This window comes from Phocoena phocoena, chromosome 6, assembly GCF_963924675.1.
Source record: "Phocoena phocoena chromosome 6, mPhoPho1.1, whole genome shotgun sequence".
NCBI classification, from domain to species: Eukaryota; Metazoa; Chordata; class Mammalia; order Artiodactyla; family Phocoenidae; genus Phocoena; species Phocoena phocoena.
Window position 1 is genome coordinate 62,696,776 of NC_089224.1, and position 288,358 is coordinate 62,985,133.

The window sequence follows — 288,358 nt, forward strand, 5'->3', positions numbered from 1 at the left end:
CCAACTTGATCTATAAATTCAACACAATCCCAATTAAAAACGCTAGCAAATTATTTTGTGAATATTGACAAAATAATTCTAAATTTTATATGTAGAAGCAAAAGACCCATAATATCTAACACAATATTGATGGAGAAGAGCAAAGTTGGTGGACTGACACTATTCGACTGCAAGATATATGACAAAGCTACAGTAATCAAAACAGTGTGGTGTTGGTAAAAGAATAAACAAATAGATAAATAGAACAGAATAGAGAGCGCAGAAATGGACACACATAAACATAGTCAATGGATCTTTAACAAAGAAGCAAGGTAGTACAGTGAAGAAGACAGTCTTTTCAACAAATGATGCTGGAACGACTAGACATTCACAGGCAAAAATAAATAAATCTAGACACAGACCTTATGTCCTTCACAAAAATTAACTCAAATGGGTCTAAATGTAAAACAGGCCTAAATGTGAAACGCAAAACCGTAGAGCTCCTAGAAGATAACATAGAAGAAAATCTGGATAATCTTGAGTCTGATGATGACATTTTACATACAACACCAAAGCCAAGATCCATGAAAGAAATAATTGATAAGCTGGGCTTTATTAAAATTAACTTTTTCTGCTCTGTGAAAGACAATGTCAAGAGAATGAGAAGACAAGCCACAGACTGGGAGAAAATATTTGCAAACGACATATCTGATAAAGAACTGTTATCTAAACATACAAAGAACTCTTAAATCTCAATAATAAGAAAGTGAACAACCTGATTAAAAAATGGGCGAAAGACCTTAACAGACTCCTCACCAAAGAAGATATACAGAGGACAAATAAGCATGTGAAAAGATGCTCCAGATCATATGTCATTAGGCAAATGTAAATTAAAACAACAATGAGATACCACTCAACACCTGTTAGAATGGCCAAAATCCAAAATACTGGCACTACATGCTGGCAAGGATGTGAAGCAACAGGAACTCTCATTCATTGCCGGTGAGAATCAAAAATGGTACAACCAACTTTGGAAGATAGTTTAGCATTATCTTATAAAATTAAACATGCTCTCACCATTGATCCAGCAATTGCACTCCTTGGTATTTACCCAAAGGAGTTGAAAACTTACATCCACACAAAAACTTGCACATGGATGCAAGTTTATAGCTACTTATATGGATGTTTATAGCTACTTATATTCACTTTATTCATAAGCAACCAAGATGTTCTTCAGTAGATGAACGGATAAACTGTGGTACATCCAAACAAAGGGATATTATTCAGGGCTAAAAAGAAATGAGCTATCAAGCTATGGAAGACATTGAGGAAACTAAAATGCATATTACTAAGTGAAAGAAGTCAATCTGAAAAGGCTACATACTGTATGACTTTAACTTAAGTCATTATGGAGAAAGCAAAATTATGGAGAGAGTAAAAAGATCAGTGGCTGTCAGAGGTTAAAGGGGAAGGAGGGGAGAATAGGCAAAGCATAGAAAAATTTTAGGACAGCAAAACTATTATGTATGATTCTATAGTGGTAGATATATGTCATTATATATTTGTCGAAACCATAGACTGTACACCACCAAGAATGAATGCTAATGTAAACTGTGGCCTTTGGGTTATAATGATGTGTCAATGTAGGTTCATTAATTGTAGCATATGTACCACTCTGGTTGGGATACTGATAATGGGGGAGGCTGTGCACATGTGGGGTCAAAGAGTACATGGGAAATCTCTGTAGCATCTGCTCAGTTTCGCTGTGAATCTAAAAGTGCTCTAAAATGTACTTTTTTTTTTAAGTAAGGGAAGTCTATTTCAGATCTGCAGTCCTGCCCATAGGCAGAATTTCCCAGTATGATACGTAGAGAACATTGACCTCCTTCCAGTCTCAAACTGCATCATCATTAAGGTTTTAGCTTTGTAAGACAGAAAGTCTCAAAGCATGATCTTCCCCATCCCTTCTTCCCCGTCACCACAGGCTCCCAGAGGTGAATTCAAGATTTGGCTTCCAGAAAAAGAGAGAACCTGCTTAAAGTTTGAACATAGTGATTTCTCAACCACTTCTGGCTATCAAGCTGTTCAAAAATTACTGATGTACTAACTTAGCTAGAGCATCCCATTTCCCATTTTGGGGGCTGTGACTAGAAGCCTCAAGGCTGACTAGAGTGAGGTGAGGCATAAGCCACCAGAAGCCTCTCCCTGTAAGACTCCTCACTGCAGAAAGACCATCGAAGTGACTCTTCAATCTCCATTGGCTTGGGGGCTTCACTGCAGGTCATTGCCCATCACAGAACAAAGCAAGAACCAGAGGCAATCTTCTTTACCTTAAGGGTTTAGTAGTCAGGGCTAAACATTTGAGCACTAGGGCTTTCCATATCTTGATCATCACTGTAACATATGATGCCTGACTCTTCTAACCAAGAATGATGTGAAGGGTTGAATTGATGACACACAGCTTGGCATGACAAAACTGGAAGGGTCAATAGAGCTCAATTAGTACAATACAGAGAGGAAGTGATATATCTAAGATTACCCATATAATTAGAGGCAGCGTTTATTGTAGCCCCTGACCTTTATCCACTGTACCCCCCTGTACTCTGCGGTCCATTTCAATCCACAGATTCTTGAGGATTCTAGATGAGTGAATTAAAATAGTGTAATGTAATTGGTTTCCAAAAGATGTTATAGAGGAGTCATTTATTAGCCTTGTTTATCTTCCCTACAGCTGAAATTCCCTAGATCGGAAGGCTAGCACGTGTCATTAATTCATTCAATCAGGCAACGAACATATTATTGGGCCCTCGGTTCCAAACAATGGGCAACACCCTGGTAATTCTTAGCCTTCACTCTGCATGGTCTTGAGTTATGTCATTATCTATCGCTTGAAACAATAGTTGGGTTAATGTGCTTCTTTAATAATACATAGCAGTGTTAAGTGATGACTTGCCTTGTAGTAGCAAGAGTAATGCTGAGGTAGGATTATAAATTACCAACATTTGAACCTTGGCCTTTTGAGTCAGTTCCATTTTTCAGTACAGGAAAATGAACTTCTTTTCTCATTGACTTCGATCCCCCTTGCTATTATTTATAGTAAACATTAAGAGACTTTGCATATCACATGTCTAGCCATCTCTGTCTGGTCTTGCGTTGTCATTAGTTCTTTGTGTGGGAGATGGATGGCTTGTGCAGCTATTTTAATTCATGACACACTACTGTCACCAGCCTATAAATAATTAATGCAAGGAGACTCTGCTAGTGAAGGCAACTGTCAGGCCCATTGGATTTAAGTCCAATTTCAGTTCCCTTCCTGTAACTTTTTTACTGAAATTTTTACAATGTAGAATCAACTTTTGCAATAAAATGACCCTAATTCAGACAGTGGGGGCTTGGGAGAGGGCAGACCAGTTAGAATGAATGAAAGATATGTTTTTTGAAGTGAAGGTTTATTCCTTTAAAGAAACACCATAAATTAAACTCTGCTACCAAAGGCTTTTCTAGTGGGACTCTCCTAGTAAGAGAGTGCTTGGTTGCAAAGAAGAGGCACTCACTCTAACTTAAATAGACAGGGGTGAGTATAACACATGCTCTCAGGGTGCCCTTCCCACATCCTCCTTGTTGATCCTTACATGCTGATAGCTTCTTACCGCAAGTCCATCGAAGGGTTATCTCTGGCCACAGGACAGAGTGTTGAGAAGTTGACAATTTCTGCAAAGGAGCCTCAAACAACGTCAGGCAAGAGTTGGTGGATAAATACCTCAGCTCCTCACTGTTCTGACAGGACAACTCTAAGACACGTTCTATATCGTCTCCTAGAGGTTCCCCAGTGGCATTGCACCCCAGCAGCCCACAGCAGTCACCTTCTCATTCATACACATGGTATTGGCTTTCTTCCCTTCCTTGTTTCAATTTCCCACTCCCCTGCTGGGGCTTCTTGTGATCACCTCCCAAACGACTTGCACTCAAATCTTTGTCTCAGGTCTACTTCTGGGAGAACCCAAACCAAGACTGCAAAGTAATGGAAGGCTACAGGAGATGATCTTACTGAACATGTAAGGACGAATAACCAAGGTAGATAAAGAAATCAACCTATCCATAATAAGTCTGTCCTCCGTGTCAGTAGAGAAAGAAACTGAAACTCTCCATGTAATGATAGATCTATAGTATTTTAATGACTAACACTGCAATAGCCCTTTCAAGATGTGCTAACTTGTCACCTCAGGTCCTGCCTTGCCCATTCAAGTAGAGTAACCTAAGTTCTCCCCTCTACCTGAGCATCTCTCGGGCCTTTGTCCCTGCTGGTCACATGGTAATCTGAGAACAGTTCCCTGCTTTCTGTGAGCAATGCGATTTATAGAAGTAACTAGGTGATAGTTCTAAAATTATGAGTCTGAGATCTTTGTTTCCTCAAACAGGTCGCATAGGAACTGAAACTATGAAGTTAGGAATTCTGAGGGGTCTGATCGCTTGCCCCCAAACCTCTGTGGGCACCTGCTCCTTTCTCCTGCTTTAATTTCTCTGTATTCTCATTGTTGGTTCTGTCATTGGCCCAACTCCAGCAATACCTCAATATGGCCACTGTGTCTTTACTTGAAAATCCCAAGGGAAGGAGAATTCAGTTGGCTTTGCTGAGTCCGTATGTTGATTCAATTGGTCATGGCCAGAGGAATGGCCATCCAGGCTCACCCCTCCACTGGGGCTTTGGGGTAAAAGAGAAGTTCCAAATAAAGAGGGATGGGCTGGCAAGACACCCAAAAATATAGCAACCATGACATTTTTTCCTGTTTTTTAAAAATTGAAGTATAGTTGATTTATAATACTGTGTTAGTTTCATGTGTACAGCAAAGGGATTCAGTTACACATAGATATGTATATATCTAGATTCTTTTCATCAGTTCTTTTCATTAGAGTTTATTACAAGATATTGAGTATAGTTCCCTGGGCTATACAAAAAATCTTTGCTCTTTATTTTATATGTGGTAGTGTGCATTTGTTAATACCATACTCCCAATTTTTCCCTTCCCCCCCTTCCCCTTTGGTAACCATAGATTTGTTTTCTACAATATGCCTGAGTCTGTTTCTGTTTTGTAAATAAGTTCATTCGTACTTTTTTTAGCTTCCACGTGTAAGTGATATCATATGATACTTGTCTTTCTCTGTCTGACTTACTTCACTTAGTATGATAATCTCTAGGTCTGTCCATGTTGCTGCAGATGGCATTATTTCACTCTTTTTTGATGGCTGAGTAATATTCCACTGTGTATATATACCACATCTCTATCCATTCATCTATTGATGGACACTTAGGAGCAAGCATTAATATTGAATAACTATTAATAGAGAGGATATCTATTATTATGATTAAATGGTGCTTCTAAGGTGCTTAAAGCTGCCTGAAGTTTGTTTTCTTAAATGGAAAAACCTTCCCCTTAAATTTCTTCATTGGTAAATATTTGCTGTGCTGAACTGAACCAAAAGTTATAGTGAGATAGTGATATCTTATTTCATTTATCATGGTGACTATAGTAATTACCACAGATTTCTCAGTATTTTGGACAAAGTCATATTTCTTGTTTGTTTTCATTCCCTACATGTGTTAGCATGCCTTTCACAATACTCTGTTCATATTAGGAACATTTTTGTCGAATGAATGATAATATATATAGGATAGCATGCAATACACTGAACTGTTTTTTGAGGCTCATTCATGGAAACATAAGCATCTGGTGAAAAGGGGGAAACATTGTCAGCTACGGGCCAATTCCTTTATTGTATTGTTGAGGATTTGCAATCGCTCTGAAATAGTCTTTCCCCAGGATAAATTTTAATTAGTCTCTAAAGTTGGTGGTAAGTGAGCTTAGGTGTTTTTGTGTTTCCGTTGATTCTGGCCTGATTAATAATGTCTTAGATCTGCGTTCTGTGCACTTAATAAAGAATAACACGTGCCTGTTGGGAGGCAGCCTTGCAGAGGGATCAACAGCAGGGTAGGGTTCTGGCACCGCACTGTCTGCTTGAGTTCTGGCTCTGCCATTTACTGAGTGACCTTGGGTAAGTTGTTTAATCCTCCGTGTGTGCCGTCCTCATATGAGAAATAGAGAGCGTAATACTGTCTGCCTTGCAGGCTCATTTCGAGGGTTACTTCTAGAACAACACTTGGACCTGTGCTTAGTACAGAGGAAGCTAAAATAAAGTAAGCGGGTATAATCATTCTTTGGTAAAAAAATGGGTGAAAAGCTTAAAAAGAATGCATCACTATTTAGCAAACATGGGTTGTCTTGTGCTCGTATATTGTCAAGAAAGATTATTCTTGAACCTTGTAGTGAAAATGGAAACCATCTCAGTAAGGTCTGCCATTGGATAGATAGATTGCGGGTGGTGGTAAGAACAGAAAACTAATACTCGTTGGGTGTCATCTACGTGCCAGGCACGCTAAGTGCATCTCCTCGTTTCCCCCACACAGTTCACTGGGATTCTGTCAGGTCTGTGTGTCTCCAAATCTCGCCATGCCACTCTCTCCTCCAAGTTAAATAAAATCCGTGCCCATCTTTATCCAGTGAAGCAAGTAAGAAGCCGGGACAATGCACTTGAATCCACTGTCTGTCGCTCGCTGGTTCTATGACCTTGGCTGACCTCTTTCTGGTCCTGTCTCTTTCTGTTTTCCACCTTAGCTTTCTTTACTTTGTCTGTGGGTAAACTCATTTAATAGCAGTTCCAGACAACTCTAGCCCTTCAGTGTCCTGGTCCTGTTTCTCCAAATCCCCAGACCATGTTTACTGCTGCGTTCTACCCTCTTCTTGGCCATGGTTGCTTTAACTGCCAAACCCATTGTGAGGCAGTCAGACCGGTGCCTGAGCTTGGATGCACAAGGAGCTAGGGCCCGGGGTGTTCCTAACCTGAATACTTCCTCATGCTTTTGACTTGTTTTTATTCCATGGATCAGAGAGAAGACTCTGTTTATACTGTAGCTCCAAATGAAAGCCACTGAAACATCAGTGCTGTTTTAGGCATCCCACTGTTTGGGAGTCTTTCCTGTGTTCTCAAGTCTTGGCAAAGCAACTGACTCTTAAAAATAACAAATCAATTTGAGGTTTCTTGTGTCCACAGGCTGGCTTCTTGGAGAGTTTTGATATGACTGGGGGTAATTCCATCTCTGTGAAGTGTCACTGAGTACCACCTGGTCTATAGATAGCCAGGTTAAGTGAAATATCACTGGTGAGTGATATTACGTAGGGGCTTCCCAGCTGATTTTCCATCTACCTGCTCCTGGGCTACTACTTAATTTCATTTGTTTGAGCATCGCTTTAAAGCAAGTATCCTCACTAGTGACAAACAGGTGTTAAGTAAACAAGGAAGGATGCAAATTCTGTAGTGCTCATTAGCAGACTCAAATAGATTTTCTTATTTTCTTAAATAGATTGAATGCCATTTCCAAGGATTTAATAAATCGAACGAAATATATCAGCATGTTCTTCCTTTTCCCCCTCCCTTCACCTGGTCAGGACTAATGAAATACCATCTATCGAATGATATGCATTGCCTGTTTCTGCTGCATCTGGGAACCTAGTCATGTCGTCTTCCTTCTTTAATTATCTGACTCCGAAGAACATTTCAGTAGTCTTTTCAAGAACTCCTGAAGTTATTATTTCAGTTTTGAATGTAAGAGTTACTCCTCCCCTCCAGACACATAATCGCTAATCATTTTCTTCATATAAAATTGATAATTCATTTGTCTCCTTAGCAATAAGACACGACTGCCTCTATGCATAATGAATTACAAAGGCTGAACTTATCGTGAAGCACATAGCAAAACTCATTGCATTTAACCACAAAAGTCCAATCAGCATAAAGGATTCGAATATAGACACGCTCATTGAATGCTAGTGCCGGAAAGGGCTTCAGAGATCATTTATTATCGGCACAGTTTAGAGATGAGAAAATTCAGGTCCAGAAAGATGAAGAAACTGCTGAAGGTCACAAACTAGCTCCTGGCGAAGCTAGGTCTAAAATCCCGCTCTGCAGGGTCTTCATACTTTTTGCTCTTAAACGAACTTACTTTCTCACGTATTAAACATTTTGAAAAAGGGACTGAAATGTATTTTTGAATATACTTGAGAAGACCTGTAATTTGTTGAAGAACATAGATCTTTGAAATATTAATGCAAGATCAAGTCAGATGTGACCTGTACCCTGCAAGATTTCCAGATCTCACCCCAAGCTGGAAGAACGTTTTCCCTCTGAATTCTCATATGACATTCTTTCTTCACCTGTCATATGACACTTGCCTCTTCCTATCTTACGTTACACTTACTTGTGTCCATGACTTATCTTCCCTAGTAGGTGACGAGCTCTTTTAGAACAGAATTTCTACCTTTTATATCTTTATGAATTTCCTAAATGCCCAGTCCACTGGCTAGTGTGGATATGGAATAACAATCTCTCTCGCTCTCCTCTTTCTTCTCTCTTCTGTGAAGTTTTGTGCCAAATTCCAAGAATCTCTAGAAAAATATTGACTCTTTTAATCTGAGGAAAGAATTTTCTGTTTGTTTTAAACCAGTAAAATGATGGTACAGGGCAGCTGATACACAGGTCATACGGTAAACTTGGCAGGAGACTATAAGTCGATAATGTAACAGTATTGTGTTTAATTTCATTATTTCTGGCTTTCAGCACATTAAGCAGGGTGAAACAAAGCTCAACCTCGTGGAGTATTTTAAATAATTAAGGAGTGTGAATTTGTTTTTCTTTTTGCACTGCAGTTTTCAGAGAAAATTAAAATTTTAAATTTGCTTTTTTGTTGTTGCTGCCTCTAGACTTAGGGAGAAAGCTAAGATTCCCTTGCAGCCATCTAGGGGAAAAACCAAAGGTTGGGCAATATTATTTTTAGAGCTGTTCTAGCTGTTTTATGTCTTTGTTCATTCATTTGGTCAACTAATATTTATTGAACACCAACCATGCGTCAATCCGATACTGGACTAGGCACTATGGATACAGTGGTGAATAAGAAAGAAATTGTTCCCTTCTCTCAGGAAATTCGTAGAATGATGAGCAAGACAGGTAAGCTAGTGGAACATTACAGTGGTGTCTGATAGCTTTGATGGGAGAAGCAAGGCTTCTATGAGAACACCCGGAAGAGGCACTTATACTCGGTCATGGGGAGAGCAGAGAAGGCTTTCTGGAGAGAGTGGCATCTCAACTGAGGCCTGAAGGGTAAGGGGGAGTTAGCCAGGTTGGCGTGGTGGTGTTGGTAAGAATGTTTCAGACAGAACCACACGTACAAAGTCACAGAGGCAAGAGAGAGCTAGATGTATTTAGGTACTGGGAAGAATTCAGGAGGTCAAGGTTTGGAGACGCCAACCCAGTTACAGTGGGCGCCTCAGTGTTGTAAAAGAGTGAAGTGGGCCTTCAAGACCTTTCCAGAGAGGGCCCTTGTGATTGGTCTCCTGCTGCTTATTGCCAGGCAGAAATACAGCCCTACATTATTATATTTACACATTTTTCAACAGAAGTGTGGAGTCTAGCTTTGTATGAGAAATCGAGCTATTTTTAAATGTTGGTAATTACTTAATTAAGAAAAAAACACTATGTGGTCCAAATAACATGGTCTCGCAGCTGGATGCAACCTGTGGCCAGCAGTTTATAATCTCTGATCTAGAATAGTGGTTCTCTCAAAGTGTGGTCCAGAGGCCAGCATCAGCGTCGCCTGTGGACTTGCCAGAATTGCAAATTCTCAGGTTTAACGAATCAAAAACTGGGGGCAGAGCCAGCAATCTGTGATTTCGCAAGCCCTCCAGGTGATTCTGATGCAGCTAAAGTTTGAGAACCATAGTTTAGAGCTGCGCCATGAGATACGGTAGCCACACGTGACCAGCGATCACTTGAAATGTGGCTAGTTTACACTGAAACGTGCTCTGCGTGTAAAAGTGCGTACTGCTTTTCAAAGGTTTTGTATAAAAGAGTAAAATATCTCAATTTTTTATATTGATCACATGTTGAAATAGTATTTTGTAGCATATTGGGTTAAGTCAAATGTATCATTAAATTCATCTCTCTTCACAGTTTAAAATACGGCAACTAGAATATTTAGTACCCATTGTTATCTCCATTGCTCACTGCTGGTCTAGAGTACGGTTTCTGGGCCAGGGAGTGCGGGTTAGTGAGGCTGAAGCGGTGATGTGGAGATGAGCCTTACGGGACTTTGTCGGCTACGTTAAAGACCTATACTTTGCCCTCAGGAAACCTTGAAATGATCGAAGCTAATGAGAGGTAGGATTAGACTGATGTTTCGGATGGACGCTGACTGGAGAGTGACTTATGCAGTAGAGGGTGCTGTGCACACAGAGGGTGAATGGAGCAAGCCAGGGGCGAGTTCTGGTCTGGCACGCACATCATATGCATTCTATGTCATGTATTTATGCAGTGCATATTGCTTAGCTGGGTGGGGGAGAAGGGCTCACCCAAAGACGAATAGTATAATCTGTGTCCCCTAAGGAGCATGCAGCCCAGTCCAGGGAAGAGCCACTGAGAGGCAGGTTGAGGTTCTAGTTGGAGTCCTAGTAAGGAGCAAGGACGGTGGCAGCTGGTTGGCCTGGAGATTGGATCCTGGCTCCACTCCTTGCTCCATGAGTGATCCTGGTTGGTCACCTCTCTGAGACTCTTTTCTAATTTGTAAAATAGGAATAATAATAGTGCCGAGTTCATAAAATTGTTGTGAAGATTTAAATGAGCCTCCCTCTCTGCCTCCTTCCTTCCTTCCTTCCTTCCATCTATCTATCTATCTATCTATCTAAGAGCTGACAGCAGTGCACATTGTAAGCAGCTGCAATTGTTTTCACTGCTCAAGGGGGACTGGAATGGGGAAGAAGGAGCTGAGTTAAGGAGTGAGGCGGCCTCCATTCGGAACTGGCATGCAGGTGTTCGGGTACGAATTTCAAATCCTGCTATTCTGAAGACTGACTACAGCAGAAGAGGCTGGATAAAATGTGTCAAGCTCGGGGCCACTTTGATTTCACTTTCCTCATTTTGTTAGTTTCTTTCACCCTGGTCGACATTCTTGAGCATTCATGCTTTCACTTATCTCTGGGAACCCACTGCATGTTTCTCAGTCGTATCCAAATCATCATCATCATCAAATAGGTAAAGACCTTCAATATCTCCTCTTGCAGATCTATTTCCGTGGGCCCTATGTCAGCCTGAAGAAGGCAATGAGTAATGACTATGTCCAATGTCCTTTCGAGACAGTGAAACGGGCATTAAACTTTGATCACTAAGTGAGCTCTGGGCAAGTAAAAGAAGCTCCAGGGCAGACATTTCTTGTAAATTGTTTGAAATCTGCACATTCTGGCACACTTCCAGTGGAAGATGGTGAGTGGCTTTCCTACGGTGTGCCCAGATGAAAATCCCAGGAGCAGTTTGACCTGTCCCATGTCTCACCCCCCGTTCAGTCTCAAACCTGATTTCACATCCTCTACAAAACCTTCAAGTTTTCTCCATAGCACTTGGCTGTCTTCTCATGGCATGCAGCATTTTTGGCAACAATGAATAAACACAGACTAGAAACCACTGGAATGTTCCATTAACATGGAACTGCTTAGCTAAGTTACAATAACAACATAATGGAATACGTGCAGTCGTTAGTTAAGAACGAGGCAGCTCTTTATGCACTGATACGAATGTTCTTCAAGGTAAGTGAAAAAGATGTAGAAGACTTTATATCGCTTTGCTACATACAGTGCATGTTAAGAAAAGAAAAAATACACAATATCTTAATGACTCTAAGACACCATCCATTGTAAATGTATTATTTTATTTATCATTAAGAAAAATTGTTGCCGATCAAAATTATGACAGCGTAGATTAAAAGACGTGTCTTTCAAAGATGAAAAAAATGTAAGGTTTAGAATTGATAAAATACGACATATTTGTATTTACTTTGCATGTACATGGAATATCTCTAGTTATTATCACATCCTGTAGAACTTTGGGGACTGGAGCCGCTCTGCTCAGCGGGCTCCTCTCTATCTAGGCTGTGTTGACCACAGAACTTTGGATACATGCCCGTGAGCCACTGAAGGAGGCCGTAGAGTGCTGTGTTCATGTGCTGGTAGCTTTACCTGGTGTGTCGATTTACTTGTCTCTTTATCTGGTATACATCCTTTGCACTGATTGCTTGCTGGTTTGGGAGTAAACAGTGAAACAACTTAGAACCAAGTCCAAGGATGGAAACAAGAAGGGATACTGTTTTTCACTTGCTCGGCCTTATTAAGAAGGCCAAAGACTTTGGCACTCAGTGGGTGATGAGACATCACCTGCCTGAGTGTTAAGATGGACTGTCTCCTTTTAATAAGATCCCTGGCCATGGAGGAAGGAGTAGGGCTGGTGGAGTGGGCAGAGAAGGTGCCTGGTTCTAGGGCGGATGCAAACAGGTACTGGAGTTTACTCTCCTTGATATTTTCCCTTGCGGTAAGCGTACGACCCGGCGTGGAATACCCTCAGTATGTTGTGTATAAAATAAAATCATCAAAGGAGAGTTACAGGCTGAAAAGTGGGAATAGACCGAAAGCAATGGAAACTGGCGTTTGACTCCAGGGAAACTCTCCCTAGTTTAGGCTGTTTATTAAGGACTCAGATCCTTAGGAAATGTTCCTAGGAAGTCTGGAGAAATTCTGTAGGGTCATATGGGATGATTGAAACTGGAGGAAAGTGTGTTCAGAATCAGACATCTCAAGTACACCATGCCCTGCAAATATGGTACAATCCCTTGCTAACACTGTTACAGGATAAAGAAACCACAGTGTGCCTTACGATGGTTCTACTAGACTAGTCCTTTTCTGGAAGTACACATTTTCCTCAGCTTGCAATGGGGTTATGTCCTGATAAACCCATTGTAAGCTGAAAATATCATAAGTCGAAAATGCATTTAATACACCTTACCTACTGAACATCATAGCTTAGCCTAGCCTACCTGAAATGTGCTCAGAACCCTTACATTAGCCTATAGTTAGGCAAAATCATCTAACCAAAGCCTATTTTATAATAAAGTGTTGAACAGCTCATGTAATCTATTAAATACTATACCGAAGGTGGAAAACAGACTGGTCGTATGGGTACAGAATAATCGTAAGTGTATCCGTTTTTGCTCTCATGATCTCATGGCTGTCTGGGAGCTATGCTCGCTGCCACCTCCCAGCATCACGAGAGAATCATACCATTTATCACTAGCCTCGGAAAAGATCGAAGTTCCAGCTTCGAAGCATGGTTTTTACTGAATGCGTATCATTCTGACACTACTGTAAACAGGAACCATCCTGAGCTGGGACCATCTGTGGTATTTATTTATATACGGGGCCCATGCTTCAACCAGCGTGGTACTGAAAGCTCTGAACTGGAGTTCCATTGTGTCTCCAAATAAGCCAGCCTTAAAAATGCTAGAATAAATATAAATTCTCTGGAATTATTTAAATGTGAGTTGTTACTATCAAGGTGTCCCTTTCCGGTGGATTTTACCCTTGGGCTCACACTCACTCCAAGTGTTCCACGTGCCAAACCTGATCAACAAGAGTGAAACTGTGTTTTTTCTATGAAACCTCAGGGAACAGTCAACTCATAACCTCACCACAGAGAGGCGGTTTATAGCTAGTATCACCTTTAGGAGCCAACTTCCACAAGAGCTACCAGGCTGAGAAAATTCTTTAGGCGCCTGGGGTGGAGGATAATCTTGTGTTGAGATTCTTGCCAGCTTAGGGCAAAGAACTGGGTCTCAGGGCCCTGCAGTTCCCAAACTTTGCCTTCTTGGAACATCAAGAGGAATCCTGACTGTCTTACAAAGTTCAATGACAGGGAGAAATATGGGTACTTGGTTTTCTGAAGAAGCCCTTTTCACATGCAACTAAATTAAGAAGCATCTCCTTTAAATTCACAATCTCCTTTAAAAGATTAAGGGCTCAAGGGAAGAAAAGGGCAAGATAAAGTAATTTTGCAGGGCCCTCTTCCCCCCCCCCCCACCCGCCGGTACGCAGGCCTCCCACTGTTGTGGCCTCTCCCGTTGCGGGGCACAGGCTCCGGACGTGCAGGCTCAGCGGCCATGGCTCACGGGCCCAGCCGCTCCGCGGCATGTGGGATCTTCCCGGACCGGGGCACGAACCCGTGTCCCCTGCATCGGCAGGTGGACTCTCAACCACTGTGCCACCAGGGAAGCCCTGGAGGGCCCTTTTTAGAAGAGGATGGATGGAAGTGTTAGGAAAATAAGTGCCGAGAAGGCTTAACTGATCAAGCATAAATATGACTGAAAAAGCAAAGCAATCACCTTGAGTTTTTTGTTTTTTATTAAAATGCAATGTAAATGGAAGGGAAATGTTTTCAGCCGTTGACTTAAAGGTAACTCTGCTAATTTGTTTTTAAAAACAGACAAAAAAAAAAAGTGATACATTGAAATTATGCTTAAAATAAATATTGTTTCTGAAAACTGCAAAAAAAAAAGTGTAAAGTGGGTTTAATGACTTTCTAGAATTATTTATAATGGCATAAAAATCCCAACTGGTATCAACTCAAATATCCATTAGAAGAGCAAATGCAATCTAAATTATGACACACACATACATGGAAACATCATATAGTTACTGGGACGAAGTGAGAGAGTGGCATAGACATATATACACTACCAAATGTAAAACAGGTAGCTAGTGGGAAGCAGCTGCATAGCACAGGGAGATCAGCTGGGTGCTTTGTGACCACCTAGAGGGGTGGGATAGGGAGGGTAGGAGGGAGGGAGCCGCAAGAGGGAGGAGATATGGGGATGTATATATATGCATAGCTGATTCACTTGGTTATACAGCAGAAACCAACACACCATTGTAAAGCAATTATACTCCAGTAAAGATGGTAAAAAAAAAAAAAAAAGAGTTTCAAAGTGATTATACCATTTTGAATTCCCTCCCACCAGCAAGGTGTGAGTTCTGGTTGCTCCATATCCTTGTCAACACTTCCCATTGTCAACTTCTAAAAATTTTAGCTATTCCAGTGGGTGTGTAGTGGCACTTCTTTGTAGTTTTATTTTGCTTTTCTTTGATGGTGAAGAAAATTGAGCACTTTTCATGTGCTTATTGGCCATATATTTTCTTTTGTGGAGAGTCTGTTCAAATCTTTTGCCTAGTTTTTATTGGGCAGTGTCTTTTTAGTGAATTGTAAGAGATCTTTGTATATATTATGGGAACAAGCTCTTCTTCAGATACCTGCTTGCAAATATTTTCTCCTACTCTGTGGCTTGCCTTGTCATTTTCTTAACTATGTTTTTCAAAGAGCAAAGGTTTTTAATTTTAAAGAAATCCATTTTATCAATATTTTCTTTTATGTTTCATGCGTTTTGTGCCCTAAGAAATCTCTGTCTAACCCAAGATCATAAAGATTTTCTCCTACGTTTTCTTTTAGAAATATATTTTAACTTTTAAGTTTGAGATCCATTTTGATTCATTTTGAGTTAACTTTTGTGTCTGATATGAGGTAAGGGGTGAGGTTCTTCTTTTTTTCCCCCACAAAGATATCCAGTTGCTATTATTTTCTAAAGTTAAATCCTTACCATATAACCCAGGAATTTCATTCCTCAGTATTCAACTAAGAGGACTGAAAGCATATTCACACAAAGATTTGTACATCAGTGTTTATAGCAGGCTTATTTATAACACCCAAGAACTAAACAACTCAAATGTCCATCAATTAGTGAACAGATAAATAAACTGTGGGAGAGCCATATTATGGAATACTACTCAGTAATAAAAAGTCACAGAATACATATGCAACATGAATAAACCTCAAAAATATTATAGTACTTGAAAGCAAGCAAACACAAAAGGCTACATAATGTGTAATTCCATTTAAATGAGATTCTAACAAAGGCAGCACGATGGGGACAGAAAGCAGATCAAGGGTTGTCCTGAAGCTGGCAGTCAGGGTAAGAAACTGACCGGAAAAGGGTGTGAGAAAACTGTTTAGGGTAAGGAAAATGCTCTATGTCAGGGACTGTGGAGTTGCATACATTACTGTATGTAATTGCCAAAACTCTGCTTTTGAAGTGGGAAAATGTTACCGTGTGTTAATCAATCTATGAGCAGGAGAAAATGGAAAGGAAGTAAGTTAAAATTTTAAGAGTGATCCTTTCTGGAGAATTGATACTTTTAGCATGCTGTAATGACCTTCTTCAAAAATATCACCTGAGATGCACAGTTCATTGAGCTGTATGACTGACCCTGTTATTGTACAGGAGACATTGATGTGGTGGTGAGCTCTTGGGGCAGGGGAACTGTTCTGCAGTCCTATGATTCGGTTGCAGTGTTTTAGTGAGCCCCTGGGGCTTATGACCTTCACAAGTGCTTCTCAGATTTGTTTTTTTCCCCCCTTAGGAGAGACAGGAAGGCTAGTGGGTACCGGAGTTGGGTATTGCCCTTCTTCCACGTTGGCAAAATAGTTTCTATTAAGGGCAGGCCTTGTTAAGAAGGCGTATTTAAATATGACTACTTTTCCACTCCCTCCTCTCAAAAAGTGAGGGGGAATTTTTCTCCTGTCTGTACCGTGAGAACGTAATAGGTTTCCCGGAGGGAAATCTCATGAAAGTGTGGAGGCCCTCCTAAGACTGGACGCCTCTGGATGTTTAACTCACAAACTTGTCCACACTGAGGCCTCTAGCAATTCGTTAATTACAGATTAGGTTTTCCTAGCCTGGTGATGGTTACCAAGAGTTTTTTCCTGCTGGCCTTCAGCTCCAGTAGGTCGGTCGAGATTCTCTATATCTGCCTGTCTGTCTCTTCAGCTTGGCGGGTAGCAGTTTACCCTATGACCTCAGTTCTCTGGTGGATCTAAGCAGCGTTGTTGATTTTCAGTTTGTTCAGCTTTTTTCTTGTTGTGTTAATGGGAGAGCTGACTTCCAAGCTCCTTAAATGCTAGACAAGACATTGGAAATCTCAAGCGCTTCTTTCCGCGTGGTAATAGTATCAGTGTTTTTTTGGGTTTTTTTTTTTCTTTCTCTGTACTTTTTGTACCTTTGTACTTTTCTTACTTTCCACATTTTCTACAATGTGCATATGTTCATTTTGTAAGAAATATGAAAATAAATGTTCTCCTAACAGAAAAAAATTTAAATGAGTTTAATCTCTGTTGCCTTGGAGGAAAATAAGGCAAGTTGCAGAGAACAGTACAGTACTTAGAAAAGAAAAAAACCCAAACTTTCAACCCCTACACAGCTTACTATCTATTGTACATTAACATGACTTTACAACGCCATTGTCATCAGTAGCACAACTTAAACATTACAGGAGAGTCTTGCCCCGGCAAATAACTATTTTTCATTACACGAGCTTCCTGTAAGACACATCAGCTCTTCAGTGGAAAGCAACACAATTGATAGTTGTGCCCTAAGCCTCTTTGATTTCCCCCTCAAGATCCTTTCCTTACTCCTTCCACCAATCCTAAACTATTATACCATGATCGTTACCCTGTCCTAACCAAATTCCCACACTGAAAGACACTTTAAATCTAATTTCAATAAAATCCAACCTTGACTTTCCCTCGCAAATAAACTACCAAAGCTCCATCAAGGTGGTGGTCTCCCTTACCACAGTAAGCAGTAGATTCAGGTTCATCTTATTACCAGGTTACACTGGGGATAGCTGGGGAAATGACATTTGACAGTGTATATCATTCTATGTGAACAGGAAGAAACAGGAAGAAGTAACCACACCAGTCTTGGAAAGCCGATTGCCTGGCAGGGGTGAATTCTAAATTAATTTTTTTTTTATTATTTCACTGGTGGTGGTGAATACATGTCTATTTTATAATCTGGGAAGAGGAATTTAATTAAAGTTTTTACAAGAGAATTAAAAAATGCATATATATGCCGGGGGCACTGTGAACCTCCATTCTTTTTGAGGTTCATAATCCCACAGTGAGCCTTGCTTCATAACAGTCCCTGGGTTCACAAAGAGACCTCTGTGTGTATAGATATATATTATATAATATATTATATAATATGTTATATATCTATTACTGTACAGTAGAAACTAACACAACATTGTAAATCAACTATACTTCAATAAAATAAATTAAAACTAAAAAGACCAAGAGACCTCTTTCTAGTTTATATGTTAAAAAAGAAACCAGTGTTTATAAACAGGAAAGTGGTTTTCCCTTAGTCTTGACTTTGTTGTCTTGCTTTATTCAACTTGGAAAATCCCTTTGGAAAATCCTTACTGTAAATGATGCAGAATACAGATACCTTTTGCATAAAGGGCTTAGTCATTTGGAACATGTCACTTCCACCCCCTACGAAGCTCAATGTCCTAAACCACACCAATGATGAATACAGCTCACCTGGACATAGATCTAGCAATTCTACACCTATGGGTCATTGTGTCTCACCCTACACCTCATCATTTTTTTTTTTTTTAAAGAAGATTTTGGGGGTAGGAGTTTATTAACTAATTTATTTATTTTTGCTGTGTTGCGTCTTCGTTTCTGTGCAAGGGCTTTCTCTACTTGTGGCAAGCGGGGGCCACTCTTCATCGCGGTGCGCGGGCCTCTCACTGTCGCGGCCTCTCTTGTTGCAGAGCACAGGCTCCAGACACGCGGGCTCAGTAGTTGTGGCTCACGGGCCCAGTTGCTCTGCGGCATGTGGGATCCTCCCAGACCAGGGCTCGAACCCGTGTCCCCTGCATTAGCAGGCAGATTCTCAACCACTGCGCCACCAGGGAAGCCCACACCTCATCATTTTTGATGACCTCTCCCTAAATACAACAGAGATTGAAACCCTGAGATTCGTATGACAGTATAAATGAATAAGGACAAAAAATTTGCTTTATCTGGTTTGACACAGCTCTTATTTAGTAAATTTTAAGAAGAGGAATATACTTGGCCATTCCTCCAAGATAGCTGTATAGTGAGATTGACTGTTACTATAAAATTCTCACGGGAACTACGTTTATTCATAAGGAGAGAATATGTGTTTACATCCCTTCTACTAAGGAGACCAAAAATATTTCTCCCAAGTATCATATACTTAATCAGCGTGAATGAAGTTCAAGTTAAGCACAATTGAAGCTTCCTTCCTGGTAACATATATGACAGAAAAGCTGTGTCAGAGAGAAAAAATATTCATCCTTTTCAGTTATTCCCGTTTATGTTGGTTTCACTAGAGTGACAATTGTGTGATGGATGTATATGCCTGTACCAGTGATCTAGATCAAGATTAGGATCAGCTGGCCTCATACTGTTCCCCAGGAGCGAAACAATGGGGATTAAGAGTCTGATGGATTCAGCAGTGCTCCTTCAATTTGATCACACATCAGAATCACCTGGAGGGCATTAGTGCTATCCAAGTCAGCTGGATTTGAGTAGCCTTGAGGGTCCAACGGCAGCTGAGTATAAAGACAAGGTCTTGGTCTTTGTGGAGTGGCTTGTCGCTAAGAAGAAAGAGCCAGGGGAGCGGAGGGGCCCAGCCAAGAAAACTGGGTCTTAAAAGTGCCATTCTCAGCCACAGCAACCAGAGACCTAAGCCAAGACTCATTTGTAAGCCTGGCTGGGTCAACAAGTGCCAAGCAGATGGGTGCCTGGAACTTATCAATAAGATCAGTTCCAGGCCTCACTCGCTGGGGAGGTAGGGAGGCTGCATGGAATATGGGTTTTTTGTCTGTATGTATGTATTTAGTTACGGCTGTGTTGGGTCTTCGTTGCTGCACGTGGGCTTTTTTCTCTAGTTGTGGCGAGCGGGGGCTGCTCTTCGTTGAGGTGCGTGGGCTTCTCATTGCGGTGGCTTCTCTCGTTGCAGGGCACGGGCTCTAGGCGAGTGGGCTCTAGAGCACAGGCTCCGTAGTTGTGGCTCACGGGCTTAGTTGCGTGGCATGTGGGATCTCCCCGGACCAGGGCTCGAACCCGTGTCCCCAGCACTGGCAGGTGGATTTTTAACCACTGCGCCACCAGGGAAGCCCCAGAATACGGGTTTTAGAGGCAAAGAAATCTTACTTTCAAATTCTGCTTTGGTACACTGGCCACAGCTAATCAGTCTCTTGTTTGCATCATCCTTATTTGTAAAGAGGGAATAAGAACTACGCCTCCTTCCCAGGTTTCTTGTAATTAAATAATTCTAGTAAAGGATCAAGTACATCGCCTGATACTCGTAGCTCCCTTCCTCCGTTCCTAGAAAACTGTTGCTCTTGGAAAGACCTAAGCCTACCGATGGGCTCACCTACTGGAAATGGACAAGGCAGCTGCCAGGACCAGGTTAAAAATAGGCAGATGTGCAGACGCAGGATGGCCTGCTACTTGCTCACACCCGACCGCGCTCCCTGCCAGCTCACCACTGTTGTGCTAAGCCACCTTCCTGCCTTGCCTTTCTACTAAGGCCTGGGAGAACAACATACCAAAGACAGCAGAAGAGAAATTAGAAAACATCCTTCACACAATAGACATCCTACACCGTAAGGACAACGGTTTGGATGGCCTTGGAACGGCAATACCTCTAAGGCTGAGAAGAGATTCCAAGGAGTACATAAAGTATAGGAAATACAAAAACGGAAGCAGTGAAATAAGACTGTTTCTTTGAACTGACAGCAGGTCATCTCACTAAGAAAAACTAATGTGGTTTATTCTTCATGGGAGTCTAGAATCCTACTGTGGTCAGCAAACTGTAAACAAACAAGAAGGGAAACGCAACACATTCTGTAGTGCTCAGATTAACTGGAAACTCAGACCTGAATGGACACTTAGGACAGAAGTTTCTTGGGAGGATTGCACACAAAAATTTGTATGGGTCAAACCCCTTTCAAGACTCAAAGGAAGATACGTTGGCAATTCCTCTTATTATGAAAGTAAGAACCCCAGAGTTGTCCTTAGACAATTCTAAGAAATGACGTTTTCACCAATCCGTTAGAGATGAGCGAATACTCTTGCATTTTGGTCCTTGTCATCATTGGGTCCATAAGAAGGAATGTGCCAAGCTTTGGCTAGGCTTCTTTGTAAACTTTTAAAAACAAATGCAAGACAGTTTGGGGACAACTGAGGAAATGTGACTGTGGATCGTACATGAGATACTAGGAAACTATTGTTAATTCCCTTTGGTATGGAAGTAGGACTGTGGTTAGCCGGGAGACGCCTTTATTCTTAGGAGATTTGTGAAGTATCTAGGGGTAAAGCGTTTAGGATGGTTGGGACTTTCAGATGGTTTAGTTAAGAAACAAGCGGCGGTGCTTTGCGACCACCTAGAGGGGTGGGATAGGGAGGGTGGGAGGGAGGGAGACGCAAGAGGGAAGAGAGATGGGGACATATGTACAGGGATAACTGATTCACTTTGTTATAAAGCAGAAACTGACACACCATTGTAAAGCAATTGTACTCCAATGAAGATGTTAAAAAAAAAAAAAGAAGTGGGTGGGGTGGGAGGTAGGGAGTTTATAGTCATTGTGAATCTTAGTAGGAGGGTGTATGGGTATTGACGGAACCAGTCTTTCAACTGAGCACTTTTCAGATCTTTCTAAATCGATATGAACATAGATTTATTCCATGCTAAACAAACAGTATAAATCTATATTACCATACACAGGCATACCCCATCATACTGCGCTTTGCCTTATTGTGCTACTTTGTAGTTACTGTATTTTTCACAAGTTGAGGGTCTGTGGCAACCCTGACTCCAGCAAGTATATTGGTGCCATTTTCCGGCAGCAGTGGCTCACTTCAGGCTTCTGTATCATGTTTTGGGTGATCGTGATGATATTTGTTTCGGTGATCTGTGATCTTTGCTGCTACTACCATGACTCACAGACGACGGTCAGCATTTTCAGTGATGAGGTAGATTTTGATGAAGGTACGTACATTGCTTTTTCAGACGTAACGCTATTAGTGCACACATTTAACAGACTACAGTAGAGTGCAAACCTAACAACTTGACACGCGCCGAGAAGCCAAAAGACTCGTGTGACTCGCTCCGTTGTGACATTCACTTTGCTGGGCTAGAACTGACCCTGCAGTATTCTCTGAGCTATAGCTGTAGAGTTTTCTGGCAAGTAAATAGGATTCAAGCCACTAGAAAAGGTTGAGCAGGGGCTTAGTGTGACTCGGTCCATGGCAGCATCTCTCCTGTTGTGTAAGTTTAAAAGTCACAAAAGCAATAGACTCCTCTCCCTTGCGACACACCTGGTTCATCCCAGGGGATCCTCTCTCTCAGTCTTCTTAACTTTTTTTCCTACCACGTGCACTGCGGCAAGAGCTTGCCCCGCTCTCTGCAGGAGACGGGGACTCGGGCACCAGGGTTTCGGTCCCTTAGAACTCAAAAACCAGAGGCAGGGCTTGTTGAGCTCAGCTGTTATCTCTTTATTAGGAAAGCACCGACACCACGTTCTTGGAAATTACTGGAATTTTATTTGCCTCAGGCTTATGACTTGCAACCAAAGACATTGTGCAAAGAAAGCAAAGATTAAGTACACTTGAGGGAGAAGGAGACAATACACATGGGTAACACAGGAGATCAGGTTGACAAAGGAAGCCATCCATTACACTATATAGATTGCAATATTCAATAGCGATTTCAACAAAACTTCTCTTTTAAATCAAGAGCAAAAAATTAAGCAATGTTTACAGTAGACATAAATCTTATACAATTCAAAAAGCGTGTTTTTCAGATCATAGAGCATAAAATGGAAAAATGTCTATGTAGGTGAAGTCTAACATTTATCGCCTATTAAAGTTGCTTATATGTACCACAGTGTAAAAAAAAAAACAATACCGAACAAATAAAAACCTTGAAAATTGCCTGATGAAAAATAAAATAACCAGTGGCTTTTAATGGCTTCTCCTGGTTATCAGTGCTACAAAAAGACAAAAATCTTCTCATCTGAACAGGTGATAAAACCAGGCACAATCAAACCGTTACCAAGACCCACCCATAGAAATATACTATCCACCCACATATTTTCCATCAAAAGCTTTTTCGTTTGTTTTAATCTTTGAGGCCCATTTGGTCACAATATGTTACAAAGATTTGTGTATGAGTGTGTGTTTCTTTACACCATGATATCATATGTTTGTCTGGCACTATCCTAAAGCTAGCTTATAGATGATAATGAGATAGAAACAACCCAGTGCCCATATGACAAATGAACTCACTGAGTGGAGACGAGAGAGGGGAGGAGTTCAGTTCTACCAAGAAAAAAATGTCCATACTGATCACTCATCATCAGTGCCACTAGCTTCTGACTGTTCCTAAAAGTAAAAATAAGAAAGACAATAAGCCATCAAGAGGCAATGTAGAAAAGAAATGACATTTTGGAAACAGTTAACCCTCCCCAGTAAAGAGGCATCGACAGCCTCTATCTATGCGGAACAGGGGAGCCCCCGCTTGGAAATCCCAAAGCAAAGCAATGCCCGCTGTCTGTGCCAGTGTTTTGCTCTATTGCACTTGGGCGTGGAAAGTTCATGGCTATTGATTTCTAATTTTAGCACTACGTTTTTAGAAAATTCACGGGAGAAAAAAATTCCATGCGTTTGCTGTCTACTTAAAGAAAACATAGGATTTTAAATGTACTTGAAGATGCTTGTGTCGAGGGTTAAAGGCCGGGTGGGGTGGGCTAAGAATGCTGAACCTTTTCAACAGACCCAGATAGCAGCACGTTGAAGGAAAATCAAACTAGCATAGGCGCTAACATGGAGAATTAACCTTCCAGAAAGAAGAAAGAAGGGGGTGTGGGGTAGGGAACCTGAGGTCCTCTTGAAAGTGAAAGAAATAGAGGGCCCTTTAAAAGGCACTGTATTATTAGAAGCTTGTGCCAGGCACTGCTACCTTGTGGACCACAGAGTCAGGGACAGTGCACCAGACTGAGTTAATGCTCTCTGGGTCTGAATCCAGCCTCTGCTACTTACTTCCACGCCCTGCGGCAAAACACACATAACCTAAGCACTGATTTCTGTCATATGTTGAGAGTGACATCTGTCTTAGGATGCTAACATTAATAAGCACTGAATATGGTGCCACCTGGAAAGGTCCTTACGTCAGGGCCTGGCTCCATCAGGGCTCCTTGAATTTTTCAAATATTAAAAATAACACCTCTAAGTACTTAAAGATGCATCTGGGTTTTCCGCACGGCACCTGAAATAGCAACTCAAACCCCAAAGTAACTCTATCATCCCACTTAGTGTCAGTCTTCCATGGAATCATTATTTCCTCTATATACCGCTGTATCCTAGGCACTATGCTGGCTGTTATGGATATAAAATATTAACGAGCCGTGGAGAAATCTCTATTTGTAAGTAGGCACTGGGAAGATACGAAAGGGGAAAAGGAAACTTGATTTAGTAAGTTTTTCACTTCTGAAGACTATTTGAAAGGCAATAAACAAAACCCCAAATTCTTTGTTTTCAAATCACGCCGCTCAGTTCACATTCCTCAACACCAAATCTTTACATTTTCATTTCTGGGTAATGAAGCATAGAGGTTGGCAGGGGCCTGGGAGTACGAGAGGGAGACAGATGTGGGGAGGGTGTCCCGACCTCAGGCAAGGCAGCCGCACTTACATTTCCATCCGGCTCTTCATCGCTGTCAAAATCGCTCACCACAGGTTTGGCTTTTCCTCGATTTGGCCTTTTCTTGCCTTTTCCTTTGTCCCGGCCTTTGTCATCTTTCTTATTGAGCTTGATTTTCACTTTAACAGATTTTGCTACAACAAAACCCAAACAGACAGCAATGAGGAATCAATCACAGGAAGATCTTTTGTTTTTTTTTTTACATGTTTATTGGAGTATAATTGCTTTACAATGGTGTGTTAGTTTCTGCTTTATAACAAAGTGAATCAGTTATACATACACATATGTTCCCATATCTCTTCCCTCTTGCGTCTCCCTCCCTCCCACCCTCCCTATCCCACCCCTCTAGGTGGGCACAAAGCACCGAGCTGATCTCCCTGTGCTATGCGGCTACTTCCCACTAGCTATCTACCTTACGTTTGGTAGTGTATATATGTCCATGCCTCTCTCTCGCTTTGTCACAGCTCACCCTTCCCCCTCCCCATATCCTCAAGTCCGTTCTCTAGTAGGTCTGTGTCTTTATTCCTGTCTTACCCCTAGGTTCTTCATGACATTTTTTTCCCTTAAATTCCATATATATGTTGTGTTAGCATATGGTAATCTTTTTACGGGTAGGAAAATGATCGCCTACCTGCAGATGACAAACCCAACAACCCCGAGTGCCCTGAACATTCTCGGACTGATTCAAGCCTGTTCTCCGTTGTCCTATCTAGTAATAGTCAGCACCCCTTTCACTTGCAAACATGTCTAAGTTTGCATGATAAGTTACACAGTCACCCTAAATGGGCAACAAGAAGGAATGAGGGCCCAGAGGGAAGCTGGGCTGGGTCCTTTCCAGGTCTCCTAATGGATGAACAGGGATCTTCCTAACCAGGACAGCGAGGGTGGCCTTACCTACCGTGTGGAGGGGTGTGGGCATTTAAAATTTTTCATTACAAAAATATTTTCTTAGAATGAATTTTTATTGGAGTACAGTTGCTTTACAGTGTTGTTAGTTTCTACTGTACAGCAAAGTGAATCAGCTATACGTATACATACATCCCCTCTTTTTTGGATTTCCTTCCCATTTAGGTCACCACAGAGCACTGAGTAGAGTTCCCTGAGCTATACAGTAGGTTCTCTTTAGTTATATACTTTATACATAGTATCAATAGTGTATATATATCGATCCCAATCCCCCAGGTCATCCCAGCCCCCCCTTCCTCCCCTTGGTGTCCATACGTTTGTTCTCTACGTCTGTGTCTCTATTCCCGTTTTGCAAAAAGATCATCTATACCATTTTTCTAGATTCCATATATATGTGTTAATATACGATATTTGTTTTTCTCTTTCTGACTTACTTCACTCTGTATGACAGACTCTGGGTCCATCCACATCTCTGCAAATGACTCAATTTCATTCCTTTCTATGGCTGAGTAATATTCCATTGAATGGCCATCATTGAAAAAATCTACAACCAATAAATGCTGGAGAGCGTGTGGAGAAAAGGGAACCCTCTTGCACTGTTGGTGGGAATGTAAATTGATACAGCCACTACAGAGAACAGTATGGAGGTTCCTTCAGAAACTAAAAATAGAATTACCATATGACCCACAGCAGTCCCACTGCTGGGCCTATACCCAGAGAAAACCGTAATTTCAAAAGACACATGCACCCCAATGTTCACTGCAGCACTATTTACAACAGCCAGGACACAGAAGCAACGTAAATGTCCATCAACAGAGGAATGGGCATTTTTAAAAACAGAACTTTGACATTAAAAAGTATACGTAAGTGTAAAAGGTTTAAAAAAAAAGCCAACGATTTTTACTGTGTAAATAACTTCAGTTGACTTAAAAAGAAAATTCATAGGTGAATATTTTTAAAAGTACAGAAAGGTACAAAATGGAAAGTAAAAACACAGCAAATGAATTTGAAAGGTTTCTTTCCCCATCTCTAGTCTCTCACCCTACTGGTCTCTTTCTGGTGATTATTTCCAGAAAAAGAAGTATACCTCAATATTTGAAAATATATGCATCCCTGTGTGTGTATGATTCTCTCTCTATTGATAGATGACATAAAATTCCACAAATTTCTGTAGAGAGATATAAAGAATTCAAGTATATACACATACAGAAAGATGGCACCCACTTCCACTCTCACAGGGCTATTCTGAGGATAGAAATAAAAACACATGGGAGAAAGAAGTCCAAGTGTTATACCATAGTTAGAGGTGCACAGCCCAAGGTTCACAGAAAATCTGTTCCCTGGCATCGTTCTGGGACAGGTGTCCACAGAACAGCATTTTTAGGGATGGATGATGAAGTGACTGACAATGCAAGTCTCTCATTCAGACCAGTTTTGTTAGAATATTCTGTTTGGTGGGTCTCAGGGAACCTAGAAATAGATGTTGTCGTGGAGAGAATCAACTCCAGAAAGAATCTTAGAGATGAGAAATCTCCAGACTTCTTTTGTGAAGGGGAAGGACCCATAAAACGTTTCCAGAAGTGAAGTCTTCCATGGAAGTACAGGCTAACAAAAAAGATGAGGGCAGAGATGTTCTGAACTGAAGTGCAGGGGCAGCAAGTGCCCTTCCCCCATCCCAAACAGGGCTCGCAAAAGGCTGGCAAATCCTAGTGCTCACAACAGTATTCCTAGCCCAGGCTTCCGTGTATCACACCCAAATGTCTACTGCTTAATAAGCTATAAGGTGGGGACTTGACGAAAAGACTGGGGATGCAAAAGTCTACCGATCAATGGAAATGCACGAAGCTGTGAAAACCTTTAAAAATGTAAAAAGGAATTTGGAAATAAAAAGTGAACCATCTTTATTTACACAGGTGTGGCTCTTCCTGACACGGGAGTACAGGAAATCCATGGGAGGTGTGAAAGGGCAGAAGACTGTCAGTGAAGGTAAGAAAATACATCCTCGAGAACATCATCTAAATACTCAGTGGAGTGTGGGACACTCAAAAGCTATCAGGCTTTGTGAGTCAGTGGATATGCCCCTCGAAAAAACCCACCTGAAAGGCTGCCATGGGCAGCTAGGCTAATAAACTGGACCATCAGATGGGCCCTTTAAACAGCACCCTAAGGCTTTATGACACCACTACACAGACCTATGACAAGTTCCAGTTAACCAGGGTGGCAGGCAGAAGAGTGATGGCGCCCAGAGACGTCCATGTCCTAATTCCCAGAACTTGCGAATATGTTACTTTGCACGGCAAAAGGGATTCCACTGACCTTGAGATGGGGAGCTGACCCTAGATTAACCAGGTAGGCTAGGCCCAATCTCATCACGCGAGTCCTTCAAAGTGGAAGAAGATGAGGTTCCGATTTAAGAAGGTGACATAAGAAGACCCTGAACTTACCTCTTCCCACGGACACACCGAATCTAAGGTATGTATGGAACAACCTCCTCTGAAAAAGACCTAAAAACTAGCTCAGTGACACCTACACATTGGACTAATGTGGAAAAACCTACACTGAAGCAACTAAGAAAGGCAGAGAGGCTGATACATAATCTCATGATAAATGCCGTCCTTGGTGCAGTGACCCACAACTGGAAAGGAACTGAAAACCTGAAGCTTCTCTAGGAGGGGTGAAGGTTTGAACCCCACATCAGGCACCCCAACTTTTAAAGACTAGCGCCTGAGGGATGCCCCCAAAACACCTAGCTTTGAAAACCAACAGAGCTTGTGTCCACAAGACCCACAGGGCTACAGCCAGTTCAGAAACGGCTCGTAAAAGTCTCATGCTCAGAGTTACCTGCCCCAGGACCCAGCTCAAAGTCAGCTGATGGAGAGGCACCCGGACTTCACATAAAAGAGGCTTATTTGCTTATCTTAAAGCATCGGCCTAGGGACGGGCATCTAAGTTAACCCATATCTAAGGGCTGACCGTCATCCCTTCCAGAGAACTTGGCAGAGGGGGGATGCTATCTTTGCACTCTGCCTCTGCCACACTCCAGAGCACTAGTGTCTCTTGGAGGGGAGCTTTTACACACGCCCGGTGCCCTGTTTTTTGCGAGTGCCATCCAGGGGATACCTTCAGATTGCCTGGTGCCTGTGGTCCCACTGGACTGTATATTTGCAAACTTTAAAAAGCTGCTGCCTGAGGGTCTGGCTTCCAATCAGCCTGAATCTAGGAGTTGAGATCCTCCCTTCTAAGACACTGACTGACAGGTCTTGGCCCACCCTCCACTATTGGGAGCCACTACATGTAGGCTGCTTGGACAATCACAAAGGTGTGAGAGACAAGGAAGAGTCAGGGTGTAGGTGGAAGGATATTATCAAATGAGAGAGTCAAGGAAAGTAGAGAGAGAGGAATATGTTCCAAATGAAAGAACAAGGTAAAACCTCAGGAAAAAAGTCTTTCATGAAACAAAGATGAATGGCTTAGCTTACTGATTGATAGAATTAAAAATAACGGTCATAAAGATGCTCACTGAACTTGGGAGAAGAATGAATGAAAACAGTGAGAACTTCAAAGAGAAAACACAATTAACCCTTGAACAACTGGGCTTCTGCATCCACAGATTCCACCAACTGCAGACTGTATAGTACTGCTGTATGTATTTATTGAAAAACGAACAATCTGCCTCCAAGTGGACCCATGCAGTTCACACCTGTGTTGTTCAATGGCCAACTTTACAAGCAAGTACCAAACAGAAGTCACAGAGCTGAAGAATATGATAACCGAACTGAAAAGTACACGAGGGGTTCAACAACAGACAAGATGAAGCAGAAGAGAGATCAGTAAACTCAAAGACAGGGCAGTGAAACTCATCCAATCAGAGCAGCAAAAAGAAAAGAATGAAACGGAGTGAAGATGACTTATGGGACAACATAAGGTGGACCAATATTCACACTGTAGGGCTCCCAGAAAGAGAAGAGAGAGAAAGGGGCATAAGACTTATTGGAAGAAATGAGAGAAAGGGGCATAAGACTTATTGGAAGAAATAATGGCTGAAAACTTCCCTCATCTGCAGAACGAAATACATCCAGATCCAGGAGGAGTCCCAAGTAAGAGGGACCCAAAGAGACCCACACTTAGACATACTACAATTAACATGTGAAAACTTGAACTGTAAAAGCAGCAAAAGAAAAACAAACAACTTGTTACATACAAGGGCAACCCCCCCACCGCCAGAAGACTATGGGTAGATTCTTTGCAGTCCAGAAGTGAGCAGCACCAGACAGTCAAAATAGGGCTTCCCTGGTGGCGCAGTGGTTGAGAGTCCGCCTGCTGATGCAGGGGACATGGGTTCGTGCCCCGGTCCGGGAAGGTCCCGCATGCCACAGAGCAGCTGGGCCTGCGAGCCGTGGCCACTGGGCCTGTGCGTCCGGAGCCTGTGCTCTGCAACGGGAGAGGCCACAGCAGTGAGAGGCCCGCGTACCGCAAACAAACAAAGAAAAAAAACAAGACCTATCTATAGGCTGCCTACAGGAGACTCACTTCAGCTTTAAAGACACACACACTGCAAGCGAGCAGATGGAAAAAGGCAGTCCATGCAAACGGAAACCAAAAGAAAGCTGGGGCAGCTATACTTGCATCAGACAAAAGAGACTTTAAAGACTGTAATAAGAGAAATAGCAAAGGGTCAATACAAAAAGAGGACATAACATTTATTAACAGACATAGAGGGAGAAATAGACAGCAATACAATAATATTAGGGACTTTAATACCTTTCTTTCGTTAATGGACAGATCATCTAGACAGACAATCAATATGAAAACACAGCCTTAAATGACACACTAGACCAGAGGAACTTCACAGTTATATATGGAACGTTCCATTCAAAAGCAACAGAATACACATTCTTCTCAAGTGCACATGAAACATTCTCCAGGATAGATCATATGTGATGCCTGAAAACCATGTGAGGCATGTGATGCCTTAATAAATTTAAGCAGATGGAAATATCAATAAGCCTTCTCAACCATCATGACATGAAACTCATCAATTACAGGAGGAAAACTGGAAAATTCCCGTATGTGCAGATTAAACAATGTTCTACTGAGCCACCAATGGCTCAGCAAGGAAACCAAGAGGAAATTAAAAGATACCTTCAGACAAATGAAAATGGAAATCAAACACGCCAAAATTTACAGGATGCAGAAAAGTAACCCTAGAAGGGAAGTTCAGTGATAAATGCCTACATCAAGAAACAAAAATCTCAAATAAAACACCCTAACTTTATACTTCAAGGAACTACAAAAAGAAGAAATGAAGTCCAAACTTAGTAGATGGAAGGAAACAGCAAAGATCAAACTGGAAACAAATAAGCAACAACAACAACAACAAAATAGAGTAAAAAGACAATAGAAAAGATCAATGAAACTAAGGGCCGGTTCTTTGAAAAGATTGATTTAAAAAAAAATGAACAAATCTTTAGCTACAAATCATAGCTATACTCACCAAGAAGAAAAGAGAGAGGACTCAAATAAAATCACTAATGATAGAGGGGATGTTACAACTGTTATCAGAGAAATGCAAAGAATCACGAGAGACTACTATGAACGATTATGTGCCAACAAATCATACAACCTAGAAAAAAACAGATACATTTGTAGAACCAGACAACCTACCAGGACTGCATCACAAAGAAAACAGAAAAAGACCTATTACTAGTAAGGAAGTTGAGGCCACAGTCAAAAACCTCCTGTTAAACAAAAGTCCAAGACCGGATGGCATCACTGGTGAATTCTGCCAAACATTTAAAGAAGAATTAGAATGAATACCTATCCTTTTCAAATTTTTGCCCAAAAAAACCCAAAACCAAACAAAAAAAAAATGGAAGAGGAGGGGACACTTCCAAACTCATTTTACAAGGCTAGCATTATGCTGGTACCAAAACCAGACAAGAAGGCTGCAAGCTAAGAAAATTATAGGCCAATATCCCTGATGAACGTAGCCGCAAAAACCCCCAACAAAATATTAGCAAACTGAATTCAACAATACATTAAAAGGATCATACACCATAATTAAGTGGGATTTCTTCCAGGGATGCAAGTTGGTTCAACATCAATATATCAATCAATATGATACAACACATTAACAGAATGAAGGCTAAAACTTATAATGATCATCTCAGGAAAATGGTACATATGAACTTATTTACAAAACAGAAATAGAGTCACAGATGTAGAAAACAAGCTTATGGTTACCAGGGGGGAAAGGGGGTGGAGGGATAAACTGGGAGACTGGGATTGACATATACATGCCATATGATCCAGCAATCCCACTCCTGGGCACATATCTGGAGAAAAACATAATTATATGAAAATACACATGCACCCCGATGTTCACTGAAGCACTATTTACAGCAGCCAGGACATGGAAGCAACCTAAGTGTCCATCCACAGAGGAACTGATAAAGAAGATGGGGTACATCTACACAATGGAATACTACTCAGTCATAAAAAGAACAGAATAATGCCATCTGCAGTGACATGGATGGACCTAGAGATTATCATACTAAGTGAAGTAAGTCAGATATCATGATGTCGCTTATATGTGGAATCTAAAAAAGCGATACAAATGAACTTATCTACAAAACAGAAACAGACCCACAGACTTAGAAGACAAACTTACAGACACTAAAGAAGAAAAGTGGCAGGGGTGGTGGGGGCAGTGGGTGGGAAATTAGGAGTTTGGGATTAACACATACATACTACTGTATCTAAAATAATCAACAAGGACCTACTGTACAGCACAGGAAGCTCTACTCAGTATTCTGTAATAACCTATATGGGGAAAGAATCTGTAAAAGAATGGATACACGTGTAACTGAATCACTTCACTTTACGCATCAAACGAACACAACATTGTAAATCGACTATACTCCCATACAAAATAAACATTTTTAAAAATTAAAAAAAGGACATTTGCGACAACATGGATGGACCATGAGGGCTTTTATGCTAAGTGAAATAAGTCAGTGAAAGACAGATTCTGTATGATCTCACTTATATGTGAAATTAAAAAAAAAAGAAAACAACTGAACTCACAGATACAGAGAACAGATAGGGTGGCTGCCAGAGGTGGGGTGGGAAATGGGCGCAGGGAATCCAAAGGTATAAATATCCAGTTATAAATAAGTCGTGGGGTTTAAAGTACAGCATGGTGAGTATAATTAATAACGCTGCAGTGCATATTTGAAAGTTGCCAAGAGAGTAGATCCTCAAAGTTCCTGTCACAGGAAAAAAATTTTTTCTGACTATGTGTGGTGATGGATGTTACTAGATTTAGGTGTGATCATGTCCCAATATAGACATATATCGTATCATTATGCTGTATATCTGAACCTATTATTATATGTCAATTATACCTCAACAACAGCAAAAAAAATGTGGATGAAGAGGAGGCCGAAGAGAGGGTCAATGAGACGCAACATGAGAAAGAGACACAAGGAAGTGGATTCTCCCCTGGAGCCCCGACAAAGGAAGGCAGGCTGGTGACACCTTGGTTTGGGCCCAGAGAGACCCACAGCAAACCCGTGACCTACAGGGCTGTGAAAATGTAAGTTGTATTGAGGTACTAAGTTTGTGGTAATTTGTTAGAGAGGCCATAGAAAGTTAACATACCGAGTCTCCAGAGAGATTAGAGCAAACGTATCTCAACCGATAGGTGGGATAAGAAGGGTAGCTACTTGAAAACAGATTAGAAATCTCGCTCTAAAACAAGGAAACGTTTAGCTAAGATACGCTTCTGTAGACTAAAACATCAAATGCTACCATATTAAAACTAGGGAGTAACCCTATGAAACTGAAAAAGGTTAAATTAATACTTAAAAGGCAGGATCACTAGAAAGAATAATACTGAGAACAGACGAGGGTATGGGGAAACAGACACGTACGCACACCGCTGACCGAGATACCAACTCCATTCTGTGCAGCAATATGTATGCGTCAGATGTTTTTACAGTGTGTGCCGTGGTTTACGGGTTAGAATTTTCAGGAGAGCGTTATTTGGATTGAGATTACTATGTTTTGGTACACTCATTAATGGATGTTAATATATGTATTGCTGTATAAAAACACTCATTGCTATGGAAAAATATTTGTAATAGAAAAACCATGCTACAAAACAGTGTGCTATACTTTTATAAATAAAATATTTATGTATATAAAAAGACTGGAAGGCAACTGGAGTTAAATGTATATTGGGTGATGGACTTATACAAATTTTCCTTTCTTAAAAATATTTTCTAAGCTAAGTATGTAATTAGAAACAAATCTACTAAAAAATGGTAAAGCATATCCAAACTTTTACATAGAAGACTACAAACTACTAGGATTTACTACTTTGCGAGGAGGTATGGGGTGAAAACTTAGGTAAGAAGAAATTTTAGACTTTTCAAGGCAGCCGTAACCTTTGAAATATGATACTTGCCTTGGGTGCAAAGTTTAAGAGGGCACCAAAAGTCGGTAATCGAGATAAATACTATTCAGTGCGATGTTTTCAAAACTCAAACTCAAAAAAACAAAACAAAACAAAACACCTCAAAACTCATGCCAAACAGAGCCATAATGAATACAATATCAAGATAAAGACAGGATCAGTATCTGATCCATGATGGACAAAATGGACCACAGTTTGACGATTATCTTCTAAAGCAGTGATTCTCAAAGTGTGGTCCTGGGTCCAGTCACATCAGCATCCCCTGTGAGCCTGTCAGAAAGGCCGACTCTCAGCCCCTTCCGCAGGCTACTGAATCAGAAACTCAGGGGTAGACGCCAGCAATCACCCAGGTTAGAGAACCACTGTGCTAGGTTAACAGATAGGTGGTATCAACAGCCATGCTGGTAGAAAATGTATATGACACTGATTTCCAAAGGCAACATTCCGTGTTTGCTGTGAGCCTGGCCCTGTGCTAAGCTCTTCGCATGACTGGGGGCACATTTAGTACTTCAGTTTCACAGAGGAGGAGACTGGGCTCAAGCAGGGTTAAGTATACGGCCTGGGGTGGTCCAGCTAGGACACGAGAGACCCCAAGACCTGGAGTCCAGATGTGCCTGACTCTGCTCTGTTGGCATCTGTGGTAACAGCGATGCAGGTGGCCAGGGCCAAACCAGTGGACAAACCACACGGACTCACCCTCTGACTCTGACTCGTCTTCCTCTTCCTCGTCCTCCTCTTCGTTGCTCTCGTCCTCACTCTCTTCTTCTTTGGCAATTTTCTGCCGAGCACTCTTGAACACCGACTGTAAGACGATGGAGTCTTCGTAGATCTGAAGGGTCAAAGTGGCACCTGTTAAACACCTCAAGCTGAGGGCCCGAGACTCACCATCGCAGCATGCTCTTTTCTTCCCTGTGCCACACACCAGCGTTATTTTACGTGAATTTTAGTAGAAACATCAACGTTATTGTCTATGCCTGCAGGAAAACACCAAACTCAAACCTACAGACATAGTCTTACAGGAAAAGTCCACATGCAGTTGAAATAATTTCAGAGTGTGTGTGTGTGCGTGCACGCATGCTTGGGAGGGAAGGGAGGGCTTCAATACGACGCCCTCTCATTTTTGACAGCAAGACCAGTACTTAAAAAAACTATTTCTTATTTAGGTTGTTCCATCAAACACTGTGGTAACGCAACCTTTTTAAAAAAATGCAATTCTCCTAACAAAATGGAGGCTATTATTTGTTACTGAGTTTATCAGTACCAGCCAATACCTATCGCAATCAGTGCTTTCTCCCTAGTGTACGCACCTATCTGAGCATAGCCCTGTGTAGCTGCTGAGAGAGAGATAAAGTTCAAAAATGGTCCGTTTTCTCAAAACACTAAACATAGAAGTACCATATGATCCAGCAATGCCAATTCTAGATATATACCCAAAGGAACTGAAAGCAGGGTCTTGAAGAGATACATGCACACCCATGTTTACAGCAGCGCTATTCACAGTAGCCAAGAGGCAGAAGCACACCTAATGTCCATCGATAGAGGGATGAAAAAACAAAACGAGGTCTACCCAAAGCGTGGAGTATTAGTCAGCCTTAAAAAGGAAAGAAATCCTGCCGCAGCCTACACAACATGGATGAACTTTTGAGGACATGATGCCAGATGAAATAAGCCATTCACAGAAAGACAAACAGTGAGTGATTGGCTTATGTGAGCTATCGAGAGGAGTCCAATTCGTAGAAATAGAACGTAGAATGGTGTCTGGCAGAATGATTACAGAGTTTTAGTTGTACAAGATGAAAGTGTTCTGGAGATCTGTTGCAGAATAATGAAAGTATACTTCCCACTACTGAGCTGTACACTTAAAAAATGGTGAAGATGACACACTGGGATGGGGCCACTGGGGCAGAATTTGCCAGGGACACTGGAGTTGAGCTGGATATTAAAAGGGTGAGGAGGGTCCCACCAGGGATCATGAGAAAGGAGACGGCCTTTTTAGAAAAGGAGAGCAAGGAGAAAGGTGGGGCAGCCAAAGTAAAACAAAGATGCATCCGGGATGGTGCCATTGCCAATTTCCTGGTTATGACATGGGACGATGTTACTATCCTGGGACGATGTCAAGGCTCTCTCTGTATTCATATTCTTTCCGACAACTGCACGTGTATCTGGGGAAGCCGGTGTTTATGGACCATGAACCGTTACTGGACCATGAACTGTTTAGGTTGAGGAACAGCAGGAAATGAGGCCAAAGAGTTAGTCTATGACTTTAGAAAGCAAACTCCAGCGATTGAATTCATTCTAGAATTTAACAGTACATGGGGAAGCTCGAAGCTTGGTGGGCAGTAGATGGACAGGATAAAAAGGTGGTTACAGAAAGATGGGCCAGCATCTGGGAGGGCCTCGGAGGGAAGCCAGTAAAGAGGCCATTTGTCACCACAGTTCAGGGGTGAGGCAGTGGGTGTCGGCAGACAGACAGGGAGGCTGTCTGGGACAGGGTGTGTATCACAATGTTGCCACAGTCCTATAAAGAACCCCCAAATCTATCCACAAACTGTAAGCGGTCATTCATGAAAGACTTGCTTGTTGACGCTTATATTTACTCTCTGCGTCCTACTTTTCACCTTACATTTCTTTGAAAAAGGCTTGCTTTCACGACCTATTGTTTTGGTCAAAATAATACTTCTATTAACTCCCATTAGCTGGCAAGGTATGGTCTGTTCAAGGCACATTCTGAGGAGTCCCACATTCTCCAATTTAGTGACTGGAATTGACATGAAGATAAAAACAAGCCCGATCCGGAAAGAGGCTTGACTCTGCATCGGCTGGCAGACACACTGACCTCTCTTCTGGTTCTTTCTGCCTCATGGGTATGAGAGCATAGATAGAAAAAGGGGAGTCCCTACAAAAGGTGAGTGGAATTGAGGTGTAATTAAAGTGAAAGTGTCCTCGGCCAACTTAGTTATTTTCATAGTGTCACTTACTCTTACACTTGCTACCTACAGAGAAGAGGAGTAAAGAGAATTGCAATTGACCTGATAAAAAGCATTTTTGTAACAATTAGAGGCGATGGTTATTTTTTCTATACATTTTTTGTTTTAAAACAAAACAGCAGTTTCGGCTCCTGATGCAAAGTTTACAGTCAGAAAACCCAAGGTAAGTATAACCAAATACACCATCTCTGTAAAGGCAAAAACGGTACCTCTAGCTTTTAAGCATTACATTAACTTATTAACTTAAATTCCTCGTCTGATTAAAAGCCAAGCCTTTAAGGGAAGCACAAGTAGGAACTAGCACAGCTATGGTACAAAGGAGCTGGCATTAACTTGAAAATGCCAAAGCCTCAACTGACTTACATAGGTAGCATGGAAATACAGGCTTTTATCTCTCCTTTTCTTCTGCCAGGATAATAGCGACAGTAGCAAATGAAAAATTTTAACTTAGAAGAACAAAGCATGTTTAAGGTTAAACATGTCTCACCTGGGATCCCTCCAAGTTGAACGTCTGAGCATTGTGACAGAGCAGCATGACGTCTTTCTCCAGGTCACCCAGGCTTCGGTACTTATGATTACGGATTCTTTCCTGATGCAAATTTTGGATAAAACAGAGGAAAGTTGGGGAGGGCGGTGGTGGAAAGTACAACAATCATTACTTGGTTAACAAAGCCTGATTTTCCATTTGTCTTCCCAGTAGACAGTCCTGCCAGGGAGGTGGGGCTACACAACTCCAGGGGGTGTCATAAACAAGAGACCACCCTCCCACGCGTATTCCTTTCCTATAAGGGGGAGTAAGGAGCATAGGATGGGAACCAGGAAGAGCAGTGGGATCCAGGAAGGAGTCTGAAACTTTTCAAATAAAACGCAATATAGGGCTTCCCTGGTGGCGCAGTGGTTGGGAGTCCGCCTGCCGATGCAGGGGACGCGGGTTCGTGCCCCGATGTGGGAGGATCCCACGTGCCGCGGAGCGGCTGGGCCCGTGAGCCATGGCCGCTGAGCCTGTGCTCCGCAACGGGAGAGGCCACAACAGTGAGAGGCCCGCGTACCGCAAAAAAAAAAAAAAAAAAAAGGCCATATAATCGATACGAGCTCTCAATATATTGATTTCATAACATACATTTAAAGGCACAAGAACATCCCGACCTTTTTAGTGCCAAGCCCTGCATGGGTGTCAGTGGCAGTCAGGTTACCACTGTCAAGTCCTAACTGTAGTCATTTCAATGAATTTACACGTCTACTTTATTTACTTAAAAAATAAAGTTCGTAAACAAAAGATCTACCTTTATTTTTTTGAAATCCACCGGTTTCCTAATTAATTCATAGTATTCTGGTAATTCTTTTCTTGAAGGTAACTGAATGAAGACTTCACTGAGCTGTCGCCCTGAACTGTAGGGGGGCAGGGGAGAAACGAACAAAAACATAACAGATCATGCACTACAGAGAAAAACTTGTATTTTATTTCAGAAAAATGTCAAAAAAGCAAATGACATCCCATGCATAGAAACATGGGGCTCTTCAAATCAAAGAAAATCCTACAACTGTATGGGAGATCAATGCCCCCAGTGCTAACTTCAAAATGACATTAGAATACCAGTAGATCTCCACTTCTGTCATACATATGGGAAGGCCACTGTGGATTTCTCTTTCAGAGTGAACCTCTCTTCAGTTTGATACAAATATTTAAAATGTCCCATTCCACCAAAAATTCCATTTCTAAATGAGTAGTAATTGAGTTGGTTAAAAAAAAAAAAGACTGACTTTATTTCCATATCCCTTTGTTTTCAAATCCACTTTATATTCAGAAAATAATGTGTTAGAATATACTCTGGAAACTCAAATGAAAAGCTTTCGTATGTACCAGGGACTGTCTTTTCAGTCTTACTCCTCTTAGGGCATTTTTCCACACTGTGAACTACACAAACCTTTATGATTATTTGGCAGTGGAACCCCTTCATCTTGCCTAACTTCATTTTGTGTGTATGGAGTCATTTGTGCTGAAAAGAACAAACATATTTAGCAAGTGTTACTGCGTCCTGTTCCTGGGATCAGTGCTATACCCTCCCCGCAAATTCACGGTAGCTTTACTTGAAAGCACATTTAATAGCAACGAACGCTTCGCATTTTGTAACTTTGAGAAACAGACCATAAAGCAATGTAAGCATTTAACATCACTTAATGTTAGAAGCAGACATGGTCAAAGGAACCAGGTATTCATAATTTAGGTTCAGGACCCTAATATCTGACTCAGCCTATCCAGATCCATAACAGCTCGGGAGATACAGCACAGTCATTTTTCACAAAAAAATCTCCTTTCCCTTATGATGCCATCTCTACTTCCTTTGTGAAGGCAGAAATATTCAAAACAAAATAAAACAAAACAAAAAACCCCATAAATCGCTATCAGGTAAATTTTGGAAGGTGATTCCACGAGCATGTGAGAATGCTAGAAGCAGCGGCAGAGGATGAGTGACAATATGCTGTTTTAATCTATAGTCCCAGTCATATAATTAGAAAACAATCATAATGACACTTATCATAAAAAAGGCATGCGCACTAACTCAAATGGTTGCCTAGCAACCAGTGGGGAAAATGCTGAAGTGCAAAGGGGCCTGCATAAATTAATCGAAAACCCTGTCAAAGGGATGGGCGAGTTTTTCTGTGATGCTGGGTCAGGGTTTTATTTTATTTTTTAATGCACATATGGGCCTCATGAATACTAAAACCAGGGGCCAACACAAGAGGCATAAGAAGACTGCAGTTTTATAGGAAACTGGATTTTAAGATTATCATGGCAAGAACCAAGGTGTTCTCTTACCCTCCGCCACCCCTACCCCCCCCAACCCCTTCCAGGTTGAGAAATGCATTTGTACCGCCATAAATTATACCACACAGTATATGACAAAAACTGTTTCATCTGCTATCACCTTCAGCATAGGGCCACAATCTCCGGTCTGTTTTTCTTTCTCCCATTCTGAGACTTAAATACACAAACATTTCACCGGTCTGTAAATGAATCTCTGAAAGGCCATAAGAGGAATTTATAGATATTCATTTTTCTATTTGTATCAGTGACTTCTTTATAATTAGCATTCTTTATACCCTAGCAACAGAGAGTCAGACCTCTTTGTGATTCGGGATTTAACAGCTGACCCTCAATGACATCTTCAGTGTCATGTTCTGCATTACCAACAGATGGTGTCATTTTTCTATTGACGGATTACAAGTACATCTTTGCTTTGTACACCTGTGATGGACGTACTCTTAATTTCATCTGTGCTACTGGTGAAATAAGAAAGAAGCAGTTTGCACTGAGAATGTGATAGAGCTCTTTCCAACAGGGGCAAAATGGCTGAGACAATCTTGGTCTGATGTCCTCTTCTTAGGACACAGAAATTCTAGACCCTATAAGGAGACAAGTCCACAGTTATCTGTGCTCACAAAGGAGAGAGCTGAATGTTCTGAGACTCAGGGCCAATACTGTAAAATGACATAAATTTATTCGGTTTTAAAAATAAAGGTTCCGTGGCTTAATATTCCCATCTCACTTCCTTTATTCCCCCTGCTAAGAGCCAAGGGCCTGAGCTGAAGGAGGGCTTGGATGCCATGTAAGGAAGTCTTCTCGTGGTTCCGCTGGAACCATCTCCACTCACACACCTCGGTCTGGATTTCGAAGCCCTCCTTGATTCCTCCTCTCTAAACTCTGACTGTACTGCTGACTTGACTCTTCTGGTCAGAAGAGCCTCTCTCCTGTGTACCCCCAGGTCCCACGGCCAATCCCCCCTTTATCACAAATTCCAAGTCTCCAGGCTTGACCCACCTCTCACTCCACGGTTAGAACGTTCTCTATCCCTTTCTCCCTTCAAATATTCCATCATCCGTTCAGGATCAAGAACCCTTCCTCCAAAAAAAAGATGGAAGAAGTTTTCCTCGATATTAAACCAACGTTCCTCAATATTAAACAACTCCTGGTACCTTGCTGCTCAGAACTTAATTCTATGCATGCTGGGTTTTTTTCTCTCCTCCACGGAGTGTGGGAACGCTTTACATGCAGTCAAAACCCCTCCCCCATCTCTATGAGAGGGGACAGTTCTGATGGCGACCCTGGGCAGGAAAAGTCAGGTGGTCCTGGAAGACATCCAGCTTTTATATAACCTACAGAATGCACTGAGGTAGCAGGACCACTTGCTAATGTTGCTACGGTAACTTATTTTTTCCCTAAATTAAAGGTTAAAAAAAAAAAAAACGTTAATAAGAAAAAGGAAGTGAAGCAGCCTGACAGAGTTTTGAATTCTTGGCATTTCTTTCTCAAACTTAAGCTGTACAAATGCTTTTTCATTATACCTTTTCAAATACTTGTTTTTCACTGCCAGGAAGTTTTTTTTTTAAGTACAGAACAATGGACTAATTGTACAACGGTTTGCAAAAGGTGTTCCGTTTCTGTTGAAATGCTTATCCTTACCCCCAAGGTATTTTCCATTGTGTCATTTTACACATTTAAGGCCTAAGTATAAATTGTTATCTCAAAGTGTACTGTTTGCCATGACAATAGTGATACCTGGCCCCCTCCTCCAAAATGGTCTGATTTCAGATCTATTTCATACAACGATCTACCACAATGAGAAACGTGACCCTGATAGGACGTAGGGTGTTGGGGGCGAGGAGAATAACCTAAAACTACAAATATACAGGAAAACCCACTGCACTTAATAGAGTTTACAGGTGCTGGTGGGCAAACACATTTCCTCTCCACAGAGACGAAAGGGCAAAGGGACACCTGGCTATGCTGTCATGGTGTATGCGATGGAAAAGCCCTACATGCCACTATGTTAATGGTGGTTTGCAAACCCTGCATGTAGAGCTCACACACACACACACACACGAGATCTGCTTTGCTATGCTTCATCTGGGAACCAATTTTTCTCCCATTACCTCCACAAACCGAATGGCAAGAATTTCACATCTATACTATTATGACTTTAAAATAATGACTACAGACATTATAAATACCACATAAATATCACCTCTACCTTTGATTACAGTTTAGGTAAAGCTGGAAGAGTGCATAAGACTGTAACAGTAGCTTAGAAACCTATTCCTTTAAAATGCTGGCCAGTATGTCTTTCATAATATTGGTTGAGAGTCCTTTTTTTTTTTTTTTTTTGGCTGCTTTATGATTTGTCTTTTTACCTACCGAAGCTGATCTGTTGACAAGAACTCCTAATGGATACTCCTGGAAAAGTGATCTTAACTAAAGCTGACATAGATTTTGTTTATGTTAGTTAATGAATATGAAAACGTGGTTATCTTGCCTCCTTAAGGAAATGACGTCATGATTTAGAATACCCATTTATAGTTGGAAACGTTTTACAGAAAACGATTACAGTCCTAAAGGAATCAAACATAGGAAATCATTTTGGGAAAAAACCCCATAAAAATTGGGTCAGCGTTGGAGGGCAGTAGGTGAATACGTGTCTTTTTTTCAGGGTCAGATTCCTATAGGGTTTAAAAAATACCATTTCAAAATGCACTTAGACCTGAGTAGCACCCTGCCTATCTAGAAAGTCCCCAGAAACCTGAGCCAGTCACAGAACAGGTGTCAGAGTACCCGCACTCTGCATTCTCTACTGAGGTCTCTCATCTGAGTCTTACTGAGTATTGACTGACAATACTGGTGACTCCTAACAAGCTTGGAAATCCGACTTCGCAACTTCTTGAAGCATATAGGATGTAACAGCAAAAACAGAATGGGATGTGGGTTGACTTGCTTTTGATATGGGATGGATAGCTGTAAAAATCACCCCAAGGGTTGTGTTAAGGACTAGGTATCTAATGTGCCTGGGTTACCAACCAAAATGAGGTTACATCAGGTTTATGCAAGGTAAATGCCCCCATGTTAGGAGGCTTAAATGGCTTGCTCAGCTCAATAAGAAAAGCAGCAAGGCTTTAACAACAGTCTTCCATGTAATCACACTCTGATGTATGGTTTTGCTGTTGGTAATCTACTCTAGGCTGGAATATGGATAAAGATATATATATATATATATATTTTTTATATGTACATGTAAAGATGTTCATCACAGCATTATTTAAAATAATTTAAGGCAGCCAAAATGTTAAACAATCGGGGGAAGAAAACAAGTAATGGAAGGCTAGAATCTAAAATTATGTATTTTTAAAGTAGGGGCCTTAAAAAACAGAAAAAAATGCTCATTATGACATTCAATGGGGGAAAAAAACACAAAAATGATAGGACATCAAATTGTAAATGCAATACACATTCAACTAGGTTTTTAAAAGGGCATGAACTAAGGACCAGAAGGAGAAATGCCAGAGCATAAATAAACATTACTAATAAGGTACTCTTGTTCAACAAAATGAAGGTTTACAATCTAATGTAATTTGGAACCATACTGTCATCCATAAATAAAGTAGGCCTCAAACACTTTTATGGGTTACCTTCTTTGACAACATGCTGTAAGTCAAAAATCGAATTTGATTTTTCCCAGAAAAATGTCATCCGAGGGGCATATGACCGACCTTTATTTACATCACCATAAACAACACAGTTCCTCAACCGGCACCTCTGAACTCTCTCACAGAAGGCCAAATAAATAGAATAATAGAACAATAATTCCACAAATTTTTTTTTACTATATTACAACCAACAGAATCTATTGTATGAAGTCCCTATTTATTCCTTCAGAATTCTCTCATTGAACTCATGACTGCAAATCAGAGGTGATCGATCACCTGGACAGGAGATTCAGAGAGTACTGTTTATTTACTTGTTTATTTAGACAAGCATTTTGAGGAGACGACTGCGAAGACTTATCATCTGTCACCTGACTCTTTAGAAATATTGACTCGGGACACCTAGATTCTTCTCTTTTTCTCACTCGACACTTCATCATAGCAGGTAGAGGTACAGAATCCTAACTGTCCACCTGTCTCAATGTGATAGACACACTGGTCACGCCGTTTCATCAGCTTTTGTCACCTCATCTTGGAGACCCGGAAGTGACTCAGAGGATGCCTTCCTTTCAAAAGGTAAGGACACACCTTCCCTTCCATTGAATGTTCTGTCCTTTGGTCTTTCCCCGGGTCTCTAACTTCGTAATGTTAAAAAAAAGGCTTCGGAACTTTTGGCTGAATTGTGATCAAACTCAAAATCACAAAGCTTTTGCAGGCAAACGAAATCAAATGCCTCTCCACCTGAGCTGCAGATCCCCAATGTCACTTTGTCAAAGGGGTGCGTGTGTCGTAGCAGGCACCCTGAGTGCTGCATTTTCCTAAAATGGCCGTTTTAGGCAATTCTTCAGGAAGACATATGAGGTGTGACTCTAAAGGAACAAGGCAGATATTTTTCCCATGAATACACAAGAACACTTATGCCCAAATAACTGCCCTCTTTCAGAGCAATCCGTTTCTAACTCAAAAGACAGAGAGTGCTTATGAAGACAGTTTATCAGCCCCGTAAGAAAGTCAGTTTTGCTGTTTCCAGCTGGGACTCCTCTCATAAATGAGAGGTCATTTATGTTGGTTGTCCTGAAGCTTGGAGAGGCAGAGACCCTGGGCTCCTGGGCCAGGCTGATGCTGGAAGCCTCGAGGAGGCTTTCTGTGCCTCAGAAAGCAGATGGACCACGTTTATCTGTGGGCTGCCCACCTGCTGTACGTGGGTACAATTGGCTGAGCGTCATTAGTAAGTGTCAAGTCACTGGGAGTCAAAGCAGCTTATTCCAGGACACATCTGAAAGTATGAATACTTTTAAGAAGGACAAAATAAAGTTCTAGAATCCGCATTTCCCTGAGCTGATTCTCTCTGGACTAAGTGCAACTTCTGAGCTCTAAGTCAGCATTTCCCAATATGTGCTCCACGAAACTTGAGCTTAATGGATTATTAATAGTGTTCCCTGAAAAGGGGGCTTCACTGGTCAAATGAGTTTGGGGAATGCTGGGTTAGACGAAGTTCAGCGGGCTACTTGACACAAAACTTCCCAGAGCCTCTAACCACGCTGGGAATTCTCCAAGAAGCTCCAGGACTAGAGTTTGAGGACTATACTCCGGGGAAGCGTCACCCTGGACATCAACTGAAGTTCTGACTTCCCCACGCTGCTAGTATACAAGATAGACTGCCAACCCTGTGGCTGAGCCCTAAGTATCCAAACAGAATAAATGAAGAAAGGCTCTTCACCTAGAACTAAGATTCTCTGAGTGTATCCACTTGGTCACACTTGTATTTCATGGCAATTTCTCTGTAATCTCATTAAATGCAAAGGGGCTTGAGCCTGACATCCGGTCACAGCCTCCCTCCCCCACTTAAAGAAATGCCGAACGTCTGGTGCCGATGTTGCTAAAACTAAACTTTGACTGTCACAGCTTCTTAGCCGGTCCTGAAGGGACAGTCAATACTAACAACATAATCACGACGCTGAGGGCTGTTAATAGCCATGGAGGGAGTTTAGATTTCCTGGGATGGAGTATGTAGGGCTGGGTACCATGTGCCACCTTTCTTTTCAGCCATATTTCTGTAAATGTAAATTTCACTTACCACTCAGGACACAGAACCAGGAGTTATCCTTAAAAAGTTCTCCTCCACCTCTCACATCTGGTCTGCCCTAAGTCCTGTCAATCATACCTCTCTCTGAGTACTTGCTCTCTTGCCTTCACCCCCATCACCATGTCCAATGCTATGCCCCTCTTCCCTTGCACCTGAGGACCCAGTCATACTGAGAGACGTGTGGTCTCTAGAAGGGGTCCTGCTTTTCCATACCTCCTCCTTGGCCGCCTACACACATGGGTCTCAGCACCTTGGCTGCCTCCGCCCACCCCCTCACCCCCATCTGCTTGGGGGATTTTCTACTCCTCCCACAAGCCACCGACTGACTCTGCTTTCCCCCTTCCTACCCTCCCACCTGGCATGTACACTTGATTCATACCGTAGATGTGCGTTATTCCTTTATATAACTCTTTCCAACTATGCTTTAAGGCGTTCCATTTTACTCATTTCCCCACCCCCTGCCCCCACCCCCCATTCTCAATACTTACACAGAGACTGACACATAGAACATGCTCAGTGCTTTTGAACACATGGAGGGATTTCTTTTAAAGAATGTTTAAAAATTAATCATAAGGCAAGCTCTGAACAGCATGTCTTAAACTCGGGTTTCTGGGGAGGAGAAGCATATGTGACAGTACGGGACCAGACAGACTCCGCAGACTCCTGAGGAGGCAAACATCAAGCCCCTTCTATGCCTCTGGAAATTGCAGTTTAAATGTGTCTTCAGTAAGAGGATTTATCTGGATCCTAACTACATATGGTCATATCGTCTCCTCAGAAAGCCGAGGCATGACACTGGGGGCTCTTAATACCCTTTAACGTTATTAATCCACTTTTCATGGTCACGTGGTTATTGTGATGGAAGAGGGGATGTGGGGTGAAGGAGCCTAGGCCTGTCCTTGTGCACTGCGCTGGACGTTTAGCCTATATCATGCCTTTTAGAGACCATAAAGCCTCCTTCCCACGTGGTTGAGTTGGAAAGATTTACCCTGGTAGTTCATTATTTCAAGCCCCCAAAAGTCATGCATTTCTTGTTTCAGTTCCGAAATTCAAATCCAGACTGAGTTCTTTCTCGTGATGGCAAAAACAGAACACCATTCTTGATGCCTCTTAGTACACAGTATAGTTTGTGTGACTGGCTTCCAGGATTGCTCACTGTTTACAATAAGAAATACCCAAAACTGACAATCTTGCCCACCAGTTTCACCTCCGCACAGATATGGATGGGTACAAATCACCCCACGTTTAATCTCCCTATGTAAAAGGGAAGGCCACAACTAGTGACGGTATTTATTCTGAAATACAGGACACAGCTTCAATTCTTTTGCCTCCTGGCCCTAGACTGGATCCTATACCAGGGGGGAAAGAAGTGCCACAAAGGACGTCATTGAGTCAGTTGACAAAAGTGGAATATGGATGGCAAAGTACTGGATCGATATTTTTTTTAAAGTACAGGCTGACCCAAAGGGGGAAAGAAATGTTATTTTCAGTATACTAATAACAACTCCTAACCCTGGCGAATCACGCACATCCCTCTTTCTGCCTCAACTATCATCATCTCAGTGTTGCAAAATCTCTAGGAAAAAAACACTTCTGCTTCCCACTTGACAGAAGCAGAGGCACACAAAGGTTAAACAAGCTGCCCGAGGATGCTTAAGCCCGCACAGGACAGGTAAGCCCAGAAGTCACGCCTTGAACCCCACCTGGCGCGCAGACCCTCCGCACACGTGACTGACTCCACAACCTCAGACAGGGCAGGCACGCGCACGCGGCACCCCAGGTGCTTCTCAGTAAGCTTCAAAACCAAGACAGCATGGAGTTAAGAGGCCCGTGGGACGTAAGACAGAAGCTGCGCTGGAAGTGGTGGGGGAAAGCAACAGAAACCCATGGCCGAGTGATGCTGGGGGGACCGTCCCGCTCAGTGGCGGCTCCTGATGCCTTTGTAAGGAGTGCAGTTACAGGACGGACACGCCCAAATTACAACACAGCACAAAAACTTCAAAAGCCACGACAGGTGTTTGAGAATATCTGTGCCTCCACCTCCCACTCCAAGGAGGGGTGGTCAGGAGGCCACCGGAGAAATTTGCTTCCAAAGGCCGAGTCTTTAGGAAATCAGTCTGTTTGGTGGACCAAGGGACACCTGTATTTAGAGACCCGGGAATACAAGACAGATCCTGACCTGTTTCCTTCTATTTCCAACTGAGAATTACTGGGCACCTTCTCCACGTTACACCTGTGGTAGAGTAGAAAGAACACTAGAGTCAGAAGACCTGGGTCCTCGTCCCAGCCCGGCTCCTTCCTCTTAGGCTGGTGACCTCGGGTAATTCATCTCACGCTCCAAGCTTCAGTCTCCTCACCTACCTGCCTTGCCAACCTCGGGGGACTGTTGGGACTGTCCCCAGATTACTGGGGACGTTTCCTGCTTCTCCCGGACGCGTAAATACCTGTTACTCGGGTCTCATTTCCCGCCACACGTTTCCATCCGTCGTTCTAGAAGCAGTGGAGGAAAGGCAGCGTTTGCTTGGTGGGGGTAAGGGGGTGGCCTTAGCACTGTAGTAGCTTCGGCCTATCCGAGTCTAGCTCCTCACTTGTAAAATGGTGATAATACCTCAGAAAATGGTTGTGAACCCTAAACGGGATACTGTACTTTATTACAGCAGCTAGCACACAGAGGGTGCACCGAACCACAGCCTAAATTGGTTTCTGAACACCATCTAGGTAGTCAGCTCTCCTTCCCAGACCTCCATTCTTTCCCAACAGATCACCAAGTTAATGATCTTCAACTGGAAATGACAACCACCACGTGAGGTCTCTGGCCCTTCCTTCTCCAGGCCTCTAGGGAAGCCCCTTCCATTGAGGATTTTGCAACTGCACCACTGGCGTTCCTTCGTGTGCTGGCAGAGAAGTGGCTGAGAGGGGTGTCGCGCCCTGGGAAATCCCTCCGTCCTCTCTAGATCTTACTCCAGGCAAAGAACGGTGCCGTTGGCATACACAGCCCACATCTGGCCACGTACACATCCCTCCTCAGAGACCTTACCCACTGTGCCCTGGGAGAGCGGGAGACACTACAGAAGGTGCAACGCATAAATCCGGGAGTGGCGAGGCGAAAAGTACAGGCGATATTGGGAAAGCAGAGAATCGGGTGGAGTGTCTGACATACAAGGGAGAGTTGCACGTTGGAAGATGAAGTTGGGAAGGTCCTAGGGCCAGGCTGTGGAAGGCTATCTTTCCCATGGTGAGAAGTCTGGTCGCCATCGGGTAGGCAATGAGAAGCTACTGAAAGTGGTTAAGTAACCACTGACGAGAGGGGATCCATGAATCAGAGGCAGGAGGAGAAGCAGGCAGCATGCAGCCGTCCAGGCACGGCCAGCGACGATGGTAAAGGACCTGATGCAGACGGTGGGTGAGGACACAGAAGTGGTGGGGGGCCTGGGAGAAATGCTGAGGAAACTCTGTATGTAAGGGCGTGTTAGGAATAAGGCACAGAATTGGGACCACTTTTCTCCCAACACACTGGGGACCCTGAGTTGACGATGGGTGTTAACCAAGGGGATACCGAAGCTGAAATAGACCGTGTTGTCTCAGAATGTGTAGTCGTGAAGAGCATTCTGTAGACATGTTACAGGACATACTGCAAGTACTTTGGAGAGAGAGGTGGGCATGGTTCTATGATCTGGCACTAACGGAGATTACACCTCATCGGGGAAGGAAGGCTCTGATCAAAGGAAATTCCAACAGAATGCTTTCGAACGATTCTGATAAGGAGTATGTGGGGACAGACCTACACGGGTCAGCAATCTGACTGAAAAAGAAGTACAAACACAACAAAAAAGCATATTAAATGATGGTATGGATGTGGCTTTCAAAATGTATGTTACTACAAATCAATTTTAAAAAGACAGTGTGAACACTGGCGCGATTAGTCCACCTTGGATGGAAGACTCAGGATGATGGTAACTGAGGGAAAGCCTTCGACATCACAAATACCTGAATACGCTTCAGATAAAGCACTTTGGGGAGATAATATTGGAAAAAGAAAAGGCAACTGTTTAAAGTAAGAGCCCATCCCTTCTGGAATACAGGTTGACGATATGTGGGCCTTTAAGACAGTAGCTCAGCCTTACTCTAAATGAGGGAAATGCTACAAATGACTTTCCATCTGTATATAGGAATTCGTGTACAGGAATTAAACAAGTACACTTAGTCCTTAGGTTTGCAGTATTCCCGAGTCCTTAGAAAGGTACTATAATGTAACGGGGTAAAATGCCGGCTCTCTTTTCCCCGGTAAATGCAGTGATAGTGATATATATAAATATATATATATATCATATACATATATATATTTCCCCCCTAAAAGAGACCATAAACTCAAGATGATGTTATTATATTCTTATTTAAGGGGCTCACGTGACCCCACCTTCCCTGAATCTCCCAGGCCACCTGCCTGTTCAGTACTATCCGGGCTATCTCCTCTACCACATGGCGAGCTCGTGGAGGTAAGTACCGTGAGTCTTTTTTTACCCTCTGGCCCTCAGGGCTGGAAAGAAGGGGGGAATAATTAATATTTCCAGGATCAATGAATGATTTTCTACAATGTGGGGAGAGCTAAGATTCAGAAGAAGCGGAGGCCTTCCACCATTCCTAGGGAAGTCATCAGTGTTTCTTAAAATGAGGAGCAAGAAGAAGACAGTCTAGCCTCCGGGAAGAGAGCAGAGGCTGAAGGGCATCAGGTATCAGGGAGGAAGGAGCCGTTTGGCCACACCTGGCTGCCCCACTGTGTGCCAGGGTCAGGCAGGTATCTCCCGCCTCCCCACCGCTTCCCTTGTCCATGCTCAGAGCTGCACCTGAAGTCCAGACCCTCTGCAGACAGCGAGGCCCATCCTCGCAGTACACTCCTGCTGGTCAGAGCGGGAGGAGGTGATGATAACCTCCTCATATTCTGTTTCCAGACTCTTTGGGAACATGAACCACGCTCAGATTTGAAAAGCAAGGCATAATAAATGTTGAACAAAAGCTACTGATAGGAGAGTTGATAGAGCATATCAAGAAGCTTCAGATGAGTTCAAGTGTCCAGTTGCAAACTAATTACATCCTGAAAGAGTGTGTAGATTGCTTTTGCTAATGATGTTTAAGAAATCACAGAGGCTAGAAATGGAATCAGAAGACTAAGTGTCCCACTTTCAAAAGGAGAAGGGAAACTCCAGGCGGCTGTGCTTGACGTGGACCCTTGGTCAAAATTTAGAGGAAGTTATTCAGGTGCCACAGGGCTACAGAGAGAAGATAAATGACATCGTTAAGTACCGGTAGGGGGGTCCCTTAGAAAAAGCCATGGCAAGCTAACCTCATTTCATCCTTTCCGCAGGGTTTCTAGGTTGATGGATTGGAGAAGCCACAAACACGGTATATCTTGGTTTTAGCTTTTTTTGATAACCTTGAGAAAGGATAGATGAATGTGGGTGACATGACAGCATGGTCATGTGAGTTCACAGACGGTTCATCAACTTTAAAGATTACTGATTAATAAATTCACGCCAACCTTAAGTGATCTTCAGGGGCATGTCAGAGAAGACCTGTCCTTTGCCCTTGAGAAGTTTCTTCGCAATAGCTTACAGCAAATCTTCAGATGACAACAACTCAGGAAAACAAGTAAACGTGGTTTTGTTTTGTTTTTTTAAAAAAAGGCATAAAATAATCAGTGTTACATCAATAGGCTAGAATGGTGGTACAAAAATCAGTAAGATGAAACTATATAGGAATAAGTCGATACAGGATAAAAAAAAAAAATCAGAGGTTTAGCTGAAGGCTAACCTTGGCAGCATTCACGTGAGATAAGAACTGTGTGTATGTTTTGCGGGAGAGGGAGTTTTTCAAGAAGTCATGTTTTCAACGTGAGTTAACTCTGAATCAAGGTTGGTGAAAAAAGTTAACACGCTCCTGAGTTATGTTAACAGAATTTTGGTGTCCAGAATAAGGAGGCTAGCCATCCTGCAATTAGCCACCATCGGAATACCTCTGGAGTTCTGGGTGCTATGTTTTCCATGGGACACTAAGAAAGTAAAATGTGTCTAAGGGCGGGGCGGAGTTGGGGGGTACTGGGATGGCTGGAAGTCCAGGCATCACTCAGATAGCAAAGTGAGGTATTACAACCGGAAGGAGAATGTCCTAAGGCAGATACGTTTATGAATATTTTAAAGGACATTTCTCGGAATTAGAACAGATTGACTCTCTGAAGTTCCAAGCAGAACAAAAGCTAGAAGTCAGAGGGCTGAGTCTGTTTTCATATAGGAAATGCCTGTCGTGTTTAGAGCTGTCCTTTGGTGTCGCAAACGGCTTCCTGACACAGTGAGCTAACGCTGGGCATGTCCGCACAAGGTTAGATGATGGTCTGCTAGAGGCGATGCAGGGGGACACATCTGGGAAACTGGACCAGGTAGAGCTAAAACCCCTTCTAATACTAAGAATTCCCTCTAGGAATCTCCCTCCTTATCCAAGGAACTGTAAGCCATGTCTCTAGACTTGGAATAGCTCCACCAAACCCAGACCCTGCTTTTTCACCATCACCATCTCTTCACAGGGGCAATTTTAAAGGGTACAGATGCAAATTAGGATGGATCCCTTTTCCAAGAGAAAAAAGATCTTAGGTTAAATATTATATAAAGGGAGAATATAATTTTAAAAGCCCTCTACATAACCATGCTTATTAACAAATCAAAACAAAGCCTTCCAATAATACTTCATATCAAGTTTTCTATTTGGAGAAATAAAATGGTGGGAACGGTAACAAGAGATCAGTGCTACCTCTAGTAGAGATTACCGCAGAAAAATTTTACATTTGTGAATCACACAGAATTATTGGCTCTCGGAGGGGAGAGGGGGGTCACATTTTTTAAAAGCATCCTGCTAAAAAAAAATTAGGACTGGCACTGAAAACAAAGGCAATAAATAGACACAAATTATCCTAGTTCTTTTTAAACAATAAAAATACATCTGTCCCAGAATCATGCAAGAACTTTGAAAAAAAAAACTGTCTCATAAGAGCTAATTAATTCTTATGTATCAGTTAAATATAGATGGCAGCTCTTATTTAATACACTGCTAATGTACATGACTGTCAGAGCTGTAACATTTGACTGAGGTGATGGGAAGGAGGTTAGTCCAGGTGGTACTTCTTTCACAGGTAGGTTGAGTTACTATATTAGTCACTGACTTTACTGGTGCAAAAATCTCAACACATGGCGAAGTACATTTCTCAGCAGCATTTTCTAAAACCAACCAAAAATATGATGTATCTAATTAAGGCCCTCCTAATTTGAGTACCTCCTACTTGAGCACCCAATTTGGTAAGAGACATAAAAAACATAAACTGAGTAAGTGCTTTTTTTTCTAGAGGATCACTAACACGAAATATACATGAAACATGTAGCAGTGGAGAATTTAGAACATACTTCCCAGAAGTACCTAAACGTGGGCAGTAATAGAATGGGAGGCCTTACCAGGGTACTTTCAGGAAAAGTAAAACAAATAAATAAAACCAGAGAGAGGGGGAAAACAAACAAACGATTCAGTGTCTGCAGGTTGAAATATTTAAATAGCCTCTCCCTATAGTACAAGCAAAGACATGCTCAGTCATCATTCCCAGTGAAGCTGTGTTTTCTGGTTTTGGAAATAACAATATGAAAGCCGTACGAGCAAGGACATTTTCTTTATAGTGCTCAGAGCTCCATTCACCTACCTGATTTGCTATAAATCGTCTGAAAGGCTGATTATTAATAATTAAACTGTTCAAAGAGCTATATTAACTCATCAAATCTTCCTAATGCCTCTAGAGGCAGGTACAGTAATCGTTCCATTTTGTGGACTAGGAAACTGAGGACCAGGGAGGTTAAGTAAATTGCCCAGCTGCTCCACAGGTAGTAAATGGTAGAGACAGGATTCAAATGCAGGTAGTTCAACCAAGACAAGAGCTTAAACTACTGTGCTACGCATAGCTGAGGTTAAAGAGACCTAACATCATACTACTCTGTATTTGGGGGTGGGTTCTGGAAAAGTCATCAGCCCATAGCCCTGTGCGTCAGGAAATCACAAACCTAAAAGGCTACGGAGCCAGCAGGTGATATAAAGGAGTGAAGTGGGCCAGGTGCGAAAAACACGATGATAAATGGCAACTGACACTCCATACTGGAGGGACGATAGTGAGCGACGGCGATGGTGGCCGCCTAGAGCAGACAGTCTGCAACGGGTTGGGGTGTGGGTTCCACTTCTACTGTTACCTTAGGGAAGGCTAGGTAGAGTGCTGCCAGATTTTTAGGTTTTTCCAAAAATGGGGGGAGGGGGGAAACCCTGACGTTTTTATAAGAACTCTCTCCAGCTTTATGCGTTTGCTTAAAAGAAAAAAAAAAGGAAAAAAAAAAAAAGAAACGTGAAATAAAACCATCTGTTGGCAGTACGTGGTCCACTGGCTGGTGACTCCTTTTACACCATTAAAGGAGGAGACAGCCATCACCTGGCATAAAAGGCCTGGCTTTCAAACCTCCAAGGACTTTCTTGGCTCTTCTCAGTGTTACAGCAGCCCTAGGCTCACTCAGCAGGTAATGAACACAATGCCTGTTAGATATCAAGGCACACCTGGTCCAAGCCACAGGCATTTTCACTCTCCCGGGACAAAGGCAAAAAGTTAGAGGTATGTACAGAGTAACACTCTCTGCTTATTTTTCTCTACACCAGGGGCTGATAAAATAAGGTGTAACTGTCCAACCTGGCTTCCTGGAAACTACTCCTGCTTCCAGCCAATCTACCAGTACAGCTGGGGAGGAACAGAAACTTGACAGAGAGAATTACTGACTCCGGGTTTACAAGGAAGTTGGCATGTTCATCTGGGCAAAGAATGATCTCGTGGCCAAATTTTCCTTCCTAGATTACTGTCATTCCCCTGTGTCAGTGAACAGCTTTATCCAAACCTAATGTAATGGGGCTGCCCTTTGTGGCCATTTTAGAATGCTCAAAGGGAATGACTTAAAAAAAAAAAAAAAGGAAAATAATAGTGAAAATAGTAAGCAGGAAAACTGAGAGACCTGGTAGGCAGAGAGGAGCAAGAAATTCTGACCCTTCCACACACATCTGCTCCTGTGTCCCTTTCACCATTTCTGAAAAGTCTTTATGTTTTCTCTAAGGAGCTGTCAGTAAAACCCCATTGAAAGTTTCTTGCTTTTTATACTACTTAATCTTCACGATGAGGTTTTCTTCCTCGTATGAAGACATGCAACTAAAATTACCACGAAGAACTAAAAGCACAACTTATTTGTAGTAAACAATTCCAGTTATATAGAGCAACACCAGTGAATGTCAAGAATTTTTGGTAACGAAAAGTTGATTCATGCCACTATGTAACTTAGAGGGAAAAAAATTTCAATTTTTCAACTGAAGTGAGATGTCATCTTCCTATTAAAACCACATCACATGATTACTGAGTAGAAATCAAATCAACCAACCAAAATGTAGCCTAACTAGTTTATCGACTATATAGGGCTGCCTGACACCCAAGAACATCTTTACTTTGGTTTTCAAATAATTGTTTATTGTTTAAAAATGGCCTGGGGATAGTGTCCAGTACAGATTTCTCAAAGTTCACATTCAAAAGTTCCATGAAAAAGAGGGAAATTTGCTGAAAAACCATCCTGTCTAGGTAGGGTTATGAGAAAAGAGGGAGATGGCTCGAACAAGTGCTCAGAAATTCAAGTGTCTTGGAAGGAAAGAAGGAAAGGTATTTTTGATGGAAGCTTCGGTTTGGCTTAAAACAAAGTCCTAGCATGAACATTTACCTTAAATATGTGATAGGACTCTTTTTCTCCTCTAACACCTCAATCCAAAGGTATACTTTCACTCTCTTTCCAATGCTTCCACATCAGTGATGGTATTCTGGAAATCCTTAAAGAACCCTTCTCCAGCTTAGGTTTTTTTTTCTTTCATTTGGTCATCTAAACTCCTCTTTCCAAATACCTTAAATAACACCTGGTAAACTATTACACAAAAATATCAAGAGCAGCCTCTCTGAATAGAGTACAAGTTTACTGATACCTCTGGAGCAAAAACCATCAAACAGGAGGTAGAAAGGGCCTGGAACCCAGCGTACACCTTAATAAATCTTGCTCTGCAGGCAGCGTTACCTGTGGTCTTGATGAAGATGATGGAGGTGAAGGAACGAAACGCTCACCTGTCTTTGTAGTTTATCACAGTATCGATGATAGCGTTCATCTGCTTTGTCAGTTTAGGGGGATTTGGTGACAGTTTCTCAGCCGGAGGGCGACCTCTCCTCTTCTTGGCCTTTTCCATATCTTCTTTTGCAGGATCTTTATCCACATTTCTTCGTCTTTTTCGCTTCTTAAGCCGTACTTCCTCTTCCATTTCTTCCAAATTGCCGTCTTCAATGGCCTGTTAATAGGGAACGAAGGAGAAAAATTCAAGACGAGAGAATACCGAAAAGAAAACAATTTACATAAGTAGAATAAAATGAAACTAACAACAGCAAAAAAAAAAAAAAAAAAGTAAAAGTTAACAGTAATCAGTGAAGTAAGAAGAAAAAATAGAAGACCACCATATTGGATATAAATGCATCTTTAACCCAAGTCTGTTTCATGAGCAAAATAGGCGAAGGCCCGAAACACTAATAGCAAAGAATGTGACAAATATGAAAAGATCTATACATTTAAGTGTTTGAAGATAACTAAAACCAAATGACATTTCAGCTCAATATAAGATAAAGACCTTTACTGTCTCATTACCGTAGAAGGTAAAAGGGAAACCAAAAAAAAGGGGGTGAGTGAAGAAGAAATTTCCCTAAGACTACATCCTTACAATCATATAAGCTTTGATCTTCTCTTCTTTGAGGTTTAACATCAATTTAATCGTGATTCACAACACAAAATCAAAATTCCATCCAGATTTTCTTCTAACGTAGCAATTAGTAAACAAGGAAACAGGAAGTACAAAGCCACATTCCTGGGTAAACGCACTTAAACCATCCAGATCAAGAACACACACACAAACAAAAAACACTTTTTTCCAATTACCTGCAAACGCTTGCTTTAAACCAGAGCCAGCAGCACTAATGCAGAGAGATAATAAAATAGCTATAAAAACAACCAGGTATAAAAAGAAACCTGTTCATAAATGGCTAAAAGATCCATGTGACAGACCCAGAAGTTTAAACTTTTTTTTTCCCCCTAGGAAATCTCAAAACTTAAGAAGAATAAAGGGAAAGAAACAGAAACAAAAACAAAAACTGCAAAGAAAAAAACAACAACAGGTAAGAGAAAATTTGACCATGGAAAAGAAGATTTTTAAAAAGACCTTGAAATTACATTTCGAGATTGGTTTCTTACACAAAATAAGTGATGTTATTTGTTCCTCCTGCCCCTTAATATTGCCTCCAGTATGTCTCGTGGCTGAAAAGAGCTCTAATCATCAGGCAATTACCTTCATTTCTCCACAGCACCAAACATGGCTAATATTTATGATCATGTGAGTATAACAATCAATATAAAGAGTGATTACAGCTCAGACATAATTTCTTTCACTTATGTACAATGCCTTCTGAAAAAGAAAGGTTTTGTGAAGAAAACCTGGTGCAGAACACAAAACAACCTGGCATGTTAAAAATGCCAGTGGGATTTAAAAAAAAAAAAAAAAGGTTTTCTATGCATCTTCCAACGTGCAACCCCAGAGAAGCAACATGCACACAGAATCCTAAAGGGACAGTCTGAGCCTAGGCCTTAATAATCAAAAGACAATTTCCATCACGATCCTACAGTGTTCAGATGATAACCACTATAAAGGAGGCAAGGTCTGATGGGTTATGAGGAAAAAGAGAAAAGAAAAAGGAAAAAAAAAAGCTCCACCGTTATTTCATTAACATTCATTTGCCTAAAAGCAGGACACCCACTATACAGCTAAACACACTGCAGCTAAAGCGAAGATCAAGAAGAGGAAATTGTCCCGCAAATCTTGGAGGCTGAACATGCTAATAATAAATACAGCATGCAAGGCTTGTCAACAGTTAATGGTACTGCTCTCCTCAAGCACCCAGTTACACACAGAAATACGGAGAACACCGGCTTTTGATGTGTTACACACCTACACATGCCTGGGATGTAGTTCTACTGAATCTTCAAGACGGCAACGAAAAAGGATATTTACCTTACCACTATCAGCAGGCCGGCTATCGGAAATCACAGTTAGTGGGGATAAAATTAACAAGCCAGCAAAGCAGCGAGCTGCTAGTCTCTTCATCAGCTGATCAGGAAAAAAAAGAGAGCTGGGGAAAGGCTATGTTTTCATATACAAGTAATTTTATTTTACTGAAAATTTAATACTGAAAGGATTGTGGATACTCAAATCTGCTGTTTCATTCTACCCACTACAAGGCCCGAAGCCTTCCTCCTTCAGCCTGTTTTAATATTGACAACTACTTATCATATTTTTTTCCCCTTATTATTCCAGGCAGCAGAATTAGAGATTTTAGCTCAGGTGGTTTCTGATTCTTACTTGCATTTGAACAATTAAACCACTAAGAAAACAAATTAATATTCAATTTTATTTTTTTAAAAATTAAAACCAGGTATGCTTTTATTTTTGTATTTTAAAGCTCATTTTAGTGCCTTGAAAAAAATAGGCTGCATGGTTTTGGAGCAGTCTAAGATGAATTTTTTTTTTTTTTTTTTGGATAAAAGACTTTTTCATTAAATGCATGTAAGTAAAAGCAATGTGCATGTTCTCAAATATTTTAATACAGTATGTTATTCTCTTTAAAGAAAATCCCGAACAACTGTGACACTTCACTTTCAGTTTCATGCTGTAAAATTTTTCATTGTTTTTCTTTTCTGTGGGATAAATGATGAGGGGGAAGCTGTGAAAAGAATATTTCTACTTTACCTCCTCCCCCCTTAATTTTGCAAAAAAGGAACAAAGCATAAGCTTGTGATATTTGGACTTTTCAGTCTCTAAATCTGGGAGTAGCTAAGAAGCGAAAACAAATTAAACTGCAAAAAGAACCAGTGAAACGATTTTTATTACAATTGCTAATACGTGCAGATTCTTAGTAAATTTCGGTCTTGGAATCATAAGGAAACACACAAAGTACTGACCATTATTCCCCTTAAATTAAGGTTTTATGCAGGAATGCAGAGAACTACAAAACATCTTCCCTCCTCCCCAAAGACCCCAAACACATCCATATGCAGTGCTTTATGTTCAGGGATTTCTAAGGGTCTTTTTCTAATGGAAATCAATTCACTAAATATTTCCCCGTGCTTTTCGCACTTCGAGTGGAGTAAGATTACTCCTGCCTGTAAGTAAAATTATGCATGGAAAATTTTAAACTATTCTCCTCAAAAAATTATTTATTCAACTGGCTTCACTGACACCACTCAGGGCTAGGGGCGAGTGACACACACACAAAACTTGCTACACAATGCTCAAGTACTACCCCACAAAGAATTCCCTTCCAAACCTTTTACCAGCACAATATTGAAATAAATCACAGAAGCAAACCCCCAGTTTCCGACTGGTGACGTGTTGCGCAAGAGTGCGAGCCCTAATTCAACATACAGACGGCTCCCATGCTGAACTGCCTCTAGATTTAATGAAGTGAATAGGAAGGAAGTCGGGGAAAAAAAGTGTACAAATAAGAAATTAACACTTTCCTTCCCTACCCAAACGGTGAGACACAACTACAGCGAAGTTTGGTGAGGCACTTCTTCCCTTAAAGGCACATGGCACCCATTTGGGTCCCGATGCCACTAAGGAAAAAACCCTTCTGGTGATAAAAAATCCCCAGCCAAGTTAAAATAGTTAAGCATATTTCAGCCTGCGTTTTTTCCTGAATGAATCTGGGAATTACTCTTTCCTCCACTGGATGGCAACCTTCTCCACCCCCACCCCCCTTTTCTTTTTCTCTTTCTCTTTCATTTTTTTTTTTTTTTTTAAGAATACATGACCATGACACAGGATGTGCAAGGATGAGATACAGAGTGGCTCTTTCCCCAATGAGTTAAGAAAGCAGCGTGTGTGTGTGTGTGTGTGTGTGTGTTTGTGTCTAGGTTCTGATAACAAAATGCAGGAGATGGTCGTGCAGGATTAGCCGTTTTAAAGGAAACACTTTGCAGCTCACAGAGCACACAGCAGACCCGGGAATCAGCTGCACGTGGGTCCAGCCGTGCCCCTCTGTCATCCTGACACACACTACATCTTTTAGTGAAAAATCAACAGTCCAGAAAGTGTGCATTATCTTTGCTCTTCTCAACCTGTGGTATAGTGGGGTGCTATTATATGTAACTCCACAATACCAGGCAGCAGCAGAAGGGATCCATGACTATGAATAGGTAAACAGGGACAAGCAAACAAAAGCCACAAGCCAACTCCGGGCGCATTGTTTCACTGTGGTTGTCTTTTCCACTCAGCATCTCCAAATTCACCAAGCGGGGCAGCACAGCCCTTACAGTGGAACAGACCATCTTAAGAAAAAATGAAAGGAGCAATTCAAGAGCAATTCTAGACAATGCACGGGGCATCTCTTGGATATGAAGTGTGAAATTTAGTATTTTAAATTTAAATATCTGCGCCCCTGACAAGGTCTCTCTTTCCCTCTCACCTCCCCCCTGCCCCCCCCCCACCCGGCTCTGGGGGTCCTCCTTCCTTAGGACCCTAATTGGATTGCAGAAGAAGACTAGGATGCTGCGGGGGGGGGGGCGGGGGGGGGGGCGGGGGCTGTGAGGTGAAGGTTACAGAACTGAGGGCCAAGCAGTAAAGACAGGATTGTTGCTAATTACATGTCAATTCCAGTGCTTCCTGGGGACCACTAAACTTGATTTCAGTATTCAGGGAGACTAAACCTCCCTCAAGCCCTGCTAAGACCTGGAAGCAAATAATACAGGTAATGAACCTCCAAACAATCAGAGCTATTAATAGCAGCAGCAACAACCAATAAGTGGACTTTTAAAGAAAAATTTAAGATTTCTTGTATGAGAAACTTTCTTATAATAGGAATATTTAACAACAAAAAATTGAACGTGGAGCTCTTGATCAAAACGCCACATCATTTTAGTCACTCAGTTTAATAAAGACAGTAACAATTTCGGATGCAGAATTTCAGACCCACGGCTGAAACTGGACAATTGTTAAGTTTTTGATTATCATGTGAAAATAAAGGGAAGCCTCATGAAAATGGAGTCAGGAGGCCACAAGGGGGAGCCCTCACAAAGCCCCACTCCACAGTCAATTACAGGAAGAACTGCCATTAAAGGGCCCAAGAGAAGAATCGTCAACAGGACAGAACCACCAGTTACAGGACCCAACCAGAACAGATGTATGGGCGACCCTTGAACAACATATGGGCTTGAACTGCACAGGTCCACTTACACAATGATTGTTTTCAATAGTAAATATTGTACCAGAGCACTACATGATTTGCATTTGGTTGAATCCCAAGTTGGGTGTAGAGGACCTGAAGGTGCAGAGGGCCGACTGTAAATTACACAGATTTTTGACTGCTGGTATGGTCAGTGCTCTTAACCCCGGCAGAGCTCAAGGGTCAACTGTACATCGCATCTCTTATAAGAAATCTACTAACCCAGCAACTCAGCCAGTGAGAAAACATTATCACTCTGAACTTTCCCTTCTCTCCATTGGAATTTTATTCAAAACAACCCCTCCCAACCTCCTCCTTGTTCTCCATAAAATAACGTTCCTCTCCTTTGTTTGTTGGACTTGCCTGTGGTTTTTGTTACAGCACGCTTGTCCTGAATAATGATTCTCTGCTATTCCTGAACAAGCTCCTTTTTGCTGGTAAAATAATTGTTTCATTTTTGAGGTCAACAATTACCACCCCTGAAAGCAATCTGTTAAACAAGCATGCATAAAATCAAATTTCCAGAGGTGAAATAAGCAAGATGCAGAAAGACAAATATTGTACGATTCCACTTCTGTGAGAAAGGAGAACAGTGGCCCTCAGGGAACAAGTGAATAGGGGTACAGGGAGTGACTGATTTATGAGTACAGAACTTCAGTGTGAGAGGATGAAAAAAGTTCTGGAGTGGAGAATGGTGATGGGTGCACAACAATGGCCTTAAATATAAACTTAGAATGGTTAAAATAGTAAATCTTACGTTATATGTTTTTTACCCCAATGAAAAAGTCCCCGAAAAAGAAACCAAATTCAATATTAAGGAAAAATCCCCAACAACTGCAGGTTCATACGCATCCTAACACCTCAACACACAATGCTAGTGAAATCCTGCTAGCTTTCCTTCCAAACTCAAACCTTACAGTATTTCAACAAGAAGCACGTTTGGTCTTGTCCTGGCCAATGACTAGAAGCCTTTTCCAAAGTCCTCAATTATTCACTCATTCAATGTTATTAAGGAAATATCCATGATGTAAGGAAATACCTGTACACAGACTTTATACTGTTGTTAACAAATGCCTCAAACACTCAACAAATGAAACAGCTTAATCTGAAGGCTAAGGATTTTAGCATAGTTTAAAAAATTTTTTTTTCCTCTGGGGTGCAATTAACTGATGATAATTTAAAAGACCCTCATTTCTTATTTCACTCAGTTGTCAGGCAACCCGGATACCAGCTCTCCCTGAGTTGGGGGCTGAAATGTACAACGCTGGCCATTAAGGGAAAGCAGATGGAGCCTCAGTTTAACTGAATTTCTGGTACTGAGAGCTTTTCAGTTTCTTGTTTGACAACTTTAGATCACTTTTGCAAAAATGACCCAAGGCTCTTTCTTTCCCCACTAATGGCATGAGGAAGCCACATAAGGACACCTGGAGGAGGAGGGGAAAAGGGGAACCACACTTTATAAAGATGACACAAGGTAGATTAGCACATGTTTCAGGTAAAAGAAATTTGAGGTTGGGCAGAGGAAAAAGTAGAGGGACTATAAAAACGATTTCAGCCACAAGACCAACTATGGACCTTTTGGGCATATTATTAAGCATAATACTCGATCCAGAGAATGACTTGGATTTAGTGGAGGGTGGCCCCCCAAAACCTTTGGTCCCGTAGACCCTACCACATTACAAACCTAATGTATTAAATACACCTCTGTTCTTGCGAGTGAGGCACGTGCTTTGCTCCAGCACCCTTGGTGGAATCAACCACAGAACCCAAGAGAGAACTTGGGAGCCTGCAAGAGGTTTAGAGCAACAGTGGAGAATTAAAAGAAATACACTTCTACTTTCTTACCCTGAGACCATACATCCAGTTCCTATCAACCCCTAAGAGCCAGAACTCCACCTGCTTGTTTCTAGATCAGGGCTTCTCTGGGGGGCCTGGGCCACCTGTGTACTTTGAGGTTCTCAGGATACTAAAAGAATGAAGACATGCCAAAAGAAGGTAACAGATTGCAGTACAATGTCAATGCTTACAAACAATAACTTAATGCTTCTGAGACAGATAGGTAAAACACAATGGTTAGGAGTATAACCTCATTTGGAGATGATGCCAAATGGCGAAGTGCAAGTCTTGGAGACAAACAAGCATTGCTCTTCTGGGCTTCCCCGTGACAGGCCGTCCAGGAGGAACGGAGCCCTCACCCAGGCGTACGGGCCACCAGCACAAGACCAATTCTCTCATCTGTAAACCCACCACGGTTAAAGCACGAAATTCAAACGAGACAGGGGTTATGAGTGGGGTGCTTGCTCTGCTCGAGGCAGATGTAAAGAAGGCCTCCAAGAGCCAGGTTACAGGGGAGGAGGCCACGTAAGCAAAGCAGCACAAGAAATCAAGAGCACAGTGGTTTGAGGCCATTTCGTAGAGGAAGGAAAGCACATCAATTTCAATACATCTTAAGATACGTGGCATCCTGAATCCTTCTACTACCACCACCATCACCACTGACAGCAGGAGTAGCAGCTCGCACACTGTTCACCACGTGGCCAGGCACTCTGTGCTCTATACACATTTGCTCATTCAACCCTCACAACAACCCTATGAGATCCTGTTATCATCCTCATTTTACAGATGAGGAAACTGAGGCACAGAGGGACCAAGCGTACAGGATTAAGAGATACCAACTACTCTGTATGAAAGCAACAAGGATACACTACATACCACAGGGAATTACAGCCATTATCTTGTAATAACTTTTAGTGGAGTACAATCTGTTAAAAATACCGAATCACCATGCCATACACCTGAAATTAACGTAAGATTGTAAATCAACTATACTTCAAAGAAAAAATTAAATCAGTCACAGACCCAGGACGTGAAATCTGGAAGTTTGGCTGCATAAACCGCACTCTAACTTGGAGGTTATTCTACTTTACAGCACAAAGGATGACTCTGAATCAGGAAAAGGCTAAATGATGCTTAGGCTTAGGCTTAGGTGAACAACACAAATGAAAACATAACATGGTACATCTCAGGAAGACTTCCAGCAAAGACAGACAGACAGACACACATACACACACATGCGCGCGCACACACATACACACACACGTATGCAGTCCTTGTTTTGCATGGAAGTGAGGGACCATACAAATGACAGTGCAAGTTGAAACCGAACGAAGTCATTCCGATAATCAATAGGAAAATTATGACCATTCCACGACACTGACAAACTTGTATCAAAGCACTAAAAACTCTTACTGTGGGTTATGCACGTACAGGGAAATGAAAAACAGTCAAACGAGTATTTAGAACACTAATTCAAAACATTAGAAATATGACATTAAAATGGTAGAAAATGTGTCAAGAAGTTAAAATGGTAGAAAATGTATCAAGAAGATTTGGAGAGCACTTGGCTTCTTTTTCTTCCCATCAAATAGCTTAGGATACAGAGCAAGTCTTTTCTAAGCCTTGGCAAATTGCCAGGGATCCGCTTTCAACATTTTATCCTCTGCCCTTTCAAAGTCTTGACATCTCTCAGTTCCCTTAAGGTGAACTTTTCTCTTTTTCTCGACTGGTGTCACTTCCTCTGGGACATCTTCATCTTTTCCATCACAACCATTTTCTTCATTATTTCGGTAAGCTCGCCTTCACTAAGTTCCTCTGGCCGAATAGCTGGATTCCATTCCGAAGGCGGGTGCAGATTTCACAGTCATGCCCTTCTGTGCCCTGGCAGCACCACCAAACCCACTCAACAATAATCAATTCATGCCTATTTCTGAAATGATGAAACCAGCCTTTACTGGCACTAGTATGTTCTCCAGTTTCCTTGTAATTATCATTTTCTTTCAACGTGGCAACTAAATTCAACACTTCGGCCTGAACACTAGGCAAACTGATTGGATTTTTTTTTCATTATTGTCATAGTCTTCATTCAATCCAAAGTAAATACTCAAATTCAACCATAAGTGGCTTCACGTTCCTAGTGCGATTTACACTAAAATACGTTAAGGTGACTCCAGCTTGCTTTTTGTATTCATCGGGCTTCTCCAGTATGATTTGTATTGTAGTTTCATGAGGACTCCTATCTTCAGCTTGATGTTGCCCTTTTCAAATCTTCTAAATACATCCCATTTCACTTCCTGTGCTGTTACTTTTTGTCTCTTTGCTCCACTTTCACGTTTGGTGCTCACTCTCCTCTCCTGATTATTTTTGTGGGTTTATCACTGGGACATGAGGAGGCACCACAACTGCATGCTTTGCTGTCTGTAAGTGGACTGAACAACAGATGCTCAGTGACCAATCACCAGCACACTTTGGAAGAAGTGAGGTGATTGGTCACTGATCATGATATGCATCTGTTATTTATATAGTGATTTGTGGACTGAAGAGCTAGCAGCACAGCTCATGATTTACACAGTTAGTATACCACAGTGTTAGGGGCTGAATTGTGTCCTCCTGCAAAATTCTTATGTTGAGGTCCAAATACAGTCAGAATGTGACTGTATTTGCAGACGGGGCCTTTAAAGAGGTTAACTAAGGTAAAATGAAGTCATTAGGGCAGACCCTAATCCATTCTAACCGGTGTTCTTCTAAGAGGAGAAGTTTAGGACACAGACACACAACCCTGACAATACCTTGATCTCAGACTTATTGCCTCCAGAACCCATGAGAAGATCAATTTCTGTTGTTTAAGCCAACCAGTCTGCGGTACTTTGTTATGGTAGCCCAAGCAAACTAATACATATGATAACCGAAATTTGTGGTTGGGGGACTGATTTTCTTAACGCTATCACAGTAGTGGAAATTTGTACATGTTGCAATGGGGCAAAGAAAAGACTGCTTGTATGTATATAAAACATCCCTTTGAATAACTGATAGCAGCCTTTATATTTCACGCCATCCTAGAGTGTAAGGGAAACTGTCCTACCCTCAGCACATCCTGCCTGGCATTTACGTTCCAAATTAAGCAACTCCTCCCTGCCCTGGTCTCACCCTGTGGGACTGGGAATGGGCCCCTGTTCTTAGGATGGGCTGTCTTTAGGCTTGTGCAGGGCCTGGCTTGAGGGTCTCCGCGTAAACCCAAGTGAGACTGACTGGCTGAGTTAGTTCACTTCCCTTAGGAATTCGAACTACAAATGTGAAAGAGCATTCCACATCGGTGTGACAGTTGAAGCTGAATGAAGGTCATGAGGTAGCACGTAGGCCTGAGATGTCATTACTATAAACGATGAACAAACAGGAAACAAAAAAGGATAACAGGAAACAAACAGGATATGCAAAGAGTATACTGTGTGAAGGAGAGAGTAGCTGGTCTCAAGGAGGCCACAATTCCATAAACACAACACACACAAGTATCTGGTTAGGCTATATAGATACATGCATATGAGCACACATACAGATATGTACACACACATACACATGCATACACACACACACACATTATGAGAGTGTCAGTAGAGGAATGTCTGGTTCCAGTTAAAGCTGAGAAGCCAGCTGGGAAATGTACAATAATTTCAGATTTAGATTTGCTCACGTTGTATCTGTATGGTACTTCTAAGTATACACAAGGCTATTTGTCAAATATGACTGTCCTGCTTTATTTAATGCCAAGTCAATAAAGCTAAAAATAAAGCTAAAACAGAATTCTGAGACCCAGTTAGCTATGCAATATACACATGCTGCAAACACAATTTGCAATGCAATAAACTTGAAAATGCATCTCTAGTTTTAAAGCACAAACAAGTACAGAGGTAAATATGACCAGGGTTTACTAGTAAGCACACTTAGCACTATTCTGGCCTTGCGCTGTTTCCATAGCTTTGTGGTATCCTAAGCCAGGACTAGCAGTTCTGCTGGGAATCCCCAGCTGAAATCAACACGGGCAGAATCAGAGATCCCAACAACTAACACATGGTCAGCAATTTGCATGGGGCAAACAAACCTAGGGACGGGTTCTAATAAGCAGTGGCATTCCTATGTAAAAGACATGCCCTGAAACACATTCCAGAAATAAAGCATCTAGAGAAATTTTACAAGGTGCACACCTGAGTAAATCTGAGGGAAGGGACTTCCCTGGTGGCACAGTGGTTAAGAATCCGCCTGCTAATGCAGGGGACACGGGTTCGAGCCCTGGGCCGGGAAGATCCCACATGCCGTGGAGCAACTAAGCCCGTGTGCCACAATTACTGAGCCTGCACTCTAGAGCCCGCGAGCCACAACTACCGAAGCCCGTGTGCCTAGAGCCTGTGCTCTGCAACAGAGAAGCCACTGCAATGAGAAGCCCACGCACCGCAATGAAGAGTAGCCCCCGCTCGCTGCAACTAGAGAAAGCCCACACACAGCAACGAAGACCCAACGTAGTCAAAAATAAATAAATAATTGTATAATTATACATAACTACAATTTAAAAAAAAAAAAGAAGAAAATTTGAGGAAAAGCAGAAGGCCCCCTCAATGGACCTCCACTCAAGACTCTACCCACAGCATGGACCTTCTGCTCTCTCCACCTACCTCTGTACCAACACCCAACTGTGTTGCCCAACGTCTTGATGCTAGTTATGCTTGTTATTGGAACTACATAATTCAATTAGATATTACATAAAATTAAATATAGTTGTGAAAAGAAACAGGGTTCTTACTTCTATAAACAGTGAGTACAATCGAAGATGTAAAAGACTAGTTGCTTAAAAACAAATCAAAATACTGCGGAATTTGGCAAGGACTAGACTCCTATAATTGGGGAAGAGCCTGCCCTCAGTTTGCTTTGTTAGTACTAGGATTCTCCCCAGGTGAAGGATGGGTTAATTAACTAAACGAGGGGCAGCCTTCCGCAATGCAAACATATCAAATCAGCACAATGTATAGTTGATATCTTACAGTTTTGTCATTTATACTGCAATAAAGCTAAAAGTTCTTTCTTTTTAAAGATTCTCACTCTTGGGCTTCCCTGGTGGCGCAGTGGTTGACAGTCTGCCTGCTGACGCAGGGGACACGGGTTCGTGCCCCGGTCCGGGAAGATCCCACATGCCGCGGCACGGCTGGGCTCGTGAGCCATGGCCGCTGAGCCTGCGCGTCCGGAGCCTGTGCTCCGCAACGGGAGAGGCCACAACAGTGAGAGGCCCACGTACCGCAAAAAAAAAAAAAGATTCTCACTCTTAAAAACAGCAATACTGGAAATCCTAAGTGATACATAATGTGTGGCACTTATGCAAGACAGACCACCGCATTCTAGTAAGCAGGCTCAGAGGAAACCCCAGCCTTACATCAAAAATGTGTCAAACAGATATACCTTACGTTTTTCATTAAAGTTTTCATCTACATACAAGTGACGTATCATTTTCTCACCTTAACTAATATTTTCATTGACAGACCGGCTACTGGCTCTGATTATTTCAGTCAGGGCGGCTTCTGCTGGTTTTTTTTCCTTTGTGGAATAGGGGTCACAAGGAATCTATTAGCTTGCTTGTTTTTTCGGTCATCCAGTCCTTTTCTCCCCTGCACTGAGACGTAACAGCTCCGTTCTGAGGATTTCCTACGTCGTTATGGGCTACACCCCATTGGTCAGATCTTAAATACCCCTTACATCACGTGACCGCCCTATTCGCGTTCTTAAGTTTTCCTCAGTGAAACAATTCAAGTCTCATGCCTGGAGCCTTGGGGTCACCATGACCTGATCTTCCCCCTTCTGACCTGCCTTCCTTCCTGGTATGTGAACACACGCAGAACAAGGATCACAAGCCCCGTCCCTCCCAGAGCATGCCACGCTTCTTCCCGTCTTTGTGATTTCTCACACTCCTCACCTGGAGTGTCTTTCCCAAACCCTCGTATCCATGATTGTGGTCCCTGCTTCAGTGATCCACCCTCTACTCAGATCTTCTCCAGCTGTGAAAGGTCTTTTTTTTTTTCCCCCTTAGAGACCACGCCTTATTTTTCTCGGTTCCCCTACAGTATCTAGCACAGTACTGGGAGGGAAAAGTTAGGGAGTATAAATACAGTCGAACACAAACTCAACGTTTAGATAGGGTTCCCTGGGAAAACTGCTCCTAGGTATCTACCAGCTTACTGAATACTACGATTGAGTTCAAGTGTTATTTGTTCTAGACGTTTCTGTGAACCCTCAAGTACAGTTATCAACTCTAGCATCAAACCCTGTCTTCCCTACATCACTCTCAGGTTCTCACCCCACTTCTCACGTTCCCTTTACTATCAACTTCTACAGTCATCGATACTGACGACTCTACTTCCTGACCGCACAGTAAAATTCCTTTGGCAACCAGGACACTGATACTTTTCAAAAGTTGCCCAAAGTTTCCTGTCTCCCATATCTATTAATCTCCTCTAAAGCCTATTCTATTTCTCTTCCATTGCTCCTCACTTAAAATCTCTCCTTCCTTGAAACGCTCCAGTCTTGGGATTTCCTACCTTTTTTCACCACATTTTCCTTCCCTTAAAATAAAGATTCCTCAAGTTTTCCTCAGGCCCTCTTTTTTTTTCATTCTCACTGATTGTAAATATGCAGTCAGTTTTGGTCAGCCGCCCCTTCTGAGTACACAGCAGGCATCACTAATAAGGCTGATGTCGTCATCAGCAACAGGTGAGATGTCTCTTAACGAGCCTGGGAGGACTTGCTGCTGGGGAACTTCCAAACCGCTCTCATAGAGGGGCTATCAGACACACTCCGTGAAGGCTCCTAGACGGGGGTGCCTTCTGCCGAGCAGCCTGGACACAGACTCACGAGCCTCCGTGCGCCGAGGGCTCTCTGAGCAGCCCCTCACTGTTGATGGCCGGTACCTGTGAGGAGTCCAATCCCGTATTCTGGACGTAGAATCTTCCGTGGAGATCCAAATTGCCCCTGGCTTCAAGTGTGACCTCAAGGCACCCAGTTTCAAAAATTCTCTCTCTAGCCTGGCCTTCTCTTTGGAGTTGCCAATCAGGATTTCCAATATCCTACCAAAAGTCCCAAATTAAATCCGTCACTTTTCTTCCAACAGAACGAATGTTTCACTTCTGGATCCTTCTATTTCATTGAAGAGCAGCAGCATTCCCTACCCCCACCCCCCAATTATCCTGAATTTCTATTTAAAACCTTGAAAATCATCAGTTTCCCTTCTTATATGCCACGTCCTGTCAGCCACCACAGTTACCTCTAAAATAGTTGATCAACAGTCGTCTCCTTGCCCTTGGTCTGGTTTTCCCTTCACAGGGTCAAATACTGTATAATGGCCTCCCTTAAAGGGTCTCCCTCATCCTCTCTCTTGGGCCCTTTAAATTCATCCTTTATAATGCAAAAGGTTATCTGTTCTCCATTTAAATGGAGGGACACATCACTCATTCTCAGATGTCAGAAATGTTCAGGCTTGCCATTCTTTCTGTGGAAGAGAATAAAGCCCAGATTCTCTGGTCATGTATAGCCTCCACCCTAGTTTTTCTTTCCCACTCCAGACTCAGCTCCCAACACAGGGTCACAGTAGCATGAGTCACGCTTCCATGTCTCTCTGCGGCTCGCTGAGCCTGGCACCCTGCCCCTCCTGACCCCACCTTCCTACCCAAATCGTGCTCATCTTTTCAGAAATGGCTAAAACGCCATTTCATTCATAACACTGTACTTGATCTCTTTCCCCTGTACTTTCACAGTATGTCACAGGTACTTTTATTCACTATTTATTTAAATCTGCTTGGTATGAGTTTTTGGCTTTGTCTTAAAATATGTCTGAATCTCCTATCGGTGTGAAATCTCTTCTGGAATTTTTTAAAAAGTCATTTAAATAAAAATAGCCTCCCAAGGCATTTAAATTGATGCCTTGCCGACCAGTGGGACCCCAAAACCTTGCTGAAATAAAATTAAGTCTTTGTTGTTTACTCTTTTTCCTTCTCAAAATGACAGGGTTTTACTAGGGAAGTACATTCTAAGGTCTGGCTTAAAAGATTACCGTTCAAGGAAAGGCTACAGGATTATACAGCGAATTAAACTAAGCCAGATCAATGGGGCAAAATGAAGATTTTTGCGTTTTGTTTGCCCTGCTGCAGCCCACCTCTCTAAACTGCCTCTATTTTAACTGGTAATTATACAATCTTCTGCCTTGCTCCAGCTTTGGGAGTTAAACGGTTTAAATAAGATATCCAACCCCACTGGCAGAAAGGACCCTCTAAGCGGGACAAGCCATGAAGATCCACACCTCTCACTCAGCTCAGAGGCACAGCTGTGTGGGCAACTCAAGTGAACAGGTTAAGGAAGAGAAAGGCAGGGGCCCTGGCCCCGCTAGAAACAAGGCAACAAGAAGGGTAGAGAAACTGACCTGAGTCCCCAAAAGCCCCGAGCCCGCTGCTGGGTAGAAGGGAAGCCCACAAAGGAGGCCTTTCTCGAGGAGTGGTGGGGCTAACAGCCTTCACGAGGAGTGTCTTACATCCCGTCCAGGAGGCTGTCTTGACATTCTCGAGCAGCGGGTCCTCCCAGGGTCATCAAGAGATTCACCTGGTGCTGATCTGACCTGAGCTCCTGCACCTTTTCAAGCGGCGGCCGAAATAGCAGGCCAGGAGGAGGTAGATTGAGTGGGTAAAAGGGGCTGTGAACTGGGATGGGATCTGTCTTTTACCAAGCCCCATGCTCCCACAGAATTGCCCTGATGTGCGTTTTCAAAATCTAAAAGGCAATACATTCAACATTCAATATTTAAAAACAAACTAGGGCTTCCCTGGTGGCGCAGTGGTTGAGAGTCCACCTGCCGATGCAGGGGACACGGGTTCGTGACCCGGTCCGGGAAGATCCCACATGCCGCGGAGCGGCTGGGCCCGTGAGCCATGGCCGCTGAGCCTGCGCGTCCGGAGCCTGTGCTCCGCAACGGGAGGGGCCACAGCAGTGAGAGGCCCGCGTACCGCAAAAAACAAAAAAAAGACAAAAAAACCCCACAAACTAAATGCTAAATCCCAAAACCATCTTCCAGGGCTATGAGGCTTAGTGCCTCATCTGTAAAATGGGAGAAATAATACCTATTCCAAGTCTGTAAGGGGATTAAGGTGCGACGTGTATTTACAGCACTCAACCTAGCACTGTCTGGTACAGAGAAGGGAGAGGACATACAGGAACTGAGAGAAAGGGTCTGATTTGGCTCAAGAAAAGTCCTGAAAATTCTATGGGAATAAACTTGGATTAAGAACTCAGTCCTAGGTAGGGGTGTTATGGTGTGATGTGAACTGACTTAATGACAGTAAAAAAAAAAAAACACACCAACTGTGTAACAGGATAGAGGTGAAAAGTCATCTTTATTTCTTATAAAAAATTTTTATTGAGGTACAGTTGACGTATAACATTATATAGCTTTCAGGTGTATACCACGATGATCCAGCATCTTTATACCTTGCAAAACGATCAGGCCCGTTACCATCCATCACCACACGATGTGAACTTTTATGGTTTGCTCTCTTGGGGACTTTCGAGTATGCTCTACAATATTACTGACTATAGTCACCATGCTGTATATTCCATCCCCATGACTTCTTTTATAACTGGAAGTTTGTACCTCTTGACTCCCTTCACCCATTTTCACCTACTCCCTAACCTTCCTCCCCTCTGGCAAACATCATTCTGTTCTCTTGTTTGTTCATTTGTTTTGTTTTTAATTTCCACATATAAATGAAATCATATGGTATGTCTTTCTCTGTATGACTTCTTTCACTTAGTGTAATCCCCTCAAGGTCCATCCATGTTGCTGAAAATGGCAAGATTTCTTTTTTCTTTTTTTACAGCTGAGTAGAATTCCATCGCATATACACACCACATTTTCTTTATCCATTCATCCACTGATGGACACTTGCGCTGTTCCCATAACTTGTCTATTGCAAGTAATGCTGCAGTGAACATGGGGGTGCATATTATCTTTTCAAGATAGTGATTTTGCTTCCTTTGGATAAATACCCAGAAGTGGAGTAGCCAGGTCATATGGTAGTTTTATTCTGAATTTCTTGAGGAACCTCCATACTGTTTTCCATAGTGGCTACACCAGTTAATGTTCCCACCAGCAGGAAGGTCCCCTCTTCTCCAAATCCTAACCAACACTTGTTATTTCTTGCCTTTTTTAGAATAGCCATTCTAGCAGGTAGAAGTGATGTCACCGTGGTTTTGATTTGCATTTCCTCTATGATGAGACATCTTTTCATATGCCTGTTGGCAATCTGTATGTCTTTTTTGGAAAAATGTCTATTCAGATCGTCTGCCCATTTCTTAATCAGATATATTTTTGTTATTTTTATAAGTTCTTTATATATTTTGGATATTGACCCCTTGTTGGGTATATAATTTGCAAATATTTTCTCCTATTTAGTAGATTGTCTTTTCATTCTGTTGATGGTTTCCTTTGCTGTGCAGAAGCTTCTTAGTTCATTGTGGTCCCACTTGTTTATTTTTGTTTTTACTGACTTTTCTTTTGGAGTCAGATACAAAATTCATCACCAATACTGATGTCAGGTAGCTTACTGCCTACGGTTTTTTTCTAGGAGTTTTATTGTTTCAGATCTTACATTCAAGTCTTTGATCCATTTGGAGTTAATTTTTTGTGTATGGTGTAGGACAGTGGTCTTGTTTTATCCTTCTGCTGTCCAGTTTTCACAACACCATTTATTGAAGAGACCCTCCTTTCTCCAATGTATATTCTTGCCTCCAGAGTCATAAATTAATTGGCCATATATGCATGGGTTTACTTCTGGGCTCTTTATTCTGTTTCACTGATCTGTGTATCTGTTTCTATGCCAATACCATAACGTTTTGATTACTACAGCTTTGTGATACAGTTTGAAATTAGGGAGAGTGATGCCTCCAGATTTGTTCTTCTTTCTCAAGATTACTTTGGCTATTCAGGGTCTTTTATGGTTCCATAAATATTTTAGGATCGTTTGTTCTATTTCTGTGAAAAATGTCATTGGGGGACTTCCCTGGCAGTCCAGTGGTTACGACTCCGTGCTTCCAATGCTGGGAGTGCAGGTTCAATCCCTGGTCGGGGAACTAAGATCCCACATGCCGTGTGGCACAGCCAAAAAATAAACAACAACAATGTGATTAAACCAGCCAAGATAACTAAATATAATACCACAAAAACTCAAAAAAAAAAAGTCATTGGAATGAATAAGGATTGCACTGAATCTATATATTGCTTTGGGTAATATGGACATTTTAACATGACTAACTCTTCCAATCCATGAGCATGAAATAGAAATTTCCATTTCTTTGTGTCTTCTTCAGTTTATTTCACCAGTGACATAGTTTTCAGTGTACAGGTCTTTTATCTCTTTGGTTAAATTTATTCCTATGTATTTTATCATTTTTGATACAATTCTAAGGGGGACTGTTTTCTTAATTTCTCTCTCTGATAACTTGTTGTTGGTGTATAGAAACACAACTGACTTTTGCATATTGTATTTTTTGTACCCTGTCAATTTACTGAATTCATTTATTACTGAGTTCTAACAGTTTTTTGGTGGAATTGGAAAGCTGTCTTTAAAAGAGAGGGGAAAACAGCCTGTGAAACTTGAAGTGGAGACATAAAAGCCCTGTTTATGAGAAGAAGCAAAACTCGCTATTGTAGTGTGGGAAGGCAAGCCCCCACGTGTGCTTTAATGGTCCTAAAAAAAAAAGTCAGTCCCTTGGCAGTGGGTGCCCAGGAAAACAGGGTGTTCTTAAGACTGAATGGAAGGACATGCAAATACTACCAACAACAGGCTGGGGCTTGATGGTCATCATGGCTTGGGATTTACTGAAACTCTACAGAAGAGCCAAGCCTCATAACAGGTTAAAAATAATCCTGAACATAATGGCACCAAAGTAATCCCTGTCTGTGATTTTACTTGGCTCCTTTTCCAACCTGTGTATGTGAAGGTCAACGAGATCTCAGGTGATTCTATTTTCTTTCAATCCGTCTTCCATATTTCTCATTATGCTTTTATGATGGAGAAAATCCCTCCAAATAAACTTTATTTTAAACTTTACTTTTCTTAAAAAGTAGTAAGCTCCGGGTGTTCTGCGTGCTGACTATAAAAACGCAGAAAGATACAATTCATAAAACTACTAATAAACGGTCATTCATTAGATTGGTGCAACACGATAAAATGGTGGCAAATAAAACCCCTAAACTGGGTTTGTTAACTCTTTTGCAAAACACATGTTCATGCCAGGGATTCCCCTGGAATGTTAACAATGTAATCTGTTAGACGCCACAATATCCTTCCCAGACCTTCCAATAATGTCCCATGACATTAGTGTATTTCTTTTTAATTAAAGTAAATGCAAACAGATTTGGTCTTGATAATGTGGCAGGAGAGTTGATACTTTCAATGAACAAAACAGATCCATTGTAGCAGCTGTTTTGTACTCTGCTTGGTACAAGGGATTAAACAAAATGGCAAGGTGGGTCATTTCTTCTTGATGGCAAAGAACTAGAAAATTCTTGGTCTTGGTGTGTACAGAATTGCTGAAGCCCCCAGCTACCTGAGTAGAGAAAGCAGCCCCCGGTGGCAGGTAGGTATTCCCTTCACTGGCTCTACCACGCTGGTATCCTGTCCATCATATACTGTCAGCACAGAGGACTTAGCTCAACTATCCAAATGTTACCAACAACCAGTTTGTCCTGTACACTAGATCAGGTACTGAGTCCACCAACATGCTATAGAACCCCTTGTCAGGCTGCATTTTTGAGAGAAAGCCTGGCTAAGAACAAGGAGAAAAATCTCACCCACACCCTTCTGAGTTTCAGTTCCTGGCGGTTGAGTGTCAGCTGGAGCCAGACCGGGGCAAACCCACATAGTCCTTTCTAGGGCCATCAAAGACAAAGTCAGAGAAGGGCAGGCAGGAGAGATGGGCTGTGCTCTCTTCCTCACCCCCATCTCTTACTTCATGACTCCAATGTATTGACAAGAAAACAGGCGCAGGGAGGTGAACCGACTTATCCAAGATGTCACACAACCGAACAATAACACATCTGGGACCAGAGCCCTGATATCCTGATGCCCTGAGGCCTGGCATTCCACTAAGTTAGGAGAGGCAAACTATGGAAGAGAACAGAACCAGTGGCAGCCTCGGTAAAGCTGAAGTTTTGAGGATATCATTTTAAATAATCTTTGGAAAATATTCTACAAGGCCCAAGGGAAAGATATTTTTAAAAAGACGGTGTCCTGCATTAGGAATATACTTTTTTTTTTTTTTTTTTTGCGGTGCGCGAGGCTCTCACTGTTGTGGCCTCTCCCGTTGCGGAGCACAGGCTCCGGATGCGCAGGCTCAGCGGCCATGGCTCACGGGCGCAGCGGCTCCGGGACATGTGGGATCTGCCCGGACCGGGGCACGAACCTGTGTCCCCTGCATCCGCAGGCGGACTCTCAACTACTGTGCCACCAGGGAAGCCCCAGGAATATACTTTTTACGATGGACTATATGACCATAGAGACCTTAAATATTGGATTTCAGTAGGAGTGGCAGAACAAGAATCAAGCTTTGCCTGGAGCAAAGTTTCATGGTCCTGTCTACAATTTCTCACGATTCCGACAGTTCAACATTCTTTAATAGAAAATAAGAAAGGAAGCCATATAAAAGGCACATGGTCTTATACTTAAAATCAGCATTCTCCGTTGGAGACTCTCTTGTACAAAAATAGAAATGAAAACCCAATTAATTTAGTACTTTTTCGCCTTTTCATTTTGAGTTTGATTAGATATATTAATCTGGTTTTTGTTGGAAAAGAAATGAGGGTTTAAGCTGGAAGACAGCTGTTGTAAAATCTAGGAGAATTTCCAAGGAATAGCTGGGTTGAAGCAATGGTTGTATTTTTTATGCGTATTTATACAATCTTCATCAGTGTGTTCTGAAATTAGAACAGAGCCTTCAAACTCTTGAAAAGCTCAAGAACACTTTATGTCAAAACTGCACGTGCCTTTAGCATTCTTTTAGGTGGAGATCTTTACATGAAGACACAGATTGTGAATCTAATGGGAAAGAATGCCAGCAATCTCTACCTTGATCCACACTGGTAAACGACAACAACACAGGACTCTACTGACTTAACCAAAAGGACATAGAGTGGGACCAAACCTTCTCTCCTAGCCCTCGTCTCTGGCTGGTACATACACTTATTCACAACTATTTATGGAGTGCTTACTATGCATGAGGTACTGTCCCAGTGCTGGGATATGGCAGTGGACTAGACAGGCGCGGTCCCTGGCTTTCCTGGAGTTTAGTACCAATGGAAGAAGCCAATGAGATAACCTTTAGATGGTGGCGAGGGCGATAAAGAAATTAACACCGGTTATGTGACAGTTACCGGCAGGGCCTGACTCTTTCAGCTAGGGCAGTCAGGGAGGGTCTGTCTGGAAAGCGACCATTAAGACAAGGAGACAACCATGGACAATCTGGGAAGGAGCCTTCCTGGAAGTGCACAGGATCAGAAAGACAGCCCAGTGTGGCAGCCACCCAGAGAGCAAGAGGAAAAGAGGAGATTCGAGGGCCAGGCAGAGGCCACATGGCCATGGCCTTGGAGACTGTGTTAAAGTGCTTGGATTCAATTATACTTGAGGGAGGCTGCCGGAGGGGTTGATGTGGGGAGCGGCGCTGGGGGCAGGGGGTCATCAGAGATGCTATGTGCTTTGGAAAGCGCCCTCTGACCTCTCTGAATAGCCACCTGAACTGTCCTGAACAAAGAGGAAAGCTATTCTCTAAAACACCAGCAGTCTGCAAATGTCACATGCTTCATTCAACTCATCGTTCTGGTACCTAAATCCCCCAATCCCTTTTTCTTTTGTCAAGGTGGATGGGGGATACACTACTCCGTATTTCTCCTCCACGGGAGGCCAAGCAGGGTGGCGAGAGACTCCGAGGAGCACAGGTGTGGCTGTTAGGGAGGCTCGGGTCTCCCAGAAATAGCCAGGAGATGAATGCCATTGCCAACCGTGTTTGGAGGCCATACCATGTGCCAAAGAGCAGCTGCCCTTCTGTCCTCCAGAGTCTGAGGATGGGAGGAGGGAAACTCATAAGTAACATCCCTGGAGACATGACACTAAAAGTCTAACATGAAGGAGGATGCGTGTTGTTCAAACTATGCTGATTTCCTGAACAGCTGAAAGCCCTCCCAAAGTTAGTTCATCTCACAATCCGTTTTAATCTCTATTAACTCCCATCTGTGTACACCTAGAGACCTGTTCCTGACAAGCTCTTTAAGGTGGCTAAGTGCAATATTATCTCTAATAGCATTTCTCAAATCTGGCCCTTCATTGCACTAATAAGGCAGGCCAGCCACGGTGGGGAACACAAGCTTGACAACTAACACCCTTCTCCCCGTGCATGCCCCACAATGTTCAATAAATGGGCGTTGAATGGAATGCGCTTTTTAACAGCCTCCATCAATGGACCCACTGATCAGAAAGCAGGGGATGATCATTACTGAAAGCACAGTAAGAAGGAAAAGGAAACCAGCTTCATGTGATTTCAGAGGTTGTCTTTAGGTAGGTGGAGGAGACCCAGCACATTAAAGAGACTGCAACTCCACCCCGGATCAAGAGGCCTGACCAAGATCACATACCTAGCTGGCAGCAGGGCAGGGACCCACGTACCAGCTTCCTGACCGCTAGCCCTGTGCTCTTCCTGCAGCCGTGGAGGAGGCAGAAAACCAGAATGCAAAGAGTTGATAGCTGAGTGAGTACAGGTTGGAGGGCTTGAGGTGAATAAATAAGCCTGTAGCCATGTCCCATAACAGACTCAGCAAGGAAACGTGTTCCCCTCCTTAATCCCACTTATGAATGAGGATGGGGGCCTCTTTCTCCACCCCTTTTACTTTTCTTCTCTTGCCCCAAACCTTGCATTTGAGACATACAACAGAACTGTTTTATTTCTTCTTTTCTTATCACCTAGGTTTTTCTCTGAAATAATTTAATACTTTTTCCTTCAGAGCTATTTTTTGGGTAATCTTTATATACCCAGTTCTGTGTTACACACATTTAAACTTCAGAAAATTCTACGAAGAATGAGCTAGTATTTTCCCCATTCTACAAGGAAGCTACGAGAGGTTACACGAGGCACCCAAGGTCACAGGGCAAAATAGGTGGAGCTGGGATTTGAACCCTGGTTCATCAGATACTAAGGTTTTCATCTCTTATCCACAATCCTAAACTCCCTTGAGAGCTAGACATCAAAGACATAGTTCTGACACCCACCCAGACATGAGCACAGTAACAGTAAAGTCCCCTGCCCTGTCTCTAACTTCTTAAAAACACTGTACCTTCCCCAAGCCTCACTGGGAGAATGAAGTCATTTCACAATGTATACCTATATCATAACATCACATGATACACCTTATGTACATACGCCTTTTATTTGTCAAAAATAAATAAATAAATAAACGATTTCATAGCTTTATTGATAAAGATAAAAAAAGTAAAAAAGAACAGAACAGCAAACAAATCTGGATTCAGAAAAGCAGCCACATATGTTTCTAAAACCATCTATTTCTATGCAGTGGTTAAAGATAACGTGAATTTATTTGGGCTCCTTAGTATCTGTAAGCCCGATCCATGGTTACTTTCAATGTCTGAGTTAGACTTCAGAGCTGAACCCCAATTTCAAATGGTTAAAAATTTGAGACTTGAATTTCCAGGCATCACAGTTTTAAGAATCAATTGAAACAGGTCTCTCTCACTTCTCGCCTTTATTTAGTATTTTAGTTGGCCCTCTGAGGATACTTTCTTCTATTAAACTGACCCTACTGAATTTTGACCAAAGGGAACATGACAGGTCCAATCGCTGTGAAAACAATCTAGCCAATGGACTGAAGAATAAAATAAAACTTACAGAAAGTTATCAAAATTCTTCTACTACTGTCAAATGTTTCCCCCCCAGACAATTCACAACTCTGACCGTTGATTAGTTCAATACTTCCTTCCTGAAGTGCTGAAGGACCTTGAATTTGGCAAAACCCAATCCATTTTCTAGGGCCTTAGCTCTCCCTTGTGTATAAAAATGGAAATGCAGCTTGCTAGCCATTTTGCCCCAGTAAATCTGATGACCCAGGTTGAAAAGCTAAAAAATGCCATTTGGTAAAAGAAAAAGAAAATGAATTTTTATGTCTTTTAACAAAAAGCAAGGAAAGATGATACAAAGTGACATAGCAAAATACTAAAGGTATTATGCACATTATACTTTAGATAAAGGATCCCCCAAAACCTTGCCCGTATAGAATGAGGTCTTTTGGGAGAGAAGGACATCTCGAAGAATCACTGATGCTCTCAGCTGTGATTATGGCTAGGAGATTCCAGCCCCTGTCTGGTTTCAGGCTGGATCATATCGTACTTAATCCAGCCCAAACAGAGGAGACATTATCCTGTTTCAAAGATTTCTAGAGAGAGAAAAATCCTCTTCGTATAGATGAGGAAATATTTTGTTATTTCTCATTGTGCATTTCAACAGAATTTCAAATGTTTTGTTTGAAATCCCAACTTCTTTAAACTTTCTCGGTACTTTTTCCAGTTCTCTGTGACTACCTTTCCTTGGATTTCTCTGCCTTTTTCCCCGCGTAGGTTTTAGCACAGGCTGGTGGTAGTGGAAAGCTGACTACGGGACCTCATCCTGCATTTCCAACCTGGTGTTAGGTAGCTTTTCAAGACATACAGGTAAACTCTTGTGCGTTACTCCTGTTACATGTTACTTTACCGATTCCCTCTATTATTATATGGTTCAGGAGTCTCTTACTCTGTTCTCTCCACTTTGAGCTGTGGGAAGGGGAAACCCCAAAAATCCTTTTAGGGGTCAGCAGACCTAACTATGGAGATGTCATTCAGGCACCGAAATTGTGGGAAACTCAGGCTCTTATCTGGTGACAGACTGGTTGAAGGGAAAAACGATGTTCTGTGCTGCCTTTCCTCAAGGTCCCTCTGGAAATCCTGGGGCTTCTAAAACTAGCTGTGTCTATCATGAGATTTAAAGATCTGAGTCTTACCCCCATCATTTACATAACACGGTTTGGGACCCAACAGTACAGGGCACTGTAGAAACAGAGCTTATACCATCACCAGGGGCTTATAAAGTATACCAAAAGAGGCACCCTCACACTCATACATAAGGACCACAGTGAGAGACACCAGCAAACGAGAACCTTTCCAAGTTACAGTTCTGAGACATCAGATCGACTGTGAAACAAAAGCATATTCCAAAGTTTGTTCCCTCCATCAGGCTGGCAGTTAAATATTGTACAGAGCACATAATTTAGATTGCATTCCAATTACCTTCAAGTGCTGAAGGGCACGAATCAATCACTTGGCAATTAAATTCTGGGATGTCACTAAATGTTTAGGAAGGGAAGGATTCTGAAGTTGGCAGAAGGACCAAAGGAACAGGAAGAACAGAAAAACCAGGCATTCCGGAATTCACCCTCCCACCGTTCAGTCTTACAGACACCCCAGTTTTACAGAGCTCCTGCCTCAACCATGATTACAACACTAGCAACATCACAGCCCGTGCACACCTGGCTGAAGTTAAACCAAAAACACCTGACCCCTTGGGCGCATCAGATGTCTGCCAATTTAGCTCTACTAATGCTTGCCCTCATACATAAATAAAGATGTTTTTCCAAGAAATTATCAACGTGAGCCAATCACTGGTTATGTGAAAATGCACACACACACACAGACACAGACACACACACACACACACACAAAACACGTAAAAGAGCACTATCATCACCTTGGGTACCCCATGGGAAAGCTATAAAATGGTAATGGACATAAATAATTTTTTTTTTTTTTGGCAGTACGCGGGCCTCTCACTGTTGCGGCCCCTCCCGCCGCAGAGCACAGGCTCCGGACGCGCAGGCTCAGCGGCCATGGCTCAAGGGCCCAGCCGCTCCGCGGCATGTGGGATCTTCCCAGACCGGGGCACGAACCCGTGTCCCCTGCATCGGCAGGTGGACTCAACCCCTGCGCCACCAGGGAAGCCCGGACATAAATACCTTTAAAACCACCATTAGTATTCTCTTCCACACTTTCTAAAGGGACCATTCCCTGTTCAGGGGAGCCACCTATTGCCTTGAGGAGGATGAAGATAACGTGGTAAGCAAAGACGACGAAAAAGACAAAATGACACCACTGACTTCCAAAAGAGGATTTGCGAGTCTACCATCAGACAGCAGTCTAAATCAGGCTTCCTTGATGGAGAGGAGTTCCCTCGATTCCAAAGGCTCCTTGTAATCAGGAGCTAAGCCAGGTGGGCAGGGATCCCCAGAACTGCTCTAGAAGCCACAGTGAAGAGCACCACAGCCGGGCCACGTGTGTATGGGAAGTTGCTGTAAGACAGGAAGGCAAGATAGAGAGCCTTCTGCTCTGGGAGAAAGGGAGCTGAGAGGAAGAGTGGTGAGAGATCAGCCCTGAGAATATTGCTGCCTGCAGTATTTGTAAGCCATTGAGCCAGCCCCTCCCATGCGGATGAGACCCCAGTAATAACGCTACACACTGAAGCTCAGTGGAGCTTCCTGGTTGGTGAGCACACTGATGTGCCCGGCGGGGATGCCCCTTGATTCCATGAGGAGACGGCAGGGAGACTGTGTCCCCTCCCAGAGATCATCCTACGTCCCTCTTCAGTCGGCTGGTCCTCCTGATTTGTATCTTTCATAATAAAACTGTAACCACCAGTAGTGCTTTCCTGACCAAGTGATTCATTGTAGCAAATTACTGAACCTGAGGGGGTCATGAGAACCCCTGAACTCAGAGCCCGTCAGTCAGCAGTGCAGGTGGCGCAGGGACGCCCGAAGTGTGGCTGGCATCGGAAGTGACCCCAGTCTTGTTGGGGAAACTGAGCCCTTTAACTTGTGGGGTCTAACTCTGGGTAGTTCATGCCAGGACTGAATTGCAGTACACCTAGCTGGGGCTGAAATGAGTACTCACCCTTCAGGCTCCAAGCCTGGTATATCTGGGGGGGTTGGTGCAGGGAGCAAGAGGTATGAGGCTATAAAAATATCCGGGGGCACATTTACTATGAAGGCATTAATGAAGCGTGAGCTTTAGGACTCTCACTTTACAAGCCCCTCCCGAGGCTCTGGGAGGGTCCCTCACTGTGCATTCATATGGTCAGATACTTTGACAGAACTTGTAAAAGTAAGACGTTTCTGTATTGCTTGTTTTAAAGAGCTCCCTGACCCACCCGACCATCAGATTCTAGAGGCTTCAGGCCTGACAAGCCCCTGGTGGTGAGGCAGCTATTTTTACAAAAAGGGGCTGAACTCTCTTGCCTGCTCTAGCACAGTGGGTAGAAAGCAACCAAGAGTCTGAAGATTCCCAACGAGGGCACAAAAGAGCTGAGAGCACCACAAGACCAGAGAGGCTGACAGTCTTCATGGGACTTCAGACCGCAGGAAAGCTGACCACTAGAGACTCGGGCCGGGACCCCAGACCTTAACAGCACATGTCATCAAAGACGCCAAAAGAATAAGGTGGGACCAGCTGCACGTCAAGACCTCCAGGGACAGAACAGACCAGGAGTTCTGCATTGAGCCCAGCAGAGATCCACAGGACAGGCAGGATGCCTGTCCCAATGCCATGATGAAACCCTAGCTTCTCCCTCTACCCAGATGCCACCTTGGGGAGGAAGATGGGAAGGAACTCCGAGGAGAGGAGAGAAGCGCATACAGGGCATGGATGTTGAACTGACTATTCCCAAAAGATGAAGTTCACCAGAGACTGGCGAACACCAAAGAAATTTAGGTTTCCTCAATGGAAACTGAGATTCCAAAACAATTGTTAAAAGCCTTAAACTAACAAACAAACTGAGCTGTGTTTGAAACTGTGATCCTCTTCATTTAAAATGACATGAATACAGAACAATTTTTTTAAGTCTTCCAACTAAACAGATTGTCTAAAGGACACTGTGGGAATTTTTAGCATACTATGATTATATAATAAAACCTGTTTGTGATGAAACCATAATACAATTTTCACAGAAAGTGGCCACAGCGCTTCAATTCAACCTAAGTGTTCTGAGGCAACGACTGCGGCCTCATCACCAAAATCTTACTTTCCTGGGCTCACAGACAGACCACATCTCCCACTCCCCCTTATAGCTAATGTGGCCACGTGCCCGAGTTCTAGCCAATGGGATGCGAGCGGAAGCGACAGAGATCCAGGCAGGCCTGGTCCTTAGAACTCAACACGCACCACTCCATGCTGTGCTCCCCGCTTCCAGCTCACAAGGATAGGGATGACTAAGCTGGACAGAGACTCTTCAGCCTGGATCCCTGAACGGCCACGTGGAGAACAGTTGCCCCCGCCAACCACAAACACCCACCTTGGACTTCTATGTGCGAAACAAAATTCTACTTTTTTGGACAGGCCCACAAATAGGGCATGTTTAGGTCCAACTGTTGCAGAAGTGAACATTACCCGAGGCTACACTCTTATACATCAATCCAGGGCGATTTCAATCTGGCAATCCACGGGCACTGACTATTTGCACACAGAAGTCCTAACAAGATCCAGCGTATCAACAAATCAGGAAAGCAAGTATGTCGGCAACTACCAAGAATACTAGGAAGTTGGATTTGAGCCGTGACAGAACAGGCCAAGGAATTCAAGAGCCCGGGGGAAATGCAATTAGTATTTACTTGTGAAGGCATCACAGAAGTGGTAGCATTTGAGTTGGGCCCTGAAGGATGAGGCAAGTTCCGAAGAAAGAGGAGGGGAGGGGAGTTCATTCGAGCTGCAAATGAGTCCTCAAACGTTTCATCCGGTGGGAGGTGATGCTAAAGACAGACAAAATATTGTTCTGTTCACCCCAGGGAACAGGATGAGAACCAGCGAGGAGCAGCTACCAGGAAAGAGGATATTCGTTCACAGGGAGGAAGAACTAACGGCTGGGGCTGAGCATGGAGGGGTCAAAATGCAGACGAAATGCAGAGTGTCTCCTCTACTGATAGCCAGCCTCTTGGCAGGGGCGCTGCAGACAATGTGATCTAAGCACGGGGTGCGGAGCTGTCCCATTCAGCTGCCTCCATCCAGCTCTGGGGTTCTATGGGTCTGCGATGCCTCTACCAAGCCATCTTGGTACAACACTGCCAGGAGAAAGGAGAGTTACTGCAGCCCTGCTACGGCATTTCTCACGCAACAGTCCGGGCCAACCTCCCTTTCAAGGCTGCGTTGCCTAGGTTCGCCCACTGTGTTCAATCATCGGCCAGTGGAGACGATCTCTGCACGTCCAGGCCCATGAGAAACCTTGAATAAAATTTTATTAGCACAAAAAGCTTAACAGGCTAGTATTAAACAGGATTTCTGCTGGGGAACAAGAAAGCAAACGACTGCAAGCATCTGTTTTGAATGCTAAGGCCAGGAGGCATTCTGCATTAATTGCATGGCCTGGTTAATAGCAAGTTACCAGCTCACACCAAACATGGATGCACATTTCCCTGAAGATTGGATTACAAAAAGCTGTATTACAGTAAAGCTGTACTGAGAACAGTTTCGTCCTTCTTGGGTGACCTGGTATCTTGCAAGGCACCTTAAGGTGAAAACTATGAACATCAATTTCATGGTGTAGTTTTGTAAAACAGACTAGTTTTCCATTTTTAGACGTGCACGTTATAGACAAAAGGATGTGAATCCAGTGAAGAAACACCCCATAGAAAAAAAAAAAGGAAGTCTACTACATACACAGATACTATCCTAACATTACTGGTAAATTAGAAACTTTCCACTTTCCTCTTCTAAGGTTGTCGTTTCATCTTCACAAGCATTCATTGAGTTTCTACTGTGTGTTAGCGTGGTGCTAGTCAGTGATATAAACTGAATGAAGAAGAGAAAAAATGAGGTATTCTAACCTTGAAAACTTCCTAAGATTCATAATGTTATTTTTTGAAGAGTATTTGCCACTGATTATTGAAAAGATGATAAATTCAGCCACCTTCTTGCCCGATAAACGAGATTATTTTGCTTGCAGTGTCTAGAGGTTATACGTATATAAAGACTGACCTTAGAATGTTGGCCTAGATTGTTGTCTCATCTCCCGTAATATTCCAGGTATTCAAATTACTGCTTACATAAAAGAGAAAGGGAAAAGAATTTTCCCAAGCTCATAAATGAATATTAAAGTAAACCTCTTCCCATTACAGAATGGATCTTAATTATACAACTACAACCTCACAACAGTGAAACAAAAGAAATCCATAAAACCATATTCTGAGACCACTGGAATATTTGGATGCGACAGTAAAATGGTCACACACAAGTGACATTTCATATGCCATCGCTCAACCGTAAGTATGAGCAATGCTTTCTTAGTCTCTTTCTTTTCAGGATACCAGAGGCTTCAATCTTTTCGAAATTTGGGTCATGCCTCTCTCATCATACAACATCCTGAGTAAGTCACATCTCAAATGGTGCCAAGACCTGTCCGCCTTTGATATCCAATCTTACAATACTTCCCCCATCGCTTTTTGACCCACCTACCTACTTACAGCCCGGGTCCTAAAATCCATGTTTTACAAAGCTTGCGAACTGTATTTCCTTTCAATAAAATGAACAACTCACAAAAACAGCTTCTATTTTGTTTGGTTTTCACCGAACCACCCTTATTATTTCCAGCACGCATTTACCGGCGCTGCCTGGAGCGCACATCCCTGATTGTTCTATCTTGGTACTAAGTCTGCTCCCAGTGACGGAAATTACGGCTAAACCTTCAAAGGGAAGATTCACACTGGCCTCAGCACTCACACACGTGGCTCCTAGGAGCATTTTGATATTTCTGTGCTCGAACATTAGGAGATAACATTCCTCAGTCAAAATGAGAAACTGACATTTTCCAAAGCAGAGAAAACAAAAAACAAAACCCCCAAAGTACAGAATACTGTTTCCAAGTGTCAGTGACCCGAGTCCCAGGCCCTAGTCTGCGCCGGCGACGGTCAGATCAGATTGAGCTGACATCGAGCCCCCATATGCATCAGTGCTCACTGATTCTGTTATTTCTAGCCAGCCGTGTGATCCTGCGGAATCACCTAACCTCTCGGGGCCTCAACTGCTTCGTCCGTAAAACCAAGAGAGTACAAGGCACCTTCCAGCGCTAATGTTCTTCGGGTCTAGGAAATAACGCGGGTAGAAGAGGCCGCTGTCCTGAACGCTCTCTCTGCGAGACTTGCAAAAGTGCAACTCCGATTAAAGACCGTGAAATGAGGGGGGACAATTAACAAGCCCTCTAAGGCCCTCTTCCACATTTTGATTCTAACTCCGAGAGAGTGAGGCATGACCAGGAGATCGGTCATAAAACATTAGTGGGTCTCGTAGCTCTCATAACCCTGTGTTTCCAAAGGCCAGTTCTGCTCTTGCAAAACAATTCTTCATTATCTTCCAAGGCCCTGCCGTGAAACGTAGAATGTCTCCACTGCAACAGCAGAATGACTTTATCTATGTCCAAGAGGCCCTTCCCCTTCTACGGGCAACTGGTCCCTCTCAGACAGCTCCAGCCTCAGGCCCCTGATTCCTCTGAGCCAACAACACTCCACGTAGCATGAATTCGAGAAAGCCACACCTACCCTCAGCCACTGCTTCTCTGTGAGGGCGTCGCTGTAGTCCACGTCCCGGCGCTGGCGAGACCCCCTCCCGAATATCTTCTCCTCCTCTTCTTCACACGTCAGCCGTTCCACCTCAGCGTCATCTTTAATAATCCAGGAGGGCAGCTCATCTTCCTCCATCAGGCGGGGCTTGCGTTTTGGGTTCCGGGCATCCTCCCTCCGCCGGTCCATGTCCATGCGCTGGAGGGATGAACAGAAGTGTCACCAAAGGGAAAGGGGATTCGGTACAGTGTAGACTTGCAGCACATAAGTCTTCACAAGTCACCTCCTATGGCTGCAGGGTCCCTTCAGCTTCTCCCACGGAGCCTCTGTATCCTGGCTGACTTGTTCTAGCTCATCCCCAAGGCCCAAATCTCTTCCCTTCCCCTGTACCCATCTTTGAAATTTACTTATGCACTTAAAAAAATACTCTTTAAAAAATTCCTTTTCTTAGTCTATGTGGGTGCAAAAGCTTCCCCTTAAGTAATAGTGAGAAAATTCAAATTGGGGATGTATTTTAAAAATGATTACAGCAGGGCTTCCCTGGTGGCGCAGGGGTTGAGAGTCCGCCTGCCAATGCAGGGGACACGGGTTCGTGCCCCGGTCCGGGAAGATCCCACATGCCGCGGAGCGGCTGGGCCCGTGAGCCATGGCCGCTGAGCCTGCGCGTCCGGAGCCTGTGCTCCGCAACGGGAGAGGCCACAACAGTGAGAGGCCCACGTACAGCAAAAATAAATAAATAAAAATGATTACAGCATAAATTGATAGAACATTGTAAATCACCTATACCGCAATAAAAATAAAAATGAGTTAAAAAAAAAAAAGAGCCCTGGTGATACAACTCATTGCTGCACTGGTATAGAAGTATTCTTCAAGCATATAAAGGGGAAAGTTCATTAAGAAAATTTCCTTTACCTCAATAGGGTTCATGCTTTTAATTAAAGAGCCAGGAAAAAAAAATCAGCCACCCAGCGTCACTATAAAATAGCCACCCTCGGTTGGACTCAGACATGTGGGCACATAACTGATTTATTAATCAGTTGGCCATGAATGCATTGAATTTTTAGTGCACCCTGGGCTCTGGGAGAGGAATGTCCCTCCATTTTTTAGCTTTCAAAAAGCTTAGCTCTTATGAAAATATCATGCCACAGAGTGACAGACCTCAAAGGTAATCTCATCTCAACTGATATAAGTGAAATGGCTTCCTTTCAACAGCCTTCAAAATGCCTATTTCCCCACCTCCTGCTTTCTTTTTTTAAAATCCAGTGCGCTAGTAAATAAATTAAGTGCCACATACTGGCCTTTAACCTATAACTAAACAATTTGATAGTTAAAGAAAAACAAATAAAACCTCCACTGAATTGTTATATACGTTCGTTATATGTATCTATCACTGGCTAGACCATTTCTACAAGCGAATAGACCATTAACCATTAAATGATTTACCTTTTCCCTCTTTCTTCCTTCAGTTCTACCGTACTGAAACAGGGATTCAACATTAATTTTTTCTTAAGAGCTGAGAGTGGTAACAAAATGTAAATGAAATTTCTATTTAAATCCAAATTCGACCTCTAGAATCTATTTAAAGTTCAAAGTTACTTAAACTATGCTTCAACATTTTTGGAAATCATTGTATTCCCAAGATGGGGTAGGCTTGGAGCATGGTGGAGTCCTATTGGTAGATAAATGTGGCCGTTCTGTTCTGTCATATGCTATAGTTAGCTGGAGAGGCTGCTCTTAATCCTGCCTTCCAATGCTCTGGATTCAGAAATGGGATCCACAAAACCTTCATAATTAGCACACAGAGGATGCCTTGTTAACAGCACAATCTAAAGAGGGGCTTCTCACGGTAATCTCCTAATAGTTATTAGATAGCTATCAAGAAAAATCATTTTTTTGTTACGGCACTACACAGAGATGACAAAATACTGCCACTTCAATTTTTGGTGATATGATTACCATTTCCTATACCGAGGACCTGTAAAATGACTTATGCCATGCATTAGGCCACAATTGAGAAAATAAATCTCTTCTAATACAAAAGAAAATAAATTGCATTTTCTTTTAGGAAAGACCCCCCCCAAAATATTTTTGATGCAATTTTTAATAAGCTTAAAGTTCTCATGATTGTATCTCTTCCCAGAGATTGCTGCTTGCAGAAGACCAGTACAAACTTTGAAGTTGATATTCAACTAAGCATAATTAATTATTCAGATACTACATGAATATGTTTGTCTTAAGACCCAATAACCTTATGCTAACAAGTACAATTACTTTTAAAAGTACTTGTTGCCTTTGGAGGGAGCAGGGCAGCTTGAAAGCTTCATGTTTGCATGTTAGCAAAATGTTTCAGATATGTATCTTGACCTGTCAAAGATCTCTTTTAGGTAGAATTCACAGGTAATCAGTATAAGAGATAACTTTCTGAAGTCACATTTTTTAAAAGGAGAAAACAAGAAAAATGTTCGAAAGAAAGGTTTTATTTTAAAGAGACTATCTGCTTCATGTGTGTTATTTAACTACAGTGCCTATGATATAAAATCAAATAATATGTCTGTATTAATTTTATATAGGGAGCTAACTTTTTGTTTTTGTAACAGTGGATAAAGAGTTTAAATATTCCAACTCCAAATCCAGCTCACATTCCATTCTTGTTTCTCACTACAGTTTTTAATCTGACTGAACTGGCAAGGATTCAATTTCATTTCCTGCCCCCTGGTGGAGGTGCTAATGAATAGTGAATTGGCCAAAGGCAGCCGGCTGATGAGAAGATTTTAAAAAACCAACACAAAGCAAACCAAACCAAAGTGAACTGAAAATCTGTATTATCCAGAAATGAGAAGCCAACCTTTAAGAAACAAGCACAACATTCACAAAGTCAAAACGCCTACAGAGAAGTATATTCCCTAACCAGCTTCACCTGTTCCAAGCCTGATATTCCCAAATTAAAAGAAGACTGTGCCTTGGCCAGACATCCAATTTTTTTTCCCTGAGGCTTTCAATTTCTACAAATACCCAGCCAGAAAGGCAGAAAAGAGAAGTACTCTTTTTCTCTTATTTCAGGACTGCTGATGGAAATCTCCATCTCTGGGCCTAATCTAATTTGTATAATGGCAGACAGCTTATCCTTTCCAAGGGCCTCAAGAGTATCTGAGGCTACAGCAGTGCTGAATTATTGCCAATCAGTGATCAGCCAAGGAAGCTGAGGGCCTCTTGCCTCGGTGTTCCCTAGTAATCTACATTTTAATAAGTTCCTCAAAGAGAGAAAAGATGTCTATTTCCTACGTGTATCTCTAATCTCCCCAAACAGATAATAATCTATAAAGGTGGTGACTGGCAGTATGAGTTAAGAAATTTAGGTTTTATGAACACCCTATGTTGAACATGCTGGTAAAGTCGTTTTTCTGTTATTTCTCTTCAAAATGGCCTTAGCTGGGTAGGATGGTTCATTTAGGAGGGGAAAAAAGTACACATCCCAGGGTAGGACTTATTCCCATGGCTACCTAAAAGTTTCCAGAGAAAGAATTAAACGTCCTTTATCTTGAATCACTGTGTGTGAGCACAATCATTGTTCCCAAAAGTCACAAAAACCACAAAAATAACGTCAGCCTCCATGCAGCTGGGGTTCCCTCCTCAGACTGCCTAGGCTAAAGAGGTGGAAAATGCAAACCCTGTGGGTCCTATTTGGCCCAGGGTCGTATTTTGTTTGGCTTGAAGTGTTAAATACTAATAAAAAACTGAATTTAGTTGCAAACATTTTGAAATCCGGGGACTGAATATAAAAACCTCACTTTCTAGCTTCTCTTGAAAATTTGGAATTTCTGGCTACATGGGGCTTGCAGCTCTGTCCCCCCGAGACAAAGCAACTCCCATTCACCGTTCACCACCATCCCCTCACCCCTGTCCACTTGCTTCACTCGTGCAAATCACTTGTCTGAGACCTGGGGGCTTCAAATTTGGGACCTCTGATTTGGGGGTTCCTCAGCATTCGACCACAGAGTTACAGTTCACATTTATTTACTCACTCCACGGTCAGGCTAAATGTTAGAAAGATCAAAATGACTGAAGGTACTGGGGGTAGCCTTGCAACTTTATACATCCTGACCTCCTCACAAGGCCCGAAATTTTGCAAATGCCACCATTCGTTCAATAAATATTTATTAAGCAACTACTACGTGCCAGAAACTGTTCTGAGTGTTGTGCATACAGAGATAAATAAATAGCTATAGCAAATGCCTTAAGAACACAGTCAAATGTGACTTCTGAGGGCCTCCCTCACCAGCCAAGGGGGTTGCTCCCTTCCCTACTGACCTTGAGGCAGGCCACACACATAATCAAATTCGGGTTTCAGCAAAATTGCAGATGACTACGTATCTTGGAACATCAAGGTTGAAACCATGGATGTTAAACGGTCAAATGTCAAGGTTGTTTTGCATCTGCTTTGTACCAGTGAAATGCAACCAGTTTTGATCTTTAAGTGAAGTGTACACCTTGATGCACATCTGGAAGGTTGTTTAAGCAGGCTCTCTTCAACAATAACAAGAGGTAGGACTATGACATTTTAGTTGCTCTCCGCCCCCCTGCTGTGCCCCCAGGGAGCATATTTGTTTTGATTGCTAAGGAGACAGCTAGGGAATAGCTGTGAACTCTACCTAGAGGAGCAGGGCAGGTTTCCTGAAGGATGCTGGCCAGGATCAGAAATGAGCTGGAAGTGGCGGGGGCGGGGGGGGGGGGGGGGGGGGGGTGGTGGCGTGTCTGTGGTAGGCTGTAGACCACATGGCCTGTCCTGAGGACGCAGCTGCTGCGAAGCCCTAGCCAAACGCTTCCATAGAGAGATGTGGGCCTGGTATTACTGCCCATGTTCAGTTTTCACGAGAAGCCAGAAATCAGGATTCTTTTTGCGTTGGCAACGGATTCGAAAATTTTAAAAAAGACGTGGCATGGGCCAAACAAAATATGTCTGCAGGCTAAAGCCAGGCAATTTGCAGGCTCTGAACTGAAGGAAAGGCCCAGGCTTCACAAATGAAATTTGGCCAGGGCACACAGGCCCCAGACATCTTGTGTTTAACAGAAAAGGAGGGAGAGGAATGAGGCATTTGTTTCCATGATTTTCTCTAACGTTACCATAAAAAGATCAAATTCCTCCTCTCGTCGAGCGATCATTTGGTTCAGAGTCTCATCGTCGGGTACTTCATCTTCTTCCTGGGGTTAAGACCAGAACAGAACAATTTAACAGGCTTCCGGAGAGAGGCTGGACAATTGGGCTGAGGTACTGATAAGTAAGGTGAATCAGTCCTCCAGACCAGCGGGACCCCATTTCTCAAGCCCGAAAGAAAACAGAAGGGTCACTGGGTATAGTACTTGCCATTATTATTTTGCAAGCGATTCAAACCGTCATCCCAGAGCAAAATCTGTTTAGGGAGGAAAGGTGGTGCACTCCCTAAGACATACTGGTTCTCTCGGGGCAGGGGTGTATCTTGATTCCCTTACTTTTAGAACAAGTTATGTCTCCCCGCCTCAATGACCCCATCTGTAAACTGGGCATGACATTTCCTTCACAGAGAAGATGTAGGATTTACATAAGGAAATCCCCATGAGAAAGGGCCTAATATTAATTCTTTTAATTCTGTTAACCTTATCCCCAACGTAAATGCTTATTTTCAAAGCTTTACAAAGGACATGAGTATGTGAAACTTAGTGACAAGGCACCAAGCAAGGCCATAAAAATCATATATAAATGTGTGTGTGTGTCAAATACATAGCCTTTAAAATATGTTTAATATGTATTTCGGTGGGCACTGTTACGCTAATGTTAGAGCTGTGGTCACGACAACTCAAAAGGTAGCAATAACAAAACCTCCACAAAACTCTTCTTCATGAAAATCATTTAAATGAGGTAGAGAAAGCAACTACCTAAGGCCTCACATTTTCATTTGACAGTATGTTAGACCAAGACACCTTATGGCTCTGAAAATTCCTCAGAAACCAACAGTTCTCAAATTTTTTAGAAATGTTATGCTGTGATTTTCACACTTTAAAAAAAAAGATTCTAAAAGTTGGGCAGATACTACAGAACTTACCGCCCAAAATTATTTTTATCATGTGTTGAGTGAGCTTGTTAAAAATCAAATGGGGAGTTTCAATGTATCAGCAGAGGGACGAAAGGGAAACCCAGAACTTCAAACATCCAATTTCCCAAATCATACGTTCAAAACAAGGCAACCTGTTCTAGAAAGAGTACGGGTGGCCTAGCAGCTTAAATGAGATGACTCTGCCTGTTCTCAAGATAATGTCTTGCGCACCGTGTCAGAAATGAATGCAATTCAGTAAAGTAAAAACTGATGACTCAAGATAAGAATTACCTGTGAAAAACTTCCTATGCTAGTTCATCTCTAGATGGAAGGCAATTTGTCTAAACACATTATTACATTTCATCTGACAAAGAGACTAGCTGGGAGTGGGCTGAGACTTTAAGGTACAGAGAATTCGGTTAATGTATCCACTGGGGAAAAGATGTCCTGCTTCTGCCCACCCTATTCCTAGGGCTACGTTATCCCCTCATCACCTATACAGTGTGGGGTTGGACTTCCCCCAAGCCCAAGATGAAAAGATGCTCTTGTAAACTGGCAAGAAGCCTGTCTACAGTGGCCTGGCCTTCACAGAGAACAAGTGGGCAATAAATCGTCCTGGGCTCCTTGTGCCCGAGCGTTCCATGGTCCGTCAACCATGGTGATGGCTGCCTCTGATATTCAGGACCAGAGCCCTTGACTGCAGGCTATCAGTGTCCCCAAACATTTTCACATCAGGACACATGCCATCCAGAAAATGATAACATTTGTCTGACAAACTGATGGCCTGGAAGGGGTGTGGAGCCCCAGCCAGGCTGCTCACAGTTAGAAGCAACTGGTGCTGCATTGCACTGCAGGCCCCACCTGGTGGCCCACAAGGTTAGCAGACATTTGGTCCTGTCCAAAATGTCCATAAGACATTTGGTTCACGCCGAAAGGTTCTTGAAATTTGGTCCCATCCAAAACATCCATGAGTATATTTGGTCCCTGACAAGTGGTTTTGGATAGGATCAAATATCGAGGACCCTTTGGTCCGGACCAAATGTCTTATGGATGCTTTGGACAGGACCAAATGTCCTGCAGGGGCCCTCAGGACTGGGAGGGATCAACATCTCCCTGAGGCTTAGGAAGGTTGGAAAGCTCCAGGCAACCCTACACTCCACCTAAACCAGGTTGGGGACTATCTTCACAAGGCCTACACAAAACAAAAAGCAAAAACATCATGGAGACTCCTGGCTGAGTATCAGCTCTGCCCACACCTGCTTTGTGACAGTATATATCACTCACCCTAGTATTTCATTTTTAAAATTTCCATGTGTGTAAATACCAACAAAAAAAATCACCTGAAAATCTGATTCTAAATTTGTATCAACTATTTCAATTTTGAGAATCAAATCTGTATCAAATATTCAACTTCCAGAATCAGACGTGGTAAACTATTTGAGATCAAAATTTTAAAAATATGCGTGAATGTATGAATGTATGTGCATATGCATTTTTCATCACTTTAGTGAAATCTAATACATAACTAATCAAACATATAAGACTGACAAGTGAAGAGGTATAACAGAAAATGGCTCTTCAATTTGCAAAAAGATTCATTTCAGGATGACTTTAAATATCAAGAACTACTTCACATTTCCACTTATTTCAGAAAAAAAAACTACATGAGATTTTGGAAAGAATTTGGTTTATAATTTATAGAAGATTTCAAAAACATCCTACTTAAGGCAAAATCAAACTACAGTTGACACTTGAACATCTGGGGTTAATCTATGTATATCTTACATGTAAATCGTAAATCGGCTGTCCAATTCCACAGTTCCTCTGCACCCATGGAGTCAACCAACTCTGGACCCATGTAGTGCTGTAGTACTTACTACAGAAAAGCATCCACATGAAAGTGGACCCACACAGTTCAAACTGTGTTGTTTAAGGGTCAACCGTATATCTAATATACGCAATGAAAATAGTATTCTACATGAATAGATAAGATAAACCCATTCTTCCACTTACGAACATGGGCACACCAAACCAAATTTGTCCATCCCAAGCCAATTTTATGGTAAGGATTGGCACTGGCATTTTGTTCAGTCTTCTAGACTACATAAGAACTATATCTTTTAATCTATTTCAAATCCATCTGGGGATGAAAATTTAGTATAGAATTACTAAGACTGGCAATCTAAAAAAATACAACTACCCAAAGATCCCCTGAGAGAAACATAACCAATACACTCTTCGAACAATGTTGGCAAGTAAAAAGAGATTTTTTTTTTTAGCCAATAATTTTCTCAGCCGTTGGTCAGCTCTTACAGGAGCATTTGGAGTGGAGGTTAAGGTCACTCTTTTCCAGTAAAAGTATGACTCAAAGAGCTAAAGACAGCTGTGAGGGCTTATCCTACAAACACACTCAAGTGCTGTGATCCTTGATAAAAAGGCAATAGAGACAAAGGGCTCTGAAGGATGGAGAAAGAAAAGGCAAGGAGTGACCCTTCCAGCTTTGTGTTGTCTCATCTAGCAATTTTGTTCCTGCAAGTGGCCTCTCTGCGGTTCTGCATCTGGCCTACAGAGGGCAGCACTTACAGTACAATCAAGCATGCAGGCTGCACCTCCCGGCAGAAACCAGGGAAGCATTGGATGGCCAAGCCTTCAGGTCCCTCTAGCAACTGCTTTTTAGACACTCGTTTGGATGTTTCACAGGCTTTTTGTGCTTGGGGTGTAACAAAGCAGCTAATTCATTCATTTTAATTCACCCCAGCCCAAGAAATTCTTTAAAGAACAAAGAGGTTCTTCCCAATCCTTGCAAGACACAAGATCACTGATTTCACAGACTTGGCTTTCTGGGATACCTCATTTTCCTCTTCGTGCTCCAGTATGGCTTGCAGGAATGCCCTCCGCTCGTGGCTTGAAGACTTCTGATCAAACATGCCTGCCTGGATCACCTTCTGATCCACATTCAGCTTGTACTTGGCGGCTGCGAGGATCTTTTCCTCCACACTGTTCACGGTGCAGAGTCTCAGCACGCGGACCTCGTTCTGCTGGCCGATGCGGTGAGCGCGGTCTTGTGCTTGCAGGTCCTGTTTGAGAAAACCAAGTGTTTGAGGGCCACTGTGCCTGGATTAGCCTAGCAGACAGGTCACCCACCCAAGAGGGAACTATGGAAGCGTTCTTTAACCCACCTTCACTAATGCAAGATTCTGCTTACATTTTCAAAATATACAAGCTACCTTCTTCGGAAAAATTCAAGGTCATTCCTAGTTGAGGGAAACTGGGTTCAAATTAGCCAACTGAAATACACCTCAGGTTTTGAAATCCAGGTCTCAAGATGTGTTTGTGTGTGTGTGTGTGTGTGTGTGTGTGTGTGTGTTTAATCTGTCCCTAGGTTCACCATCAGATCTGTCCCTAACTAAAAAAAAAAATTAACAAAAGTAAATTTGGTGCCAGAATTATGACTTGGATATTAACTAAAACTAACCCTAAGTTGCAAGGTTAAAGGAAGGCATTAAAGATGATTTTTAAGACATCGCTGAATTATACACACATACATTATACACATAAACACACACTGTTCATACAATGATTACCCATGTAGCAAATTTCCTGGGATCTAATTCCATCAAAGACTCAATCTTTAGTTCGGGGAATGAAAAGGATTGCTAGCGGAGGAGTAAACTGGACAACTTTGGGGGCATAGAAATTTAGCACTATGTATCAAAAGTGTTGAAACTGGGTATGGCCCCTGACTCAGATATTTCACTTCTTGGGAAGGTATCCTACGGGAATAATCGTGGATACGCACAGGGACTTACAGTAAGGATGTGCCTCTCAGCATTATATATCATTTATAATGTTTTTTTAAAAAAGCAGAATTAAGTAAACATTTAACAATAACAGATTGGTTAAATAAATTACAGTTTTTTACTCTATGTATATACAACATAGTACATTAAAAATTATACTCTCATTTAGAAAACTTAATGATACATCATAAAGCTATAATAACTGAAAACTATAAGTTATATATGAGTATGTACATTATGATCTTATGTGCATACATTTATCTGTACCAAGAAAAGGCAGGAAGGACAAATACCAAGAAGCTAATAATGTTTATATCTGCAGGTATTAAGATTATAGGTGTTATTAAATTTTCTTCATTTTACTTTCATGTGGTTTGGCAATTTTCTTCTGCTTTGAATGTATATTACTCTTATAATAAAAAAATAAGGTTTTAATGAAATCTTTAAATAAAAACCATCATAAAGCTATGAAGCAGAGTTACCTAATCTTAAGGCTATGCCATAAAAACTTCTTGGTACATCACTTTTGTTCATTCTGGTCCAGGTGATGATCTCTCCAGTGCTAATTAGCTGTTTCTATGTGTCCCCCATTAGACCCGTGTATATCTTTAGGGCAAAGGTCTGTCCCCTGCATCCTGCATCCCTGGCACCCTCTTTTGCACAGAGCTGATACCCTGCTACAGCTGTAAGACCATCGTCTTGACCAGATGAGTTTCTTGGTCACTTAGATAGCACAAGGAGACAACAAGCCGAAGTCTGCCCAGGAGACCTGTCTTTGCTGCAGGGACCTTTACAATTAAATGACTAAATAGGCAAAAGGTTTTCCTCAGAAGATATCTGAAGAAGTGACTATAAATATGGGAGAGCTGAACCATGAATACAGCTGGGACTCATCCAAATTAGATTATTTTCCAAAGAGGAGAAAGTGAGGTGGGTCATTAAAATCCAAAGGGGGGGGGGGCGGGGGCGGCGTGGAAACCCTAAACTTCATTTTCTGTTCGAGCCCTGAGCTCAGTCATCTCTCTCCACACATCTTCCCCAAAATGGCTGAGCAGCAGCCACGCTGGCCAAGTTCTGTGTCATCAACCTCCTGATTATTTCCTAGAAAGGGGGTCACACACTGCTTCCAGAATGGGCCCAGTGGTAAAAGTCCAGGCTATCTTGGCCAAGAGCAAACACCGAGCGACTGTTCTCACCAAGACGCTGATAATTGTTTCTCTTTCTTTTTCAATTTACATTTTTATACTTTTAAATGTGAGAACCATTCTTTGCTTTCAGGTGGTCCAAACTCAGGTTGCGGGCCAGACTCAGCCCTGGGTTGCAGTTGGCTGACCCCTGTCCTAGAAGATGCTGATAACCCACAAAACACTAAGGTACAGGTGGCGGCAGAACATGCTAGATGAGGAAGTAGAGGGCGTGGACCATCTACCAACAGGGTAACAAGTTCTTGAAACCCTGGGTGCTTACAGCAATTAGTTTTTTGGGTTTTTTTTGGTGGTGGTGGCAGCAGTGGTGTTTTTTTGGTATGTTTAAGATGATCTAGGGACTTCCCTGGTGGTCCAGTGGTAAAGAATCTGCCTTCCAATGCAGGAGACGCGGGTTTGATCCTTGATTGGGGAAATAAGATCCCACGTGCCGCGGGGCAACAAAGCCTGCGTACCACAACTACTGACCTCGTGCGCCTCAATGAGAGAGCCTGCGGGCAGCAGACTACAGAGCCCACGTGCTCTGGACCCCACGTGCCACAACTAGAGGGAGAAAACCCGCACGCCACAACTAGAGAGAAGCCCGTGGGCCACAACGAAAGATCTCGCATGCCTCGACAAAGGATCCCGCGGGCCGCAACGAAGACCCCACACAGCCAAAATAAACAAACAAGCAAACCCAAAAAACAAGACAAAAAAACCTTAATGTAAGACGATCTATCTATTTGAAAAATAGCAAAAATGACGATTTCTAGGCTGAAGAAGTTTACACAAGGTAAGCCTGTGGGCCCCTAAGCCAAAAATGGGGGGAAGGTATTACGACGAAGAAAGAAGTGTTGTAATCACTGAATGGATTATTCACCAATTCTAAGGTCTCAGTGGTCTGAAAGCCCATCATACTGATTTAGGTGTGATTATAGCTGAAGACAAGAACACAGCCTGAGAAAAGGACCTCCAAAGTAACTGTGTGGTTGACCATTCTGTGATAACAACACAGCTCCAGCTTCATGGGTTAAAATGAATAAAATAAAGTGCCAACCCATGTTTCTCATAACAGTTTGGGGTTGAGAGTCCTGATAATCCCGAGGGGTTTTAGTGCTAATCCTACATTCATATGTTCTATCTTTTACTTTAGCAGCGACCTCCAGTTAGCAACTTTAAGGCCTGTATCTTCAATCTGTCAACCTATGTCAAATAAACCCTATTTCATCCATGTGTGTTAATTTTGATTCAACATAATAAAGAATAATTACAGGGGCTTCCCTGGTGGCGCAGTGGGTGAGAGTCCGCCTGCCAATGCGGGGGACATGGGTTCGTGCCCCGGTCCGGGAAGATCCCACATGCTGCAGAGCGGCTGGGCCCGTGAGCCATGGCCACTGAGCCTGCGCGTCCGGAGCCTGTGCTCCACAACAGGAGAGGCCACAACAGTGAAAGGTCCGCATAACGCAAAAAAGAAAGAAAAAAAAAAAAAAAAAAAGAGGCTGGCATAGAGTGAGGATCCAATAAATGTTAGCTGTTTTATGTTGTTTTTATCTTGGAACTTTTTTTTTTTGTGGTACGTGGGCCTCTCACTGCTGTGGCCTCTCCCGTGGCGGAGCACAGGCTCCGGACGCGCAGGCTCAGCGGCCATGGCTCACAGGCCCAGCCGCTCCGTGGCATGTGGGATCTTCCCGGACCGGGGCACGAACCCATGTCCCCCGCACTGGCAGGCGGACTCTCACCCACTGCGCCACCAGGGAAGCCCTTGGAACATTTTTGATTTATCCTTAACCAAATATGCTTTGCTCAGCGGCAATCCCAGGAGATGGGGTAGGGGGGTAGGGGGGTGGGGGGATGGCTTAAAACTAGGCAGAAACTTGAGTCTTTGTCCCCCAAACTTGAACTCTTCAAAGGTACACCAAAGGCGTGTGTAAGAGATCTCAATATCTATGTTCCAAGGGAGATAAGAAAACAGCCGTAATAATGTGCTGGGCTATTTTCCCTTTGAGGAAATGGTCCACTCGTTTAGAAATGTGCTCTGCCCCGTAAATGTATATGAGGGAGGGAACTGCTAGTCTCTCAGCTCCTCTCCAGAAGGAAGGCCTGGGCACCCAAGTCAGAGACATGCACACCTGATGAGGATTCCAGTCGCTGTCAAAGATGACCACGGTATCAGCTGCCTGGAGATTTAAGCCCAGGCCTCCAGCTCTTGTGCTCAGCAAGAAAATGAAATACTGGGACCCAGGTTCGTTGAATTTCTTCAGCAAAGCAGCACGATCTTCAGACTTGGTGGTGCCTGAGGGGATAAGAAAAATAAATTTGACAATTAACTCCTGTCTGAAAACGTCACAGAGTTAGACCAAAAGGCCTACTTCCTTGAGAAACAGACTCAGACTCCTCTTAGTATTGGTGAGGAAATCCCCCTAAGGTTTTTGCACTTTTGAAAGGAACTTTGAACATCTTGCAATTAAAAAAAAAAAATAGATAGTAAGAGACTTTTCTCTAAATAAGAAGGAATACTCTGTCTACTACTCATTGTTCCAAAATGTTGAAGAGTTTAAACATTCTGACTGGGCATCTGTGAAACTTACATATCCTATAACATTCTTATGTCAACCTAAAACTTGGTGGAAACATTTCCTGAATTTTTTTTTTGCGGTACGCAGGCCTCTCACTGTTGTGGCCTCTCCCGCTGCGGAGCACAGCCTCCGGACGCGCAGGCTCAGCGGCCATGGTTCACGGGCCCAGCCGCTCCACGGCATGTGGGATCCTCCCGGACCGGGGCACGAACCCGCGTCCCCTGCATCGGCAGGTGGACTCTCAACCACCGCGCCACCAGGGAAGCCCCCTCTGAATTTATTTTTATGCTTGAAAACACCAAATAATTTAACACACACACACACACACACACACACACACACACGTGCCTAAAAGACTGATTATAATGGCTTAAAGCTACTTTGCCAATAGGCTTTAGAGTGAGGACTTGTTCATGCCCAAGAGAATGGAAACAAAAGTAAATCTATTTCTACTATATTTTACCATTCAGATGGCTACTGAGCATGATCCGGCTGGTAAAAACATAAAATGTGAATGGAATATTTTTATCCTTGTTAGCAAGACTTGAAGCCAAAAAAAAAAAAAAAAAAAAAAGGAATCTCTCAGTTGGTTTCTCATGTTGATATTCTGCTCCGCTGAGTTATAAACTATAACCATACAAAGCAGCATGTAATACACCTGGCGATGGCTCACCCCATGGTATCTGATGAGACTCTGAAACAGTGAATAAGCAGAGAGTATGAAACCCCAGAGAATGGTACTCACTTTTAGGGCACCAAGGTACCCAGACTTGCATCTCAAATCAGCCCCTCAATCACATACAATGTATTTGTAATGTATTTACCTGGCCATTTCATGAACTGCATTGTGGAAAGGAAAAAACACTACCATATTCCATCTGAATATATTTCACCAGAAAAGTGTAGCTGCAGAGTTCTGAAAAAGGTCTTAGGCTGTTGGGACATATATATATGTATGTTACGTGATAGTCCCGGACCACCTGTTGTACAAATATTATTTCTACATGGTGTTTTTTTTTTAACGATGAAAATATACCGAAAATTTATTTCAGAGGATTAAAACATCTAAGTGACTCCAGCTAATGGAATCGAGTTACTGTGGAGGTTCAAGTTCCCAAACATGGGGAGATCTGTTTTTCATATTAATAAAAACAGTAAGTACCCTCCTGAGGAGGGAAAAAGAACATTCCTGAATACAGCAAACGGGGATTAGAAACAAGGGGCTTTGGGAGTCCCCATTCAATGAAGCAATGTTCTTTAGAGCTCATTCTACTTTCCAAATCAGATTTCAAGTTTTGCAACCTGGTCAAATCCTGCAATGCTGAATTGTAAGAATTTAGATTTGCGGGGAGGAACGTGAAATGTGTTTTGTTAAACGAGGTTTCGAACACGTGGTGCCCTTTTTTCTCTTATTTTCAGAATTGGCTTTCTGAGATCACGATAAACTATCTGTTCACGATGCTAATGGAAGACATGTTCTGGTCTATCATGAAACCATTTTGCTACACCATTTGCCCAGGTGCAATGACTTTTTAAAAAAATTACTCACATAGATTACTGGTTCACATATTTACCCTCTGCCTTAAAGTGAAGGAAAAGCCAAAGAAACCAAAAAAAAAAAAAAAAAAAAAAAGCAAACACTTCCAAAATGGGGAAAGAAGGAGTTCCCAGAGATAATGGTATAGTCATCCCCTTTGTACCTATGGGTTATGCATCATCCAGGGATTCAACCAACAGTGGATCAAAAGTACTCCAAATTCCAAATTAAGAATTCCAGAAAGTTCCGGAAAAGCATAATTTGAATTTGCCAAGCACCAGCAACTATTTACATAGTATTAGGTATCATAAGTAATCTAGACATGATTTAAAGTATATGGGAGGATGTGCACAGATTGATTACATGCAAATACTACACTGTCTGTTTTTTGCTTGTTTGTTTGTTTTTTTAATTTTTGGCCATACTGCACGGCATGTGGAATCTTAGTTCCCCGACCAGGGATCAAACCTGCGCCCCCTGCATTGGAAGGCAGAGCCTTAACTACGGGACTGCCGGGGAAGTCCCACTACACTGTTTTATATTAGGGGCTTGAGCATCTGCAGATTCTGGTGTGTGTGGGGTTCCTGGAACCAAGCCCCCACCTTGGATACTGAGGGACGAGGGACCAACTGTATCTATTTTCTGACATCAGGGTACAAAAACTGTGCATCTATATACTAAGAGGGCAGAAGTTAACTTTTGATCCACTGAACTGAAAAATAATCAGTTAACAATTACATGCATTAAGATATAAATAAAACTAATTAGTGGATACGCCTACTTGGGATGAAATAACACTAAGTGAAAAATAAAGCACTGAAAAACAAAAGGGGTATCAAAATTATCTGGTCAAAAGAGTTTTTAGGCCCTATGCTAGACACTTGACGCAAACAGACGGACCATATTATCTGGTGTGTATTTAAATCATATACGTAGCTTGGAACTTGACACATTATAAAGCCAGGAAAAAATATGATTGAATCACTTTTCATGCAAAGCTATGGCATTTCTTATTACAAGGTTCAGAATTTGCTGGGTTACCATTTCCATTAGTCAAAGGTTCTCCAAGCCAAGATCTCTGCTGTTCATGAGCGATCTTTGGGACACTGCTCGAGGAGAGTCAAACTACCGTGTCAGGGTTTAGCCCCAGCCAAAGAAATGCTGTTTGTAGGCGGGCACAGGATTTAAAGTATATCAAGTCCGCGTTCTTATAGGCTTTAATGTAGAACATAACCAAGCATACAATTAATAATAAGGGCAACTGTGATGAAAACTGCAGATTTTGCCAGAAGGAACACACTGCCTGGCTTTCATGATTAGTCACTTTAACTTAGTTTCAGCTGCTTTTGGAAAATGTTGTCTTCTGGGATGTAACTTCATCACTTGCTCTCACTCAAAAATCATTTCCAGTGAAAACAAAGACTATAATGGAATCGTAGTTAAATCTATTCATGCAACCATAATCTCTGCAGAGAAAAATCTACTTAACTGTCATCAAATTTTTTTTCCCCCTGAGGTCAAAAATCTGGGACATCAAATTCAGCAATGAAAATCTGAATTCATTTTAACAACTGGGTTAAGAGGGTGGTACAGCTGGCAGTGTGTGTACCAATTTATCCATGTGTATGTCGACTGTTTGCCATCAATTCTCTCTAACCCCAGAACAAATGGCTGCTGTTTCTTCCAGGTAGAAGCCCATGCAGCCTTCTCAATGACATCTGTAACACTTAACGGAACTTGCTTACTTGCCTCCTCCAACCTAACGGTAAGGCCTTTGATGGTAGGATCAGTGAGTAGCACATTCTCTTGTAATGGCCTGGTCATTTTCAATCAACCAACTTACAATTTTTGAATTCAGTTCAAAATCAGTCTTCAAATGTCTCTAGGAAAGCAAGCTGCATTTTCAGAGATGGAATAAATCTTGCTGGATTTGCTAAAACTGATTCTAAACTAATTTCGAATCAGAGACATCTAAGTTAGAACTTGATTTCACCATTTGCTTCATGTGTAACCTATGGCAAGTTAACTCATCTCTCTAAACCTCTGTTTTCGCATCTGTTAAATGGGATCATACCTGTACCTGGTAAGAAGGGGATAACAGAAGCTTGGTTGTTGAGAAAATTAAATTAATAATGTACATGAAACGCTTAGCCTGGCATCCCACATGTAGTAGGTCTTCCATAAACATTAGCTTTTATGACTATTATGGTTAATAACAATAAGGACAGCAACCAACAGAATATTAAAGATACTCTCTCGGGACTTTCCTGGTGGCGCAGTGGTTAAGAATCCGCCTGCCAATGAAGGGGACACGGGGTTGGGCCCTGCTCCGGGAAGATCCCACATGCCTCGGAGCAACTAAGCCCGTGCACCACAACTACTGAGCCTGCGCTCTAGAGCCCACGAGCCACAACTACTGAAGCCCGCGCGCCTAGAGTCCGAGCTTGGCAACAAGAGAAGCCACCGCAATGAGAAGCCCGTGCACCACAACGAAGAGTAGCCCCCGCCCGCCCCAACTAGAGAAAGCCCGCGCACAGCAACAGAGACCCAACGCAGCCAAAACATTTTTAAAAATTAAATAAAAATAAAGACACTCTCTCAAGCTGGTAAGAACACATTAGAGAGATTTGTTTCAAGGAAATCATTTCTTGCCAGTTTCCCAGACTCGAACATTCCAAGGTCACAGTCCCAAGAGAGCTGAGATTCCAAACGAAATGCCACAGAATAGTAAACAACAGTTCTACAGGACACCTGTGGGGGGCTGTACATCCAGGGAAAATAGAGCTGGCCGCCACCCCTGTCACTCAAGCAGCAGTGAAGGAGGGCTTGCCTTTCAAAGGAAGAATGCTGACAGAAGGCTGAACTTACCCCTCACAGAGAGGGAGGAGCCAATGCATCAGGTCAGAAGATGAGACACAGGCAGATTTGCCAAAAGACAGACTGTGGTTGACGTAACTGTGTCATGAATTCAGAATTAACATTGACTTAACCATTCCTCTGTTTTCAGTGACTTTAAGGAGGAGAGGCAAAAAAGATTTTTAAAAAATCAAGTCTGTCAGAGGTATAATTAATTTAAAAGTTAATAAGGCCCTAAGAGTTACACCATATAGAGAATTCACTTAAAAACTCAAGTAAGAGAACATAGGGCAGGTCCGAGGTTGGTAAATATCCAGTTATATCTAATTCACGGCAAAAGGGGAAGAAAATGTTGGACTGAAAATAAAACAACACCTTTTAATGGAACATGAACTTTAAATTTCCCATTTGACGATAACTTGAATATTGCATTGGATAAAAGTCGGTGTTCGTAACACCATGCAGGAATCCAACACCAGCCGGGCTATACATCGGCTCCTATCCCTACTTACTACTCTTTGAAAATGTTACCCCTGCCATAGTATGAAAATTTTGATAGCTTTAATCTCTGAAATGCTAGAGCTGCCACCCAAACCATATAGCAATTTAGGAAGTATCCCTAAATTTGTACTTTCTTCCATTCATATTTTCTGACTAATTTTTTAAGGACATGGTATTTAAATTTCACTCTTAAAATCAGGCCAATATTCTACATAGTTGGCAAAATCCAGCAAAGAGTGAAGGCCTGTCTCTTAACGTAGCATGTAGATATGTTCTATTTAGAAAGAGAAGCTTTAACGATAGATATAATCTTAAATGAACTCCAACAGTGTCACTGAAGAAAGGAGTCATAGCCTTTATCCCCTTAAAATATGCCTTCACAGAGAAAGCTAAAGGCTTATCAAAGTATTCTATATGGTGCACAGGTAACAGACAAGCCTAAGGGCAAGGAGAGCTTTTCAATTTTAGTTTAGTTTGGCTTATTTTAATTGTGGTACTTATAAGTGATCCTAAGTCCATTTGTATTGGTTTGTACGTGACATAAAGAGCAGCACAAATAATTTCAGCTTCTTTTAAGCTGGAGGATATAAAGACTGCTGTCTAGAGAAGCTGCACCCCACCCTGCTAGTTAATTCTTCAAGAATTTTACGGCTCCTTTTGGCTGAGATTGGAATTCGATCTCAGTGCCCATTATCCCTGCACTCTGGGTTGTGTGGCTTCAGAGCCTAATTCCTTACACACTTACCATCGAGGCGCAGGTAAAGGAAGTTCCGAAAAGCAAAGTAATCCTCCATGATGGTCATGAGAGACGTCATCTGGCAGAAAAGCAGCACGCGGTGATTGGTCGCTCTCAATTTTGGCAGAATACGATCGAGTAGCTCAAACTTTCCTGAGGCCCGATACAGCTCAGCCCTGAACCCAAAAAGGCAAAACAAGAAGACAGTATTACTGCTGTCTTCTTGAAGGATCCAGTAGAGCTTTGATTTTCATATAGTGCCTTGTGCATAGTACACATTCAATAAGTAACCACAGAATGAATGAATGGATGAATGAATGAGTGAATGAGTATCCACTCCGAAGCAACTGAGACTCTTGCGTGGAAACAATAAAACATATTTCTAGAAAACCCATAAAAAGTATATTATATACTCTAGGTATGAAGACAGTTTCTAGAAAGAAAAGGAAACCTAATACTTTGACTCTCTCAACTCTCCCTCCCTCTCTCTGTCTTTCCTACACATGCATATATGTATATGTTGTCATTTTTTTAAATCCCTAACTTATTAAGTACATAAAATTACTAATTTAGGGCGCTTAAGATTCATTGAAATACTTACTGAGCACCTACTATGTGCCAAGCACACTGCTAGGCATGTGTATAAGCAAAAGGGAATCCCTGCCTTCCAAGTGGGTAATTAACAACTTGTGATAAGCCCTAAAAAGAAAAATAGCAAGTTGCTATGAGCGCTCACAGCAACATGTGACATCTTCTTTACATTAGAGCAGTGCTTGGCCAAACGTCAGCCCCTGGACTGCTGTCTGTTTTTGTAAATAAAGTTTTATTGGAACACAGCCAGGCTCACTCATTTCTGTTTGCCTATGGACTGCTTTCAAGCTACCATGGCAAAGTTGAGCAGGTGCAACAGAGACTTTTTGGCCAGCAAAGGTGCAAACATTTGAGATTTGGCCCTTTGCAGAAAAGAATTTGGCAGCCAGTGGTTTAGAGCATCAAAGGTGACCCGCTAAAGAGCTAACAGTTTAGCTAAAACCTGAAATAAGCGAAAGGCAGCCAGGTGAAAAAGGTGGGCTTAGGATTGGAGAGGAGGAGATTCCAGGAAGCAGAAAGAGTATGTGCAAAGGCCCTGAGGAGTAAAAGAGCCTGGTGAGTCTAAAGAATTGAAAAAATGGTGTGTGTGTGGCTTAAGCTTAAGTCGGGGGGCAGAGGGGGATGCTGGGAGATGACAGCAGAGATGAAGAGGGTGGGAGGGGGGACAGATCCTGTAGGGCTCTATTAATTTTAGTTTTAAGTGCAACAGAAAGCCAATGATGGGTTTTAAGCAGGGGGGTGACGAGATATGACATCTTTTTAAAAGATCGCCATGTACGCTGTAAAGAATGGATTGGGGAGGGGACACAATCCTGGCTCACATAGAAATTCACATTAAAAAACACGATGATAGAGTGCTGTCAGATAGAGAAGAATGTTAGTGAGTTAAAGTAGAGTTCTTCTCCTCCACAAGAAACCACTCTCCTCTTTATCAACAGGGATGTGTCATATTATTAAAACTTAGTTGTAGGGGTGATGTTGTCGGGAAAACTCCCCAGTGCATGTGCGGTCTAGTCTATAATACTGAAACGTATCATTGGTAGTTGATTTTATGACACACAGAATAGACATTTTCAAGTGTAAGTCTTCCCAACATCCATCCCCTACTCTGAGACTGTCCTCCAAACACCCCCTAAGGCCGTGTTTTCAATATGCAACCCTGGCCAACCTGATGGCACCAGAAGTGAACAAAGGACCGAGAGAAAAGGAGACAAGGAGAGACAAAGGAGAGCAACACAGTCTGCCCTTGGGACCCAAGAATTGACCCCTTTATCCTAAAAATAAAAATTTCCCTGGTGCCACACAAGCGAAACAGAGACTTTCTATTAATGCAACATTCGGTTTTGTTGTGTTGCAGGCATGCATCTCTTCAATGTCCACTGCTAGTGAAAAATTATTTCTTATACAGACCATAGGCTAACAAATTACTGTCAAGGTGTATATACGCATAGCAGATGAGACATTTTCCTCTCAAACACGTTAATGTTGAATATCAACTTGAGACTTCCTATGGTAAACTCGCTTTGAGCTCAAGCTACACTATCGGTTATAAGAACCCTTTGAAGCTCTGACAACGTTTTTAGAATGCTGGGACACTGTTAAGTCTATTAAAGGAGATCTATGTCCTTTGAATAGCAACTTGCTCAAGGCATGTAGTAATTTATGCCAGTAAAGTAAAAGGGAATGCTGATATCATTTTGGTTAACAACTTCTGTACCCTCTGCTGAGGAGAGAGGAGGGCTGAGGGGGCTGGCGGTATGTATTTGTGTGATAGGAAACACTTCAGAAAGAAAAGTTAGGGAGGACCAACAGACTATGTTTTGGAAGAAAAAAAAAAATTAAGATTTACCCATTGATGACCCCATTTGAATAGCCCAGGTGTTCGGCAAAGGATTCCTTTAAAAGAGAGAGAAGAAAATGATTCTCAAAAACGGATCTGTGAATTATTAACTTAATGATTATTCTATTAGTGAGGTCATCCTATCTATTTCTAGAGCACAGTTAAATAAGATAATGAATAAGTAAGCAAACACTCGTTATACAATGAACCAGAAACTCAAAGTCTTTGAATTCAGACTATAGTTCTGCCAGAAACGTATGCCACAAGTCTGCAAGTCTCTAGACTCTCATACTGAGATGATAGGGCTAGTTCACTCATCAAACAGTGAGTAAGTGTTGACTGGCCCAGGGCTGTGGTAGGCAGGTACTGGGAATCCAGAAAAAAATGAAGTAGCGGGCTTCCCTGGTGGCGCGGTGGTTGGGGGTCCACCTGCCGATGCAGGGGACACGGGTTCGTGTCCCGGTCCGGGAAGATCCCACATGCCGCAGAGCGGCTGAGCCTGCGCGTCCCGAGCCTGTGCTCCGCAGCGGGAAAGGCCACAACAGTGAGAGGCCCGCGTACCGCAAAAAAAAAAAAAAAAAAAATGAAGTAGCTACCCCAAGGAGCTTAGAGTCTAGACTAGAGGAAGAGCTTCATACAAGCAAATCAAGATTAATATATACACATAAATACACTGTGGAAATAGTTAACAGTGAAAGTAATGATTATTTATGTACTACATACTGTAAATCTTAGTTTGGTGGAATCCTAACATCCCTTCCATCCTGTGCTTTTCTGTATTATAAATAAGGCTCTAAATGTATACCACCCCTCAGGTGACCGGCTTCCACTTTTAAAACACAGAACTTAATTACAGAATTCCCTCCTCACTGATTCTGTGGAAGAAACAAGTTGCTGTTCTCCATGTGACTTTCGCATTCCTTCCTTATGGGAAGGGAGACCATCTGTGGGGAGGAGAGCACGTCACACCTTCACATTAACCACCAGCTGTCTCCCTTCTCTGCTCCCCTTCCTTCCCAGATCACTGAAGCTTTCCTCCAAGGGGACCAGATCCTCCCTTTGGGCTTTGCTCCCAAACATGCTCATCATTTATGGCAGGCCCAGCCCCTCCGGAGGCTGCCCTGCCGGCAAAATTAACGCCAATGAACCTCAGCTAAAAACCCTACCCTGACTCCAAGCCTACCCCTTCGTCTCTACAGGTGCCATTCCTGACTAGAGATTTGGGTCTCATCTGACTCTCAGATGGTATGTGTTGACAGATGGTGATAAGGTCAGGTATCAGCAGCATTTTAAAAACACTGCTTTCATTTCTCTGGTTTGAAGATCCCCAGGGAGGCAGTGAGCCCAATCCAGAGACCAGGTTTCTAGTATGAAGTAGTATGAACAAAGGGTAGGTAAGCAAACAAAACGAAGACAAAAGCAAAATGCACACACCATCTCTGGTTCACAACTGTGATACCTTTGCAAATAACTGTGGGTCTCATTGCCAGGAATGTGCTCCTGAAAGTTTTTTACATTAAAAAAACTGCAAATCAAAGTCTCTCTTTCTATTGACTGCTACTTAAAATGTCAACGCGCAGGCCAAGGAGGACACGTTACTTAGACCTAGCTTCTTTGATTCCCCCCTTCCCTCCCCAGGTGCTCCAGATAGAAGCTTGACAACCTCTCCCTTCCTGACACGGCCCAGTGTGTCTCAGAGGTTCATCTTGGCACGATAACCAAAATGAAGTTAAGATTGACACCTAATTTTCATAATTTCTAAGTCCTCAAACTCCTCTATACTTTTACAAAGTAAATATCTTAAAATTATTTTTAGGAAAAATAAGATAGTGGGTGACAGGTTGACCTGACATGACCCCGATCATTTTCATCAATAGATCTTTTTTTTTTGGTGGCTCCTCCAACCCAACATGTACCCCACTAACTCATGGATACCTTACAGCCCATTTATCACATTATTGGTTTACCAGACACTTCATACGTTATTTTTTTTTTAAGTTTATCCTCCTGCCAGTCCTATAATCTGTTACCATCTGATGACAAGTCAAGTAGCTATGAGTGACTTACACCAAGTCACGGTCAAAAGTGACCTGGGGTACAGACTTATTACCACACGGTGGATTCTCCTACTATGTGTCTAAATAGGCTTGTTGGTGGGACCTTCCCATCCCTCCCTTTCTTCCTTCTTTCTTTTCTTCCTTCCTTCCTTACATCCATCCTTCCTTCCTTTTACTGTTGTCATTTCACTTATATCGAGGGCCTTTTACTCTATAAAGGAAGGGTCGCCTGCCCCTGAGGCAATAACAGTGTCAGGAGTTTTTCTAATTTCCCACCACAGGTGGGATAGGACTCCAGGACAGGAACAGAGGTGCGATATATACTGTCACCTAACAAGCGCGGTTACCAAAAAGAAGGAAGAAAAAAAGAATCTTCAAAGTCAAGAATATTTCAGTCTCATTTCCAGGAATATGTTCCTGAAAGTTAAATTCCTAGAACCTTCTATGTATTTATTTGTTAATAAGCTGGTGCCAACACGGAGCCTGCAGTGACTTGCCCCATGCCTCCTTCTCATCTGTAGTGGAAAGTAAGCAGTGCCCTGGCAAGTAACTGCCGCTAGGACCATATGCCTCTGTGGCAACACTGAAAAGTGGAGGCTACAACTGTGGCCCCTTTTCCTCCCTGCTCAAGTCGATGGCTCCTACTGGGGTGAAATTGTCAACTTTAGGAAACTCATTCGCACGTAGCGAACAGGGCAGAGTACGTCCTCTCTCCTAAAAATAGCTTCCTAGAGACCAGAGCCTCAGGATAAAAGCCTGTATCTACACTGTCATGAAAGAGGCCAGAAAGGAAAAAATACAAATCTAAGTAACAGACTAAAGTCAGTGACTTTTACAGAGAACATCCTTCTGTTCAACGGGTATAAACACATTATTTTAATATTTTCCACAGCATCCTGAGGAAGCTGGATGTATTTATCATTATCTTCCATTTCGGAGCTCCTACTATAACAAGGCCCATCACAGCACCTACCCAAACCCACATAATGAGCCATAGCTTACAGCATTTTCTCACTACTTGAACCTCCTGGTTATAAAATTCCACATGCGCAAGTGTCTGGTGCCAATGAGAATCCATAACTAGAAAATTCATGTTTGTTAATTCTGCTCTTCAAGCTATCAGACCATGTTGTTTCAACTTCCACACGTTTTAACGCTCTTTTATTTTGTCTTAAAAAAAATTGTCTGCATGGTATTAGTAGGAACAGCACAGTAAGGATCAGGGTCACGACAGAGAACGCTGACTTACCTCAATGTGCTGAAACATATAGGGGTGATTGCAGATTTTTCTCAACTGCATGATAGTGTTCATAAGTGTCTTAGCGCCTCCTTTCCCCTAAGAACAAGTAGAGTGAAAATAGAAGTTATTAATTGACCAGGTATTTCCCATTAAAAAAAAAATAGGCTTCTATAGAAACAGCAAAGGGCCATAGGTCTTCTCGGTAATCTACACCTCTTGTGGTCCAAAGTTCCTGTTACTATTACATAGTTGTTTCTGAATTAGATATAACATCTTCCTTGTGACTAACTTATCCTAGAGGAGGGAATTATGCCCAGTGGATGGCTTTGAGAAATAACTGTCTATTCGCTAGGATTCACAGCTGTCTATTCCCTGGAAGCATGGAACAGATGCCCGGGGAATGAAACTGGATTGTGAAACCTCCTATAATGCCACCACACCCTTAGGCAGCTATCTTCCGTGCAGAAATGACATGAGCATAGCTAACTATTTTGGTGATACGAACACCAAGATGGTGTTCGTTTCTAACTGCTCCTCGGCAGTTTGCAGGTAAGAGGCTAAGAGATTTTCTTAGGCAGCAACAATAGCTCCAGAAAAAGCCCAGTAATTCGCTTCGACAAATCAGCATTAGCAGGGATGTTTCCTAGGAGTATCCAGTGTCACAGCCCCAAGAAGATACATGACAGCACCTTGAGTTCAACGTCTTTCACAACGTACCTTCTTATCTTTCTCCGAACCGTCTGTGAGGAGGATCCCTTTGGCTTGCATATGGCGATACAGAATCTTCTGCAGAGCTGACATGTCACACTTGATCACGTATTCAACCTGGGGAAAAAGAACAGTAAGTAGAGCGGGAGAGAGAAGGTGCCTGTTCTAAGAAGACTGTTGAGACATGGCTGCTGGTGGCACTCCTGGAACCACAAAGGTATCTCTCTTGCCCCCCTCTTGGATTCACGGAGGAGGTGGGGTGGGGAGGTGGTAGTGATGGAGAGGACCACAGTCGTCACTACTAAAGGTACCATTATACTGTAGGGACCTTCAAAAGGCTGTATGTCATTGACCATTGACACTAGGGTCATGTTTTCGGACATTTCTTTGCCTTGTTCCACACCTGAGAGAGAGAGAGGCTGGCAAACTGTTCAAATTCAAAGATGTTCCACACAGAGTATTTTCTTTTCTTTTTTTTTTTTTATAGTATTTCCTCTGCTTCCCACCTATACCTCCTTTCCTATGAACAGAACAGTTTTAGGAAAAACAGTGCTTGGCCAATAACCTCTGATTTTCTTTGGAAAACATTTTTTAAAGGGTCCTAGGTGGCTACCCCCAATACCGATCTGAAAAGGAGATTCATGAGAGCCCTAGGTTGACTACATGTAATTACCCTCTGCTTTTGAAGGATGAGAGGATACTACCCTAGTGAGGATAACAGGCAAAAGAGAGGAATTAATCCACAATTGGATGCAACTTTACGACCATATTCTTTAGAGGCGAGGCCACATGTGCTTCCATTCTGAAATAACAGAAAAATCCAATTTAAAACAGTGAAAGGGAATTCATGTGCTGGTGGTTTCATACACACCTGCAATACTTCTCTCACGCTCCTAATACACACAATCTGCCTTGATTATTTCCTATTATTGTTTTTCTTTATTAAAAAAAATCCCCAGAATACAAATGTGAAATTTTCATAATAAACATCAGATCAATGCCTAGAAATCTGCAGAACGTGATTAAAAGCAAAGCAGCAAGCTGCCTAATGTTTAACAAACTGATTAAAAACGATCAGGTTATTTTCAGCTCTGAGGGCCAGGGCGAGGAGGTCACAGATGAAGAGAAGTTGAATATTCATTCGATTGTTGCTTTAGAAGGAACCTGTCAGGCCAGCCAGAACCGCAACTAATAGCCTTTTGCTACTCGTTTTCATGCACCAAATCAGATTAGAGAAAGGTGGATTCTTCTGCAGAAAAGTTAAGAAAAGCAAGTGACCTGCCATAGACTTGTTTTAGTTTTTGATGACTTTCTTGGCCAGGGTGGAAAAAACATCTCCAAGCTTAATAAATAAGGATGCACTATTCGTACAGGCTTTGTGCTCCACAGACTTGATGCTGCATGTTTGTAAAGTACTCCGGCTTTTTCAAGAGCTGTTAACTCTCCACGAAACTTGATGACGGTGTAGAAAAATGTTAAACAACTTCAGACTTTAACAAGCATAATGATAAAAATGACACCAAGGGCTAGTATTATTGAGTTCTTTCTATGGACCAGGCCCCGTGCAAAAATGCTTTATGTGCCCTCTCCCATTTCACTACACAAGAGCTGTAGGACAGTTACATTTAGTGGTGTTCGAGTTTTATAGGTGAGGAAACTGAGCATCAGAAAGGTTAAGTGACGGGGTTGAAACGACGCATCTATTTAATGGTGCAGTTAGGATCGAACCAGACTCGACTTCCTTAAGCTCTATGCTAAGGATGACCACGGAGACTTTTAGGTTTCCCAGTGCTGCCCTGATGGTTCACCTTCACCTGGGCCTCCCTGCCAGCCAGCTTGTGCACACTTTCCTGAATGTGGAAAGGAGGGCTGAGGCTTGCTTGTGAGTGCGTTAGGAGACAGAAGAACCAGAACGAGGGACTGGACCCTCAACCTCCTTCCCATCATTTAGCTGCTGCTAAGAGCTGGAGGGGAGGCAGTTTGGGAAGCAGGAGGCACGCACCATGATGCCACGCAGAGAGGGATGTCAAACACCCCCAGAGGGGCCAAGTCAGCAGAGAAGCGAGCTCAACCCTAGAAGCTGATGGCTGCTGTAGGAAGGTGATGTTACCCCAGCCCTCCTCCCAAGCACCATTAGGGGGTACCAGAAGCTAGTTCGATACACATCATCAAAATCACCATCCTAAGTTTCACGACTATATCTTACGTTTGCTCCCTGTAACCTCCCAAACAAGTCCAAGCTATTTTGTTTGTCTTTGTACTTTCCCCCAGGCCTGGGGTGAGGGTCCTTAGTCTTAGGGCTTCCTTTCCAAATTTTACTCTCCCCGAGGGCTCTCTGCAAGATCTTCCCCAATCACATCTATCAGCCAAAGTCAATCTTCCTTTTCATTTCCCGCAAAGAAGTGGTCATTAAACTTTTCTGATGGCAGTTCCTTACCAGGAAGACATGCTAAAGCACCTCTTCCCAATACACGCCCATATATTTAACTATGAATTATATGCACGCGCGGACATTAATGTCTCAAAACACAAATTACCTTTGGGACAGGGGTCAATGTTAAAGGCAGTTGATTTATATCTACATTTCAAGAGGCCAATTTGATGACATCTAATTTTTTGGGTTATAATGGGGCTGGTGAAAACCCACACTAGGAACAGGAGAGGTGGCAGGACTGCCCTTTTCCTACCGTCCATCTGTGCTTACGTCATCCGTCTTGTTTTCAACCTGCAATCCTTTGCAGAATCTTTTAAAGCCCTTCATTCATTCTGAGGGCCGGGGGTGTCAGTTTAGTTAAAATGAGATCATCCTAAAATCCTTTTATCTGGATACGGGGAAACCCGCAATGCTCACAGTAGGCAGAAAGCGCAGGAACCAGGCTGTGACGGTGAGCGGATATCTGATGCCCCAGGTGGAGGTGCTTCCCGTCACACTCCCGCCCGGGATAACCGATACAGTCTAAGCAAGGTATCCTGACTTTCTGATGTGCATACATACCACACGGGTACCAGTGTCCATCTGTATGTTAAATTAATAAAGCTTATTTTTTTTTATTTTTAAGAGAAAAAGTAATATAAATGGAAGCTCTAAAATCTTCTTCCCACACCTCAATGGATACTAACTAGTAAGCACCTCCCCACATACTCACACACACACCCTTGTGTGCTCTGGGGACCCCTCTCCTAAAGCACTTGAAGGCCTGGATCCTTCCTCCTGATGGGGTGGATGCCGCTGCCTTTCATTGTCATGCCATCGTTCAGTGACATCTCCCACCATGCCTCCAATTTCTGGTACAGCTCCTGCACCTTCCAGCCCCGCCCAAGGGCAGTACAGCGCACAGATCAAGCCATCAGAGCTACGCATTGAGAAAAGGGCAGACTGAAGAATGCTAAAGTAGACATGCAGACTGACAGTGGCGAGGAGAGGAAAGTCTTTGTAATCAACACGCCATCTCAAACTCTGTGGGGTCTGGGTCGCCTCCAGAAAACATGACGGCCCCTGATTAGAGCATGAATTTGAAAGTTCCTCAAAATATGCCGGTGTTGAAGGAAATAAAATCTATGACTCTTTAACAGGGATGATTCTCCCAACAAGTTAGGCTTATGAGAGCCACTGGGACTATTATTTCCAAATTATATGTAAAATTGGGGTGTCAGCCTCATGGACATGACAGTTATCTCCTAAGACTCCTTATGTTAGTAATGATCAAATTGGTCCCTTCAGGGAGCTAAATTGGGCGGTTATATTGGCCCAGACTCTCCTCCCATATAACCCTGTAAAAGTTTTCAACCTTTATTCATAGTTTCTCCCTAAACACTATTCCTCACTTATAATTTCCCTTCCAAAAGGAGGTATTATTAGACCGATAAATCCAGGCTACTGTGTGTGATATATTACCACTTTGTGAATTGAGATTTCCAAGATTAAATTTATGCAAGTCCCAGGTTCTAGAATCTATGGCAAGAGAGGAACAAAGTGATGATTAATTACAACAAGCATTCTAAATTTTTATATAACGAATATAAAAGCTGCCCATCTAAACAATGCTTTTTTGTGGTTGTATACAGATTATATCAAAATCAGGGTCGATTTTAGGTAGGTCAACCTCTAGTTAATCTTAGACATTGTATACATATTTTAGCATATTTAGACACACACACACAGCCAATGGCAAGTACAGTTGGATCTTGATTATACAAAGGGGAAAGTCAGCACAGACAACCTCAAATGGGAGCTAAATCGAAAAATCAATTTTTCTTTAGCTTAAGTTAGGTTTTATATAATCCCTTTTCCATGAATTGCGCTTCTTCCGTAAGTATAAGGAATGGATCTTATGCCAGCAGCTTGGTGGTGGTGTTGGGAGGGGCCTGGAGACAGTATATTCTCTTGCTCATTAGGTGTTTCATTAGACTCATTAAGTCATTAAATACTCATTGATTAAAACTAATTTTTATTAAATACTCATTGATTAAAACTAATTTTTCTATGAAGTAGAACTGCATTTATCAAACTGTGGCCCTTCTATGCCTGCTTTGGTTTCATCTGAGGAAATACAGACTCCTGAGGTCACTCCCACTATACTGAACAGAATTACTGGGGCTAGGGCTGGTACTCTGTACTTTTAAGAGTTTTTCTATCTGAAAACTCAACAATAAGAAAAGAAATAATTGGGAAAAAAACAGGCCAAAGATTTAAGCACCACTTCATCAAAGAAGACACATGTATGCCAAATAAACACACGAAGACGAGTCACAAGTTATCAGCACACAATTATTGAAACGGCCAACAGCGTTAAAAACTGAAAATATCAAGTATTGAGGAGAATGTGGAGGAACTGGAATGCTCATACATTGCTGGCGGGACGACAAAATGGTTCAGACTCCTTAGAAAACCATTCGGAAGTTTCTTACAAAGTTATGTGTACATTTACCATATGACCAAGCAAGCCCACTCCTAGATATTTAGTAAAATGAAACGAAAACCTGTGTTCACACAAAAACCTATACACAAATGTTCATAGCAGACTTATGCATAACCATCAAAAACTAGAAACAACCCAAATTTCCTTCAGTTAAATGGATAAACAAACTCTGGTGCATCAATATAATAGAATATTATTCAACAATAAAAATGAACCAATTAATGATACATCCAACACCTTGGATGTATCTCAAATTCATTACACTAAATGAAAAACCAGATGCAAAAGGTCTGATGAGACACATTGTCTGATTCCCTTCATACAACATTCTGGAACAGGCAAAACTACAGGGATGGAGAACAAATTAGCGGTTGCATGAGGCTAAGGGTAGAGGGACAGTCTGACTAAAAAGTGAGAGCACTAGGAAATTTTTGGTCGGGGGGACTGGGAGACAGAATTGTTCTGTATTTTGATTGTGGGTAGAGGTAACGTAGCTATGTATTTGTCAAAACTCAGAACTATACACCAAAAAGAGTGAATTTTATTATACGTAAATTAAAAAATAAAATGGAAATCCACTTCCCTGATTCTTTTTCATGAAAACATTGGAGCATCACTTCTATAAAATATTTAGCCTTTTCCTGCCATCGGCCACAATTCCTTTCTAGATTCCTTATGCAGCCTGAGAAAGACATATATGTTGTTTGTGGCTACAAGCAGATGGTGGCAGAAGAAAGCTCCTTACCCCCAAGGATGACACTTAAATGGCCAATCTTCCCCAGATTAAAAAATTCCTAACAAGGTAGAAAGAGCAAAGAGTGAAAACTGGCCAAACCACATCAATAACAGCTACGTATACATGTCAAGTGATCAGTCCCCCTATTCGCCATGAAAAGGTTGTGGGGACAGAGATGGGGCAGGAACACAGAAAGTGCCAGGACCAGAGAACAGTGAGAAAGAACTTGAAGTGAACAGGGAAGCAGAACCAGAAATGAGCAACAGAAACAGCAGTGTGAGTAGAAAGTAAGGACTCTGGTGGTAGCAGCTGTCACCAGTTGAGCCCTTACCACGTGCCAGGCATAGTGCTGAGTACTGCATCCATTCAGTCCTCTTCTGTGAAGCAGGTATTGTCCATTTGCCAGTTCATTGATGAGAACACTGACACCCACTGGGTTAAGAGACTTGCCCAAACTCACATAGCTAGTATGAGACGGAGAATGCAGTGGGGACCCAGGTCCACTCTGACGGGCAGAGCCCATGACTTCCACTCCACCAAGTTGCCTCCAGGTAAAGGTAGACAGATAATTCAGTCATACCTTGGAGACAGGGCGGGTTCAGTTCCAGACCAACAAAAGAAAGGGAATATGGTAATAAAGCAAGTCACAAGAATTTTTTGGTTTCCTAGCACACATAATTTATGCTTACATCGTACTATAGTCTATTAAGTGTGCAATAGCGGTGTCTAAAAAAATTGGACATACCTTAATCAAAAACTACTTTATTGCTAAAAAATGCTAGCTATCATCTGAGCCTTCAGTGAGTCATAATCCTTTTGCAATGGTACATCAAAGATCACTGATCACAGATCACCGTAACACATAAAACAATAATGAAAAGGCTTGAAATATTGCGAGAATTACCAAAACGTGACACAGAGACATGAAATTAGCATATGCCGAAAAATGGTGCGGACAGACTTGCTCAACGCAGGGTTGCCACAAACCTTCAATTTGGGGGGAAAAAAACATGGTATCTATGAAGGGCAATGAAGCAAAGTGCAATGAAATGAGGCATGCCTGTATATCACACACAGGGTGTTTAACATACCTCCAATATAAAAATCTGGATATTAAACAGTACGTGTGTACTTTACGTCAGAAACATGCTCTTGAAAATCTAATCCTAGATTTTTTAAATTTATCGATACTCAGGAAGTCTTCTTGTGAAAAGAGCTGTGAAATAAATATTTCAGTAAAGCAAAGAATCCCTTTGTGATATGACCAATCACCCCATAATCCTTACGCTGCAAAATTTGGATTTTAATACAATGGATTTTCTTAAAGCAGGGCATACTTTCAACTTGTAATGTGTTTTTAAAATATCTATCTATATTAGCCATTCAAGACTGGCTCAGAGTAATGAGTAACAAGATTAAGAAGTTTTATGGAATGAATAAATGAAGAACTTCAGTTAATTGCCTTTTATTTTATAGCTCTTCTAAAGAAACAAAAGGAAGTATGGGACAAACTAAAATCTTTAACATTCCGTCTCTATAACTTGCAGGATCTCAGTAACATTCAAGGCAGCCACATGACCACTGTACCCATTCCCCAGCTTATTCTGTAACTAAAGTCCATACTGAATAGAAAGGGGGTTACCCAAAGATGCCAAGACCACACGAAGTCAAAGAAATATCAACGGCATTCAATCCCCAAGATGCATTCACTAGCAAAATAAAATACTCAGATATTTAGGTTTTCGCTGGGAGAAGCATGGTGTAAGAACCGTGTTAATATTTAATTTTTTTCCAACTGCTAATGAATAGGGGCTTAGGGATCAAAATTCTCTCTTAGCAAAGTGATCAACTTTGTATACTATCTTGCCAATCCCACTTAAAACTGGGCAGGATGAACCAATCTGTTCAAAAAATAGAGTCATTAAAACACAATGATGCAAAACACACATTTCACAATTGGCTCCCCTAAAGAGAAAACTCACATCAAACTATCTCATGCAACAAACAGTGCACGATGCCAAACAATCTATCTTTAAGAGAATGAAACGTAGAACTCCAGTGTGTGCGGTTCCAAACTATGATCAAAAACATATTAAACCAATACCCAAATCCAACCCCAAAATGTGGAGCTAAGGGCTCAAAAGACATTCTAAAGCACTGAAAAATCAGTGTCCAAAAAGTCATCTGAAAAATATTTTTTAAAATGTTCACGGGAACTTAAATTAGATGATGTGTCTGTAACTTGCAGGGACCCTATTTTTCACTTACTATCAGAACCGTGACATCCCAAGCATCCAACAGTAAACACATTACCGGGAAACCTGGCAAATGTTTACCACGTCCCTTGGTACTGATACAAGCCCCAAACTCAAAGGCTTATGTGGCTCAAAGCAGAACATTTCTATGGCGCCCGCAAGAGTGAACTCAACGAGGTTAGTAAAAAGAAAAAATCTAAAGTTAAAACAGAATGTTAATTCATGTAATGTTAAGTGAATGTAAGTTAAAGCTAAAATGTAGTGAGACTTAATGAATTTGGTTATTTTTTAAAATCTGCCCCCAAACTTTTGGAAACCAAGATGAAATGCTAAAATTTCCCTTCTCTCTCTACATTAAATCCCCTAGCTTCCATCTAACAACAACAAAAAAAAATCCTTTAAGATATTTCCCAGTTACCTGGAACTAAAACACATGCCTGCTGTTTCCGAAACACAATTTCAGGGGCAGGTAGTCCAAATGTATTGGCAGGGGAAGAAAGCACAACTTTTGAATTTGCAACATACTTTTTCTGGAAGCTGGGATTCAACTTCTTTCTTCAGTCTCCTCAGTAAAAATGGTCTCAACACCTTATGCAGACGCCTGATGATCAGTATAGTTTCTTCTTCATTTAAGTCCACCTATAAGAGAACCTCAGATGAATTTGATCTTTTGCTTTTTTAAAAAAAAAGATCTTTCATGCAATGACTCTTCACGTTACATTTATTATTGGTTTCAATATATGATTGAAATTTTATGTCCATTAAGGCTAGGTTTATACCCATCATGTACACCTCAGAATGCTGTTCCCACCTTCCTACCAGGTGGTAACAGAACAGCCTCTAAATGGGTGTCTTGGTCTGAAGGCTGAGTTTTGTAGAAAACGGCCCAGAGCCATCACTTTTAGATCAGGAGTGTTAACAGCTCAGAATTTTATGGGATATGATTGCAGTAAAGGCTGACTAAAGGCTGAGGTAGAACACGAGTAAAAGGGCAATAGTTAATGTGTTCTTCCTTCAGACTGAAGCATTAAGTTAGGCTCTTAACTTTGATTGTCTCAGATGCAGAAACATACCAAGGGAACAGGGCCTGAACCTGAAAAGAACAAGAGTGGATCCAGATTACGTCGGTGGCTTTCTAAGCCCCTCTACCTGCATCCTCCTTTGCTCTGCTCTGATCTTGTTCAAGTTCAATCCTGTTTATATATAACTCCTTCGCTTTCTCTTTCACCTTCCTCTATTCACCTCTAGGGGGCAGAGCTGATTGACGTTACCTTCTCCAAATGGGCAAGCCAGTGAATTCCTAACAAAAGGCTAATGTACCTGTGACATCTCAAAATTAAAGGGCCAAATAGTTCCAACACAAATTTCCCTAAAGCATGTTAAGTGGCTTTTCGTTCCTATAGTGGAAGGAACGATAATAAGAAATTTGAAAATGGCTACTCCAGGGTTTGAGGAGTATTTATATACACACACAAGACTGAGGCTTACACTAAAACCTGAAAACAATGTGTAAAGAAAATTAGTATAAACCAGTTTGGTTTTACATACAAACTCTTAATGCGGAAATGGTTTAAAGGGAAGCCCAAGTTTATAACAAGGAAATATTTCTTTTTAAGGTTTATATTCGGTTGGTTGAGTTGTGGTTAAATAGATTGAACAAATATCTCTGCATTTATCCTCCTTGTGGCCTGTAGCAGTTAAGCATTCCACCAGCCAGAAACACCCTCTGTTGGCCTGGTTAACACACTGGCAAAAGACAATGGGATTAGGACACCCTAGATCCTAGATCTTACATCCATTATTAGATCCATTTTCTTTGGATGGAAAAATATCCCTGGAGTGAGAACATACACATCCACTGATTGGCTTCCTGATACTTTACAACACTGTAAACCACCCTATGGGTTTTCTGTGGCTCTAGTGTTCTCAGCTTTAGGTCTTTTCATTTCATTTCATTTCATTGTCAAGCAGTGGGAAAAACAAAAGTTGGGCCAGTACCCTTTCTCCAGTCATGGCAAATGGAGCATTAAACCACTGCTCAAATGTGCTGCAGCTCTTAAAAATCGTGGGAAGGAGGAAGTTGAGGAGGGCCCAGAGTTCCGGGAGCTTATTCTGCAGGGGGGTCCCGGTCAAGAGGATCCTTCTGGGGGCCACGTAGTGAGTGTTCAGGACCTGAGTCAGCTTGCAGTGGTGATTCTTCATTCGGTGGCCTTCGTCCACTATCATATATTTCCACCGAATCTATAACAGAAGAGGAAGGACCAACATACGGTGAACAAGGGAAAACACAGCTACTTCTAAGAGGCAAGTGGTGATGTGGAAAACCAAAGATCTCATGCTTGGTAAAAGCTGTGACACGAGATTCCTTAGCATAAAAGAATCTTAACAGTCTATTTCCCATACCTGACAGATCATCGTGCACTATGTAGTAATGGAATGGACTGATAGAATGTGATTCCAAATTACCCTTTCACAAAGACGGAAACTTGGGCCCAGAATGAAATAGTTGGGCCAGAATTAGCTCCTGTGTCTCCCCATCCAATACTCCTTCTATTAATGTTATGTCGTGTCAGCTATGCCAGATTTAATGGCTCCGTTACCTCTGCTCATAGTAAGTACAGAATATAGCTCCTCACTTGAAGCTCAGGTTAATGACTGATTTCTCCAAGATGGCGTCAGCAGGCACCTGCAGCGGAAGTACTCTGGCTTCGTGCCCTTTTTCTATTGCCTTGGCTGACTACTACCTTCAGGGTTTGGCTCATGGTTTTTTTTTGTTAATTTTTTCTTTTTTAATTTGAACTTAGTTGCTAACATTTAAAAGTTGGAACATTTCACATAAAAATCTGAACATCCAGCTTCTTTTAAAACGTTAGAAGACCTGGCAACCCGGACTCTCTTAGTTCATACATACTCCTTACCTGCCAGGTCTAGGACCCCAATTTCAAGAGGTCTAAAATGAAAGGAGAGACTTACCGGCAGAGAGGGCAGTGCTAAAATAGCATTCCTCTGTTTACGCCAAAACTTCAGAATTAAACACAATATATTCCACCAGCATAACTATCACTTCAAAAATTAAAAATGTGACCATATGTCACGATCTTCCTTCCTAAGTCTACACACAGTCCCCTTCCCCTCTCACATCTGACCCTTCAGCCCTCTCCAAGGTCATTGTTTCTCAAAGTGAGAACAATGAGGAATATCCCACTAAGCCTATCCATTCCCCACAAAACAGCGGTAATGGCCAAGAAAAGCATCTGGTGCTCAGATGTCCCTGGATCCCGCTGCAAAGCTCTTAGAGAGGAGGGAGACGGCAAAGCGTTCTGTAAAGTCCTCTCCCTCCTCATTAGAAGCACCAGTGAAGTCCCGGGAAAAGGAATAAAATCATCAGTCAGGCTGGGATGTTCGGGTAAAAGAAACTCCCAGGGTTTTAAAATTTTTTTCCTTCCTCTGCTACCTCTAAGAAAATTGCTTAAGAATAATTAAAGTTGTACGATCAATTGTCCCAAAGTTACCAATAGCGTGAAAAGAGGCCAGGAGATAAAAATGTATTTAAGTCAATATTCTAAATCTACTTCCCTGCCTAATTTAGCTTCTGAAATAATAAACAAGGAATCAGAGGCCTATGATTTTGCTATCGGGTCTACTACTAATTAGGTCTTGCACTCAGAAAAAAATCACTACCCCTTTCTAGAGCTTCATTTCTCCAGTGACAAATAAAAGCAATACACCTCGTTACCAGGCGTCTCTGATGAATTTTGAAATACATATGCAGAAGACATGGTATGAATTTTCTTTAAAGGATCTCAAATGTACAAACACATTCCCACAGTTATATTGAAAACACGTCATTCCTGACACTGCCAAATTCATCTTGGAGCATGAGGAAGAGGAACACAGCATTGTTGCTGGTGCCATCTCAATGATTAAACAAACCTCCCCTGGGAGCCCATTTCCTTTATGTTATTTCCTAGGAGGCCATGAACAGAACTCTGTTCCCAGGGCAAAGGTTTAATGCAGAGATAGAACAGACCCCAGAAACAGTGATTCTGTTCGATTCTGACCATAACTTAGTTTCAGATTATAGTGCTTTCAAAACACCACAGGGTAAAGGAAATTACTAAAGGAAAAAAATTTAAGTTTTCAGGCTTCCTCTATGACAGAAACTACTCCCATCATTCTACATGAATATATTAGGAGACAAGATGGTATAAATGGAGAAAAAAACTCTAGTTTTTGGCTAAAGGACAACTTAGGACATACAAATTAGCAGACATGTAGGTCACAGGTAGAAAACAACTCTTTCCCGGCTCCAAATAAATAGTCACAGAAAGAGCCCAGAGTAATTCAAACAATAATAGCCCATTATTTCACCAGGAAAAACATAAAACAGGAATAGCACAAAAACTGCAGCTGGGATAAACGTTCATATGGAGAAGACCATATGGAGAAATGCCTACTCATCTCTGGAGAGACAAAGACACAAGAGAAATGACATTACGCTGCTGACAATATCCCAGGGCAACAAAAACAATTATTTCTTCCAAAAGCACGACGTTCAGGGCTGTTGGAGAGAAAAAAAGAGTTGAAGGAACCCAGGTGAATTCTTTTTTTTTTTTTTTTTTTTTGCAGTACGCAGGCCTCCCACTGCTGTGGGCTCTCCCGCTGCGGAGCACAAGCTCCGGACCCGCTGGCTCAGCGGCCACGGCTCATGGGCCCAGCCGCTCACAGCATGGGGTATCTTCCCAGACCGGGGCAAGAACCGGCGTCCCCTGCAGCGGCAGGCGGACTCTCAACCACTGCGCCACCAGGGAAGCCCCCAGGTGAATTTTTTTAAAGAGATGTAAGCGCATAAACTATGATAGGATAGGGTAGGTAAGAGTCCCAGGATCAGTGACATACAACAACAACCAAAATAAAACACAAAAAACCCCAGCATACATAAAATGAAAAACGCATGACCAAAATACATCTGACTGAAAGAGAGAGAGAGAGAGAGACCAGCCACCTAACGAGCAAATTATACTAGGGAGTATAATTTGGGGAATACTTTACACTCCAGTTGCGATGGTCCATAATTAGAGATAAGATAATTTTTTTAAACATACCTTTGCAAGAATGTGCTTGTCTTTTATAATGTACTCATAAGTAGTCAGGAGGACATTGAATTTGCCACTCCGTAACTGGGGCACGAGGGAGCGACGCATGGCAGGGGTGCCCTGAATGGGAAGAAAATACAGATGTATATTACCCGATGGAAGGAGGCGTGCGCTGTCTCTCACTGCTCAGGCTTAATGGAGCCCAGGCATGTGACTAAGGACTGCACATACATGCAATTATCATATACAGATCCATTATCCAGGAAGAAAGTGCTTGGCAAAATTGCTCACAAGTCTGGACACTTTTCAGACCTTTATGGAGAAGCTTTCCCACTGCAGACCGAGGGAAGGGGGGGCAGAGAAAGAAAAGGCAATTATGGTGACCCCAAGGTAGCAGAGAACCTGCTGCTCCGCTGAAAGGCTCCATTTCTACAGGAGCGTCCAGCAGGCGCCCGGGCGCCCGGGTAATTGTCTAACTTTGCAGGAACAGTGGGCATGGCAGGAGCACGCGGGATGTGTGATATTTGTCATTTGTATTACTCTCATCAGAAACCTCGCAATATGATAATTAACAATTTTCTTCTGCATTTCACTATCTGAAAGTAATTACGGTTTATTACAGTAATCTTCTTGGGATGATTAACTCTCACTGTTTAGTACATGATGTACATGACAAAACTTTACAACCAGATACAGTTCACAGATGTGCATAGGGAATGAAGAAAATAGGGTCTATATATAAATGCGGAAAAGCAAAAAATAAATACAGGATGCCAAACCTTGTAAGAAATTTTCACCACGGAAGGAGCCCATTTGTCAAATTCATACGTCCAGTTAGACAGAGTCCTATAGAACAAAAGAAAACAAAATACAGAGAGACACTTGTATAAAAATCTGTGATTAAAAAGACGTTCTTACTCACTTTTAGGTCTCACCTTGAAAGGGGCTAGAGAATATAAAATAGCTCAACTGCATATTCATTTTAAAGGTGTGGAAATAAGAGATAAGTTAGAAATAAGCTGCCACAGAGCATGACAAGTTTGTTTGTGGGTTCACACGAAATCTCATAAGAGAAAAAAAATTAAAGAATGCATGAATAGAGATGGCAAAAAACATCTTAATTTTCATACTGAAAAACAGCAATTACCAGAGCGATTTGGGGACTCTTTAGAAACAGCCATATAAAGTTCAGAGAAAAGTTGAGTCAGGAAAAAGAAACGACAAAAGCACATGAACATACAAAGTAAATCTGTCAAGAGGGGGCAGGGGAAAAATATTAAGTGCCTTAAAAGGCAAAATCCCTGAAAGCATCAATGTAACATATGAGTCAGAACATGCAAAACATAGATAAAACCCAAAATATATGTTCAAGATGTAGATAATATGGAAAGGGTGTCTAAGTTCCATGGATTCAAATAATACGGATTAAAGAGGTCTGTAAATAACTCTCATTTAGACAAAATTTGAAGGAAATACTAAAACAATATTTTTTCTCAAGGCCCAAGTCTGTAATTAGCACTGAGATCTAGAAGAGGATCTCAGTGAACAGAACTGCAACCTCACACCCACAGTCAGAGACACACTCCCATCCAAGGAGGGCGGTTTTGAACAGGTATCCCTTCCCTCAGGGGTATCCACCAAAGACCCGTGAGGAGCCATGCAGTGGGCGAGGCACAGGGAATTTAACGGAGAACAGTGAAGACCCATCCTTACAAAGCGACAAAGTCACTGCAGATAAACTGCGAGTACTGAGGGCGGTTTAATGCAAAATTCATAGTTACGATTTTGATTTAGATTCTGCTTTAAGAGGGACACTAAAGGAAGATTTAAGAATATATAATTTTTGAATATATATAACATTTTGGAAATGGAAAAAGAAAAAGAAATCAAAGAAATCTTAAAAAAAAATCAAAACCTTTCAGCTTCATGAGCCACTTTAGGCGTGATGAAGAATGAGACCCACTGCACAGCGTACAGGCTGTGTAGACCGCAATGCTAAGGGCTGAAAAACAATCACTTCATCCTGTGCTTATGTAGCCAATCAAAGGGTGGGAAAAGAAAACCTAAATCCGGATTATATGCTCTTGATAATCCCACTACAGGCTACAATTCTGCCTTAAGGGAAAAAACAAGGACAAACTATGAATAGGGCAAGCTCCAACATCAAGAAAGATAACTGCAGAATAAATGGCTTTACTTACGAAAGGGGAACAATGATGAGATAGGGGCCATTGAGTCTTTTGTGCTCCATCAGATAAGTGATGAGTGCAATGGTCTGTATGGTCTTTCCCAGCCCCATTTCATCAGCTAAGATTCCGTTCAAATTGTTATTATACAGAGAAACCATCCATTCCAGGCCCTGGAGCTGAAATGAAGAGTAATTGCTTCAATTATCCAAGATCTGCACAGGTAATTAATACTAATACAAAGCAAGTGAGGCTGCGACTTCTTAACTCCTCGGTGCTATACATTGGATTTCCCACAGTAGGAAAGTACGGGAAGCACCAACACAAAGAGAATTTCATACATGAGCCTGTAATCACCCCTGATGCTTGGCAGGTGCTGAGTGCTAATCAGATTTAGAAATGATGGGCTGGAGCATACTGGGGGGACTTTAAGCAGCTTTGCCGTTCATCCCTACTTAGCATTTCACAGTACATGACATTCTAGAATTATTATAGATGAAGAAAACCCAAACAGAAATCCATTCCAACCACTCCAAGCACAAAAAGCCACCACGAGGATTAAAGAAAAACAAACCAGAAGGCAGGTTTGGCACGAAGATCACAGGTCATTAGAAACAGGCTGCTTGGTGACGAAGAGCCTCCCGGCCCCCCGGGGTGGGATCCCCTCAAGCGAGGACGCAGAGTGACCAGGGAGCCAGGGGCACCTGCTGGGCCCACAGGAGGGCACTTCCTGGTGGAGAAAGCTCCCAGGCATCACCTGGAAACTTTGCAGTGTAAGTGCTCCCCAAGGGCAGCTGACTGCCTGGAAACATGTTCAACATATTTTTAAAGAACAAAAGCACAGCACCAGAGACACAGCTTTGGATTTCCATGTTAAACACAAGAAAGTCTGGGTGAAAATACAACATTGTTCAACTTCCCTCTCCAACCACTAATTCCCTTCCACCACCATATCACAGATTCTGGTTTAAGTGATAGGATCATATTTCTCTCTCTCTCTCTCTCTCTCTCTCTCTCTCTCTCTCTCTCTCTCTCTCTATATATATATATATGTATATGTGTGTGTTTACTATCTATCTATCTACCTATCTATCTATCTATCTATCTATCTGTATATAATTGCTAAAGTCAATTTAGCTTGCTAATGAAGTTATGCTTAGGGAAATATTAATTTTAATTTGGTTTATGTAAAAGCAAAGCAAGTGATTCTTTTACTTTCAATATTTGTTAAATGGACCATGCAAGGAGCTATAGCAGATGGAAACCTAGGTATGTAATATGCATGCCTCCCTTCAGAAGCTTGCAGTCAGAGGACCCGATAAGCCATTCACGCACCAAGACGTGGTTGGCAGTGCCAGTGTCATACATATAAAATTGTATGGACCAGAATTTTTCTTGGGAAGATCACTGCAATGGTTTGAAGAAATACTTGGATAAGCACTTAGGGTACCTCATACCATGCAAGACTCCGAATCATCCTAAAGGTTTTTGCAGAAGAGCAGCAACACCAAGAAATGAGAGGGACTGAAAGAGGTCCCACGGGGATGCACAAAAGACACAGGGGCAGAAGGGGAATGCCGGGAACTCTTAGTGGTGGGTGGGAGGAGATGCGCACCTGCAACATGATCCCGAGAGCACCAGACCTTGAGGAAAGTCAGATAAGTGCCAGAAACATTTGGACACTCAGTGGTAGTGGATTTTTTTTTTTTTTTTTTTATGAAAATCGGCAAAGGGGCTGAATTTTGCATCTGTCTTAATCCCAGATAAAACAGAAGCAGAAACTGGCAGCAGAGGGGACTAGAAATTCACAAAAAAAGTGGGAAGTGATTTGGACTTTCCTAGACCGTGGAACTGGAGGGGTTGAGTATTGAGCCAAGCTTACGTGCCTTTCCAGGAAGCAGCAGGAAGGCCTCAGCTATGTCAAGGTTAAGTAACTATTTTCAATACAAAAACTTGTCAAGGAGCAAGACGATAGAAAGCTTACTCATGGATAGAGTGATCCGGGAAGGCTTTGAGCCACAATTTCAGTTGGTTTGTGAGAAATAAAAAAGATTTCATCAGGTAGATATGGATGCTCAGAGACCAGGAAGAAGAAACTCCATGAAGCAAAAACCCGGAGGCGGGCAGAGTAAGGTATGTTCAGGAAATCTACAGCAGCCCAGTAGAGGAAGAAGGCCATAAAATTCACATATGGAGGGCTTCCCTGGTGGTGCAGTTGTTGAGAGTCCGCCTGCCGATGAAGGGGACACGGGTTCGTGCCCCGGTCCGGGAAGATCCCACATGCCGCGGAGCGGCTGGGTCCGTGAGCCATGGCCGCTGAGCCTGCGCGTCCGGAGCCTGTGCTCCACAACGGGAGAGGCCACAACAGCGAGAGGCCCGCGTACCGCAAAAAAAAAAAAAAAAAAAAAAAAAAATTCACATATGGAAGTAGGAGGAGGTAGGTTTGAGAAGACAGTGACAAAGAATGCTTTCAAAGGTGCTGGATGGCAGGAGGAAATCAATGTAGCATTAAAAGTTATTCTCGAATAATCTAACGATGCACCTGCCATATATAGACATACAAGAGTTCATTAGAACCAACTACAAGTTAACATCTATGTCAGGTAGGCCAAATCAGATGAAAACAACTCTGAACTTCATGAAAGTAGCATGGTCTTTGGAGAAAACATGATCTTACTAACAGCCAGAGCAGTGGTTCTCAAAGTGTGCTCCAGGGACTCCTGAGGGTCCCCAAAACCTTTTCAGGTGATCCACAAAGTCAAAATGATTTTCTTATTAACACTGAGGTATTATTTGCCTTTTACATTGTGTTGGCGTTTGCACGGAGGATGCAAAAGCAGTAGTGGGTGTAAACTGCTGGCACTTTAACACAGATCAAGGCAGTACTGTAGTAGTGGCCTCTGTATCCTTCACCCTGATGCCGTGGCAGCCAACACAGTGCCACGTTTTAGGAGTTTAGTGGATCCAAGTTCAAAGAGTTCGAGAACTGTTGGCCTAAAGCATATACTTCCTAAAGTATATTCCAAAGGGCCCTAATTTTACAGGATGTGAACAGGTATATGATACATGAAAAGAAAGTTTGGTAGTCAGAGAAATTTGGGAAATACAAAGTTAAAGATATTTCACTGCAGGATGCTGACATGCAGTTAGAATTTACACATTTATTTTTGCAGAGCCCATGCGTGTGTTGACGCACACCATGGATTACCAAGAAGGGTCATTGCTAGAGTGCCCAGATGTCTGGTTGGCTCGGGAAGTCCTGGGTGACACCTATGATCAGTAATAAGGGCCACTGTTCATTCTCATAAGTATCCAAATTTGGAATAGTAAATTATACCGTAATCCAAGCTCTAGCTGACAGTATTTCCCATATTTATTTAACCACAGAACCTATTTTTCCCTTTCTTTTGGAGGTCTATCTCATGGGACAAATGTTCCGAGGAACACACTTTGGGAAACACTGTGAAGTAGAAGGAGGTAGAAGACAGGAGCTGACCTCATTCTAGACAGGTCAAATGAAACACACGTTATGCTTACAGCGTAGTTTTCATCAAAGCAGGGACGCTCACCACTCTAATGTGTCTTAAAAAAAAAAAAGCATGTAAATGTAGTAGATAGCGACTCCTAGGTAGCTGAGTCCATAGTGTTAAACTACAGACGCCACTGACATTTTTGAAGAAATACATACTTCACTTACTTCGAAAAAGAGGCACAGATGTTCCCTACACTCATAGAATGTGGCTGGGTTTTCCATTCCAAAGAGATCCACGGTAAAGGGGTTCCAAAAGTTAACCCAGGATTTCTGAAAACACAGTCCATCCCAAAGCCATAGAAGAGAAAATGGGTACGCTCTAGGGAAGACGGTAAAATGGAACACTCTAAAACAAGAATTACGGGCACAGTGGAGAGAATCGCCATATTAGAAGCAATGCGGCCCCAAATGTTTGCCGTGGTCAGCTCTCGGCAGCAACGGGCCTGCGCACAACGTGCTCTAATCAAAATCGGGTAACAGATTGAGACCTGCCAAGAAAACACACACCACGCCAGTTACCTGATAATGCTTCAGGGTCCCATTGATGAGGAGGGCCGACTGCTTCTCCACCCTCTCCGAGATGGCGTGGGCCACCGTGTAGTAGGACTGGGAACCCCTGGCACTGTACTGCATGCTGTACTCATCGTCCACGTCTTGCTTAGCTGTCCTGGGCCGGAGAAAGTGGAGAGTCACACACAGAGAAGTTGGTGCATGAATGGAGAGCCGAAAGCAGCTGCAGGAAGTAGAGCTTTATTTATCACCTACTTCACGCCCGGCAGCTAAAACGTATTATCTGTAATCCTCGCGAAAAGCAAGCAGGGCAGACGTTGTTGTTACCATCCCCACTTCGTGCCTGTGGAGAACTTCAGGCTGAGAGAGGTTCACGAATTTGCCCAGGTCACATGAAAGGTGGTGGCGTCAGGATTTGAACGCAGGCCCGCTCGACCTCAAGTGACTGCTATGAGCGTGAATCGTACACCTGCAGGTTCACACTTTGCCAGTGAAGCTGTCCTAGGCCCTTGAAGTACAAAGATAAATCCTATCCACAGAACACCGCCTAAAACTTGGAAGACAGGTGAGAGGGAGGCCAAAGGTGACATTAAAGAGACAGGAAAGAGGAGAGGTCGTCTTCCATTTTCTATGTCTTGTTAACCAACTACTGAGTTATTCTACAGGCAGTGAGGGGCCATTGAGGGGGGTCTTGAAAACCTTCAGTGAAGAAACTGGGGGCAGATGAATAAAAGAAAGGTTCCTGAAGTGGGCACACAGCCCTGGAATAAAAGGAGAAAATATTAGAATGTCTATTTCCGCTTTTTTTTTTTTTTTTAAATCTCATCACTTTAAAATGTTCTATTTTGCATAGTGTTTCACCACAGTTTTATTTTAACACTAGAGCTACACAGGCAAAGAGCTGGGTAGGGCTTTCCTGGTGGTGCAGTGGTTGAGACCTAATGCAGGGGACACGGGTTCGAGCCCTGGTCTGGGAAGATCCCACATGCCGCGGAGCAACTGGGCCCGTGAGCCACAACTACTCAGCCTACGCTCTAGAGCCCGCGAGCCACAACTACTGACCTGCGCGTCTGGAGCCCGTGCTCCACAACAGTGAGGCCGCAACAGTGAGAGGCCCGCGCACCACGATGAAGAGTGGCCCCCACTTGCCGCAACTACAGAAAGCCCTCGTACAGAAACGAAGACCCAGCACAGCCAAAAATAAATTAATTAATTAATAAAAAGAAAAGAGCTGGGTAGGGGAATCAGTGGCTGAGCAGCTACTGCAACGAGGACGTTTCTCACTTGGGGTTCTGGGCGGGTGTTGGCACCATTAAGGAAGGCGGGAAAGGCAGCCAGTTGGAGGGGCAGGTTCCACGTGGGACGGAAGCGCGTGACACGCAAGGAGCCCAGGAACGAGGAAGTCATGAAGTGGGGGAGGGCACAAGGGGGGAGCTGAGCAGTGGGACAGTCTGGTGGCCTCTGACGGCGGCGTTTCGGGGGGAGCGTGGGCGTGAGGTCGGCTTCCTTCCTTAGACAAACTTCTCTAAAAGAAAATCCATAAAGCGCAACCCTCACGAAATGCATCTGCAAGAGACAAAACTCTGAGAGACACGTACTCGATGATCTGCTTAGCGTCCTTCTCGGAAACCTCTTCGCTGTTTGGATCCAGAAGTATTTTCTCTTCAGTTTCCTGCCTACTGGACTCTTCCTCTTCATCCTGGGGAAGGAACAAAGATATGGGGGTGATTCCGTTTTAACGAGGGAATCCCTAGGCTTGGCGATTTCTGAAAAGAGAGTGAATAGTATTCTACTTCACAAGTGAGGTGCACACAACTGAGGGAGGACGTAAACTTAACCCTTACTTCCACCAGGCAATACCTACCTCTCCATCGCTGTTTATATCACTGAATGAAAGAACAAAAGGAACCCTCTGAGGATCCCCTGGAACCCTTGCTCCCAAGAATAAATATGTAAAAATCATGCCAGAAAGATGGATATTTATCATTATTTGGTCATCAGAGAGTCCTGTAGACCATATCTGCTCTTGCTAACTTGGTGACCTTCTATACCTTTCTCTCCAAAGCCAACTGAAGGGATCTTAAGTATTGTCCTTGTCTCTGATGATGCCAGTGGGCCTTTGATGGTCCCACACGTCTTCACAGTGGAGAGACTGGAGCTTGTAAGCACATGGCCTTCTGTGTGTGCTTTCTGTGGCCACTTCACAGCCCACATTTCAGGCTATTTAGATTAAAACTGTCAATAACATGGCAAAGGATTCATCACCTCCCCACCTCGCAACTGTGTACTTCGTTTTGCTGGCCTGTTGAAAAGCTTCACTCAATATCCATAATGCCCACTACTACCCACTGGTGTTGAAGGCTGAATCTTTCCAGATGACCCAGGAGAATTTCCTTTAAAAGTAGGCTTAAAGAGAACCACGCTTTTCCATCAGGCTTGAATGAAACAATACAAACTGACATGATAGTAATGTTGAAGATCAAATCTATGACCACAGATCACTGAGCCACAAGGGGTAAACTGAGGAGTTGGCACAGCTCTTTCACATCCAGGTGAGCACCGAGGGGGGACATGACTCGCCATGAGATGGGGACCTGGTCTCCGGACCCCCAGGTCAGAGTTCACTCGAGTCCCAGCTCTCTAGAGCTGTCTGCAGTTGCCAGTCTCAGGAGGGCACCTGTGGGTTGAGCAGCCTTCTCTACCTCATCTCTGTCCCTCCCTGGCTCTGAGACTCAACGAGAAGATTCTTCCAACGGAAGAATTTATGGGCCCATTCATCCGAGTACACAAGAGACATTTTAAAAATTGATTTTGTAAGTTTCAAGTACCTCAGAGAAAGAGTAGCCTATTAAAAAAAATAAAATAAAATAAAGCATGCCTCCAAAAGTATTTGCTTGTTAACAGCATGCTTTTTTTCTAAAAAAAAAAAAAAAAAAAGTAACTTCTATTATCTTTCCTCTTTGCAAAAGCAGTAAGTGTCCACGGTAGATTAATTTAGAAAACACAGGTCCACAAAACAGAAGAAAATAACAACGGTCTTAAAATTCTGGTGAGCTGTTATTGGTAAGGCTGCTCTGCTCTGGCCATGGCATTCTTTGAACCAAGATTCCCCTACACTGGTAAACACCGGATTTAATGACTATACGCTAACAATGCTCTAATAAAGGAGATAATAATCTTTTAATCCTTCTATTTGTAATTGTTGAGGATTTTAAAGTTGATCTAAAAGATACCTTTATTATTCCTTAATTTCTATTAAAAGTATCCAAGATTCCCATTTTAGGTTCTGGAAATACTGAGTATTCCTTCCAAAAGACTGACAAATGTGGCTAACAAGTATATCCAAAGAATTCAAGGAAGAATCACAGTTAAAGAAAAAACCCAAGAGGATCAATTAAACCAAGTGCATGTTGCCCTTTTGGTCTAAGTTTCCACACTTACAGCTTCTAACAGGCCCAAGGACTAAATAACTTCGGACATTTTTAGGCTGTTAACCCTCAGTGTAAATGACTTAGAAGCATGGAATTGCCTTTCCCAAAGTAATCCATCTCCAATTTTCCTCAGAAGACCTTTCTACCATCTCCAATTGAATGCCAGCTTCTCTCTTCTTGGTTTCAAATACATTTAGCATTCACCAAGCTTCCACATTCGCCAGGAGCCCCCGAGAGGTCACTGTGCTACTAGGCAATGCACCAGCAAAGCTCTGTCAAACCCTCAGCCTCAGCTGTCACCCGATGGCCAAAACTGGAGGACGAAGAGATAGGACACAGGTGCTTCCCCGTGAACTTTCCAGCCAATGAACTCCAAACAGAGATATATACGTACCTCCTCCTCATAATCAGAATCGCTCTCTTCACTGTCCGATCTAGGGGCAACTTCGTAACTACAAGAAAAGGAGTGGGAAGGAAGAGGAGGCTTAGCTTTTTAAAATCATAAAACTGTGTGTGTGCGTGTGTGTGTGTTTATACACAAATATATGGCACATTCTATACACAAATGCAGGTAATAACTTCAAGCAGTTCAGCAAAGGTCATGCTATTTTAGTTCCCAGATTCTACAAGGACCACAAAAACCTGAAAAGTCAAAGAACACCAATAATTCTGCTTTAGTGCCATACCCAGGATTCATTTCCAACCAGGCATCCAGCTGACTTGCTTTGGGTGCTTCTGGGCCAAACAGGACCTTGCCGGTTTCTGTGTGAGTCACTTTGACAGGGAGGTCACTCATCTGGCTGCTCTCATCTATGGGCTAGAAAGGAGAAAAGACATAACACCGCTTCGGGTTAAGACGTTCTCCCAATTCTGTGCTGGATGTTTCTCGGCCTTTTGGCTGCCCAACATTTGAAACCCTTTCCCGCGATTAGAAATTTCATCACCTGATGAGTCCTGGTGGGAAGTGGGAGGTCACCTCCTACCAAAGAAACTGAAAACACCAGCCTCCCTTGCAGCAAAGGAACTGGCACAAGACCTAAGCTCCACCAGCTGGGCTCATTCACCAAGGCTCTGAATTAGGACCTAGAAGGAAGCGGGGGCCAACAGGCACGCTGGCAGGAGGGCAGACAACAGTGGCAGCAGCGCCAGTGCAGTGGTATTGGCTGTGCCCACTCCCGAGGCTGGCCACGTCCTCACTAAGCAGCTGTAGGGTACACTACGGTAACGTATCACTGGAATAATAGCGCAGTCCCCGGCCAGCTTCTCCAGGCTTCCAGAGTTCCGGTGACTCATCCGATATCCTATTAATATGTTCCCTTTTACTTAAATCAGGCAGAGTTGATTTTTGTCACTTGCAGCTAAGAACCCCCAACCCCCAAATAATCCCCTCCAGATAAGGACTACTGCAAAGTCATGGTTTCAGAGAGAATAATGGAAAAAAAGGAAAAGGCACTGTAACTTGTATCATCTCATTATGGCTGGTGTGGCTTCTGCAGAAACAACGTCATTTATCCAAAACCAAACCACCAGGTACCAAGCCCAACCATGGGGCCCTGTGATAAAGCAAAAGGCTCTGCTCACTGGAAATCTAGCAAATTGACCAAGTCTGAGCTGAAGTTTGTTATTAGACTCTCAATGAAATACGGCTTGCTCAGAAAATTAAGAGAATAAGTGAAACCGCAGAGGCTGTGCTTAACCTACTTCAGAGAACAAATTGTTTAAAAAGGCCTAAAAATGGAGTAATCCTATGCAAATGAATGCTACTGATTACAGGGTGACTGTACTTCTAGGAGCAGGCCGCCAGGTGAGACCTTTAGGCAACCCATGAATTCCAAAGGATTTTTTCTAAATTACTCTCATTTGGAGTTAAATTAAAATGATAGGTAAAGCAGTATACTGTAGGTTATCTTCTAATATCTTATAGGAAATGACCACCTCCTTCCCCCAAAATATTGGTTCTTTCCCCCTTCTCCCTTAACAAAGCTCTGTCAGAATAAGAAACAATATATTAGCAATTATCCACAAAAACAACCTTACAAAAAAGGGAAGGCTTACTCCAGACACTTTTTCCTTTTATGTGTGCTGAAGCAATGGTTGTGAACCCCGCTACTTTGCATGTCAAGATAACGCTTCTTCCTGTTAACGTAGAAGGTCATCTACAGGCTCACGCGATAGAGTAGGAAATCTACCATTCGCTACCATCTCCCTTGGAAAAACCGTATTCCATTATCTTGAACTATTATCATGCAGCTTGTTTTATTGTTTGTGTCACGCCTCAAAGAAAACTGGAAATCACTGTAGCTGGAATTAGAACTTGGGCAAAAACACTGAATGAGCACAGCAGAATGTAATCAGAACATTATTTCAAAACAAACCAGGTAAGACATCTACTTTGCCCACTTCAGCAAACAGAAAACACATGTGTTAAGATTAAAAAAAAAGTGTATGTCACAGGCCCAAGACCAGGAACTTATTTTCCCAGGAGATAACATGAGATAAGAGAGCTATCACACTAACACGTTAAATCTCTCCCTGTGTGCTTGTTAGTTACAGACGGATGTGAGGCATGCTTAAGTAAGGGTGGGTTTTTACAAATTAGAGTTGTTTCTAAGTGCTCTAATATATAGTATTCTTCCCCCGTAACAGCCCACTGAGTGTTTCCTACACATTAGACATTTATCCCGATCTTTTCTTTCCTTGTGATGAATTATAGTGGTTAAGTAACATTTATTGTTCAAGAGATTTCTGCACAGAATAGTGGTTTCAACCTTTTTCCTGCCACCAGGCTGTTCACATTCATAATACTTCTCGTGTGCACTACAATTCCAGAAGGGGAAGAGACAACCCTCCACCCACCCCAATCCTCCAGGCAGATTAATCAGAATCTGTGAAAGGAGAAGGAAGTTTGAAACAAACGCCCTCCCCATCCCGCTCGCTCCGGGGGGGGATGCCTGCTCGTGTGAATCACTGGCCAAGAACTTTTGAGTTTTCAGAGAAAAAAACATCCAATAAATCAATCATTGTATTCTCGTGATTCAGAATATTGGAAATACTAGAAAATAAAATATAGAAATACGCCGCTGAATCTACAAATAGAGGCTACAGGGTAAGCCTACAGAAAATGGCAAAAAATAAGCTACCAAATACGCAAATTGTTTGGCTTACAGTTATGAAATTTCAAAGTAAATGAAGGAAACTGGGTCATATTTTCTGCTTCTGTATCATCGACGGGGAAAATGTAATTATAGAATCACTTAAGATTTTTCCACATTCTGTATATTCATAAACACATGCTTATATGTGCAGACAATTTCTGGAGTGGTACATATGAAACTTAGTATCAGTTGATTGGCAGTCTGAGATGGAAGATTACTTTTCAGTGTACCCTTTCATACTATTCTAATTTTCTACCATGCTAATGTACTACTATTTTTACTTAAAAATGAATAGCAGAGAGGAACCATATGATCATCTCAATAGATGCAGAAAAAGCTTTCGACAAAATTCAACACCCATTTATGATAAAAACCCTCATGAAAGTAGGCATAGAGGGAACTTACCTCAACATAATAAAGGCTGTATATGACAAACCCACAGCCAACATCATTCTCAATGGTGAACAACTGAAACCATTTCCCCTAAGATCAGGAACAAGACAAGGTTGTCCACTCTCACCACTATTACTCAACATAGTGTTAGAGTTTTAGCCACAGCAATCAGAGAAGAAAAAGAAATGAAAGGAATCCAAATCGGAAAAGAAGAGGTAAAGCTGTCACTGTTTGCACATAACATGATACTATACATAGAGAATCCTAAAGATGCTACCAGAAAACTACTAGAGCTAATCAACGAATTTGGTAAAGTAGCAGGATATGAAATTAATGCACAGAAATCTTTTGCATTCCTATACAATAATGATGAAAAATCTGAAAGAGAAATTAAGGAAACACTCCCACTTACCACTGCAACAAAAAAAATAAAATACCTAGGAATAAACCTACCTAAGGAGACAAAAGACCTGTATGCAGAAAACTATCAGACATTGATGAAAGAAATTAAAGATGATACAAACAGATAGAGAGATGTACCATATTCCTGGATTGGAACAATCAACATTGTGAAAATGACTATACTTCCCAAAGCAATCTACAGATTCAATGCAATCCCTATCAAACTACCAATGGCATTTTTCACAGAACTAGAACAAAATATTTCACAATTTGTATGGAAACACAAAAGACCCCGAATAGCCAAAGCGATCTTGAGAAAGAAAAACAGAGCTGGAGGAATCAGGCTCCCAGACTTCAGACTATACTACAAAGCTACAGTAATCAAGACAGTATGGTACTGGCACAGAAACAGAACTATAGATCAATGGAACAGGATAGAAAGCCCAGAGATAAACCCACGCACATGTGGTCACCTTATTTTTGATAAAGGAGGCAAGAATATACAACGGAGAAAAGACAGCCTCTCTAATAAGTGGGTCTGGGAAAACTGGACAGCTACATAAAAAAGAATGAAATTAGAACACTCCCTAACACCATACACAAAAATAAACTCAAAATGGATGAAAGACCTAAATGTAAGGCCACCCACTATCAAACTCTTAGAGGAAAACATAGGCAGAACACTCTATGACATAAATCACAGCAAGATCCTTTTAGACCCACCTCCTAGAGAAGTTGGAAATAAAAATAAACAAATGGGACCTAATGAAACTGAAAAGCTTTTGCACAGCAAAGGAAACCATAAACAAGACCAAAAGACAACCCTCAGAATGGGAGAAAATATTTGAAAATGAAGCAACGGACAAAGGATTAATCTCCAAAATTTACAAGCAGCTCATGCAACTCAATATCAAAAAAACAAACAACCCAATCCAAAAATGGGCAGAAGACCTAAACAGACATTTCTCCAAAGAAGACAGACAGATGGCCAACAAACACATGAAAGAATGCTTAACATCACTAATCATTAGAGAAATGCAAATCAAAACTACAATGAGGTATCACCTCACACTGGTCAGAATGGCCATCATCAAAAAATCTACAAACAGTAAGTGCTGGAGAGGGTGTGCAGAAAAGGGAACACTCCTGCACTGTTGGTGGGAATGTAAATTGATACAGCCGCTATGGAGAACAGTATGGAGGTTCCTTAAAAAACTAAAATTGAACTACCATACGACCCAGCAATCCCACTACTGGGCATATACCCTGAGAGAACCATAATTCAAAAAGAGTCATGTACCACAATGTTCACTGCAGCTCTATTTACGATAGCCAGGACATGGAAGCAACCTAAGTGTCCATCAACAGATGAATGGATAAAGAAGATGTGGCACATACATACAATGGAATATTACTCAGCCATAAAAAGAAATGAAATTGAGTTATTTGTAGTGTGGTGGATGGACCTAGAGTCTGTCATACAGAGTGAAGTCAGTCAGAAAGAGATAAAGAAATACCATATGCTAACACATATATATGGAATCTAAGAAAAAAAAATGGTCATGAAGAACCTAGGGGCAAGACAGGAATAAAGACACAGACCTACTAGAGCATGGACTTGAGGATATGGGGAGGAGGAAGGGTAAGCTGGGACAAAGTGAGAGAGTGGCATGGACATATATACACTACCAAACGTAAAATAGATAGCTAGTGGGAAGCAGCCACATAGCACAGGGAGATCAGCTCGGTGCTTTGTGACCACCTAGAGGGGTGGGATAGGGAGGGTGGGAGGGAGACGCAAGAGGGAGGAGATATGGGGATATATGTATATGTATCGCTGATTCACTTTGTTATACAGCAGAAACTAATACACCATTGTAAAGCAATTATACTCCAATAAAGATGTTAAAAAAAAAAAAAAGAATAGCAGAGTACAAAATAAAATCAGTATACACAGAGAATGGTGCAGAAAGGTATGGCAGGGTATCATTCAACAGAACACAGCAGAAATGGATGCAAAATCCCTTACCTCTCCATCTGGTCCCAGGGCAGACTCCTCCCCCTCTGCATTCTCTTCAGCCTTCTGCAAAACAATGTCAAATGTTACATGTAAACCAAGAAAGTGGGTACAGGAAGGACCTCATGGCAACTTGGTGGTATATAACAGTAATTCATTACTGCTTATCATCATCCAACAAAGCTTAGGAATTAATGCCTTTTCTTTCTGTTTCTCTTCACTCTCTGAGACAAGACAAACTGTGTACTTTATGGGCAACTTGCAGGGGGTCAGTGAAAGCTGGGTGTGACTCAGGCCTGGCCCACTAGAGATGGCTGGACTGTGTCTTCCAGGACCCCAACAGCTTAAGATGTGGCAGCATCGGGACAGGGGTCAGAATCCCAAATGTCCTTGTGTTTGGCACTGTGAAGACAAATCCTGACGTAATCAGCTCAATTTTCCCATTCCCTTAGCAAGTTGTCTAAAAATGTCCCCTCAAGAATGAATTCTGAACCGCTCTTGGGTTATAAAAATGCAAAATCATACAAAATTCTGTGAGTTCTCTGAATTTTTATCATTCTACCTAATTGGCTTTCATAATATACAGTATTTCCACAGTGGGTATATGGGGAAATTTGATGCAGATACTGTGATCTCATGAAAAATTCTGTCATCTTCCATTTCTTAAATATTCCAATAGCTTAGCCCATTAACCTTTACGTGCCTCAAAGGCAGCCTAAATGAAAAGCTAGGATTATGTCACGTTTTGTACATACCCAAGAGAGCCTCATCTACAAGAGACACAAAATAGTCTAAACTTTCTTACATTTACAACGACCTCTTCGACAAGTGAAATCCCTAACACCACCCTTACAGAATCCTTATTTTAAAGTTATTCTGTGTGGCGTGATTAGAAGAAAAACAAACAAACAAACAAACTTTAGTCATTTCCTTTATCAAGACATTTAAGAAAATGAGCTTTCCTCCCCTGGGCTCTTTAGTTAATTAAAAATATACATAATGATACAGAATCAATATTAACTCCACTTTGTTTACTTAAGGCATTGACTGTGTAATACATTTTTGCTTCCCATGAAAATAACTCAGTTGTCTCTTGACAAAACAGCTTTTACAGAAAATGTTTAGTGGTGAAAATCCAGCCTTTTGTCCATACTGAGGAAGGGCAGTTCCCGTAAATGTCTGAAATTTTATAGTTGTTTGATAATTTTCTTGCAAAAAATACATGTATGTAAGTATGCCAAAACACAAGGCATAAAAAAATGTAGCACTTCTACCAAAGAGTAGGAAATGAAATGCTCTCCTTGGTTATGATTTCCCAAGAATTTAATTTTCTATTTATGTCACCCCAAACTGAAAATATTTACAAGATCAAAAGAAATGACCATCATGGAAAAGCATCCCTATGTCTGGGCTAGGGATCCAGAGAACAATGGCAGAAAGGCTCAGAAAAGGGACCATCCCTGCTACCAGCCCCCCTGAAGATCTCATTTTTGGAATTCTCAGGCACTATATTCAGGCAACTCTTTTAATTAATGGGAGAAAGTCAATTAATCCCACCATTCTTTCCATACAAATCAGAAATTAGCTACAAATCTGGCCAACAAAGAAAATCAGATGAGACCATGAATAAGCCAATTTTCCAATATCTAGCTAGTGGAACTGGATCACTATTTCAATGAACAGGACATTAAAAAGCTTGGAGGACCATAAATAACAGAATCAAAACTATTCTAAAGAATACTCTTCTGTGAATCTGCCGTAGACTAGACAGGCTGCTTTCTAAAAACTGCCTCATAATCAGGCCTTTCCATTACTTAAATTCCTCTAAACTAATTTTTAAATATCTGGTATCAAATTTGACAAGCAATGTAATATCAGACTTAAGAAAGTCAGCTCTGGAATTAGATGAACTGCGTTTGAATGCCAGCTCTGTCACTAAGCGCAAGAGTACTTAGCTGTGTGATCTCGACCAAGTCTCCGTGTCTTGGTTCCCTCTTCTGTAAAACAGGGACAGCAGCGGTCCCTACCTCATAGAGCTGCTGCAGGACTGGATCGTTATTTCAATATGTACAATCCAGTGTTACATGTAATATCCACTGAGACTGTCAATTTCCACAATGTAAAAGAATCAGTGATAGTCCGAGGGCTATTCTTTTATGTCTATATAAAACTGGCTATAGCACTGTCTGAAAACTGCTTCATACGGTTACGCAGTCAGGGATTTCCGTCTGTTTTGTTCACTCATGTATTCCCATACCTACAAGGGGTCCCGGCACTTAAAAGGCACTAAATAAATATTTGAAGGATGAATGAATGAATGAATGAATGCGCCAAGAACAACACTTTCCACTTAGCATACATGCCATCAATTAACATTATTTTAATTAGGTGACAATATATGTGCAAGTCATAAAAGAGTTAAGAGCACACACACGTTCCTCACTGAACTGGCGCTCTGTGAGACCTTCCCTTGCGTGCCCTGTACTTACACCCAGTTCAGCTATGTTATTCTAGGAGGTGGAAGCCAGATGGCAGTCTACTCTACAGCAAGAGGTGTCAAGTTCTCCCATCATGCTTTGAATTCCTTCAGTTTGGGGACAATCTCTGGTTGGTATGCTTTCAGATATCCACATTCTCACATCCAACTAGTGCTCAGCCCTCAATTCTCTTCCGCTGCCAGAATTCCCTTTGTGCGTAGCTCAAGGTCAACTCCAAACAGACTGTGACCGGTACTACGATACTGGAGTAACCTGGGACAGACTCTGAGCACCTGGTGGGATGGCCTGCAGCTGATGTGGCCGCGGCTGCCTGAGAGAATTTCATATACAGTGAATCTGCAGCATGTGACTGCAAACACATCCTATCAATGTTGCCGGCTGATGCCGGAGCTTATTTCCACTGATTAAAACAAACACAAAGAAACAAAACCGACTGCAGTTCATCCACTAATCAGGAATAAGGAACTCCGTACTGGCTTCTTCCTATCCACAAAAAGTTGAGAACTAATTACCCTCATGGAGGGGAGGGAGGAATGTAATTATGGAATCGGATGTGAAGCAAATTACTCCTAACCAAAGACAATCTGGCTTCCCAGTTAAGGCTGATGTCAATTCATACCCTTCCTTTAGGAATGTTCATGAACAAAGCTACGTGCACAGCTACCCACTTTCCCTGCAGAGGCTGTATAAAATAATCAACAACGCTGTGTGGAGGGAAAGATATCCCCAAACATGAAAACCCTGTGGAAGCTGAATTCAAGAAAATGGGCCTCACTGGGGTACTTTATGCAGATTACCACAACACAGGACACAAACAGCCTCACTCCGTAAAGAAAACAGCTTTGTACCAAATATTTTACAATCTATATTATAAAGTGAACACAGTTTATCCCCCAGCAGGTGTTATAATATGCTGAAACATCATTCAAATGTGTTGGCATCTTAAAGACTCATTCTGCTTCGAGGGAAACTTAAGATTTTCAGAAACCGCTTGGGTTATTTTTACTGTCATTTAAGAGGACCTGTGAGCATTAAGATAGGTGATCAGGCAATAAAAAAAAATACCCAAGAATATCAAATTAACAGGCAATTGCGCACTACTTAAGTTGGGCCTTGCAGAGAAAACCAATTCCAACGTTTTGACTCAAGTAACTGGTCAATCCAGTTACGCTGGACTTTGATCCAAATTTCTGGTTTCACCCATTTTGACACTGAACTTATCAAATAAATCTAACCATCATGGCATCGTGTTCACCTACCTTTACAATAGTCACTACACTCAAATGCCCAGGATTGCCTTAGAAACTTTCTTTCACCTACAAAAATCTCCTTGTGGAGGCAAACCGCAAAAAGCTAATCATCTTTGGGGAAAGGAGATAAAAGAATTGAGAAGGACTGGAGAGTCACTCAAATTTAAAATAAATGCCTCAATAGCATTACTACTTTGCACCTGATGCTCTTTTCACTGAAAATTATACCGAGGGGCTTCTCTCTAATTGTCGGCTGTCTTCCTATCACTATACTGATCGATACACTATGCCAGAAAGGTCCCCCCTCCAAAACATCACAGATGCACGTGTAACAGTGTTTGATGAGAGAGAAGGAGAACAGAATAAGTTTCAGAAAGAAAGACCATGACGAAGAAGTCATTGGACACAGCACTCCCCCATGGACCCTCTACGTTCTCATTAGTATCATGGGTTTCCAAGAAATGTCACAATAAATACCAAGGGTGTCGTTCTGTTGGTATACACCCCAGTGAAAGATTTGGGGGAGGGGGATTAAATACTTTATACTTTACTTTTGGCCTGAAGTCAATAGCTGGGGAAGCTGAACCTCTTAAATGACCAGACTTTTCAGCAGTAGGTGTGTGGGTTAGGGGGCTGGCATGGGCTCCCAACCACAGCTTAGGGAAAGACATACCCTCAATCTCTGTAAGAAATACCTTATTGTTTGGATATTATAGGCCAAATAATTAGACAATTCTCTTTCTAGGATCTGGGGAGGAAGAGGGAAGCAGAGTCTGCCAAAAATAAGAAATCCTCATTTCCCACTGCAGGCCTCCACGGCCAAGGAGCCTGTCGTTGTCCTAAAAGACATTCTACCTGATAATATCTAATTGATCCTCACCTAGAAAAAAATGGTGGCCACTTATTTTCTCAACACCACAGAGAACATACAGTAAGGGGAAAAAGAAGATTTTATTTTCAGAAAAACCTATAACCACATTTCAACAATCACGATCCTACATCTATACCACAGAATTGATTGATAAAACAACTAATATTTACTGAGCACTTACTATGTCCCAGGGAGCGTTCTAAGTGCTTTAGGTAAACTTTCCTATGTGAGCCTCACAACAAATCTCGGCTATAGGTCCTGTTCCTATCACCTTCTTACAGATCGAGAGACTGAAGCACTGGGTAACAGATCTCTTAATGAAATATCTTACAAGGGAATAAGAGCAAATTAGTGTTCTATGTTTCCTTATGCAGTTATGAATTTAAGAGATTGCGTACCAATGTGCTTTAGACAGTAGTCCAATTTCGTAAGTTAGCACGTTCAATCCTATTTGCATACGACGCCATTTCAACCTGGAGTCCCCCAGTAGATATAAGGGAACTCGCATGGCAGAGGATGGAGACCTCCAGGTCATGCTAAGTACCCATAACCGTGTATTCACCTTGTCACACTGCAGAGACTGCTGTCACCGAATCAGATATTTCAATACTTGAAAAATTATTCCTCCTCTAACACCTAAGTAGATACATAGAGCTTCTTTCTTTTTCTTCCACTTGAAGGGCGTTAATGGAAGGCCAGGTTGAGATCGAGAAGTTTCAGAATGATTTATAAATGTATACTTCATAGAAGCGGCTCTAATGGTGAGAAGAGCAAAACTAAGCAAGGTCCTGAGAGGTTAAAGGAAACCCACTCTATTATTCACTAACACCAAGTAAACCTGATCAACTCCCCAAGAAAGAAAAAGGCCTTCTCTGTTACACCAGGGCAATTCCTTAAAAAAATGATACACTAGTTTAACACTGAGTAAAATAGTAGCCCTTTTCCAGTTAAACTGCAAGGTCCACCATACTTACCTTTGACGGCACAGTTCTTCAAGTTACCTGTATCTTGTCCTACAAGTGTTGCCACCAGTTCAATGCTATTAGTTCACTGAGTAAAGAAGCTTTCTCAAAACAAAGATTTAGGGATGCCTTACTTAATTAGAAAAAAAAGCAAAACAGAACCTGCAGATAGATGCAGCACGATATTCACTTCTATGGGAAATGCTGAAAGGGACAGCACAGAATTTTTAAGTGTCCACATGCAGGTTCCCTCCCTGACACAGAGAAGCTGGAACAAACAACTCTCAATCATTCACTCTAATGGAGGGAAGAAGAACTCCAGGTAATCCAGAGTGTCAAATAATCAGCTTTTGAAAGCATCCATTTTCTTTGCACTTGAATTAAGGTACATCTAAAATTGGGTAACTCACTCTGAACTAAGTCTTAAAACCCCATGAGACAGTTTTCAGGAAGGTCTAGGAAGGAGCCCAGTTTCTTTTTGTCCTTTCTTTATCCAAGGTCTCCCAGCAAGATGGCCCAGGAAGGAAATACGGCCTGATCTCCTTGGTCCTGCTGAGGGCAGGGGGAGCTCAGATGCGAGGCATCCTGAGAGCATGTCAGGGGAGAGGGAGAGGGCTGCTAATAAACTAATAATTCTGCACATTCCATCATGTGAGCTCATCAGCGGAAGATGCCCAGAGACAGCCACCAGGCAGACTGGAGTCGCTTGGGTACCTATTATTCGTTTGCCAGGAAACCAGGTCCCAGTTTTACTCCCCGCCTTCCTTCACAGCATTCATGACAGTTTATAATTATATACTTGGGTGCATATTTGATTAATGTCTCTCTCTCTCTCTCTCTCTAATTAATTAAGAGGGCAAGAGTGCTTTTCCTCACCACTTGCACTCTCTCTCCCCCAGCATCTAGCATCCTGCCTAGATCATAGTAAGTGTTCAGTTAATATTTTCTGAGCAAATACATGAAACAGAAAGAATAAGTGCTATTAGCAAACCTGAAAGCAAGAGTTTGGAGGTAGAGAGTCAACCTACAGATGATGCAGTGTTGGCAGCATCAGGAAAAATACTGACAGGTTCCTGCTCTGTACAGATTAACATAGAAACAAAGGCATAATCATTACAGCACAATTATGTATCTTTCTTTGCCTATGATGATATAACAATCTAATACTACTGCAGCAGTCCATTAATTAAGAGCCAGAAGCTCATATCTGAGCCATTAGCTTTTAATCACAAAGAAACACAGACTACGAATGGTAGTACTAAAAACACTAACAGTGACCTTTTTGTGACAGTCTCTGCAAAATATGCCTCAGGATCAGGAAAAACTAAAATGGTCATTTCATGGGGTCCGCCTATGGAATATGAGAGAATTGTTATCTGCTTGCCATGTGCCAACTTTAAGTCAGAAATTGGGAGCTGGAATTTTGCAAAGTCTATAATGCGACCTTGACAAGAAAATGAGGTATTCCTCACCAAAGAAATGTCGAAATGCAAGCCCTGACTCATCCCTTGTTCACCTTCACAATAAGGGAAGCTATCTTATACTACAGAAATCAGGTGCAGAAGGTGCCTTTTCAATCACTTATTCCTCCTCCTTAATTATGAAACAGGTATGAGAATTCAGGAGCCATGAAATTAATTATTTTTTTGAAAAACATTTTGTGCAATTATTCAGTGCAGAGAAGAAATGATTAAACGCTACCAACCCTCAATCTTCACAATTCTAACGAACACTTCCTGTCGATGTTTATACCTGGGCCAATCAGAACTGACCGTGAAAACAAAACATCCACCGAGAACTATATTAGCAGACTACTTAAGCTTCAAAGAGGCTCTACATTTACAGGTTACCCTTGAATTGAGATATAGTATCTGCAGAGTAGAGGTTCTAAATCTTACCCCTTCGTTTCTCATGATAAATTGGATTATTTTACATAAGACTATTCACTGTTTTCTGTAATGACCTAAAACCCTGACTTGCACATCTACCTTAGTGTAAAACCGGGGCAGCTGAACTGAGCGAACAATCTTGGCATCGCTGTCTGTCCAAAGAAACAGGCTGAAATATGTTCTAAAAGTATCCCAAAGCTATCTCTTCCATCTTCCTCTGGCTCCTTTCAATCTGAACGTAGCATTTTCGTCTTCATTTTCACTGCAGTTTCTTAACTCAGCAGTCCCCTGCCTCGCTGGCGTTGCACTTGAGCAAACATTTCTTTGTGCCCATGGTTTTCCTTTTTCTACCGACCGTGTGTACTTAGTTTCTGAATGCTGGGTGAAACAGTGGAAATAGAGCCAAATATACATCCTGTCCATCATGCCGCCATCTCCAAAATGTTGCCTAGTACACCTAGTACATCAACCCGTTTATATCAGCAATGTTTGCGATACAATCATCTAAGTCTCCCACTAGTGCGGTAGGAAGTACCCATTAAAGGGCAAGACATGCCTAAAACTGGTCGGCGACCACACGTCCCCGGTTCAGCCACAGCCACTCAGGTGCTCACCTTCCTCTTCTTCCTCCTCTTCTTCTTCTCTTTGGCCGCCTGGGCTTGCTTGTGCTCCCAAACCAGATTAGTCAGGTTGGCTACATACTCATCCGTCTGCTGCAAAAGGTACGCTAAACGCCTATCTTTCTTTTGATCGATCAGTTTTCTGTAGCCCTCTTCATCTTCAGCCTATTAAGGAAAGAAGAGCGTGATCAGAACATAATAAAAGTTTGCAGACGACACCTTTTTCCACTCCTCCCTCCCCTCGATGGTCTGAACTTCGGTGGTCCGCGCAGCACCCCGAATGATTCCGGCCACCCGAGTTCTCGCACACTGTCTGGGAATAGGGAACACACGGAGGTACGATGCCTATGCCCCGGGACACCAGAGTTCACGGCAAGGTCAACACACAGAACTATTTGTGGGGTGTGATCAAGCACTCTGAGAAAACTTTTCATTCTTTTGTGTTCCTTTAACTGCGCAAAAAGTGTTAAAATTTGAGGATTCACCATCTGAAACTTATTCTTAACTTTATATTTTGGAAAGTGTCAAATATAATCAAACGTAGAGAAGGTAGTATAATCTCTCATATAACCAACACCAAGCAACAAAAATTAACTCCCCATGACTCCCGCTTGTTTCGCTGCAGCCCTTCCCCCACCTCCTCCCTGCAATCCCAAACTGGATTGTCCTGAAGCAAATTCCAGACATAATAGCTTTTCATTCATAAGTATTTCAATAAGTACTTCCAGAGGCAAGGAACTGAAATAGGTTTTGAACAAATAACTTTTTATACTTAAAAGCATTACAAGGACTTCCCTGGTGGCGCAGTGGTTAAGAATCCACCTGCCACGGCAGGAGACATGGGTTCGAGCCCTGGTCTGGGAAGATCCCACATACCGCCGAGCAACTAAGCCCGTGTGCCTCAACTACTGAAGCCCGCGCGCCTAGAGCCCGTGCTCCGCAACAAGAGAAGCCACCGCAATGAGAAGCCCGGGCACCACAACCAAGAGTAGCCCCCGCCCGCCACAGCTAGAGAAAGCCCGCGCTCAGCCACGAAGACCCAACGCAGCCAAAACTAAATAAATAAATGAATTTATAAAAAAAAATGTGGTTGACTGGGAGGGATTTTGGTCACAGGTCAGCACTGCATGATGGGCCCAGATGACCGGAGACAAGTCATTAGCACCTGAAGCCTGACAGTGCTGAGCCATAAAACAGACACAGTACTTCCCACTTCTACCTCCTGTTAAGCAATATTATGAGGTTAAATGGAATAAAAACTGATGCACTCTGGGTCATTTCCAGAGAAATCTTTTTATACATCCCAATAAAAGGACATCTCAAAAATATCTTCCTCGTGTGATGCAGGATAAAAGGAACACACTGCAAAATCTTTTAAGAGGCAGCTCCTTACAGAGAAGCTTAGGTTTTTCAGTGCAGGGGTGTCCCTCCAGCATTTGCCCGAGTAACAGCAGCCTCATCACTCCGTCTGGCTGCTGGCTGCCCCATGGCTGAGCAGGAACCTCAAATGCTATTATAACTGTAATTGCTTTTGGTTATGGTTGATCTCACTTGAAGAAAGAATGATAAAAAAGAACTTCAGTGTCTCTGTTATCTGTATATTCCATCATTTAATTGCGAAAATTAATGATTTACAAATGCCTAATCATTAGTGTCAAGCCAATCTGTTACTGAAGTTCTAATATAGTTTCACTTCAGTTGAATCAGACACATTTGACTGTTCCCTGCTCAAATACTATAAAATGGTCTCCCCAGCTAGTTAGCCATCTCCTGGTCCCCTCCCTCCCAAAAAACGAGAGGGAGGGAGGAGAAGGTGTTAAGACTTAGTAGACCCCGGACACAGAGCCTTTTAAAATATGGTGTTCACTCTCCGAAATCCAAAAAAATTAATGACAAAAAAACGCAAACCGTGGGGCTTCCCTGGTGGCGCAGTGGTTGAGAGTCTGCCTGCCAACGCAGGGGACACGGGTTCGAGCCCTGGTCTGGGAAGATCCCACATGCTGCGGAGCGGCTGGGCCTGTGGGCCACAACTACTGAGCCTGCGCGTCTGGAGCCTGTGCTCCGCAACAAGAGAGGCCATGATAGTGAGAGGCCCGCGCACCGCGATGAAGAGTGGCCCCTGCTTGCTGCAACTAGAGAAAGCCCTCGCACAGAAGCAAAGACCCAACACAGCTATAAATAAATTAATTAATTAAATTAAAAAAAAAAAAAAAAAAAACGCAAACCGTAATGCCAGCCAGGAAGACTATGTCATTTGGAATTTTCCAGGGACATAATTATGGGTTGAGGCTAATGATTTTATCTTCATCCAGTACCCAGGCATTACATCCCAGATAGAATTTGCACGTCTCCTATCAATATACATTACACACACTTTTCTAAAATCCGCGGTGTGCTCTGAGGTCCGATTCCAAAAATAAATGGCCAATAAACTCAAATACGCAGGCCAGTGATATAAACCAACTCCTTCTGTGTTTAAATATCCATTAAAAAGTAACGGTGGAAATGAAATGACCCATGAATAGCCTTTGACAATAACACGGCTATGATCAAAAAAGCAACATTTCAAAATTAACTTAAAAATCACTTTTTAAACTGTTAGAGAAAAATTTCTGCCAGAATTTTGAAGCACCAGCGGCTTCAAAAAAAGAGAACTTCTTAGATTCCAAGACACAGCTTCATGAGATATTCATTCAAAACAACTTGTGTCATTAGTCTCAAAGAGGCAACACTTTAAAAAGAACTGCCTTTTCCATCCTTCCAGGTCTGGTGATCAAAACTCCTGCAAAATATAGTACCTGACTTCATGTAAAAAGCTATCATCTGGGGCTTTCCTGGTGGCGCAGTGGTTGAGAGTCCGCCTGCCGATGCAGGGGACACGGGTTCGTGCCCCGGTCCGGGAAGATCTCACATGCCTCGGAGCGGCTGGGCCCGTGAGCCATGGCCGCTGAGCCTGCGCGTCCGCAACGGGAGAGGCCACAACAGTGAGAGGCCCGCGTAGCACAAAAAAAAAAAAAAGAGCTCTCATCTGAATAACAGTGCCACCCTAGGACATGGAAACCCTATACTCATCAGTGGTAGCCCTAGATTTGTGGCACTGCACTGTCTAGGAAAGGGAAGATATTTTTACGCCATCCCTGTGAAGTTCAAAGGAATGCATTAGTATATTTGATAAGCAGCTTTTACTCTCTCCTTCTACTACAGCATGTTTAACATTCTCAGTGCAGATGGCCGTGAGGGGAGCATTTTCCTGGGTTCCTGTAGGCAGGCCCCTTACCATCAATCTCCGCATTCTCTCCTTTTCGATCCGCTCCGTCTCCTTCTTCTGCTCCCTTTCAGTGTTGGCGTGCCAAGTGGCCACTGCTTTGGAAAGCTTCTGGATCTTCCCGGCCACAGACCGATGGTACTCCTTAAAATCTTTTGCATGCTGCAAAATACTGTTCAGGTATTCCTAAGGGATCCAAAGCGGGGAGAAGAGAAGGCTTAAAATTCAGTTCCCAATGTCGTTGGAGGTTGCATCATAGTACAGGGAAACTCTGTGTATTGAACAGCCATGGGGGACTAGAACCTATTTTGGGACAGGTGCCCTGGTGTGTCGCCATAGCTGAGGTGTGGGCTATGTAGTGGTGGGAAAGATGACCTCTCAAAGTTCGTTTTGGTGCCAGGCGGTGGAAGAGAAGCCTCCCCGGCCTTGAGGGTGTGGCCACGTGAAAATGGAAAGATCAAAGGTTGAGAGAGACCTGCAAAACAGTGATGATAAAATTTAAAGCAAATCACTCCCAGATAAACCTCAGGGAGACGGGTGTTTCCAGTGAGAAGCGTGTTACAAAAGTAGTGTTTCTTCTGCTCTCACTTAAATACCTTAGAATTGTCCCTCAAAAGAAGTTTTATAGGAAGCAAAAATTGCCATACATCTTTTGTATCCACTTTTTAAATAAAGAAGGGGAAACATAACCTTATTGACACTTAAGTCCAACACTTTTCAAAACAAAACTTAATCGAGGCACTAAATTAAGCACAGAAAAACAAGTAAAATTCACAGGACTACAACACGAGATCAGATCCTACATCAAAATATTTCCAAATCCCTAGAAAGGAATGTTTTAAAATATCTGCCCCTGTGAAACCTTCAACTGGGCCCTTGAAAAGCCCAGGATACTATATTTATATCTGTGATAAAAATAATGGTTTGCCCTCTTCTTTCCAAGATCCCTCTGCCCCAGGACTTTGTTCTAGGAAACCCGCCTGTGCCTACCCAGTCAGCAGCATCCCATGGGGTTATGAATTTGACACGTGATTGGAATTCAGAAAGCAGGGTCCCCCCCACCCCCTTCTTGCGGAGGTCACCTACCACTCTGGCTGGGCCTAGGTTTCCTCATCTATGAAATGGTGTGGTTGGACTACGTAAGCTCCCGGGATCCTTTCTGTGATGTTCCCACTGCCCGCAGTTGTCCATTTTTCAGTGGTTCTGACTCCGCCCAGTTTCTTGGTTAGCATCTCTGTCAACGGCGGGGCACCCAGAGCCCGGGCCCAAGTACCTGGTGCTTCTGCCGACGCTTCCTCTCCTGCTCGATCTTCTGCTGCTTCTCCAGCTTCTCCGTCATGCGGGCTTCCCTCAGGGTCTGGCGCTTGCTCCGTTTGTATGCTTTGGAGTTGAGGGCCGTCTCCAGGGTCGTGTCCCGTCGCATGCAGGCCACTACCTCCTGTCTCAGCTGTCAAGAGGGGAGCAGTTAGAACACCTCCCCAGACGGAGGCCAGACCCCCGTCGTCCCCTGCCCTCCATTTAGTGGAGCCGAATGGTGACTCCCTGAGTTTCTCCATCACAGTTGGCCTTTTAGGAAACAAAGGGACTACATCATGCTGAATGTATATGGTATTTTCAAAGATGCTCTAAGTTTTCTTTCCAAAAAATTCAGAGAGGGAGCAAGTACGGCACTGTTAACAGTAAAGAGAATAAATCAGTAAGTAAGCAGAGGATGTCTTGGCTTTAAAATAAATTGATTCACTCTATTTAATTATCCTAATGATATTAATTAGTTAATAAGCTTTTTACATTTTTTTACTCCATTGTAAGTGCCAGGCTAACTTTCTCTTTGTGCTTAAAGATTAACGTGAACAACGCTGGGCAAAAAAGAATAGAAGAGTTACTTCCTGCTCATGTGAAGGAGCTGCAGATATGCAAACGTGCTAATTCATCATCTCATGTAAAAGACGGGAAATACTAGTCTGGGCTTCCTCCCACTCCTAACAATGATATTCTTTGCAAGATACTTAATTTTTTTTTTTTTTTTTTACTGTATTATGGACTTCTTTTAGATCAGAAATATAGTATTTCGTTCATATTGTATGTTACGTGGTGGTAAAAGGTGGGGGGTGGAAACATGCACTGAAATAGCAATTCGACTGACTCTGAAATCAGCATCCATTACAGCTAATTTCATTGGAACACTTCACAGATAACAGATTTTTCAATAATATGAAGCAAAAACCAGAAACCAATCAGAATCCAGCATAGTGAAGCTAATTTGAATCTAATCTTATTCCTGAAAATACTCATTTAACCAAATTTTATTAAACAGCTTATCAAGGCATTTTATGAAGTTACCTGTAAGAAAGAAGCAAATGGAGTGCAGAAAGTTTTTTCTTTTTTCTTGTTTTCCTTTCTTTTTTTGTTTTTAAGTTAAGCTCTAATCTACTCTCACAAACCTACGGTCAAGTAGCTGCCAGCCACCACGATGCCCCTCTTGTGATATTATAACCAACAAGGCAAAACGTATTTCCAAGTTCGTATGACAATAGCAAGAGGGATGGCCTTGTGATTTTACTCACATCCTCCAACAGACCAAGTCATGTAATTCGGTACTTCCAAACTACTTTCAGTCATTAATTATTCATTTTGCATGCCCCGAGACCTTCACCAAACAAGCCCGTCTGACTGGCGAGGAAGCATTCCTTTTCCCCTTTGGCTAAATGCTGCTGTGTGACGACCAGGGGACCTGAAGCTTTGGGGTGAGAAGGCAAAACTCGCCAAAGTGAAAATTAGTTCTACTTCATTCCACTAGTTTCCTACTGATTTAGCAATTATAAAATAGATCGCTATGCTAGCCTTTCTTTTTTTGTTGTTGGTACGCGGGCCTCTCAGAGCACAGGCTCCGGACGCGCAGGCTCAGCGGCCATGGCTCATGGGCCCAGCCGCTCCGGCGCATGTGGGATCTTCCTGGACCGGGGCATGAACCCGCGCCCCCTGCATCGGCAGGCGGACTCTCAACCACTGCGCCACCAGGGAAGCCCCTATGCTAGCCTTTCTTAATCAGTGACTACTAAGAACATAGCAAGAATAGATACAAATTCACTGATAAGTCAAATATGGGGGTCTGATGTGATGAAATGCTCCAAAAGTAGGTGTTGACAAATAATCAACAGTTACAAACCAGTTTTATGTATTTCTATAAACAATGAGCTATTTGGTTGAGTGGCTTTCGTATTTGTTAAAATGATTTTCATAGTCACGGCTAGGATTTTACATTTCTCTTTACGAAGAAGCTCTGATCTATCACCTTCCTGTTTTCTTTGAAACCATAAAGGCAAACATGAGCTATCCCATCTGTTCTCAAGGTTTCATCTACAGTAACAAAATGCCGTAACTCTGACTTTGGAAACCATAATATGGAAGAAAAAAATGTCTCTGATGTACAGAAGAGAAAAACAGAAATAATAAGCAGTTAGTCTTCATTACTTTTAGTTCTGTGCTGCTGGTCGAAAAGATACAGTCTTTTACTAAGTTTATATCTTTATACCAATATTGAACGACTTAAGGAAACACACAGATCACACTCTGGAACAATTATATTTATTTCCTGCACCTCAAATGTGCTGGGGAAAAGGTATTACCTGACGCTGGAAATTGAGTAACCGAAGTGCTTTCAGTTCCACGGTTGCTTTGGTTCGTAAATCTGGTGGCAAAGAGCCAGGGAGATTTTCCAGTTCCTGTATCCTATGGGCTATGCGAGCCTGAAGTCTAACGGAGATAATAAAATGGGGGAGGGGGAAGGTGGAAATATACATTACAGTCTGGTCTTAAATGATAGACAACAACCTTAGGTTTAAGTTCACCTTCCAGATACTGACGGCCAATTTCTGATACCCAACTAGATTATCTGATGTTAAACAGAGAGAAGCTACCTTTGCATTAATGCAGACAGGGCGAATATTACTTAACACTTTGGCCTTCTTCACAGCCTCTCTCTAACAGCCAGGAAGGAAGGCTCAGAATACATCTAGGAGGAAAGTCAAGCCCCATGGCTCCCTCTGAAGAGAGAGAGAAAACGAGACAGGAAAATATGACTTGCTCCCGAACGCCTGGCCAGCCAGAGTGCGGAGCCGAGACGACGGAGTTCTCTTTCTAACTTCTAGTTCTGTCCTAAGGCAACGGGGCCATTTGCCCTCCTTGCCAAGGTGCTGACGATGACAGCCAGTAAAGCTGAGTGAACAAGAGCAGTGTTAGGTGCTGAGGTCACAGAAACCAGCCAACCCAAAACATTCAGAGAGAGAGAGCGCGCTACCAGCCACAACCATTTCCTCTGCGAGCAGTGCTTGCTTGAGAAAAGAAAAGGCAAATTAGGCATTTTTAAAAATCAGGTTTGGAGCAGCAGTAAATAGTAAACAGTTTTTAAAAACGAAGAGTTTCCAGAAAAGGACTGCCAGGGAGTCTCAATCTGGACATCATCAAAAAATAGAACTATAGGTACTTCCTCACAATACAGGCAGAATAGAAAATAAAAGACTTGCTACTTTATTCATTTGGGATACTATTACTGTTAGTCATAGAAACTGGTTTTAGGGTTCACCTGGATCCTATTCTTACAAATAATTACATGCCATCTAAATCTATTTTTAGAATGACCTCCCCCCAAATTTGGGGCAAAACTGTCTTGGAATAGATTTCGACAAAGAAAGAACAGTAAAAGGTAGTAAGTTAAACTAAACTAATAGTAACTCCACTAAGTTAGGTGCATTTAAAGCACAATTTAATTGTCTCTCTCTCTCTGTCTCTCTCTCTCTCTCTCTCTCTCTCTCACACACACACACACACACACACACACACACACACTCCTCTACAAGGTAAATGCGCCATTTTATTGAAGAGAAAACTGAAGTTCAGAGATATTAAGAAACATGTGGACTTCACAGAGCCAGTAAAGGAGAGAGCCGAGGCTGGAACCCTCACTGGCCTGACACAAACACCACTGCAACGATACTGCAGATAATTAAAATATACTTCCTAACTGCAAACTCCCTTGGAACTCAACTATAAAAATTGATAATTAAAGATTCTGTTAAAAATTAATATTATGCTTTTCTCAACCTTTATGATGCTGTCTGTTGATATAAAAAAGTAAAACCTTCTGTGACTTAGATGTTGCAAAATATCTTGATAGTTCATATAGCCCAAATATCAAAATGAGGGCGTTTTTAAAAACTTAAGAGTTGTTTGCTTTGGTAGAGAAATAAAATATCATCTTTTTCAAAACTTTAAAAATGATAGTAAGGGTAATGCATCATTTTTCATTGACTTCATTGACAATAATATTCTGACAGATTCCTCTTTTATTTGGTATATACGTGTTATTAATTCTGATTTACTAAATGATTTATCATTGTAATGTGTTATTACTAACATTATTGTTATTGTGTGTTATTTCAACTATGCATACCAACACAAACAATAGTACTTTTAAATGGTTTAACCATGCAACAGACTAAAAATGTGTTAGTTCGAGCAACAACAATAAACTTTCATCAATTTATTCTCTTCATCAAATTGTTCAGACTCTCCCAACTTTCCTCCACATTCCTTTTACTATTGATACTCATGGGATTCTCATCACAGTTTAAAATTTTTCTTTGTATGAAACAAACCTTTACCTTCTTTAGCCAATTCAATTTCTTAAATACGCACATAACCAAAAATTCCCAAATAGAGCAACAGGTGATGGATCTTAACGATTAGGATATTAAGAGAAAAATCTATTACAGATCCTTCTCAAATACATAATTTAAAGGGAAAAAAACTAAACCAAGATAATTTTACTTGTGTAGCGTTAAGGCCATACTAAAGGAAATTTAGATACTACAGCAGGGTGAGATATGGTTATTCTGCTTCCTTGGTTCTAGATTTATTGCAGACCCTTTTCATTTGCCTATCGCAGAACGTTTTCAAACTATCCCTTGGTATTGTGTTTTACTCTGTTTGACAAAGTGGGTCAGGTGCTACATTAGAAGAATGGCTGCTCTTTCCTTAATCATCCAAAGGACTATGGAACTAGGCCTAAATAAATAATCTTAGGACAACCGGGCTGACCGTGTAGAGACTAAATCACACTGAACCGGGAGAGGGGGGAGTTGGAGAGCGGAGAGGAGAAGTAGGGAGGTGGGGAGGTGTGGAGTGGGGTAGACGGAGCCTTGGCTGACTTGGGCATGGGAGGGGGTGAGGGGTTAGGAGGGGTGCACTTCTTCCTGAAATGACTGCTTCCCCAAAGGGCCTAGTAATTTGTCAGTGAATTTCAGATTCCCCAGCACAAAAGAATCTTTCTTTTATGAAAGGGAGGCAAGAAGTTCAAAGTGCAAACGTGCAAACTATAGGAGAAGAGGAAGGGTAGATTCCAAAGTAAAACTGTATGCATTCGATTCAGCACACGGTGTGTGTGTGGGGGGAGTAGCAAAGGTACAGGAGGGGCTTCTTTTTACGTAGAGAATTTTATCTGCGTGTGTGTGGTGGTTAATAGAAATCTTCGTTTTAAATAATGCGCCTCTCCAGACAATTTCATCTTCCCATCAGTGGGATTCAGCAGGTAGCCCGATAAGGAGATAGATTCAGGATTCTAAACTTCCCGAAACAACAACAGATGTAATACTGCATAACTGCGGGAGACTCATTTAGGGTCCTCACGGGTACAGAAAATTGAAGCAGAATTAGGTCGCTCAGGTTTTTCATACAGATTGAACAGTAAATCAAGAGGGCTTACTGTTCTGACAAGAAAAAGAGTTCCATTAAAGGCGACAGATATTTGTTCAGGTCCAGAGGAGAAGTTTATGATTCCTGTAGGAGAGTGATTTGAACAGAAAATGACACTGGTACATTTTGTTCCTTCCAGGAGCTGAGTGACACCTTTTAAAAAAGAGAGAGAGGGAGACTGACTTTTGGCAACTCTGCTGAGGAAGCGGCTCTTGGTGATTTCTAAGAAGGAATTCTCAGGGTTGTAATGGAGACCAGGGCAGGACAAAAAACACGGTAAGGGACTATGCTGGCTTCCTGAGGCAAGGAGGCTATACTACTGTTTTCATACTAAATTCTGACTTGATACCAAAGAGGGCTCACATAATTCAAAGATGTTCTTCTGATATAAACTCCTTTTAATGTGAAATATATTTCTTTCTCACACAAACATCTGTGTAATTTACATGCTAACGTGATAATTCGTGGAGCACTTCTGACCAACCCTCTAATCCTAGATGGAAGAACTGAAGTTAGGTACATTGACAGGGCCGAAAAAGCATGCCAAAACACCAAAAAAAAAAAAAAAAAAAAGTCACTGACACTTACTACAGAGAAAAGCAGTACAGTTCCATCATGAGAAAAGGATGGTCTAAAAGAAAGGATCCAATTTAAATGAGAACAAAATGTTTTTAACTGAAGAGTTTGTATAGATCTGAGGCAAAGTGTCCATATGCAGAAACTTATTTATGCTATTACTGAAAAAAGAAGATCAATTTGTCAAAATTCTGATTTTACGAGGAACCAGGAAAAGCGGCCAAGTGACTTAAAAGTAAAAAAAATTAAGATTCTGACAATTTCCTTTCAATTTTCATAGACAAGGTAAGTGATATTACAACAGTCAAAGAAACGAACATCTGTTAAAGAATTTCTGACAGGTGATTTTTGCTCAAACCAAGTTTATGAAATTATAAAAGAGACTTTTTTAAAGACCTTGCTCAAATCCTCAATCAGGAGACAAAGATACACTGGACTCTTCCTATCAGTGCTAAAGGGTAGTAAGCCGTTCTCTCAAAGAGGGGCAGAAGGAAAAGAGTTTTTTAGCTGTCTTTTACAAGTGCCTAAGGGACTTAATCTAACCCTTTTTAAGGGATAAATATAACTAATCTCTGTAGCTGGACAATTTATCTTCATAGAGGCAGAAGCCAGCTACTGCTCTATAACTGAAGAAGACAAAAGATGCCCCTACAAAACCCTGCCAGTGTAAACCTTAGCTTCTTCTCAAGATGGCCACGGGAGACTTCAGGCCAAAAGACCCACCAGCTTTTTGAACCCAGGCTTGCCAAATCAATCACTTCAAAAGCCAGGCGGCTTAACAAAAAGAGGAGACATTTATCAAGTAATAATAATAATATGAAAAAGAGCCATTCCACCACCTTCTGCAATGCTTGCAATTTAAAAGATACTGATAGATACTTTTTTTTTTAATTGACACAGGTGTGGAGGACAAAAGCTTTCCACACACTGGAATAGGCTAAATAGTACCGATTAATACTGAATACTTTGGGAGACCATCCCTTCAGATCATTTTCAAAAGATGTGCTAAAATGAGCTCATTACAAGAAAGGCCTGCAAATACAATTCTGGTAAAAATGAAAAAAGAAGGTTTAGGAGTCAGTAAGCGTGTACACGCACACACCCACCCACCCACACACACAACATAGGATGAATAAGGGGGAAAAATCCGGATGTATTTCTAGGTATAGTGTCTGTGTTACGAGGGTAGTTCATGTGATTTAACAAAGGGACTGGTAGCTCTGTACCTTCAAGATGGGAAAATAACGTTAGCTCTTAGGAAGTCAGAATTTCAGAGTAACCAAACGATACCCCTCTATCTCATTTACTGTCTTTAAAAAAAAAAGACTTTTGACTTTTTTATTCAATAGCAACATAAAGAAAGGACTGCATATGAAACGGTTTTTCTGCCCCAAATGAGTACACAGTGCTAATATTTGACTTTTATACCACACTGCGATTATTCACCCAACAGAATCTGCCTATTAACACTGAAGTATCAATTGATGATGGGTATCTAGCTCTCTAGGGATATGTGAAAAGCTGAAAACAGAAACATAAAAGCTCTTAAGTGAGGATTAGTAATAGCAGTGAGAATAAAGTTACGCTCTTCATCTAAAAAGGCACACACGTTTAATGGCAAGTTACTGTGATTTCCTTCAAAATAACTCTTAAAGCTGGTAACTTAGTATTTTAATATAATAACAGATAAGTCACGTGTTTTCCAATAAAGAGTAAGGTAATGTTTTAAAATAAGGGCTCCTAGACATTATTTACTAACATCCCCTATAATTTTTAAACCTAATTGTCTTTTAACTTAAATCATACTTGGGAAATAATAATAATAGCTAATATGTATTGAAAGTCCTTGTATCATTTTATCTTCTCCCTACAAAAGATACTATAATACCCTCTTTTAACATAGGAGGAAACTGAGTCACAGAAAAACGACGTAACTTGAGGAAGGCAACACAGCTAGTTAGTGGCAGAGCATGCTTTCTGGCTAACTCCCAAAACCGTGATCTTCGTTTCATCTTATCTTGACTCAGTACTTACTGGACTCTCTTTCTGGTTGACATTAACCATGTACATCAAGGATCTGCTAACTACAGACTGCCAGCCAAACCCTGCCCATAGCCTGTTCTCATAAATCAAGTTTTACCGGAACACAGCCAACACAGCTGCTTTCACACCATCAGGGCAGAGCTAAGTAGTTATGACAGAAACTCTAGGGCCCTTTACAGAAAAGGTTTGCCAATCCCTGATTTAGATAAATGTGCCAAATCAGGTGAAAATGAAGTTTTTGGAGTAAGAGTTTAAATAAGGACCCCATGTGAAGACACTTACATAGGGCCTAGCCCAAAAGCTAGACCAAGCCACAGACCAACAAATGCATGAACTCAATCAAAGAAGACATTGCATCATGCTACTGAAGTACCGCCTTAGTATCACTAGATGTGTCACTAACCTGAAGGTTAGGCCAACAGAACACTCAACATCTGAGCCGCTTACAGTCGCCATTCAAGGACAAACTGACAAACCAGAAGGAAAGTGCATAATCTAAGTGTGGGCTGACGGCCTTCCTGGATCGTTAGGAACTCTGGGCTGGACTTTTGATCTTGGCATGTCATAGGGGTGCATAAAAGTTTTCTGACTGAATAAGTGAAAAGCACAGTCCTGGGAACCTAGAACCCCCAGAAGAGGGTCCTCACCCCCATCCCAGTGGCAAAGAAACTCTTCTCTTGAGACTTTGTTCTAAAATCATTCTCAAGCCTGAGTCTTGGCCTCTGCAATTTCCCTTAGGCCTTTCCCTGGTCCCACAGAAAAGAATGACCACAACACCAGCAGACGCCGGACTCCCTAGGCTGGGTGGTACCTGCCAGAAGACAGCGTCTTCACCCCCGGGGCAGGTGCATTACCTGTACTCCCGCTCCTGCAGAATCTCCACGGGGTCCAGGCCCTGCGGTTTCTGGACGGGGCTGATCCGGCTCTGCTTCTGCTGCAGCTGCAGGATGGGCGAGGGCTGCCCCGGGGTCGGCTGTGGCACCGAGGGCCCGGGCACGGCGGCCGCGGGCGGCGGCGCTGCTGCAGGGGGCGCAGGCGAGGGCCGGCCGCTGGGCGCGGGCACCGGCAGCTTCTGTGGGGGGCTCGGGCCGCTCAGCTCCGGCCCCGGGCCTGCGGGACAAGAGCGACATGGGCAGCTCGGGAGGAAAGGCACCCCGTGCCCATACCCGGCCTGCCCGCTGCCCCCTGCGAGCCCGGCGATGGGAACAAGTAAAGGCCTCACGAGAAGAAAACAGCAGGGAAGGGAGGAAGATGAGGAAGGCGGGAGGGGAAAGGAAAGGGGAAAAAGAAAGAAAAAAGAAAAAAATAAAGACAAGAAGCTGGCATCTATCCCAAAGGGAAATGGCCCAAAAATGACTCTTAGGTAATAAACTGATTAAGGAATGGACAGCCAGCTTCTAGTGTAGGTCTACAGCGGGATTTTAAAAATAATTCCAGGTGCATTCAGGGTTCTGAAAAAGCAAGGGAATCACCCACCAGTCGGATGCAATTTGGGTGTGGTCCCAAAATCACGTTTCGCAAACTACACCACAAGCCCCCTCCATCCCAGCGTGGAAGAGCCCTGCTGTTAGAACCCATGCTTTACAAGTACAGGCAGCAGCTCGCCAGTCCTCTGACGTGAACTAAAAGGGGCACACATTTTCCCTAAATGACCTATAAACTGTATTTCAGGCTTCATCAGTGCATCTAGGGAACTTTAATTTTTTACTACATATTAGAAAATATTTCTGAAAACATTCAGTGCAGGGGGAGAAAGGAATCTGCTCATTCCACCTAAGAAAACTTAGCAAATATTAAGATTCAAGAGAGCATTTTTCTCATGTTATCAGAATAAAGGGATACGCAATCATTAAGCTTATCAAAATGCACTTAAGTTAATTTAAAGCAATTTCCCACATTAAACTTCAGGAGTTTAAACTGATTGCTAGGTCTGGACCTAAAATAAGTGTTCCATCTCTCCTCTTAGGTGAATTTTTACTTACTTCAAAGTTATAAATAAAATTAGTGATGCTACCAGAGGGGTTAGTAAAAAAAAAAAAAAAAAAAAAATCTCAGTAAGCAGATGTTAAAACCTCTCATGGGCATTCTTCCAAGTGTTTTCTATATCTTTCCAGAGAAATATTAAAATTATTAAATGGTAACAAAACTAATCATCTCTATACTTCAGAGCGACTTAATAATTAACCGTACAAAGACATACATTATGAAAAAGTAGACACATTTATTCAATTTCCAGCAAACACCAGTTAGAAGTGGGCTTAAATGACAATGCCAGGATAGCAAACATTCTGACAGGAGGAATTGGAAGAGTTAGAAGAAAGTGCTTCTACAGTGTGTGTGAGTGTGAGTGTATGTGTCTGTGAGCATGTGTGTGTGTGGTGCTGTCGGTCTTTTGTTCACTTCCTTCTGAAATTAGGTAAAACTTTCCCAAAGACCTAGGGCTAGTTAAGACTTCTTGAGGTAATCTGTAGCCCTTGTTCTAGCATTGATGAAAAGTTCTGGAGGCAAAAATGCATTTCTGGTTTTTTTTTGTTTTAGGCACTGTAGCTATACTATTATAATAAAGAGATTCTTTTCAGCTAAGTACATTCTGATTTTTTTTCTGAATGGGAGGTCTTTTACATAATGCAAAGCTTTTCATAATATTTCAGATTTAGTTTCTTTCATCCATATGTAAGAAACCAATTTCTAAACATTAACTCTTAAGGTTGTTAAGCATTGGAATAGATATGGAGGGACATTTTTTATTATATTTTCCCTCGAGGCCTTTAAAACAGGGTAGATATTTTTTATCTGGGATGCTTGAGCCGAAAGAAAGGAGATAGAGATTTCTAACAATTACTTTAATTATCTGTGATTCTATGAACTTCCCTAATAAGCTCAAGAAACTGGTAGTTAAAAATACTGGAAGAATTTGTATGAGCACACCAAATAATAGATTTCATACACTGAAGCCCTTTAATAAAAAGAAAATCCGGGTGTTACTGATAAGATTAATATCATACTAATTACCCTAAATTCCGTTCTCAAAGTGTTTTTCCTCCTTTCAAAGTTTAAATAAGTCATCAATAAAAGCCATACCAGTGCAATAGTGTACACATTTCACTTACTCTGGGCGTTTTCTTCTTTAGCATTATGGCTTGTAAATACTTATGTAGAAGTGTGTGCCAACTCCTCGAGGTATATTCAAGTCATTGTTTTTAAAACCATACGATCAAAGGGACGTATCCAGAGCACGTCTGCTATCCCTGGTTCCAAATCTAGCCGTTTTCAGCCCATGACTGTGGACTAGATCTGATGCGTACACACAGCTAGGCTTCTTTAATCCATTAATACAGAGACATCCTTATGTGGTTGAAGGACCCTTAAAATTGAGAAGCCAGAGAGACCCAAACGTGGACTTGGATATTCAAATCTCCAATTCCAAAAGGACTACAACTCCAAAAGATACAAGGTTCACCTTGTGTCTTTCCAAAATAACTGGTAAGTTTCACCTAGGGGCTGTGTGAGCCTCAGCAAGTTACTTAGCCCCTGGTGCTTCAGTCTCCTCGTCAGTAGAACGGGGATAATAACAGTACAGTACTCACCTCACAGGGTGGTAGTGAGGATTCAATGAGACAATGTGGCTACGTGCCCAGCCCTCAGCTCTGGTCATATTTAAAGCCACCGAGGACACCAAGGTAGAGAAGCCTAGTTTAATCACTCAGCTTTTCAGAAAAGCTCCACAGCAAAAGAAAGGCTTTCAAGGAAATTTGGTACTGTGTTAGCCAGCAAATTTGGAAGTGCACTCTTCTAGAGCAAACTTCAAAATGTTTCCACAGTTTAATACAACTCAGCACAAACACTCAGATAAGTCGGCTTGCCATGTGCTTCCTGCTAATCCCCCATCAGTCACAAGCAAACTCCTTTCTAACTAAAAACTGCAAGTTCATTTACTGCCTGGGTCTATTTTATCCTCCCTCCAACAGATTATATAAAAACTTCTCTTTACAGAGACTAGGGGACTGACTGCAGCTTGCTGCAATTAGACATGCCCGGAACACAACTACCTAACCATGAGGTGTTCTGCCTGTCCTTCAGGCAGTTGAGTTGCCTGAATGGATTTTCTCTGTATCAACAGAAAGCATCTCGACAACAGACACTCATGGTCTGCAAAACGATAAGAACTCACGCCCTGATATCTTCAGATGGAGGACAAATTACATTCTTTAGCTTATCTCCTATTCCCTCGCCAATATAAACAAGTTAGGCTGAATTGTCAGAGGTACAAAATGTGTCTCTTTTCCCGTCAGTCCTCACTTCAGAAGTCAAGGTAGGTATACGCCCTGACTCTCCTGAGGGGTGTCCCACTGCAGCTAAGTGCTGGGGGGAGGGATCTTTATTAGATGCCTGAATTTAAGAAACAGGTAAACAAACTTATTAAATTACCTAAGTCTCACATGTACAGAATTTCTGTACAGAGTTCCCACTTTACCCTCTGCACAGAAGGATGTTTATGCAAATAAGTCTGTGTATTAGACAAGGATTTAAGTGGTTTCCAGAGGCTGAAAAAAATAAATGTAATAATGATGCTTACATGAAGCATACGAAGAAATTTTAGATTACTAAAAAAAGGAGAGGGGGAAGCAGGAGAGGCACCAGCACTGAAAAAAATCACCAATGAATCTCTCACTTTCTACCATGAAGGCTTCCCTACCCACCGCAAAAAAACCCAAAACTTTTCAGTTCCTATTTTGAACTCTGCTTTAGTCTCTAAAAAGAAAAAGGGATCAAAATTAAAAGAAAAACGCTGGGTTTGATTTGAGTGAAGCCCACAGCAGGCAAGGACCAGAGTTATTTATTTGTTCAGTGCATACTTCCGCCAGTCACACTGTAATTCCCTGGTGGTGGCACTTGTGAATGATTACTTTGGAGTAGGTTTGAGGCAGGTCACCCCAGCCAAAAAGATGCTCTTCACACATGAATGACACTGGCAAATGGGACAAGAGAAAAGTGGAATCACAGCTACCACCAGTGAAGCTGACATACTTAAATTGATTTTTTCCTGAACTATTAGAAGAGGCATTTATAAGCAATTATATTGCTTTATTTAAGAAAAGGAGGGAGATAAACAATTAATACAAGTAATATTAACTTAAAAAACCTTTCTTTGGGTCTTCCTTGGACTTGTCCGAAATACCCATGCAAAAAAAAAAAAGTGTCTTTGTCAAGTACGGTCATCATCTCCCTGTGAAATCTGAGATTTGGGGACAAGATGAGCAAGGTAACCTCCCCCTCCCAGTGGCAGGAATGAGTCTGCTCTATTCGAAGAAAGTATCCTCTTTCCTCCTTTATCCATAGCCTCTTTGCCCACTCTGGCACTATCCGCCCAAATATTTTCATTTCTAATGACTGCTGGAAATACAAACGACACGAGAAGTGAGTACAATGACAGGACCCTGGCGAGGGAAGATGTACGCATTGGGTAAAAAAAAAAAAAAAAAAAAAAATGGAGCCCTCTTCTCTGGAAATGATCCAGAAAATGCACCCAGGATTGTGTTGGTTAGGATGTGAAGTATTTGTTATATACAAGTGTCCGGCTAACTGAAAATCCATCCTTTAAGTTTTACTACGTCATCTGATCTCACTGTGGTGACTTTGGCTGAAAGGGTTTCTCAAACAAAATCACTTAGCTTGCTGCCTTCTTGAACAATACCCTGGAAACTTTTCCTATTGTGCGTAGGTCATTTTGTTGCTGTTGTTGTTGTTTTTTGTTTTTTTTATCAGTACGAGAGCCTCTCACTGCTGTGCCCTCTCCCGTTGCGGAGCACAGGCTCCGGACGCGCAGGCTCAGCGGCCATGGCTCATGGGCCTAGCCGCTCCACGGCATGTGGGATCTTCCCAGACCGGGGCACGAACCCGTGTCCCCTGCATCGGCAGGCGGACTCTCAACCACTGCGCCACCAGGGAAGCCCTCGTAGGTCATTTTTAAAAATAACAAGCCTCGCTGAGGTCCATGATGAGGGGATACCCCAGGACAAGCTGCGATGCACGGGGAGGTATGCCTGTGTGACATGGTCCCTCACGATTACCTTTTGAGAGGCGCAGACTTCGCTCCTTCCACCTTAAACTACCAACAATCTGACTATGACCATTCAGCCTCTACTGGGACCTCCTTTAGTTAATGCTCCTCATATACTGAGATGCAGGATATCAAGGTCACCAATGTTGCTGACACCGTGTCTAGAGTATGAATAAAAAGGCTCTCAGAAAGGAGCAGAGATCCTTTTCCTTCCTATGCACAGGAGTGAAATGCCCGCACTTGGTACACAGAGCTTGGGAAAGAGTCTTTCCCTTGTCATGAGCCTATTGGTCACGAAGGAGCCAGGATGGGGAAGGGGATAAGGCCATGGGCTCTCCAGTCTGACTGCTGGCATTGAATCCTGACTCTCCATACCCCAGATGTGCCACACGTGCGAGGTACTTATTACTGAGCGTGGAGTACAAGGTAAGCTAGCAGGCACTCAGTAAGCACAAGCTACACACGTGCATAGACATACACACATTCTTGCTTCTCTCTGGCTGCATTCCTGAGAGCTAGTTTTTACAGTTTAAAGCCTCTGAACACACTTGAGTGTTCAAACTACCATTTTATGCATGGTTTTCCTGTACAACATTTTCCGTCTCTGATTTTTGGTCCCATGGGGTCCTCCACCCACCAGAGCACTGTGGTGAACACACCGAAGCCTAGAGATGCCATGATACTTTCTTGCTCTTTAAAAGAACCATTCCTAAGGCTCCATCTACAATTAACAAGATGCGTGTATCCTTCTAGTAGGCAACCCTTAAGAGTTTCCTCTACCAGAAAAGAAACATTTACAAACTCAGAAGGTAGAATAATAAAAATAATAACAACAATCTGAACTCTTTCCCTTCGTCTAAGTCCCAAAACCTAAGAAGAAGACCGATAACCCAAACTAGTTGCAACGATCAGCTGTCAGGGCCTGCCCGAATGAGAGGGAATCACTCACAGGAAAGGGTGTCAATGACAAGGAAGCACCCTGGAATTCAAATTCCCTAAGATTCAAATTCTCTGGAATTCAAAACTGTGGTAGAATAGAACCATAAACTCTGTGCTTATCTAGTTGCTAACCAAAACCTTCCCAGAGAAAACAACATTCATGCACGATCACCCTAGAGCCCCTTGGAGCTCTGAATTCTATCCGTGGGATCAAGCCAGACCACCAGAAGGTCGTACAAAGGACTACCTCATCTCAACCCATTATATAATGTCATAGCTTCAGATCTGATGCCAGGGCACATGGGAAATAGGCCATGTGGATTCTGTTACTCTCTTTGTTATGAACAAATGTTACCAATGCCTCTACCATGCAGTGCCCCTTACAATAATAATAACAATAATTTTTTTAAAAGTTCCCACCTGGGAAAGCTACTTTATACTCTCATGCTAGAAAAGACTCTGCGTCCACTGAGAAACTGGTAAGCAACTTCCTTCCGAGTGGTGAGTATCAGGCACCTGACCCTGTCTCCTTTCCTGACTGCCAGGAAACTCGAGTCACCTTGGAAGCTCAGATGCAGCAGCTCCTGTAGCTCCCCCCCACCCACATTGCCAACCTCCCTGACCTTGATTTCTACTTCCCTTTGTCTCTGATTTTCTACTTGGTAATTCCTTTACCGCAGGTATGCTTCTTTGGAAGCCTCCCCAGATGCTTTTCACAAAAAGGGACAGACGTAAATAAATAAATAAATAAACAGACACGAAATAGCTCAAGGAGAGCAGATTCGAGACGTGCGTGTTGGCAACGGAACACACGGGGTGTAGGGGTTCCTAACCCGGGGTGTGTGTAGACGGGCTTCCGACAAACCTCGCACCGCTTGAAAGAGAATGCGAAATCACGGGGCTTTGTGCTTATAGCCACGGCTTGTGCCAGAGTCTGCAAAGTTTAAGAAGCACTGCTCTAGGACGTAGGCAGAGGAGACCAAGAAGCGTGGCCAACTAAGTGAAGCAAAGACAAGGGAACCGGGGAGGTGCAACAGAAGGCTACGTCAGCCCTGAGCTGATACCACCAGCCCAGCACTTCTGTGCAGTTAGCAGTCCTTCCCGTCCGAGTTGGACCATCACGTTACTCATTCGGTTGCCTATGAACCTACCAGATGGCCTGCTGTAGTTGACAAGGGCCTGCTGCTGCGGCGGCGGCGGGGGCTGCGGCTGCGGTGGCGGCTGCGGCTGAGGCGCCGCCTGCTGCTGCTGCATGCCCGGCAACGTCCTTTTCCCCTGGACCGCGAGCTGCAGCGTTTCCGGGAGGGGCTGGCCCCGGGCCAGCATTTTGTAAGCTAAAATCTGAGCTCGCAGCTGATGCAGCTGGACGGGACTGAAAGGCGAGGGCCCCCTGTTGGGCTGGCTCATCGCCTGCGGGTCGCCTGGCATGAGGGTCCCTGGCTGGCTTGGTGGCATCTGCGGTGCGGTTGGGCCACTTCCCGATATAGGGCTGGAGACGTGCTCGGGGGCTCCCAGCGGAGACGGGTGCGGCGACATGTAGCCTAGAATGAAACACAAAAGGAGAGGTCACAGGCTGCCCCCCCCCCCGCCAGACCCTGAAGGAGAAGCATTCCCGAACGTTTTGATAATTTTCTAGAACAGCACTGATGGACAGACATCGAAAGCATAGGTAACTTAATAATTATGGGCTTTTATATAACTTAAAACTTATATATATCAAATGTATGCATAATTTAAAGAAACAGGCAAAAGTAATTTTAATAATATATAATTTAAATCGACATACCCCAAATATTATCATTTCAAAGTATAACAATTATTAAAGAGAGATTTTATGTTCTTTTCTTCCTATTCAGTTACGACGCTGTCTCCACTGGGACTAACCACATCTCAAGTGACGGACAGCCATATGTGTCCTAGAAAGTAAACTGGTAGTGGCTGTCGTACACCTAAAGGAAGGGCACCAGGGGACAGTATTATACGTTAAAAGTAGCCCGACCTGGAGAACAGAACGTGAAGGTGGCTGCTCTGTTGCAGTGGGGAATGAGTCTCTCATGGGGATATTACTTGGTTTATTATAATGCACTTTATGAATAATTTGCCATGATTGAGGGCCTCCGTTGTTGTAGGCACTAAGCAAGGCACTGTACATACTATGTCAGCTGAGTCCTCCCTGGAAACCGAGACTGATGGAAGGACTGAGTGGAGCTGATTTATCTGGAAGGCACAGGGGCACTGGCAGGGGTGCGGAAAGGTGCTACGTGGAAGGGACGGCAGCCAGTAATGGGTGCATGATTAAGCCAGTTGCTGTAGTGGGTACCTGAAGATTAATCTCATGCACAAGTTCTGGGATAAAAGGCACATAACTTGCCTCCAAATTATCCCAGGGAAGGAGCTGGGGTATTTACACTCCATCACTGGTCACTGGTTATGACTCTGGGGATCATTAGTCCCCGGGGACTTTGCCATGTGTGAGTAAGGCGGACTCAAGTAGACTGAAGGTGAGATGGTAGACTGGCCAGTGGATATAAGGCTGGTGGGAGCACAGAAATGGTAAGAAGAATTAGAGGGAAGTGAGTGGAGTATACATGTTTTCTACAGTCCTCACCACATCCCCAGAGGATATGTACTGTCACCTCGTTTTTTAAAACGAGGAAAGGGAAGCTCAGCGAGTTAGCGAGTTACCCCAGGTCACACAATCAGATCTTGGTAGCTCCAAGATTTAAACCAAGGTTTGTCTGAATCCAAGGCGTATGCTCTTTCCATGGTCTAATATTAATTTGGTTTTATAAAAATAAATTAAAGGCTTGAAAGTTTCAAACATCTTCTAGAACCCTTTACGATACAATATAAAAATGAGAGTAATCTGCTTCGGTTACAAGAGATCTAAATGGGAAAGTTAAGAAGACTTTACTTAAGAAAGAAAAGTCAAAATGCACAAAAATTTCAAGGAACTTATTTCAAGAGATGAACTGTACAGCCTGGACAGAGAATGCCTAGAAAAACACACGACTGAGCATTGCTGAAGGGAAATCCAAGGGGAAGGAGAGGACAGAGTGGCCTACTGTAGTCCAAAAGGTTATCTTCAATTCAAACTGAGTGTGATTCATCAACTCAGAGGTGTCCTAAGACGCAAGTAAAACATTAGATTAAAGGGCTTTGCCTTTAATAAATGCCCCTGCGTCACACTTATTTTAAAGGTCATCACATGGGTGTTTATTAGGCAGCGGCTGTGTGTTCGAACCCTTGTCAAAGCTGAGCCAAGACAGCTCTATGCATCTATGTGGAATCACAGCGGCCCAGGAATATCTGACCCACGTTGCCTGGGGACTCATCGTCATCATCCACAAGACTAGAGAAAATAAAGGATCCAGTTACTTTTACCTCGAACTGCCATTTGCAGAGGGAAACAAATTTAGCCTGATCCTCTAAGACAAGAGTAGGTTTTGTTCTATCAATTGGTGAATTGTAGAACTCCATTCAGAGTAATCCTGCCCTGAAGAGAAATGGAAAAACTGCTAACTCACTCCCCAAATCCCTACTCTACAAGCGAGCACAAAAATCACGCAGCCATTAGGATTCTAGTTGGTCATAAAAGTTAGCCAAGAAAATGCCCCTGAAATCAGCTTGCAAGACAAGCAGAAATTTAAATTCCACAATAAACATTTAGAGAATATCGATAACATACACTTAACTTCATCATTAACATTCTTCCTTCTTAATGAGGTTAACATTCACCTCCTATTAGTAATGCTGGTGCAAAATGGTAGTTTGTTCATTAGGAAAGCACCTTCCTAACACCTTTTTGACCAACCCCGCATCTACCACTGGAGGAAAAACTTCCTACTATAGTTACTGACATTTTCATGGTAGAAGGGATACAACCAGGTGTTAAAATGGGTCATGTCTCCTGCCTCCTAGTCCATCCTCCTTCCCGAGGGCATCATCAATTATAGTTTACCCACGATAAGTCACAGGATGCCTAATACAACAGACCAAAACATTAGACGATCCAATCTAAAGGCAACTGTGCAACGCTGTTCATCAAATCTGCTCTTTTCAGCTATGAACTCCTGGCAAGGCAAAGTTACGAAGATGAGACAGTTACATTAAGTACAGTAGTTCATTTTACCTCACATTTGCTAAGAAACTAAGAGTGGAATAAAAATCATTTTCCAGAATTAATCAATACAACAAAATTCTCCCTCAAGTGTGGAAAGAAGAAGAAACTGGGGGTGGGAAAATTTGTTGCCTAGAATTTATAGGGGATGTTAATAGAATCATTCTATCACAGTATGACATTAAAAATGTGACAGTGTTTCAGCTAAAGTGAGAGAGATTTCTTTTTTTTAATGACATGACTTGCATTCCATAAAACTTCAGGAAAATCAGAATCTAAATGATACAACATAATATATTTTCATAATTATCTTCAGTTGAGAAAACGGTGAAGAAATTACCTGAGAGTGAAATACCTTTGTCTGCAGGATGATGGTGCTGATGCAGAATCTGCTCTTTTTTGAAATCTGGTTCGATTTGCTCATTTAAAAAAAAAGTAGTCAAAAACTGGCAGTTTTCCTTCCCTCATCTTCAAGGGCCATTATCTCCCTAGGTGCACCTTGCCTCAGAGAGAGGCAATCACCTCTCTCCTTTTAATAAACTTGAATTTTTAAGTGCCAATTTTATATGAATTTTCTCTTCACACACACACATACAAACATTAAATATTATATACTTGCCTTTAAAGGCTTTTTCTAGCCAATGGACTAAAAATAAACAACGTTATCATTGGGACCATAAGGTACACAATTCAGTATTTATTGAAGGAAATGGTTTTGCGTCTCAACCAATACCTTAAAATAACCTAATAGGTTGCTAGGTAGTTAAAGCGGGCAGTCTTCCGATCAATACCACACCTCTCTGTACCTGTGTGTTTATAAATGGCTTCCTACGACGGGGTTTTTAAAGATATATGCTATTATGGAGTCTGAATTCTTTTTAGATAATTATATAGACTGAGACTGCATTATACCAATACTACTTTATTCAAAGACATATTTTAAATCACTAATTCCCCAGCTTACAAGGCACTTTACTATTACAGCGAAAAATATTCCGTGCTAGTTCTGATTCCATCTAACTTAATGCAGACTTCTGCATTCCAAAGTAATTATAACTTACAGAAATTATATAAAAATTAAGATCTGTTGAAAAGTGTTCACTTTTGAATACATAAATTCACTTCTCTACCTACTTGAACAAAATTTACTCAATTTCCAATTATGTGCTAGACATTGTGCCAAGTATTGGAGATTCCAGGAAAAAAATCATCATTCTAGAAGTTGAAGAAAGGAACTGAGCTATGAAAGAAATTTTAAAGATACATAAAAGTAAAAATGCTCACTTATAATTCACGCATTTCAAGTGTTTTCCTTTGGAGTCTTCCTAGGGCGCCACTACTAGAGGTACTGCAAAGCTGGGAGCAGACAGAGCCACCACTAGCTCTGAGAATCACTGAATATAACTCATCTATACCTCCCATGTATTAAAATGAGATCTACATTAGCTCTGTGAACACACCTGGCTCTTTAGAATTTAAATGATAAACCTGGAAGTGTCGTCTCAATTTGTTCTTAACCCTGAATGGGTCAAATTCTTTTCTTCCTGTAGCTAAAGAAGTCCCAATGATTCAGCCTGCTTTTCTAACATGGTCAAGACTTTACAAGTCATTTGCAAAACTTACGCCTGCCTGCCATCAAAATTCAGATCAGAGTCCAGGATCTTCAAAAGCCTGCCCGAATATTAGTAAAGATGCACTCCTATGCCTCCATGACTTGCTTTTATATAAATATATATATGTATTTAAAAGCAAATACATTTCTCTAAACCCTCACAGTCAAAAATCTTCCCTTGGGTTGATGGATGTCTGATCATGGATGGAGAAAAAAACTCACATACATTAAATTACAAAAAAGTATATACAACAACACATAAAGCATACACTTTGAATTAGAATATCAGCACATTAATTAGTGCTGGATTAGTCATGCCCTTGGCATGCTGAAATGTCCATATAATGATTCTGAAAAGAGGTTACATTGCATCCAAAAGACTTTGAGGTATCTTTATTATTCTATTTATTTACTTGGCTGCATTGGGTCTCCGTTGCCGCTCGCGGGCTTTGTCTAGTTGTGGCGAGCGGGAGCTACTCTTCATTGCGGTACACGGGCTTCTCATTGCAGTGGCTTCTCTTGGTGCGGAGCATGGGCTCTAGGCGTGTGGGCTCATTAGTCGTGGCTCGCGGCCTCAGTAGTTGTGGCTCGCGGGCTCTAGAGTGCAGGCTCAGTAGTTGTGGCGCACGGGCTTAGCTGCTCCGCGGCATGTGGGATCCTCTAGGACCAGAGCTCGAACCCGTGTCCCCTGCATTGGCAGGCGGATTCTTAACCACTGCACCACCAGGGAAGCCCCTGAGACATCTTTATTATGTCTTCAATAATGAGGAGAAAAGGCACCCAAAAGAAGAGAAATCTACCATACATTGATTTGGCCATTATTGTGGGTTGAACTGTGTCCTCTACAAAGAAATGTTGAAACCCTAACCCCTGGTACCTGTGAATGTGACCTTATTTGGAAATAGGATCTTTGCAGATGTAATCAAGTGAAGATGAGGTCACACTGGATTAGGGTAGACTCTAATCCAATGACTGGTGCCCTTATAGGAAGAGGGAACTCTGGACACACACACAGACACACAGGCAAAATGTCATGTGGAGAGCAAGACGGAGATTGGAATGACAGATCTACAAGCCAAGGAATGTCAAATATTGCTGGCAACCACCAGAAGCTAGAAAGAGGCAAAGAAGGATTCTTCCTTAAAAACTTCAGAGAGATCACAGCCCTGCTAATACCTTGATTTCAGATTTCTGGCCTCCGGAACTTTGAGAGAATACATTTCTATTGTTTTAAGCTACCCAGCTTGTGGTAATTTGTTACAGCAGCCCTAAGAGACTAAGAGAGCCACCCACCAGCAATGACAGGTTATTCCACTGCCAGAAAAAGCCACCTTACAAAGTAGGAGTGTACAATTCAAGGGACACGGGTGGCTCATCTTACCTTCACATCTATGCTGTTATTGGGAGGCAGACCTGGAGTCTCCTTCTGGCCCTGTCACTTACCAGATGTGCAAAATTAAGAAAACAAAGTAAATTCTCAGAGCTGTAGCCTCTCCATCTATAAAACTGGGGTAATATAATTTATCTCACAAGTTCAGGGTACAGATTCTGCATGAAGTACACAAAGCACTTTGCAGAGTGATTGGACACACGGTGGCCAGTAAAACGACTAGGATTTTGCAAAGCAAATTGCCCACATCAACCATAAAGTTGTGTTGGTGGGGATAAGGGGAGATTTCTACAGGGAAAAGAAACCGGCTGGATTCCATCCTCCTTAAACACATTCTCTGGAAGTCATAATTAAAATAACCAATAGGAAAGATGAAAGACTGTGGTACAGAGCCAAAATCAGGTATGTAGCAGACACAAACCTTGGCTGTGTTGGTCCATCGGACTCTGGGGAGGGCCCATTCCTGGGTGAGGAGGTCGCATAGTGGTGCCCTTCATGGATCCACAATGGATATCTTCCACAACCCCCTTGTCGTGCATACCATCAATGGGCTGAAACATTTACAGAATATCAGTCAGACGTCTCTTTAAGGCATAATATTTCTATCTGGTGTTTTAAGACCCCTTCCTAAAAAGTCTTCAAAATTGTGGCGCAATCATCTATTACCCATATGATAGTCATATATTTTGACATTTATTTTACATATATTACTATTTACATAGATTTCATAGATGGGACAAAAAATAAAATAAAAAAGACTACACCAATAGGGTCAGCAAAACTACCTGTGAAGTCAAAAGTTAAGGCTTTAAACAGTTGAAATGCTTTTGGTCATGTCAAAACCTGCAAAATAAAAATGAAGTTCTGTTCACAAGGTAGACAAATATAAACTATTCTTCCATACCCTCTTACGTAAGTCCTGAAACCTGCCATAGGTTGAAGCTAGTCCAAAGTCTGAATGAAGGAAGGAAGACTCTTTGAAACGTCTGTGATGATCTATTTTTTGGTAGCTTTTTTTCATCAGAGGGGAAGGAACCATGGAAAGTTTAAAAGTTGAAAGCAGAAAGTTCCAAGGCAGTTGGGAAAAGAGGGACAGACAGGGTAGAGCGATGAATGGGGGTAAATACTGAACGGGAAAGAGGGTGAAACAGATGAAGCTATACTACAGAGGGAGGAAGACAGAAAAAGGTTAACGGCAGAGTTTGGAAAAAAATAAAGAACACGGGCTGGAAACAGGACTTGAGGCCTTGTACACAACAGACACACAATAAATTGCCATTGAATTGACACTAATCCAATCCAGAATTGGGCAATGGAGCATGTGTTTGAGAAAGGAAAAGTCTATTCCTCCCCAAACTGGAATAGCAATTTTCAAAACAGCCTGAAAGGAATATTTCCAGGAGTTTATAGAAACCAAATGACTTCAAGCAAGAAAGTATGAGTGTTTGCAGTTTTGGAGAAAGGAAAGTTAATTTCTGCAGAGTCAAAAGCATGCACTTGAAAAGAGGAGAAATTTACCATAAAGAGGATGTTCAGAAGAAAAATGGGAAGAATTTGGTATAAAGAGTGTCTCTGAGTCTGTTAAATAGTAATAATAGAGAGGAAATCAAAGCAACACAGCAGATGTATTTAGGCCACTTGTTTATTTATTTCCAGTAATGTTGAAAAGCAAAAAGCTGAAGCTCAGAGGGAGACGGAGGAGAAAGACAAGGAATAAAGCTGCCTATAAAAAGATTCTCAGAAAGTGAAGGCATCTGGTCAGCAGGTGTGAACTCCAGGCACTTCACCATGTCCTCACCCAGGGAATTATCTGAGGGACTGCGGCTGAGGAAAAGCAGGATGAGAAAATGCAAAACTTGCAGAATGAGAGCAAAACAAAACAAAAAAGAGCATTGATGGGGGCAGAGAATAGGAGAAAATGTGACAAAGATGCTAGATAACGGAACAGAAGGGATCAGAAGATACACTTATACATAAAAACAACCCCGGGGCAAAAACATAACATTAGCCCAATACACTCATGCATACGTTTAACTTTTAAACGCTTAAACAGTAATAGGGGTGAGCTAAATATTTTCTTTCAAATCTTTCATTTTGGAGGTGAAACATCCTTAAACCCTTCTGAAATTATTTAACCCGCTTGGACTAAGGTTAACAAGTGACAGATCCGGTCTATAATATACCTCCCAAATTAATATGAACATAAGATGATTTAATGACTTCGATATGTCTATATGTTCAATATGTCTCCTAAAGAATGTGATATGGAAAATGAGTAACTTTATTTCTCTACATACCTGACAAGCTAAAAATGTGTTTAAAAGAAATGAAAAAAGCAGGGAGAGAACTTGGGGATATTATAGGGCTATCCATGATATGTTGTTCAATGAAAAAGACGTTGTTTCAGAGTAATTAACAGTGATGCTACGATGCTATTATGGTAAAAGGGAACATTTTTTAAAATCATACCTGAATATGCATACCTGTGCTTAGATGGTATTTTTACTGAAGATGGAGAAAAGTAAGGTGTAAAAAGCATGTATAATAAGCTGTTACCGGGGGTGAACCACTTCTTTTATTTATGTCAATATGGTTTTACTTTTCAAAATAAGCATATATTAATTTTCTGATTTGAAAATCATCAAATAACAAAATTTGCAAAACATGAATCTTCCCTTCTGGGCTGCAATGCCTTACCTTAAAACTGACCACCAGGGACTTCCCTGGTGGTGCAGTGGTTAAGAATCTGCCTGCCAATGCAGGGGTTCGAGCCCTGGTCTGGGAAGATCCCACATGCCGCGGAGCAACTAAGCCCGTGTGCTACAACTACTGAGCCTGTGCCTAGAGCCCGCGAGCCACAGCTACTGAGCCCGTGTGCCACAGCTACTGAAGCCCGTGCACCTAGAGCCTGTGCTCCACAACAAGAGAAGCCGCCGCAACGAGAAGCCCGCGCATCGCGACGAAGAGTAGCCCCCGCTCACCGCAACTAGAGAAAGCCCGTGTGCAGCAACGAAGACCCAATGCAGCCCCAAATTAAAGAAAACAAAAACAAAAAACCCCAAACTGACCTCCAGTCCTACACAATTAAAGGGAAGAACTGCTCTTTTCTGCGGTAACCTCTGTTTCAAACCAGTATCTCCCACAGCTTGCCTGCTTAACATCAAGAGGCATCTCCACCACCCTGTCCACCTGTGATGTCACCTGGAAAAGATGTAAAACCTCTACACATCTCTTCAGGCCTAACCTTCAGGTAATACACAATGGTCCCATAGATTTTCTATGGCTACCGCTACGTCTCGGAGCAAATTGTCACAGAGGATCACGTTTGCTTTCTCAAAAGGCCATTCTCTCTTCTTTGCATCTCCCGCAAAGGCATAATGCCCACGTCATACCGTTATGCTCATCCCAACAGCAACAACCCGAATCTCATAAATGGAAGATTATCATAACCTTCGTCCAGAAACAAACAACTGGCCCTGGGTTCTGCAAAATCAGAGCCCTCTTCCAAAACCAGAATAAAGCCACTTCACAGACAGAGAGCAAAGTGCATTTTTAGGAATTCCCTAAAAACTACTTTATTTCAATCGAACCTTTTTTGAAAAAATCCTTTAGGAAAGGACTCATTTTCCTTTTATTCTTTGGGAACTACGGGATCTTTTTAGGGAAGAAAAATTTTCAATACGTTCATTCATGGATGATATACGGTACTTAACGTACATAGTTGGGAAAAAAAGCAAGACTTATTCACTAATATACTTATTTGCCAAGCCAAAATACCTGCAACCCACAATTCAAAGGATCTGTCAGACTGCATATTGTAGAACTTCCCTGGTGGTCCAGTGGTTAAGACGCCATGCTTCCAATAATGCACAGGGCATGGGTTTGATCCCTGGTCAGGGAAGTTCCACATGCCACGTGGCGTGGCCCAAAAAAAAAAAAAAGAAAAGAGAGAGAGGGAGAGAGAGCTGCATATTGTAGCTAATACTTTTTAAAAAGCCAAGATCAGATCTCCCTGACTGGTGCAACATCTGTAACAATAAAAGAGCCTTGGAATGTATGTTTTCAATAATGTACAAGATAAGAGAAAGACCTAGCTTGATTCTCTTGTAAACAATAGTAGAAAAAAGAGAGGGGAGTTATCAGTGATTATTAGCCATCCATGACTCAGAAGATGGACGGATGGATGGACGGGAGAATGAACTCTTACCTTATGCATTTGATGCATGCCTTCCTGCGGGAAATCAGCAGACCCCATCGACGGCATAGGGTGTGAGACACTTGGAGGCCCAGGACTTGGCCCCATCATACTGTGGACGGAACCTGGGGATGGTCCAGGTCCTGGACTGGGCCCAAGAATTGGTCCAGGAGAGGGTCCCGGCCCTGGCGAAGGCCCTGGGTGGGGCATCGCACCAGGGTCTGTGGGCGTGGACATCTACTTCTCCTGACTCTGCCAGTCAGTACAGTGATACTGAGTTGGAAAGAAGAGAAAGGAATGTTTTAAACATGATGTTACGATCAGAATAAAACAGTTGTTAGTATTAGATGGTGCCATTTCCGTAACAAACATCAAACAGAACTGCCCTGTCTAGCCCGGATGTTTGAGAGAGTGTGATATATATCCATCTGCCCTAGTCTTTATGAAGACCTCTTATTTAAAATGATTCCCCGGAAAGATGTAAATCATCTAAGATCCAAAAAAAGGCTCACTGGAGAAACTCAAATGTAAGACATAAGGAGAATTCTAAACAAGCTTAAAATTTATTACTGAAGCCAACAGATGCTCTTCATTACTTGGGCACCTTACAAGGCATTAACCCCACAAAGCCATTAAAATATACACCTCCTCAAGAAATACCCAACCAAGACCCACTTGCATAAGTCAATAAGCATTCAAACTTCACAGAATTCTAGAGAGTTAAAAGGGGGAGCAAGTACAATTTCATAAACTGAGGATGAAAGGGAATTGCCAATCATGGGAAAAGAAGAGGTTAATGGCAGTCAGACAAATACGGGTTCACACAGCCGCATAGGCAATGACGCACTGAGACTAAAATGTGATGGTACGTGTAAAACCATAGCTCTGTGCCTGGCACAACAAGCAGCCTCTCTTACTGAGCCTTACTCCCCGGCCCTGCCACCTCCACTCCAGCAGAAACGAACAGAAGGGCAGGTTAAGATGTGGTCCTACCACCAGGTAATTAATTAAAGACCACGTGGACAGTGGAGGGCAGGGATTCATCCCGGGCCTCTCTGGGGTCCAAGACTCACACGAGACATCAACCACGACTCCTGGATCGGGGCCCACCAGAGACGTGGTATGAAAATTCCGGTTCTCCAGCAAAGCGGTATTCCATCACCCATGTGCCAAGACTTCTTGGCATCCCCACCGGGGAACTGCCTCATGGGGTGGGTACGACGGGATCTTGGATATCAGCCAAAATGAGTAAATAAGCTGTTTTCTGAATTTTGATGGAGATGAATGATCCCAGGGTAGTCATGGTGATATATTATGTCATCTGGGGGCACACACCTGTACACACAAAACCTCTTCTGATGCCGAACTCACAGAATCCTAAGTGGACTTGCTTACCCACTGATTAGTGGCAGGGAAGAAATTAGACCATAGGGGCCAGGTCACCCACAGCAGGGCTCTTTCCATGGTGAAATGAGAGGTTAGAGGGAAAATTAAATGAAAAAACCCACGTTACTTCCATTCTTAGCTAACTACCGTCACCTCTCGAGGAATCTCTAGAATGTGAGGGCCGTGAGGGTGAGGTCTGGCCCTTCTTCGCTCCTGTATCCCCAGCACCTCCAACCAGCATGGAGTAAGTGCTCAGAAAAGATCTGAATGAAGTGTAGACAAAGTTGCAAGGGCAAACTATTAATAGAGTCAATTATTAAAAAATAAAAAAATTAAGAGAGCAATCAGGGTTTGAGGTATGTTCAAACAAAGAAATCTGAAAAGTGGAGGCAAGAATTTGGCCAATCTGATAAATGAATTAGGGCTAGAACAGGAAGGGATGAAAGGCTGCTTTGGACTGATTATAAGCAAGGGATCACTCAAACTGTTTTGCTGATACAAGATGGGACTAAGAGAACACAGTTCAAGTGATTTCTAAAACAACAGGGAAGCTTGGACAGTAAATTATAGCCTGAATTCACGAGAGAGCCAAATGTTATTATTTATTCTTTGTGATTAACAAAGCAGGCGGAAGTAACCTTTTTTTTTTTTTTTTTGGATTCCACCCCCTCACATATACACACACCCACCCACGTCCAGTCAGCATTTTAAATTTAGGACGCTGACGTCAATTCAGGGGTACTACAAGTTAAAATGTTCTTTCATGTATATCAGCAAACTAATAAACCCCTTTATTTTTTAGTGAATAAAAGGAAATTGCTTACTTCCTGTTATGATTTACCTTGAAATTGGCTTCAATGGCTATGATGGCAAGATACCACAAGTTTGAACAATGAAGATACAAATGCTCAGTCAGCCTGGCAGTCCTACTTTTCATGTTTTATATTTTAATATCTATTATCCCAAAATACCAACGACTTTCTGTGCATATAATGACTTTCATCTGGGAGTCTCGTAGAATGTTGTAATTAATTGTATGCAGTCCCACAGAAACGCTCATCATTTTTTGTTATAGGAAACTACTAAAAACTTCTTAGGGGGAAAACATATGAGACAGGAAATGGAAGAATACGGACATAAAGAAGAATGTTAATATAGGAACGTGTTATATAGGAAACTTTTTCGTAAGAAGAGAACCTTTAGGAGCATGCGCTTAATGAATGTGTCCGTGAAACAGCACAGATGAATAAACAAGAAGCCAGCTCAGAGAAACAGCACAGTTTAACAAGGGAGCAAACCTGCCCCATCCCGCACAGCTAAGGGACCTGGACTACCGCACAACTTGAATGTGACCCTCTGGCTTCTGACTGGGAGCCCAGAGACATTGGGTTCTGCCCACCTCAGGGCTGTCACCAACCCCGGGGTTCCCGGGCAAAGCGTTTTTTTTTTTTTTTCTGGGGTTTCTCAGCTTCCTCTGGGCTTGGAATCGAAGCATCTCAAGGCTCCCTGCATCTGCCTATCCAGGGCTTGCAGCATCTCCCGATTCCTCCAACCTTATGTGTGGGCGCGCTCATCAGTGAACCTCCAGGGCAGGACCCGGGCTGTCCCAGGATTCACGCCACGGCACCATCACCCAAGCGTAGCACAGAGGAGCACCTCTCAGAGACGAGGCCACAGTCCTGGCCTCCTATTCCTTCCTCTTCATTTCTGGTGGCAACTTCATGATGCAGCTCCAAGACACACTTAAACCTTCCCACAGCGTAAAGCAATTCGGGGGTGTAAATTACAAAGAGGTGCGAGTCTCAAGCAGAGGCGTAGGTCATTACTGAGTCCCTGTGGTTAAGGGTGAAAGTCCAGTATTGGCCAACTCAGCTTCCCCTCACCCACCCTCCCGGTCTCCCTAGGAATCCAAACCCCTTTCTTTTTTCTTCCAGGCACCAATTAAGTGATGCAGATGGGGTGGCGACAGTAGGGACAGGCACAGGGCAGATGGGGGAGAGGCGATGGCTCCAGTAACCTTGAGAGGGCAGGAGTGCCAGGTCTCTCCGCAAGATAACACTCAAAATCTATTTTTATTTTGTGTTGGGGGGCGGGGCGGGGAAGTTTTACATTGTCACCAAAAAGAACGGCCTGTTCCATAATTACACGGCCAATATAAGGAAGAAAACGTGTCTGTGTGTAAGGATGTTAGGCACACAGACCTCCCCGGACCCCGGCACTGCCAGGCCCCTCTCCTCCCCTCAACGCTTCCCTCCACCTCACACCAGCACTCCCTGAGGGCCAGGCCGCTGTGTTCTTAGCCAAGAATTTTTCAGCAGTACACCCTGTCTTTTTTCGTCCTGACCCTGCCTTTACAACCGGGGAGTGTGCGCTTTTTAAAAATAAAAGTCGTTGGAGCTTCCCACAACTCCAACCACTGTAGACATCCTCCCTCAGCCCGAATTCCCTTCCTCTCCCCTTTGCAGAAAGCCCCAGCATACCCATCTGCATATTAAAAGGAGTTCAACTTCATGGAATTTTAAGGGTCACCAGTCCCACCATGACAACCAGGACAGAACGTCTACCGTCCTGTCTCGCTCCAATCAGCTGAAAGATCCCCACACTTGCAGTAATACTTCAACACAACCCCATGTGCTTCAGAATCATTTCAGGGACTTGACTTGAGGACACATTTGGTCACGTCCCCATTTAAAAGAAGAGGGCAGGAAGGGACCACAGAGCTTGCCCCAAGTCACATCTGTGAGTAGAGCTTTTTATCTCTTCACTCCTGGCCCAATACCGAGTCACGGCACCATCAGGCAAGCCAGGCCATCCACCAGTGTGGAGAGCTGTCACTCAGGCTGAGGCAACGATGCACAGGAGTGCGAAGCGGAGGATGCAGAAGCAAAGATGGAAACAATGGGAGATGTCGCGAGGACTGGGATTTGGCTGTGATCCTATGTTAATGTGCGAAGGGACAGAGAAGTGAAGAAAAGCCCTCGAGAGAATATGAGGCAGAGACAATGTTATGAACCTAAGAGGTCGGTGATGTTTAATCAAAGATCCAGAGGACCTGTTTTACTCATCTATTCCCAACTGTCCTGGCTCTCCCCTGGGCACAAGGCATGGAGGATGTACAGAAATGACCAGAGGGCTTACCCAGGGCTCTGCAAGTCTGACAGGGAAACGGGACTTATCCATAAATAGCAGTGAGAAAGAAAAAAAAAAAAAAAAAAAAAGAACATGCAAGTTCCTGCAAGACCAGAAGGGGTATAGCTAGAGTGTCCACTGTAGTCACGGGCAGGAGAGAGGACTTACAGCTTGGAGGGCGGAGGCAAGAAAAGGGAATTAAGGGAGGCTTCGTGGAGAAGGTGCCATTTCTGCTAGGCCTTGCAGTAAAAATAGATAATAAATAAATGTTTCCTAGCAACTTGTGTTTTCTAGTCACAGAAAGAGTTTGGGGGGAAGCACAACCTGCACTAGACAACACCTCTTAAATAACTTCACGAAACGTAATAAGGAAGCGTGGGGTGATCTTGGATCTCCAGCAGACCTTTCTCTCTTCTGCATTTACAGAAAGACTTTGGGGTACAGGTCAAAGGTGGAATATGAGAAATAAAAGTTAGGCCCAGTTCACATCCCTAAGAATAACTGTTGTTTTCAAGTTTTCTGGCTGTTATGGAGAACGATTAAGGCTCAGGAGATAGTGAAGATAAGAGTTCTTTTTATGTCTGTTTGCTGATTCAGACTGTCTCCCGTGACCCTGAAGGTTTTCTCTGTAGCTTTCTCTGTAAATGAATTGAGAATTCCCCCACAAGAAGTAGCAACATCTCTAGAACTGGAACACAAGTGCTGCTGTTCTTGATGGGGGAGTAGAGAGTAGGTAAGAACAGCAAGGAAGATAAAAGAAATAAATCTACCAGCAGTTTCTTTTTTAGAGGCCAAGGTTGTCTGGATAGGTGGTGAAATATACCCAAAGCCCTCGTGCTTCTTGGTCTGAGACGCGCAACTTTAAACAGTGCACGAAATGATTTGTGCCACAGATAAAAACCACACTGTGCTTAGAGTGAACATTCTACGTGGCTGGCCTGAAACTCGAGAAAAGCATGGAAAACATCTTTCTCGTTGTCATTCCTGGCGGTTTACCATTCAAAGTCGAGGTTGTTTTAAAAAGTGGTTGGATGAAAAGTGTGCTGTGTTTGCTGGGCTTCTGCGAACTCCGCATCGTTGAGTCAAGGGAAGGAATTAGGATGCAAGCTGCTGCCCTCACTTGGAATAAAAAGCCTTGGGACCGGAATAAAAAGCCTTGGGACCGTCCCTGCCCAGAGTCAGACCTGGCAGGGGCTCCAAAGCAGATCAGTGCAGGACAAGAGAGAAAACAAACTTCAGGGGCCAATTACAGCCCCGTGAGCCCCAGGCACTGCCTTAACAGGAACCTGGCTCTTGACATTATCACCCTAGACATACCATGAGCTGCCTTCTCAGAAGAGTCTACCTGTGATGCAATTCCATGACCTCTTTGGTAAGGACAGCCGATGTTTCCACAAAGGAAAAATTCTTTTAAGCAGGGTGTTTACAAGAAAACCCAAAGTACTAGAAGCTCCTCAACAAAAAAGCACTCCGGCAGAACATCCCTCTAACCCAAAATCCATGTCCTCTGGTAGTTACAAAGGTAATCACGGACAACTATCACTTCTTAAATTCAGTTGAACCCAAACTGCTAGGTAATTGGTCAAAACCAAAACAGACAAACCAACAAAAACTAGTAGCAAAGCGTGACACCCTGAAATGTAACTCGTGTGTATTTACACATACACCCATCCTTCCTAAGTTCTGTTAGGCCCTTTTGCAAGGCAACCTCATTTGGGATGCTGATAAGAATCAATGATGGCCACTTTCATCTCTGTCTGCTAAGATAATTTTATTTATACACTAAACATGTAAGAGTCTGAAATACATACTGTAAGAACTTTTTCTGGCTGAGATGGCACACGTTGACTTAGCAGTTAAAACTTGACCATTATACGCTGAATGAACCCCAGCAGACCAGTGAGATGCCCCACTTTACCCGACTTTCACAGCAGCAACAAAAATTCAAGCGTGAACCCTTCAAGTTCACTGCAATTAAAATGAATAATGGCCGTTTACAGTGTTAATCTGCCATTAAAAAATAAATCACCACGTAGTTTATTTGACCTCTGAATTTCAAGTTCTCTTTTACAAAACAGGCATAATAGTAGTCAGCTACCTCAATTTTTTTTTTTTTTTTTTTTTTTTGCGGTACGCGGGCCTCTCACTGCTGTGGCCTCTCCCATCGCGGAGCACAGGCTCCGGACGCGCAGGCTCAGCGGCCATGGCTCACGGGCGCAGCTGCTCCGCAGCATGTGGGATCCTCCCGGACCGGGGCACGAACCCGTGTCCCCTGCATCGGCAGGTGGACTCTCAACCACTGCGCCACCAGGGAAGCCCGCTACCTCAATTTTGATATGAAGCAAATAAAGTATTACATGTGAAAACACCTTGTGAGCTATCGTATAAAAATGTATGTTATGGCGAGGATCCTTCTAAAGCCTTCAACTCCCACCCTGGACTTGAGTTCACCATCTGCTAGATTAATCTAACATACTTTTTGTTCATGAATTCCCTTGCTCCAAACTTCTGAGAGAAACCTCCAACACACTCTGGATAAAACATTCATGCTTTAGCCTGGAAATCAAGTCTTTCTACCTTCTCCAACTTGTATCTTTTGAAAATTCTTCCCAACTGGAACCTCTTGCCCTGGGCAACCAGGTCAAAATTGGTCCATTGGTCTTCTCACAGTTTCTTTAGGCTCGGGCCCTGTGATCTCAGGACTTTCTCCTGATCTCATATGATCAGCACCCACCACCCCACCCCTGCCCTCCTCTGGCCACAATCGTCCTCCAGCTCGAAGACTCTATCTACCCCAGGCACTCAAGAGAGCCCATCCTGATCTCTCCCTGTATCAAGTGGTCTGTGCGGTGTACAATTTGCTATTCATACGTGTTCAGGCATGTTCTTTGTAAGACATAAATTCTCGATTGCAGGTCATTCATTTTTTACGGATTTATAGACTTTACTTAATAGCATTTTGGTGCATGTAAGAATCCAGCACAACAGCAAACGGCAAAAGAGTTGCAAATATTTGCAAAGCTATTCCATGCCCAGCTTTCCTCACGGACATTCAGTTTCCAAGTTCAATGACTTAACTCCCAGTAGGATGGTAAAAACTGGACAATACAACCTCAAGCAGGTAAAGAAATACAGTCATTCTAAACAAGAAAACAAGAAAACACAATCCTAACACAAACTGATAGAGAACTTCCCCTGGACTTCTGTTAACCTGTAAGATAACATATCCCGATGCTTTTTGGTCAAAGATGTTTTTGCTGTTTTTAAGTAACTTTAATTCCACAATTCTGAATTCAGTTTAAACAAACAAACAAACAAAAAAAAAGGGGGGGGAGTTATATTTAATGGGTTTTAAACTTCAAATTTATTTCAACTTCTATGAATTCCATTCATCAATTTACAAAAGGGTCAATATTTCAGTTAGGTCAGCTTCTAAAAGGTTTCTAAAATATTAGTGCTTGCAGAGAGGTAGATGATATATTGGCAGAAGACTGAGGCTTAATATACGTGGAACCTAGAAAAACGGTACAGATGAACCGGTTTGCAGGGCAGAAACTGAGACACAGATGTAGAGAACAAACGTATGGACACCAAGGGGGGAAAGCGGCGGGGGGTAGTGGTGGTGTGATGAATTGAGAGATTGGGATTGACATGTGTACACTGATGTGTATAAGATGGATGACTAATAAGAACCTGCTGTATAAAAATATAAATAAAATAAAATTCAAAAGTTCAAAAAAAAAAACAAAAACGAAGACTGATGCTTATATACCACCTAAAATTACACAGAATACTGTCATCTTTTCAAAAGTATAAAATTATACAGCCATATTCCCTGATGGTAACTGAATGTTCTGAAAGTCTTATATCTAATAAAACATTACAATTCATAGTCGGCTTCAGTTACATAATAATGTATCATGAAGTCCAGAAAGGCACCACTTATGTAAATATTTCGGTCAAAAATCCTGTATTTCATATCTAAAGCATCATTCTAAATGAGTGAATTACTTACTTATTCTCTCATAATTAAAATTAAATAATGTTTATATCCAACATTCAAAAGATTCAACTATTTAGCTCCTGAATTTCATCAGCTGTGTTATATGTTTTGCTAAAGTATAATTATTCAAGTATCTTTGACTGTATCTTTAAAATCTCTAATATATCTAAAACACTTTCCAAAAAAGTGCTATATTAATATAAGGGGAAAAAGTAATAATAAACAGTAATAAAGTTGTAAAGTTTTCCAAACCCAGGTTGCAGGATCCCATTTAACTTGGTGATAAATATCTCAGGCAAATAAATACGCTATGTTTCATAATGACTCTGGCAGAACTAAGTTTTAGAGTCCTATATTCCCTGGAAAATATAGTCATGACCTTCTATGCAGAAAAAATAAACACCCCAGGGCTTCCTAAATACTCTACCAAATAACCTACCACCACCTGTATTTTCTATTCCCAACCACTTATAGAATGATCCATGACTTTATTAAGTGGCTAGAGATTAAAGTTCCATAAACAAATACTTCCAAAGACCACAGAAAATTCAGCATCCTCTATTGTTCAAAAACAAACTACAGGACACATGTAAGAAAAAGGAGCAATTGAGATGATCATTCTTTTATAGAAAAAAAGTGACAAAAAAAAAAATCAGAAGCAGCTCCCAAAAACGGCTTTTCACATCAGGGAAATTTTCTCATCTGTTCACCAGAAATAGTGCAGAAGAAAAATGTGGCTCATTTACGTAGAGCTTTCTAAGGCCACTCATGGTCAGCAACAAATTGTCCATGACTTCCCTTAAAATCATCTTGACCAGAAACAGTGTGAATCAAAACTTCTGGTGGCTAAACCAGGTCTGATCAACCCAGCCTCAATATACTAGTGCTGGGAAACACTCCTTAGCATTATATTTGTGACAGTTCAGTTGTTCTCATGGCACCATGTCAAGATGCCATAAATAGTGATTTATTATTTCTCTGGAGTATCGAAAAGCTGCTGACCTAGGAGAGTTTGACAAAGGCCTTGTTTACAAAGGAAGACTGCTAAAGGGAAAAAAAAAGCCAACATGAAAACACTAGAGGATGGCACCACTTTTATAATATATGAAAGTCTTCTCTTTTATGGTCTTGTTCCAATACATACTAAGCCCTCAAATTGAAATGTCAAAATATTACCGGAATATAAGGGGTATCACGATGATGTCCTAGAAGAGCATGGTATGTGCTTTCATGCTCGCCTGTAAAATAACTTATCTTAAACTTAATCAAAGAAAAAAGGTTTCAATAATTATTTCTTCGCCAAAGTGGTACTTTCTGGTTAAGGTGTCAGAAATATTTTAAACAGAATCCAAAGATTAACAATATGACAAGTGCAGAGGCACTTTTTTTTTTTTCGTCAATTCCAAGCCTCAGGTGTTGGTCAAAGCACTTTTTAAGAAACTTGACGAGAAATGCTCAAAAACCACTTTAAAAAAACGAACAAAAGAAAAGATCTAAGGCTGCTTTGAACACACTCTGGCGGTGAATATTTTCTGTGAAACCCCACAGTGCAGCCAGTCCCGGAGCTGGGATGTAACTGATGTCACTGAGGAGAGAAAAGCTGCATGTAAGGAAGCACCTCCTCACCTCTGCCAATTCTACAAGGGTTCTGATACCCCAAACTCCTGATTTATTTTACAGTGTTCTTCAACAATATGGCTTCTCTCTTTAATGCCCCCAACAAGGTAGAGGGGAGGCTGTCTACAGGTTTGGTTTTTTATTTCAGGTCATAAATATCTTTTGTACCTAATAGGCATCTCCAAATCCCCTCTTTCCAGCAGCAAACATTCCAAGTTGTCAGGGAGCTTCAAAAAAAAAAAAAAGCCCAGGAGAATAAAAGGGCAATTAGATTCTTAAAAGAGAAAGTGTGTTCTATTTGCATAACAATGCACCAACTTGGATTCAAACCTGCCACACCTCTTAACACTTCACCAGTGAGCTAGAAGTAGGCTAGAAGCCTAGCAAGTCTAGTGTAGGCAAACAAGACTGGGGTAGTGGTCCCCCCCCAAAATGGTGGAAAATATCACTGAAACATTTGAATGTGCATATATAAGTCTACACGCACATGTAACACTGGGCATGGCTTTTATTTTAGTAGAGATCTCAGAGGTTTCTGAGTCTTACGTACTTGGTTAGACAGGAATTTTCTTCCACTCAGTACTCAAGCAACTATCTTTCTGTTCCTACAAGCATTCTCTTCCAACAGCCAGGTGTAAATTAAAAAGTCCTTTGAAATGGAAGTTTAAATTTGAACTCTGCTATTGGTAACGCACAGACGTTAAAAATAACCACTCAGTGCGGTAGACAAACGTGTATCCTTAATGTCTTCCTTATGCTCTAACATCACACATAGTTAGGAACACAGCCTACCTAATAACCAGGAGATAAGGATGACACCTCTCCATAAAATACCGACCCGGGTCGCTTTGCTTTCTCAAAAGCACCAACCTCCGTCAGGTTAAGGAGGAGAAAAGAAAGAAAGAAAAGGGACAACCTTGCAAAACTCTCCAAAAAGTTATATAAACAAAGGAGGGGGGAAGCCCAGTATGGGCTTTGCACCCATGTGCTACTAAAGTTACATAACACCCGCTGCAGACATTAAAGAAGGAATGGATTCGGCACAACAGCCCCACTTCCCTCGACTCCCCAGCCTGTCTCCTGCTCTTAAAAAATCCAAGCGCCTGTTAGGACCAAGTGGACGACTCTGAATATTTATTTTATTGTTGGAGTAAATACTGCGAGAGTTGGAGGCACGTTTAGGCCCGAAGTTTGCATGTGCAACGGCCCCAAGGCGCAGCGACTCCACTCCCCAGACCCGGAGAAGAACTGACAAGGGACAGCAGCCAGCAAGGCCTTCTTCTTCCCCTCGCGGTGCCTCACGCTGGAAAGTTTTCCACGCGATCGATCGGAGGGTCGGGAGCCGGCTTCCCCCGCCTGCCTGACTTTACAGGCGCGGCGAGCCGGGAGACCGGAGGGGGCCGGCAGGGAAAGAGCTGGAAAGCTCTGCACAGGGCGGGCGGCGGCGGCGCAGTAATCCTTACCTGGGGGACACGGAACAAAAAGAGGCGCGGGGCTCGCCGAGCCTGCAGTGGCAGCGCGGCAGGCGGCCCAGAGCGGGTCTTCCCCGCCCGAGCCCTAGGCCGGCGCCAGAGTCCGCGGCCCGGCCCCGGCCGCCGCTGCCGCTTCCTCCCTCGCGCGCGTCATGTCACGGCGATCAAACATGTCTGTGTGCGCTTCGCTGCTGTGACTTCCTGATTCTCTGCCGCTCGCGCGCGCACACTCACACTCACAGCCAGCCACACGCACACGCCAACCCCCCACCCCACCCCAGCCCCCGCCACCAAATCTCGCCTTGTCCTCCCCCGGCTCCCGGGCAGGGCGCGGGCAGGACCGGCTGCCCGCGCCGCTGCTCGCGACGCGCCGGCCCCGGCGCGCACTCACGCACTCACACTCCCGCGCAGCCACACTCGCGCCGGCCCCGAGGGCGCCGAGACGCGAGCTGCGGGAGCTCGCCGCCCCCTCCCACCCTCCCTCCCTACTTAGCCTCCCAGCCAAACTTTTTTTTTTCTGCCTGATCCACGTCCAACTTCCCTCCGCCCCCCCCCCACCTCCACCCCCCAGCAGTCCGGCCAGCCCCTTGCTCACCAGGATCCGCTGCAAACTGCAACCCGGATAAAAATAATAATGCAATCCAGGCGGCGGAGGCGGGGGCGAGCGCGCAGACACTGGCGGGAGGCGATTTCCCCGCGTGTACCGGAAACCGGCCGAGCGCCGGGACCCGGGAGCGGGTGTCCCCCGGAGCCCGCACCGCTGCGCCCCGCCCCGCGCGGTGCAACTGCGCCCAGGCTGCGAGGCCTCGGTGTGCGCCCGCAAGCGGAGGGCGACTAGGGGCTGGCGCGCCGGACTGGTTATTTGGGGAAGTGCATCGCGACACCTTTGCAGATGGCATGGCCGTGTTTTGCAAAACAAACGGGGGAAGGGAAGACGGCTAGATGGAGAGGGGAAGCAGAGAAAGGAGTAAACCAGGTTGGGATGGGAATAAAGCAAACTCGAAAGCAAGGAGTGAGAAGGAAGAGGTGCGTGTCATCGTTGGGGGGAGGCTCTCTCCCGGTCACCCCGCCTCCCGCCCTCGCCAGCCTACCCATTCTTCCCCCCCACCCCCCGCAGCCCTTCCCCTTCTCCGGCGAACGCCACGGCCGCTGCCCGGGTGCGCGCGGGTCCTGTTTGTGACAGTCAGGCAGAGAGGATTATCCGGATCATGGCCTCCCCGGCCCGCAGCCACGGTGGCTCCCCTAGCACCCGGATGATAGCGGGCGACCCACGCCCGCGGTTTCCGCATCTCGAGCTAGGGGAAGACGCAAAGCAAAAGAAAACAAACCCGGGAAGGAGGAGGGCAGGGTAACTGAGCCCGGCAGGCACCTCCGACCTCCTTCTTCGGGACCTCCTCCCTCCCTCCCAGCAGTGCGGCCCGGGCCGGACACCCCGAACTTCAACACCCGAGCCCGCGCGGCTGCCAGGTACCAGGGGCAGGGACGTCCGCAGTGCCCCGGGCGCAGCAGCCCCCCGCCCACCCGGAGCCCCTTTGCCTAAAGGCCTGCCTACCGGTCAGCGCCCCCATCCCCGCCCGAGGGAACGCGCGAAGTGGAGGTGACACCTCCGACGCCGCACGCACCGGCCCCGTGGCGTCGGCTGCCGCCGCTTCGGTGCGCCAGCTTCGGCTTCTCCCGCCGCGATCCGCTTGCGTCTCCGCAGCCGGAGCCCTTTAAACAAGTCCCAGGGAAGCGGGTGGCAGCCGCGTTCGTTGGCGCCCCGCCGCCAGCCCGGGCTCCTCGCCCTCCTCTCCCGCTCGCCTTCCAACTCTTCCGGGGAAGACTGCTCTGGAAGAACTGTCGCGTTTCCATCCTCCTTCCCGGTCCTCCTGCCAACCCCCCGCCACCCTAGCTTTTATGGGAATGGGGGGATTGCAACCTTGCCGAGTGTGTGTGTGTTGCAAGCTGGAGTTAGCAGCGCATCGCTGACTGCCTACCTAGGGTCAAGGCTGTGGTTTGTTGGGATGTTCCTCCCCTTGCCTCCTTGAAGTAGTCATTATTACTGTTATTATTATAACAGCAAGGTTCGGCTGAAACTTTCCGGTTTCTCCCACCGCCCCGCGGGAGCTGCTGTTAGAGCATTCCACCTGAGGCCCGCAGGGAGGAGGCGGGCTTTTTTTGTTGTAGCGATTGGCCCGCCTGTTTGTTTTGGTCTCCGTGCATGCACAATAAATAATAATTAGGATAATAATGAATAATCCCCGGCGAAGGCGGCGCGGTGCCGGAAGGGTTTGTGCCGCGGCTGCAGCCCGGAGGCCGGAGGGAGGGGAAAGAGGAGAAAGGAGTTGTAAGTTATATTTACCTTGTTCTCGAGGAGTGTGCTGGCTGAATCTCTTCCCTCTGTGAGTCACCCGGAGTACAGAAACAGAGGGAGAGAGGACTAGATTATGAATATGACTTCATTGATGACAGCCATCCCCTCCTCTTCCTAAACTCCGGCTCCGCCCCGCGTCCCACCCTCACCGCCTCCACCGGCGCCGGAAGGCGCGCCGCAGTTGGCCCCGTGCGCCGCTCTTCCCTGCCCGCCTGGGCGCGGGTTGGCGGGACGCGCCTGTCACTCGCCCCGCTCAGCGACTCCCGAAGCTCGGAGGGGAGGAGGGGGCGGTGTGCAAGAATGTGGATCGAGACAGCTCTACTGTATGCGTGGATCCGTGTGTGTCTGCAAGGCGCCGGCTCTGGCCGTGTGTGTGCGTGGAACAGAGAAACTGCGCAGGACGCAGAAAGCCCGGAGACCTGATGGAGTTGGGCGCCCGTTATCCCTTCCCGGCGGTCTTCCAAGGCCGCTGCCGGGCTCCTCTCGGGAGGCTGGGAAGCGGAGGAGGCAAAGCGAAAGGGAGGGCAGCCGTAGTAATAGCGCGTAGTAGTTTGGGGTTATGTGAAGAAGGTGCTGGAATTTAACTGCGCCTCCGCCTGCCAGAGCGAGCCTGCAGAGGGAAAGGGAGGGGACGAGGGGAGGGCTCCGAGTGGCACCGAAGCTGTTTGTGGCACAGCGTTGACCATGAGAAAAAACAGGCATCGACGTGCTGCCCGAAACTTTTTCTCCCCTACCCTGCCCCACCCCCCAAGGCTGTAATTATAAATCTCTTTCTCCCCCCCCCCCCCGTAAAAAGGAAGGCGGGCACAAAGAACATTCCTGCCAAATCTGTCTCTTTTCTAAAGAACTGCAAGCTTCCAAATGCCAATGAGGGAAAAACAGCCGGAAGGCTGAACGCCTTATAAATAAATAAGCCCGCCCTAACCCCTTGTGGATCAGACACAGCACTTTAACCTTACCTCACCTGTCATATTCGTGTAAAATATATACCAAAAGTAGGGGAAAACAACCTCGTGGGGGCGGGGAGGGAGGGTCAGGGGGCAGTTGAAGCATGGAATCTGCTTTTGATTTAAGAAGGGTAATAAATCTCTCTTTCTCTCCCGTCCGAAGTCTCTTCGCCTCCACCCCACATTTAAGACCAGTTAAGGCGGCAAACAGCCGACTGCTGGCACTTGGCGGTTTTGAGACCTCTTGTTCCCATTTTCCTTGAAATACAGTACTTCGGCTGGACGAATAGGTCAGTGTTTGCAGAGACAATTTTATTTTTAGTTTTACGAAGTGTGAAAGAATGTTAGGAGATTTTAAATCGGGGCCTATTATTTTAGCCTCACGTGAATGTAGGTGCTTGACTCTTAAAACTGTTCCTATATGGTAGTGTTATGAAAGGTATGCTTTATCCCTTATTTTGTAATGTAATGGCTTCAATTAGTCATGCAAAGTGCACTGTGACTATTTGGTTGAGGAGTTTTCCCCCCTAGAGTAAAATCCTATTTTAACACCATTTTACTGTTGCAAAATTGCCTCTATTTGAGCAACTGGGTCTGAAATACAGTTCTAGGACGCTTAAAAAACTATGCAGTGGATACACTGAAGACAAGAAGCTGTGGAAAGAACACTGCTGCAACGTGCTGCATGTGGTCATTAAGTGGCAAGAATTGTTTACGTTGCTGGTCCATTGCTGGTGGAAGAAGAGTCTGCAAGGGCACCATTTCCAGGTGGCTGGGAGTGTCAAGGATCATGCACCCTGCAGTTTTCTAAGGCTTTGCTACTTGCTTGTTAACCTGAGCTTCATAATTTTCTGTCTATCCCAAAAGCAAGTTATTACAATAGATTCTTCAGGGCATACTATATTCTACTTCTTTTACATGTGTTATCTTTTGTTGTCTTGAACAACAAAAGATAACACATGTAAAAGAAGTAGAATATAGTATGCCCTGAAGAATCTATTGTAATAACTTGCTTTTCTGCCTGAGGATATGCCAGTATAACTATTAATTAGGTGAGAAATCTTAAACAAAATTAGTAATGTAGTAAAAAGTATAACTTCCAACTGCCTAATAAATTACAACTAATAATATAGCCAGATAACCTAGTTGTCTATAAAAGGGCTTTAACTAATGGTGATGCTTAATACATTAGGTAATATAAGGTTTTAATTTGGGTGAGGGGGGTTTAATCTGTTTCCCTGGCATGCCAACCTCACATGCCAATTTTCAGAAACTGATGACTTCATCTTTATTCCTTTAAGATTCCACCTTCACCTGCCATGCCACATTTCAAAGAGAGAACGATCATCTTAGTGAGACACTAGAGGAAGAGACTAGCCATTCCTTCTGGCATTTTGTCAGATGGAAAGTAAAGAAGAAAACACTCCCTTTGTTACATGTGTTTATTCTTCAGTTCATATAAAATTTTGATGCAGTACTTGGAGGGATTGGTATCCATGCATTATATGCACAACTGTGGGTATGGAAAAATAAAATCCTTCACTGGGAGCAGAGATTAAATATAGATATTACATCTCCCTTTCCCTTCACATTGGTCTAAGAAAGCATCACCTTCTCCCTTCAGGTCTTTCCTCTAAAGAATCGTCTTGTTTGTAGCTTGCACCACAGCAAGTAGGAATTTTATAAAATAAAGCCTACGTTCAGGAGAAATGAAAAGGCAGCGCCATTCACTCAGTACAAAAAGAAGATTGTAGAACATATAGCGTGAGTTTCATCTCCGAAGGAAAGCAAAATTTAACAATAGCTATTAAGGAGGAAAATAAATTATAGGATTCTTTTGTTTTGCAGAAAATCACACAAAAGCAAATAGGGTTGGAGGCTAGAAGGACTCCAGGAAGCTGCACGGGATGCTAGGTTCACATGAAGCTTTTCCTTTTGGACTTTGATGAGTCATAATGTGTTCTCTGAACTTGCTTTTCTCTTTCTAGTTTGGCAGTAAGGGAGAGAAGTCATTTTTTCAGGTCTGTATGGCCGTGTTCACTTGTTATGTAAGTCAGCCGTGGTTGACGTCTTGTATAGAGTAAATTTGGGGTTTGAAAATTGACATCTAGCTACAATACCAACCCCCCTCCCAGATTCCATGCACAAAGCCAGGAGACTTCTAGTTTCACTCAGCAAACTGTTCGTGCTGGCTGAAATGTGGCCTAGCTTCAAACAGGAGCAAGTAAGACCATTTAAGGAATGAGGACTTGATCTACGGTAATGGGAACTAAACTTTGACAAAGTGAATCAACCGACATTTAATTGAGTGAAGAGTTTAGAATTAGCAAGTCGATTTATTACTGAAATAAACACTCCTCTCTCTCCTTTTTTTCTAATCATCAGTCAATAAATTTAGTTTCTCCACAACCAGTCCTTCAAAACACCACCCCACTTCTCTTTGGAATCATATCATTCTCTGGGTTAAAAGCCTCTGTCTATTTCCAATCCATTCTATGATAAATTTCAGACCTCTTAGCATATCAGGCAAGGCTGTGCATGGACAGCTCTCTGCCAGCCTTATCGATCCATCTGCCCCAAATGTTGAGCTCAGGAAACCCGGTTTACCTGCTGGCTCCTAAAGGGCCATATTGGATACATTACTTCCCTCTCAATGAAATGCAAGTTCCCAATCCACATCCTCCAAAACTCAGTTTACAGCCCAGGTACCTTCCAGGGGTCCTCCTTGCCCTCTCTGCCCTCCCCAGGCAAAGGAAACCACTAGTCCTCCTCTGCTCCTTTAGCAACCGGTGTGTACCATAATAGCGCTTGTTACTTTGATGCAATTATTTGTTTGGTATCCTCCACTAGTTGGTTAGCGCCTGGAGGGTGTAGAGCAAGTTCAGTTCATCTTTGAAACCTCAGCAATTAGCCAGATGCCTAGAACATTGTACGTTGTTTAAAAACATTTTTTGTTGTTGAATGAAAGAATGAGAGATATATGTTAAAATGATCTAACATCTAGAATTCAGCAGGTAATTAGCTAAGTTCTTAGCTACTGGTAATTGTGCTACTGAACGCGATTGATTACTAAGTGTTCAGAATCTTTATGTTATTTTTCTAAGCTGAAAAGGCTGATATGTTTTTGGTGTTTGTTTTGTTTTGTTTTGGGGGGGTGAGGGGGTAGGTGGGAGGTAAGGAGAAGCTACAGCTCTTGCTATCATATAAAGAGCACGGAGAGGAGGTTTTGTTTGGTTTTTAAATTAGGCTAGGAATAACATGAGTACATACGTGGCACCTGTGAAAGAGCAGTAATAATCGTAATAGCAGCTCCCTTTTATTTCTCCTTAAATCATACGCTAGTATCTGCTGGTGTAGATACTTTTACATATGCCATTTAATCCATTTAAACCTATGAGATATATGGTATTATCCCTATTTTACAGATGAAGAAACTGAGAGGCAGTAAGTAATTTGCCTAAGGCAGGCCTCTCCCAAGTGGAGTGAGCAAGGCAATTCATTGTGATTTGGGAAGAACGTTAGAAATTTTATTTCTTTTTCCTTTAATGATTTCTTTTAATGATCTTTTTCCTTTAATGATTAAAAAAATGTAATGACCAAAAAAGAAAAAAAGAGCTTTGTAAATGTTTATTATACTCATTTACCCTAGCACCTTTACATGGTCCCAAGTAAACTGGTCACACACCAAATACTGTATCTGAGGATACTTAACAGAAGAGAAGGGCCACAGGCAGGGGGTGACGGTGGCGCCCCCCTCTGGTTCTTTCGCTTTCAAGGCCTTGACATTGCCTGAAGTTTACAGTTTCCACACATTATGTTATTTGGTTTTAACCAGTCAACCCTCATATTCGAAAAACAAGTGGCTTTAAAAGATTCCTTCAGGGCTTCCCTGGTGGCGCAGCGGTTGAGAATCTGCCTGCCGATGCAGGGGACACGGGTTAGAGCCCTGGTCTGGGAAGTTCCCACATGCCGCGGAGCAACTAGCTCCGTGAGCCACAATTACTGAGCCTGCGCGTCTGGAGCCTGTGCTCCGCAACAAGAGAGGCCGCGATAGTGAGAGGCCCGCGCACTGCGATGAAGAGTGGCCCCCGCTTGCCACAACTAGAGAAAGCCCTCGCACTGAAACGAGGAGCCAACACAGCCATAAATAAACAAATAAATAAATAAAATTTGAAAAAAAAAAAAAAGATTCCTTCAAAGAGGGCTTCCCTGGTGGTGCAGTGGTTGAGAGTCCACCTGCCGATGCAGGGGACACGGGCTCGTGCCCCGGTCCGGGAAGATCCCACATGCTGCGGAGCGGCTGGGCCCTTGAGCCATGGCCGCTGAGCCTGCCTGTCCGGAGCCTGTGCTCCGCAACGGGAGAGGCCACAGCAGTGAGAGGCCCGCGTACCGCAAAAACAAAAAGATTCCTTCAAAGAAATTGAAGACTGAGATCAATCCGATAATGCAAGGATCAAATCAGGATCAGATCTGCCACTTTAACCTCTAAGAGTTCTTTGCCAGCCACACTGACAAGTGAAAACGGTGACGGTCTAGGTAGATCTGACAAGAAATAGGTCAAAACATTCACAGTTATACAAGAGTACTTGAAATTTAGATATATGTTAGCCATCAATAATGATGAATTCTGACCTAAGCATGTATTTTGCCTTGAGATATTAGCTAGTGACTCTATGACAGATCCCGCTCCCCGCCCCCCCTTTTTTTTTTTTGCGGTACGCAGGCCTCTCTGCTGTGGCCTCTCCCGTTGCAGAGCACAGGCTCCGGACGCGCAGGCTCAGCGGCCATGGCTCACGGGCCCAGCCGCTCCGCGGCATGTGGGATCTTCCCGGACCGGGGCACGAATCCGTGTCCCCTGCATCGGCAGGCGGACTCTCAACCACTGCGCCACCAGGGAGCCCCCCCCCACCTTTTTTAACTGCAAGAAGAATGTGATCAGACAACTTGGAGATGACTAAATGATGAAGTCAGAATTTTTAACCCAACTTGATAAAAGTCCAGACTTAGACTGATCTACATTGCTCATGTAAAAACTGCCCAATAATTTGTCATAAATGCAAAGTTCTAACCCATCATGGGGCAGGAGGAGGGTGGAATATAAATGATCTTCAGAGCATTTGAGAATCCCTTGAAAACTGTGTTTGAAATTTCGCGCTCATGCTAATGTACTTTCTACAGAGAGAGTCCATACATTTCATCAGATTCTCAAAGGGATTTTTCTCAAAGGAGGTAAGAACTACTGATACAGAGGCATCAGCAGCATCAATGACCTAGAATACTCTTCTGGTAAGAAATTAATCTTTCTCATAATTTTTATAAAACTAAGTGTGTACATTTCATATGTCCAAACATGTCTGTCCTTAAAAACACTTTATAGAACTCAATATTTCTCTACATAATTCAAATGCATCCTAACTGCCCAAAGCCAGGATAATTTCATTCTGAAGGATTTTCTCAATAATACTCCATTATATATTGTTGACTGGACAAGAAAGGATTTTATAAATGTTGTCATCAACATGTCTTTGAGGCTTTGACACATCTCTGGGCAGTTGTACATTAGGAATCAGAACATGAAACCATGGTCTAAAATTTTGTTATTGTCACAAATTGTTCAAATATTTTAACTTTTGTTTGGCAGGCCATTGTCCTTACTTCCCTCTGACGGGTACTGTGTTTCTCTGAGTGATAGTGTGCTTCTGTACCAATGGGACACTGTATCTCATCTCCAAGCCCCTCAACCAAACGCCACGGTAGCAGAATATGCCGTATCCATCTCACATGCTGTTTTATTAGATTTTATTGCAGCCTTTTACTTTTAGACCACCTTCAGCTGCTACAGGCCTTATCTCTTCAGTTACCATCCACTGCCTTTTATTTGTGTGCAACCGTTTTCCAGCGTGACCTGCATTACGTCACCCACCAGATTCTTACTTCAAGTTCAGTACACAAAAGCGCAATCTTCTGTTTTCTTATTTCAGTCACTTTCCTATATTTGAAGTTCTATATAATTCAAGACAGGAGTAGAAAATAAGCCAGGAACATATAAAAACAGAAATAACCACTAAAATTACCTTAGATGACTCTTTAAAGAATTTGAGATAAATAATCTGCTTTGAGGGGGAAAAAAAAGTTGATCTCTCCACAGGTAGGGATAAAATAGATCCCACAACAATATGGCTTTATTTTAGTTTTCAATGATATTACCAGCCAGAAAGTGATGAATATATAAAACAAGTATAAAAAGTTTAGTGAAAGGGTTGTAAGCATCTGGATTTTGCATGGGGCAAGGTTTAATGCTGGGCAGGAAGCTTTTATCTTCCCTTCAGATAAACTCAGATGAACAGTCAGTGACTTCAATGAGGGTTGGACATAAAGGGAACACTCACATTTGGTCTGGGGTCGTGCATATTCATTTGCTTATCTTATCAGAGACGTTGTGATGTCTGCTGGAATTTTACTCTTTTGAAGACTATTAGTGGCCTTTTGGTAATAGACTTTCCTTAAATATGGGAGAAAATAAGGGATTTGCTGATAAAAAAACATCATAACATACAACATTTTTTGTCTGTTTAATACTTAGGACTTAGGGTTTGGGGATATGTATGACTGTTAAGAAGTTGACACTTCACACTTTTCCTATATTTTGTTGAACTACTTAAAAAATATATCTACCTATCAGGGGCTTTTGCCTTTTAAGTGACACCTCATTTTATGCTGTGATTTATTTACTGACAATAATGACAGTAACCGCCATTACCTGATATTCTGCAAGTCCACAGCCCCTATCAATGCTGATTATTTTCCTAAGAACTTGAGACCAAAAGGCTGAGCTATTATTTCTAATACTAACATAATAATTACTCATCAACTGAGGAAAATAAATAGTGAGAACATAATTTAATGATCTAGGTAATAATTAACCATTACTTAATATTAATTAATCAATTCATTAATGTTAATCATTCGATAAATAATGACTAATCTTTCAAACAGCCTACAAACACTAATATCACTGGTCACATGAGCTGTCACAAACTATATACCAATGTCTGACTTGGAATGCTAACACTATAACTTCTTACAGTAGACCCTGGTTTAAAAAATACATACCAATCTCAGAACCTCTGGTTCCATGCACAAAGTAAGCATAATATACTAGAACACATGATTGAATGGCCTGCTCATGGCCACCCAGAAAGATTAGAATCTTGGTCTCCTCACTCCCAGTCAGGATACCTTTTACTATACTACATTGTTTCCCTTTTTAAAAGAAAAGAAAAGTCTCCTAGTTCATGTTCTTCACATCAGTAATAGCCATCAAAACCCAACTGTAGAAATAAACCCGGCACTAGCCGGCATGTTGTCAAATTTATTTTCCTAGACTGCGGCTTTCCAACTGTTTTAACAACTACTCTCAGTATGAAATGTATTATATATCATGACCCAATATACACATACTTAGGTACATAGTGAATTGTATCAGTCAGGGTCCAACTAGGAAAACCGCGGAATTTAATTCAGGAAATTGGTACACAGGTAATGGAAGAGCTGAGAAGTCAAATTTCATTATTTGTGAATTGAGAGTAGCAAAAGTAAGAAGTCACTATTACCCCTAAACTGGGGGAGACAAGGGATGAGGCAGAATTAACAGAGCCCAGAGACCAGGGTGTTCTTATAAAATCTGAAACCATCATGGCTCTCAGTCAGGGCCCTGGTGAAGAGACAGCTGTTGCTAGAGATGTAGCCAGAAGGATCTATGGCTCACAAAACAGTGTCAAGTGTTGACCGCTCCCCAAAATTTCTATCCCGTATCTCCAGCTGCCCCAAAGCCATCGGAGTGGTTTCCCTTTCTCTTACTAAGTCTAAAGCATAAGTCATCATTTCATCTAAAATTACTATCCTCTTCAAGCATCTCTTATTCTTTCAATTTTTTTAATTTAGTGCGGCTTTTGTAATGACAAACTATGATCACATTAGCAAAAATTTGATTAAAGAAAAAAAAACCCATAATTCCACCAGCTGGACCCAATCTCTTAGAATTAAGTTGCCATTCTTCCTAGTCTTTCCTATTGTATATGTTTTTGTACCCTTGTAATCACAGTCTGTAATTCTAGTAGTATCTTGCTTACAATTCGAATTATTCCATAGGATTTTTCTTGTTGAAAAAGCTTTCACAATAGATTATTGTTTTACTGTTATCTCTGTTTCCAGTAATTTTCTCCACCAGTTCATTCTACACACCTGGCTAACTTTAATCTTATTCATGGCACTACTTTACCCATCTTTTGTATGCTTAAGAACCTTGGGTGATTCCTCATTGTTCAATAGACGAAGTCCAGGCTCCTTAGTCAAGCTCAAAGGCCCTTCCTTAAACAGGGCATCCATGTTTAAGGATTAATCCATCCTTTCCAGCCTCATCATCTATTATAGAACCTTTCCTTAGGCCAAATGGTACCACTCATTATTGCACACGGAAATATAATTTTCCCAGTGCCTTCCTTCAAACCATTCTTCCTGCCTATAATACCCATGTTCCCTTTGATGCTTCCTTTAGCCCAGGTGCTATTTCCTCCCCCTAAAAATGTTCTCCAGCTGACCCACCCACTGTGGTTACTCTCTTCTCTCTTTTTAACAGTTTGTACTTGTTACTTGAGCCACCTGTTGGACAAGCTCTAGGACCATATCTTCTACCTCTCTGTGTCCTCAGAGCTCAGCACAAAGGGCATACTCAATAAATATTTATTAATGATGATGATGAGACCCACTGTCAGCACATCTGTTCTGCTTTCTAACATAATGAGGAAAGCAGTACAGGAGCATTAGTGAGAAAATTCACTGTGGTCCTCCTTAAATGCTGCCAAAAGTCCTAAGAGATTTACAAACATTCTACTCCAATTGCAAAGACATAAACTTTGGAAGGAAGAAAGGAGGGAGGGAGGGAGGAAGGGAGGGGATAATCAAGGACTATTTTGCATTTTCACATAATCTGTTTCATTTATGATACAGCCGAGATAAATGTGAAACATTCTTAGATTGTAACATCTCTATTAGAAAATGTCTTGAGACTCAAGACAGCTTAAACAGTGGATCATAGAAGATTCCAAATTAGAGCCCTAGGCTTTGTAAATCCAATCAATGCATTTTAATCATATCATAAGCAGTTTGGTATGATGGTTAAAGTTTGGGCTCCCAAGTGGTGCAACTACTAGTTGCATGACCATGGAAAATTTACCTTTTTTTGGGCCCAGTTTTCCCAGCTGTGAAAGAAGGACCATAGCAGTAGTACTCTAGGAAATGTTTAAAAACTCACTCTCCCCTCAAAAGCCCTGATTTGTAATATATGTCGATTTCCAAGGTATAAATATTCCCACAATGGATGATTTCAAGTTGCTAATAGGCTCACAAGATTACTGAAACTTCAACAATGGACTCTTTCAGGGTACCTTCCTTACAGGGTTGTTGTGAAGATTATGAGTTAATACATAAAAGCACTTAAAAATGGCCCTGGTATATCATATGCTTAGTTTGATGAATATTAGCTTTTTTTTAATATTAGCTATTTTTATCATACCATTTTAGTTTGCCTTCTTCCATGGAAATGGAGGATAGAAATAGCAAGTACTACTGAAAAAAGCAGTTGCCATGATTTTAGTTCATTTCATCCTCTTCCTAATCACATGTTTTATGTTCGCTACTGCCAAGCAGCCCCATTGACTTAGTTGAATTTCTTTCCTTTTCCTTAATTCATCTTTTTTTTTGGAGCATTCTAAGAATCAGAGGACTGGCTAAAAGCCACATACCAGGAAAGAAAAGTGTTATAAAAAGTAAGGATAATCCCAGCTGAATAATTTCCCCTGAATAATAATCATTTTAAGAAAGGCTTAAGTAACTACTCAAACAACTAGATATGAAAGTTTATTCAGATACAATTACTTATTGCCCACTTTTGGGGGATATGAATTGTACTTCACCTAGCCTCTTTTCAAAATAATTTTATTCCCTGGTGTTCTTCCTGACACAAAAGAGATAAGAATTTTTTATTAAAAAGCATCCCAAAATATATGACTCTGAACGGTAAGACTTTCTGCTTTTTTATTTCTATCAGTACTCCCATGACTTCTACTTATAAAATATCTGCTTACAAATATTGTAATTTTCAGGGTGTTTCATCAGAACTACTACTCAGGCAATAAACATTTGCTACACAGAAAACAGGGTGTTTTTCCATCTTTAAACCAAAAATTGAATAGCCAACTACTCAGTTCCTCAGCTGGAACCCCCAGGTCCCAGCATTTTTCTCTAGAATGTTCTCTTTTCTTGCTCAGCTGTTCTGTCACTCCTCAATTTTTTTTTTGGCTGTGCCATGCGGGATCTTAGTTCCCTGACCAGGGATCGAACCCATGTCCCTTGCAGTGGAAGCACAGAGTCCTTACCACTGGACCACCAGGGAAATCCCTGTCGCCCGTCTCTTTTACAAATTCTGAATTCTTCAGTTTCTTCTCCCACTCAGGAAATGGTTTCTAATTTTACTTTTGCAAATTTTATTCCCTTCTCAGTTATTTTCTCCGTTGTTCCTTTCCTCCTGTTGTTATTATTTTGTTACTTCTTTCCTGAGTGCCACACCTAAAGTCATCTTCAACCGTTAGGGGAGTTTCAGATTATGAAGAGCCTCCTTTTGCTGTTGGAGGAACACAGGAGACCGCGAAACACTGAGGCTACAATCCCATGCGAATGGCTGCTTGAATTCACCCTATTTTGAGAAAATGGAAGTCTCTCCCAATCTTTTTCCTACCCTTTCTCCTCTTTCCCTGCCCTGGCTCTGGCAACCGCCCTTCTACTTTTGGTCGCTTTGAATGGGACTACTCTTATTAGGTGGAATCATACAATATTTGTCTTTGATGAATGGCTGATTTCACTTAGCATAATGTCCTCAAGATTCATCCAGGTTGAATCATTTAACAGGATTTCCTTCCTTTTCAAAGGTGAATGATATTCCATGGTATGTACATACCACATTTTGTTTATTTGTTCATCCATTGATGGACACTTGGGTTGCTTCTGCTTTTGGGCTTCCAAATAATTCTATGAAAATTGGTGTGCAAATATCTGTTCCAGTTCCTGATTTCAACTCTTCTGGATTAGCAGTGGAATTGCTGGATCATATGGTGATTCTAATTTTAATTTTTTTAGGAACCACAATACTGTTTTCCATAACAGTATGCTTTTCTTTGTACACCATTTTACCTTCCCACTAGCAGTGCATAAGGATTCCAACTTCTCTACATCCTTCCTAGCACTTGTTAGTTTCTGGGGTTTTAATTTTTTGATAGTAGTCACCCTATCTTCATTAAAAGCATGTATGTTATTAAACAAAAAGCTAAGAATAATTTCTGTCATACACCACCTTGATCCCATGTTCATAATTTTCAAAATCCCTTGAATTCCAGTTGTTGCTATTAATCTCATTTTTGCTCTAAAATATAGGACTTTGTTTCCAGGATGAGACCAGAGACTGCAGAATCTGCTTAAACTCTGCAGCATCCTTGTTAATAGGTCTCTCTTTCTCTCCACGTTTTTCACAGTGAAAGCTATCTTGCAGGACCTCCAAGCTTGGTAAATCCCTCTCTCCAGCTTGAAGTCAGTAGCCCATTTCTCCCTGAACTACAATTAACCTACTTATGGCTGACATTTCCGTTTCCTTCTTGTCAGCTTTGTTAAGATGTAACGTACACTTAAGTGTAAAATTCAATGAGTTTTGACAAACCTCTACAGTATTGAAACCACCACAACAATCATAATATAGAACATTTTTAAGGGTTTCTATTTGACCTCTCTGCATTAATTAAACAAATAGAAAACTGGAGTGTGTATGAACAACCGTTAGCTCTATCGGTTATGAACAATACTACTCCCACATTCGTATCCTTACTTACAATCTTTGTCTCCTTTCTTACTATTGCTAAAAGATTCTTTAGTATACAAAAGGGAGAGAGGAAAGCTGTGGAGAGAAGAGGAAAGGAGAGGATAAGAAAGGAGAGGAAACGGTATGTTTACTCTAAGTTGACATATTTCAATAAGCTTAATCCTAGACTATTAGCACATGATTACTGGGTTTTCTTCCACCTGTAGTAAATGGCTATATCTCTGTGATGTGAAGAATTGTTTTCCATTGAATACTTTTGGCCCCTATTCTGTGTCTATGGGCTTGTAAGTTTCCTCCCTTCCTTCCTTCCCTCCCTCTTCCTTTCCTTTTGTTTCTTTTCAGAAAGGCTACTCTCTGAAATGTAGTTACTTACTTCTTCCTTATCAGTAATCTATGTTGAAATTTCGTTTCTTAATGACTTTACATTTATATTGGTCCCATCACATTCACTTCTTTCTCCTGGAGTTTGATTTTGTGTTCAACAAACACATTGTTCAGCACTTATTCTGTGCAGGGTATTCATTTGTTCTTCTAGGAACTTCATTTCGCATCCAACAAACTCTTTACTGAGCATTTACTGTGTATAGGGCAAGTTTTCATGTTCTATTTCTTTGGGTTCAACTAGAAACTAAGTTTTTCCTTTTCCTATTATCTGGGATGGCTTTCCCTGTATTCAGTTCACAACTGTTTGTAGCATTTGTTAACATTTCCCCCTACACAAATAACGTTGCATTCTTTAATCCAGGCACTGCTTGGCATTTGTCAGATGTTTTCCCCCAGCTTTTCTAAAAGCATATTAATAGCCTTCATGCACTTGAAATTTTGCTTTAAGTATTTTATTTAGAGGTCCTTTAAGTTACCTTGGTATATATATTTAAAGACTTCTATTTTAAATCTGTCAGTCTAATTATAAATAAATTCCATCCTGGTACTCCTTAGTGAAGCTTAGATTTGGGACCCAACCCGAACACTAAAATAATGCCTTTAAGTAAAGCCCATTCTAATAATTGGGTGTGTAATATCTAATTTCCCCTGAAATCCCAGCAGTTCTTTGCATCCAGTAGGTGAGGTGGTGGTCGATAATATTTGGAATTGTAGAATTTTAGAATGCAAAAGAACTGTAGGGAAATACAGCACAGGGCTAAATTATTTTATGACTTTGAATTTGGCAGTGGTTTCTTAGATATGACATGAAAAGCACAAGAAACAAAACCAAGAAATAGACAAACTGAAACTCATCAAAACTTAAAACTTTGTACTTCAAAGGCACTATCAAGAAGGTAAAAAGACAGTTGAAGAATAGGAGAAAATACCTGCAAATCACATATCTGATAAGGTCTAGTATCCTGGATACATAAAGAACTCTTACAACCCAACAACAAAAAGACAAACAACCCAATCAAAGAACGGGCAAAGGCCTTGAATAGACACTCCTCCAAGGAAGATATATGTGACCAACAAGCACATGAAAAGATGTTCAACATCATTAGCCATTAGGGAAATGCAAATCAAAGTCACACTGAGGTACCATTTCACACTGACCAGGATGGCTATAAGAGTAATTTTAAAAATTTAGATAACAGAAAATAATAATAAAAACACAATATTCAAAAACAAAACAGAAAATGAGGACGTGGAAAAATAATTGGAACCCTCATACGTTGCTGATAGGAATGTAGAATGGTGCAACCTCTGTGGAAAACCATTTGGTAGTTCTTCAATATGCTGAATATACAGTTATATGACCCAGCAATTACATTCCTAAGCATATACCCCAAAGAATTGAAAGCAGGTATTCAAATAGAAACTTGTACGTGAAAGTTTGTAGCAGCACTATTCACAATAGTGAAAAGGTAGAAGCAATCCAAATGTCTATCAACAGATGAATGGATAAAGAAAATGTGATATATCTACACAATGGGGTATTATTCAGCCATAAAAATGCAGTACCGATACATGTTATCACATGGATAAACCTTGAAAACATATGCTAAGTGAAAGAGGCCAAACACAAAAGGCCACATACTATGTCATTCCATTTGTTTGAACTGTCCAGTAGAGGAAAATCTATAGAGACAGAAGGCAGATTCATGATTTCTAGGGGCTGGGGACAGGGGAGAGTGGGGAGTGACTGCTTAATGGATATGGGGTTTCCTTTGGGGGTGATGAAAATGTTCTGAAACTAGGTAGTGATGATGACTGCACAGCATTGCGAATGTAATAAATACCACTGAGTTATACACTTTAAAATGGTTAAAATGGTGCCTTCCACGTTATGTGAATTTTATCTCAATTCAGAAAGACTTACTGATGAATGCATTATTCACTACCCATGTGTTAGGTGTAGTAGATGTAGGGTTGATTAAGATACGGCTTCACTTTCTGGCCTTTGAGGTCCTCAAGGGACTGTCAAGTAAAATAATACAGAACGAAGGTGTGGGCTCTAACACATACACAGGCTGCTAGGGGACCAGGTGATAATGGTGATACCAGTGGTAGGGCTTTCCACATGAAGGCAGAGAGCCTTGGAGGATTGCGTGATTGATTCAAAGTTTGTGAGTGTCCCCTTTGTGCCTGCTACTGTACTAGGCTGGGTGTTCCATGATGAAGAGAGCCCATCCATCCCTCCTGGAACTTGCACTCGGGGCAAAGGCAGATATAAATTATAAACCCCTGCAGACTGAGGTAGGTGCTACAAAGAAAGGGAAGAGTCTTCTATGAAAGTGCAGAATAAAAACTTGACCTAGACCAGAGATGAGGGAAGGCCTCCTTCTGAAAGTAATCCTTAAGCTGGGATCTGTGGAATGAGTAGGAAAGGGGAGCAAGAGAGACTAGCACGGGGAGTTAGGTTAGGACTCTGTGCTTTCACTGCTGAGGGCCTGGGTTCAATCCCTGGTCGGGGAGCTAACATCCCACAAGTGGTGCGGCGTGGCCAAAAAAGAGAGAGACAGAGAGAGACTAGCATGTGCAAAACCTGTGGCAATGGCAGGAGGAAACAAGACGTTAAAGGGCATGAAAGAAGGTCGCTGTGGTTGGAATAAGCTGCCTAAGTGGGAGTTGAGACTGGAGAGACAAGCAGGGTCTGGGAGGGCTTCCTATAGAGGCCCTGATAACGATTATGTTCTTTATGCTAAGCGTGATAGGAAGGGGGCAGACAGGGTACGGGGTATGGTTACCTCCATCCTGGCAGTCAAGAATGGACTGGAGGCGGGAAGAATAGATGTAAGTGGAGACTAGTTAGGAAGCTACTGTGATTGTCCAGGGACTAGATGATGGTGCTTTCAGTTTGGAGACAGATACAGAAAAGTGGAGCTAGCCCTACAGAACAGGGGTGGAGTTAGGAAGGGAAAGGGGAAGGCTGGCTCAGGCCCAATGACACCATGCACTAAGGCGTGGAGGCACTAAAGCATGAAACAGAAGCTGTATGTGGTGTACGAGAGGAGGTCACTATGGCAGAATCCATGGAAAGGTGTAGGTGCAAGGGGGTGTTTAAGTCTGCAGGAATCACGTCACCACGGCACTCAGTGATGAGTCTTATCACGGTGGACCCAGGAACTGTGAAGCATTTAAGAAGGGCAACGTGACAACCAGATTTGTGTTTACAAAGATCATTACAGAGATGCTAGAGAATGGATTTAGGGAGAATGAAAGGAAGATACTCTTGAGTATAAACAAGGAAATGGATTAGGAGACTATTGCAACTGCTCAACGTGAGAGCTAGTGAGAGCTACTCTCATGAAACAGTGTCATGAGACTGGGAAATGGGATGGATGTGAGCCTGTTCCTGAGGTCAGATCAATTGGTGATCACAACAGTCATGACCCATGGCACATACACAACCCCAGCGTCTTCTCCCATATGGTCTCACGGATGCTTGCCGGTTTAAGGGCTGTGGCATGAAACACATGAAAAGATGCCACTGGGATGGAGTCTCTGACAACATTTTGCTTTCAAAATTTACCCCCCATTTTGATGTGATATTGTCACCCAACTAAACTACAAGTTCTTTAAGAAGAGAGATCACAGGGCTTCCCTGGTGGCAGAGTGGTTGGGAGTCCGCCTGCCAATGCAGGGGACACGGGTTCCTGCCTCGGTCTGGGAGGATCCCACATGCCGCGGAGCGGCTGGGGCCATGAGCCATGGCCGCTGAGCCTGCGCGTCCGGAGCCTGTGCTCCGCAGCGGGAGAGGCCACAGTGGTGAGAGGACGGTGTAACGCAAAAAAAAACAAAAAACAAAACAAAAGGAGAGATCACGATCTTACCTGCTGTTTCCTGTCCTTTTTGCTATACTTGCCGCAAAGGGTCTTAATAAATAGTTGAATAAATGAGTACATGATTTAAAAAGGCTTATTTCTCAGCACACCTGCCACGCTACTAACATTAAGAGGAAAAATACACACACATTAAGGCATTATGGAACTCTGAAGCCCTCACTGGTGAATGTGCTGATGTCCCAGCTATCTTAGAAGAAAAAATGGTGTCCTTATTTTGCTCGTGCTGCGTGAGAACATGTCATCTTTATCACCAAGGTGTGCTGGTCTTGATCAGCGTTCCACTGTCAAATGTGTCGTATGTGCATGGTGGGGTAGACTGGTATGTGATTTATATGTCTGAAAAATACTACCTCAGGCTCAAAACACCTATGAAGAGACTATTACAGCACCATCCGAGCGACAGGGATGCAAAAAATTTCCTTGAACTTGTCATTCAAATTGTGTCAACTCCATCTCGAGTGTTTTGCAACGAAGTGAAGGATTTCCTTTTTTTCTCCCAGTGGACTTGGCTTGTCTGAAATGAATTCAATTCATCAGACCTCTTATCTTCAACGACATAAGCAGATCCCACTGGGAGATCTGGTTCTGAGACCCTTTGCTCAGAAAACTTTAGTATCAGAAAACTTTAGTTAAGATGTAAGTCCCAAAAGGCAAGACTCTGAACATACTGGAGTTAGGGAGAAAGCAATTAGACTAGTAATTCAGAGCTTAGGACTTGCATTACCAGTGTTTAAAGCTTAATAAAGGCTTTAACAAAGAACAATTAGATAGGGGCTTCCCTGGTGGTGCCGTGGTTAGGAATCTGCCTGCAGATGCAGGGGGCAGGGGTTCAAGCCCTGGTCCGGGAAGATCCCACAAGCCACAGAGCAACTAAGCCTGCGCGCCACAATTACCGAGCCTGCGCTCTAGAGCCCGCGAGCCACAACTACTGAAGCCCACGTGCCACAACTACTGAAGCCCGCGCGCCTAGAGCCCATGCTCCTCAACAAGAGAAGCCACCACAACAAGAAGCCCACGCACAGCAGCGAAGACCCAACGCAGCCAAAAATAAAATAAATAAATTAATTAAAAAAAAAAGAACAATTAAATAAAGTCTTAGAAGGAAATCAGAGAAAAATAAAAAAGTTCATTAGATATGTGAAGATTAAATAGCCTCTAAGTGTGTGTGTGTGTGTGTGTGTGTGTGTGTGTGTATTTATGTACACTTCTTAGCAGGTTTGGTCTTCTAATTATGACACAAAAATATAGAAGAAAGGTCGCACAATTTCTTTTAGAATTAGTTAGTGCCATCTAAGAGACAAACTCTAAACTCTTCCCATGGCAAAATCTAGTTGAGCTATAGCATTATTATTTCCCTCTTAGAGTATTTTGAAGCTAGCTGTCCATCCTGTTACTGATTTAGTAGATGGAAATGGGAGCACACGCTGGGGATAAGTGGCAAGAGGGGAGTAAGAAGGACAGACAAGGCTCAAAGAACACATGGGGTTGAATGGAACACTGTCAGGCTGGCATTCTCCATCTGCCTCAGATCCATTCTCTACTCTTCTGTGCCTTGCTCTGTGCCCCAAAGGCGGATGACGTTCCTGGACTGTATTAGTAAGCTCACTTGTCTTCTGTCTTCCAACTGATACCAGAGGGAACTCAGCCATCAGCAGGGATTCTGGGGGTGAGGGATAGTGAGGTCGGGGTGTCCGTTCCCTTGAGGAACATCTGATTGGCTGCATGCCTCCACCTCAGACCACAGTTATTTTGGGTGCGTGTGTGTGTGGGGGGGTGAAGGGTGAGGGGGCAATGGGAGGCGTCATCTTCTGTGGCTACTTTCCTGGGTTCTGAGATCTGCTCTCAGGTCTACATGTACTAATGGCCCTCTACTATTGCTGACCCGGGATGCTTCACTAGACTCTTGTTTCCCCTGAACCCTGCCCATACCTTTGTAAGGGCCCCTCCATTAACAGGCCCCAGGTTCCCTCTGCATGTACCGTCAGCTTCTCACTGGAAACCTTGACTGATACAATTGTCTCCTATGCAAATGAAGCACTAAACTCTGACAAGATGATCCTGGAAAATCCCAAGGAGATAGGGTAACAATTTTCACTGACATTTTTCTTTGGCCTGTGTAGTGAAAAACTGCATGTATGTTTAAAATGTAATCTGTAGCTAATTATTGACAGGGTAATCCTCCCTTAGGGTTCACTCTCCTCTGGTAGACCCAGCTCCCCAATAACTGTAAACAAAACTATGAAACTACTTTATGAATTAAGTTGTGAACATCTTAAGTTTGAGATGCCTGAGGGGATAGCCTAGTGGCAATACTTTCTGGGAACAGTGAGTTCCACATAGTAGGAGGTATTCAAGCAGAAGCTGGAAAAGCAATGGATTGGTGGTTGAACTTTATGATTTTAAGGTCTTTTCCAATGTGTACTTTTATGATTCTTGGATTTATGCCATAATGGTCTGTCACCACAAATTTACTATGAAAATGTTGACTACTAAGATGGGTACTTTAATATAAGGATACATGAACAGTATATAAAAGATAGACTTTTAAGCACAAAAAGCTTAAAGAGAATTCATCTTCAGCATGACATGGTGAAAAGCCTGGTATTTGGAGACCGATAAACCTCTTTTTCAATCCTTGCTCTCAATGAAAAGCCATGTGTCCTATGGAAGCTACCTAACATTTCAGTTTCTCACATCTTTCTCAATAGAGCAATGATAGGAATTCACTGAGATAACGCCTAGGACAAATTTAGGTACTCAATAAGTGTTACTTCTCTTTGCTTCACTATCACCATTAAACTGTTCTTCCTATTACACCAATTTATGGTGCTAAGGTAAATAAGAATGCATTTAAGATTTCTTTGTTTAAGGAACGAAATAATGCCATTTGCAGCAACATGAGGGACCAAAAGATTATCATACAAAGTAAGTCAGATAGAGAAAGACAAATATCACTTATATGTGGAATCTAAAAAAAAATGAGATACAAATGAATTTATTTACAAAACAAAACAGACCCACAGACTCACAGACGTAAACAAACTTATGGTTACTAAAGGGGAAAGGGTGGGGGAGGGATAAATTAGGAGTTTGGGATTAGCAGATACAAACCACGATACGTAACATAAACATCAAGGTCCTACTGCATAGCACAGGGAACTATATTCAATAACTTATAATAATTTATGATGGAAAAGACTCTGAAAAAAGTATATATATAACACTGGATCACCTTGCTTTACACCTGAAACTAACACAACATTGTAAATCAACTATACTTCCATTAAAAAATGTTTTAAAAGCATGCAACCTAACAAAAAATAAAATTGAAAATAAAAAAAATTTTTTTAAATAAAAAAAGAATTTGGTTTTTAGTTGAAAACCACAATCAAAGTAATGATCAAGACCTCCACTTTAGCATCTCCCAACTCTGAGGGCACAGTGTTCCATGCTACAGGGAATACATTGTATAAGAAAGTCTTCCCCAAAAGAGCTGGTATTTAAATATACTAGTAAACAAATTCTATTCATACACTGCTTTCCACCGCTAGCCATTTTGCTTGGAGGCTCACAAACACCTTATAAGCGAGGCATTGTTATCTTCACTTATAAAGAGACTAATTTACAAAGGGCAGAAAATCACTCATCATCCTAGAGGAAGTGGTCTTTTCACTGACTCATTTAGACATTTCACTAGGTTGGGGATTTTGATTAAAAAATCAAAAACTGTTTAAACTGTAAAAAGTCAACAACACACAGGAGCATAGATGAGCGATATGAGTGGAGTCAAATCATCTCTAAACACAGTCAGGAATTTCTAGAACAAGAACACCTCCTTGGCCTGGGGTAGTGAGGCCATGAGAGAAGCAGGTAGCTGAGAGGTTAAGAGCACAGGCTCAGGAAACTCAATCAAATCCTGCTACTTTCACATTTAACTTGTGTCACTTTGGACAAGCTATTCAACCTTTCCATGCTTCAGTTTCCTCACCTGCAAAATGGAGGTAACACTAGAACCTAGGCATGGGGGTTTTGTGAAGTTTAAACGAGATCATCCAGTTAAAGTACGTGGCATAACCCCTACTTCAGAGAAAGTGTTTCACAAATACATCTATTACTATTGCAAGACAAAGCAACGGCGTCCCAGTGGAGAGCTGATTTGCCTAGAGCCACAGAGCTGCTTAGTGACAAAGCAGGAACTTGAGCCCAGATCCTGTCCAGGGTCCTTTTGTTACAACTGCACCACAGCTTAATTAGCTTTTGAAACACGGGTGATAAGAATTTCAGCTAAAAGAGAGAATAAGAGCTGGACAGCCTGCTATCTGCAATCGATGTTGATTTTCCAGGAAGCAGACACATCACAAGCATCTATGCAGAAAAACATAAATAAATCAGATTCCTTCAGAATGTTCTTGTCTTCTTCCTGTGCATGGGACTGCCTCACAGTCGAACCCCTTATAACACGGTTCTTTGGTGATTTGAGTGACCAAATCTCCTCACGTATCAAAAGGCACAGGCTTACAACACACTTGGCTCTTCCTGTGACTAATGCTGTAGTGACGCCCCAGCGTAGACAGTTCTGGCAGGCCAGAAATGGATGCGGAGATTAAAGAACTAAAGCAAAGCCTGCAATCATCTCTGAGACTACCTATGCCTGGTTTTATACACATGCCTTAGCTATTTTGAGTCACTAGGGACATATCACTCCCAGCCTCAATTCAGAAAGCCTTCTGTTGGTCACATGTTGTAACCAGGAGAGCAGCAGCCCTACTACCAGCTACTATAATGTCCCTGGCTAATAAGCACAGGCTCCAACACAATGCAGTGAGGCTGAATGAATTGGGGCAACCAAGACTTAACTCATAACGAAACTTTAAACAAAACTGAGCTTCACTTGATTCTTCAGGCTTTCCCCCACTCAGACTGCTCCTGCTAGAAGCATTTGTTGTTCTTTGCCTCTTAAAGTCATTTCACGTAATCCCAGTCAATTCCAGCAAGCACAAGTTGACCCCCAATCTTTATTGGGCTCTTGCAGCACCATTTTCCTGACTTTTCTTGGAAGAAAAGTAGGGCCTCCCTAGGTTTAGAAAGTGCTTTTCTGGTTAATGAGGACTGCACGGTTTTATTCCTAATTACGAGAGTCCCTTTCGTAGTGTCATGGTTCTAGGAGAGACTGGAAAGTTTGCATCCTTAAATGTCAAGCCACCTAAACAGTTGCAGTGTATATTAAAATCCGAGAAGTCACAAAAATATCCTATTGAATTCTTTAAGACCAGTAGAGCGATCCCCACACAGATTGTCTGCAGATTCTCAGAGACTAATAGATGAGGATATTTCAATTCAACGTGTCTGAGCTGGGACAGAGCGGAGAGGGCTGCAGTTGGGGAAATTTGTGTATTAGAGAACCAGGGAGATGCCTTTCTCAGCCCTATCAGTTTGAGAAATCTATTCATTCTTCTCTTAAGGAGTATGGTGACATTTCCCTGCTTCTCTCTTAAGCATGAAGAATTGAAAACTAACTCATTTAGAGGGCCGTGCTTAGATCACGTGTCTGGATTTTAGCCAATTTGCATGGTGTCGATAAGGATGTTTTCAAGTATGTAACCCAGCAACATTACTGTGCTGATTTTTGCGTCCTTCTGGGGAAGTTCTGCATATTTAGCTTGTATCCCTCTGGTTGGTTCCTCTCCGTTTTGATTTCACCCCAGTTACTTAACTTCACCCTTAAAACCAGGAGGAATTTGGAAACTACTTTTCTCTTTTAGGAAATGTGTACCTGCCATATCATCAACAGTGACAAAAGATTGAAGGTAATGAGAGTCCCTTCCCCTACCTTAGGTTGCCGTCCGTGCTAATTCAGGCAAGACTTACTTCTAGGAAGAGGTCAGCGTGTCGGACAGATTCTAGCTTGATTCCCAGGAGTGCCACATGTGTCACCTTTGAGTCTCAACTTCCACATCTGTAAAATAGGGCAATATAGTCAATCCTTGGGTCTCTCTGAGAATCTGGAGATAACACATACAGGGCACTGAGCTGGGTACACCAGGAAGTGTTTGCTATGTAATAGCTGCCTTTCCCTTTTCCTCCAAGATGGTCAGATGAAACGCAAGCCAGCTGAGGAGAGGAAATGTGCAGTAGAAACCTCAAAAATTGTTATCCAGCAGACACGTTCTTCTTTGGTAAGGAACTGGAGAAAATTGGAGAAATTTCTAAATATGAAACTTCTTTCACGTCATTAACCTTAGACCTCTCAGACGAGAGGCACCAAGACCATTCTAGATAAGGAATATATGATCAAGCAGGAGATTAGCATTTGCCTACTTACCACCAGGGGACAATATCAGGCTGTAATTATTGTGCAAGGCTGCTATGAAACGCTGGGTCGGGTGATGGCAGGCCCAAAAAGAGGTATGCGACAGTTCCTTCCAAGAGGGGCTGTAGTGTAATGGAAAGAACACTGGTCCTGACTCCACATTTGGTTACCTACTAACTAATCAAACATCTCTAACTCCTAGTTTTCTTTGATTTATTTTATCTGTGAAAACAGGCAATGATATTTTCTATTTCCTCACAGGACTATTTAGAGTAGAGCTCCTCAAACTTCCACATGTGTAAAACACACCCGGGGGTCTTGTTAAAATGCATATAGTCTGATTCAGTAGGCTGGGGGCAGAGCATGGGATTCTACATTTCTAGCAATTTCTGGGAGATGCTGGTGCTCCTGGGCTGTGGACCACACTTTGAGAAGCAAGGGTTTTAGAGGACTGTATGACGTGTTATACCGGTAAAAGGACATGTAAACTCTTGGGTACAGCAGGTGGAAGGCGGTGCCATTAGCAGCAGCGTTATTCATATCCTCTACTGAGCAATCTGACTTTCCCATCTTCCCATTCTACGTTGTTCTTTTCAGTGTTTCTAGCAGCACCTATATTCAGAATTAATTTTTTCAGTGTGATTAAGATGGGACACACGGGAATGAGCCATGTCTGGTACAACATAGGTCCTAAAGGAAGAAAAGGAGAGATGAAGGGAGAAAATCTAGAAGTACATTGTGTTTTAGGGGTAGAGGTGGTTGTCTCCTTTTGTGATAGAAAGAAGGGAAGCAGCCGGCTGGCATTGTGCATCAAGTATTTAGGGATAGCAGTAAGTGAAGACAGATTAGTCAAAGGTGTTTACACTGATGATAGAGACATTTAGGGATGCTACTGTGGATAGATGTGACTTGATAAATTTCTAGAAACTACTTGTGATGCTTCATCTGTCCATATTGCTGTATCTACTCATAGGCCTCTGGAGGAGAGACAAAAACAGAATTTTTTTTTGAATTTTTGAATTTTATTTTTTTATACAGCAGGTTCTTTTTTTTTAAATAAATTTATTTATTTTTAGCTGTGTTGGGTCTTCGTTGTGTGCACAAGCTTTCTTTAGTTGTGGCGAGTGGGGGCTACTCTTTGTTGCAGTGCACGGGCTTCTCACTGTCGTGGCTTCTCATTGTGGAGCATGGGCTCTAGGTGCGCAGGCTTCAGTAGTTGTGGCACGTGGGCTCAGTACTTGTGGCTTGCGGGCTCTAGAGCTCAGGCTCAGTAGTTGTAGCGCACGGGCTTAGTTGCTCCGCGGCATATGGGATCTTCCCAGGCCAGGGCTCGAACCCGTGTCCCTTGCATTGGCAGGCAGATTCTTAACCACTATACAGCAGGTTCTTATTAGTTCTCTATTTTATACATATTAGTGTATATATGTCAATCCCAATCTCCCACTTCATCCCACCACCACCCCCCCTTGCACTTTCCCCCCTGGTGTCCTTACGTTTTTTCTCTACATCTGTGTCTCTATTTCTGCCCTGCAAACTGATTCATCTGTACCATTTTTCTAGATTCCACGTATATGCATTAATATACGATATTTGTTTTTCTCTTTCTGACTTGCTTCACTCTGTGTCACAGTCTCTAGATCCATCCACGTCTCTACAAATCTCCCAATTTCGTTCCTTTTTATGGCTGAGTAATATTCCATTGTATACCTGTATCACATCTTCTTTATCCATTTGTCTGCTGATGGGCATTTAGGTTGCCTCCATGACCTGGCTATTGTAAATAGTGCTGCAATGAACATTGGGGTGCATGTGTCTTTTTGAATTATGGTTTTCTCAGGTTATATACCTAGGACTGGGATTGCTGGGTCATATGGTAATTCTATTTTTAGCTTTTTAAGGAACCTCCATACTGTTCTCCATAGTGGCTGTATCAATTTACATTCCCACCAACAGTGCAAGAGGGTTCCCTTTTCTCCACACCCTCTCCAGGATTTGTTGTTTGTAGATTTTCTGATGATTCCCATTCTAACCAGTGGGAGGTGATACCTCATTGTAGTTTTGATTTGCATTTCTCTAATAATTAGTGATGCTGAGCATCTTTTCATGTGCTTCTTGGCCATCGGTATGTCTTCTTTGGAGAAATGTCTATTTAGGTCTTCTGCCCATTTTTTGATTGGGTTGTCTGTTTTTTTAATATTAAGCTGCATGAGCTGTTTATATATTTTGGAGATTAATCCTTTGTCCACTGATCCATTTGCAAATATTTTCTCCCATTCTGAGGGTTGTCTTTTCGTCTGTTTGTAGTCTCCTTTGCTTTGCAAAAGCTTTTAAGTTTCATTAGGTCCCATTTGTTTATTTTTGTTTTTATTTCCATTACTCTAGGAGGTGGATCAAAAAGATCTTCCTGTGATTTATGTCAGAGTGTTATTCCTATATTTTCCTCTAAGAGTTTTATAGTGTCCAGTCTTACATTTAGGTCTCTAATCCATTTTGAGTTTATTTTTGTGTATGGTGTTAGAGAGTGTTCTAATTTCATTCTTTTACATGTAGCTGTCCAGTTTTCCCAGCACCACTTATTACAGAGACTGTCCTTTCTCCATTGTATATCCTTGCCTCCTTTGTCATAGATTAGTTGACCATAGATGTGTGGGTTTACCTCTGGGCTTTCTATCCTGTTCCATTGATCTATATTTCTGTTTTTGCGCCAGTACCATATTGTCTTGATTGTTGTAGCTTTGTAGTATAGTCTGAAGTCAGGGAGTCTGATTCCTCCAGTTCCATTTTTTTCCTGCAAGACTGCTTTGGTTATTCGGGGCCTTTTGTGTTTCCATACAAATTTTAAGACTTTTTTGTTCTAGTTCTGTAAAAAATGCCACTGGTAATTTGATAGGGATTGTACTGAATCTGTAGATTGCTTTGTGTAGTATAGTCATGTTCACAATATTGATTCTTCCAGTCCAAGAACATGGTTTATATCTCCATCTGTTTGTGTCATCTTTGATTTCTTTCATCAGTGTCTTACAGTTTTCTGAGTACAGGTCTTTTACCTCCTTAGGTAGGTTTATTCCTAGGTATTTTATTCTTTTTGTTACAGTGGTGAATGGGATTGTTTCCTTAATTTTTCTTTCTGATTTTTGTTGTTAGTGCAAGAGATTTCTGTGCATTAATTTTGTATCCTGCAACTTTACCATATTCATTGATTAGCTCTAGTAGTTTTCTAGTAGCATCTTTAGGATTCTCTATGTATAGCACCATGTCATCTGCAAACAGTGACAGTTTTACTTCTTCTTTTCCAATTTGTATTCCTTTTATTTCTTTTTCTTCTCTGATTGCCATGGCTAGGACTTCCAAAGCTATGTTGAATAATAGTGGAGAGAGTGGGCATCCTTGTCTTATTCCTGATCTTAGAGGAAATGCTTTCAGTTTTTCACCATTGGGAAGGATGTTTGCTGTGGCTTTGTCGTATATGGCCCTTATTATGTTGAGGTAGGTTCCCTCTATGTCCACTTTCTGGAGAGTTTTTATCATAAATAGGTGTTGAATTTTGTCAAAAGCTTTTTCTGCATCTATTGAAATGATCATATAGATTTTTTTCTTCAATTTGTTAATATGGTGTATCACATTGATTGATTTGCATATATTGAAGAATCCTTGCATCCCTGGGATAAATCCCACTTGATCATCGTGTATGATCCTTTTCATGTGTTGTTGGATTCTGTTTGCTAGTATTTTGTTGAGGATTTTTGCATCTATATTCTTCAGTGATATTGGTCTTTAATTTCCTTTTTTTGTAGTATCTTTGTCCGGTTTTGGTATCAGGGTGATGGTGGCCTCATAGAATGAGTTTGGGAGTGCTCCTTCCTCTGCAATTTTTTGGAAGAGTTTGAGAAGGATGGGTGTTAGCTCTTCTTTAAATGTTTGATAGAATTCACCTGTGAAGCCATCTGGTCCTGAACTTTTTTTTGTTGGAAGATTTTCAATCACCGTTTCAATTTCATTACTTGTGATTGGTCTGTTCATACTTTCTATTTCTTCCTGGTTCAGTCTGGGAACATTATACCTTTCTAAGAATTTGTCCACTTCTTCCAGGTTATCCATTTTATTGGCATAGAGTTTCTTCTGGTAGTCTCTTATGATGCTTTATATTTCTGTGTTGTCCATTGTAACTCCTCCTTTTTCATTTCAATTTTATTGATATTAGTCCTCTCCCTCTTTTTCTTGATGAGTCAGGCTAAAGGTTTATCAATTTTGTTTATCTTCTCAAAGAACCAACTTTTAGTTATATTGATCTTTGCTATTGTTTTCTTTGTTTCTATTTCATTTATTTCTGCTCTGATCTTTATGATTTCTTTCCTTCTACTAACTTTGGCTTTTGTTTGTTCTTCTTTCTCTAGCTCCTTTAGGTGTAAGGTTAGATTGTTTATTTGAGATTTTTCTTGTTTCTTGAGGTAGGCTTGTATTACTATAAACTTCCCTCTTAGAACTGCTTCTGCTGCATCTCACAGGTTTTGGATAGTCGTGTTTTTGTTGTCATTTGTCTCTAGGTATTTTTTGATTTCCTCTTTGATTTCTTCAGTGATCTCTTGGTTATTTAGTAATGTATTGTTTAGCCTCCGTGTGTTTGTGTCTTTTACGTTTTTTTCTCTGTAATTGATTTCTAATCTCATAGCATTGTGGTCGGAAAAGATGCTTGATATGATTTCAATTTTCTTAAATTTACCGAGGGTTGATTTGTGACCCAAGATGTGATCTATCCTGGAGAATGTTCCATGTGCACTTGAGAAGGAAGTGTAATCTGCTGGTTTTGGGTGGAATGTCCTATAAATATCAATTACATCTATCTGGTCTACTGTGTCATTTAAAGCTTGTGTTTCCTTATTAATTTTCTGCCTGGATGATCTGCCCATTGGTGTAAGTGAGATGTTAAAGTCCCCCACTATTACTGTGTTACTGTCGATTTCCTCTGTTATAGCTGTTAGCAGTTGCCTTATGTATTGAGGTATTCCTATGTTAGGTGCATATATATTTATAGTTGCTATATCTTCTTCTTGGACTGATCCCTTGATCATTATGTAGTGTCCTTCCTTGTCTCTTGTAACATTCTTTATTTGAAAGTCTATTTTATCTGATATGAATATCGCTACTCCAGCCTTCTTTTGATTTCCATTTGCATGGAATATCTTTTTCTATCCCTTCACTTTCAGTCTGTATGTGTCCCTATGTCTGAAGTGGGTCTCTTGTAGACAGCATATATACGGGTCTTGCTTTTGTATCCATTCAGCGGGCCTGTGTCTTTTGGTTGGAGCATTTAATCCATTCACGTTTAAGGTAATTATTTATTTTATTTCTTTCTTTATTTTGCAGTACGCGGGCCTCTCACTGTTGTGGCCTCTCTTGTTGTGGAGCACAGGCTCTGGATGTGCAAGTTCAGCAGCCATGGCTCACGGACCCAGCTGCTCTGCGGCATGGGGGATCTTCCCAGACCAGGTCACGAACCCGCGTCCCCTGCATCGGCAGGCGGACTCTCTACAACTGCGCCACCAGGGAAGCCCTAAGGTAATTATTGATATGTATGTTCCTATTACCATTTTCTTAATTGCTATGGGTTTGTTTTTGTAGGTCCTTTGCTTCTCTTGTGTTTCCCACTTAGAGAAGTTCCTTTAACATTTGTTGTAAAGCTGGTTTGGCGGTGCTGAATTCTCTTAGCTTTTGCTTGTCTGTAAAACTTTTGATCCTCTGTCGAATGTAAGTGAGATCCTTGCCAGGTAGAGTAATCTTGGTTGTAGGTTCTTCTCTTTCATCACTTTAAATATATCATGCCACCCCATTCTGGCTTGTACAGTTTCTGCTGAGAAATCAGCTGTTATCCTTATGGGAGTTCCGTTGTATGTTATTTGTCATTTTTCCCTTGTTGCTTTCCATAATTTTTCTTTGTCTTTAATTTTTGTCAATTTGATTACTATGTGTCTTGGCATATTTCTGCTTGGGTTTATCCTGCCTGGGACTCTCTGTGTTTCCTGGTCTTGGGTGGCTATTTCCTTTCCCACGTTAGGGAAGTTTTCGACTATAATCTCTTCAAATATTTTCTCGGGTCCTTTCTCTCTCTCTTCTCCTTCTGAAACCTGTATAAGGCGAATATTGGTGCACTTAATGTTGTCCCAGAGGTCTCTTAGGCTGTCTTCATATCTTTTCATTGTTTTTTCTTTATTCTCTTCCATGGCAGTTAATTCCACCATTCTATTTTCCAGGTCACTTATCTATTCTTCTGCCTCAGTTATTCTGCTATTGATTCCTTCTAGTGTAGTTTTCATTTCAGTTATTGTATTGTTCATCCTGTTTGTTTGTTCTTTAATTCTTCTAGGTCTTTGTTAAACATTTCTTGCATCTTCTCAATCTTTGCCTCCATTCTTTTTCTGAGGTCCTGGATCATCTTCACTATCATTATTCTGAATTCTTTTTCTGGAAGGTTGCCTATCTCCACTTCATTTAGTTGTTTTTCTGGGGTTTTATCTTGTTCCTTTATCTGGTACAAAGTCCTCTGCCTTTTCATTTTGTCTATCTTTCTGTGAATGTGGTTTTCGTTCCACAGGCTGCAGAATTTTAGTTCTTCTTGCTTCTGCTGTCTGTCCTCGAGAAATTTTTTTTTGTCCAACAACATTACTTTTACATCTCATCTAAGACCACAGATCTTATGTGTAAGTGAACAGCGTGCAGTGTGTACAGAACATGAGCTTGAAGTTTTTCTTATTTATTTTGTTATCCTATGTGTTCACCACTCAGACACAAGCTAACTGAGGGGACTTTTGTCTGCTTTGTTCAGTACTGAATTCCAGCAAATGGAGTTACGTCTGCATGGAGCAGGTGTGCAGCAAATATTGGTTGAAAGAATGACAAAATAGTGCGGATGTGAGTAGATAAATTCTTAGTAATATTTTCCTGATGAACTTTAGAGAAGAGACTGCCATTTTAAACTTATAGAGGGCATCTCTAGATTTCTAAAAACCACATCTAATGTCTCTCTTTTTTTTTTTTTTTTTCGGTACGCGGGCCTCTCACTGTTGTGGCCTCTCCCGTTGCGGAGCACAGGCTCCGGACGCGCAGGCTCAGCGGCCATGGCTCACGGGCCTACCTGGTCCGCGGCATGCGGGATCTTCCCGGGCCGGGGCACGAACCCGTGTCCCCTGCATCGGCAGGCGGACTCTCAACCACTGTGCCACCAGGGAAGCCCTAATGTCTCATTATTTAACTCCTTTTCTTCCAAATAAATAACTTTCTCTTTCTTACTAAGGATGGCACCCAAAATAATACACTGTCCAAGATTTAAGGAATATTTATTGAACAGTGAACATAAAAGGACACCTTGGGGCTTCCCTGGTGGTGCAGTGGTTGAGAATCTGCCTGCTAATGCAGGAGACACGGGTTCGAGCCCTGGTCTGGGAAGATCCCACATGCCGCGGAGCAACTAGGCCCGTGAGCCACAACTACTGAGCCTGCGCGTCTGGAGTCTGTGCTCTGCAACAAGAGAGGCCGTGATAGTGAGAGGCCCGTGCACCGCGATGAAGAGTGGCCCCCGCTTGCCACAACTAGAGAAAGCCCTCGCACAGAAACGAAGACCCAACACAGCCCTAAATAAATTAATTAATTAAAAAGAAAAAAAAAAAGGACACCTTTTTTCTGTATCCTTCCAAAAACAGCGTCCTCATGGAACCGTCCAGAGGTTCCCTGGAGAATTACCTGTATCAGAGCTTCCTGGAGTATAGAAAGTGATTTCTGAGTCACTCAGGGACCTGTTTCTCCTAGTCTTGGTGACTAGGGAGCCACAGAAACAGAACTGGGGAAGGCAGCTGGTTGTTCTGCAGGTAATCATGAGAAAAACTGATGGATCCTAATCTGTCTTTCACAAACTTTCTGGACCAAGGGGGGACTTACAACATCTCCTGAGGCAGAGAGTTGTGGCAGGAAATGCCAGTCCCTAACCTGAGGTTCCCTAGGGCTGTCCTTGTTGGGTCTCAATAAAGGCCCAATTGAAAGAATGCTTCTCTCCTATCCTATGGACCAGCAATTCTGGGATGCCTTAGAGTTGGGACCTTTAGATTGGGAGCTACTGAGATGACCACGTTTTACTGCCTTAACCCTTCAAAGGTGGTACTGACAGTATCTAACAGAGCACAGCGTCATGGTGATCTGAGCTTGGAAGTGGGTTAGTGAGAGCTGAGCTCCAGCTTGTGAATCCTATTTTCAATCTTCATGCAGTTTTAAGATTTAGCCCAATTTCCAGACTATCCCCTACCCAGGCTTGAAAATGGCTTTATTTCACACTTTGCGGCAGGAGGTAAGTGGGTTTCTGTGTGAAAGTGATGGTGCCAAAGACATTTACGAACATTAAAAAATGTCTGAACATGGCTTCAAGCCACTCAGCCTGTTTCTCATCCCACACCGTGCCTTGCAGAGCGTATGCAAGTTCAGAGCTCCCTTTGAAATCAGTGGCGGTTATGAGCTTGGAGCAACTCTGTGGGGCTCTGAGCAATATAATAAATGAGGCCCTTTGAAGACTAACCATTGTACTTGGGCTCTTTTTGTGCTTCTGACACTGCTTTCTCAGGGATGGTCTGTAATGGTGGGAGTAGCCCACCAACACACGCCCTCTGGTTTTCAGCTTTTGGCCTGAAAGAGGGAAGGGGGACAAGGGAGTAGGTCCTCGTATTTCCTTAAAGAACCAGCCTAAACCCTTTCGCCCTCCTTTTGATATCAACACCTGGGATAAGGCAGCCCACACCCACAAAACAAAAGCTATTTTTCATCTGCAAGTACTTACTGGTCCATGCAACAACAAAAACAGCAACAAGAACACTAAGAAAAATAAAACAAAACCAAAACCAAAGCTATTAGCAGGCAGGAGATAAAGCAGACTTATTTGTACATCAGGGGTTTCACAGATTACTTATTTAGCTGAAAGCAGAGAATTAAATCTGGGATATTTTCTACGTTTCCCTGATGACATTATAGGCTAAGTTGATATTCTGACACCAAGGTGAAATTTCTTAAATATTCTTAAAAGATAAGTAAAGCTTTCTGTTTTGACTTATGACTAAATATTCCTAAAAGGCTAGTATATGTATTTCAAATGCCTGAGTTCAGTAAGAAAAATACATTCAGGCTGCCTTTAAACATATTTAAGGAGAATTATTGAATTCTTTGGTCCAATTTTTCAGGTACAAGTTTGAATGGCTATTTGAATGTCACTTCTTGTGCTAGATACAGAATCAACTAATTTTTGTTGAGCACCTTTTTGATTTCTCACAACCACACTGTGAGATCAACATTGTAAATTCTACTTAGCAGATGAAAGAACCGAGGCCAGAGTTCCAATGGCAAAAAGAGCCAGTAAGTAGCAGAGCTGTATCCAAAGTCAGTTCCTTTGACTCCCAAGTGCAGCCATCACCCTCTCCAAAACTGTAACCGCTTCTCAAACTACAGTAATCCGCCCCCTCTGCAAATAAAATAATATGTTGTTGATTTATAATGAGAAGTATTTGAGCTAATGTTGAATTAGGGTGAAGTCCCTGTAGGGGCCGATCAAGAATGGTTCTAAAAAAGTAAATATCAGGTGAAATGGACTTCAAGAAAACTTACATTTCTGAATGCAAATGTGGGATAAGAAAGTTCCACGTCCCTTTTCTCATCTTTGAAACTTTTCCTAAAACATGGACAAAAATAGATAGAATTATAGTTATTGACTGGTGTAAGACCTCCTTGAATTCACTTTCTTATGTTCTGCCTCATTCTAAAACTGTGATAGGTGGATATCAGATAAGAAATAAGTGAAGTACGGGTAAAGAAAAAAAAAGGGAAAAAATAATATCAAGTGGAGACCAGAGGTAAATTAATACAGGCAAATGCATGCCACACTGAGAATGAAGACAAAACACAAAACCAAAACCAAAAAAGAGCAGTTGGAAGATAATAACAACAAGAAAGCTGGCTAATACGTAGTGAGTACTTTTATGATTTGCCAGACACAGTGTTAAACACTTTTACATTGATTGTTTCACTTCTCACTGCAGCCTTGTGAAGTAGGTATGAATATTTCGTTATTTTACAGACGAGGAAATTGAGGCACAGAGAAGGTAAAAGGCTCAAGGTGAACCAGCTAATAGGTGATGGATTCTAGATGTGAACCCAAGCATTCTTGACGTCAAGACCAGGCTCTTGACCATTCCTAGCTTTATACCAAGTGAACACATCGTTGTTACTCGTGAAAACCCAATTGTCTCCTGGCGTCTGGGTTTAGAGGAAATGACTCTTTGTGCCCTCCTGAGTGGAACATGAATGGGTTTGAGGCTGCTTTTCCTCAACATCCCCTGTGGTGCTAACTACGCAGGTAGGCCTAGGGCTGTTTGTCACGGAGTCCCTCCAAGGAGCTGAGGCCTGAAGTCAAAATGCAATTCAGTAAAAGCCAATAAGAGGGGCCAGAGCAATACGGTTCAACTATTTTTAATTTGGATGGTTTACCTCTATCTTGAGGTATAATTCCAAACCACCTGGAGAGATGGATGGACTTCATGTCCTTCAGGCAAACCCCTTGGAGCCTCCTCAGCTGTAAACATTTCTTGAGCACTGCTCTGCTGTAGGAAGAAGAAAAATCACAACCATATAGAACGGAGGCCATAAATCTGGAGTAAAACTAATCTCGCTTGTTCCCGCAATGTTTCTCAGCAGTCCTATTACATGTGCTTCTCCCGCTTCCCTGGGCTGCGATTCCAAACCTTCACCACTCTTCAAAGCTTTCAATCTTCTGTCTTTGGGATGACCTTGTTTCTAAGCTAGGGACCAGCAGCTACCAAGAGTGGCTTTTTTTCATTTTTCCACCCATTCTCCCATAAGCCGACCTGCATCTGCAGCCATCCCTTCTTTGTCCTCATCTCTAGCAAAGAAGTGTTTTCTTATCAAAGGCAACTCCATCCACTGGCGCAGTGGATATTATTCCACGCTGCCTTCCTAGGAAATTTGCCTTATCGATAATGTCTTTTTCTTACCTTCAATGTTCTATTGGTTGTTCCCTTTAGCATAAAAACACGGTCACCCCTCTCATTTAGAAAACAAACGAATTAAAAAAAAACCCATTTAATGGCCATTTTTTAAAGCATCCTCATGCTTCTCTCTTTGATGGCTCTTCTTTTACAAAGTGCAACCTAGATTTATTCTCTCTGAATTCACAGCGCTCTGTATCTTTGGTCCACTCTAACCTGGCTCTCCCCCATATCCCTGCACCGAGACTGTCTGTCCTGTGCATGTACTCGCCCAATGGAATAAGCATGGTTAGTTCTCATCTTACATGGCTTGTTCTGTTGACTATTCTCGTGTTCTTGGAAGTTCTGGCTTTGCCTCCCATGACATCTCTCTCTCTCCTCATTTACCTCTGCACTGCTGGCTCCTTTTTCTTGGTGCCTTGATTGGTTTCTACTTCTCCACCCCTTCTTAAAAATAAGTATTTTCTTTTCTCACTTTAGTCACTTTTGGGGGGGATCTTGTCCCTACCACTGTCGATTCTGAGCCCTAGTCCCATGTCTCCAAACTGTTTTCAAAATCATTCCACCTGGACATTCCACAGGCACTGCAAACTCAGTATGTCCAGAACTGAACATGCTTTCGTGCTCATCCTTAGTCACTCCACAAAACCTGCGCTCTGTCCTGTATGTTGTATGTTAATGAATTATAGACCCTTTCTCCAGTTTCCCAAGCCAGTAGCCTGGAAGCCTTTGACTTCTTTCTCACATTCCAAACAATGTATTTTACTTATTCTTCTCTTTGCGTAACTCTCATCTCTAATGGGACCACCAGTCTATTTGAGTAGGTCCATCAACTCCCTTAACCACTGCAATGCAACTCTTGACATTTGCTCAGTTTCCAGAAATTCCCATTTCCAATCCCCCTTCTGTAGTAGCCCCAGAGTTCAAATACAAAAATTTGATTATGTTACTCCCTTGCTTACAATTGATCATCGGCCTCTCATGACTCACAACATACACTTTAAAATCGTCTGTCTACCCGGAAAATACCTATTCATGTTTCTTCTTCCTCTGGGAGGTTTTCCAGGACAGATTTAAATGCATTATCTTAATCTGCCATTCAACTTTGTGGATCACCCAGTTTAGCAAATCTCATTGTATTTGCTTGTTTGCAAGTCTGATTCTTCATTTGTTGAAATGCCTTGAGAGCAGGACCTGGCTTTCTCAACTTTGTATGCATAGCTTGTAGTATACTAGTAGGCGCTCAACAAACATTTAGTGAATGAAGGAAATGTATATATTTTTGAAAGGTATATCATTCAAAGAACGGGAAAAAATTTGCCTGTGGAATCTCAAAGCATGCCCTGCCAAAATTAAAATTAGGAATACCCACCTGATTACACATACAACCTGACACAGACTGGAATGCATTCTGACCACAATTTATGCTATAATAAGAATGTGTTTGCCAAACACTACTAGAACATGCATACATTTTTCAGAACTCAAGATCATGGTTGTGAATATCCTTGACCAGGAGGGTCTAACTACTTCAATGAATTAGCTGAAGTAGGTGTTGGGAAAGGGATTGGATGAGGTCTGTGCATATGCTCTGCTGAGATACTCTTCTTCAAGAAGATGGGTTTCAATGGATACAACCTAAATGTCCATGGACAGAGGAATGGATAAAGAAGATATGGTATATATATATATACAATGGAATACTACTTAGCCATAAAAAAGAACAAAATAATGCCATTTGCAGCAACATGGATACAACTAGAGATTATCATACTAAGTGAAGTCAGTCAGAAAGAGAAAGACAAATACCATATGATATCACTTATATGTGGAATCTAAAATATGGCATAAATGAACCTATCTACAAAACAGAAACAGACTCACAGACATAGAGATCAGACTTGTGGTTGCCAAGGGGGAGTGGGGGAGGGAGAGGAATGGACTGAGAATTTGGGGTTCGTAGATGCAAACTATTACATTTAGAATGAATAAACAACAGGCCCTACTGTATAGCACAGGGAACTATATCCGATCTCTGGGGATAAACCATAATGGAAAAGAATATTTAAAAGAGAATGTCTACATGTATAAAACTGAGTCACTTTGCTGTACAACAGAGATTGGCATAACACTGTAAATCAACTATACTTCAATAAAAAAAAAAAAAAGAAGAAGATAGGTTTCAGTATTTCTGATAATAGACCCCTCAGCTCTCATGGACTCTTCAGACACTCATCTGAGATTCATCATATGACAAGGCCAAGGATACATGGGCCCCTTTAAACTATTACAGTCTTCTCCCCCTGGCCTCAGCGTATATGAACAAGGAATATTTTGTGGAGTATTGTTTTTCAAGGTGATTTGTCACACTTTTCTATGGACTTTCTTTTTCATTTCTCTCACCCCAACAAGAGACCAATAGTCAGTCACTTCCGTATAATAATTGTCTCTTCCTCTCATGGGGAATATATATACAGAAAATATTATATATTGAGCAATCAAAAATTGTTAAGATTTTGTTATATTTATTTGTTTTCTTTTTTAGATTACACATATGAGTGAAAACAAACAGTGTTTGTCTTTCTCTGTATGGCTTCTTTCACTAAGAATAAGTGAAATAAGCATAAGCATAGCCTCCAGGTCCATCCATGTTGTTGCAATTGGCAAATTTTATTCTCTTTTTTCCCTGACTGAGTAATGTTCCATTGCATATATTGACTGTATCTTCTTTATCCATTCATCTGTTAATGGACATTTAGGTTGCTTCCATACCCTGACTGTAACAAAACAGAGACAGATCATGGTTACAGAGAGCCAACAAGTAACCAGCAGGGAGAGGGGTGAGGGGAAGGACAAGATAGGGGTGGGGGATTAAAAGGTACAGACTACTAGGTGTAAAATAAATAAGATGCAAGGATGTAATGTACAGCACAGGGAATATAGCCAATATTTTATAATAACCTTAAATGGAGTATAATCTATAAAAATATCAAATCATCATGCTGTATACCTGAAACTAACATAACACTGTAAGTCAACTATACTTAAACAAACAAACAAGCTGTTGTTTTGAACCCGCACGCTGAATGCAGACGTCTGGGCACTGACACTCATTTACAAACTGGGAAACCGGAGGCCAATCTCCTCCCCGTTTCTCATCCTTTGTATCCTATTTGACTCTGAGGTTTATATTCCAGGAAAAAAGAACCTCTAACCTAATCTGGCTATGTAGGGTCTTTTAGCCTAATCCTACGGAAACACAGCTCTCACATAGTTTGTCACTTTAATCAATATACAATTAACACACTATTAGAGGATTATTGGCTGATATCTTCATCTTTGCCACATTCTTTTAAATTGATTTAATGGTGGATTAAGCTAGGCCTAGAGCATGATTTATTTATCTGACCTTTGTTCTGGCCTACATTAAAATTTATATTTTCATGGCCAGCCTGTATTTTAATCATTAAACTAATTTCCTCTCTTTTTAACCCTTGAAAGAAAATAAAATTATTCCTTTTGAATCAAAAGAGAATCATAAAAAAAAAGAGAGAGAGAGAGAGAGTCATGGGATAAAAGGATGTAAGCAGCAGGAAAAGAGGAAAGAAAGCAGATTGTCAATGGCTCAAAGTGAGAATTGTGCATTATGTCAACTAGTGCTCATGGGTTGAGACTAAAATTTTTTTTTTTTTTTTGCCGTACGCGGGCCTCTCACTGTTGTGGCCTCTCCCGCTGCGGAGCACAGGCTCCGGACGCGCAGGCTCAGCGGCCATGGCTCACGGGCCCAGCCGCTCCGCGGCATGTGGGATCTTCCCGGACCGGGGCACGAATCCGTGTCCCCTGCATCGGCAGGCGGACTCTCAACCACTGCGCCACCAGGGAAGCCCTAAAATTTTTTTTTTTAAGTTTTAAAAAGATGTTCACCTTTCTGGCTAATTAGTGCTATGAAGAATCAGTACTACAACTGGCAAGACCAAATAAGGTATACCTTTTTACCGGCTTTTACAAGGTTGTTGTAAAAATTAAATGTGGTAACATATATGAAAGCAATTTGCCAATTATAAAGTTCTCCATGAACATGTAGTATTACCTGAGGGGCCATTCTTAGGGACCATCAACCTTTGGGTCACTAATTTCCATTGTGGCTACATGGGCTTTCAGCCAATGGCTTTCGGGGAGCACTGGCCTTGATGGCACTTCAGAGTCTGCTCCCATAAGAATACCAAATATACCACCTGCAGAGTATTTTATTTGCTTTAAAGGCCAAGGATCTTTTTCTTATTTAAGAAAATGCAAAAGACTTTCTGTTTTTGAAACAATAAGTGGCACTGACATCTCTCAAGATTGAAAGCTCTATTGTCTCATTTTAAGCACCCCCTTATTATTAGGAAAGGATGTTGTTGGCAAGAATGAATAATTAGGTAACTCTTTGTGGGCACATTTTATTCAGGTCCCAAGGGGAACGTGCAATTGTAACATCTCCTTGGATTATTTCACAAACATATGGCAAATGCAGCACCTGAGCCAGATGTATGAGCATATTATACTAGGTCTGTTTTAACTTAAAACTGTGAAATACATCAGATGGTGAAGTTATTTTGGTCATGAACATCCATCATGGAAATAGTATAGAGGCATCTTTTTTTTATTGTCCATTTTACTTGGACTGGAAATAATCAAGAACAAAATAGCTTGGAAATCATCTCCTGCAGTGGAAGATTCCAGGTAAAGTTCAAGACCTAATGAAGTATATGGTCTGGATTTAAATGGGTCTCAGACATCTCCATATAGTTTAGTAATGCCTAGTACAAATATTCACTGCTGGCTGATCTGGAATCTCAACTCAACAATGATTATTTTCAATTCTCTTTTTCTCATCTTGTGTTTTCACTCCTCTGGAGATGCATATGGGAAGATTAATATGGAATTTTAAAAAATAATGAGAGGGCTTCCCCTGGTGGCGCAGTGGTTGAGAGTCCGCCTGCCGATGCAGGGGACGCGGGTTCGTGCCCCGGTCCGGGAAGATCCCACATGCCGCGGAGTGGCTAGGCCCGTGAGCCATGGCCGCTGAGCCTGCGCGTCCGGAGCCTGTGCTCCGCAAAGAGAGAAGCCACAACAATGAGAGGCCCGCGTACCGCAAAAAAAAAAAAAAATAATGAGAATACATTCTCTACCGATTCAGTAGGGAGTTTTTTGTGTTTTTCTTTTAGCCCATTTTATTATAACAGCACTGGTTGTTTATTTTACTAAAGAGTCATCATCTGGTATTGGCTTCTTGGAATCGTAGTTATCTAAGCAGAAATGCCCATCCCATTTGCTGGTGGGAACACCACATTTCAGAATGAATAATTTTTAATCTGAGTTACTTATGTTTCAGAATTAAAAGATATAGATGCCATTGGACTCCCAAATGTACAGTGTTGTGCTTGGTCTGATGGGAAAATAAAGAATACACAGGCGTGGGCAACTATATTTTCCCTTCAGTACATACATGCAAATTCCATTAACATTAATGAGCGCGCTGCATGTGTACTGAAGAGGATGTGAACCAGGTCACAATGGAATCTATTACTTTTTTTTTTTTTTAAGACTTGCATCATGCTTTTCCTGAGAAAGAGAAATACACAGTGCTGAGACAATGTAAACAGTATGGTGACAGTGGCACCAGAGAAAAAGTACTTACTTTTTATAGCCAGTACGGCATAGAGCAGAGATTTTGAGGTTGAATTACCACAGCTGGCAAACGTTGAAGCTGACAATAGAGGTCCTCAGAGTCTTGGATATTCTGCCCCTGTGTTGCGTCAAAATAAGGAAACAAAATATTTATGAACTTAATTCTGCCTCTCAATTCTTTCCCCCTTTGAAATGGCAATTCTCTGCGTGATAATATGTAGAGAGATGCAGTTCAGATGTGTTCCTAGCCAATGTGATATTCCATAAATGTGGTGCACCTGTGTTTTCTTGGTCACCCTGCTGCCACTGGGGTACCTTAAAGCATTCTCTCTCAAATAAGTAAGAGGCAGGGGTGGAAGTGTGGGGAGAGGGGTTATGGTCTCCCCTTTCCTCTTTTTTTCTAATTTCTTCTCATTTCGAAAGCCTTTGAACATATGTTTAATTTCAGGTTAAGATGTCAGGTTAATCCCAGTCCGGAGATGTTGACAAATCCCCATATGGGCCTGCGGTGGCTCTATATTCTACCTACCTCAGAGGGATGCAGCTATATTTATAATACACACTCCTAATATTGCAGAACTGCTAGGGTCAAGGCATTCTGAGCCTCACGTATCAGCCAAACAACCCCACAAAACTGAGCTTCACGCAGAGGCCCCCTTCGTGAAGTTGCTAACCCAACATCCTCTCTCCAGGACCAAGAAGGTCACTAGTGTATGAACGACCCTCCGCCTAGCAAGCACAACACTCTGATTAGTCTGAGAAATGGACTTCTAGTGCTGGGAGAAACCGACAAGCAAAACAAGATGACTGGCCATGAAGACAGACAACCAACCAGAAATCCTGATTCTCTGCCCTTACCTTCCTTTCCCGCCTGAAGATTTAGACTTGTGACAGTAAAAGCAATAATGTCCTGACCTTAAAGGGCTGAGGTTGTGTTGCCACTGGCTGTTGAAAGAATCATTCCTCAGCAGCAGCAGGACCACTGGCCCCAGCGGCGGCCACAGTGGCGGCAACCACGAAAACGGGAGTTCAGTCATACTGGCATCGGATTCTGGAAAGGGGAGGGCAGGGAAGGAGGGAGTCTATTGGCCTAAAAAGCTGAAACATCTGCTGGAGTTATTAACAGCTTTTTGGCTGAGTTCAGCAGCAGGGCACCTTGCGGTTGATAGATTCTTCTCTCAGCAATTCAAAACAATGCAGTTAAAGCAAATTTCTCCTTTTCAGGGCACAGCTGAATGAAGCATACGGTATTTTAAAAATAGTCATACTTAAAATGGTCAGTAGTGGTGACTGCAATCAGTGGTTACCATCCGTCCTCCGTGGCACTGTTAACTTTGCCTGGGTGATGGCATAACATGGATTCTTCCAAAGACCACGGAGCTCATGGTTAACTCACTTTGGAGGAATTTACATTATTGATGAAGTTTACGCAGATTATCCTACAGTGTAAACATTGGCAAACTGGATCAAAATCACTTAGAGGGCTTGTGGCTCTCCCTTCCCAAAAGGGTGCATTAAACCTTTTTAGGCTCATAAGTCCAATTCCAGGAAAGGTTCTGAGGGGCCAGATTTTGGAGCTGAAGTAAAACTGAAGATGTGGAAACAGCTTGGGCTGGAAGAGCCCTGGGTTGGAAGGCAGGGGCCAAGGGTTCTAGCCCTAGTCCTTGTTCTAAGTGGCTGTGTGAGTCATTGGGGGTCATTTCATCTTTCTGCCTCCATTTCTTCCTGAACAAAATGATGGAGTCTATTAAGCCTATTTGTATGTCTCCAAATGTTTCCATCCAGTTCTGCCATCCCGGGAAGGTGGCATTCAAATGCAATTTGAAAGTGTTCCTCTTATGAAATTCCTGAATTGTAACGAAGTTGAGACTGTTTGCCAATGCCTTTTTGCATTAGCACATGACACTCTGTGCGGTATTTGGGTGAGGGCATCAGACAAACAAGCTGTAACATTAAATAGCTCTGTCAGCCACTTCAAGTGAAGGCACCATACGTTGTAACAGATGCGGGCAAAGTACAACTAAACCCAGCTGGATTTCCTAGCCTGTTAGCTTATCTGGCCAGATGACAGTGTCCAGCCCAAGGATGGGTCATGCACAACTTTGGGTCCTACTCACCCAGCCTGCTAACTTTGGCAGAAGGAAGGGGGCGATGAGGGAGAGACAAGGCTGACCACTGGTGGGCCAACATCTGTGATGACGCTGAAGTCTGCCCTATCCCTCTTTCATCATTTGCCCCTGTGCCCAGCACAGGATAGGAGAGAGAAATTGGCCAAGTCACTGTTTCCTTAAGCATACTGATGATCTGACCCTTCATTGCAGAGGGGAATGAAGAAAGGACTGCCCCCGACCCCCCCCTCCCCCGCCGCCCCTTCCTGCGTTCTGATCCAGGAATCTCTAGGGACAGAGACAGTATTTTTATCCATTCAAGAATTATCCTGGTTGGTTTAAGATACACCTATACCCTGACAGGCAAGGGTCTCATGAACGTGCGGGTGCTTCTGTAACCAGCTTCTGTCATCGAGGCTAAGGGCACATGGTCCAACTCTAATAGGTTTGTCTGGTCCACGACCTCAGGTTTCACCCAAGCCTGCTGAGAGCATGGTCCAAGTAAAGTGGGTGAAAACGAACAGAAGCCTTTCCACACTGCCCAGCAGGGTTCACATGGCAAGGTCCTTGGTTCCTGACTAAACTTAAAGGAAAACCTTCCCAGTGTCCAGGGCCCTGTGTCCTGCAGAGGAAGGAGAGGAGTACCCTCAAATTCTCTGCTGCAGAACCCACTTGGGCACTACCCGCCTTGACTTTTAGGTGGGACAGTGTACCTATAAAAGGAAACCACATACCTCTGCAGAGAGAAAGGATAGCTGGGAGATGTTTCTGATGGCAACTTGGGGCCTCTGTTGCCATTGAAAACCCAGCTGATGTCATGCCTCATTCCTGGGGGGGACCAGCCGACGTGCTTTTCTGAGGCTGGCTGCTGCCGGAGGAGGCCTGCCCATTGATATAACCACCAGCACCTAGAACCTTGTGTGGCCAGCTCCAAGCACCTTGCTGAGAGCCTCTGTTTTGGGGGAGAGCAATCCCAGGTCAGACCCCTAGACTCTCCCAGGGGCATCTTACGTGCCCCGTAGCTCTGTGGCACAGGTGCCCTGCAGTGTTCCTGTGTCACATGGACCCTGTCCCCTTGTGCAGTACTAAGGGGGCTACCTGTGGGTCTCATGCAGGGGATGCTGGCCCAGGCAGTCCTGTGTGAGCAGAGCCTATGTCCCCCAAGCTCCTGTGTGAAGCTTGGAGAGTTCATACCTGAACACTTCTATCGAGAGACAGATGAGATGGGGAAGGAAGATCCAGCCACTGCTGAAAAGACAGTGACCAAGGTTTCGGGGTAAATGGGATGCCCAGCTCCTGAATCCAGTGCTAGTGAACCTGGGAGTTACAGACTCTCTGAAGGCCCACACATCCCATGTGGCTTGTTCAGCAGTTCCCTACTGAAGCCTGGGGACTTGGGTTGGGACAGGAGACTGTCTGCAGCTCCCACCCAACGGGCTGTCAAATGGGTTCCCACAGCTACAGGGTGGCCTTACGCTGGCCTTCAACAGACTCTTAAAGAGAACAATGAAATAAGGTTGATGGGAAATAAATATCAATGGATTACTCCCCTCCCCCACATAGCAGCAGATCTATGCGAAGGCAAGTGTAGACATGCCCTCATATCTCGTATCACCTAGAGCGTGGTTGTTGATTGGCTGGAAAATATGTGTGTGTGTGAGTTTTAAGCACAGCATCACCTGTCATGTCAGGGCATGTTATAGAAAAACAGCAAACATTTTTTGTATTGCTGAATAAAAAGTGGTAGTATCCTACTTGAACCCTGCCATACTTGACAATTGTCATATTAAAACAATTCTAATTCAGACTCAAAGGGCATGTGTATTGTTTAGTAAAATTAAGAAATAGAAATTAGGAAATCCACGGGCTGTGTTTATTTTGAGTAACTTGCACAACCTGTACACAATAATTTGCCTTTTCCCAAAATAAAGTTAGACTAAGTATCGTTATCCCTTACTGGTAAAATATAAGGCATCGTACTTTTACAGAATGACTGTGGAAATTTAGGGGTTTAATAATAATTGAATTACAACCTAATATCTTACAATTGGTAGAATTGTTCTTCTATAATCTCAAATAAATCTTGTAATAATTTGTTACTCAGATGAAGGGTGTTTCTTTTAGTGGTGCTACACAGATGAAAGATAAAGGAGATAATGCAATCTCAGTATTCCACAGCAAAGCAACTATATCCTCATAGCATCCAAAGGACAGTAGGGGTCATCAGGTCTAATCTCAGTGTTAAGTGAAGAGAGAGGCTTAGAGAGGTTGAGCACTTGTCCATGGCTACACAGGGAAGTTTCTTTACAGCATACTCCATTTCTCAGTATAGCTGTAATGACAAAACCAAACTCCCTTACAAGATACATTATCAAAGATAGAGTAAGTAATCTAAGATAGGACTCTAATCACATTCTCTTTCTCTTTCACATTTTCCCAATACCTTTCTTTTACAGAAGAGTATCTACTCTATGGTCCAAAAGGAGTGAAAAATTTTGCTCCTAAAATCCTCCAGTGGAAAGTCTGTATTGATATCTAAGACTGACCTTTATCAATTCACCAGTGAATAAATAAGTATTTTGATGTACTGAAATACATAAGAATATAAGTTAGCACCAACTGTAAGGAAGGGATTCTGGGGAAGAGATACCAACATTGCTGAGTACTCTTTATGTTCCAGACACCTTGCTATGAGGATTTTAAAGTATTTGATTTATTTTAATATCTTCACCCTGTAAAGTAGGTACTCTTACAGATAAAGACACTGGGGCCCAGAGAAGGGAAGAACATTCCCTAATGTTACTCACGTGGTAAAGGCAGGATTTAATTTCAGGCTACCCTAATTTGACCTCTTTATTTACCCATATGTGCAACATATATGCAGACGGATATACGTTCAAAGGAACACACATAGTAAGTGATGGGCATTACCGATAATATCCATCATGACACTTCAGAGGAGAGATCATTGATACCCCCCAGAATGAATCAATGATGAATCCTGTGGATTAGAGTGGTCAGAAAACAGGCTGCACTGAGAGTGGGATGAACTATGTCTTGAGGGATGGGCAGGTTTTGATAGGTAGATATGACAGGGAAAGACATTTTATTTGGGGAAAATAGATCCTAGCAGGGGATGCATAGTAAAGAGGCATGAGTAGATCGTCTTGGCTAAAAAGGAAGGTTTCTTTTGGGAAGTCATGAAACAAGATCAGAAGAAGCTTGGGTTTGGACTCTTAAAAAATTCAATGCCAGGGTAAAGGGTTTGGATTTAATACTTTTGGTAAGAGTAGCCTGAAAAAAAAAAGTTACTTGGAGATAGATTAGAGGACCAGAGGAAGGAGACAGGGAGAGTTTTGGGGATTTCACTATGATCGTCCAGGCGGTGGTAATGCTGATGGTAGTGATATAATGAAAATAGACGAAAAGGAACTTACAAGAGAAAGTAAGCACTGTTCCAAGGAGATGTGGTGACTGACTGCAAATCATTTTAGATATTATTCCAGGTGGAAGGACCTGGAATGATAAAGGTTGTCCAATTTGTTTTGCTTAGTTTCACTTGTTGACTGCTCAGTTGTCAAAAGCTTGCCGTACACTTGCTTCTGTTCTGTTCTCTGGAGATATAACAAGTGAACCAGACAGCTATACACTGTGCTGCTAGGGGACGTACCTTCTAGTGGATGATCCGAGGGCTATGGCTTAGGTTGATAGGAGTCGGGGGCGGGGGGAACCTCACAAGGGAGAAACAGTTTTGTTAAGATAATTAGTTGGAGGTGAGATTAAGGTAGCCCAGGTTAAGATGTAGATGAGGCAGGTGATAATAAAGAAATATCGTAGTAGGGAGATCAGAGTTAGAAAGAGAAATTAGGAAGCCCTATGGGAGAAGGAATCAGGTATCAAATCATTTCCAAATTATGAACTGCTCTCTTCACAATGACCATATACATGCCCTCTGAGTCTGCTGTTATCATTAGTTTTATCCCATTTTCTGAACCCACATTTCTTTCGTGCACTTTTTGGTGTCGCTAAACTTTTGCCTAACAGGGAAATGTAAGATTTGAATAATCCTATTCGTTTGTAGCACAGGAAGATATCCAACTATGTTTGACTGCTTTAGGAGAGTTGTGAAATATTTTTATTCCATGAAATTCTTCAGGGCAGTGATTCTCAAAATTTAATGCGCACATAAATCACCTTTGGATCACGTTAAAATGCAGCTTCAGATTCCGTATATCTGGGATGGGGCCTGCAGTTCCGCAGTTCTAAATTCCTAGGTGCTGCTGCGTGGTCCTCAGATCTAACCTTGAAGGCCTGGCATCGTTGTTTTATTAAATCTCACATTGCCCTCTGCCATTGATGATATTGAAAACTACTGTTTGCATCTTGCAGGTATAAACATATTAGGACAAAGATGATAAAAACATAGGAACTTAGACTTCGTGGGAGAAAAGGCATGTACAAATTTTGCTATATAGCCAAGAATAAGAGATCAATGACCAAAAAGAAGGGCAGACATGTTACAGGAAGTGATTTCCAAATTGGGTGGTCCAAGAAAGTTTCACAGAAAATAATGCTTTTGAGCAGTTCAGGATTATGGAGGAATAGAAGGAGAGGAAAAAATAATCAGAGTTAGAAGATAACATCAGTGCCATATTATTTTGATTATTATAGATTTGTAACACATTTTGATATCTTAATGCAAAGCCACACCTCATTATTCTGATCTCTCAAAATATTTTGTTTGTTGTTTTGTTTTGATTTTATGTGAGCCTTAGATCATCATTAAGTTTCAAGAAAAAATGTACTGAGAACGATCGAATTGCATTAAGTTTAAGGATTATTTGAGGAGGTATTGCCATTTCTCTAATGTTAAGTCTTTCCGTTGTTGTGTTTCTCCATTTATTATAGTCATTATGCTCTTCAGTAGAAGTTTACAGTTTTCTGGAAATAGTTTCCTTTTTTGGGCAGATTTTTTCTTAGCTATTATATGTATTTTTTGCTTACTGTTATTAATGATTTGGAGACTCTTACTTTTGCATGCCTAGTATTATCTCTGCTTTTGGGAAAAATACCCTCTAGTTAGGAACTATCCTTTCTTCAACTTGTATCTCCAAGCATTATAACTACTACAGTTTATTTCCCTATTACAGGGAATCAGTGATTTCTGATACATAGGAAAAAGTCCTGGAGTTTGTATGCTTAACATGTACATTTATTTCATACATAATAAGCTTATTAAGCTTTATTACTTTCAAAAGATTCTTTTGAGTTTTTCACATAAATAATGACATCTTAAGATTGCCATAATAAAATTCTCATTCATACTTCATTTATTTTTCTTACCTAACTGCATTGGCTAGAACTGCATATAATGCTTAATCAAAATATTAATGTGAATGCCTTTGTCTTCTGTTTTGTTTTGTCTTCTGTGGTTTTATATCCAGATCAATGTTAATAAGTCATTATTTTATCTTCTCTATCAAGTTAGTTTGATATTTGTGTTCAATTTTGATGAAAAAAACAATAATTCTGGATCACAATTGGTCCTTGATGACTCAGTTTTTCGAGTCCTGACTTCTAGTTTTGCTTCTTCTCTTGAATTTTTCAGGACAAACATATGGGTGGCATTTTAATTTTAGCCCTCAGATTTCTGAGATTTTATTTATTTATTTATTTATTTTTTGCTTTACACGGGCCTCTCACTGTTGTGGCCTCTCCCGTTAAGGAGCACAGGCTCTGGACGCACAGGCTCAGTGGCCATGGCTCACGGGCCCAGCCACTACGCGGCATGTGGGATCTTCCTGGACCGGGGCACAAACCCGTGTCCCCTGCATCGGCAGGCGGACTCTCAACCACTGCGCCACCAGGGAAGCCCAGATTTCTGAGATTTTTATACACACATTAAAAAATGTGTTAAGGTATAAAATTATTGGGTCACAACTTTTTCTTATAAAAAATCTTTAAATAGTTGCTCCACTGATGCTGCCCTTTACAGCAGTATGACTCTGGGATGAGTTTGTTTCTTTGTAGAATAATCATTTTCCCCCCTACCCGAATGGCAGAGAGATTTAGTGCCATCTCTCTCTGGTCTCAAATCAAAAGATGTCCAGAAGAGGACACATTAGCTAAGCTGCAGTTAAGTCCTCAGGCCTGGGCACTTCCATGGAACTTGGTGTGATGCTACATTGCATTATCCAGGTAGCTCCTGCTTTCCCCAAGCATGCTTGGGTGTTGGTATGTTTATAGAAACAGATAGGGACCTAAAAGTCTGCCTGGTGGTGGGTAAGATAAAGGGAAGAGGTGCAATCTGAGCTATACCTTGAGATATGATAAGTTTGCCAGGCCAAGGAATGGTAGATGGAAACAATTCACTCAAAGAAACAGCATGAGTGCATAGCACAGAGACGGAGAAGCAGACCATTTCACATAAGTAATCCAGAGGGTACATGGAGGGAATAGCTGCAGCTGAGGCTGGCAAGTAGGATGGGCCAGTTGCAGCAATACCTTAAGAAAAATGGGTGTTATTCTGAGGAAACCAAACCAAATGAGGAATCATTAAAACTGAAAAAGTATCATCAGACCTGTGTTTCAGATTTATTACACTGGTGGTCCACACAGAATTTGAGGGAAGGCCATTTGGAAGCCTAGATGAGAAATGAAGATCTGGAGCTGGGCAATGGAACTGGATCAGGGACAAATGGAGAACATGGTTTGGTGTCTGAATTGACAAGAGATGTAAGAAATGTCGAGGCCGAGTGAGAGAGAGGAACCAAGATGACTCCTGTTTTTCAGGAGTATACAGAAGCTGTCCAGGAGACAGCTGTAAATAGGAAGTCTCCAGGTTAGGAGAAAACTCTGGGCTGGTGAAATAGAACTGGGCACGTGTAAATGGGAGACAGTGAGGTTATTCAGAGAGATTATGAAAGGTGGAGCAAGGAGTGAAATTTGAGGCCAAACGCCAAAAAGAAATTGGATGAGTCAAGGGCTGAAAACATACTTAGGATGTGCAAGATAAGAAATTATTAGCGACCACTGTTTGAGGACTTCCAGTTCAGTTGGAGCAGAAGCCAAGTAACAAGGATTTTGGGAGAAATTAGGAAAGAGGCCTTGTGTTCTTCTAGAAGCCAGAGGCAAAGGGAAAAGAGAAGTGTGTAGGTAGCTGATGTAGAGTTAGGAATTTTGTTTGCTTGATTTTTAAGGATGGAACTGAGGAAGCAAGTCCTCAAATTAAGTTGGGCTCAACCTGAATCTCCAAGTTATTTTTTATTGTATTTCCTTAACTGAACCATAGGATCTGCCTACATTTCTACTAATTTATCTTTTCTTCTTTATTTATCTTTTATCTTCTAAATATCTACATTTTTTCCAGAAAGTTGTTCAGTTGTGTTTTAACACTTTTCATCTTACTGATCCTACTTGATAGGGAAAACCAGAATTTCACTGAAATCAGTAACCTAGAATTGGAAGACATCTTGGATCAATTTGTCTCAACTGCTCTCCCAAAGTTGTAATTCCCTTTCAGCATCCTTAACATATTTCTAGTGATAGTAAACTGCTACTTCAAAGGGAAGCCAATCACTTTGGTTGGACATACCATATCTAACAGCATGTCTGTCTAAATTCAGCTGGGATATGTTTAGCTGCAAGCAATAGATGATTCTAGTTCAAAACTGTTTCAACAAAGACGAAAATATACTATTTCATCTAATAGAAAGTTCTCAAGTAGGCAAGTTTCAGAGTTTGCAAAATCAGTGTTTCAACACAATATCAAAACCCCGGATTTTTCCATCGTTTTATTCTTGTATCCTTAGTGTATCAGCTTAGCCCCCCTCATCATCACAAGATAGCCGCCAGTACTCTGGGCATCGCATGCAGTCATTAGACGTCTAGCAGAATGAAACAGCACATACCCTGTTTAATATTTTTTTGTTGTTATTGAGGATACCATTTTCAAAAGCCCTCAGGAGACTTCCACCTCAGCATCACATAATAGTAAAGAATGTGGACAGCGAGCTATATGGCCTGCGTTTGTATTCTAGTTCTTATTTTGTACTTCCTTAGGCAAGTACTTTTAGCCTCTCTAGCACTCAGTTTTCTGAGCTGCAAAAGTTACTCACAAAATCTACCTCGTAGGGTTGTTGTTGGAATTAGCATTCATATATATAAAGTACTTGGGAAAGTGCCTGGTGTGCAATAAGTGCTCAGTAAGTGTTCATTACTGTGCATTCAACAATCCTAATTGAGCTACATGCCCATCCCTTAATTAGTCACTGGAAAAGGAATGGGGTTACTATGATTGGCTTTGAAAGCTTAATATTTATCCTTGAAATGTGGGCTAAAGATGTGCATCTATATACAGATATATGAACAAAACTTGGGCTCTATTGACAGGGAGAGGAGAAGATGGCTCTTGGGGAGGCAACCAGTAGTGTTGACCACACAATGCACAACTTGCTATTTGCTTTCATTCCATTCATTATCAGTTTGCAGACTTTGGTAATGTTGGGAAAAGGAATTGGAGGGAAAGACAATATCATGCTGAATATATATTAGTGATATACTGAAATACACACATTCATGAATCCTACTAAGTGAAACCTGAAAATATATATTTAAAATACCTAACGATTAGTTACAACATCATCCCAAACAACAGTTTAAAAGAACTTATATTTTTACATCAATTTGCAAAGCTGTATTTACCTTTTCTCATTTAATTCTCACAGCAACCAGGTGATGTATGAAGGATCGGTACAATTACCATCTTGCGGACGATGAAATTGAGGCTCTTTGAAATCTACTGGGGGACTTCCCTGGTGGCACAGTGGTTAAGACTCCCTGTTCCCAATGCAGGGGGCCTGGGTTCTGTCCCTGGTCAGGGAACTAGATCCCACATGTATGCTGCCATTAAAAGTTCACATGCCACAGCTAAGGAGCCCACGTGCTGCAGCTAAGGAGCCTGTGAGCCACAATTAAGGAGCCGGCAAGCTGCAACGAAAGAACCCATGAGCCACAGCTAAGGAGCCCGCCTGCTGCAACTAAGACCTGGTGCAACTAACTAAATAAATAAATAAATTAAATATTTTAAAAAAGAAATAAAAACTTTTTTAGAAAGTAAGAATTTAGAAATCTAGTGGGAGGTTTTCTTTAAAATAAAATTATTTATTTATTTATTTTTGGCTGCATTGGGTCTTCAGTGCTGCGTGCGGGCTTTCTCTAGTGTGGCGAGCGGGGGCTACTCTTGGTTGCAGTGTGCGGGCTTCTCACTGCGGTGGCTTCTCTTGTTGTGGAGCACGGGCCTCTAGGAGTGTGGGCTTCAGTAGTTGTGGCGCACGGTCTTAGTCGCTCTGCGGCATGCGGGATCTTCCCGGACAAGGGCTTGAACCTGTGTCCCCTGCATTGGCAGGCGGATTCTTAACCACTGTGCCACCAGTGAAGTCCTAATGGGAACTTTGGATACAGAGGTAAGAAGTAGCAGAATTCACACTTAAATTCCGATCACCCATGTCCTAGTAAGAAGTCTTTCTCCTCTATCAGTGCCTTCCTTATACAATAGAGACATTGTGAAATGCTTTCTTCAGTCACAATTAGTGGTGGCTCACTCCAATCTTACAGCCAAAAATTAAATATAATATGCCAAGTATATGCCAGAATATGTGAGCACAGAGCTGGCCATGACACTTTTAGCACCATTTATTCTCAGAGACGTGAACACACACATTTACGTGTCACTATTCTATGGAGGGTTATCTGGAATCTTTTATTATTATGAACATTCTTTCTTCAAGTGCTCAGTGTTAATTGCTAACTTCTAATTTTTAAAAAAAAAACAAAATTGGCACTGGGCTGTTTGGAAATCTGAGTGCAGAGAATATGATCTATGAGAAAGCTTTTCACAAAAAGAACTGATCACCTAAGAAAACAGTTTCATCCCAGAAAGGTAAAATTTGGATAAACCTTCATTTAAAGCCATGTAAAATTGCCAGTCACTTACATCTCTTCTTTAAAAAAAAATCTTCGTAATCAATGGAATGGGGTGGTTAGTGACCTTTCAAAAACTTTAATTATGATTTTATTAGAAAGTGTTTGGTATGTTTTATAAGACTGCCGTAATCACTGTTACTTACATCATGATATGCTCAATGTTTCTGCCAGAGACTCCAGCTGGGGTCCCTGCCCTCCGGACACCTGGTTAAATGCTTCTGCGCCCCATTTCCATGGTTTGTGACAGTGCAGAGGGCTCCTTGTGATTTCTAGAACTCACCCTTTTATGATTTTCTTTGCCTCTATGCTCCAAGATCCAACATCACTGAGGGTCTGCTCCAAATGAATCAGGTATGAGGGCCCAGCCTCTTCTCTTCACTGGTTTCTAAAACAACAAAAAGAAAAATAAACCCCAAATTATTCACTCTTAACATTTCATGAGTTAAATAACCCTACTGAGGATTTGGGCATTCACAGGGTCAGGCTACACTGAGAATCACGCAGACTCCCACTGTCAATTCCTGTCTGGAATAAATGGAATATTATTCCTCCCTTCCCAGACACACCAGACACACCAGACACACCAGATCTCCTCACCGCCAAGGTCCCACATTCTCACTTTTTATTTCTGGGCACTGGTCAGGGTATTTTCTCTTACTCTTCTCTTTCTAGGAGGAAATCAGGTATCAACGGCTAGTATCAAACAGTATTTTCCCATTTCTTTACATTTGTAATTCACCTTGTCTAGTATCTGAACCATAGCTTAAGGTATAAACATATTAAAAGTTTACTTGTCCCAAATTTTCTCCCATTCTTTTCCCAGGTACTTCTGCATTAGACCAGAGGCTGTCAAACTTTGGCCTCAGGGTCAAATCTGGCCACACCCATTTGTTACCTCTTTTTTTTTTTTGGCTTCCTTTTTAAAAAAATTCTATTTTATATTGGAGTATAGTTGATTTACAGTGTTGTGTTAGCTTCAAGTGCACAGCAAAGTGATCCAGTTATACATATATCTATTCCTTTTCAAATTCTTTCCCCATATCGAATATTACAAAATATTGAGTAGAGTTCCCTGTGCCATACAGGAGGTCCTTGCTGATTATTTTAGGAGGCCAATGCCTTATCCATTAGGCTACCGGGGCTGATGCTGATTATTTTATATACAGTAGCGTGTACATGTTAATCCCAACCTCCTAATTTATCCCTCCCCCCCCACCTTTCCCCCTTTGGTAACCATAAGTTTGTTTTCTATGTCTGTGCATCTGTTTCTGTTTTGTAAATAAGTTCATTTATATCATTTTTCTAAATTCCACATATATGAGATATCATATGATATTTGTCTTTGTCTGTCTGACTTACTTCACTTAGTATGATAATCTCTAGGTCCCTCTAAGGCTGGTTTCACACTCATTAAAACTGTCGAGTTGAATAGTTGCGACAGAGACCATGAAGTCCACTAAGCTGAAAATATTTATGATCTGACCCTTTACAGGAGAAGTTTGCCTTAGTTGATTTAGCCACGTCTGTTAGCGGTACTTTACCTGTACCTAAGGCTTTTCTGTTCACAGAATTTTCATACACTATTTATCTTGATCCTCTAGCACCTCTGGAGGAGATGCTATTCTCCTCATTCTACAATGAGAAAATTGGAAAGTGCCTAGCCCGTGATCACACAGGTAGTATGTGAAAGAGTTGGGATTAGTACAAATTCATCTGTTCATACCCTCCAAAGGTTGCCCTGTGGCGAGCAGGGGAACCAATCTGCCATCGAAAGAGGAGAGACCCATTTATCTTTCAGCTCCCGTGGTTGAAGAGGGGTCATTTTTGTTTGGCCCTACTCCATTTGCTCCTGAATTCTTGAGGTAAACTTGCTGGCTCAGTTCCCCTCCCCTAATCTATTAGTGGGTAGGGGAATCTAAAATGGAAATGAAACAACTGCAGATTATATCTTTTTAACTCTGCACTCATCTGGAGCAGGATTAGAAGGCATGGAAATGCCCCAGAGTCCAAGAGCTAGACGTGGATGCAGAGGTACCTCAGAGCCCAGCTGCTGCTTTGGCTTGGTTCTGCCCCTGGTTGAGACTGTTGGCTTGGCCTTCTCACTCTGAATTCAGTGCTCTTTCCACTATATTAAGCCTACTGCTGAGTAATGATGGCACAAATGAATGATTATAATTTCATTAGGAAAACACAAAAGAAGAGATGAAATTTTGGTTTCCAAAAGTGGCCATTATCAATTCCTTCCCTTTTTGTAGTTGCGTGATAACTCCTCACGTCAAGTGGGTGACACAGTCTAATTCTTTTCCCCTTGAATATGGGGACAGGTTTGAAGTGGAAGTGCCATGCTGGGACTTCTGACACTAGGGTGTAAGAAGTTGGCAGCCTCCGCTTGGGTCTCTTGGAAGGCTCAGCCTGAGATACTCTCTCTCAGAAACTAGCTGTCATGCTGTAAGAAATGAAAGCCACGTAAGAGAGGCTGTGGACAGGTGTCTAGTCCAAGTCCCCAGCTCATCTCTCAACCAACAGCCAGCATCAATGTCCAGCCATGTGAGAGCTCCATCTTGGATAGTCAATCCACTAGCGGCTTCGGATGACTGCGTGAGACATCTCGAGCAGGAGGTACCCAGACAACCCATAAAATTGTGGAAGTTAACACATTATTGTTTCAAGCCACTGCATTTTTCATAGACCTTTGCAGCTATAGATAACCAAAAAATGTTTAGGAATAAAAAGATAATTTAGTTATATATAAGAAAAATGAACATATTTTATGAAACCAGTCAAATCAACCAAGGAATCCATTGTCCAACTACAATCAGAAAAAAGAATCCCCTAAAGTTAATGTGACAAAACAAGGTTTCAGATTCCTTTTGCCTCTTTTACTCCTTTGGGGGAAGAGGTGGGGATATGAGTACAGGTGAGGAGTGAGAGGTCTGCAGGAGGGAAGAGGTTCTTTTAGAATAATAATGTCTCAACGTTATGTTCATTGTTAGCAAGAGAAAGTTTCCTCTTGTAGAGACTTCAGGCATAAGAATCTTATCTTACTCCTCAGGAAAATTAAAGAGGTATAGAACAAAAATTTCAAAACACCTCCCCAGGACAGAAGCAAGAATGAGGATCTCTAAAACTTTGACTTAGAGGAGTAGGTCCTTGCTTGGGGGAAGGACTAAGGGGTAGAGGAGAGAAGAGGAATGTTGGAAAGACTCCAGGAACTCGAACTCATGGGTTTCCATCTGAGGCTGGCTGTGTATGCCCTGAAAGGCAGTCCTACAGGAAGAGAGAAGAAATAGTTTGTTCTATCTGCTGTTCTGGCTAATAAAAATAAGACTGTCTATGCACCTCACAGTGAATTGTGTCCACACTATGATCTCATTAGTGTCTGGATTTGAATGAACTTGTTTTCCTCACAGCAAGAAGGGTGTCCATCTTGTGGAATGAGGGGCGACTAAAAATGTCTTCCTTCAACTTTAGAAGAAACAAGGAAGTCCCAACGCTGTCTACTGAGTTTTGAAAATGATGTGTGTGTGTGTGTGTGTGTGTGTGTGTGTGTGTGTGCGCGCGCGCATGTGTGGAAGAACATGGTCAATTCTCTGGAACAATAAGTTTCAGCCCTTCCTTCTGCAACATTTCCCACCCTCACGGCAAGCTTGTTGCTTTTACTTTCTCTTTCTCCCTCCCTCTTCATGCTTGGTATGCCATTCACCCGTCCAAATGTATTCTGCACTTTCTCCCCAACTCTGCACAGGAAAGCTGATTTACAAGAAATTTATCAATGGACTCCCCTGCCCTCCAGCTCTGGTTGAGATCAGCCAATGGGGAGCCCTGGAAACAGATTGAAGGGAGGGGAAAAAGTGAGATCAGGGTATTTATTCCCCTGAACTTCTCTCTGCAGAGTCACCTTGGGCCAATGATGTCCCTTGTCTAAAGCTCTGAGCTCCCCTCATGACAGCTCTCTCTGTGTGACTCTCTCATTTTGGGTCCCAGGAAGCACTCCCTACCCTCCTTTCTTGGGTCTAGGTCTGATAACAGCTGTGTTTTCATCATCCCAGAGTGCTGCACTAACCCTTGTGGCTTCCCCACCACTCTGTAAATAGTCTCTTCATTAAATTTCATGAAATGATCCTAATTTGAGCACGCCATCTATTCCCTACTGAGAACCTGACAGATTTCTACACTATTGGTTATTTACATTTTAATATAAATTTGCTCAAGGTTTTTCTCTACACCGTTTCTGATTTTAAGTCCAACCATAGCACACCAGAAGAGCTTTGGTCCCTATGAATTTCAAGGATAAACAATCAGATGGAGTTTGCTTTGGTGGGAGAGGAAAGGGCAAGAAAATTTAAATCTGACCCTCATGAATCACACCCAAAAGGAGTCTTCCACTTATTTGAACACTAATTTCATATAGTACCCTGCCCCTTACTTCCGTTAAAGCATTAGGTTAGGTGAGGGTGGACAGCTAGTTCCCTTCTTCCTGTTGCACTTGAGATGGAAAATGAATACATGGAGATGCAGGGGCTGGAGGAGGGATGGAGGTGGATTGGGAAGGGGACACACCAAGACAAACCTCTTCTCTTCTGTGATTGTGCTAAGATCAGCCATTACTCTAACACACAGCATCTAGAGGTGGAAAATACAGGTTTTCAATGTGATTTCTGCCTTCTCTGTCATAATTCTTTTAAACAATTAAAAAAATTTAAGTATAGCTAATTTACAATGTTGTGTTAGTGTCAGGTGTACACCAACGTGATTCAATATACATGTATAGATATATACAGATACATCTATTCTTCTGTTGTAACTCTGTTAGTTTTAAAACCACTGTGTTCTCACAAAATTTGCGTGATGCTGTTAAAGCTTATCCCGAATAATTTCTGAGTTTTTCAGTTGAAGACCGCCTCAGCAGTTCACAGGAAAGACAGAGATCACATTGGTCACTGTTCTTCCAAAATCTCCAGTGGCCCTCTATTGCTTCAGGTGCAACGTCGAACCTTAGCCTGGCATTCAAATTCCCATCATCTGGATCTAGGCTTTCTTGTCAGCCTTATTCCTATTCCTAGCCCCTCTTCCATCTCTGGTCCCATTATTCTTCCATGGAGATTGATCTTCAGCCAAATCAAGCAACTCCATCGTTTCCAAGCGTGCTGCAAAGTTCCCACCTTGTACGTGGTCCACCTCAGGGCTTTTGCTGAGCTTTTCTGCCAGCTCAGTCCATTCCTTTACACACCCAGCCCTCCCACCGGCTAGTGAGCTCTTGGAGGAAAGGGCGCTTGATTTTTTCATTTTGTGCCTCTCTCCTGCACAGCACGTGTACCTTGCACATTCTAAGTATCCTGAAAAGAGCTTGTGGAGTACATTAAAGTAGCTGATCCAAATGGCAACTTTTCAGGAACTGTTTCTGATTTTCTTTGTTTGAGAAGAACAGACAAAGTGAAGGCTCAGAAATGAGAGACATAAGCAGCAAGGGTTCTGTATTGTACGACGATCCTTAACTCTTCTCTCTCAAAGCAACATCTATTTGTCTATCAAGAGATTCATCTCCATCTCTCTGGGAGACCACATTCATGCACACCTCTAAGGATAGGGATTCCGTCTAGATGAAAAAGAAATCTTCAGTATTGCCATTTGCCGGTGGTAAGTGCTCATTAAATGCAGACTCCACTGAAGACTGATAATGTGTAAGCTTTCAAGGTGTTGTCGGGGAGGGGACACTTTCTTTCATAGTTTCTCCATATTTACCTAGGTAAAGAAGTAAGACAGTTGGATCCAGGAGAAAGCCAGAAAATGGAGAGATAGAAATGAAAGTTTAAACCATTTCCTTTTTCTGATTGGGAAAATGTACTCTTCTGGTGTTTGATGTTCCAAAGAGATTCCTTCAGCAAGGAGTTAAGGTTAGATGTGGCCCAGTGCCTAGCAAGGTCCAGTGGGAGGCCAAAGGAAGGCAGTGGATGAAGCAGTGCGGAAAATGTTAGTTCCAAACTTTAGCTGTTCCCCCAGGATGGGCCCCAGCTCTAACATTTACCCTGTGCCTTATAATAGCATTTGGGGAATCATTAAAAGCATTTGGTATCACTGTTTTAATTAAGAGTGAAAGTCCTACATGGGCCAGACACACTGAGACTCTGTTACGAGTGGTCACTGGGGAGAAATGGAATGCCAAGTAAATGCAGGCTCTTGGCTACAGAGTCCTAGAACCCCTTATTTAAAGCATGTTTGAAAAGATTACTTCATCTAGCCAGGACAGTGAACTTGGTACACTAAAATGAGAGGTGGGATGTTCTCTGGAAATCTGTATCTGTAACATTTCTGTCCATTGAAATACTGGAAAACATAGTCAAACGATAAAAGAGTTTACATTTCTTGATAAAGATTGCAAAAGTGTGCTGACATTGGGTATGTGAAAAGCTAGACTTAAATCTTAGAATATGACTTATGACAGCATCTGCCACATTTGGAGCCTTAATTTTTAAGCTTCATCCTCAGATCCCTTGCTTATGTAATATACGTGAAATGCCGATATCTCCTTTCAGGATTGTGCAACTGATTGCTTTACTGACAAACGGTACTTTGAAAGTATACTTTCTTCAGGTTATCCTACCTCTCCTCACCTTTTATGATAAACAAAGCAACACTTTTTTCAAATCCCTCCCCTCATTCATTATAATACACAATTGCTGAATGAGCAGAGTCTGTAGCCCAACTCCACTCTTTCAGCTTTGGAGGGGATCCAGGGATATTTACTTTAAGTACAGCGCAATCTTACTATAATAAAATACTGTATGTGAAACATTTCCCAATAACTGCTTACATTAGGATGCTACGTACTTAGCCATTACCAATCTACCCAGGGTACACTATATCAGAGAAAACACTAAACTTTAACTGTTTCCTCCTTTGGGAATCTGCGAGATCACTTTGCACAGATTAATGTGTTATATATTCTATGCTCTGTAAAAATGGCACTTGAATACAGATTTTAGTATGCTTGCCCATTGTCGATAGCTATGCCACAAAGACAGGGATACAAACACAAACATGTGATTGTTCTACATATATTAAGAGAACACATCGGCATGCTAAAAAAAAAAAAAAGTAATTTACGTACAACTTTGCACGGCCCAGCAGTACCACGTTCAGGAAATACCTCCAGAGCTGCAGACACTAGTGTGTTAATGCCTTTGATTACTTTCATATGGTACACTTGGAACTGTTAAAACACAGCTGCCACACATCAGAAGGTACTAGAAACAATCTGTTGGACAATACAACAAAATCGCAGTAAATGAATTTCAGAAATACCCCATGCTAGTTACTAGGGGGTGATTTACATAAAAAAAGAAAAAAAGCAAAAATTTTAAAAGTGCCAAACACATCAGGAGATGTCCCCAAAAGTCAGTGGTCTTTTTGGTCTTAAATATCCCTTCAAGATATCCTTCTGCTATATGCTTAGTGGAAAAAAAATATGTATAGACAACCCCCAATATTGGTTAATATAGTCTCTTTCCCCTCAAGATTATTTCATTTGTTAATAGCAAAACTTGACAGTTTTGGAGGACCAATTATTATCCAAAGGTAGAAAAATCACCTTGCTGGGACAAATCTCACGGGCTGCATTGGTTTCTATCCCCCGCTTCTAAGTGCTGTGACAGCTAATCTAATGTAGGCAGTTACCTATTCTGTTCTTAACATTTTCCAGTGAAGATGATTCGGCAGCGTGTCTTAGAAGCTCATCTGGTGTCCAAGTAGCCACCTAAAAGGACTTGGAAAATATTAGACAGCAATCCCAGTTGGTATACAAAGTTGCTAAAACACAAGACAGGAACTTGAATTCTGCCTGAAACGGAGTCTCCTGATACAAATGTCTTTAAAGCAGGCACAGTTTTGATGATCAGAGTTTCCTCAAAGTATACAGACGGCTTTAGTGTTCCTATAGAGTAGAAGGCTATCCTACACACTTCTCATAGATCACAAATTCGCATTAGTGATGTGTCTTTCGTTGTGGCCTCTCCCGTTGCGGAGCACAGGCTCCGGACGTGCAGGCTCGGCGGCCATGGCTCACGGGCCCAGCCGCTCCGCGGCATGTGGGATCTTCCCGGACCGGGGAACGAACCCGTGTCCCCTGCATCGGCAGGCGGACTCTCAACCACCGTGCCACCAGGGAAGCCCGTGATGTGTCATTTTAACAGCACTGGGTTAGCATTGGCAAATTCCAAACAGTAGAGACATCTGACGCTCTAGCAAAATGAATGTTAAAGTATTGATGTGTGGAAAGTGTTAGTGTACAAAGATGTTAGAGACATGAATTTGAAAATGATTTGTCAACGCATATAAGCAAACTATATACTAAGTTTGAAGCAGAAGTTTTCCTGGTTCTCATTTACCTAGAAAATGAGTAAGATAAAGAGTCTAGAGATACTGTTTTTCATGTTGACCTGTAGTGAGTAATTCCTCCCCGGCCCCGTTGCAGAGAAATTGCCAATGAATGTTTAAAATTAATTGATTCAACAATTCTTAAGGAGTACTTACTATATGCTAGGGAATGCACCTGGGAATAAGACAGACAAATGTCTTGAACTTTGGGGTACCTACATTTTGTTGGAGAGAGACAGGCAATAGACAAGTAACTAAAAAAAAAAAAAAATCAAACAAGACAATTTCAGCTAATGACAAGTGTCATTAAAAACATAAAACTACATAATGTGAGAGTGTGTCTATGGGTGGAGAGAAAGCATCTCTGAGGAAGAGGAATTTAAGCTGAGATCTGAATGACAAGAAGAAGCCAACTTTGCAAAGCCTTGAGGGAGAACATTCCAGAGAGAGGAAAGAGCAAATGCAAAAATCCTCAGGTAGAGCAAGCTTGGCATGTTCAGGGGACAAATAAGGCCGGTGAGGAGTGAGGCCTGTTCATGCCGGCAATGAGGCATCTTTATTTAAGCGGTCTGCATATTTTTGGATTTTAGAGTTTGAGCTCAAAAAGGTAATAAGCCCTTTTCAGATACTGGAAACCATTTCTGATGATGGATATAATAGTTTTTGCCTGTTCTCCCAATTGTCAGGGAATAAATGTGTTTTCTCAGAAGTAAGATCTATGATCCCCTGGGTTTTGCTGGCTCTTGCTGTGGCTTGTGAATGCTGGATGCCAGGCTTCTACGAAGTCTCCACCTTCCTGTGCAGTCATCTCTGGAGGTCCAAGGTCACATATGCTCACAAATAAACCCATCCCTTACCATGAGGCTCTGTGATCACCTTCTCCTACAGTCGTGGCTGCTTCTATGGGTACTGCCCTATCTGCTGGCCCTACTGAGCCCCTAGGCCTGAGGTCACCTCTGCTAGGTATGGCTCCTTCACTGCCTTGGGACAGCACCAGCACCTTCAAAAGGCACCAAAGACCTGCACGTCCACAACCCCCTGGAATGCCTTAAATGCCAGGGATTTCTACAAAGTAGGGAGGAATGCCCCCTTTTGTGACACTGCCCTGGTTAGGGGCTCACAAACACGGCTACTTGTGACCACTGTCTTACAGTTCAGGGACAGTCCTTTCAAGTCCTACTGACAATGCCACCAGTTTCCCGTCCCCCTACCACCAGCTTCAGACTCCTACACCTGTGCATGAGGTTCTAGCCAGGAGAGCAAATGCAATGGGGATCAGTGCTCTGCTCTCAGAACTATTCCTCTCCCCTAACTGTAGATGCTTGGTATCCAGCTCTCTGTTCCCCTATATTCGTCTCTATCTTTGGAGTCATTCAAATATGAGTTTGACAAGCCCACTCTTTCCAATTTCCCCATATGCCAGACAGGCCAGATCCCCAGGAGTAGATATAACTTTGTCTCAGTTTGCTACCCTCCGCCCCTCCCTGTGTATCCATGTTATCTCTGTCCAAGTCTCCATCTCCTCTGGGTTCAACTGTCAGGGTCACTCTCACGGTGGAGCCCAGCAATGCATGAGCCTGCCCTTTGCTTAGGTCCCTGGAGCAGCGTACGGCAGCCAGGATACCTGAGGATCTTTTGGCCTCTCCTGTGAGGAGATGACCTCCATCAATTTCAGGATCTTTTCGGGGCCTGCAATAATTTTTTTCAGTCATGGATGTGACATTTTCTGGTTCTAAAAAGTTATTTTCTGGGCATTTTGTGTCCTTTACGACTGGCAGCTGTTTGGGGCTGCAAAGCAGTGCTATGCATATACTGTCGGGCCAGATGGAAGGGCTAATTCCCCAGGCTATTGCTCCAGCCACACATTCTTTATGCTTCAGTTCAAGCGAAGCCTCTGGCTCAGACCTCCAAAAGCACATCCTTCCAGATTTACTCCTGGTACTTAACACGAGGTACATTCCATGAACTCCCCCTCACGGCGTGTCAGGTCCTGGTGGGCTGGGCCATAGGGCGGTGCATTTTGTGCAATGCACAAATGCGTGGAGGGATGGGCAGCTGTTCCCTGCCTGGCAAGCTGTGCCCCAGCGAGGGGCTGTCAGCCCGAGAAAGGTGTGTCTCCTTGCCAATCAGCTACTCAGAGAGGCTGCCGTTCTTTGTAATTTGCACAGAGACACTGTGGTGTCCTGACAGGTGTTGGTAGGAGTGGTTTATTTCTGCATCCTAATTGTGTCATCTGGGAGCTGGCCTAGAGTTTCCATTGTCTTTGTTCTCCCAACAGTTCTCGCTAATTCCCAGAGATAAAACAGACCATCCCCATGGCTCTTAAAAGAGCTTATCATTCAAGGAGCTGGGGTGGCTCCTACTTCAAGTACCCAAGGTGGTATCCGAATTCTCCAGTGGAAGAGATCTTCAGGCTGGCACCTCAGCCCAAGAAGTGGGCACTGTTTTTTTTTTTTTCTTTTTTCTTGCGGTACGCGGGCCTCACTGTTGTGGCTTCTCCCGTTGCGGAGCACAGGCTCCGGACGCGCAGGCTCAGCGGCCATGGCTCACGGGCCCAGCTGCTCTGCGGCATGTGGGATCTCCCCGGACCGGGGCATGAACCCACGTCCCCTGCGTCGGCAGACGGGCTCTCAACCACTGCGCCACCAGGGAAGCCCTAGAAGTGGGCACTCTTGTGGTTCCACAACTAGAATGGGGAGCATTTTCACATGCCCTTCAGAAACCCTATTGAAATGATCACAGTGACTCTTCTTTGAGGAAGTAACCCAATGACCAGCACAATCCATGAACATTGATATGCACCTCCACGGCATCAACCGCCTAGCAGCTCGCTGAGAAAGTGCTCTTGGCTTGGTGCGAGTTATATCTGCATCAGGAATCTTCTAACAAGACAGGAAAAGATGCAACTCTTTTTGATAAGCTCGTCACCACCCACTAAGGCAAAATTGTAGCAAGTTCTTCCCTTCCCCCCAAAGTTTTCAGAATCTTAGGTAGTATATCCAATGAATTCAGGAGTCAGTCAAGTTAGTTACCATGCTTCACCTTTGTTTTTGTTCTTCTGATACAACTCTCTAGGTCCTGCGCTCGGTGTGTGGACCACGTCTGATCTCTACCTCTACCTCTTCCACTAGATATGGATACATTTCTGCCCATCCCAATTGCCTTACCGGGGGGACCGTGGCCTCTGATGGGCCCAGCTGCCGCTGCTTTGGCAGGCTACCACCTCCATGGTTCCTCCTCCACCAATGCTCAAGTACCCATGAGATGCCACAGCTGTTCAGAATCCCCTTGTGAAATGCGGGGGAACTGGTGCTTTTCTTTTTCTTAGACTTCTGTTACACTAGAGGGTTCCCAAAGCAATAACGCATGTGCTCTAACATCTTAGAATGGATTTCCTGAGCAGTCCTATCATTTTCACTTATATTATCCCAACTCGCCTCAGGACTCAGACATAGGGTAGAGGTCTAGGCCAGGAGCTAATCCAAGTGACAGATGCTCTGATGTATTCATAATCACCCCTCCCTGGCTCTGTTCCTGACTGAGCTCGTGTTTGGTTCTCTGTTCCATTCGGATGAGGTCTGCCTAGGAAGCTCCTTAGCTCATCATACAAATCAACTTATGGCAGGCCCACCTTGCCTGTTTGCCAGACTCACAAACCTCCCCCCTCCCTGAGTCCCAAGTACGTATATTTTCCAAGAGTGATTAAGTCATATATGTGTATGTGTGTGTGTGTGTGTATATATATATATATATATATATATTTTTTTCTTTTGCCATCACTCTGTCCAGTCGTTTTGTCAGAGAATTTGAAACATTAAACCACTTTGGCAATTTCTTAAGTGGCAAAATATATTAACGAAATATTCCATCAGTAAGCCTCTTCCACATCCTATTAATGTAGTAATGTCTCAAAAGGTTATAATTAGGATGAATTTACTTGATGGTTAATGAGGTCACCATGAATCAAAAATGTGGAGTAAAACGTTAGGAAACTTCATTTGTATTCAAGAGTGTGTAGAGCGGATGAGACAGTAAAACATCTGAATTTAAACGTAAGTTGTAATTGTTTCAAGAAACTTAAACTCTATTATAGTTTATTCATAGTGGTGAATGTACCACCGTTCTCGCTTGGGCATTTTGTACAGGTGCATATGTGTGGGTTTCTGTGTCTAAGCTTCAGAGAACTTTAACCACACCCTTCAAAAAAATACAGCATTCTGAGATTTTCTACGTTATAGAAGGGCTGTTAAACGAGAGAGGTGATCTAGAAAGGCTTCAGTGCTTGTGTTATTGGAGAACAAGTTTAATGGATTGATAGATAGGTGACAGGGTTAGAGCAATGGTTCCCAACATTTTTTAAAAGTATTCTTTTTCTGACTCCAAGATTGCTGCCAATGGGAGCACATATACAAGTTTTCCTTTCAACGTGTAAAACAGATACCCAGTGATGTGGTAGAACATGTTTAACAACTGGCTCTCCAGGAAGGAGGCATGGTGGGGAAGGGCAGATTTGTAGCGTGTGTGTGTGTGTGTGTGTCTATTTCCATGGTGTAAATATTCCCATCATCTGGGATTTCAAGCTGCCAGCATGATGTCTCTGCACATGGAGGTGAAAGAGATTTGCAGGAGGACACAATTATACAGTCTTTTAACCGCACAGGTACAAGAGGTATCACAAACCTCAAAAGCAGAGGTAAGAGATAATGTAATAAACTAATGAGAAAGTGATGAGTTCTGAATACTAACTTACCTATGCCTTTAATATAAGTGATTTAATTATGAGTTGATTTAACGGAATTTGAACAAGGGCTGTGTTTAACAAGCAGCTCACAGAATGCTTGAAAGTTTAACAACCAGCTCTTGAGAGCTGGTCCTAGATGACTTCGGCACACCACCACGTATACCCGATCGCTCAGGACTTGTAAGACCTGACTTCAGAAATAGGAAGGGCACAGACAATGTACCGTGCCACTTTGTACCACTAACACTGGCAAATAGAGGTACTTCTTCATTTGTGGAATGTGCCAGAGTGGCCTTTTGTTAATAAAATCTCAATTAATTAGAATTCTTTAAGAAACCTCTCAGTAAACTAGGTTTTCCTTTTATTTTTTAGAAAGAGAAATGAGTTGTAACGTTGATTTAGTGCCTGCTCAAAAAGGTTTCTAAGTCAATATATCAATTAATTGAAAAAAACGATTTATCTCAAAGAAGGCTTAGACATTGACATTCCTATGTACCAGGAAAAAATAAACAAACAAGCAAAATAAAACAAAAGATAAAAGCGCAAACCTCAGTCAGGGAAGTTGTCTGGACAGCATGTTCTGAATCAGCAGGTCTGTCCTGTCCTGGCTGGACTGAGAATGGTCCCCTGTTCCAGGTGGCCTGTCTCCAGTTTGCCAGCAGACGAGTTGGGCCTGCCACGAGGGGCTCTTCCCAAACAGATGTGCAAGTGCTCGGCTGAGGCAATCACATCCCTTCCGTCAGGGATTTGAACTGCAGGAAAGAAAGAATTTGTCCAGTTAGTGATGAGAGGTGAAGTTAAAATGAGGCAACACCTGGGCCAGGTAACATAAATAGAAATCACGAGTAAGCAGAGGACAAGAGTGCTGTGCTAAGTAACTGAAGGAGATATTCTGTAAGAGGGAAAAATGATCAGCTTGTCCCCAATTAGCCTAAATCCTCGTCAGCTGGCCAGTTCCAGACCATGTGCAATCCCTTTAATAAACCAAGATAAAAATAAGGATACATAGTGCTCACTGTATCATAGGTAGAATCATAAATGTACGTAAAAAGGCACTGAATTCAGTCCTAGTATTAAGTTTTTGCTGGTATTTATTGTGTAGATCCTTATTAATGCTGAGCAGAAGAATGGACAAATGTTTTCAATGGGAACTTCACAAATGAGGCAGAACGTGCTTCACATGGCCATTTCTTAGATTAATTCTTAACTGTAATAGCCTTGTATTATGAAATAATTCAGAGAAGACATTTTACTGGGAACTAAGTATTCATGGTTCAGGTATGCAGCATTTCGAGAATTCAACCTCAAATAAAAGTCAGAGAATCTTTGAGCCTCCTTCACATACGTTATCAAAGGCAGCTGTGTGACAGAATTGTAAGTCAGATTTCCTATTTCTCACATCTTCTATAGCCTGAGCTAGGATTCAACACAATTATTGTTGTTTTTCTGGTGATAACACCTAGGCAAGGTACTACCTTAAAAGAAAACGTCAAAAACGTAGTATTTCCATGTAACATGCAAGGTAATTTTGTTTACGGTCTCCCATAGGAGCCTCTTAACTTTAGGAGATAGGCAGGCATTATAATCCCCATTTGTCAAATGAGAACACTGAATATGGGAGTTGGGACTCCCAGAATATGGGAGTTGGGACTTCAACCCTAGTAATGATAAGAATGATAGCTAAGATTTACTGAGCCATAACCATGTGTCAGGTACTGTGGTAAGCTTATTATTATTCCCATTTTATGGATGAGAAAACTGAGAGCTCTCTTAGCCCAAGTTGCTATCGAATGAAGAGGTAAAGTTTTAAAAATGCTGATCTTAAAATTTATACGTGTCTTGGGGAGCTTCGAGTGAGTTAGTAGTTGAAAGAGAGTTAGAGAGTAAAGAAAGCTAGTTGCATAGGGCCTGGAGGCAGAACACCAAGGTGAGTTAGTTCAGGTAGGGACAGGGAGTGCCAGAGACACATTGTCTACCAGAGTCAGGCCACTTAGGAGTGACTGGAGAATGGGAGCCCGCCGTTTCTCCAGACTGAGAAAATACTTCCGAAAAAGGAGAATTGCTAATGAGGTACTGGGTGGAACCCGGGGAAGAGAGACGCAGCAACCCGGACTTTAGGAAGCTATGTGTATGGTGCCTTTACCCCCAGATTGAGAGAACATCCCTGGTTTTCTGGAATGCATAGGCTCTCCCCTAGGGCTGTTGAAAAGACTGAGTGAACCAGATATTCAGCCAAATAGAGGACAAGTAGGAAGAGCCAGTTACCGAATTAGACTGAGGTACTGGGGTGTCAATGAATATTTTGTCTTTGCTATAAAACTATCCATCTGATTACAGCTTGGACCTTCAAGACTTGCTTACACTTCCAGAATTTAACCTCAGGCCCTACGTGACTACATGTTGCAGAAAATTCCCTTGACTAGTGGCAGTTAGAGTCACTAGCAGTGAATTCTGCTAGTAACTAGCAGTGTCTTCTGTTTTGGGATACCTGAACTGGCTTCATCATTCCCTAAAAAGAAAACACAACGAGATGACTTTCTAAGGCATCTGGGTCAACCAAGGATTTGTTGTAATGAAAGACATCCTGGGGCTTCACAAACGTTAAGTTTGCAATCACCTCTACGTCATTTCCAGAAACCTACCCATATCCTTTCGCTCCCACGGCTACGGTCTTTTAGACTGCGAGACCAGCATAATCTTATACCTGAATTAAAGCAATCGTTTTGTGACACGTGGAGTTCCTCAGGCTTCCTGCCACACCCTCTTCTCATTGTCTCTCACGGATTTCCCCGTCTCAAGGCTTCAGTTACCCGAAGGAACTACATCCCCATCTGCAGGCCCAGGTCTCTCACGCGATCTGACTTCACATCTGCCAACTGACCACACTCCCTTGCATAGCCCACTAACACCTCAAACTCAATATGCTTAAGACGGGACTATTATCTTCCTATTCCCTTTGCCTAAACCGACTGCTCACACATGCAAGATCTGGGTCACTGCCTTTCTCTTGCACAAGCCAGAAGTCTTGGGTGCTACCTTCCAGTCTCCTCTCTCCCTCACTGGTATAATGACTTAGTATGACCGGACTTCATATGTCCATGCCCACCTCTTCAGGCTAACGCACTCTCTAAATGGCAACAAGAAGGAGCTTTCTAAAAATGCAGATCTGATCACATCCTTCCTCCAGTATAAAAACTTCTTCATTGCTTCCTATGCTTTCAGGATAAAATGACAACGCCTTAGAGTGATAAGAGGTCCTTGTGCACGTAGTGGCTGCTATTGCTTTCCTCCCAGCCTAACTTTCCATCACCTCCATACCTTTAACTCTGTGTGTGCTGCTCCTTTCTGTGCCTGAGCCTTTGTTCTTGCCGTTTCCTTTGCTAGCACCTATCAGTATCACCTGCCACTTCTTTGACTCATATTATCTTTCAAGTCCCAGCTTAGATGTTGCCTCATCCAGAAACCCTTCCTTGATTCTACAGACTGGAGCAGGCATTCATTCTGTGAGCGTGCACCGTTAGTACTTACTATACAGTCCGCTGAGATTGAATCTTTTTCCTCCTTCACTGGGCTGTAAATACCTTTACAGGTTACTTGTTTATTCCCAATTGCAAAGCAGTGCTTAGCACAGTGTCTGACACAGGGTTGATGTTCCCGTTGTTTATACTATGCACACTGTATCCAAAATACCTACCTATCGATTGAATAACGACATCAATATAAATTCAGTGAGTAAATGAAGCCTTATTTTAGGTTTCCCAAATGCATTCTACTAATATGAAGGGAGTTGAGAACTGTTGCATATCTTCTTGTAATCTTTTGTCCCAGAGGCATTTTAATGGAAATTTGAATCATTCTTTTCAAATTCACTTCCATTTACTTTACAAAATGGCTTCAGCACCTGTCTCATTCTCTCTTTCCATACCGTTTTTAGAGGCTTTAACATTTCTGTTAATAACTTGGTTCAGACTTGGCCTCAGGCCTCAACCACACCAGCTGCCCATACCAGAGACAACACAATTACGCAAAACTGTTGCACGTTTGAGATCTGGAATTCTGACCTTTTCCCTCGGAAACACCACCTCCACTTCTTCCACTCTCTCACCACCAGAGTCAGCATGTCAAATGCCTTCTGGCTCCTGGAAGCTTTCCAGGTTGCGGAATCCAGATCACCTGTTGAATCACCTTGCTTCTCCGGGATGGACCTTGCAGCCAGCCATTTCAATGATACGTTTGCTATCAAATCCAAATTCCTCATTCTCCTTATACTGTATCATTCATCCAACTACGAATGACTTCCAAGAGAGCTTTCTCTTCTCACACCCTTAGACTGCTGCAAGCTGCCGCATAAAATAATGAAAACGTGCTGACTGGGTCAGTAAACGTGTTGTGTAATCTCATCAGCTGGACCTTAACAGAACCCAGCACAATAAAAAAGAATCTCTCTGACTCATCTTGTTGTTTACACCCTATCGAACCCATCACAGCCGCTCCAAACCCTCTCCCCTCTTTAAGTCCCCAGCAGAGGACTTTCCTTACTTTGCTAGAGAACTTTGTCCACAAAGCCATTAGAATCATTGGGCTAGATTTCCACTTATCACCCTTTCTGTTCTAAAATCCTACCAGTGGAAGAAGCCAAGCCGTTGGGAAGAGAGGTTCCAGGAAAGAGATGGAAGCTGAACCTGAGTGAGAATAAGAGGACTCCTTTCCTAAAACGGACAGAAAAGGACAGAGATAGAAAGGGAAATCATGGGGAAATATGGAGAGAGTTTGATGTAGAAAAAAATTGAGTTTAGATAGTAGACATCCAATGTCCTCACTTTCTCCAAAGAGATTTATTTGATAGAAAGATTCTTGGAGGGGCCACTGGAAGACTTGCTACTTCATTTCATTTTGCCTCAATATCTCCCTCACCTAAACAAAAGAGTTGAACCTGGCCTCTAAGATGTCCTCTAGCACTAACGTCCTAGGATTCAAGCAGAACTTCTGAGCATCACAAAGGTTCTCCAAAGAGGTGTGTAGGTAGGGGGTACAAAAGATGTTGGGAACGTGTAAGGTCATTTTGTGGTTATGCAATGACGGAGATGCCTCCTTGGCAATTAGTGAAAGGGAATTGACAATGTGCAGGATCTACTTCCACAAGAAAGCATTGTCCCCTCCCCTCAGAAATGCTGATGGAACCTCTTCACACTACTGCAATCACATTGTAGAAATTCCGAAGACAGGGGTCATTCATTCCACTTTTTGAGATCTCCTGGCAGTGACTCTTTGGGACCAGCTGAGTTTGTACTAGGTGATCAATAAAGGCTTATGAAAAAAATTCCGTGTCCTTGCGAAGTTGTACATAATGTGAATTTTTGCAACTCTACAGATGATTTCCCATTGACGTACATTTTAATTTCACAGGCGCTTTATCTTTGCTTCTGATTGACTTTTAATTGGCAGTGAGTCCTAACACAGAGAGCTCAGTTATTAAAATGGAACCCTGCAGGGAATCCATTTGTAAAGCAATAAATCCTTTTATAATGTGAATAATCACCCATTAATTGATCTGGTTTGTAAATTTGAATTTTCAGATGCTACTTTTTTTTCCCCTTAAATATGGCAGAACTATGGTCTCCTCATTATAACCTTAGAGTTCAAGAATGTCATGCAACATGTATGACAGTTTTTCTACTTTACAACTGAGTCCTTTTTAGTGACTTCCAGGCTTTCCCTTCCGTTAATTCCTTTTATAGGAAATCTTGAACAATTCTATCTAAATAATGATTTGTTGCTTGTGAAACTATTGGTGTGCTCACTTTTTAAAAAAAAATACATTAGAGAAACTATTTGTCTCCAGGGATCTCTAGGCAACTTGCAGATTTAAAAATCCTCTTCATTCCTAGAGGGTTTCCCTTAATATAGAAAGGTTCTAGTCCACCTTTTACCATTTATGAAATGGAGTCACAGAATGGCCAGCAGAACACAACTACACAAGTGTCTGTGGCTGAGATGACAACAGAATTCATATCACCTCACCTCTTATTAAAGAATGCATCGCGACTACAGAATATTTTCTGAGTTCTGAGGAACTGTACTGAGGATGGCTTTCTGGGACTGACAGGATACTGTTCTGGGAAATGGTCACTTCAGTGAGTCACCTCGGAGTGGTCCAGGTGTCCGTCTGTATGGCTGATTCTAACAAATTCCATCCCTAGCCTATTTTCCAGAAATGAACTCTATTACATTATGTTTTCCATCGGTAAACCCAAGCTTGATAATATTCCGTCCTGCTGCTTTGGGTATTATAACAGTTCATGCAGAAAGTACTGGATTAGCCTCATCACAGATGATGATGGGGGACATAAATGTGCACAGAATATTATTACCAATAATTATGGAGGGAATATTTATCCTAGTGTTCAATCCATGATGCTCACAGTGTAGGTTATAACAAAAAGAATCTCAGATGGCTTGAAGATACCTGTTTCTGAAGTAATAGTACCACAGGGGTCTTGGGTAACATTAATTAACATTTAGCATAACTACAGGAGGGTTTTTTATTTAAGGTTGCTATGGTACACTTTTTTTTCCCCGTTTCTATTTCAGCTTTTTTTCCGCCCCTTTCAGATTGACACGGGCATCATTCTCTATAAGATATTTTCCTTCTGTTATTCTGTCCTTGACTTATTAATCCATCATTTTACTTGGATGGATTAAAGTTTCTCTAATGGATTTAAAAAATGTTTTCAAATGTTAGATATGAGCTGTGATATTTGTCTTGGCTAGCAAAATAAATGGGATGTGAATATTCACTCAGAATGTATCCTTCTTATGTTCTTTTACGTCTCCAAGAGAAACCTGGGAGACATGCCTCCTTCTGACTTCATTCTCCTCTGACTAACCCCCTCCCTATAGATGACATAGCATGATCCTGAAAGCTGGTTAATTATTTCCCCATCCAGATGGGAGGGGGAAGCAAGGAGGGAACACAGAGGTTTATCAGAAAAACAGAAGTGATACTACATCAGCACAGAAGCCTCTCCACCCAAAGAGAGTGGATTACAAGCTAGAAAGAGACAATAACATTAAAAGCAATATTTCTGTCATGAGGCCTTCTCAGAGCTGTGAAACCAACCTGCTTGTATTTTTTTTTCCCTACAGCCCATAAAAGGGATCAGAGCCAGAAAATACAAATCCCATAGGCTGCTATTATGCTGATGACAGTGAAGAAAGGGGGAAAATTGTTTCATTGCTGAATCGCAGATATAATTATGATATTTTATATATTTTTCAGCCTGTACCAAAGAGTTGTATTAATATCTACTATGCCCTATAGCGGGAGAGAAGTTAGCACCTTAATGCATGGCATTCAGGCTCTGATTTTGCTAAGACTGAATCCCCCTGGCTATTTACTAATATGAATTTTGTAGTTAAAGGAAAATTCAGAAGCAGGTGATAATGGTTGCATCTCTTGCAGGACCAGCTGATTCATACAAATCATTTGTACCAGCACAGGGAATGAAGCTAATTGCACTTGGACAATGTGTCTTTCACTGCCAAGATCTGCAGCCCAAGTCTAACTGCTTGCTTCAGCCAAAGATGGATACAATGGGGCGTTGAGAAAAATTTAAATACGTAGCCGTAGTTCACAGGAGATATGTGTGCGAGTCAATTTGTGGGGCTTGCAAATCGATGCAATTATGACGAAGCAGTTCAAACTCCTGTTAGTGAGGTCATCTGACAGTCAAGTATTTGCGTGTTGGAAAAAGGTGTAAAAAGGAAAACAAAACCAAAAACCATCTATCATTACTTTCAAATGTAGCTCAGACCACACGGCTGGGGTTGGTGATCCAGTCCATACCTTATATTAAGAATTAAGGGGCTTCCCTGGTGGCACAGTTGGTTGAGAGTCCGCCTGCTGATGCAGGGGAAACGGGTTCGTGCCCCGGTCCGGGAGGATCCCACATGCCGCGGAGCGGCTGGGCCGGTGAGCCATGGCCGCTGAGCCTGTGCGTCCGGAGCCTGTGCTCCGCAACGGGAGAGGCCACAGCAGTGAGAGGCCCGCGTACCGCAAAAAAAAAAAAAAAAAAAAAAAAAAAAAAAAAAAATTAAGTATTCCTGGTGAACAGTGAGCCAATAAATAAACAAACAACATTTTGGGAGATGCAGAATAGACAGGGAAATAAAATGTATGGTAATGAAATATTCATAACCTTGCATTTTATGGACCTCAAACCCTAGTTCCGTGATCTACACTATTTCTGTAGGCAGTAGTATGGTATCTGTGGCACAGTAATAAAGATGGCATTAGAATGTTACTGCCTGAGTGTCATGGAGAAGGGAGGACTAACCAGTATTGTACAGAAGCTGTAAACTTGAGTAAGTAGAAGCACACACAGGTAGTTGTGCTACACTACACACTTTATGACTGGCCCACGGAAAGGCAGATGAGAAATACAGTCATTATGAAAATGACGAGCGTCAGCACTCAGCTTCATGGAAATACCCATATTACTCTCCCAGTCTGTGGTTGCTCAGGGGCGCTGGCACAGACCAGCTGCTCCCAAGAAAATGTCATGGTTATGATTGCACACTAAGAGTCACCTGTCCAAAAGATCTCGGCCCACCTGACTCCTAAATTCAAAACGCTGTAGTATTCTGAACTTGGTAGTCTCCTTACGTAGGAGACAGGAGGGTCTGTCTGCTTTGGCCCTTTGGCCCTTTTTGCCCTTTGCCTACTTGTCCTCCAGCTCCAGGCAGTGGGGACATGGAACTGCAGATTAAAACCTAGGGGCAATAGACAAACAGCCAGACCATCTTGCTTCAAAGACTATTTTGAATATTCCTAATACATACCTGTCTCTCCATTTGAGAGCTGACCTCAAAGCCCTGGTATTTATCTCGTCCCAGATTTCAGAGGCACAGTTGTGCGGTCAACACGGTCAGATCTTCTGCTCCTGAGTCCTCAGCAGAGCCATTTGCTTCCATTTTTACTGAGGGATTAAATAAATACCCACTGGATGCTGAGTATGCCCTTTGCTGAGACGAAATTATAGTAACGGAACATGGCAATGCTCCCTGAAAACTACCAGTTTATCTTTGCATTTTTCTCATGTCTTTCACACTTGGAAGAACCCCATCGGTCACTGGGACCCTGTCCTCTAGCCTCTTCCGTTTTGAAATGAACAAAATTAATTAGCCTCAACTTGCCTCTAAAGCATGAGCCCGATCCTCAGAATATATCCACTAAATTTCCTACGGTGCAAACTCTAACGATTTTCATTAAAATTTTAGCGTCTATCTTTCGATATTTACCTTGTTATGGTAAGTCACCATTTCTTTCATTTGCCTTAATGAGACAACACCGGAAGCCAAATTTCCTTCAGTTATATATTGGGATTTTGATGAAAATGACTTAGCACGCCTGTATTTCTTTTTAGACTTATGGGATATACTTACTGGTTCGGGCCTGAAGGCGCACCGACAAAATTTTTTGAGTGAAGAAGTGATCTATTCCAGAGAGAGGCAGAAGCTATACTCATATTGGTGATAAGTATGCATAATTAACAAATTAACTATGAAGGTTGGGGACTAAATTGTTTTTACCCTCTGCTCAATCCTCTGTTTTCTTCACTCAGAACTGGAAGGATAGGGTGAGCAAAGAGTAACGAGAGTAGGTTCTCAGGAAATGTTGAAGAAATGAATCAATGAATTCCACAGTCCTGGTGAATTTTTCTTGCTCCTACATGTGATGAAGTTGGCTGTCATCTTGTCACAGAGAAATTAGTTCAAGATGGGATATATTGTTGTCACGAGTGACTTAGTAGGAATATTGAACTTAATTTAAATGCAGTGTTTTATTGGATCTCCTGGAAGGATACTTTCTTCCAGGACATCCCTCTTTTTCATCATCCTTGTGTCTGCCTCTTCTGTGTGCTGGAAGATTCTTTCACTTGGAATCTTCAAGCATATTCTCCACTGTCACCTACTCAGGAGCACAGGTGGAACTGAGGAAGCCTTTGCTCAATTCCAGTGGTATTTTTTTTAGAATTTTCCTATCTTGTGTGTGCTTATCACATATATTTTATACACACGCGTCTCATACAGAAGATTAAAAAGGTAATACAGGGCTTCCCTGGTGGCGCAGTGGTTGAGAGTCCGCCTGCCGATGCAGGGGACACGGGTTCGTGCCCCGGTCCGGGAAGATCCCGCATGCCGCAGAGCGGCTGGGCCCGTGAACCATGGCCGCTGAGCCTGTGTGTCCGGAGCCTGTGCTCTGCAATGGAAGAGGCCACAACAGTGGGGGGCCGCGTACCGCAAAAAAAAAAAAAAAAAAAAAAGGTAATACAAAAGAATAACAAGGTAATAAACTAAAGTTCTGTGATGCCGTTGCCTGATTCAGAGCCTTTTAAAAGAAAAAAGCTTAGGATATTCTGCATTTTTAGAATTGTCGGGGTCAGATGATTCTAAAGTGCTTTGTAGATATTCACAATGCTCAAAGATTAAAAATGATGGAGGGTAAATACATCATTGAAAGTAATGACAGGATCCATCGCCTACCTTGAGAAACAAATGAGATGAGTTATCTCATTACTTATGAAAAGCAACCATTGGTGAATCAGGAGCATCGCCTGAAACATGGACTCTTCCTTTGGGCTGTAGACTTGGTTCTGAACCCATCAAGCTGGACAGATGGTCCTAGCCACACAATCCTGCTAGCCTGTTCATTCAGGCTTTTATACTCCCTGCAAATATTCCCTAAAACAGTCCTCAGAAGGGGCGTACTGTATTCTAAAACCTAATAACAGTAGCTTCCCAAGTGAAATTTTAAAGATAGTAAGTTGCAAACTCTACCTTTCCCTTTTCTTTCCCCTCCTGCGGGCATCCTTGTAAATGTCTCACTCTATAAGATTTTGGTCTAAGTTGGATAAAACGTTCCTTCCCAGGGTTCTCTATTTGTTAATAGAAAAAGAGGTGAATTGTTGCCATTGAACTTGCTGTGAAGTGCTTTGACTTCAGGTGAGCTCACATTCAGCTTAGCATGGCAGTGCTGTGATTTGGGTCATAATTAAAAGATTTTACTGCAGAAAATGACTGTGCTGTTTGTACATTCCTTTCATGTCCTTGAGGAAAACAACATCAATCATTTATTTGCCTTTTATATGATTTTTTTAAAGGCAGCATAGTGAAATAGAAAAAAAAAACCCAAAGCCGGAAGAGATAGACCTAGTTTCGAATCCTGGCTCTGACAACTGGGAACTCTGTGACTTGGGCGGATGACTTAACATCGTTGAGCCTTAGTTTCTTCAACGGTGCAATGGGCCAGGCAGGGTTCCGACTGATAAAATTAAATAATATATGTGAAACATCTGATATTTTGTAGGCATTTATTTAATGCTGTATATCATTATTATGCCCTCTATTCCTCCCTTCTACATTTCTATATCCTTCAATATTGCATTCCTCTGTGAAATGGTATGATTCTGCCAGACTCGAAACTACCTGATAAGAAGTTATGAGGATTAATGACACCAGTGAGCTCATTTCCTTTTCAGTCATGCAATAGTGAAAGGATTCCCCAACCATGAAGCATTCTCCATTTGTCCACAAAAATGTCTTCCTCTCTATGACCGGTTCCAACACTTTGCTCCTATCCCTATCTGAGCCACAATTTAAGTAAATACTGTATTGCAGTCTGTGGATTAGATGACTCTCTCCAGCAGATTTGAAGCTCCTTGAGGGAGGCTCAGCTCTGTTTTTTTCCACAGACAATACCAGATACATTTATTGACTTTGATAGAGAATGCAATAAGGTGCTCTCATGGACTTGGAAGAGGAAAGAAAGTTCATCCTAATTCACCCTCCAATTCTGCTTGGCAGGGGAACATTGTTCAATCCAAAGATATAATCTTCATTGTGCCACTTTAAGAAAGAGAAAGTGGTCCCCATCCTTCTGCTCACATTAGGAGGCACCTCGAGGAAATTCCCTGGGGTTCCGTACTTACCCACCTCCCTAAGGATGCTGGAGGGGGTGTGTTTTCCAATTCCTTTTTTTCCCACCTGAAATACTACCTTCAGTAAAACCAGGAAAAAAAGAAAGGCAACTAGGGCTTTTATGTCTAATTATAGGTTTTATAAGATTTATACATGGCCTTTGAAGGGATGGTAAAGAAAAACAACTGCCGTCACAAGCTGTGGTGAAGATATGATACAAGCAGACTGTGTTGTTTCAAAGGCCTTTGTAAAGAGATCGTGGGGATGCGATCGTGCAGCCATGCTCTTTCTGTAGAGGAAGAGAACGATCGCAGTTTTTGCTTTTGGTGAAACTGGGAAATCAGGCTCTTACTAGTGAGGTTCCCCAATCTCTCTCCTTTTGGGTATAGTTTTACAGTTTCCTCGTTAGTAGGGTAAGGAAAATGATAGAACCCACCTCATGGGCTGTTGTGAGGACTGGATGTGTTATTATAGGCAAAGCATTTCGATAAATGTCCTGGCACAGAGCAGAAACTCAAATACAGTTAGCTAAAAAGCAGTAACAAAACCTTCTAAACCCATTTGTAGGTACTTCTGTGTGCCGGGTACATTTAGCTGGGTGGTGGGCATTAAAATGAATGGGAGGTTACCGGTCTTGAAACTCTCATTCTAGTAGGAAGAAAGATGTGTAAGCAAATAATTATGGTGGAGCATTTGCAAAGTGGTGCACAATCGTTTTTTGTGGGATAGGAATTTGGGAGAAGTTTTCTAGAGAGGGTAATAACTGTGTGGGGCTTTGAAAGAGTAGTTAGTGTGTTCTATGCAGAGAATGGGCAGGGGACAAGAGTGGTTCCTTGAAGAAGCAACAGCAGAGCAAACCTGGATAGATGAAGGGACATTGCATTCTGCAACGGCAGCTGCTCTGACATCACTTGAGTAGAGGCAGTGTCCTAACCAAGTAGGACCTTATGGGGCCTTCTCAGAACAGGCTGCCTCCCACCCCTGCTAAATGTCCTCCAACTGCTTCTTGCCTGTAGAAAAAACTTTAGCTTCCTAGGCCTTCCCCGAGTTCCAAAGAGTAAATTTAATCAGAGAAGTGAGAAAATGCAGAAAGAAAGGAAAACAGTCAAGCAAGACAATAATAGTTTAGCCATTAACAAAGTCAAGGAACTTTTAGCTCCTACTCAAGGGCTATAGATAATGCTCTGAGCCATGTCCTTTGAGCTGTTTTGCAGATACTGAAACGCCCACCATGTGGAAGAAGTTAACCATATGCTGACCACAAGCATGTGGACCCCAGACTGGTTGGAACCAGAAGGTTGATGATGTTGGCTCCTGATTTCCTCATCACCAACCAATCAGAAGAATGTCCGTGACCTGATCACACACTCCGAAAACCCCCTCCCTCATCCTGCCTTTAAAAACCTTTCCCTGAAGGCCTTCAGGGAGTTTGGGCCCTTTAAGCACTAGCTACCTTGGACTCCTTGTTTGGTGCCCTGCAATAAACACTGCATTTTCCTTCACCACTACTGAGTGTCAGTAGATTGGCTTTACTGTACTCAGGCAAGTGGACTCAAGTTTGGTTCAGTAACAGTGTGGCTAGGGCAGGGGTGAAGGATGCAGAAAGTTTAGGCTGGGGCTAGATAGGTGGCAATGCCTGCATCTTTTGTGCTAGACCTCATCAGTGGTGGGCTTCCCTAAGAGGCTTCCAAGCCAGGAAGTGTCATGATCCCATAATTAAGCACCCACTTCTTATTGTATTCAGGTTTCATTTAAACACTCAGGGAGAAACCATCATAGCTAAGAATTGTAACTAACATAGACGTGAGGGTTTGTGGTCCAATTCCCCTCGTGCTACTAATAATTACCCTGTTGACTTGAGCCTACTGTTTAGAATCTCTGAACCTCATTTTCGTCAGGGTTTTTGGGAGATCTGAATGAGATAATATACGCTAGCACTTTGTGAAAGATAAAGGAACAGGGAAACATGCCCTATGAATTGATAGGTCTACTTTAAATCCTTTAGGGATAAGGAAGGCATGAATTAAATTGAGCATCAGGGTCCCTCTTACCATCCCAATGACAGAGGGCTGCATCCTTCAGAGAACTGATGGGGCCCATGTTTCATGCCTTCCTGCAAGAAAGGAAGTACGGCCAGGACAGGGAAAAGGCTGAAGGACTATAAAGCTGAATGGTCTTGCCTTCTGAGGATGTGGGGTTTTCTCTAACCTCTATTTCTTCATCTTCCTTTAGAGATGACACCTACGGTGCAGGTGCTATTGATATTACTAGGCCTGGAGCCGATCTACATGCCAGGCAGTGTGGGACCGTGGCTAAGAGGGTTGTCTTAGAGTCAGACACATAGGTTTGACTTCTAGTTTATTTGGTGAATATCCTTAATTTAGCTAATCTAAGTCTCACCTTGCTCACCTGTAAAATGGAGAAAATAGTAATACCCATTCCATCGGACTGCTGTCCAGATTAACTGTGGTCACAGAGCACAGTGCCTGGTTCACAGTGAGCACCCAGTAAATTTGTCATTGAATATACAAATTCAAACAACTGAAATCTGAATTGCTCTCTAATGATATAACCCCAGTCCCCAACTAGTAAAAGGCACACTAGACTTGTAAACTTAAATATATGCAGCTCCAAAGCTCCCATTTTTTTTCTCCTGTACGATGCTGCCTCTCCTGATACGTCATAGACCTCAACACAAAAGTACAGCATTGGGATTAAAAATGAGGAACTGAAAGTGAGCAGAGATGATATTTCTAGATTGTCTGTCAAGTTTAGCAAAATGTGAAAAAGTAAACAAGCAGTACTAAGACCTGAGGCTGAGTTGCATGTTTAAAATTCTTCCTTTTTAATAATCTAATCTGTTATTAGCAGCGGATAAGAAAACACTCGTTTAAAAAACTGCATAAGATTTTTTTTACCCTGATGCATTTATTTTTTTACCTCTGATGCAATGTACATAGTATAAATAAGTAATGTAATCAAGTTTATCTTTGGAAGGAAAAGTTAATAATCTTACTGCAGAGTTGGAAATAAATGGTGCTCTTACTGTCTTTATTTCAAATCACACAAATCAAACCCCCTCACACTGAAACTATGTATCAACTGAATATTTTGAATTCCTCTGTGACCCTTCCTACCTTCCCAAGTTGCCCTGGACATGCAGAAGCACCTGGGAAGAGAAGCTGCATGGGATGGGTTCAAGAGCGAGTAGGAACCCTCACATCTGCTTTGGGACTTCAGAAGGCACCAGCATCCATGGACTTGCAGTCGGGGGGGGGGGCGGGGGCGGTCTGGGGACCCCAGGTGGTTGGCTTCAGCATCCAGGGGCCCAGAATGGATTATACCACTCAGGTCAGTGGTGACAAATGGTTGACAAACCACAACAACTGGATGATAAAAGGAAACTCACTGGGTTTGTGAGTCTGCAAAAAAGTGAGTGAATTGTGTATAAGAGAGGAGAGAGGAGACAGTCAGAAACCAAGCAGAGAGGGGAAAGGGAGACATAATGGGCAAGAATAGAGAGGAAACAGAGGCAGTGTGGGTCCCCGTGGGCCTCTGCTGGGTCCTACCACTGGGAGAGTTTCCAGAGGTCATGATCAGGTGCCTGTGACTCTGATGACAAATCCATAGTCTTTATCCCCTAGGTGAGTTTTTTTCCCCCCATATCCCAGATTCTGTGCCTTCTTTTCCACACTGGGAATCTAGGACTGCTAAACCAGAGGAAGCTGGAGGGGCCCCTTCAGCTCTGAGCCCTGTGTGCCTCATCATTTCTCATTCTGAATGAGGGCTCAGCTCTTCCCACGAGCTCTGAATCTCTTCTCCTCCTGCCTTCTCTTTCACCCACTTTCCCTCCCTCTAATACTTTCAATGTCTCCCTTTCTCTATCAACACTTTCTTCCCAGTCTTTAAAAACATGCAAGTCTCTCCAACAAAACAAACAAACTCGAAAACACGTTCCTTCAAGTCTACCCTACATACCCCACATGCCTCCACCCTTCCTTTGGGAAGTCTTCTGAGACACACATTCCCTGTCCCCTAAAGACCCCCTTCCCTTCAGCTGAGTTAAGGGTCCTTCCCTGTGTTCCCACAGCACTCTGTGCACCCCTGCATCATAGCACTTTCACATGGTATCATCATGGGCTGTCTTCTCTCCTCTCTCTCCCACGACTGGTCCATAAGTTAATTCAGGAACAGGGATGTATCTTTCAGCTCTGTATTCCCGTGCTTATCACGATGCCTAAGGCTTAGAAGATGCTAAGTGTACTAAAAGTTTTGTTGCATACTTGTAATAGTCAGGAATCTTTGAGGGATGCAATTATGAAGACTGAGAATTTTCAAGATCTACAGTCAGCAGGCTGGAGACTCAGAAGAGCTGATGGGATAGTTTCAATCCAAGTCCAGGGGTTCCGAGAACCAGGAGAGCCAACAGTGTAAGTTCCAGTCTGAGTCTGAGTCCGAAGGGTAGTAGAGGCCTGATGTTCCAGCTTGAAGACAGGCAGAGAGAGAGAATTCTCTCTTATTTGGCCTTTTTGTTCTATCCAGGCCTTCTAAGGATTGGATGAGGCCTGCCCACACTGGGGAGGGCAATCTCCTTTACTCGGTCTACTGATTCAAATGCTGAATTGGTAGAACCCGTCTCACAGACAAACCCAGAATAGTGTTTAGCCTCGGGGTCCAGCCAAGTTGACATCATGTGTGTCCACCATATTTTTCAATTCCCATGGCAGGTTCTATCTTCTTCAGGAAAACATTAGCATCACAGATTTCAGAAGTTCCTCCCTTCTCCAATTTCCTCCAGTGCATATTATCTACACTATATACTATAAGACCTGATGACAGCTCTCTCCTACTGTTCTGCGTTTCATGAGCAAGCAGAGTGCTTTATAAAATGGTAAGCTCCTTGAAGGGAATTAATTACCACGTGACATACTTTTACCACACTCTTCGTAGTACTCGATTTGGAGCTGGAACAGAGGAGGCAATCCAAAAATAGTTATTCAACTGTATAAAATTGAAATGTAATATATATGATGAATGAGGTATCATGGATTGATGATATTGTATCAGACTGCTGGTTACCAATCCAAATTCCATTCTCCTCCTTTAATGAGATATAGAACGTGTACAGTTTTGGGGTGTAGCAATATGTCGGAGCCTCATACCAGGAACTGTAAAGGGTGCAGTAAAAGAGATGTAATTACCGCAAGGAGCTTCCAATTCTAGTAAAGAACTCTGCTTGCTCCTGGAACCAGAACAATAGAAGAAGGCTATAGTTGGGTATTAGACCGTGTAGAGTAGACAAAAGCATTAGAGGAGCCTGGAGAAGGGAGAGACCGCTGCATGCTGTGGTGCTAATGTTTTCCCAGCTTCCTTTGAAGCTACAGGTGATCATGTGATTACATTCTGGCCATCGAGATGCAAGCAGACTACTGTATGAAATTACCAGGGACGCCTCTTAAAGGGAGGTGACTCAGCTGGGTGCTGTATGGGTTTTCCTCTCCCTTTTCCTCCTTGGATTTCCGGGATCCCAGACAAGATGCTGGTGCACCTGCAGCTTGAGGATGGAAACTATGTGCTAAGAATGATAAAGCAGAAAGAGAAGAAGTCTTGAGTCCTGATACCTTTGTAGTGCTGTTCTACCAGCCCCGGACTGCTCAGTGCTGGCTGCCTTTTACATGAAAGGACAGGATTGTGGTTTCAGACCTCTTTTATTTTGGTTCTCTATTTTATGCGGTAGAACATAATCCTAGCTGAAACAGATACAAATTAACGCTTACAAAAGAAGTGAAGTACTGCCTGAAATAAAGGCAAATATTCTTTCAGTTTTTAAAAAAAGGCATTTTTACTAATATCCAAGGTATAAGTGAACTATTACCATCAAATATATTTGGTATTACTCATATAAAATATTATTCTATTTATTCCTTCCCCCTCCCCATAATGATGAATCCCTCAGTGACGAGGGCTGTAGCCTGTCATCCATGCAAGGACAATTTTCCTATAAATTAGAGCAAAAGGAAAAAAGCCTCGTAAATCATCTCTCTCACTTAACTTGCCCATTGTCCCCTCTCTGCAGGAAACCCATAGGTTGCCAAAGAAAATAGCTGGTAGAAATGCAGCAGGGAAAATAACATGGTTTTGAAATGAGGTGAGAATAAGTGAAATTAGTGTAACAGCAGACCTTCCTTTTTTTTTTTTTTGTCCTACTTCACAAACTTAAAATTGGGGAAATTGATGAGAGGAGTCTCTGTTTTAAATAAGAGCAAGACAGGGACGTAGCTTTCTGAGGATCACATTAAATGTGGCGGAAAGAGAAGGGGACGTGGATGATAGATAAAAAAACCCCCCTTCTGTCTATCTCCCCCAATATAACACAGCAGGTCAACTTAAGGGGTCATTTTCTAGTCCTAGGGTGTGGTACTTTTAGAGAAAAGCCCAACTCTTTAGGTCTTTGATAATTTTATAAAGGTGTTCAGAATACGGGCATTGAAGTAATGTCTTGGAATTCTCAAGTTCTGCAATTTTCCCTCAAGAAGCGCTGGGATTAATTAACCAAACTGAATCTTTGGTGATGAGACAAATTCTAAAGCAAATGCCAGTAGGATTTAGAAAGCAAAGAAACCTATTTTATAATAAAACAAAATAGCGCACACCAAAGGCGGAGCTTATCACGAGCAGCCCGGATGGAGCTGACAATAGTATGTTAGCAACGTGAAGAAAGGATGGCAGCAAAATCTGGAGGATCCACTTTCAGGGTTCCTCACTCACATGGCTGGCTGGTCATTGCCGGCCATTGTCTGGAGGCTCAGCTCGACTGGAGGCTGGGAGCCTTGGTTCTCTCCACAGGAGTCTCTCCACATCCTGCCTGGGATTCTTCAGAACAGAGGGGCTGGGTTCCAGGAAGTGGCGTTCCAAGAGAGCTGGGCGGAAGTGCGTGGCGTTTTGATGCTCTAACCTCAGAGGTCACATAGCTCCACTTCTACCGTACCCTCTACTTAAGACAGTGACAAAGGTTCACCCAGACTCAAGGGGAGGGGACAGAGACCCTGCCACTCCATGGGAGAAATGTCAAGTCACACTGTAAGGAAAGCATGTGGATGGGAGACGTTGTTGTAGCCATCTTGGGAAAATACAGACTACCACGGTAGGAAAAGCAAGTTCACGGTAGGAAAAGGGGAACTGTTCCAATCACCTAATCAGCCTGAGACCAGTCTACCGACTATTAGCTCTTATAATACCTGGGAAGGCCCCAAGAGGTGAACTTCTACCCTCGTGCCTATTAACGTTATGAAGTCACTGGGTTCATAAAACTTTATGAAATCAAGAGTCAAGTACTGATTTCCAGGCACCACCACTTTCAATAAACACCTCATAGTCATTTCACCTTTACTAAGAATGAGGGGGTCTTGGGAAAATTGCTTTCTCCTCTACCCCGTTCACCGAGAGGAAGAGTAATCCCAAACCCAGGTTGTCATGGCAGTGGGCTTCCATCTCAATACCTTCGTCCCACAGTACCTGGGGCCTGGGGAGGCAGGCAGCGCCTGCTGGGAGCTGGCCTTTCTTTGGACAGACATCGCCTCTTCTATTGTCAGGGAGACATACGTTATTACTGTGGTAAATAACCGTAAGCCAAGTTGTCCTAGCCTGTGGGTACAAATGAGGTCACATGAACAACAATAAATCAGATTTCATTGGTTAATGCCCTCATTCGGTATCTGACGGATCTTTGTATTTCGTGGGTTTGCGGAGGGGGCGGGGGGGGGGGGGGGGGGGGGCGGGGTTATCTCATCTGTGTTTACCAGTCGTCAATTGCCTGGTTATCTTTTGCTCCAGGCCCTCCTGGTTGATGTTTCCTGCCTGTGAAAGCATCCAAAAGTAGGCATCTCCTCACTGTCACTGGTGCCAGCAAGGGTCCTGGCATCTGTACTCAGGGCCAAGGCAGAACTGGGGACTCAGCAGCCCTCATGGGGCAAGGATGTGCTGGGTTTGGGGCAGAGATGGAGAGAGGGTTTCCTGCCCCACCTCCACCCCACCAGCTCCCAGCTCCAGGCCTCACTTTGTTATCTGGGTACCTGCGTAGCATCACGTGAGCCCTGGTGTCTCACAGAGCCCCTTGTGACAACAGTCTCTTCAACCTTTGCAAACAACCCGTCTCACCACAGGGCTCAGATGAAAATTCAGGGAAACCAACTCCTTAAAAAACAGATGCCAGTAGGCTGCCTGCCCCACCAAGTCATTTGACATCTCCAGACATGCCTGATTCCCAGCGGAGAAGACAACTTAGCTTCAAATTCGAATCCCTGCTATAGTACTCACGCGCACAGCATACCGCAGTGCTTTCTCCTGAATCGACTCTGAGAGGTAGGTAGGACAGACCTTATTATGGTTCCCATTTTTCATAGGGAGAAATTAATTCTTTGTGGAAATAAACAAGGAGCCTGAAGTGAGACAATAATTAAGATTCGGATGGAGCCTAGGAATGGGGGGTCTTTGAACAGCAAATCTGGAACTCTCCTTGGAGTCACTTCACGGTGACAGGTCACTAAGCTTGGCCTGGGTGCTTGAGGCAGTTAGATGCATTTTCCTCTCTGTGCTCACAGCACATTGGTCTGTTGTTGCATTTGTCATGTTTTATGGCACCACTTTAAATGTCATTCTTCCCGGGCTTCCCTGGTGGTGCAGTGGCTAAGAATCTGCCTGCCAATGCAGGGGACACGGGTTCGATCCCTGGTCCGGGAAGATCCCACATGCCGTGGAGCAACTAAGCCCGTGCGCCACAACTACTGAGCCCTGTGCTCTAGAGCCCACGAGCCACAACTGTTGAGCCCACGTGCCACAACTACTGAAGCTTGTGCGCCTAGAGCCCGTGCTCCGCAACGAGAGAAGCCACTGCTCGCGGCAACCAAAGGAAAGCCCACACGCGGCGACAGAGACCCAATGCAGCCAAAAATAAAATAAATAAATTTATAAATGTCATTCTTCCCCACTAAATGCCTCTCTGCCAGCAGAGTGCCTGGCATGGAAAAGGCGCTTGCTAAACATATAAGGTGGAATGCATATCAATTGCTTAATATTTCTGAAGTGGAGGTGGCCCCCTCCCACCCCAGAGAGGGTTTGGAAGTGTGGGACAGTTTTGGTTGTCACAATATTGGGGAGTGATGCTTCTAGCCTTGACCGACCAGGGCCAGGGCATATGGCACATTCTGCCTTCTGTCAGAGAGTCCTACACCGGCAGTGCTCTGCCCCGCACACCATTAGCTCCTCCTTTGAAAATAAGAACAAGGAAGTTCAAATGCAGGGATGTCCTGAGGCCTCTCATGGCTTCGGGCTTCACCGAGGAACGCCTTGCGACCTTCTCTTTGAGCTTCGGAGTTGAATAGGGGCTGTGCTATATACCCATCTCATGTTATGATTTAATGAGATAACATATGTCAAGAGCCTAATAGAGTGCTTGGCCTGTGGCAGGCAGACAAGTGATTCGAGCTCCTTTCCAGTGTGCTTTTGGGTAATGAGAACACTTACTTATATGTACTTCAATGTATTGGTCTGGCCTATGGTTTGACTCAACAGAAAGGGGTTTTGTAGGCAGGTCTTGTGTCCCAGAATCTGGTCTCGCGACATACAGAAAACACGGTGGGAAGCACATCGCTGAACTGGAATGGGGATTCATTGAAATCAATTCGTAAAGTTTCGAAAGATCAGTGCCTGGCATTTAGCAGTGTCTTGAGAAATGGTTGACTTGGTGAGCAGACAGCAGAGGTCCAAGAATCAGTGCTCTTGCTTGGATATTAAGGCAGCATTGATCAAACCATATTCTCTCTCCTTAGCAAAATCGAGTGAGATTTCTTCCCCTCATCCTCTATTTCCTGCAAATTGAACAGATTTCCTACAGAGGACACACTTCTTGACTTCCCTTTCCATTCCCACCACAGCAGGTAAGGGATGCTTGGGGCAAAAACACATACGATTCACCTGCTTCACTGAGTCCCTTTGTATTCTTCCAATTCCCACGGGTGAGTGTATTTACTTTCCACCTGCTTCTTATTCGAAAAAAATATGTCATAGCAACATTAAAAAATGTTGATAAAAATAGAAAAACCATAATCCTACCCTATCACAACTCTTGTAAAAATTGCCTTCCAATGCTTTTCTGTAAGAATAATTTATAAAATTGCTATTCTAATGCACATACTACTTTGATTTCTACTATGTCAATTTATATTATATATTTTCCATGTGTATATGTAAGCTGCATAATTATAATGTTTAATGACAGCAAAATTTTCCATAGCTTAATACACCATCCCATCCTATTGGATACTGAGGCTGTTCTCACCAGGCAGTATTGCACTAAGTACTTACAGTTTTTCAGCGTTGCTAAAATATCTCATAGAATAAATTCCTGGTATTTTAGATAGAGTCAAAACAGTGTCAACATTATGACTCTTGTTCTGTATTTCCTTATTACATCCCAAAAAAGTTGTAACAATTTATGATGCCTTTAGAAGTATATAAGAATCTAATTTCATTGCAGCCTTGGACTGTATCATTTAAAAAAAATTTAGTAGGTGTAAAATGATACTAATGATACTTGATTTGTTTTATTTGATTATTATCAAGTATGATTAATTTTCCATACATTTTATTTTCTCTTTATATTTCCTCTTTTGTGACTATTCACATGACCAACCTTCCCCCAAACACAGTCAAGTACAGCAAAATAAAAAGTATACTGGGTTAGCTGTGGAACTGCTAACTGCATGGTTTTTTAACTTAACTTCTTTCTGCCCAACACATCTCATCTTTCTCCGAAGGGGACTGGCTTATCTTTGATTCTTTCCAGCTCCAAATTTAAATGACTCTAAGCATTCTAAATGAAACAGACCAAACCCAACTCTGTGTAGCATCATAAAGTGTTGTATCTGTAATTAGCATAGGTAAATACCTGGAATTTAACACTGGGTGTCTGGAATTCTTAAAAGATTCCAGGGAGGGACTTCCCTGGTGGCACAGTGGTTAAGAATCCGCCTGCCAATGCAGGGGACACAGGTTTGAGCCCTGGTCCGGGAAGATCCCACATGCCGCAGAGCAACTAAGCCCGTGCGCCACAACTACTGAGCCCTGTGCTCTAGAGCCCACGAGCCACAACTATGGGGCCCGTGTGCCACAACTACTGAAGCCCGTGCACCAAGAGCCCGTGCTCTACAACAAGAGAAGCCACCGCAATGAGAAGCCCGTGCACTGCAACGAAGAGTAGCCCCCGCTCGCCGCAACTAGAGAAAGCCCACGCGCAGCAACGAAGACCCGCTGCAGCCATAAATAAATAAAATGATTCCATGGAATCTCATAATTTCTGAGCAGCATGTGAAGATAAATAGGGGGTTCTTCATTTATTCATTTACTCAACAGATGTTTAGAGAGGACCTAGAATATGCTAGGCTCCATAATAGATGCTTGGCATATAAAGATGAAGAGGATGTAGTCCCAGGGGAGCTATGATCAAGTGGAGGAGGGAATTACAATGATAAAGGCTGAAGAGGGCAGCCTGGCGAGTGTCCATTTAAGAAGGCTTCACAGAAGACAGGACATTTGAGCCTGGACTTGAAAGGTGAACAGGATTTTACCAAAAGAGGGATGGAGAAATTGGGGTGGAGAGGAAACCCTAGGCATAGAGGGAGTAGGATGTAAAAGGCTTGAAGTTGAGCAATGATAACTTGATACTGAGAAGCTAAGCTTCTGGAATATATGGTGTGTTAGGCAGAAACAGAGCTGGGCAGATAAATTGGGGTTAGATTTTATGCCAAGCCAAGGAGTCTGGTTTTTATCTTCTGGGAAGCTGGCGTACAGAAGGGAGACAGGGGAGGTTTAAAAGCAAGGGAGTGACATGACCAGAGCTGTTCTTCTTAATTTTTAAGATCACTTCTAGGAAATTCCCAAGAACCGTTAATGTTTACTCATCTCAAAGTTAGGGTTAATTGTATGAACTTGGGGAGTCTGTGTTTTGAGGCCTTAACCATTTTGCAGTGAACACACAGTTGACTGCTCTTCCTCTATTTGCCTATGACTATCTGATGTCTGAAAAGTTGGGAAGCATAGAATAAACTTATTTTTAAACAGTATGTTAGCTGTATTTTTAAGGAATATGCACAATGTTTTCCTTCAAATTCCAGACATCTTTTCAGGTGGAAAACCTCTCCATTTAAAGCCACGGGGTTCAACTGTGGATTGGAAAAAGGTATAATGAATACAGTGTCCCAGCTTGGATAATAAATGATATGGTCCCCTTACCTAGTCTGGGGCATCACAGGTCTGCGGCAGAGGGAAAGAAAACATGGTGGAGCTGCAGGATGGCTCTTACAGCTTCTGCTCAGATGCAGCACGTGTTACTTCTGCTCATATTCCATCAGTCAAAGCCAGCCACAAGCTTGCTGAGTCCTGACTTCAACATGCTTCCTCCTGAGAAAGACACTGAAAGTCACTCGGACAGCCACCTAAATACGGATAGAATGTACGCTGATGCAGTGCATACATTGGTATCAACACCTAGATATAGATCTCAATTATTAAGAAAGGTCTTAATTAGTTTTTGAACAATGAAATCAGGACCAGTCATTTTCCATTTGCTCTTGGCTACGTCGCGTCAATTTGCTGGCCCTGCTCTGTATTTCAGACTGCTGATCCTTGTAAAATATGTCCCTCGGGCTTCCTTGGTTTTGTTTAGGTTTGTTCAGTAGTAGGGTCTGGCTGGAGACTGGAGGATGTGAGGAGAGGAGAAGCGAGGCTATTTCTCCCTTCTCTTTCTCTGCTTCTGGCCGCACCCCTGGCCACTGCTGTGTCCCCTCTGGAGCTCCAGCAACCAGCAACCACCAGGCCACTCTTCCAGCTGCCTATGAGCAGCCGCCACTTGTGGGCTCCCATCTTTGTCTGCCCAACCCCCGGGATGAGAGTGGCTTCTTACAGTTCCCAATTTCCAGTTGCCTCACTCTTTGCTCCTTTATCTTTTTAAACACCTTTTGTCATAGTAAATCCCCTCTATTGAATGAACCCTCCACTGGCGTGGGTTCTATTTGCCCAGTTGGATGCTGTATAATACAGGCTCCCTTTGGTTCTGCATATTATTCACCCTTCTCAAGCTTGTCTAGTAGATAGAAACTTAAGGAATGTTTACTTTAAAAGTAAATTTAACAGGGCTAGCTGTAGACGTAGTTCATATGGTTAACCTCCTTTAAACCTCATATCGCAAGGCTAGACCCACAGTGGTTTTCTTTGGTTGTTGTTCGAGGCTCAACATCTGCAACAATGTAGGTGTGTGGCACAAATGAATATCTTAATATTTAAAAGATAAATAAATATTTTAAAATACTTACAGGTTATTATCCCCTTTAAAAACATAGTAGGGCATAACAAGGGCAGGGAATTCATCTGAGAGCAAACAAGCAAATGACTGGCCCAGGTTCCATCCCTCAAAAAACAAGATAAACCTGTGTGTGTGTGTGTGTGTGTGTGTGTGTGTGTGTGTGTGTGTGTGTGTGTGATTAAGCTATACACTTGCATGTAGATATTGGCACTTACCTTAACATGCAGGTATATATACATGCATACACATGGCATTTATAAATTCATATACATAGATATGCATACAAGTGCAGATGATTTAACTATTTTTAAAGGACTATGGTCCTTTAGTCGTCTTTAAAGAGTTTATTTAAATGTAATGATCAAAGCCAAAGGATGATTCATTTAAAAGCTCCTATGTTGTGTATCGAATTTCTATTGATTGTTTTGATACAATAATGGAAGCAAATTTTAAATTTGGAATGGAGTAGATAGAGACACTGAAGGAAAAAGACTCGATGGCATCCAGACAGAAGTTTTCGCCAATAAGAAGGGAGTGAATGGGCAAGTGGACAGCCTTGGAGACAGTGGAGTCACATGACGTTTCCCCTGAATTAACTAAGGGATTTGGCTTCAAGGTCTATGGGGGAGAGGGGCGGGAAGGGTTGGTCTCTAAGGAACAGTTTGGTCCTCCTGCCTCAGTCTGCTACTGGTCTAAGTCACCAGCAGGCACGGCTGCTGCTGGGGAGGTCCAAAGGTCCAAAGGGACACCTGAGGGGCTTCTGATGGTCCAAAGGGACACCTGAGGGGCTTCTCTCCGGGTATTGTCAGCACTGGGCAGGCCAGGATCACGTGAAGCAGGGCGGCAGCCGTTAGGGTTTTCTGAGTCAAAATGATGGCAGGTTCCTTTGAGGGACATGTGCTAAGGAGGAATCTCGTGGCATCGGGTCCCTGATGTGTCTTCCTGTGGACTTCAGAGATAGACTGGCCCGAATTCAAATCCCAGCTCAGCAACTTACCAGCTACATGAGCTTGAGCACATTATGCAATTTCTTGAGCCACAATCTCTGCCTTCATAAAAATGGACAGGAATATGTATACAAAATGTCTGGTTCATAAAAAGCACGCAGGGATGCATTATCTTTTGTTATTGATAATAACTGTTATTCATATTGCTGTGTTTGTAAAATGCTTGCAACCACTTGGGAATATAATTACACACCCCTGCTTTTCTGCAGTGGTAGAGGAATGCTTTAATCCCATTTTCTCACGATACCGAGTAAGAAATGGAAGCCCAAAGAAGGTAAATAACTTGCCCCAATTTACTCCTTACTTGCTCAGCTAGAGAAAAGTTAACACAGAACGGCAGCCCATTCCATGGCCCTGTCTTCTAAACCAAGATCAACAAACATTCCAACTGGGTGTACCTCTCCCTGCTCACCCCCTTCACAGTGACTTTCCCAACAATGGTGGCGAAATCCATCAAGAATGCATCACATCAGCATCAAATCTTTTTCCTTTCCCTCATTAGAGTCTAACTCCCTGCCTCTTTTCATCTCTTGTTTTCATACCACTGCTTAATTCTTTTTCTCCCCTGAATCTCATTCTCCACTCACCCTTCATTCAATTCTCTGATATACTGTGCCTATTAGTTTATTTTTTAAGTCACTCAACAAACATGTACTGAGCACTTCTGACACTGGAGAATAATCGCTTAAGGAAATACCAGGGGCTCAAAACCTACGAAGGAAATGAATTTGTAAACAGAAATTGCAGTACCCGTGCTCAAGAAGGGGACAGAAGACCATGGGGGCCCCACGAACCTCCCACCAGCAGGAGGCAGTATAGCAAGGTGGTCGATGGCACAGGCTCTGGAGTCAGAGGCACTGGATTTGAATCTCAGCTCCCTCCATCCATGTGTGCCCTTAGGGTAACTCTGTGGACTCAGAGGAGGAAGTGTATTTTCCTCCTTTGTAAAGTAGGAATAATCACAGTATCTGCCTCAGAGGGAGTGCGGGGAGTAACAAAAACTTTTAAGAATTAAATATTTAAAAATATTTACAAGTTGTCATCTCCCTTTAAATATAGAGCTGATCAGAATAAGGACAGGGGATCCATCTGAGAGCACACAGTAAGCATTCCATCAAAGTGCTTTCTTGTTTCCGTAAGAAGGAGAGTAAACAGAGATTTGAATCGTCATTGAATAGCCAGGGTTTAGGTTATTTATGAAAAAGGATCAGGATCTCTCCTCTTTCTGCAGCCAGAGCAAAAATTTCATAGTTCTGCTCCAAACCCAAATGATTACTGTGATCAAGAGAGGCTGAAGAACTGACCCTGAGGGCGGTTGATGATCGACTCTGTATGGAGGGTGGCCTGCCAGAGCTGATGGGCGAAACTTGTGCAAATCCTGCATCTTACAACCTGTGTGGTCCAGCTGTGGGGCTGAACAAAGAGCGGCATATGTGATGTGAGAGCTTTGAATAGAGCCCGAGACTGCATGTTCCTCTGTGTGGGAAAATGGTTTACTCAGTGAATACTTGATTTCTTTCTAGCATCCTTTCCTACTAAGGAGCATAGGGCTGAAACCATGAGGATATTTCCCTGCCTTGCTGGCTCTATTTCTTGGGCAAGATGAGCTTATCATTTTCTATTCAGCTCCCAGCTAATAGAGAAGTTCCACAGGCAAAAGCAAAAACACACTGACAAAAAATATCATGATAGCCGGAAAAAAACAAGAATGTCCTCTGCCCTGCTCCACTGTTTGAAAAAATGAACTTTCTGGAAAAGGGACATTGGATTAATTCTTCAACACTTGCAGATTTCAGCTAAGGGGAATCTGTAAACTCTGTTAATCTGTATGTATTCTACGGTCCTGTGTGTGTGTATGTGTGTGTGTGTGTGTGTGTGTGTGTGGGTGGGTGGGTGTGGGTGTGGGTGTGGGTGTTG

At 42.4% G+C, this 288,358-nt stretch overlaps 1 protein-coding gene across 2 annotated transcripts; it reads right to left on the minus strand.

Annotated features, from left to right (window-relative positions):
* Window positions 1-22,354: 22,354 nt before the first annotated feature.
* On the minus strand, window positions 22,355-192,766 carry SMARCA2 (SWI/SNF related, matrix associated, actin dependent regulator of chromatin, subfamily a, member 2). Of its 2 annotated transcripts, none has more exons than XM_065878899.1 (33): window positions 192,681-192,766; window positions 180,785-181,045; window positions 176,999-177,128; window positions 170,607-170,996; window positions 163,310-163,565; window positions 156,713-156,839; window positions 154,360-154,533; window positions 153,099-153,272; window positions 149,816-149,986; window positions 141,744-141,797; window positions 136,451-136,581; window positions 136,159-136,216; window positions 133,932-134,032; window positions 132,343-132,490; window positions 128,307-128,470; window positions 126,885-126,951; window positions 126,115-126,225; window positions 123,008-123,250; window positions 121,535-121,648; window positions 113,109-113,216; window positions 112,401-112,487; window positions 109,104-109,150; window positions 106,673-106,839; window positions 100,587-100,750; window positions 96,320-96,547; window positions 92,524-92,601; window positions 87,382-87,600; window positions 55,677-55,894; window positions 38,190-38,295; window positions 37,394-37,495; window positions 34,616-34,748; window positions 24,526-24,668; window positions 22,355-23,217 (listed from the first exon to the last, which is right to left on the minus strand). In XM_065878899.1, the coding sequence occupies exons 2-33, from the start codon at window positions 181,007-181,009 to the stop codon at window positions 23,182-23,184; spliced, it is 4,674 nt and encodes a 1,557-aa protein (XP_065734971.1). In that variant the 5' UTR covers window positions 181,010-181,045; window positions 192,681-192,766; the 3' UTR covers window positions 22,355-23,181. The 2 variants fall into 2 exon arrangements, with proteins under 2 accessions (XP_065734971.1, XP_065734970.1); XM_065878898.1 differs by lacking the exon at window positions 192,681-192,766 and adding an exon at window positions 47,646-47,699 and having other exon boundaries at window positions 23,182-23,217; window positions 180,785-181,009.
* Between the last annotated feature and the right edge of the window lie 95,592 nt (window positions 192,767-288,358).

Excerpts from the sequence above, each read along its gene's own strand:
- SMARCA2 (XM_065878898.1), bottom strand. The coding sequence starts at position 181,009 with ATGTCCACGCCCACAGACCCTGGTGCGATGCCCCACCCAGGGCCTTCG. Across the intron at positions 177,129-180,784 it reads GCATGCATCAAATGCATAAG|CCCATTGATGGTATGCACGA; the intron begins GTAAGAGTTCAT and ends TAAATGTTTCAG. Across the intron at positions 23,218-24,525 it reads ATGAAGAGCCGGATGGAAAT|GAACAGTCAGAAGCTAGTGG; the intron begins GTAAGTGCGGCT and ends TTTTACTTTTAG.